General features: G+C 39.6%; 1 protein-coding gene across 1 annotated transcript; it reads right to left on the reverse strand.

The window, feature by feature from the left end:
- Positions 1-6,369: 6,369 nt before the first annotated feature.
- Positions 6,370-224,950, reverse strand: HS6ST1 (heparan sulfate 6-O-sulfotransferase 1). The gene is made up of 2 exons (XM_063306947.1): positions 223,887-224,950; positions 6,370-8,106 (listed from the first exon to the last, which is right to left on the reverse strand). Exons 1-2 carry the CDS (start codon positions 224,402-224,404, stop codon positions 7,398-7,400), a joined length of 1,227 nt encoding a protein of 408 aa, XP_063163017.1. The 5' UTR covers positions 224,405-224,950; the 3' UTR covers positions 6,370-7,397.
- Positions 224,951-288,358: the final 63,408 nt, after the last annotated feature.

The raw sequence follows: 288,358 nt of genomic DNA on the forward strand, positions 1-288,358 counted from the left end.
CGCAGTAATTTTTTTTAAAAAGTGAACGGTTGGAGCATTTCACAGGGAAGCTGGAAAATTCAAGTCAGGTTATGCCAAGCAGTCTCCAAGACTTGGTTAGGCTAAGATTTTCTAAAAACTGCTTTTAAATTGCTGTGATAATTTAACATACAAATAAAACAATAGAATAAAGGCTTGTAAATATTCAAGTTCAAACTTGAGTTCCTTTATGGGAAGTAGAGTTTAAAATTATTAATAATAATTCATAATCTGCAAATTAGACATTGCTTACTTCTGGTTTTTTATCCCTTGCAGGGAAGATTCTGCGTTTTTAGTAAGTTTATATCCCTTCCCCCCATCAAACCCAGGGCAATTTTCTTCCCATGAAACAGAGCAAAGGGAATTAGAACTGGACATAGCAATGGAGAATGCACATATCCCAAAATATAACAGCAGACCAAAAATCTTTCTGTAGGCTTTATTTAATCTGCTAAGGTTCAGTCTTGGTCTAGACAAAAACAATTAGGTGACTATTCTTTTACTTTGCTTTGTCTGTTTTCATAGTAGTTACTGAGATGAAGAAAAGGAACACAATCCTTTTCCTTCATTAACATTTTTTTAAAAAAAGAAGCTATAAATAAATATATAAAGCTTTAAAAGTTATTTGATTCATTTTAAACATTGCTTTTAGTTTCTGCAGCAAACATGCAGATCTTACATGGTCAGTCCATTGGAAAACAATGGTTTGAAGGAAGATGCTCTCAGTGTTGATAAGAAGAGCCTGTCTGGAGATCTCAAATGAAGGAGAAAAACTGAGCTTCTTTAGAAAGATCAGAAGTACAAGTTTATTGGATAAAGTCACCCAAAGAAAGGAGAGGAAATAGATCCCTGTGAATAGTTTGTCCATCGGCTTCATAATGCAACTTAGACATCTTTGTGGAATTAAAAACAGTTTGCATAAAGCAAGTAACACTAACATGATGTCTCACCCAATTGCAATGGTACTGACAGTAAGCACTAGCAACTCCCCAAAATTTGATGGGGCATAGACACGGATATTGAAACCTAACAGTGAGAGATTTTGTAAAAAAGCATTTGAAAATCAATTCAAACAAGCAACACAAATAAATTAAAACATATTGCAACATGTACAAAACATATCATCATTTGAAAATAAGTTCAACAATTATTTTTCATAGCTCAGCACTCAAGTTCAGCATGTAGAAGGGAGCACCTGAGAAAAAGGCAGAGGAGAAAAAGCAGGAACTGCAGGACAGAATGGGGTGGGGAATCACATGGTGGAGCATTTCCCCATAATGCCCTTCAGGATTTATTGGAAATCAAAATATTAACACAAAACCTTGATGGGAGGAAAACCTGACCTCTCAGTTGATCAGCGTATGAATGCATGCAGTCCACTCTTAGAGACAATCATTTGGTTGGCCAACTCCTCTTTGCTTTAATTTCAAAATGTATAAGCCTTAAACCTGTTCCTGTTATTAGTGGAATGTGAGCAACAACAACAAGAAACAATAGTTTTAATGGTATCCTATGCCAAACCCTGGGAAGTATTGCAGCTTCTGTTACCTTCCAGGTAAGCTATAGAGAACTGCATGGCTCAAATGGATTTGAAGACAGTAGAGGATCGCAGTCTTCAAGATAGCAGCCTAAGCCTGTCAAAACTATCCTTAATTTGTGAACCATCTATAAATGTAAGATTATTCACTTCCAACTTAGTTGCTTTAGAACTAAAATGGAAGTTCAAACTTACCTTTCCACACAAAGCTAGACTATGACATGAGACATAGTACACAGTACAGTATACTGCTAGTCATATCTATTGTTCTCCAGTTGAAGGATCAGAGTGGACTGGAGAAATCTGTGTGAATGTGAGCTGCATGTGTCAAACAAGGACTGGAAGTGAGACTAATCTCATCAGTCCTTTGCAGTGGCCTTCTGATGCCCCTGCCCCCCTTCTCTCTCATCTTAAAAAACTAGATGAGCTTGTATTTCCAATTTTTTTAAAAAAGCCATGTAAAGTCAGCCTTGTGTAATAGCGTGGATGTTTTGCAATCCTTTGCATTTAGTGTAATATTTCTGAGGCCAAACAACTTTCCTTGCACTTACAGAATTGGCAGCCTAATAAGGTTTCATCGTAAGAAATTGCTACCTCATTAAAGAAAACTTTAATGCTGCATTCAGAAAATGCATTTAGCTCAAAGCAGAGAATGTGGTGTGTGTGTGTGTGTTGTGTGTACCTTAATGGGGTGGTCTGCTGCTATGCACTATAGCTTCTATAGACCTTGCTTACAGATGTGTGCTGGTAAGAATGTTAGAAGAAGGGAAGGAAAAAGTAGGAATTTAGTCAGGCTGGCAGTTTTTTTCAGGTCTTGAGCAAAAGCTTTTAAAAGCACTGTCTTTTTCTTTTTTCTTTTTAAAGTAGAAACACTAGGGATTAAACTTGGCAGTGTCATATGCCCTACCATTGAACCATGGTTTCTTCCTTGCCTAGCCATATTGATCCTAGTTAATGTTGGTCTTTCCCCCCATATACTCTGCTAGTTAGGGCACAGGTATGCAACATACATTTGCTCTGCCAAGCCTTTCCAATTCCACATTCCAGTTCAAATAATGTAACAAAAGAAAATCTATTTAAAAATGCAGCAGCTTTATGCATAATCTTTTAAAGCCATTATGTACGTACTCTGTTCTTGGCAGCCATTGCTCCACCCCATTCTCTAGATGTAATGAAACCATTAACAACTACCAGAATTTCCAGCCAAAACACATTCAAGGTATACCAGGTGGGGGTGTGGTAGGGGAAGGCTGGCTTAAGCCATTCTTTTCCCCACTGTTGCTACAGTTTCTAAGAAAATGTAAGCCAGTTCTATGTAGATTCAAAAAATTGGTTACAAGATCAGACATATCCAAACTCTTAGAATGTAGCATTTCAATATATTTAATGAGATGGTGAGAGAAATGTTGTACAAGAACAATGAGCTAGTTTTCCTTACCACTAGTGGAGGAGAACCACTAGGTTTTCCTTTTGATAAAATTTCCTAATAGCTGTTCTGCAAAATCCCATTGGACCATGTCAATCCACATACATACTGCAGCAGAATAAAAACCTTCCTACTTGATCAGGCCAGTGATCCATCTGGTCAAGCACCCTGTTTCTCCTAATAGTCAGCTAGCTCAGTGTTTCTCAACCTCAGCAACTTTAAGATGTATGGACTTCAAGTCCCAGAATTCAACACTGAGCTAGATAGTTCTAGAAAACACATACGGCTTGAAGTCAGTAGTTTTCAACCCCTGTTGTTCCCCAGCAAATGGTATTCATAAAGGTACATGCTTCTGAAATTGGTTCTTTTCATTGTCACGACTAGGAGCTAATTTCCTATAAGAACACAAGACTAAGTGCAGATACCACAATACAGTCCCAAACAACAGAGGGAACACTAATCGTTCAAACTCATTAATTCATCTTTTGTAATTACTCTTAACTCTCTGTTGAGAAAAATCACTAGGGAAAGCTGCCATCAGTCTAATCCCAGTGTACAGTACTCCAAGCTTGGAAGCTTTGTTAATTATACTTGTTTCTGGAAAGGATCTTCTAGTCATAACAAACTGACAAGAAATCTAATAAGTTATGTTACATGAAAAATACTTAGGTGGCTTATGGCCTCAGAACTATTCCACAAATCCCCATTAAGCCCTCATTTCAGAAGGCTTCTATAGAAAACAATTTCTTAACTAACTTCAGCATAGATTGCAATTAACATGTTGGCTGGTACTGCAAAATTCTCCTGTACTAAAAGTCCAAAGCCACTGTCCTAGCACACTAGGGAGTGCTGGGGGAAGGATGTGTGCTGCTGGAAATGTTTATGACATTTCTGCTGTAGCCGTTCATCTAAGTAAGCATGCTGATTTTAAAATGGCTACAGGAGACGTTTTCGAGACTCCCCCAGCACCAGCACTGCTGACATTATAAACTGCTCCTGTCAGAGTTAAGGAAAGTTTAGGACATGACATGGAGGTTGAAAAGACAGAACAGGAGCTACCAAAAATGTGTCCCGCTATAGATACAGGATTTTAAACTAGGCATATGTTTTTCTTTTACAGTACCATCCACCTGCTCTTGAAACATCTGGTGACACACCAAGTAATATGCAATATAAATTACAATAAAATTTATTCCCATGATATTAATGAATTCTTCTAAATAGTCACATTGTGTGTCAGAGCTAAGTTCCATCTACCTGTTTCTTTTCAGTCCTTATAATAATTTTAAAATCCTAGACTGTTTTCCTTTAGTTTTTATACTTAGTCATAGCTTTTCTGCCTTTTGTAGTTTCAGTTCTTTCTGTCCAACTTAAATGCTTCAGTCCAAACGATTTTGAACCATTTATCTGTAAACGTCTTTGTAACAGTTTAACATCTTAGCATTCAGGGAAGAGACCTGAATTGTTGTGGCATTGTGGCAGGCCCTGAAACTGACATTTCCCCTTCCCGCAAGAAACTATTTGTATTGTGATCTAAGCACAAAATGGCCACACACCCACTCACTTTGGTGCTGAAGCTGACAATAATATTCAGTAGTTTTTACTTCCTTAGCTCGTACTTATAAAAGCATCAAAGAAAATGTTGGAGAAAGCCTACTAACCCAGGCAGATCCAGTAAGGTTTCTTATCCAGGTTGTTGTGGAAATTAAATTTAGACACAACAAAACTAGTTTGCTTTTATCTTTACCCACCCACTATGAGGAAGCATATTTTGGCCCTGGAAACTTGCTAATTGTTGTACAAAGCATAATAGAACAGGCTCTCTACTGTTCACACCAGTGTTTCTCAACCTTGGCAGCTTGAAGATGTGTGGACTTCAACTCCCAGAATTCTCCAGCCAGCATGGGGTCTACACATCTTCAAGTTGCCAAGGTTGAGAAACACTGGTTCACACGATGCATATTGATTACTTGCTGCAGCCCATTTTTATATTATAGAACCATAGTGATGAACACAGTAGAAACACTTTGGGTAAAGCTCCATATTCTGCATGTCAAAAGCTGCAGATATTTTGCATGCAAAGATAATTTTAAAAGTTTTTTTCTTTTGTTACAAAAATTCAGTGTTTTCCAGAGAATTAGCAGATTGTTGTTAATCCCTAAATTTATATTAGGGATATAAATATCCACAATTATATTAACACTCCTATAAGAGTTTTCCAACTTTAAATTTCATATGCTTATAGTTTTGATGAGCTGTGGATAAGAAAGGCTTTTTCAAATACAGCAGAAAATCTTTGCACTGACTGTGCTGCCACATGTTTGTATTTAAGAACTAGCATATCTGTCAGGATGTAGATCATTAAAAGTCTCTTGGTATTTGTGGTAACACTGAAATAGATGGGTAAGGCTATGTTTCAATCAGGTTTTCCTTCTGTTATCATTCTAAATAATTCTCACTGTCCTGTGAAGGATACTTAGAAATAGCAAGGTAGGCATATTTAATGGGTCACTTAATTAGGCTACTCCTCAGCATGAATACCAAATCTTAGGACATGAGGTATAGACCGAGAGCTGTGGGACAGAGTATTCCGATACAGAACCACAAGGAACTTCCATACTTTCTTGTGCTGAAAACCATGTGAAACAGATATACTAGCATCTATGATGCAGAGTGAGGCCAATCTTTGAGAATCAGCTGACTGCCTGCATATTCAAATATTGTCTACAATTCAGCTGTTCATAGCCTGGAGAACAGGAACAGTAAGTGAGGATGACAAACACAATTTGGTTTTGCTTCATTCCTCTCATTTAGACCAACTCAAAAGTGTTTAAAAAATAAAGAAAACACAGGTTTTTGGAGAAAGTAAATGATAATTGGATGCTCTCCAAAGGGAAAAAAATGGTATGGTATTGAGAAAAATAATGTTTATATCTTTAATAAGTATAAGGCTGATAAAATCAGGGCTTGAAGTGAGAACAGTCAAGCATTTCCAGCCTTACAAATGCTCCTGTTTGCTCAGAAATAAGAAAGCAAGTCAGACAGGTAAAGTCTCCTTCAGTCTGCTAATGACTTCATGGAAACATTCATGCAGGATTTTTGGCAATGGTATGGAAGTGCCTTCCGGGATTTTTTTTTTCAACTTTCTCATCTAGTCTAAAGCCCTAGTATTCCCTATTATTATCCCACCCATAAGTCCTGACCCTGCTTAGGTTCTAAGCTCTGTCATGTGCCAATGCAATGCTGCCTCTTAACTTCAACATCAGCACTCCCATAATTAGTAGATGTGATCCAGTGAAAATTAGTTGCATATAAATCTCCCTGACATCGATCAGTGGAGCTGAAGTACTTCATTAAATGTTTAAGTTAGCCTCATCTGACCCAGGACTTAAAATGATCTAATTTTTATTGTATAGCACTCACGATATAGTAATGGACAATATGTAATGCCAAATAATGAATAATCACTTTGAATAATAACTGTGTCTTATTAAATCAACATCCAACCAGAAGGAAAGAATGTTTTCCAGCATGAGCAGAAGAATAACCAAATGATAATTTAGAGTTTGTATGGGATATGTTGGCCTCAGTTGATCATATTCTTTTAAATTTGTTGGAGTGGTACACGGCCAGTCTTTGTTTGGGAAAAGATTTCTTATCACTTTGTGATGAAATCACTTACAATTGATTTTACATGGGATTTAACTGTTTCTTTAACAAAGGCTAAGAAAATGTATGGACAGATTCACCATTTGTTTTGATAATGTAGAATGTATGAGTGTGAGTGTATACATGCAAAACACCAGTGCCATGTAATGCAAACTTCAGTCCCCAATTTGCAGTCCAGGCTGTAATCTGTTTGCTTGAATGTTTCTTATTCTCTGCTTTTTAATTTCCTTTTAGTTTGACTACTGTGGTTTTATTCTGCCTTTGTTTTAGCCATGATTTCAATCTGAAGTCAAGCAGCTGAATCTGAGATCAAGTCATTGTCTGGCAGGTTCACTGCCATTATTATGACATTCACCACTGACCATCTCACATAGACAGGGGAGGAAAACATTGGTTCTTTTGAAGCTCATTTGCCATTGCTGAAGGAGGAGGGTGGTGACAAAGCTGCTATCTATGACGTCTAGATCCGCATCTAGGAGATGAAACATGATGTGATATTTGGCCTCAGATCTAGGGGACTACACTTGTGCATTTTAAACTCTGAGCTCACTAGGACTTTTTTATTATTTTATTTCGTTTTATTAAGAACCCCATTGGTCTTATAAGAAACAGTAAAAAGACCCTTTGTTTAAAGAAGCATTCTACTTTCTGTTTTACAGACGGTTTTAAATAAGTTTTTTTTAAATTCCATGTTCTTTTATAATGGAAACACTAATATCTTGTTCTCCGTATAAAATTCTTTCAATGCTACCACTTCTCTATAATATGGCTCATGTAGTCCTCTGTAGGCAACCGTCCTTGTTCTTCGGTCTCTTCCCTGGGAAATGCTTCATTTGATCGGTGAAGAAGCCTTTCTTCCCGATTCTTTATTCTCTGCTCCATCCTCTCCAGCTGCCTCTTGTACTGATATCGCTGTTGGAAGAGGTCTTTTGCATAGTCGTACAGCTGCATGTCCAAGTCATTAAGTTCTTCAATCCTCCGTATGGTCTTGCTGTCCACCTCCACTCCACCTGCTCTTGTGCTATTATACTGCATGAATGGCCTGATGAATTTCAGATTGAAAGTTCTCTCAAACAAATACTGTGTTTTTCTCTGGAATTCCGTCAAACCAAAAAAGGCCATGTCTCTGAGATTTTTCTTGGCACTTTCCAGCAGTATCTGTGCTCGCTTGTTTTCTGGTATGAAGGACATATTATAGCAGCCTACCAAGCTCAGATCAGCCAACATCCTCACTTGGCGATTGTTAGCTAAGTTATATGGGCAATCCATGAACTCCTGAAGAGTACAGCCTGACCAGTCAGTGCCTTCATAGCATGCTGGCAGCTCTTCAGGGGTTGGTGTCCGGCCATCACACATATGCAAGGACGTTTTCCAGGTAGCTCCTCGTTGGACATGCCTCCATTCACTGAGGTAACGGGACACAGGATCCCTCAGCAGAGTGATGTAATAAAATTTTCTGTAAGACAGAAGAAATGTATATAAGAATTACAGATTCTGTTCATAATAATCTAGTGACATTTAATATTATTTGTTTCTTATTAATTTTTAAGGATTGCATTATCTAAATCATATATATTCCTTTTCCACCAGGCTCCACACTATTGCTTTCCAGCAGTGTTAGTATAATTCAGTAGAATGCAAATGATCTGTGATCCTTCAACAGTTCTTTTGGCTTTAAGAATCAACTGACATCTCATATTATCATACACATTAAATATATATAGTAATAAGTAAGAGGGACAGGAAGCAGCTGAAAGATACAGAGGGAGAAACATACAATACTCTATTCTGGTGGTACGTCTCATTCAAAAATCACTTGTCATGAAAAGAAACACAGGACATAATGGGCTTTTGGCCAATACATGACAGAATAATTATGATCAAAATTGCAGCCAAACTCTTCAATATAATAAAACTATAGATTTATGCACCATAGGAGATCACTCAGACTGAGAACTAGAAGAATTTTATGAGACAATACAAGAAGCCATTTCTTCAGTAACATTTATGGATATCCTAATTGTTATGGGACACTTCAATGCAAATACAACAAAACCCAAGCTAATCATAATCTTGAGAAGGAAGAATCTCCCCAAATAAAAATTGTCAGTGTTGTCCCGCTTCAGCAAGACCAAAACTTTGTCTATCTTGGACACTTAATCATGGCAAATGGGAAAACTGGTGAAATATCAAGAGGTGAACAGAAATTGCCAGGAAAACTTTTTAAGAACTGAATAGTCTGACCTCAAGGAGAATGGATTTAAAATAAGAATGACCAAATGCTGTTTTTGGTCAATTCTCTTTTATGACGTGAAACATGGATAGTATCCCAGATGGGTGAGAACAGACTGAAAGCCTTTGAAATGTGGCTTTTATGGAGAATATTGAGAATTCCCTGGAGTGATAAAGATCAAATCTTGAAGTCCTAGAGATGGCACAGAGAAAAGAAACCTCATAAAGACCATTGAACAAAGGAAAATGTGATATTTGGATCATATATTTAGATACATTTCTATACAAAGGACCCTGCAAGAAGAAACAATGGAAGGAAAACAAGCAGAGGACAACAAAGAGACACTTGGAGTAGCGATACACATAACCGAACTCTATATTATGAAGAATGTGCATGAGTGGCACAGAGGTAGACACAGTAGAGACTCAGGGTTGACAGCCTCCTGGAAGGAGAAGACACTTAAAATGAACTGAACACATTAAATTATGCAGTACTGCCCAATAAATATAGCTTAGATAACTTGTGCTTCACACACACAGGGCCCAAGTAGGTTGCAACACTGTAGATGGCTGAACTCTAAACTATCTTTTAATCAATGAAAATTCTTGGAACTTCCTGTTCTCATTGTAATCTTAATAGATTAGTTTATAGCATGCACAATATCAGAAATGCATGATATTGCAGATAAGCAAAATGAATTATCCACTTAGCTGACTTAGATAAAGAAATAATACATTTTCTAAAATGCACAGAATGTTCTGGATTATTAATTAATTAATTAACTATATTTGCAGACTATTCCAATAATGAGATACAGAATGGAGTACAAGAAGTTAGGAAATAAAAATCACAACAGATTAAAACAAAACAGTATATACATACCAGGAATGAGATCCACTGTGGTGCGGTCGTTAAGGTGCTGGACTAGGAGTAGGGAGACCTGGATTCTGGTTCTCCCTTAGGCACAGAAGTCAAATGAACAGGCCAGTCACATTCTCTCAGCCCTAGACTGGGAAGCTGAAAAAACATCCCGGGGAAAGGAAATGGCAATTCTGCAGTATTGCCAAGGAAGGAATTCTGCAGCATTGGCAAGAAAGCTACATAAATAATATAAATATGATAAATAAAATAAAATAAATAAAATAAAAATAAATCTATCCATAGATTGCCTTCGAGACAGTGTTGACTCCTAGCGATTGCCTAGACAAGTCCCTGCAGTTTTCTTGGCAAGGTTTTGGAAGTGGTTTGCCACTGTCTGCTTCCTAGAGCTGAGAAAAAGTGACTGGCCCAAGGTCACCCAGCTGGCTTTGTGCCTAAAGCAGGACTAGAACTAACAGTTTCCTGGTTTATAGCCTGGTGCCTTAACCACTACACCAAACTGGCTCTCCATGAATTTATCAGGATTCACAGTTGACTCTGCCCCCACTGCCAAACATACCAAGATGAGCATGCTTTGGGCCCATAATTTGTCAGTTAGGGCCCAAAGCATGCTGGAATAAAAAAAAATATTTTAACTGATTTGCAAAATGCAAAGAAGGTGGGTACTATGCATATTTCTGGAGGAAGTACACTCTAGAGAATGTGGATCACTGCATAGGAGGCCTGGCATCTAACTGAAGTCCCATGGAATTCCAGTGGCAGGGGAACTCTGAGCAGGTTTCCTGAAGATATTTGGACTGGATCGGCAGAATCAATTTTGGCAGGGTGGGGCCTGATAATCAGGTGCTATGCCACTTATGGCTTGTTAATCACACCCTCTTTGAATTGGGCTCAGAAGCCTATTGGTAACTACAGTAGTGACCTCAAAATCTGTGTTATCCTGCAGCGCCAGGATTGCTGTGCCAGTCATCTGGCTGCTGCATTTTGAGCCATCTGCAGCTTCCAAGTCAGTCCCAAAGGCTGCCTCACACAGAGTGCAGTAATCCAGCTATGTGGTAAACAAAAGTATGAATACTTCTATCTGGTCTAGTAAGGTATGCCAGCCCCCCTGGTAACACCAGCTCATCTCCCATCCTAGCCATAGCCTCCTCTTACTGTTTAAGCAAGAGCTGTGAGTTCAGGAGGACTTCCAAGTCACAAACCAACCTCTCTAGGGGGACCACAATCCTGTCTAGAGTAATTGCCAGGACTGACAAAAACAAAATCTGACAAAAACAAATCTGGTCTTGGCTGGATTTAATATAAATGACACACTGATGACCTTGAACCAACAGATGATTTCAGAGTCAGTCCTGCTTCTTTTGAGGTGGGGACTCTGTCCTGAGGGTACCATTATCATTTGAAGGTATGGGCATCATACTCTTCTAAGGATCTTCCCACCTAGTGGTCCAACCCACATAGCCCAGGAAAAGACCAGCACCTACAGAAAAAGTCATTGGTTCTTTAGAACCAGCAAAAAACTTGAGGTGGATGGAGCTTCTAACAGGCTGTCCTGGTCTGGCTATAAATCCCTGACAATTGCTTGTAATTTGTCTGCATTCCACCTGCAGAATCACTTTCTAACATTCTGAATCCAATGCTTTTTTCTGGTACTTGTAGCATAGACTAAAATGTTTCCAACTTTCTTTGCTCTGGCCCTGCTCTAATAGGTTTCCTTTTGTGTGGCATGCAATAATGATGATGTAATTTTAAATGATTATGTTCAGGAGCTCATAATGAGAGCTCTTACAGCTGCTTACCCAAGGGTATTCCATATTCATGCTCCAGTGGATCTACTATAAATACACACATGTACTTGCTTTCCTATTATTTATACTTAAACAGAATAACAACCAGGACTTTGTTTTTTCAAAAAAACAAACTTCATAAAACTCCATCCAAGAAAACCAAACAAACCATTAATGCCTATATAAGGCGCAATGACTATTCTATGCATAATTACTTCGAAGGAAACGAAATGAAATGGGGGAATCACTTCTCCCTCACCTCCCTCCACTCCATGGCTTTTCTGCTCACAGAAACCTTTACTGGTTGGAAAACCATTCTGTAAAGAGATGGTTATAAGTGGACAGAAACTATAGGTACTAATATTATTTGTGTACACAGATATTGACAAATACCAATGTTTTTATGTGAATTATAACATGCCAGTGCTAGGTCCATACAGGTTTGGAAAGTAAACATTTTGTTCTGTGACCTGTATGTCAAACTTTTGGATTCCTGAAAAGTTTTAACTTGTATCCTTTCCTTGCATTTTTACAGATAAATGGCATTGACAGGGGAAAACTGAAGAGAGAATCTGCCAAATCTAAAGGTCAGAAGAGAAGAAAGAGTGACATTTTGTTGTTTCTCCCTCCTTTTCTAGGTTGGTTTTTTTTCCCTTCAATTTCTTTCCCATTCCTTGCAATGAGCAGGAATTTATGTTAACAGGATGCTACACATCTGCTGATCGTATTTTTCTTCCCCCGGTTTTTTATTGCTGTGATGCTTAAACTTGAATTTCATACCATTTTATTAATACATACATTGTGTACTTTCCTTTTGTTAGTGTATGATAATGACATTATTAAAAAAGACTTCAGCAAAGATTAATAATAAACAAAACTGTCAGGTTGTGTCATGATATCACGAACTTTTCACTACAGAGATTTCATAGTCCACTTTGTCATATGAGATCAAATTATGTTTACATCCCTGGATAACCAGGTTTAAAAACAAAACTCATAAGATTTAATTAATTAAACCAATTATTCAATCCTGATTATTAAACAAAACATCCATTTTGTTTCAAAGGGCATCAACTTCCACTGGCCAGTAGATTGAATTGGAAATGGTTCTCACATTCTCACTTTGCATTATTTCACCCAACAGCTGGAATGCAGTTCCCACTGAAGTCCCTGAGAGAATTTTCATTTCATTCATGGGCCTGGGATGAGGTCCAATGCACACACTCAGTGATGTCCACATGGTACACTAAAGAAAGTCAAAATGGCAGGCGTTATGGTACAGTCAAAGCTCTGCCTGTTTTTATGTATGTCAGATGTGATGACATAAAAACAGAGCTGTAACACACCATCTCAGCCGCTACTTTGAATTTTGACCTTCCCTTGTGGACACTCCTGTGCATGCCTGCTACCTTCTGGCTTTGTAAGCTACACAAAGAGGAATGTATCCTATCAGACTCTCATCAATCCAAAGATGTCACTCTATCTAAAAGGACACATTTACAGAAAAAGGTGGAGGCAGATCAAGCTTCGGTGTCTTTCTCTTTCTTTTCATCCATTTTAACAGCCCCTTATTATTTTGTTTTATTGTACACCACCCAGAGTCACTTTGGGTGAGATGGGCAGCCATATAAATTTGACAAATAAATAAAATAAAATAAAAAATAACAATGATTCATCTTTCCCAAGTAGGATGCTGCTATAATTGAAATTATCAGTGCTATGAAACACCAAACAGGCAGGGATGAAAACAGCAGTAGAAGACACTAATAGCAATGATTGATACAAGATGTTTCATCAAGAGAGAGACAGACATAGATTTTGATCACTACAACATTAAAATTTCTGGCAAGTGGTGTTCTTTTTCAAACTAGAGAAATTCTTAATCTCATTTAAGACTTTTTTTTCAATCTCTTCTCTCTCTGAGAAGGCAACATTAAAAAACATTACTGCTGTGTGCTAGACTAGAGCTAGAGTTTTAATCTTCAAGTGTGCCAAGCAGGGAATACACAATAATAATTGTCCATGAATCCAAATACACTGCCATTAAAACTGACATTTATGCTACAAATACTGAAATTCTATATAGTAGTGAAATATGCAAATTAGTTTCTTTTGCAGTAACTACAGTGAACCAGTTTTTTTTTAAAGTCCTGCTACTGATCAGTATGCTGCATCTGAATTTTCTGCAAAAGGTTTTAAGGCAAGAGTGGTCAACTGGTGGCTCAACCCTCTTCATTGTGCTGAGAACTCTCTAACCACAATTACTGAAAAGTGGCAAGACTGTTTCCTGCTTTTTTGAAGCAAAGCACCATATGAAAACTGTGTTAACTTATTTTTAAAAACAAAATCTGTCCCCTGCAGAAAATAGGAAAAAACAAAGATTTTTCTCTGACTGTATGACACAGCCCTACCTGCTACATTTCTCCCAACTGTGGTCTCAGATTCCCGCAAGGTTCAGTGCTCCCCTGATCACCAAAAAGTTAACTTCTTTGTTTCTAAGAAAAAGACATAGCTATTTAAGGAGAGGAACTCCTTAGAGATGCTCTCCTTAAATAGTTATGTCTTACTGAGAAGTAAGTAGGATTTTGTATACCTTTGTTATGAAAGTGGCCCCTTTTGGGGGAGATGGGCAGTGATAGAAATTTGAAAAATAAATAAATAAGCTCTCCTGTTCCATCCTTAGGGTGCTAAAATATTTTTTCCACAACCTTTTCCACAACAAGCATGGGATCCAGTTTTAAAAACCAATGTCCTCAGGAATCAGTATAATGCAGGAGTTGTTGACAATGGATGCAATGGCACAGGTACCTCTTATATAATGTGGCAGATATCAAATTCTGCACAGAATCATGAGAAGTAAGTAGGATTGTATGCCTTTGTTATGAAAGTGGCCTGAATGCCAACCTGCAGACTCAGGCGCACAATTCACATCCCCATGCATGAACAATGGCTCTTCGTCATGTTCATGGACTGAAAACAAAATTATCACAACCCCACCTTCTGCTTGATATAGGAAAGAGGCCAGAAGAAAAGCCTGGCTTCCATCATATCCAGAAGCCTCTGATCAATGTCTGGAATCTCCAAGAATCTGGAGAAGTACAGGAAAAGGAAGCAGAGGACTATTTGCTTCAGGAAGCCTGCCATTTCTGTAAAAATATATAAAACAAGTAACCAGGTTTTTCTCATTAGAAATTTCTGCTGATTTCTGTTTTCTATGTTGTGTTAAGTCTCATTTTTTAAATCCATCAGCAATACATTTCATTTCTAACCCCAGGGTCCAATCAGAAGTAAACAGACCATTATCTGTCACAGAGAAATTAATATTACAATATGAAGAGAATGTGAACAGCTTGGCCTCAAAGATTAATAAATGTGTAAGTTCCTCACAAACCTGGACTTTATTGAGTTTATGGAAGATAGGGGAGAATGATTTTGGGAAATGTATTGATGATGGTGTATGGAATAGGATATGGTCCATTTAACCCCTGAAATTTATTTCTGCCAGAACTAGGAAATTTAACTCATAGTAATTCATAGGTGGTATTTGACCATTGTGAGAATGAATACATCTGTAAAAGCAGTAGTAATTCATGCTGGAGGAAAAACTGTGGAAAGATTGGTACAAACTATCATATTTTGTGGCATTGTTCAACCTTTAAAAAGTTCTGGACTTCTTAGGAATGTAGAACTATTGCTTATTAAAAAATATGGAACAGAGGACTCTTGATTTGTAACTGACCAGCATCAACCTGTGGTAAATCCTGAATCCTGAATTCTCTTTTAGATTTTTTTTCTTTCTTAATTTGCAAGCTGTTCTTTTACTATAATCTGAGTAGCTCTGTACAGGCAGTTCTTGGGTTATGACAACAATTGGGATAGGGATTGCTGTTGCTAAGTGATGTCGTGAAATTTTTATTCTTAGTGATGGCCATCTGGGGAGTTCTGGTTACTGTCATAACCCCAGGACCACGTGGGTCATTAAGTAGGAAGAGGCAGTAATCCCAGGCAAGGAGTGTGGGGTGTGCATGGGTGCTGCAGGTGGGCAACAGATGAGCCAGCCAGGGCTGCGGATGGGCCAGTGGGTGAAGGTTGCTGGAGCCATTTTCAGCAAAAAATTATGACAGCTATTTTCATTTATGGAGATACCTCTTTTGAAGGCATCAGTGGGGAAGTTCCTTGAAGTGCAAGCAGCAGTTTCAGAGAGCTACTTTTTATGTGGACTGATAGGAGAAAAAACTTGAACTCCCCTCCCCATCTTCCATGATCCTGAAGGTGCTCAGGCTTACTATGACTACTCTCCACATAACAGCAAACATCCAAATACAGGTAGTCCTCGGATTATGACCACTTGTTCAGTGACCGTTCAGTTACAACGGTGCTGAACAAGGGGGACTTACAACGGGTCCTCGGAGTTCTGGCCATCACAACATCCCTATGGTCATGTGATCATGATTAGGGTGCTTGGCGCCTGGCTTGCAATTATCTTGCAGCAAGTGGTGGTCACCTGATCGCAATTTCCCTGCCGGCTTCTGACAAACAAAGTCAATGGGGAAGCTAGCAGGAAGTCAGTAGTCGCAATCATGTGAAGTCCTCACTTAATGACCTGCTCAGTCTTCATTTAACAATGGCAACTGGGACTGCTGGAATTGCTGTTGCTAATTGACATGGTCATGTGACATCATGCTTTATGACTGCATCGCTTAACGATGGAATTCCTGGTGCCAACGGCTGTAGTAACCCAAAGGCTACCTGTAAATACAATTGCCTTAAGGTACTTAATGTCAAGTCTACTTTTATTAACTAGTGAGCAGAGGCAGACAGTGCAATCACAGTAATGCCTGTGTTCTTTCAAAAGAAAGCATGTGCAGCTAGAATGCCAAGTCAATGTCAGGCAAGTCTCCTAACTGGTACATACTTGCATGGGTATACTTGCACAGGTACACACAGAGATGAAATAGACAAGGCCCCTGGCTTCTACTGGCAGAGCTCCAAGGTCTCCAACCAGTCCCCTCCCACTGTTAACTTCCATATCACCATCCCCTTCATTCCAGAAAAATGTCCTCTCTCCTGGGTTACTCCTAAAGAGTAATGTGACAAACCCACCTTTCTCAGTAGCTTAATCAAAGGGCAGCGTGTGTTGAAGTTAAAGTCCTTTCAGAAGGAGTGGGCTGATTCAATAAAGAAATTAGTATTTTGAGATGTATATCAAAGGTAGGAAACTATGGGAGTGGAAGACGAAGGGAGGAAGGAAAACAAAGAGAAGTACTAATGAAGTAATTCAAAACGTTTTCTTCCAGCTGGCTCCCTCCAGCTAGGAATGTACACAGAAGAGCAGAATGAGAATAAGATGCAGAATAACAGAATAAAACAGACATTAAATCTAAAATCCTAATCAGCATCTAGCTCCATTGTTCTCTAGATTGCTGTATTTGTCCTTGCATTCGAATTCCAGGAAATTTGGAATTGGGGTTTACCTGCCTGGTTTTATGCCAACCAGGGAAGAGTTTCTCTGCTCCCCACTATGAGAGAGAAAGTGCAGCAAGGGAAAAATGGAGTTGCCCCATCCTCTTTTTAAAGGCTACCTGAGAGAGAGAGAAAACCTTTCACCCTGATTTTGGTGATCTCTTCCCCCTACCTAGATTGACAGGTTGGGTTTGACTGACAAATGGATTAAATGGATGTTTTGTTTTAGTTCTTTCATATCTGTTCCTCTTGGGATAAGATTTCATCCACTATAATATATCTCACCACAGTCATTAAGCAGAGGACTCTCACCAGAGGCCTTTGGATTCTTTTGGATTACATCCCCCATCTTCACAATTGGGTACGCTATGTGGGGATGATGGGAGCTGTACTCTGGCATCCTCTGTGGATGTGTTATAACATTCGATATGGTAGGGCATGATATTCTCCAAATAACCTTGTTATTCTTCAAATAACTTTGTTTATCTAAAATAATGACAGTGAATTCAAGATAATCCACCAGAAGGAAAAAATGACCTATGTCTGTTGCTATTTTCTTAGTGAATCTAAAATAACCCTCCCATTTTAGAAATGAATTATGGGGGGGGGGGAATCCTAGTCTTCTTTTCAGATACAGTACTGGTCCATCTGGATTAACTGAAATAAGCTATCATTACAAGAGTTGTAAAGCGCGTTTTATTTAAGTATACATTCAGATTTTAAAAAAGAATTAAAACAGAAAGCTTGAAAATATCTTAATAGTGTAGGTTCTGTTGGTTTTCCAACAAGCACCAAAGATGTGAATGAGAAAAGAGTGCGCAAGAGGGAGAGGCTTTTACTGAGAGTTGGGTTCAGAGCGCTTGACTGGAAGTGCATTTTACCACAACTTAGCAGAAGAATGGCATGTTCAATCAGTCAGGAGTCATGGCAAGCCACTGGATTTTGTCCAGCTCTGGAAATCTTTCCAAATTTAGGGACTTGTAGAAACCAGATATTCAGTTGTTCACTTCCTTTCTCTGATAAAGAAGGCATCAATCAATGCAAGTTTGTTAGCAATGGCAGGAAAATATGATATTGACAACAAGCCAGGAAATGAACAACATTTAAGAGAAGATCAGCACCAGACAAGGCATTTCCAGGAGATTTGGAAATCACAAGGGACAGCATGAAGAGGTTGCTTGGCAATCACATACCCAAATTATCCAACCCCTCTCAATAAAGTCAAAGGTGCACTAACCTGAGCTTTTTAACCCCAGTAGGCTTGGAGGAGGTGGCAGCAGCAAAGTCACTAGAATTTACGTAGACCAGGTGGCCTCTGGTGTTCAGAGTTTCAGAGAAACGGCAGTTTGCTTCTCTGTGTTTAACGCTGTGAGCTAGTGAACTGCATTTATTTTATGACCACTAACTGGTGTCACCACCACCAACTGACATCAGTGCAGATGCATCTGAGTTTCTACGCTAAAATTTGAGAACCCAGGAACCTGCTTTCTACCTCATAAGAACTATTACGCTGGCTTGGTTCCCACATTTCAATAAGCTATGGTTTGTCTAACAGAAGCTTCCTGAATAAGCTCTAATTGGCTAGCTTTACATATAATGCTAAGCTATAAATCATAGTTTAGAAATTAGAGTAGCTAGGCTCACATATCACAGTAAGCAAAACCAAACAAATCACATGAGAACCTGATGTATATTGATTAGCAGTCTTTCTCAACTCTGGGTTGCTATATGATGCACTGAACCTTGATTCTTTCTGATGTTAGATCCTTTGTTCTTTGATCTTTTTTGGCATTGTGATGAAGCACCTGCAAGCTAAGGTTATTGTTGTATTAAAACATTGCTTGGTTTAATCGTTATTTGTTGAAATTGGCTAGGTTCATAAATCATATGTAGCCATAAGCTATGATTTGCAAACAATAATGTCTGAGTTAACAAATATACAAAGCCAAAAGCAAACAAATCGCACTATGCTCCAGGACAATATATGAAACTGGAAGAAACACCTGGTCCAATGTTCCCATTTCCTTTCTGCTCCAAATTACACATATTCTTCAATAAACAGTATAATTACTAGACTATGGTGAGGCATAGGCTAGATCGTGCCTACTGCCTTAAGGGTCTCTCAACCAACAGAGGAAAGCTGTGCCATGGCAATAGCAGAGGACAATCCCCAGCAAAATACAGCTGATTATTGTTTTTGAGCAGGGAGAGATGGTTGAGACCCACCATAAATTAAATGGCTCTGGCCTTGGTTGTTGCATGTTAAAGGGAGTTGTGTTGATTTTCAGCTGCAACTATTTGTTAACTAGCCAACAGATCTTTTACACTGTAGCAGCCCAGCTGACTGGACCTTTGGGACTATCTTTTTGAGACAGCAGAATCTCTCTCTCTCTCTCTCTCTCACTCACAGACAAACACTCTTGATGGGCTGCAATCACTAAACGCCTGTTGCGTTTCGATCTTTTTAAGTGATTCCATTTAAATCCACTGTACTATCTACTATCAGAAGAGGAGAGAAAATGTTGGATTTGCAAACAAGTCACCTCAAATTTGGCCAGAGCTGCCTCAATGGGATAATGCTTCCACTGGTCTGAACCGCTGCCACCTTCAGCCCAGATTCCTATCTAGAAGAAACTAAATGCTCCTACCTTTATAAAATTCAAGGGAGGTGCGGTAAGGGTGTGCGAGGGAGGCGTAGTGAGTGTTGAGGGGTGCACAAGGGAGGGCAGGGGTGCGAGGGAGGGTGGCAAGGGTAAGGGAGGGTGCACAAGGGTGTGGTGCACAGGGTGTGTCATGCACTGCCTACCATTGAATAATGCTCAGACACTGGTTCGGTGGATCAGGCTCTGGTTTATTCACAGCGCAGGTACAGCGTCGGGAAAAAAAGCTGAGAGTGACAGGAGCGCGCCGGTGCGGGGTTTAAATACCCCGCGCCGGTCAGCGCCCCCTCACTCGCGGTCACGTCACCCCCCTTTGTCCAATACGTTGCCCTGCCGGTGGGTGAGGGGTTGCGAGGCCCCGCTGGCGTTCCGGGATCGCCCATCATCGGGTTTTCTATTCATCCGGTGATTGCTGTCAGCTGGGCGATCTCCGTTGTATTAGCACTGATGGCTTGGGTGTGCTCCGTGATCCGTTTAGCTATTGTTTGTTGGCCGTTAGTCGTTGTGAGTTGATGGCTACTTATCTTGAGCCCCTTCTCCTGTTTCCTTGCTATTGTCATGTGTGCCGTTGCGCTGATGGCTTCAGCTCAACGGCACTCATGACATACTGCCCCCTGTCCGAATAGTGCTCCCCCCCGGTTTTCTGGTTTTTTCCTTTTTCTCGGTGGAGCTGTCAAACGGCACTTTTTTTTTTTGTTTGAAATTCCCGCCGGAGTAGTTGTCGCCCCTCCCTTTGCTCCTCCCTCTACCACGTGCCTTCCCAGGGTGTGTCCTTAGTGCGCATGCCCGGGTCACGCCCTGGCGTGCGCATGCTCCAGCCACACCCTGTTTGTTTGGCTCAGTTCGGCGAGGAGAGAGGCGTGGCTGGTCGGGTGCTTATCAGCTCCAGGTAGGGCCCTTCTTTTTTATTTAAAGTGCGTCGCCTTTGTTATTTGTGCTCCTGGGCGTTGCCCCCAGGTTGCCCTGTTGACTTGCTTGCCGCTCCCCCGTGGCCGGGGGGAGGGTGCTGGCGAACGCTTGTCACTCCCTCGTGGGCCCGGGGCGGGGGGAGTGAGTCCCGGGGGGGGAGGTCCACCCAAGTCGCGGGCTTGGGGGGGCCCTTTCCCTTGGGGCACGGTAGGCGGGGGGGGCCCGTGGGGGGGGGGTTTGCAGGGGACGGCTTGCTAACCTTGGTTGTGGCTTGTCGGGGTATGCCCGGTGAAATGCCCGGGTCAGGTCAGGCGCGTTAACGTTGTGCGCCGCCACCCATTCCGGGTGGGGGAAGTATTTCCACCTGACCAAATAGTGTAGAGTTCCTTGTTGCTTGCGGGAGTCGAGTATGTCCCTTATCTCAAAGTGATGTTGCCCGTCGATCATTACCGGTGAGGGCTGTGGCGTGCTTGGGTGCCATCGAGAGGTGGTTGCCGGTTTCAGGAGGCTGGTGTGGAACACCGGGTGGAGTCTCCGTAGGTTGTGTGGCAGGTCCAAGCGTATTGCTACCGGGTTCACTATTTGCGTGACTCGGAATGGCCCGATGTACTTAGGCCCCAGTTTTTTCGAGGGTTGGGGTGACTTTAGGAATTTGGTGGATAGGTAGACCATATCCCCCGCTTGGAACGTCGGTTGTTGGCGCCGGTGCTTGTCGGCCTGCTCTTTGTAGGCCGCCTGTGCATCCTTCAGCGCCGCCGTGATTATTGGCCATGATTCCGCGATCTTCCGTCCCCAGTCGCTAGCGTCCACCTGGGGTTCCGGGGGTTGAGGTAGCTCCGGTATGGGGACGAAGTCGCGCCCCGAGACTACCTCGAACGGAGTTTTCCCCGTGCTCGTGTGGACGGCGTTGTTGTATGCGACTTCGGCGAACGGGAGCAGTTCCGCCCAGTCGTCTTGGTGATAGTTAGTATATGAGCGTATGAATTGCTCTAAGGTGGCATTGAGGACCTCTGTGGCTCCGTCCGTCTGGGGGTGCCAGGAAGTGGATAGGGCCTGTTGGGTCCCCGTCAGCTTTAGGAAGGCCCGCCAGAATTTGGAGGTGAACTGTGTGCCCCTGTCGGTCACCACACGTGCGGGACATCCGTGTAGCCTGTACACGTGGATGAGGAAGAGTTTGGCTAGTTGTTGTGCGGATGGGACCGACGTGCAGGGGATGAAGTGGGCCTGCTTTGAGAAGTAATCCTTCACCACCCAAATGGCCGTTTTCTTCTGGCTGGGTGGGAGGTCCACTATAAAATCCATAGAGATTTCCTCCCATGGGCGGGAGGGTTCTGCCACCCGTTGTAATAGCCCCGCGGGTTTGCCTGGTGCCCGTTTGGCCCTAGCGCACGTTGGGCAGGACGCTACGTATGCTTTTATGTCTCGCCTGAGCGCGGGCCACCAGAATTGACGCCGAGTTAGGTGTAGGGTCTTGAGGAACCCAAAGTGTCCCGCTTGTTTGGCGTCGTGTGACCTATGCAAGATCGCTTGGCGTTGCGAGTCCGGGACATAGATTCTGCCTTCCCCCCATGCCAGGTCCTGTGCCATCGTTACCTTGTCGGGGTTTGCCAGGAACCAGGGGTCGGTTTTGAGGGCGGCGGCGAGGTCCGTGCGCATTCCCCCTGGTAGTTGCGGTTGGCTTCGTCTGGTCGCAGGTTGTCCTGCCGTCGGCTGCGCCGTAGAGTCGAGCTGCCTCCGAGCGCCGCTTCGGGTGGTCACGGCCATCCCCAGTTGCGAGGCGGATAGGACCGTCCCAATGGTGTCTGGGGCGGGCTCTTCGTCTTGGGGCAGTCGGGAGAGGGCGTCGGCCAGGAAGTTCTTTTTGCCCGGCATGAACTTCAGCTGGAAATTAAAGCGGCTGAAGAATTGGGCCCATCGGACCTGTTTTGGGCTAAGGCGTCTGGGCGTTCGTAGGGCCTCGAGGTTCCGGTGGTCGGTCCAGACCTCGAATGGTTGGGTGGCTCCCTCGAGTAGGTGTCGCCATGTTTCTAGCGCCGATTTTACCGCGAAGGCTTCTTTCTCCCAGACGTGCCATCGCCTTTCTGTCTCGGAGAACTTCCTTGACAGGTAGGCGCATGGTTTCAGGAGTCCCGTGGGGTCCTTTTGGAGTAGGATGGCCCCCAGGAAGAAGTCTGAGGCGTCGGCTTGGACCACGAACGGCCGTTCTGGGTCCGGGTGCGCGAGGATTGGCTCCGTGGTGAACAGCGCTTTCAGCTTGTTGAATGCGGTCTGGCACGCGGGAGTCCAATTCAACACTGTGCCCAGGTTCTTGGCGCGTCGGGTGTCCCCCACCCCTTTGGTTTTGAGGAGGTCCGTTAGGGGGAGGGCTATCTCTGCGAACCCCCGGGCGAATGACCTGTAAAAATTCGCGAATCCGAGGAAGCTCTGGAGTTGGCGTCTGTTGCGGGGGCGCTCCCAGTTTAGCACCGCCTCGACTTTTGCGGGGTCCATTTCTATGCCGTCCCCGGAGATTCGGTACCCCAGGTAGTCTAGGCGCGCTTTGTGAAACTCGCACTTTGTAGGCTTGGCATAGAGCTGCGCCCTTCTGAGCTTGTCGAGGACTTGCCTAACTAGGTTCACATGTTCCTCGTGCGTTTTTGTGTAAATAAGGACGTCGTCGATGTAGACCAGGACCCCTTTGAACAGATGTTCATGCAGTACCTCATTGATGAGCTGCATGAACACCCCAGGGGCCCCCGCGAGTCCGAAGGGCAGCACTTTGTACTGGAAGGCGCCTAGGGGGCAGTTGAACGCAGTCTTCCATTCGTCCCCCTCCCTGATTCGGATGCGATAGTACGCCTCGCGAAGGTCCAATTTGGAAAAGACTTTGCCCGTGGACAGGTGGGCGAGCATGTCCTTCACCAGGGGTAAGGGGTATTTGTTGGACAGGGAAGCCGCGTTTAGGCCCCGGTAGTTGGTGCAGAGCCGTAGGGTGCCGTCTTTCTTCTCCCGGAATAAGACGGGGGCTCCCGATTGAATTTCTTTTTTGGGTATATGGGGCCGGCCATCCCCACGTGTGATGCGGGTACCTTTTTGCAGGCATAGTTTGTGTCTTCCGTGGTTGTCATGAGGAAGGTGCGGTGCGCATGTTCGGCCTTCCCCGCGAGGTGGATCCACCCGTGTAGCGTTTCTGGGTCGTCGCGGTAGAGGGCCCATTGGAGAACGTCGCGATTGAGCCCCCTTTTGAACATTTCCAGCAGGGTGGTCTCGGACCAGTCGCTGACCTTCCCCGCGAGGGCTTTGAACTCCAGGGCGTAGTCTGGAACAGTGCGTGTGCCCTGTTTAAGTCTTTGGAGTGCGCTTTTCGCCCTCACTTTGGCTAGGGGGTCTTCGAAGTAGGTTTTCATCTCATTGATGAAGGCAGGGAAGTTGGCGAGGGCGGGGGAGCTGGACTCGTACAGTTGGACGTACCAGTCCGCCGCCCTGTCTTGTAGTTTGATCGCCACGGCGGCGATCTTGTCGGCTTCGGAGTCGTAGGAGTGTCCGTGCCTCCCCATGAACTCCCTGGCGTTCGTTATGAAGAACGACAGTTTCGTGGGGTTCCCATCGAAGAAGATGGGGAAGTCCTTTGGGGCCCGGGCGTTTTGCGCGGCCCTTCCTCTCGCTTCCCGGCCTGTGGTGTCGTCCGCCTGGGCCGTCTGCTGACCTTCCGCTGGCCCGTGGGGGTTCGGTGCTTCGCTCGGGGTGTGGGCCTGTGCGGGGACGTCGTTGGGTGGCGCGGGGGGCATAAGCGACTGGAGCATGGTCCGGAGTTCCGTCAGTTGGGCCCGCATGGCCGCGAGTTCAGCTCGTGCCTCCTCGTCCACAGTCCGCGCCGCCGCTGGGGCCGGTTCCGTCGGTGTGTCGGCGGGGGTGGGTTGCCGGCGGGGTTCATCCTCCCTCTGCCGTTGGTCCGCTTGCTCCGCCGTCTGCTGGGTGTCTCCATCGTCCTCCTCCGTGCTGACCGCTGTTGGGCTGTCGCTCCACGTCTGTTGCTGGGGTGCGATGTGGGGCGCGGGGTCCTCCACTGGTTTCGGAAGGTATGTTGCTCCCTCCCGTGGTCGGGTTGCCTCCGGCGCCATCTCCCCTTGGGGTTGGAGCTGCGGCTCGGGTCGGGTGGGGTGGGCGTCCATGGCTCCGGGAGTCCGCGGTGCCTCTGGCCTCGGTCGGTCCTCCTCTGTTTCTTGCCGTGTGGCTCGCCCTCCTTGCCCGCGTCGCTCCGGCTTCATCTTGCTGGTCTTCTCGCCGTCTATTCCTCCCGCGGCTCGTTGTCGTCCGGTGGGGCTCGGCGAGGCTGAGTTTATGACTCTCAGCTTTATGTCATGCGCTGCCTACCGTTGAATAATGCTCAGACACTGGTTCGGTGGATCAGGCTCTGGTTTATTCACAGCGCAGGTACAGCGTCGGGAAAAAAAGCTGAGAGTGACAGGAGCGCGCCGGTGCGGGGTTTAAATACCCCGCGCCGGTCAGCGCCCCCTCACTCGCGGTCACGTCACCCCCCTTTGTCCAATACGTTGCCCTGCCGGTGGGTGAGGGGTTGCGAGGCCCCGCTGGCGTTCCGGGATCGCCCATCATCGGGTTTTCTATTCATCCGGTGATTGCTGTCAGCTGGGCGATCTCCGTTGTATTAGCGCTGATGGCTTGGGTGTGCTCCGTGATCCGTTTAGCTATTGTTTGTTGGCCGTTAGTCGTTGTGAGTTGATGGCTACTTATCTTGAGCCCCTTCTCCTGTTTCCTTGCTATTGTCATGTGTGCCGTTGCGCTGATGGCTTCAGCTCAACGGCACTCATGACAGGGTGCCACTGAGGCACGGCAAGGATTGAGGAAGGTGCATAAGGCTACACAGGGGTATGTGAGGGAGGAGCAATGAGGATCTGGGAGGGTGCGTGAGGGAGGTGTGGCAAGGGTCAGGGAGGGTGTGAGGGAATGCAGGAGAAGCAGGTGAGGCTCAGGGAGGGCATGTGGGGGGGTGCGAGTGGTTGGCGCGGCGTGAGTGCAGAGGGGTTGGGGTAGGGTGCGTCATAACTTTGAATGGTTGCTGAAAGAATGATCGTAAGTCAAGGACTACCCGTATTAGTTGTATATGATAATATATGCCTTGGCAGAAGTCACTCCTGTATGTCAAGTTCAACTCTGCTTCTATCACAATCTACAAAGCAATTATTTAGGCTACAGTACTTATTTTTGGAGTTCATGGTGTCTGATTAGAGATATCAGCGGCAGCGCTTATCCTGGTGTAGACTTTTACAAAAATCATAGTATACTTAGAGCAAGCTTTCTTGGGTTGATTTTCGTCCCACAATAAGAATCATGGAAGGGAAATTCTTGCTGCTTTACTTATTATGTTCTTTGATTTTAGATAAGCAATCAAGGAAATTATTGTGCATTGACTGATCCTCTCTTCAGGTTTACCCCTACTTTAGGCATAGTATCATGTAATAAAGAATGGTACCAGGAAGTTACTAATTATTAAGAAAAGAGGAAAAAAACATAAATCAGACAGCCTACCAATTTAAATGGAGTCTCACATTTGGCATATAAATATAGCAATCTGCTGAAATATGATCCATCTTTAGAAAACTCTCTTTGACCTAATTAATCTTTCTTGTATGCTTGTGTATTCAAAAACAACAGAGCCATATGCCATCTATGAAATTCCAAGAAGTTCTCCAAAAGTTGTTACCTCATCATCATGACTGGAAATTAGTTATATTAATTATTTAATTTAAATAGGTTTTTTTGTTACCCCATCACATGACCCAAAGGTCAAATGCAGACCTCAGCCCAGAAGAAAGTTGCACACCCTCAGCTTAATGAAACAATGAGGCCTCTGACTGTCTGCTTGCTAATAGGACAAGGGAATACATGCTGGCTAGGAAGAAACAAGGAATAACCAACTCCCAGGAGATGGATGATGCTAGGAAGATAAATTGCCATGAAGAACGCAACTAAAAATGCCAGCTGATACCCTTAATTGAATTATAACTGTGTGCCAAAAAGAAGTCCGACCTGATACACATTAGATATTAATAGGTATACCACACGAAGGAGACATTTTAGGTACATTCCATAGTACGATGATGATCAGTGAAGGTTATTATGATAGAATCGCCTGCTAAGAATGTATCTGGAATATCTTGAGAGTTATAAGGGTTGGAAGTATTTACCACTGCTGTAACTTTTGACACAAATGTCACTGTTTAGTAAATGAGAAGAATCAGCAGTTCATTATGGTCTCACTTTATGATATGAATAATCTAAATAAACAAAGTAGATAATAAATACTCTGTATAAACAAAATATATTCTTGATAAAAGTAAGTTCTCTAGAAGTCTCCTAATAAATACTCTATATAAGCAAAAAATATTCTTGATAATAGGAAGTTCTCTAGAAGTCTCCTTTATCTTTTGACATTACAACATTCAATTTCCATTTTTTTCTTCCCTACCCGCTCATCAACTGCCTTTTCTGTTTCAATATTAAAAATATACACACATATAAGTAAACAGTTGGTAGTAAATAAACCTGCTTTCTCTGAGAAACTGCTCATTAAAATCTTTCCTGGTTTCTTCATTTTGCTATGCACAAAGTAACAATCAAAGCCTTTTAACTATTGCCAGTAAAAACAACACACTCATTTTCCTTATATTTATATGCCTGCTTATACAAAGTAGAGGTTGCCAAAGAAATGAACAAAAATTAGGAAAACCTGATCCTGTTTCTTTAGGTCATGATGAAAATACATTCAACCCCCCTTCCTATTTTTTTAAAACATTTTTTAACGTTCCCAGAAGTCATTGCCTTCTGCATATTGAGTGAATAGTGCTTTAGGAGCTGCATTTTTCTGACAGGTGGTAACTGGGCAACATTAAAAAATGAATTGTTTATGATACGAAGTGCTAAGCTGTTTCATGAAGGGACTTCTCTGTCACAGATCATATCCTGCTGAATGCTTTCTGAAATTGTCATATGCCATATCCTGATTCAACAGATAACACTGATCTAGTAGCTGTTTGTATAGCAGAAGGTCAAAAGGCTGAAGAGGACAATAAGCAGAACAAAAATTTAGTATTTCTTTTTTAATATAATTTTTATTGAAGAAATTTTTAACAGAATAAAAACCATAAAAGAAAACAAAGGTAATAAAGAAAAATAGTAGACAGTGAAAAAAGAAAATAGAAATAGAAAAGAAAAAGAAGGAAAAGAAAAAAAAGAAAAAGAAGGAAAAGAAAAGGAAAAGGAAGATTATAAAGAAGCGGCTTCCAAATTTCTTGACAGTGGTTATAAATATATTTATATTATTTAGTATTTCTGAGGGTGAAACATTGAAAATGTTAGCTGTGTACCCCAAAATAAATAGATCACACTAGTGCAAATAGCTTGCTTCTCAGCCTTATGGCTAAGATCAAGTGTAAACAGGTCAAACTACCATAAAGCTAGGAAAGAATATATATTATGCACTTCAGGTCCATCTGCTGTAATTCCAAAACTGCTACAACAAGTCAACTTGTGATTTTAGTTTTGTTGCTATTGTGGTTAATATATGAGAACCATTAATTCTGTGCTTGGTTCAAAGAACCTGCAACATTTACAATAATAGGTGGGTCTAATTAAAACCAAAATTTTACTTATTTTGGGACTGTAACATTTAAATGAGTTTGGGTGACAGTTATGAAACACACACACACACCCCGCCCCGCATAGTTAGAAGGCATTCCTATAGTTACTGGGGAAAAATGCCGAATTTTCACAAGAAGATTTGGAGGGGATAATGTAGCCACACCGAAGCTGCATATCAGATCACTGATGATGTCAGTATTTAAAGAAGAGTTCCTCATTTTATGAGGAAAGATACAATTGGAACATGTGAGAAAAATGAACCAAGGAAAATGATTCATTTTTTTCATGTGAGAAGTGTGAATCCAGGACTTGAAGAATAGTAAAGGAATGTTTGAGGGATAAGTGAACTTAAGTGGACTAGAATAGGTCACTTAAATCAAATTAGCACATGATTCAGGGCATGAGAACACATGAACTAATGGACTGGCAATGATACTCAAAAATAACGTAACTGTAAGTTTGACTATAATCCAATAAAGTCAAGATCTACTTGTTCTAAATACATTTAAGATTTCCGACCATAATTAAAATGTCAAATTTTATTCACAGTCATAGACCAGAATTCTGTATAAAACATGAAAAAGAAAACATATAACACTAAAATATTAAAAGGAAAATATGTAATAAATTGTCTTCCAATAAATGTACTGTTTCACTATATCTCATCGATCAGTGTATAGTGATTTGATGGCATATGTGGACCTTATATGACCACATATCTAGATTTTCTCCAGGATGATTTGTCTCTAACCTGGCCTTTCAGATCTTCCAACTGTGCATTCATCATTGCTAAAACCAAGTCCATCCATCTTGCTGCTGGTCATTCTCTGCTTCTTTGCTTCCCCCTTTCCCAGGTTTATGGACTTCTCAAGTGAGCTGGGTCTTCATGTACCCAAAATATGGTAATTTGAGCCTGGTTATTTGTGCCTCTATTGAGAACTCTGGATTGATTTGTTCTATGACTGATTTGTTTGTTTCTTTGGCTATTCATGGTATTCTTAAGAACCTTCTTCAACACCAAAGTTCAAAAGCATACATACACGGAGAAATTCAGTAGCAAACTGCAAGAGGTATTTGTTGCAAATTCAAAAAGGAGATAATATTATTAATGGTTGATTAGAATGCAAAAGTTTGGAAAACAGAACAACTTGGAATCACAGGAAGATTTGCCTTGATAAAGGCAATATGGAAGGTGCTAGAGTAATAGAGTTTTGCAAACAGAATTCTTTGTTTATTGCCAGTACTTGTTTTAAGCAAGATCACTGTAGACTTCCCACACTGAAATCACTAGATGGACAACACTGGAATCAAATAGAGACCATAACAGGAAATAGAAATATGAGAAGTTCCAGTACAGATAGCAGAACCGATCATGCATAACTGGACTTGTGACAAATATATGAGATAAATTTAAATAATTATAGATAATAGTTGTGTCACTAAAATATGACCTGGAGAACACAGAATACAGTATAAGATCAACATAAAGATCAGACTCAATATGCATAAATTATGCAATAGAGTACAAAGGAGCCATTGAAAGATATGAGAGTTCATGAAAAACAAAGCAGAAAAAATATTCCCAAAATTTCAAAGAAGAAAGATCCAAGTGGCTTTCAGAACAAGCCATCATGATAGCCAAGGAAAGATGAAGGATAAAAGCCTTGAGCAAAAATATAGATGAATATGACTGAATACTGACTTTCAGTGTCAAGCATGAAAGGACAAGGAAAGATAGCTCGATCAAGAATGTCAAGAAATAGAGGAAAATAATAAGAAAAAGAAAATGAGAGACATTTTTTAAAGAAGATTAGAGAAATTGCAGGAAACTCAAACATAATCATGGAAGAGATCTGACAGAAACAAATGAGGTTAAAGGAAACTGGAAAGACTATACTGAAACTCTGTAAAAATGGGATAATAGAATGACGGGAACATTTGTTGGAAGAATTTGGGAACTGACTCCATTAGAAAGTGAGATACGACAGGCAATAGACCAGCTGTCAAATACTCATCCACTTAAAGTTGCAAGAAAAAAGGCAGCTAGTGCTAAGTACTAGGTGTTCACAAATGCCGAGCAAAACTGTGGCTTAGAGATTGGTCCATCTATCTATCCTAAAGAAGAGAGCTGCAAGAGAACATGCACCGCTAACTGCATATTAGTGTACTAATGCTGCTCTAATTTTTCATGGAAGCAAAGTTTTGCTTAAGATCTTATGAAGAAGGAAAGAGTCGTATATGGAGAAAGAAATGCCAGATGAACAGAAAGGGCAGAAAGATGTGAGATCAGATGGCTAAGATGGTGGAGAGAACAAGAGCACGTACAGGAAGTTTACTTGTGCTTCACTGACTATAGGGAAACCTTTGACAGTGTAGATCGGGGTTTCTCAACCAGGGTTCCGTGGAACCCATGGGTTCCCAAGAGGTCACTAGGGGTTCCCTGGGAGATCACGATTTATTAAAAAAATTATTTAAAATTCAGGCAACTTCACATTAAAGAGGTTAGTTGCATTCTTTTAGTTTAAGAACACTGTTAATGCATATATACAGGCCTACACATGAAACGAATATAATACTTTTGTAGCTCTTATATCGGAGCCTGAATGTGTGGGGACTCCCCAAGGCCTGAAAAATATTTCAAGGGTTCCTCCAGAATCGAAAAGTTGAGAAAGGATGATGTAGATCATGCCAAAATGTAGAAATGTGGGTAAGAGCTATGCCAAAATGATCAGCAATACTTTGCTTTTCTGATGCAAGTAGATGATGGACTAGACAAAATGATTATGCTTGCCTGGCTAAGGGAAGTAGAAGGGGCAGAAAATGGATGGATGGGATCAAAGTAATCAATGGAATGTCCTACAGGTTATTACTGAAGACTGGTCAAGATGTTGAACTGTTTGTGTATTTGGTTATAAGGAGACAAACTTGGTCCACAAAATTCCAACTATAGAAATATGGCAAACCTGTGGCTTCCCAGCTCCTCACAACTGTTTTGGTGGAAGCAAAATTTGGAAGCATCTTCTTCCAGTTTTAAACATTCCAGTTTTCTGTTACATCCATTTAAAAAAAAAAAATAGGTAAAGCAGGAGCAGAAACCCAAGAAAGCTTGTGCCACAATAATTAGTATATAAGGTGCCAAGGAAATCTTTGCAGCTTTTGCTACAAATGACTATCTCTACTCCTATGGAATTCTAAACTGCTATCAGACTATACTGCTTCCACATTTAATAACTTGGTTCCAATGCAAACAAACACCAAGTAAGGCAATGTATACGGGGCACCGCCCTGAACTATCCAGAAATGAGAAAAGGGTTGCTTATGAAAGAGACAAGAGGTAGTAAGTATAGAGGCTATAGTAGCCTTCCAAATGTACTGAACCATAGCTCTTGCCACCCTGGCCACTGGCTGAATCTTAACAGAAACTACTACCTAAAATATAGTATCTGGCAGCAGAATTTTCAGAAAGGCTGAGACTCTGCTCAGCCAAGACCATGATATGTGACCTTGCATCAATCACTGACTGGATTCACACATCCTATTCAGCCATAATGTGGTTTGTTTGCTTTTGCTTTATTGTGTTTACCCAGATACTGTACTGTTTATAACTCATCTTTTGAGGCTTGGCATATTGTAATATCTGCAACAGCTGTGATATATTCAATTAGCTATGGAAAAAAAAAGCCATGGCTTAGCATGATTTGATATGAGAATCAAGCCCTTACCATTTAGTCTTACCTCTCAGGGTACTGAGGGATAATATGGAGAAAAAGGAAAGGTACCATGCTTGCTGCCCAAAGTTCAGAGTACCAAAGAAAAAAATTAGACAAATCAATAACAAGGAGGACAGTTTATGTGGACTGTAGAGAGACTTCCCAGATTTGGGCCATCTCCCTGCTTTGCATGACTTCTTCAGTGGTCTTAGGTCTTTCAGTTTCACTTTCCCATTTTTAAAACTGGGAGTATTAGTGAATGACTCCTCTTCTAGGGCAAGTATAAACATGTAGATATTACAGAGCAATTATTATTTACTTATTAGATTCAGCTGCAGAAAACCCTAGTTGTCACAGTATCAGTTTCTGTCAAACTGAAATATTCCTTTCTGTAATAAAACAAAGATGGGGTGGTGGTGGATAAATTTGCCAGATGGTGCTGTAAATCAGATCTTCCCTCTCAAGGCTGGGAAATGTTCCTGAGTGATTTATTATAAAGCAACAATCATTTGAAATATATAGTAATACACACCAGTTAACACAGCTGTTGCAGTGGTTTAAAAAGGGGCGACTGATCACCACAAGTGGACAATTTTTCTAAATTACACTGCCTAGGAATCTGCATGCAGACTAACTGAAATGGATAAAAGCTAAACTGTAGAGTTTAGTGGACTAAGACCTACATTGGCTTTCTTTAATGGGTTGATATAAAACAAATGAACACACTGAGGCTTGGTGAAAATCATATCTCTTGTGAAGTGGTACTTATCTTGGTAGAAGTAAGATGCAGACAGAATACAGTACATAACTATACACTTTACACTCTAGAAGTCAACGAAAGCTCTCACTGTGAATGATAACAATAGGAACACCCAACACTCATGTAGTTTTTCCAAGCAAAAAGCAATGATGGCAGCCAGCCAAAATAAAGGGACACTTCTACAGGATGTTCAAAACAGTGGCTGGAACTCAGCCTTAAAAGTGTCATGAAAAAATATGGGGCTCCTGTTCAGAAGGCAAGTGCATATAAACACACTGCAGACTGATCCTAGCAAAGGTACTCATTACTCTAATAGAATAACAAAGACCACTGCTTTCTGAAAGAGCATCATTATGAGATCATTATTTTTTCCTCCTCCTCCTCCTCCTCCACCACCACCACAAACTACTGACCTCAAAACAGAAGGGCAATGTTTAGTTTCAGCTTCATTTGCTTGAAAATACCCATGTATATTTTGTCTGGAAATTAAAGCTTATCTCCAGTTTTGAAAAAAAAAATGGAATTATAAACCCAATTTCTTTATGTCATCTAGTACTTTGGAATCAAGGTATCTAAATCAATTAATGGTCAGGCATATAAATTAGATAATATACATTCTTCAATGTAGGAATCATCATACCAAAGACTCCTGTCAAACATGGTGGCAAAAATGGCTAGCTAAACAATTTTAAGCACAGTGAAGGTTCAAATGCAGACATCATCCAGATATTTGCTCTTTTACTTTCACATAGCTTTAGAATCACTTGTATGGGATAAAATATCTGCATGATATTTAATAAGAACCAGAGCAATATAATTTATTAGGAAGCCAACTTTTTCTTCTACAGACATTTTGAACCATCACGTGCAATTCCTTAACAGTTATTGTTCAAAATAGAAAGGAAGATGATGCTTTTTGTTTAGTTGCATTAACATATTTCATAAGGTTTGTTTCCTTGCCTTACTTGCAATTCATATGCTTATATAATGACTGAACAGGTGCAGACCAGGTGGCTGATGTTGGTGCAAACTTGCTTGAAAAGGGAAGGTTGACAATGCGCAAGGAACTGTAAATATCTTATCTGAATCCAGATATTGATGTTCCTATGAATATCTAGGTTACCTCCTTGGTCTCACAAGTATTAGAACATCAAAAATTTCCAAAGATAATTGTCTTTGTCTTCTATTTTCATATCCTGACTGTTCATCATTCTGCACTGAATTTTTAAGCAAGTAGAACAAAGGGACGCGGTGGCGCTGCGGGTTAAACCGCTGAGCTGTCGATCGGAAGGTCGGCGGTTCGAAACCGTGCGGCGGGGTGAGCTCCCGTTGCTCGTCCCAGCTTCTGCACACCAAGCAGTTCGAAAACATGCAAATGTGAGTAGATTAATTGGTACCGCTTCGGCGGGAAGGTAACGGCGTTCTGTGAGTCATGCTGGCCCCATGACCCGGAAGTGTCCCTAGGGACAACGCCGGCTCCAAGGCTTTGAAACGGAGATGAGCACCGCCCCCTAGAGTTGGACACGACTGGACTTTACGTCAAGGGAAACCTTTACCTTTACCTAGAACAATATGAACATACATATTCACATTATTTTTTGCCTTTGGTTGCCTGGCTTGAGTTTTAATACAACACAAAAAAACTAGACCATGGCCGTTCAGCCCGAAAACTCATCACTGCTTCAGACAAGATTTTATTAATCACAGTCTGAAACAAAGTTACAATTTTGTGTACAAAAGTTTAATACATTGTCTGGGCAGAAATTGGATTGGTCTGACTACAACTTCATTATTAACTCTATTCAGAAATGTCTCATTGAATTCAACAGGGCTGATTCTAGAATAGGTTTTATAATATTATTGCCTAAGTGTTTCTGAAGTTTTTATTTTCAAGTTATGCAATGTCACAAAGTCACTGTATTTGAAAACAGAACCAGTGATAAAGATGTGGAAACTGAAACTCCCAGGTTTCCCAGCTAACATACCTGAGTCTTCCTATTCTTTTAAGGGAAGAGAGCAAACAGATTCCTTCAAATGGAACAGAAAACCTTACTTTTCTTTTTCATTATTTAAAACCTGATTGCCACAAATAAAAAATGAAATTGTAGAAGTTATTGTTGGTATATTGTTTTCTGCTACAGAAATTAAGGTTACTATGGTAAGAAATCATTCTGGCAGGGTGAAGAGATCGAATTTAATTGTCCTCAGTTTAGGTGTTAATAGTTGCATTGCCTGAGGGGAAGGCAGCTTGCAAGACTTTTGTTTAGTTTTCTTTTAGCCTTGCAGCCAGTAAGCAGCTCTCTGAGAGAGCTCTCTTCTCAGCTCTGAGTGTGTGTGAATGCACAAGCCTATAAATATGTTTTTGTGCTTTCTGTAAATAAATTTATTTTTATAGAAATGCCTGGTGTGTGATTTTTCTGATCTCTCTGGGCCAAATGCTTTCCAGCACTCTGCAACAGGTTATGGGCCCAGTAAACCCAGTAAAACAGCCCAGTAAAACCCCAGAGAGAGCAGAGAGATCAGCTCCACACCTCATGCACAATTTAAAGGCAGGTAGCAAAGACCTGTGAAGATTTTTCTTTGGAGCCGCCTGGAGATTTTCCAGCAACTGCCAGTCTACAGGACAAAGAAGCCAGCTGAGGTGACTTGTAAAAGAAGGAAGAAGTCATGGCTACCTCCCAGCCCTCAGCAATGCCTCTTGAGTGCCTATCAGAGACCAACTATTTGAATTGGGCCCTGAAGATGAAAATGTATCTTCGCAGAGAGAATCTTTGGCTGCCAATTGGTGAGCAACCTCCCCCAAAATCCCAGTGCTGAATGGCTGAGACAGGATGAGTGGGCTAGAGCCACCATTATCCTGGGAGTTGAGGACAATCAGCTAGTCCATGCGCAAGGTATGCAGTCTGCAAAGCAACTTTGGGATGCTTTGAGAGACTTGTATGTAAAGGCAACAGCAGGGAGTAAAGTTACTCTGATGAAAAAGCTGTACAGAGCCTACCTTGCAGAAGGAGATAGCCTTCCTGAGCACCTGCATTATATTCAGCAGCTGTTTGTTGAGTTGCAGGAGAGAGGAATGGAATTTACACCTCTCACAAAATCCTATATCCTCCTGTCCTCACTGAATGAAACGTGGGACACGCTGATTTGTACCCTGGAGGCTATGCCTGAAGCAGGACTCTCCCCATCGTATGTTACACAGTGCTTACTTGCTGAATGGGAGAAGAGAGAGGAAAGATCCCCCCCATTTCTTTTGGAAAGCTGCAATACCAGAAAACAAGGGAAAAGAAGGGAAAGGAAGCTGAGGCCACAGTACTAGCCAGCCAGCGATGCTTCACCTGTAGTTCAACTGGACATTTGCAGAAAGACTGTGCCTTGAGACCCAAGAGTAGAAAGACAGAGAAGAAGAACACAAGGGCAACACAGAAGAAGGCTCTTCAGACAACCCAAATTGCACAGGTTGCTGAGAAGGGTAATTCTGATGTATGAGTGTTAGATTCTGGGGCCAATTGTCATTTATGAAATTGTAAGAGCTCTTTTGTGTCACTGTCTAAAACAAACAGACAGAGTGTGTCTTTGGCTGATGGGTCTGTGATCAAAATTATGGGACAAGGTGACTTGTATTTATCCTGCTTGGGAGAAACTGTGAAAGATGTGTTGTATGTGCCAAATTTATAGTCAAACCTTTTATCTGTGGCACAGTTGGCTGCAACAGGGTATATCATAACATTTAAGAAAAATGGTTGTGAGATACGTAAAAATGGTAAATTGTGTGCTACTGGTATTTTAAAAGACTCCTTGTACATTGTGCAAAATGCAAGGAAGCCAAGCTGCAAGGCTGCAGTTGGCAACACTCCATATCATGACCAATGTGTACACCTGATGCACAGGAGATTTGGTCATGCTAATTTCAAGTATATAGCACAAATGCCAGAGCTGTCTGCTGACCTAAAGATAAAACCCTGTGACAAATACTTAGATTGTGTAGTTTGCAAAGAATGCAAAACACTAAAAGCTCCTGTGAGTAAGCACAGTGACAGAGTTACAAGTAGACCTTTGGAAATTGTACACTCTGACATTATTGGTCCTTTTGCTCCAAGTCTTGGACAAGCAAGGTACGCAATGACCATCACTGATGATTTCTCAAGATACACATTTATCTACATCTTAAAACATAAAGCTGAGGCATTTGCGAAATTCAAAAGTTTTGTGACATGGGCAAATGGAAAATTCCCTAGGCCTGTATCTGTACTCCAATGTGATAGAGGAAGAGTATACCTTTCTCACAAATTCAAAAGGTTCCCAGCTGAAAAGGGGATAGAACAAATTCTTTCTAACCCTTACACCCCTCAGCAAAATGGTGTTGCTGAAAGAAAGGGCAAAACCTTGCAAAATGCGATGGAATACATGCTTACAAATTCACATTTATGTTTTAAGTATTGGGGAGAGGCAATGTCCACTGTGTCATGTTCACTGTTTCAATGTGCACTGTACATCGTAACCTTTCACATGCCATGTGACGCGTGTTTATGGTGGGAGGGAGCTGCTGCGAAAGATTGTGCCAAGCTCTGTATCTGTGGTTGTTTCAATGGAATGTGTTTGAGTTATGTGCTCGGCTCAAGGACTTTTCCCGCGGACCATCAGGAGCCATTAGGAGCACCTGGGATTGTGAGCCTGGGAAGATTCTACGGGGGGAGGGATCTTGTTTGTACCAAGAGTTTTTTAGTTTGCATTTGGCGCGCTTTTTCCATTCTCAGCTTTCTTTGTGATCCTGCATACTATTCTTTAATAAATCAGATATCTTTATGAACCTGTTCAGGAGTCTGATGGTGTTTTAGGATAGGCAATCATTACAACTGCCTGTTATGTAAAAAACAGATTGTATAACTCCATGATTTAGGACACTCCATTCCATTTGTTTTATGGTGTGAAACCAAAGGTGAACCATCTTAGAGTGTTTGGTAGCACTGCTTGGGTTCATATTCCAAAACAGCAGAGAAGGAAAGGAGGCCCCACAACAAAGAAACCCATCTTTGTTGGCTATGAACAAAGCCAAAGGAGCTACAGGTTCATAGTAGGAGGGAAATTAATAATTAGCAAAAGTGCTTCTTTTGCTGAACAAAACTGGGGAAGATTAAATTCTAGCTCTCCAGTTGATTTAACAACAGAACAGCAGGGACTTGCTGATAGTGATCTTTTGCCTAGTGAGGACATAAAACCAGAAAAGCAAACTGAAGATCTGTCTGATGAGACAGATGCGCTTCTCAGGAAAGTGATAGGAGTCAAAATTTAAGCCCTGTATTACCTCAAAGACCTCAAAGGAGTAATAAAGGCGTTCCTCCATCACATTTTCAGGCTGAAACAGTAAAGGCTTTTCACATATTCACAGAACCTGAATCCTTAGAACGAGTGAATGCTTTACCACCTGAGATTGCACAAAATTGGCATTCTGCCATGCAACAGGAGTTAGCATCCTTGAAAGAAAATAAAACATGGAAACTGGTAAATCTACCTCCCAATGAACGATGTTTACGTTGTAGGTGGGTTTTCAAACTGAAAAGGGATGCTGATGGCAAAATCCAAAAATATAAAGCAAGGTTGGTTGCAAAAGGGTTCACTCAAAGGAAAGATTTAGACTTTGATAAGACTTTTGCACCAGTTACTAAAGGTGAATCAATTAGATTACTGTTAAAAATTGCTGCACTCAAAAGAATGTCAGTTAACCACTATGACATTCAAACTGCATTTCTCTATGGTGATTTAGACCACAAATTATACATGCAGCAACCCCCTGGCTATGAAAAAGGGGAGAACGTAGTCTGTGAACTGCAGAAGTCAATCTATGGGTTAAAACAGGCTGCTAGATCCTGGAACCAAAAAGTAGATGAAAAACTGCAGAATTTTGGTTTTGTAAAAGGAAAAGCAGATCCATGTGTACATGTGAAGAAAGACAAACAGGACTGTATGTATCTGTGCATTTATGTTGATGATTTGCTGCTGTTCACATCAACAGAAAAACAAAGGCTTGATTTTGAAGCCTGCATGAAAAGCCATTTCACATCAAAAAGCCTTGGAACAGTAACAAATTTCCTAGGCTTGGAAATACACAGGGAGAAGGATGGTAGCTTTCTGTTAAGCCAACGTAGTAAAATTCAAAAGCTCCTTGAGGATTTTAACATGCAAGACTGTAAACCAGTTTCTACTCCTATGATAGCAGATTTTCAGAAAGATATAGGAGAAACTCAATTAACTGAGGCAGAGAAATATAGATCTGCAATTGGAAGTTTACTGTACATTGCAAATCACTCTCACCCAGATATCTCAAATTCTGTGGCCATTTTAAGTAGACAGGTAGAGAAGCCTACATCTACTGGAAAAGCAGCATTGAAGAGGTTAATAAGGTATTTGCAAGGAACAAAGAATTATTGCCTGAAGCTAAATGCCTGTGGAACAGAGAAATTCCAGGCTTTTGCTGATTCTGACTGGGGAGCAGATGTCAGTGACAGGAAATCCACTTCTGGGATTTTAATTCAATTTGTTGGGTCAAGCTTAGGCTGGCATTCTAGAAAGCAAACACTTGTTGCTCTTTCCACTGCAGAAGCAGAGTTTTATTCTCTAGCACAAACCTGTAACGAGGTTATATGGTTCAAACAGTTGTTAAAAGACATAGGCATGGAAATGAACCAGTCTATAATTGTTTATGAGGATAATCAAGCTTGCTATGGCAAAATCTGAAGCCTGCAAGAATAGGACAAAACATATCAATATTAGATATCAATATATCAAAGACATGATAGCCAAAGGGGAAATAATGTTAAAATATTGTGAATCAAAAGACATGATTGCTGGTATTTTAACCAAACCTCTTGCTCTACCAAAACATACAGAGTTGACAAAGAAAATTGGTCTGCATCTCATTCCATAGCATAAAAGGGGGAATGTTGGTATATTGTTTTCTGCTACAGAAATTAAGGTTACTATGGTAAGAAATCATTCTGGCCAGGTGAAGAGGTTGAATTTAATTGTCCTCAGTTTAGGTGTTAATAGTTGCATTGCCTGAGGGGAAGGCAGCTTGCAGGACTTTTGTTTAGTTTTCTTTTAGCCTTGCAGCCAGTAAGCAGCTCTCTGAGAGAGCTCTCTTCTCAGCTCTGAGTGTGTGTGAATGCACAAGCCTGTAAATATGTTTTTGTGCTTTCTGTAAATAAATTTATTTTTATAGGAATGGCTGGTGTGTGATTTTTCTGATCTCTCTGGGCCAAATGCTTTCCAGCACTCTGCAACAGTTATCATAGAATCAATGGTTTCATCTTGTTAAGAATTGATTACCTTGTAATATGCTCTCATGTAATGTCTGTTGGAATTTTCCATTCAGCTCCATTAGAGATCTACAGATTTGTGGAATGAGACTGTATTATGAATTGACTATATAACAATCAAGAGAATAAGAACTATGTGAAACTGAAAACGTAAATGATTTTGCAGCAACTTAACAGGAACAGAACTGAGGTGGTCACTGAGTTTTAATATTACAATTATTTGTGTATGAAAGAACCCTCCAAGTCATCTGTGGGAAATCTACACCATCGTAGCATTAAACATGTCCATGTTGATTCTTCAGAAAAAAAAGTCAAAATTCAGACCTGGATGATGATGATGATGATGATATTTTATCCTGCCTTTTTAATCTATTATCTATCTATCTGTCTGTCTGTCTGTCTGTCTGTCTATCTGTCTATCTATCAGGACCAAACCAAATAACACAAAAGAGTATACAAGCTTTCAAGTTCTCCAGAGTACCAAGCAAGATGTTATAAACGGGATGGACAAGAAATTACAAAGTTCAAAAATTAAGCCAGATGTTGCAGTAATAAGATCTGAATCCAGGGGAAAGCCAAGGAAAATAGAGGCTCCCCAGCTCTGAAAGCAAAAGGTCATCAATCCCCAATGTGTTTCTAGCCTTGGTTCCTGGCCTGGTAAAAAAACAGAAATTTAGATAGAAGCAAACAATAATACTGTATTAGGTAAAGAGTTAATTGGCCAAAATATGTAGTATTCAATGGGCTGACCAGTAGTATTTTGTTTAAATCCATATAGAAAAAAGATATTATGGACTTGTGTTATTCTGACATAGAATCAAGTACTATTAAACCAGAAACTCATCATACTGAAGCTTCTAGAATGTTTTTAAGTCAGTGTTAGCGATAGGTTATCTCAAAAGGTAACTGAAGATACTGGTTCAGTATCTTCAAGCAAACGTCCACTAGATGGCACTTTTGTTACTCAGACGTGAAGTTGCACTAAGGAAAATGCTCCAGAGCTTTTTCAAGAGTCAAAAGATTGCAGCATTTCATAGTAGTACAATGCATTTCCTTCAATTCTCATGGGGCTTGGTATGTGTCTTACATGGTAAGGTCACAAGCAAAAGTGAATATAATTGGCTTTGGTGGGGGACAGGGGAGAAGGGATAAACTGTTCCTATTTCCTGAATACATTTCAGCTGTAGGAGAGTAAATGCCAGTGAGCGTGTGACAAGTGCTGATGAGCAGAACCAACTGGTGTCAAGGCATGTCTGGATATCAACTGTGTGCTATGCCAGCAACACTGAGCCCACCAAGCCAAACAAGTACATTCTCCCCAGGGGGATTTCTTGGCATGTTACACTATCATAAGGCATGCCACAAGTTAACATGTTATGTTAACATTTACAGTTTTGTGATATATTGCTATTGTTTGCTAACCCAGGCTACACAGAGCTACTTTGGAATGGGTGTGCAGCATTAGCATTTAAATATGCTGAAAAAAAGCATAGGATAGCAGGATTATAAGCGGCAGAGTTTCAGTTGAAATATCTGAAACGGAGAGAAGCAGCAGCAGCATCAACAACCAAGTCAGGTCTTTTGAGGCTTTTATAACTTGAGGTGGTATGAGTGTTAGCCATAAAAATACCTTCCCAATTTATGTAAGCCCCAGCTACTCTGCAGCTGCCACATTTAGGTAGTGCCCCATACCTGATGGTAGCTTTGTCTAGAATGGCAATGCAGTTGTGCAATTGGTTCAGAACAACTTATATTTTGGGGTAAACAGAATATGTTGTTCCTAGCTATGAGAGAAAACATATCCTCTGTTTCTTCCCAGGGTCCCAGTGGGTCTTTAACAGTCAGGAATGATAGAGAAAGGGCAGATTTGCAAAGACCTCAGTGACTTCTGTTTCCAGCTGAATTGTTGGATGCATGGCAAGTATAGCATGTGACATTATTATTGTTGGTTACACAGTCAGCCGGATGTTTAGACTGGATTTGGCATTTTTGTCCACCTATCAAGTTCTTCCCAAGGACCTGGGATAGGCAGATGTTGTTCTTTAATAATATTAAAGGTATCATTGCAGAATGTAAGCTGTTCCAAGTAAAGCTGCCTTTTGCAATGGACTGATGGTGGTTTTGTCAATGCTGATGGTGTTCAAGTGATGCTCCAGATGTTTTGAAATTGCACCCAAGGCACCTATTACTATTGGTACTATCTATTGTTGTTGTTGTTGTTGTTGTTGTTATTGGTAGTCTACAATTAAATTCACAGTCTAAGACTGGAAGAAACCTAATATTTCAAGTCCTAACCAAGGACCTAAGAATTATTAAGGAAACGTCTGAGAATATAGGCAGTTCTTAGCAGGGTGGTTTTTGTTTTTTGTAAAATTAGGTTTATTATGGTTGATCGCACAGTCAGCCAAATGTTTAGACTGGATTTGGCATTATTATTATTTATTAATCCTGCCTTTTTAAATATATTTTGGGCAACTCAATCTTCTCAGTATGCAGCAGGCTAGTAAATGTGCAGGCCTTTCACTGAAAAATGTCATGAACACATGAAGTGTTACACTTTCAACTTGATATAAACACCAGCGTTATGACCTGCAAAACATATATAACGATGAGAGAGACTGGCCACCACCTGGGGCCAGAGCCTACCATTGGGCAGTTGCCATGTTGGTTGGGGCTTCATTCAACTCACACACATGGCAGCTGTCTCTATATGGCTGTCTTTCCCAGCCTTGTGCCCTCCACAGTATTAGGAAGTGTTAGGACTCCCTTCATCCATGCTAGCCAATGGAATGGAGGAGAAGGTCTTGAGTCTGATGTCACTAAAGTTGAATTAAATCAATCAATTAATCAATCAAAAATGTTGACATAAGATTGTAATTGATCACGTACACCATTTTCTATCCCAAGAAACAGCCATGAAAAGAACACAAAATTTGCTGTTAGTGCCTCTTCTCAGCCCTTTCTGAGAAAAAATTCATGTGAATGACCAATTCTGATTTAACATACAACACATGTATTTCTCTGTGAGAAAAGTTAAAAGCCACTCATGTGGACACAAATGTTTCAGAGTAAAAGTAAACCATGGTTACGGGTTCAAATTATAGAAGTGTTTTCTGGTCCTGATGATATACTACAGCCATGAAATGTTGATCTTTAGAAAAGAGGTCCTCTATTTTGCCAAGTTACTAAGTTACTACATATGTGTTACTATTTTGTAACAGAATTTATTTGCTTTTAAGTTAAAATGCCTGGAAAGTAAAGAGTGGAGGTGTTCAGAGATTCTCTTTGTTTATTCCTACAATCCTTTATTCCACCTCATTCTAAATATTAATAGCATGTGCAACAGAATTTATTGAAATATAGTTGATTGGTTACAATTTTTTTTTTCAGCTGAAAGAGTTGAGACTGAAGAGAGGGTCGGTCCCTCCCTAACAAAATCCTCCTGTTTTGGCGGAAGGAGGAAGAACTGCACTGCAGCTAACCCTGGGCCTCAGATGGGCAGGAAATGTTAGAATGACTGAGTCATTCTCTTCCTTCCCTTTGTCACTGAGAGCTTAGATTTGTTGGTTCTCTATGCTTATCTAATTTTGCTATGTATTTTTCATTGACATTTCCATGGCATCTCAGCAAAATAATCAATTTGTTCCACAAAAAGCAGCCAAACCAGAGGCTTGGGAGATTGCTAGGCAAGAGAATAATGGCCTGGAAAATTGTATAGGGGTCAGAGCCTAATGTGTTTCCTCGATTTGATTAAATTAAAGAAGGATATGTGCTTTCTCCACTGATTAAATTAGTTGCTCACATGGAACGGCAGATACACACAATGCCTCCCTGACTGCCAGAATATTGCCTAGCCAGCTAACCCATGAGTGTACCTGCACATCTGCCAATTCAGAACTGGGAGTGGAAAAAAATGCTCCTGTCTAAGTGTTCCAAGCTACAAGCCAGACATTACTTGTGGTCCTTTGTGCTTTGCATACAACCTTTCCTAACCTGGTTTTGTATTATTCAATCAGTTAACCATAATTTGATCAATTAGTTCAGAATCTCCCTCTGAATTCCTTTCATTCCTCTGGAAAACAATATTTATCTTGGTTTACTTTGAATGGTTTTAATGCCATCCATCCATCTTCTAAATTGCCCCCAAACCGCAGATTTTTGAGCATTGTTTAAATCAATTAAAATATTTAAAGACAAAGCCATATAAAAAGAAGCACAGAAGCATCATAACACAATAAAAATAATCATCAGCAATAATGGTAACAAGCAGCAAGTACAATAACAATAACTGAAGTAATAAATACAATAAATAAATCACATAATCCTTTCCTAGCACTAGGTCTGCTCCACTGTGCACGTGGCTCACATTTTTCTGACTCAGGGGTCTTGAGTATTACATGGAAGGTCATACTCCATAAAGAAACATAGACTGAATAACTTTAATTTCATATAAATGAAACATTTATATGATGTATATGATTTATTATTATTTGATTATTTCTTATTAGTTAGATTAGTCTTATTGTTACATTAAGAATTAAAATTTATTGGCAATCCCTGAGGATTGCATCCACATTTTTTTTCATGCCAAATGTGGCCCTCAGGCCTCAGGTTGTACTTCCCTTCTCTAAATATTATTGGCTTTTTTTTTTTGACAGTGCCTGTCTTTGTCTTATTTCTCTAATCTATGCTTATAGTATTTTTCAAACTGTCTTGACCCATGAAGAAGTTAGTGCTCCATATTTTCTTCCTTTAGAGCAAATGGGGTTCTCACCACTGTTATCTCTTTTGAATACTTTGAAAGAAACAGCCATAACACAACTGTCATAACAATATTTTTACATTCAAAGTAAGTCTTGAGTTAATGGATCCTTTGGATAAAATCATATTTATCAGTGTTCATTTATTTTAGCAGCAAAGGTGCCATGTCAGAAATACAGTGACAGGAATTGGGGTTGAAGCTCTCTTTGCTAGTATTTTTGTTTGTTTTGCCCCTGAGAAACCAAGCTCCAGGGAGAAGCAACATTCCTCATATTATTCAGTTGTAGACAAGGGCATAGGCCAACATAAAAATATACAAGAGTCAGAATTGAAAAGCACTAAGAATCTCCCCATCAGTGCCAGGATAAGCATAAGCCAGTCAAGGCAACAAGGGCCCCAGATAAATAAATATGAAGCAGAACTGAAATGAACAGGCTAGATACACTGAATAGACATCTCATATGATAATATGAACCTCATGAGGAAAATGTTGTAATAGCACTTTTAAAAAAATAATAATCAAAAGTATAGATTTAAAACTAAAACAACTAGCAACTGCAATTATATGTATAATTAAAAGATTTACCAGAAACATTCATGAATTCATTAACTGAGTCCATATGTGGGATCTTGGGAGGCCAACTGTTCCCAAATACGGAACAGCAATATACAAATCTCTTACCTATGTTTGATCTGAAACTCTTAGAAGTTTCAGTGACTTGGTTGTTAACTTCTCTTAGGTGATAATTAGCCTCCAGGGGCACCAAACATTGCTTGGGAAAGAAAAAAAATAACTTAAATTTAATGGGTGTGTTTTGCTTTGGGAAGAGTTTGCTATACCTATTATCTTGGGAAAGTATACCAATGGTGCAACAGAAGTGATTCCAAACACAAGCCCATTTTTGCATAACTGTGTTAGTAGACAAAAGCAGCTTTACTTAAGAAAAGTCCTCCAGATACCATGGATTTCAATTTCCATTGTTCCTGGCCAACTGACTCAAGGACATCAAGTTAAAGAAGGCTGATGTAAACCATTTAAGCTACACAAAACCTACATTACTTGCTTGATCAGTTCCAGACTAAATGACTAGTTATGATTCTGCTCAGTAATCTACAATTCGCTTTAGGCTCTGACAAACAAAATGCCAGAGCTGAAATAATTCAAAGATACATTCATTAATTTCAGAGGGTAAAGGAAAGCTTTAATTGAATTTTAAGGGCTTAGACACATGTTATGTCAAATGCACTGCTGACTGCTTTAAGGTTTCATTTTTAATTATTTCTATATGAATTCCTTCCCCCACTCCCAGTTTTTATCAGGATTACAGCATGCAGGAATGTGAGATTTTAGCCTTTACTGTCATGGCCCTGATCCCTTGCCAATAATCAGCACTTCTGACCCAGACTGGTTAGGAATAGATAGAAGGATTTTATTGAGCAGTGATCCAAAGCAAACTAAAGATTTGAATGATCACAGTTTCTAATTGTCAGCATAAATACATTCATTTCCCCCTCCTCCCAAAAGTTCCTTTCATCTGGTGGCGCCTCTTGTTTCGCACCTCCCCTGTCTGACTTCACTCTCTAGTGCACTGTTGGTCCAAGGTGCTGAATCTCCATAGGTTCCTCTCCATCTGCATGGCCGCTGGTTGTTGCTGTTTATGGGTTATTTAACAATCATTCACCACTGGCGCCTTGTCAGTACAGCACCTGGCCAGCGGCTATTCATGACATCTACTCATTTACCACAGTCCTGACCAACAGGAAGTGCCTGGAGCCTCCAATGATGCTGTCCATTGCCAGGTTAGACATTCCTTTTTCCAAGACATTTGTACAATTAGTTTTGATTTAAATGCTTGCATTCCACTAGGCTAGTGTCATATATCCCTCTATCTTTATCTATCTAATTACAATTTTTTTTATCATATTATAGATATATCTCCTAGTAGTTTACACATAAAAAGTGTAACAAGCACCATAAAAACAAACCAAATATCAATAAAAACATAAGGATTCATAAAAGAGTAACAGTACCCACTGGCATCCAATCCCAATGGCAACAAATTAAATATTAAATACTCCATGGAAAATGCAGCTTTCACAGCCTTCCTAAAAGACAACAGGTTGGAAGTAACTGAACCCCTGGGGAGAGGAAAGGAAGGTGTAAGGATTGCCTATTCTAAAACACCATCAGACTCATAAACAGGATCATAAAGATATCTGATTTATTAAAGAATAGTATGCAGGATCACAAAGAAAGCTGAGAATGGAAAAAGCACGCCAAATGCGAACTAAAAAACCCTCAGTACAAATGAGATCCCTCCCCCTGTAGAATCTTCTCAGGCTCACAATCCCAGGTGCTCCTAACGGCTTCTGATGGTCCATGGGAAAAGACCTTGAGCAGAGCACATAACCCAAACACATTCCATTGTAATGAACATAGATACAGAGTTTGGCACAAGGTTTCACAGCAGCTCCCTCCCAACAGAAACGCGTGTCAGCACCATGGCATGTGAAACGTTACGATGTACAGTGCACACTGAAACAGTGAACATGACAGAAGGGGCTGCAAAGTATCACCCCCCCCCCAACCTCTCTGATATTTGAAGAAGACAATCCTGAGCCAAGATATGAAGGACTTTAGAGGTAAAAATCAGCATTTTGAATTACTCCTAGAAATCTACTGGAAGCTAATGCAACAATCACAAAACTGGTGATATATGGCTATAACAACTCTCACCTGCTGGTGGGTGGATCATCACGTTTTGCACCAATTGCAGTTTCTGAGTAGTCTTCAAAGGGAATCCCATGTAAAGTTCACTGTAGGAGTAGTCTAGCTTTAACCATCTCCAAGGCTTTCTACTCCAGGCAGAGCCGCAACTGGCACAGCAGCCAAAGCTGAATAGAATCTCCTCCGATCATGTTGCCATACGCAAATCTAGCCACAGCTCTGAGTCCAGGAGAACTCTCAAAATACAAATCTACTTCTTGAGGAGCACAATCTTGTCTAGAGTCAAACCTAGAGCTGACCAAGAGCCAAAAGGTTTTGGGATGGACAACACCTGCCATCTTGAAAGGCTTCGGTTTGGGCGTATCTTGATCCCATTCAGGTTCCCACACTGACACTGAGTCAAGACCCACTTCTGTCTTCTCTGCTCTTGATATATTTCATTGTTTCAATTATTTTATTCTTGTTTTTAATATTTTAAATAACATCTCAGTTGTTGCCCTATGCTAAGGAATGTACTGGCTCTCTCTTTTCTTATTTTCACAAGACTGCAAATGTGCTTTTCCAGTGAGCCTTTGAGTGTTTCCGTACTGGTTTTGAATTTTTTTAAAAATACTCTTCCATTCTCTCTATTTTTGCTTTCTTGTGAATTGCCTAGAATTCTTTGTGATTGGGCAGTCTATAAATATAGTGAAACAAACAAATACCACCAACTGGCTCTGGATGGGTTATATTTCCCTGTGGAGAGCAGGCTCATTATCTGGAGGGCCTCCTAGATTCATAGCTTCTCCATAATAGGTGGAGGCTGTAGCCAGAAGGGACTTTGCCCAGCTTTGGCTGGTATATCAGCTGTGGCCTTGCTTAGAGCAGGTGGCACGGGAGGTCATTTAGGTTCTTGTCATTTGGATTGTTACCATTCACTTTACAAGGGGCTGCCTTACATATTACCGATAAACTTCAACCAGTGCAAAACAGAGCAGGCCACTCATGTACCTGTTATAGGAGCTGCCTTGGCTACTGGGGTATTCCTCAGTGCAATTCAAGGTGCTGGTCATAAAGCAATGGTGGCTCCCGCTCTTAGGACCTTCTGAAAACTTGTTAAAACTTGACAGTTTTGGAAGGTCTCCACAGATTGAGTACTTACAATCACTGACGCAGAGAGTGAATGAATCCCTGTTGCTATAATAAAAATTATTATTTTACTATTGGCATATTGTAATATTGTATTATTTTATTTTTATACAGCATTAGTTTGTATACTGCTGCTCCTGTACTTCACTTGCTAGACTGGTCTATACATTTTCTAAATAAATGTTTGTTTGTTATGGTTTGGACAAAACTTATTCTGATTCAACATAATATCCATGATAAATCTGATTAGATCATGGTGAAATGCCCAATGAGTGACAATATTCTCCGTGGAATAATGAACATTTATTAACTAAATATTCCTCTAATATGTGCACTGGGGCTCTTAAACAGGCACCCCTTCCACATTATTCTCCTCTATTAATTTCCTTTAGACAAAATCTAGAGACTTCTTCTCCCTCTACCTGACTGATTTTCAGCAAATATCTCTTTATTGCTGGGTCTAATATTCCATGATTCTTTGAAATCACCTCTTCTTTGCACTGCAAAGAAGTGCTTCTAATTAGATACTTGGTACCCCAGTATGTTAGTAAAATAGTTTTGTTGGAGATTTCATAAATTCATTTATATCACGCTGGTTATTGATGATGACAATGGTGGCAGTGTGAGTGGGACATGGTCTAGTATTAGTCAGATGCAAGCAGAAGTGAATTTAAGAAGGTCTCATATAGTTTTTTGTCCCATGCATTTGCCATTGGTGACTCTGAAGAAGGATCTGAAGGATCTGAAGAAAGATGTGAGGATCTTTAAATTTCCTTTTTGCCTTTTTCATACTGATCGTTCTGAAGTGTTCTGTGATTTTTTTTTGTAAACATGAACTTTCGAATTCTATTTTTTTCCTCTCATTATGTTCCACGTATTAGGCAATTAACGTAAATCATAAATGCTCGGGCAACACCGAAATCAGATTGACTACATCCTTTGCAGCCAGAGGTGGCGGACATCTATACAGTTGGTAAAAACAAGACCTGGAGCTGACTGTAGTTCAGATCATGAACTTCTTATTGCACAATTTAGGATCAGACTAAAGACATTAGGGAAGACCCACAGATCAGCTAGATATGAGCTCACTAATATTCCTGCAGTGGAGGTGAAAAATAGATTTAAAGGACTGGACTTAATAGATAGGGTCCCGGAAGAACTCTGGACAGAAGTTCGCAACATTGTACAGGAGGCAGCAACAAAATACATCCCAAAGAAAGAGAAAACCAAGAAGGCAAAATGGCTGTCTGCTGAGACACTAGAAGTAGCCCAAGAAAGAAGGAAAGCAAAAGGCAACAGTGATAGGGGCAGATATGCCCAATTAAATGCAAAATTCCAGAGGTTAGCCAGAAGAGATAAGGAATTATTTTTAAACAAGCAATGCGTGGAAGTGGAAGAAGACAATAGAATAGGAAGGACAAGAGACCTCATCCAGAAAATTAGAAACATTGGAGGTAAATTCCAGGCAAAATTGGGTATGATCAAAAACAAAGATGGCAAGGACCTAACAAAAGATGAAGAGATCAAGATAAGGTGGCAAGAATATACCTGTATAGGAAGGATAACAATATCGGGGATAGCTTTGACGGTGTGGTCAGTGAGCTAGAGCCAGACATCCTGAAGAGTGAGGTTGAGTGGGCCTTAAGAAGCATTACTAACAACAAGGCAGCAGGAGACGACAGTATCCCAGCTGAACTGTTCAAAATCTTGCAAGATGATGCTGTCAAGGTAATGCATGCTATATGCCAGCAAATTTGGAAAACACAAGAATGGCCATCAGATTGGAAAAAATCAACTTATATCCCCATACCAAAAAAGGGGAACACTAAAGAATGTTCAAACTATCGAACAGCACTCATTTTACATGCCAGTAAGGTAATGCTCAAGATCCTGCAAGGTAGACTTCAGCAATCCATGGAGCGAGAATTGCCAGATGTACAAGCTGGGTTTAGAAAAGGCAGAGGAACTAGGGACCAAAAAGCCAGGGAGTTTCAGAAAAACATCTATTTCTGTTTTATTGACTATTCTAAAGCCTTTGACTGTGCGGACCATAACAAATTGTGGCAAGTCCTTAGCGATATGGGGATACCAAGTCATCTTGTATGCCTCCTGAGGAATCTGTATAATGACCAAGTAGCAATGGTAAGAACAGACCATGGAACAACGGACTGGTTTAAGATTGGGAAAGGAGTACAGCAGGGCTGTATACTCTCACCCTACCTATTCAACTTGTACACAGAACACATCATGCGACATGCTGGGCTTGAGGAATCCAAGGCTGGAGTTAAAATCACTGGAAGAAACATTAACAATCTCAGATATGCAGATCATACCACTTTGATGGCTGAAAATGAAGAGGAACTGAGGAGCCTTATGATGAAGGTGAAAGAAGAAAGTGCAAAAGCTGGCTTGCAGCTAAACCTCAAAAAAACCAAGATTATGGCAACCAGCTTGATTGATAACTGGCAAATAGAGGGAGGCAGTGAAAGACTTTCTATTTCTAGGTGCAAAGATTACTGTAGATGCTGACTGCAGTCAGGAAATCAGAAGACATTTAATCCTCGGGAGAAGAGCAATGACAAATCTCAGGGACATGGTGGCGCTGCGGGTTAAACCGCTGAGCTGCTGAGCTTGCCGATCAGAAGGTTGGCGGTTCGAATCTGCGTGACGGGTTGAGCGCCCGTTGCTAATCCCAGCTCCTGCCAACCTAGCAGTTCGAAAACATGCAAATGTGAGTAGATTAATAGGTACCGCTTTGATGAGCAGGTAACGGCATTCTGTTTAGTCATGCTGGCCACATGACCACGGAAGTGTCTATGGACAAACGCTGGCTCTTTGGCTTTGAAACGGAGATGAGCACCGCCCCCTAGAGTCGGACATGATATTAAAGGCAAAACTGAAATACTTTGGCCACATAATGAGAAGGCAGGACACCCTGGAGAAGATGCTGATGCTAGGGAGAATGGAAGGCAAAAGGAAGAGGGGCCGACCAAGGGCAAGGTGGATGGATGATATTCTAGAGGTGACGGACTTGTCCCTGGGAGAGCTGGGGGTGTTGATGACCGACAGGAAGCTCTGGCGTGGGCTGGTCCATGAAGTCACGAAGAGTCGGAAGCGACTGAGTGAATAAACAACACATAAATGCTCACAGAATATAGTGCTGCATATATGAGCCCCTTGAATCACAAGTGAGTTTCATTCAAATTATCTCTACTGGTCAGGAACTTTTCAGAAGTAGAATCAGGCACTGTGCAGGTGGGAAGAATGGAAAACCTGATCAGGTTATGGTATTTTCAAGTAAGAAAAATAAGAACACCGAAGCCCAGGGAGAGTCTCATTCAAAAAGATATTAAAAGGGAAGGAATGTGGAGCACCTATGTGTACAATTGGTTAATAAATTATGTGCTTGCATTGCATAGTAATGTCCTAACTTGTTTTGTATGGTTACCTGATTTATAAGAATGGCATTTGTACATTTTGACAGTACATTTTCTCTGAATGACAGAGAAAGCTGACAAATAGAGCCACCAATATACTCTGCAAAAAAGGGAAGTGTTTGTGTTTAACAGGTTCTGCTATCATTTATCATTCTGCTGTAGTGTAATATGAACACAACATTTTATCGATTGAACTTTTATCTTGCTCTTCCTCTGAGGAACCAGAATAGCCTACACAGAATCTGTCCCCCTGCCTCCAACCTGCCCCCAACCCAGAACCTTGTAAGGTAGCTTAGGCTGAGAGATGAAGGTTTTAGATTTTAATTTCCCTTGTGTGGATTTTGCTTGGATCTAAATTGCTGCTAACAGTCCAGCAACAGAAAGCAGACATGTACTGATACCAATGTTTTCCACAATATGAGAAACAGTAACTTGGAGGCAATTTAAATAGAGAAAGGTTTTGAGAGGAGAGATTAAAAATTGCTTCTTCACTGTTCCAATCAAACTTGGGAGCCCCCCAAGGCAGCTTCTAGACAAAAACAACATTTAGAAATCAATCACAGAATAACATCCCACCCCCCACCCCCCAGCCGGGTCTATTTTGGCCTTTGAAACTTCAGTTAATTCTGTGTTGTTCCATGGATTGGTACACAGTAAAACTCTGAATCTTAGGCCACCAGATTTTTCAGTAGTTACTGCTGCAGCGTTTGGAATAAATCATTATCTGTTTCTAGATATATTTATGGATCAATATTATTTATTGAAAAGATAGTTACTTTAATTGTATTGTATTTTAACTCTTCAGTCAAGGTATGTATATCCTAGAAATTTTATCTGATTCAGAAAATGTTGTGTTTTTGTTAATTTAATCTCTTCTTCTCTTAATCCTGTCTAGACTTGATGTTGGCCTGTGACTTGATTGTCAAAAAGACACCATTCTTGACATTCCTGCTGCTCATACCATCTGCTGATTGTCCTCCTTAGCTTTAGCATAGAAATAGTCATCTATGCTTCCTTGCTCAAAATGTCTCTGCCATATTCATCCAGATGAAATTATTCAGATAATAGTTTGGTGTCTATTATAATTACAACTTCTGTCTCCTCTGGATAACTCAGAGAACTGTCATTTAGAAAGAACAGGTAATTTCCCTCTCATCCATATCCTGGAACAAACAGACAGTGCTTCATTATGGAACTATTAGCTTTTTTTAGATAGGTAAAGATGACAAATTGAGCTCCTATGGTCAAAAGAAAGTTGCCCCATAATCTGCACACATTTACTCAGATGGTGGCTATTTACTCCAAGACAAGCATATAATGTCTGTTTTTATTAAAGGACTAACATGCTGTCATAAGGAGAATTTTCAATGTTTATCGTAAGAACATGATCAAAACTTCTGTTTTGGTCCAAATGAAGTCATCAGAGACTTATTCTCAACTGCAGCATAGATGGTTGCTGAAGATCGTATTTTCTTGAAGTGAATCACTGGAATGGTGTTATTTATTTTGTTTGAGAAAAAGATAGCCAAGAACTCAAAGCCATTAAAAACATTTTTTTAAATTGTGTGGTTCTACTTTAGCCCTATAGTTGACAAGGGTGAACACGTGTGACTTTCCAAGTAGAACTTTGCAAACTCTTTCTGAGAAATGCGCAACCTGGAAAGTCCATGTTTGCACAGACAACTAGGTAAATTCAGCTACCTCACCCTTTAACTAAGAAAGAGGTGGGCAACCTTCAGCCTCCTCCAGCACCCCATTTGCAGTCTGCAAGGAAATTCTCAAATTCCTATCACTACAATTTAATTTGAATCTAAATTAACCTCCAAAATGTTAAACCTCTGCAAAGTTAGGTAAGGGACAAGATGGTATAAAAAGCAGCTCATTGGATAAATGGAGAGTTGAGCCAAGATCTCCATGAATCTCAGTCTAGTATTATGTCTAGTACATTACAGTGACTTTCACAACATACAAATCAAAAAAATTCTTATGTTCTAGTCAAACTAGAATGTCAGAACAAATTATTTATAAGCCACCCAGAGTCATGTTTGAGATGGGCGATGGAAAAACGTGCTAAATAAATAAATAATAAAATAAGAGTCTTACACCCAGAAAGAGGGTTTTTTTTCACGGTTTAGCTTTAACTTAAGGGTGAAAGTTTAGTTGACCAGCTCTGACTTGAAAATAATTATTTCCCATGTAATGTTTGCCACTATAGAAGTATTTTTGGACTTAAGGTCAAGAGGCATATCTGTGGAACTGTGACGGCAAGACAGCCCTCAGGATATTAATAAAATATTCAGGAAGCAGACTTTTCTTCAGCTCCTTTCTCTTACAATATACTTTAAAGGAAGGTTTTCCAACTTTTTTTAAAAGCACACATAAATGGAGAGTTCTGCAGATCAGGGACTGATGTATTCTCCATGCATGCTATCTTTGGCAAAACTGTGTCATTTTCTCATTTTAATCTCACATAATCTCATTACAGCTAGTATTCACCCATAAAGCTGCACATGGGAACAGTGGTGCAATGGGTGTATGAGGGTGTGTGTTAAGATTTATCTCTGCAGTACCTTGCACCTGATATATATGAGCTCTTTTCTTGTTTTGGTAGTATAAACACCAGTTGTAGAAAATTCCATTCACGGAGGAAACCGATTGTTTTTTCCCTTTTTCTTTCAAAACAGCCTGGCTTGATGTTTTAAATGCAAAACTTTCCTGAGGTTGTCCATTCATTGCTGTTGTGATGTTGAATTACAGAAGGAATGATGACAAATAGCTCCCTTCTCATCATGCTTGGCATGATTTCTTCATTTATCACTCCATTTTTCTTTTAAAAGGCACTTCATGAGCACATTGTCCCAAGTTGGACTACCATGCCTCAATGCATTTCAGCAATTGTATCCTCCAGAAGGATTAGCCCAGCTGCTTCCAAGGCTTTCCCTAGCTGTGTGCATCAACAGACTACTCTTCTGCTGATAGTGAAGAGGCTATGCATGTGCACTCATGCAATATGAATCTTCCAAGGAGCTGCTTTAATGCTTGGAGGAGGGGTGCTTCACAAACTGCCCATCCAAAAGCTTTGCTCAACCTCTTTTGAGCAACATTTAGATGGCAAATACTAGTGAAAATAATTCTTACGTATTCCACCAAAGCCATGCATTTCCATTTCATTAACTTTTTCACTTTTTCTCCAGCAATGTACCTATACTAATTCAAAAAGATTTTTTTTCTTCCATCACTATGCCTTCCATAATACATTATTTTCTGTACTGGGATGTGGGAGACTTTTATGCAAAACATATAGATCTGATATATAAACTCACACTCATATTCTAAGTAATTCCTTATCCTCTGACATCTTGTATTTTAGTGATGGCTGCATTCTCCTGATATTGGCAGCACAATTGGCAAGTCTCCCTGATGGTGAATGTAGCACAGTTTTAAATACCTCTTTCCCAGCAGGCTAGATTTTATACACCACAAGGACAAACAACCTCAAGTCTACCCATCTCACCTGTTTATTTTGTGGCTTCATTTGAGTTGTAGCCTGCACCTGCACTTCCTGCCAATCCAGTTACTGGAAAAATGTAGATAGTTAGATTTCAGTACTTCAGTCAAGAAGAGCTTAATGTCCTAGATTAAGCTGTCCTAAATCAATAACTTCTAATTCAACTCTATTACCTCTCAGTTGTAATAACTATTTTCACTGTCTGGCTAATCTAGGACATTAAGCTCTTGACTGAAGTACTGAAATCTAACTATCTACATTTTTCCAGTAACTGGATTGGCAGAAATTCAGGTGCAGGCTACAACTCAAATGAAGCCACATCATAAAGAGGTGAGATGGGCAGACTTGGGGTTGTTTGTCCTTGTGGAGTATAAAATCTAGCCTGCTGGGAAAGAGGTATTTAAAACTGAGGCTGCAGGGCTCTCCAGCTGAGCAGGTACTTGCAGGTGTCCCTACAATAAGTGGTTCTGAATCATATGATGTCACTTGCTTCATTTTGTTGCTCTTCTCCTCTACCCACCCCACAACCTCCTTCAGGGAACACCATTCTGAGCATGGTACAATACTGATTGACATTCTACTCTGGAAATAGCATTAGCAATGGTACAAGAAAGGAAATGGGCTTTTCAAATTCAAAACATGAAAAAGGCACACAGTTGCCCCTGTCCTTATTTAGCGAGAGAAGCTGAATATTGGTCAGTATTCTTTGTTTGAATTCTCATCCGTCATCACAGAATTTCCTGGAATCTTGCCTGAATCCTGGGAGTGGAACTGAAATTCTCTAAAATGAGGACTGCTGTTTTTGTATCACTGAATAATTCATCACTTCTTGGTGAGGCACATATTGCTTTCTTTGTATATCTGAGTTTCCCAAGACTTGTCTGTACATCTCTTCTTATTCAGCTGGAATCCCTTAGGAGCATAAAACTAACAAGGGCATCGTGGGATGAAGAGGTGACTTTATGACTATGATAAATTATAATCGGTAATGGAGCAGAAGATTGCACAGTGTCAGTAATAAGGTACGTAGGGTTCACCTCTAGATGTTGAGTAGGTGAAGTGAAAATTATATTCTTCCTACAGCTTTTAGCACATTAAATGTAGGTAGATATTGGCTTGTGCTTTTCAACAATGGGACACTATTCAAAGTCCCTTATGGGCTGAATTAGATCTGCTGTTACTTGGATTTGACTATTTTATATATTTATTGATTACTGGTATTATTTATGATTTTATTGAATTTATATATTTATTTATTTTGAATAATTTATTATATATTGAATAATTTATTTATTATATATTGACTTTATATATTTATTGATTACTGGTATTATTTATGATTCTATTGCATTTTAAATTTTTTTAATTGTGAACTGCCCAGGGTCCCCTGTGTGGGGGAGATGGGTGGTGATAAAAAATATGATCAATAAATAAATAAATAAATAAATAAATGTTCTTGCTGTAAAATAATTGAGAAAAAAGGTCTCCTTCATTCACAACCTTGAAAATACCAAGTTGCATCTATAACTTAAAGTATGTCTCAGAAGACTGTCCTGAAAGCAGGATAATGTCTCACTTCTGGAACGCTTGTTTATATTAGAATCGGATCAGCACTGACTGAAAGTAAGTACTAGCTGTTAATTGCACTGTTCAGCAGCAAGAAGAGAAAAAAAAAGCCCAAAACCCAAAGCAAAAAACTCTATATTAACAGGACAGAACAGAAACTAACGGGTGAAGCACACTAGAGAAACTTGGAGACAATTGTCAATCCTATGTTTATTCAGAGACTGACAATCAAACCAGCGTCTCTGCAAAGCTTGTAGGAGTAAGTTTACAACTACAAGTCAGGTTTGTACAGCGAGACTTAGATTAGCAAAAGAAATGAAATGCACCCAATTTTATTTTTGTGCTACACATTTCCAGTCAGGAAATGTATTATGCAACCACAGGACTTCTGAAATCCTAGCTGAAAATGAAATAGCTTCATGAAATGGAGAGACCACAGAAATCTCACTACATAATCACAGATATGCTTTACTTTAATTAATTGGCAGGGGTATAGATAAGGACAGGGAAATCAACTGGCTCAGATAAAAGATCCCATGTCCCTTTTTGCTGCTTCCTATGATGGCCTGATGAACGGATGGTCAAGCCAGTTGCTAATATACCATACTGTAGTGAAACCTCTGAGGTTGATTAGCTGAGCCAGCCTTTATGTCTGTGAATGTTCTAACAACTTACTAAACGAAGCTGTTAGCAACAAAATGCTCACAGTCCAAATTATGTGCAGGGAGGGAAACCTGACTATTTATCTAGAATAGAAACCTCATACCGCCCTCACAGAAGAAGGAACAGCTGAGTAGGCTAAACTGATCAGAAGTCTCAGAAGACGCAGTTTCAAAAGACCAGGGTCAATTCTGGAACCTGACAGAAGAATAATTGGAAAAGAGACTTGATGAAAAGCTTTGCAAATCACTTACTAAGGAGCCAAGCAGGGATATGTTTATAGGACTAAGCTTTCAGATGGTCTTTAAAAGTACCATAGATAAGAACATTTCATGTTCTAGTTATGAAGGTTGAGTTAAAAGTACTGCTTCCACCTCCACAACTGATTTTTTTTCAACTCCTGGTGACTGCCTGGACTAGTCCCTGTAGATTTCAGAAGTGGTTTGCCATTGCCTGCTGACTAGGTCTGAGATGATGTGACTGGCTCAAGGTGAACCAGCTAGCTTTGTGCTTAAGGCAGCATTAGAACTCACAACCTCCTGGTTTCTAGTCTGGTGCCTTAACCACTACACCAGACTGGCTCTCTGTAGTTGAAATAGAGATATTTAAATAATGAAATAGGAAAATAATCCTTGAAATTAGCTCTTTTGTTACCTGCATTTACCTCTCCACATAACCAGCACCATTCACTACCCACTTCTGCTAATGAAGGACAAGCTTTTTAAAGCCACCACAAAATAACTTCACATGTTGTGCCTTCAAACAGGTCTTGAGAGTCCTTTCCACTGCTTTTAGTCAAGATGCCCACAAAGATATTCCTTCAGTTTTGGGAAATGATGGAAGATGTATGATGTCAAGTCTAGATTATATGGCAAATGGAGTAAGACAGTGAGATCCAACTCTGTAATTGCCTCTTGGGTGGCTCATGTGTGTGAGGCCTAGCACTGTCAAGTTGCAGCAAATTTTTCTTCGTGTGCTTCTGAACTCTATTTAATCATTGTTACAAATTTTGAGTGTTGTAATGTAGTGCTCTGAGCTGATACTGGTGCAATGTTCAAGATACTCCATGTGAATAATACCATATGCATCCAAAAAACTATAACCATGAGTTTTCCTGCTGAAGCCTGGGTTAAGAATTTTTTTTTTAACGGATGATGCTTTGCAATGACATTCCATGGACTGACACTTTGTTTTTGGGTCATAATGATGAGCCCATATTTCATCAGCTGTCATGATGCTATGAGGGAATTCTATACCTTCATTGTTGTAGTGTGACAACAGTTGCTGGCAAATTCTTGAAGGTTTCAACTCAGCTTCCAGCATGCAAGGAACCCATCTTGCACAAACCTTCCAATATTGAAGAACATAAAAAATGTGACCCACACATTCCTGTGAAATGTTAAGCTTGATAGCAATTTTCTTTTGAGTGATCCGCTGATTATCTTTATTCAGTTCATCAAACTTTCTTATGTGAAACTCATCCGTTGCTGTCACTGGTGATCCACTTTGTTCTTGATTGCACAAGTCAGTTCTTCCTGGTTACCTATCTTTACTTTTTTTTTTGGCCCAGTGACACACAGTACTCCTGTCAACACAGCCATCACCATAAATAACCTGCATCTGGTGATGAATTTCAGTTAAAGGAACTATTTCAGCAGTAAAAAATTCAATCACTGTGCATTGCTTAAAGCTCACTGATGAGCACCCACTGCAGGCTTCTACTTCATGAAGGATAACAACACAACTTTTTCTCACAGCAACTTCCCATCAACTGAATTAAAAGAACATATGTTAAAGAACACATCAGAGTTTCTAATGTCTCAGTACCACCATCTCTTTACAATTTATAACATTGGAAGCATTACTTTTCATTCAAACCTTACAACTGGGGAGTGAGAGTCAAAAGTAATGGAATGGGACAAAATTATTTTTCATATATTAATTTCACCTAATCAGCCAGTTTGTGTCTTCGCTCAAAAGCAGTTTATCAGAAAGTTTACTGACTCAGCAAGCATGTAGTTGATTGGTATGAATGTAATCCCTTCCATGACTCTTCTGTGCTACATATTGACCCCAGCCTTATTTCAGAAATGTAGGGAAACTTGACAAGTGTACAGGACATGACAGTTCCACTTGGAGAAAGTGATCCTGAAGAAACCTGGAAGCCAAGACAGGTCAAAATCAGCACTTTGAATTGTCCCTAGAAATCTATTGGCAGCCAATGCAGCATCTGCAACATAAATGTTATGTGACTGTACCAGCTCTCACCTACCAGCCCCCAGGTAGTTGTATTTTTTACTGACTGCAGTTTCTAAGCAGTCTTCAAAGGTAGCCCTGTGTAAAACACATCTTAGTACCACTGATTATCATCACCAAATGTTGCAGGCATTTCTAGCTAAAAAGCTCAAGGAACAAAAGATGGAAAATGCTTTTGCCTAAAATTCTGATGGTCCAGTGCCAAAACCTTTCTAGCCTAGCACCTCCACCCATATTAAAACTACTTCATTATTGCCATGATGATGACAATGATGGGAGTTTTAGCTGAAAACATTCTACAGGGCACCAGATTGGGAAAGGCTGGAATACTGGAATAAATTAACAACTTGTCTAACCTAATCTTCACACTGTAAAAGTGTTGATACATAGCCCCAGTTATAAGGGGATGACTGGTCTAATCTGTTATAAGATAACTTCCTAAGTGTGAGTAAATATGGAATCAGAATGCCTAGTAATAAAGCATGGAAGAATCTAGTTGACAGATATTCACAGAGTTGAACATGAATCCATACAGCTCTGGCCAAATTCCCTGAGGCTTGGCTAGAAATAATAGTAATAGTAATAGTAATAATAATAATGACGATGACTTGGGTCATTCAAATCTCTAGAGTTATCTCTGTAGGAAATATACATTATAAGGACAAGCTGCTCTAAGTGGTTTTCAGCCTCTCTGAACTGCTATGCTTATTCTCTAGATAACTTTTAAGAAGTTAAATCCTTCAAAATATTGTTGCAAGCCATAGCACTTGACATGGTGATCTGGGACTAAAAGGATCTTGAACTTTGATCTGCTAAATACCGATGACATAGAGTTGCCTCAGGGTCTCAAACATAAAGCAAGAATAGAGCACAGGGAAGCAGCAACTGTACAGAGAAAGAAGAGGGTGTGCATCTATCTCATTCCTGACTTATGCCACATAGAGCTGAGTGAGTGTGTGGATGGGAAGGGAGGTGATACGGTGCATGGACAGACAGTTTTATTTACAGCCTTGAGCAAAGTGACTCAAAGATCTCACTCACAGTTCTTCAGGACTTATATTTCCCCAGCAAACTACAACTGTGAAGGAAGGAAGGTAACGAGGAGCTCCAACAGAGAACTCAAAACAAATAATGAGAGTGCATTAAGCTGCAGGAAGCTCCAACTGTTTTTCCACTGTATTTTTACTGATTTGAATTAATTGTGTCTTGATATGTATAAAAAATATACACAGAGAAGATGTGGATACCAATGAAGCTGCCAGAGAAGATTTATTCATTATTATTATTATTTATTAAAAGTGTTTTATGTTGTTTGGCATCTTCAAATACAGGTGGCATACAAAATAAAATAAAAAATCCAATCTCCAATGAGAAACATCAAAGATATAGACACTGGTTCTAGCAATATATCCTTTATCAGTCTGATTCATAGACTCAAATGTGCAGTCATGATGCAAATTATTTATTTGGATGTTTATTTTTGCTTATTTCAAGACATGCTTAGCTTAGCTAAAAAAACACCCTGAATTTTGAGTTTTACTAACTGGAGTTGTTTTTTACCTCCAAGTAATGTTTTGATCCAGCATCTAGGCTGTAGATTATGATAAAGTACTCAGTGAATTTTGTGGGGTGGTTGGAAATACAGATGTTTTGGAAGTCAGATGATGTAGCTTCCTGTCTTTTCCCTAATATTAAAAACCAATTCACCGCATAGTAGAAAAGACATATTATTTATTTATTTATTTATTATTCAAATTTAATTACCGCCCATCTCCCCCAAAAGAGGGACTCTGGGCGGGGACTCTGGGCATATAAACTCAAGTTACTTCTGGGAACAGAAAATACTTAAAATGAGAGGTATCATTGGAATTCAACTCTTCCTGAAAATCAAGATTCATATTTCTAGACCTTCAATAATTGTAGTTACATGCATAAACTCTATAACTTTTCATGCATCAGAAAGGTTCTATATAATACTACTGCAGCTAAAAATTCGGTGTCATCTTTGAGGCTGAAAATACATTTCAGGGCTTAGACAAAAGTGAAATTAAGCACTGGGTATAAATTGCTTAGCATGCCTCAACAACCGCAAATGCATATGGTTTGTAGTATCTTCTAGTTTTCTGGAATCAGCACAAGATGGCCAAATATGGTTATGTTGTTAAAAAGTCCCTCAACATCTAACATGAAAGTGTTTGGAATCAGCTGAGTAGCAGGAAGAGATTAATAATCTCTTAAAGCAAAGGCAAGCATAAAAGGGGAATTCAATCCTTCCTCCACATGTGGGGATTTCTCAGGAAAGCCCCCTCTTTCCAAGGTAGCACTGGATTAAGTTATGTGTGTGTAAGAATAGAATCTGTATTTCAATGCAAATACAAGCTTCGGAGGAGGTTCTTTTAAAGACAACTGTAAGGACATAATGGCTTGTGTTAAAATCCCTCTCCATGCCTTCTCTGACCCTGTTAATTATCAACAACCACCCCACCCCATTCCATCCCCCAATCGTCAAGTCTAGCTTGACCCTAAGATCAATCCCAGCTATTTATGACCCCTCAGGCGCCTCATGCCCTTTGGAAACCTAAACATGAAAGCAAAGAGCATAGAGCAGCTTGAATTCTTTAGAGACATCAGTTGCATAAATAGCCTCCAAGTTTGGAATCAGTTGAATGGACTGAAAAACTGAATATGAAATGGGAATGTACTCATTTTTGGTTAAGACAATGGGTCCCATTTTATTATTCTTGTCACTACGAGGTCATGGCTCCTTCTTTCAATGGTCTGTTTCAGCTCACTAACCCTTCTGGCATTCCCTCCTCAGTACCTTTAGGGCTGCCTGTCCTTGATAACCTATTGAATGCTGATAGGTCACACGAATAGGGATTTGGTAACAGTATTTATCCATGTACAAGAGCAGAGAGATATGCATCAAGCATGCGGAGTAGTACATCTCTCAATTAAATCTGAAGTCTCTACTGGCCCTTCTTAAAAGTCCCTTCTCTGTTGTATTAAGTTTATTCTGATTTCCATTAAATGCTATACTGACCACTGAAATGTAAAGGGGAAAATAGTATCAACTTTTATATGATGACAGTTGTAATTTCAAAGCTCTCACTGACAATGATGCTCAGAAACAATTTGGAAGAAACTTGAAAACCTTTTATGGATGATCCAGAAGTGTCATTAACAATAAGAGGACTAAATCTCTTTCAAGCTGGAAACATTTGCTGTGAAATTTTGATTCCCATACATCTTATTTTCCTATAAGTGAAGATGAAACAGAACCAAGTGGTCCCACAATCCACAACTGTGCTTATTTCTTAGAGAGTTGAAAATTAGTATTTGCAATAATTGTAGGAGGCCTCCCATGTTAATCTACAGAAGTTGGAAGAAATTTAGTAGCACCTTTTCAGACAACAAATGTTATTAGAAGGAACAAAAAACAACAGAACAGTGATGCTAACGTGAGAACCAAACCCTGCAACAATCCCAGATGTTTACTTTACCCCTCATTTACACAAACAGAACCATCACAAGCCACAACAACTTCACACACAAGATTAGAGGCACCTTCACACGCTCTTCTTCTATCTTCTAATGTGATATATATCATCATCTGCCAGCAATGCCCCTATGGATTCTATGTAGGACAAACGGGCCAAACTTTGTGCAAAAGAATCAATGGACACAAGCTTGACTCAGAATTCAAAATAAGTAATATCAGAGCACTTCAATCTTCTAGGACATTCCATTAGAGATCTCAAAGTATCCATCTTGGAGAAAAGATACTTTGCCAGCACAATTGATTGAGAGATTGCTGAACCTACATACAGTACATCAAAAGGGTTCAGGCTATCGCTGAAGGTCTCAACAAACACAGTAGATTGTTAACATATTTCAGTTGTTAATTGATATATGGGTTAGTACTTCTAACCCATCTCACATATAACTTGCAACTGTATAACTATCCTCTCTTGTTCTCCTTTCCCCACCCCAACCTCATCTCAAGTTAAATCTTATATCGGTTTAGCCACACTACTGTATCTGATAAAGTGAGCTGTAACTTAAAAAGCTTATGCCTTTTAATATGTTTTGTTAGTATGAAAAGTGCTACCAGGCTCCTCCTGACATTTGCAAGAAGTGGGTTGACCAATGCTATTGCAGATGGTGAAGGGATTACAGATGTGCTGGCATACATCAGTACCTGAGGAAGATTGAGCAATATTTGCCATATATTTTGGATTAGGGATTGGAATGTGCTACAAGCTCATGCTCTAACATAATGGTTTGTTTCTCATTTCTAAATTGTCCTAAGCATAGTCTGCTAGGATGTCTGAATCACACAGATATAATTAGTGCTAATTTCCAAATCACAAGTTACAGATCTACCTCAAAATTGGAGGTTGGAACTCATCATAGTCTGCCTGATTTGGATATTTCTAACTATAGTTAGGGCACTCCAGAAAAAAAAAGTGTATGTTTGAGGAAAGAGAGGACACATTCCTGATCCTTTAAACCAAGTAAGTTTTGGAAGATTCTCTAAACTGACCCTCAGAGATGTTAATTATAACCTAACTCTAAATATCTTACAAAAGGGTGTGTGTGTGTGTGTGGGGGGGGGGTATTAGTTTCTTAAGAAATTCATTTCCTTATTTACAGATTTTCCACTAAGTGCCATCAATTTTTATGAAAACAGAACAAACAAAGCAAAACATTCTGCAAGTTCCCAGGGTTTCATTTGCACAATAAAAACAACTTCTAAATGTCAGTCGTACAAGTTCTTACAGTTTTATTCAGATACAATAGAGTGGCTAAACCGATAGAAGATTTAAATTTCTTTTATTTATTGTTCACTATTTTGTTTTAAAGCTTAGTTTACATGCTCAACATGTATCCCTTGTTTTTAGTCATGTCTAGTTATATTAATCCGCAAGGCTGCATCTCCCATTTCATTAGCCTTATTTTTACTGGAGAGCTGTAAAGCTAGGAGCTACTATCTATTCTGTAGCCAGATCTCAACACTCACAGCCCGACTTGCACAGCTGGCGTGCTGGCAAATACTCCAGAAGAAGTATTGATGGCTCCTAAAGAGTGGAAATAGGAAAGTGTAAGAAAAAGTAACATCACACTCAGATCCTGGAAGGGATGACTGAAGATAAGAGTGTGGAAATGATAAAACAGATGGCTTGCTGTATATAGCATATGTGCATTCTTTCCCTCTCTCCCGAACCCCCTTTATTTGAGTCACAGAAATCTTGGGCATTCTACTTGAATTGTTAGAAAGAAGCTGGCCCAGTATTTGGAATAATGCCAGGTAAAAAAACCCTCCCCAATCACAATTTCCCCCTCCCCAACTGTAGAAAGATGGGGGAAGTGGGCACTTTCCAAGTAGATGGCTTTTATAGAGGTAGAAAAACAGCCAAGTCTTAAAACTAGCAAAACTGTGCCTCTAACATGACCATCCAATATGTAATGAAGATGCGCCACTTGTCAAGTTAAGCATATAGGGCTTATTTTCAAACCAAGAACATATATGGTAAGTGAAGCAAGAAGACTTGAAAGTTACAGCAAGACACTAAGGCACTAATACCTTAAAGTGCTCTAGGCTGCTGAATCTCTGCTTAAAGTGCCCCCTCGCTGGACAGAGATGAAAGTAAACAGGCAGCCTGCGCTTCAATAGGACTGCCATTTCTACATCTCTCTCACTCTCTGTTTTCATTCTGCAGCCCCAGCTGCAGAATGAAAAAAGGAAATAAAACTCACCCTTAAGATACCCTAAAAAGCAATCTAAGAAACAACCCCCCACATTTAGAAATTAACTGCTGTATAGGGGAAGCAGTCCTACCAACCCTCATGAGGCATGACACTGCACATCTTTGTGTGTCACAGGAAGATACCAGTTTAGTTTATAATCTCACATTTTAATGTAAAGAAAGGCTGTGCAACCACATGCATTCCCCTAGGACATATTATTGGAATGGAAGAGCCAACATTTTCAGAGGGATTTTGGGGAGCTGGGAAAGGATTAGGGCAAATGAATGCACTAAGCTTGGTAGAAGCTTAAGGTGACAATTTTACATCTGAAAAACCTCTAGCCCACCCACCCCAAATTTGGTTAATTTTCCTCTTTGGAAAAATCTCACCAACACCCCCCCACCCAAAGACTGAAAGATGACTTTTAAGCACATGAATTAAAAATAGGCAAGAGCACATTATGAATTATTCCTGGAAATGGTACACATCTATACTTACAGAAAATGTGCTGAAAATAATCCCATAAGCTCCCACAGAATAAGTGAATGAATCATTTAGTTAGTCTGAAAGTGTGTATTTCAGCTGGATGATGTTAATTTAATTGCCCCACTTCCATTTTTTTCTGTAATCATAAGTTAAAGTCGAACCCTGTTATGCAAAGTGAAAAAGAATGAGCAAAGCCATTTTTAAAAAAAAAAAAAAGTCTTTTCAACAATCGTTGAAATGCATGAGTAACAGTAAATACATAGGAAAGATATTTTTGAGCTGAAATGAAGAACCAGATATTTCTGCATATATTGAGCAGAAATTAATTCTGTGATGGTCTTTGTGCTCTGGAACTCACTGTGGGGAATCTAGCATTTCTCTGGCAAATGGTGGAATCAACTAACTAACAATCATAATTTATTACAATTGACAGAGGAAGCTGGTTTGGGAGACTGTTGCAGTGACTAACTGGAAGTTTTTTGAAAATTAGAACTAGGGCAGATGTGTGTATGCTGCTGCACCTTTAGAATATTGGTCTATTTATGTACAACTGGGTATTTTTTAAGGAAGAGGTAAGTTTTCACCACCTTCACCTCCAAAGAGTATCCTCAGTTTCCTACTGATCTAGAAAAAACGAATATTCTCTCTCTCTACGACAGAACTGTAATTTCTTGGTGATAATCCTTTATAAAGTTAATCATATGCCTACTGCTAATTAATTAGTATAGTGACATTTTCACAAAACACTGAACAATTGGGTTTTTTTGTAAACAACACTGTATCACATTACCCAGTCTATTTTGACAATATTTAATAAAATTTTTAGATTAGAATCACAGCTAAATATTGGTAGTGTACAGGTATGTCTCTAAATCCAAAATGACAATGTTTTCAGAGACAGAGAACTTCAGTTGTATGAGTTATTTTTTTCCTGACTTGACCTCAAACATTTAGACTCAGGGAACTTCCAGAGGAAGGCTCTCAGAGCAAACAAGCTGTTTCTTTTCTTTCCTTATTTTAATTCATTAGACAAAAGACGAAAACAGTGGAGGACAGTTACACACTGAAGATGACATATTCCTCTATAAACACCATAAATGAGGCAAGGGGATCACATGGCAAGCCTTGCCTTCCTATAGCCTTCTCTTGCCTATAAAGCTCAACTAATTAAACAATCATATGATCACCCGGAGATACAAAGCCGGAGCTATCCACATGCAGAACTACCTGAGACTTAGACAGTAACAAGACAAAGGGGCAAAGGGTGTTAACTACAAATCATTTGGCCACCTATTTCCTATCTCTGACTTGCAGCATTCTTTTACCAAAGAACTGAAATGTTAAGGCTGTGTTCACATAGTATAATCCTGGTTACTGAATAAATCAAAGTTGGTTGGGTTTATACCACATGCTATTACATAAACCATGGTTTACAAACCACAGCAGCTGAATTTTCATAACATGTCCAGCTAAGTGTATTCAACTTCTTTTTCAAATTGGGGATGTTCTAGGCCTTTGATCGGTATGCTGAAGGCTGCACCCCAAGCAATAGCAGGTAGGTCTGAGAAATAAATACTTAATTTCCTTTATTTTTAATGCATTTAGTAATTCCTCTTTTTGGTTACATTAAAATTTACAATTTGATAACAACTTTTGAGATCTCTGGAATTGTACCCAGGATTTTCAGAAACCGTATGGGTGTCAGGTTGTGCACCTCTCTGTTAAGCCAAACACCATGGCTTAAGATGGTGTTTGGCTGTGATTTAAAGGTGGAGTCCAAGGACCTTACGAGACATGGTTTCAAATCCATGTGGGAAGCTTCTTACTGCTGCAATGGAGAGGTCCCATGCAAAAAGTTACATAAAACCTCATCCTCACAGAGGAAATGAGGACCTGGCATAATAGAAATTGGAACCTCATGTGATGAAAAGCACCAGAGACACCACCAACTGCTCAGCAGAGGGTTTAATTCTCTTCCGAAGTAGATTTGAAGCCAAGTCTGATAATATCCCCAGGTTTCTTTTCCTGCAGACCTTTCTAAAACTATATAAGGCAACTTTACCCAATGCAATGCCTTTCCAATGTATGGACTAGAATTCCCACCATTTCATTTTTGGCTGGGGACGATAGAAGACATCATACTAGAGAAGGATGTAAAAAGGCAAATTCTTGAAGGTGAGTGTATAGAAACAGCCAGAAGGGTGGAGGCAGAACATTTATTAAATAAACACTAGCCGTGATCTCATTCTTTTCTTATGTATTTATTTTTAAAAACTATGAATGAGATATGAATAAAAGGACTGTAACCTGATACACATTATACTGGGTTCATGGGGTCACTGAAATAAGCAGGCACCTACGTTATCCTTATGACTCATACCAGAAAACATGTCAGCTGCCTAACAGGATGCTGTTAGCATGCTATTATTCTATCACAGATCCAGTTTGTTAGTAGAGGTAATTCAGGTAATAACCACAGAGTGATCAAATAAGGAGGAAAACCCTTAATTGTTCTAATAAATGAAAACCCAGTAAAGTATTCAAGAGGACTGGACTGGTTTAATTAGGAAGCTCTCAATTCTGTATGAAAATAAAATCAGAGAAACTACTTTACTTCAGTTGTTCTTTTAAATAGAAGGGAACATTTTTGAGAAATATAAGAGGATCTCTGGGATACCATCTATGAAGCCTTTTATGTATACTTTCTTATTTTAAGTAAATCTATAAAAAGGTAAAGGTTTCCCCTGCACAGTTGTGTCCGACTCTAGGGGGCGGTGCTCATCTCTGTTTCTTAGCCAAGGAGCCAGCGCTGTCTGAAGACGCTTCCGCGGTCATGTGGCCGGCATGACAGGCACAGAACACTGTTACCGTGTAAATTTTAAAGTAAATCTATAAGCATATCTAAATGTGTATTTATTGATAGCTGAACTAATAAGTTTCCCTAGAAATACTGTAAACCTTATCACCTAGATGCCTTTCAAACCTTAAAAAGTCCATATACACATTTAATTAAAAAAAAAAATCTGCTTAAACCTGTCCAATTCTTGGAGACTGCCTGGACATGTCCCTGCAGTTTTCTTCACAAGGTTTTTCAGAAGTGGTTTGCCATTGCCTTCTTCCTAGGGCTGAGAGGGAGTGACTGGCTTTGCGCCCAAGGCGGGACTAGAACTCACGGTCTCCAGGTTTCTAGCCTGGTGCCTTGACCACTAATGGGCTCTCACATATTTAATAGGAAGTTATTTTGGTTGGAAATCAGTTACCCATATTAACCTCCATGGTAGAGTACTGTAACGTGTTATCCGTGGGGCTGCCTTTGAAGATAGTATAGAAATTCAGAATATAGTTGTTACTTTACCCAGAAAAAAACAGTAAGATTTTTTCACAGTGTTTTACTATCCAATTCTGAGCTCAGTTCACAGTGCTGTTAATGTATTTTAAAGTGTCCTTTGTAGCTTAGGTAATAGAAATATCTCTTTCCTTTGCATGTGTCTGGCCATATATTAAAGTATTGTCTTATCTAGAGTGAAGAACCACACTGAGATGGTAGCTTGAGTTTCTGGTGATTTATTGTCCTACTCTACTAGACAGAAAATCCTGCCAAACTGAAAGGCCATGGGAAACCTTCACAGATAAACCCAAGAATCAAGGCGGGTCTGCTCTGGGTTTCTTCGAAGGAAACTTCAAAGCCTCTAAACTACGCATGCATTTTTCCCCCTGGATAGGGGCCCTCTCCTGCTCACCATCAGTACTCATGACAAGTATGTATAAAAGGCATTTCTCTGGTTCTCCTGTCATTTGTGATACAACAGTGCACTTAGCTCCCAGAGGAAGTGTCCTGACTTATAGAAGGTTCCTCTGATACCTAGTCTGATGTAAACATCTCCATCTTCTTAGGCCTTTTTAATACTATTCCTACCAATATATGCACCTCCGGTAAGTCTTACAGTACGTGATAGAAATTAGTGTTTAGTAAACCTATTTAGTACTATGGTGAACATTTTGTAATCCAGCATGGGTAGGAGCTGTTCTAGAAGGCTTTTGAAGCACCTTCTAAATATTAGGTTCAGAAAGTAAATCGCTGGGTCTAGATGTTTTCTTGAATATGAAGGATACAAATAATCAGATCGCAAATATGGAACCAACTTCTCGAAGTATGTAATAGAATATTGATGTAATAAAAATGTTGAACTACCCTTCAAAACAGAGTTTCCTCAGGGCAGCTTATGACAGATTAAAATCACAATTTCAATTTCAATTAAAAGGAAAACAGTGATAAAAATAAAATGTAGAAACAATAAAAGCATAAACAGCACTAAATTCTCCTTCAAACTGAGCTTTTAGTAACTTCATGGACATGTCCAAGTAGTAGTTCATATATAGAGAAATATTTGCTACTGCCACTTCCAGTATGTTTTTCACTTCCTGGTCTAGCCTACAGCCCTGCTATAACTTGGAGGAATCCCATCCAAATACGGAACATGCCTGATGCTTCTTAGCTGCCTTACGGGGGAAAACATCAGTCAGTTGCTGTCACCTGCTGAGACAGCATTGTTGCAGTGCTCAAATTTAAAATATTAACATACCATATTAGTAGAATATGCATTATATTATTAATATTAATACAATATGTATAATATGCTTGTAATATTAGTAGAATATGCATTATATTATTAATATTAATACAATATGTATAATATATAATACAGGGTGCCACTTGTATGTATGAACTAGAGATTGGTGGAGTAAAAATTCATCAATCTCACAGTATATCTGCCAACTGAGGATTACATCTGATGCCTCAAATGAAGTGGTTTATAGTCCCTGAAAGCTTCTATCATAGTAACTATGTATTAATCTTTAAATCTCTGATGCTTTTTCTGCAATGGATTAACACAGTTACAGTATTCTTTTGAAATATTGCTATTATGGTAACTTTGCTCCTCTCACCAGATCTACCTGCTTATAAAATAATACAGTTCTTGATAAATAATTTTACACAGAAAAAACACATTTTTAAAGAACCAAATTGCAAGTACAAGTTTAACTGCATAAGAAAGTTGATTTGCAAATTAAGTTAAACCAAAATCTGATTTGTTTCTACTTGGCTTAGCTTGATTGGCAAACCTATTCCAAGAAAGCAATCACATGTTATAAACTATGGTGGATGAGCTGAATGATAAGAAAACATCCTAAAAGAGCAATTTTATGGTGGAGTCAATTGTCTAGAAAAGTGGTTGGTTTCTTTCAATTGGAAATGCTCTTGAAGAAGTTGGCCTGCCATTGTCTAGAAACTGGCCATTAATTTGGATTCCTGCACTGTATAGAAGGCTTGCCTTGATGGCCTAAATAGTCCAGTTAACACTATGATTATGTGTCTTAGAGCCAGCAACTGTTTCTTACTTCTTCTGCCTCAACAAATAATGTAAAATCTGAACAACATGAGCAGAAATAGAGGGAAATAAATGTCCTTGAATATTCCCAAGCCTGATCATAACCTCATCCCCTTCCTCCCACCCCAGTAATCCCTGGTAGCAGATTGGGCTGTTCTCTCCCCATCTACATTACAAAGAATATTCCTTATCCTTTGCTCCGACTATAATTCACCCTACCATGATCCTTGTAACATGTAATATAAATAGGTGCACATATGTTGCAAACAGTAATCTATGTCATATTCCTCTTTACTTCAAGACTATGGCTGCACAGGAAATAAGAGTTCTTGTATAATATAGCCTGATCAAAAATGAATGTTAGTACTAGAAAGTGTCAAAAGGTTTTTGCATGTAAACAGCTAAACTGAATGTCTGCTTTAGTTCTTGGCAATGACCAAGCCCTATGCTGACACAGCCAAAATTCTATCTTTATAGAACCCAATGTTGAGCAACATTTAAAGGTTCATATAAGAGGCAAACTTACACAAAAAGATCAGTTTCTTTTTGAGCATATGCTATTTGCTTCCATGAGCCACGTCATTATTCATAATACCCAACTGCGTTGCAGGATATCAAGATGGAAATGCTCTCTAAACTGTCAAAGGGAAATAAGATAGCTTGTCAAATTTAACCAATGTTTTTCTTCTCTCATTATGGAAGGGTATGGGAAAGAAAACAATAAAGCCAATTGTTAAAAGAATGACATGCGAAGAAAGGTCTCAAACTAGTCTGAATAATGAAGTTTAATAATAATTTTTAAATATACTATTTTCTGTGGAATCCTTGGTGGTCTCTGAGCTTGGTTGTTTGCCTGCAGACGTTTCATTGGCTGACTAGACAACATCTTCAGTGCTAGAAGGGAGCGGGGTTCGCTCTCTCCCACTCCCTTCTAGCATGGAAGATGTTACCAAGCTGAGAAAACACAAAGGGCTCCACAGTTCAACCCTGAGCTACATATATTCTCTTCTATTCATATGATTTTCTGTTTCAGCTTTCAGATGGACACTACAGGTTTGCTGTAGGAAGCCTCTTTTTTCAACAGTCGAATAATGAATAATTCAAGACAGTTGCAGTCAAGAGTTAGAACACTGCCGATGGTATCTATGCAGTGATAAATCTACAAGCTGTCCACCTTCAAAGTTCCTAAATTTTATTAATCATCACACTTCTTCATGTTTCTCATTTCACAGACAGCACTTAGTATACAGCACAGAGCAATTCCTGCTGCCCAAATTTGCTCTGCCAACCCTCAAAGGGCACTCTGACCCTGTATAGCATGGCATCATGGAAAAAGTATATATTTTGTACTCGCAGAGATAGCATATGAAGCTGTCAGTCATAGGGGCAGAGTGGAAGAAAAATGTGCCTGTGGGAAATATGCCTAGTTATAACACAGATGAACAAGAGGCAAATATATAGTATTGATTTCCTTAGGCAAAATATGTGGCATTGATTTTCTGAAAACCAAATTCCATGCTTTGTATGGAATCAAAAATATATGGCTTATGTGAAGAAAGTGCAGTTTGAGTTTAAGAAGGACTGAAAACAACCCGGTCTTCAGCTATTTTTCCATATTATCTTCTGGCTCTTTTTACATACACTAATATAAAAATTTAGGGGTATATTCCTCAATAATGTACCCAACCATCACCACCAGATAAAATAAGTCATTACTGAAAATTTCTTCTTGAAAAGAAGTGGAATTGCACATCATGCTTTACTGCTACAAAGTGTTTCAGTTATGTTCTTCTAGTGAAATCTGTATGGCTATTTATGTCTTTAAACTGCAAAACTGCATAAATCTTTATAATAAATCCTTAATTAAAAATTAAAACTTTGCATTGTAACATTAATTCTATTGAAGTTCTCACAACAAAGACATTATAACAATGTCAAAATTAAACATATTAACATGAAGACAAATTCTTGTTTTTGACATGACTGTTATAACTGCTGGTATTGTTAATTACCTTTTGGGGCTTATTTTACATGATAAAAATATTTTTATTTTTTCTTGGGTGACATTCTTATAATCCATGATTTTACTACCAACTAATACTACAGAGTCATGTGTGAAAACAGCTTGGTTTTTCTATATTCTCATATGTAGTTTGGGGAATGAAGGCATAATAAATGTTGGCTATGCTGAAGTTATCATGGCAACTTAACCCCAGCAAGTGGGAGAAAAATATTTGGCATCTCTTGCTGAGCCAATTCACTATTCTTACTGTAAGTAAAACTGCACATGAGGCAGTGCCAGGCTTTCTTCAGCCTCCAGTAACAATATGGAGCTCTGCTTTTTTTACCATCATCTACTAATGCCACTCAAACAGCCTATGTAGTATCAGTACGCTGAAGGAATGTTAGTTGTCATCCAAAAGAAACATATCCATTTATTTTTAAGAATCAGGAAGAAGCATTACATGGGACATACTCACTGGGGGCAGAAATGTTTATTGGAGCATTCACTCTCCCTTTTTTCTCCTTGTATCATAAATCAGTATAATCTTTTTCTCATTTTTTAAAATTGTCCATTGAATCAAATGATCCAGTTAATGAGAATATATCCCAAGAGTTAATTTGGTTAATACGGAATTCTTGGGCCTGTATATTGATTAGTTTTATTTTCTTAAATGCAGTATCTTGATACATCTGATACTTTCAAATACCAACCACGTTGGATACACCCTGGCCTTTTGAGGAGAATTTATCTTCTTTCAACACCATATGCTTGTATTCTTCCCCCCCCCCATTCCTGCTATTCAACAGCACTTGAGGAAATGAAAATGTATGTCTAGCAGGAAGTGCAGAATTTCTCCCCTTTTTGTGCTGAGAAGCTACAAGAAAAAAACTTATTTTCATTTTATTGGCCTAGTATTTCTGTGAGCCTCTTTTGCAGCTTCTCTCTGACTGGTATCCTCTTGATAAGCTGAGCTACAATTCACAGCACTCCTAGTAAGCTTGGCTGTACTGGCCAGGGAATAATGGAGATGGAAGTCCAAGACATCTGGAGGATAACACACTGGGGAAGACTGTTCAACAGACTAGCAGCAGAAACACAGCTCTGCGGAATCCAAGAAAAAGTTCTGATTTATACGGCTCAAGGTTCTATTGCTTTTGAGACCGAAAGGAATCTCAAGAGATTCACAACACATTTTTGGTGTTTCACAGCCCTCTTCCTTTACACATGCTATGGTGAGTTGCCAAGGATGACTGAGAGAGGCAGTGCAATACAGAAAAGAGCCTGGGAGAACAAGCAGAAGGCACTTCTTTCATCCTTTTACTGGCTGATGTCCACCTATCTTTAGGCACCTCTCTAACCAAAAACAGATTTTTCAAGAGAAAATAAATAGGAAGGTTTTCAAAATATCAGCAGTTCTAGTGCATCTGGAAACTTGCATTACAAGCAACAGGACTGGTTTCCATGTTTCCTTTTGCCTATGCACCAAAACCAAAAATCACACAAACACCACACACAAACAAAAATCCATTAAAGCATTCCAAAAACCCTTTCCTGCTCTTTTCTTTCCTGTCATAAGTGCTCCACATGTTATGTTTAAGTGGCAGCAACTCCCTTTTACCAAATATGCCTGTATGTCTCATGCACAAATGAAACATCCACATCAGTGAGGAACGGTGGGGAAGGGAAGCAGCAATCAGCCCATTTACCCCATTCACTCCACTAGTTAAAGGATGCCCTCTTGTCCTTTTGGGACTGCTCCAACTATCCTTCAAACTGCAAAGAGCCAACAAATTCTTGCATATAAAAGACCCTGCCCAAAGTGAGCACCAGTTGTCTTCGGAAGATTATTTGTTTAATTGCTTCATGGTAATCTCCCAAGAAATTGGATTCAGCTGTTCTACAATCTGCAAGGAGAAAATAATGAACTTTGCTGAGTTGGGGAAATGAAATAGAGAGCATGGAATTTTTTTGTAAAAAAACCCAAAAAACTGTTCTCAATCTCTGGAGCTTCAGAGGTAAGCCTGATGTAATTTTAAATCTCTCCTTCTTTTCCTTAATTTATAAAGAGAACTGGTTTAATACAAAGGATCTTGTTTTAGTTGTTTAATATGCGCAAAAGTAAAGAGAGAGGAAATAAGTTTACAATTAAAACTTTGTTAGGGCCTGTAAACCACAGCTTAAAATGTGCCACCACCTTTTGGGGGATTAGCTTGGTAAATGGAAGGGTGGCAACCACAATTATTAGAGAAACAAGGTTTCTTTCTGATATTTTCAAAATTGGGAAATCAAGTTTTTTTCTTTATCCCAGAAACACTTGAGATGATACCTGAAGCATGTTCAGCACTTGGCCATCCTAGATTTGAAAATCTGTTGTTTACTTCTACATCCCATTTAATACTCTAATTAAATTACAGTAACTAATGGAATTACTAGACAAAGATCCATTTCTGATTGTAGATTGTGATGAACCAACTGCTGGTCAATCAAGGTCATGACTTGGGCTTGAAATATCTCTATATGTCTCTCTTGTTCCTGTGGATGTGAAAGAACTTCCACTGCAAGACTTTGCTCTCTTGAAAGTGACAAGCATCCCACAATTCCATCCAACCTAGTGATTTGGTATTAGTTGGTCTACTGATAATTAACTCTGGTCAGTTTCAATTCTAAATCTCTACAATCCAATAAGCAGCAGTAGCACCTATTCTCATATTTGACCATGCTCCACTGATCCCAGAACTAAAAGTAGAAAACCCTGCTTTTTAAAAAATATACTATATATTTGTGGCAATTTAATCCAATATAGTTGACTGGCCTATCAGTGAAAGAAGTTCTGTCCTCCTTAGTTAAAAGTTGACATTCAACTCAAGCTCCCTATGCCTGGGACAATATACAGGCCAGAAGAGTTGCAAGGAGGAGGAACTAGGGAATACATTTGCAGAGTTAAACTGCTAGGCTCCATTTCAGATGCTTTTTATATTAGAATCCAAAGGATTGGAAGACAGAAAGGCTGTCTGGAAATGACCAAACAACAAACTATATGACTTGAATATCTGACACTTTTCTCTTTCTCTCTCCACCCAATGGAAACCAGCTGGTTGAAAGCAGCCAAAGTTTTGTGAGATCTTCAAAATAAGACAAAATTATTTTAGACAACTAAGCTTGGGAAATCTTTTAAAAGCAATTCATAGCCTACCATCAGCTGCAACCATTGTTCCCTCCCTTGACTGACGAAAGGAAAGTTTTAAATTTACCTACAGAAAATAAAGGTTAGGCACATTTGGCTCCTGATGTTTAAAAAAGCTTATTTACATTATATAATCCTTTCTGTTTCTTATCTGGTTATGACGGTCTTATTCCACTTCATTCTCCCTTGGAGAGTATGAAAAAGATTTTATCACAGAGTATTCTATGGGCCATTCTGATGTTCCATAAGTGGTCCAACCTTGAAGCAGGCCATTCCAACTATTATGGAAGGTCCACAATTGATGTGACCTTAGAACAGCCCATTTCAAGGTCAGAAGGCCCTGTAAGCCTATGGAATGTCCCATGATAGAACACTCCCTGGTTGTGCTGGACTATAACTCCCATTGGTTAGTAATATCTAGAACAGAGAAGTTGAGATTGCAGTGGATGCTGTAATGAAGATATCAATGCCTTTAGTGCCAGGACCAAAAAATGAAGAAAATTATTTGCTGTGAATTTTTACAGAAGACACACACACACACACTTTTTCTATAACTATAAGGTGTACTTGTTGCATTTCTAATTCTATGTAAATTTATAAGAATCTGTACCTGAAAGGATATAATGGATGTGGAAAAGGTGCAGGAAAGTGCAACCAAATGATCAAGTGAATACCCTGGTCCCCTTAATTCACCAGTAGAATCTCCCTTGGCACATGCCAGCTCCTTGCTCTACCTTTTTAAAGATTCTTTTATGGGAATCTTTTTTATGGGAAACAATGGGAAGCTAGTATGTACAACCTTGAGCATAATCTGTATTTAGCACAGTGCAGAGCCACCTGCCCACAAAAAAGTATTTTGTACTTCAGTAAACCTTGGATTTTTCTCCAAGCCTGTTTAAGCAACCTTTTGCAAGTATGCGAATAGTCCAATTTTGGCATTCAGAGAATGATGTAGTTATTAAATATAGGATACAGTTGGGTGACATGGACTCCTGATTTATGAGTACATTTAATACCTCTGCTATAACAACTAATCAGACATTAAATACTTGTGAAGTAACTTCAAAGGTTGCCTGGAATCTTTTCTATGGAAGATATGGGAGTTTGAGGATTACACCCACACCCACACCATGGCTCAGAGATAGGCAATAGCACAAAAAATACTTTCATCCAAAAGACATGGCCTTGGAACTATGCAGGCTAACTGAAATATAATACTAACTGAAACTTGTTTACTATCACAGAGAAGAGGAAACTTAATCTAGTTCCCAGTTAACTAGTGTCTTTGAAATCAAGAGAGTATGAGACATTAAAATTAATTGGAATAAAATTTGCTGTCTTGCATGAACCACATCCTCATGATTTCAGTGGCAAAACTTAATTTTTAGACATTTGCACCCGCATTCTTTAGCCATAACCAAAAATAAAAGATCAGCTTATCTTCCAAAGTGAGCCACCCCGTTACTTCTTTATATATCCAGCAGACTATATTATCTGCATGTTTTATAGGACTCTACAAAGCATTAAAAGGGGAGCTTCCCAAGGGTGTTGACATGAACAGAGCAACCCTCTGTGATAATTTAAAGTAGCCACTTTTTCCAGAAAGCTCAGCATTGCAATTGTGATGTCTTCCCCTGGCTGTCCCTATATACATGAGCATGCACAATCACTGGCAGTCCCAGCAAAAGTGTATGTGGGAGCATTCACATTTTGAATCAGCGATGTTGACCATTCGGGAGGATACAGTTGCTTAATTCAAGGAACTTTGCTTGAGCAAAACACTTTGCAAAGTATCACTTTTCCATATTTTAACCGGCCCTAACATTTATAACCAAGCTGAGACCACGGGCAATCAGGAAACTGTTAATGATAAAATAAACAAAGACAGCAGATTTGAAGTTAAATACTGAACAGGCTTAACATGCTAAATGTTCTCTTTTGGGGATGGTGAATAGAGAAGTGTCATTTTTTAATGAACAACATTTTTCCACATACGTATCAATCTATAAGAGATCTAGCAGTCTACATTTGGAATAACAACTGTAATAACAATAATAAGTCTCCTTCAAATCAAGCTTGTTTCCTCATTATTTCATAGACACATCTGTGCATTTTTCTTGGCTGCAATACATAACTGGTTTATCACTGCCACTACTTTTTTTTTCAAATATCCAGTCAAGCCCTGGAAAGTTGTATTTTATGATGTAAGAACTCTGCATCAGAATAACCTACAATCCTATTTATTTTCTGGGAACTGAGAAACCACAAAATATATAAAACTGTTCAGGAAACCTTGACAGTAGATATTTGGCACTACATGCTGCACCCAGTAAAGTTATGTCAGCCTACTACTAGAGTTTCTAATTGAACGATGGGATGTAACTTTTAAAAAATGAAGAAGAAAAAACAAGATTCTAGCTCTGTCTTGGAAAAGCTAGGAGACAGCAACTCGTGCTCCTGAGGCACAAGCTGCCATCGATTTATATGCAAACAAATATAACTTGCTTTGGAACGAAGCTAGTGTTCTAGCACATAGAAACAGTAAATCACTTGAGCGGAAAGAAAGGAAGAGACATTTCAAAAATGGATAGACTCACCATGTGAATTTTCAAAGTGCGTAGAGATGTAAGGGGATTTGCACAAATTAGGCAAAACTGGAAATTGTTCCATTAAAAGATCAGCTTTATTTCTTGAAGGCCTTCTTGGTTAGAGGTCATTGGGTCACTGTTTGCTCTTGGTGTCGGTGGCTCCTCTTGAAGTGATGGAATGTGAAAAGCAGCACATTTGTATAAGTCTGTTAACTTCTTCTTCAAAGCTATGTTCCAATATTTGGAATATTTGTGCATAGTTCTAGTTCCCTCACCTAAAGAATGGATTAATGCAAAGCTGGAAAAAAACGAAAAACCAAAATGGCAGAGAGCAAGGGGGCAGACAACTAAGGCTGTAATCCAGCCATGCTTGGAGGAAAGGGCAGAGAGGGAAGCCTGTTCCTATAAAGGGAAAATTTTACAAATTTCCTCCATGACTCTGCATATAACTCCACAGTGGCTGCTTTCTAAGCATGCTGGATCACTTCTTTTTTCTACAGTGGTTCATAGTTTTCCATCCATTCCCACTGGCAAGATTCACCACCTGAGCTGGCTTTTAGATGGAATGCAAGTACAACAGTTTGTATCACCTCTGTGTTGTCTTGCTGTAAGCCTTTCTCTTAGAAATATGGATGCTAGTTCCTGTACCTCTCTTTAAGGTTTTATATCCTTCTTATCACAGCTATGGTTAATGCACCAAATTTAGAAATGATCCTCAACATATATATCTACATAAGAACAATGGGATTTCTTGCACCCTCTAGTATGCTAACCTTTTAGGTGGCCAGTATCAGGCATTCTTCAACCAAATTTATCTACCTGGGATATTTGCATTTGATAGACTAGGCAGATTTTCTCTTCAGGCATTTGGCCACCTGGGGAGATCTGTCTGAAAAAACAATTGGTCCGTACCCAAATACATAAAGGAAACCTCCTGAGGGAAAAGTATGGATTGCAAAATGATCGCAACCTTTAAAGAAAAGATTGTAAGTTAAGGTTTTCAGAAACACTGCAGATTTCTTGGGCTAGGACAATCAAGAAACAATCAAACCCAATTGCTTTCAATAAAGTATAGCTCTGTGAATCTGCAGTTATTTCTGTGAGTGACAAGATAACAGGGGAAATAGTTTATGATGAGGTACTGCTTGATTCTGTGATAACATAAAGAACTAATATGAAAAAAGTAATAAAGGCCATTTGCCATTCTTCCTGGAAATGTTGAAAAGGGGTAAAGGTTTGAGGGACAGTTTATTTCAAGCGTACTGCACAGGCCTGCTTGTGCCCTGGCTTTTCTAATGGTTCAATCCTGCCTGCAGGCTGGCATTTACAAGAGAATGGTAATTTCACCTGAAGGCAAGCCGGAAGGTTCAATCACTGTGGTTTCTTCCACCAACCAGAGAGAGGGGATCAGGAATAGCAACTGGAAGAACAATCAGAGATAGACAGCAAACAGGAAAATACTGAGATGTGATTGACCGGCTGCATGTCTTTATGCCAGTAGTCTGCTTCTTGCCTCAGGCTGCAATTAGGTGGCGCCCATCAATAGATAATATGGTTGGTTTCCTGAAAAACTGGTGGTTAACTCAATAGTTCAGGAGAGAAAGCATTTCTCTAGTGCAGTGTTTCAACCTTAGCACCTTGAAGATGTCTGCACTTCAACTCCCAGAATTCCCCTGCCAGCATTTTGAAGTCCAGATATCTTAAAGTTGCCAAGGTTGAGAAACACTGCTCTAGCAGATGGCAGGGGGTGGAATGACATGCCCAGCTGCTGTTCCATTGACAGCTGTGAAAACATCTGCATCAGTGTGTTCTCTTTAAGCTTGTACAATGCAGACCCTGCACAAATATAGGTTCTGTATCCATCTCAAATTCGTCCCATTGTTTTAAGAAAAGTTTGAACTGTATTTTGCTGGCACTGTATAACACTAAGCAAAGTACTGGCTTCTGGCATGATTCAGATAGTTTGAAAAGAAAAATCTTCATCATATACCATCTTAAATTTATGAATAGATATCAGCAATGTGGAAGCCTGCCAATTATACCAAGAACTGGACAAATGAATTGGCAGTCAGAGTTATTTGAACATGAATGAATTCTGAGTGAAAATTCATTATCTGTAGTGTATCAGTTCTAATAATCTGGGTGTTCTGCAGCTTTTTCAAAGACAACTACTAAATGCTGTACGAGCCCAGAAACCAGAATATTTTATGTACTGTTTTCACCAGGTGGATGTAATTAGTGGAAGCTCAGCTCTCGTAAACTTTTTTAGAAGTGCGAAATGATGTATATACTCTGCTGTCCAAATGTGGCTCCCTCCCAATAAAATGCAAGATATTCCAAAACCAAGCAACGAAAAGACATAATGCATTTCATCTTCCCTCTCCCCATTCTTTACATCATTTCTCTTAATAAAATGTTAAATATGTATATGATTTTCTAATGAAGATAATTTGCAAGCCCCCTTCCTTCCTTCTTAGCCACCTAATCTTTTTCGGCTAGCTGCTACAAAGCCACAGAGTTCAGGAGGCTAAAATGATTTCACATTTCTTTTGTCTGAGTCACAGGTTCAAGATTACAGGTGACTGTGTAGCCTTATATGAATCCACCCTTAAAAGTTCTCTATTCACTTTAAGCAAAGGGAGGCCAATACCTCATGTTTACTGGTTGATTCTGAGTGTTCTGTGTCAAATCCACCAACCAATGAGAAGGGAAAGGTACAAGAAAATTTAGAAAACATCTCCTTAATCTGGAACTCTTTAAATGTGTTGAATTAGGACTTAAATAATCTAGAGGTCTAGGCACCTGTGGAAATCTGTGTTAAGTGAAGAAATGTGTTAAGACTTCAAGATGTCCAGACCCAAGTACAAAAGTGGAAGTTAAATCCTGGCGTCACCATGAACGTTTCATCATTTTCTTGCTACCACATTGGGAGAAGCTGCTTTGCAAATGGGAGAGGATCTTATTGCTTTGGAGAGGTATTCCTGAACAAACTTTTGACTTTTGACAGCATTTTTAATGATTGTGACTCTCCATACCCATCAGTCTAGCAGACATTTCCAACAATGCTTAGTTTTTGAAAAACTGACCGTAAGGAAGATGTGCTGGATAAATTGAGATTTTGTTTTTAATATTAGCCAGTATCCTAAATGGACTTCATCTCCTGAAATCCCATGGGTATGACAACACAATGAAAAAGTGAAGATTTATAAGTGAATTATAACCAGATAATAAGGAAAAAAGGGAATGAGATTGTTTCTAATATTGAGAGTATACTGCAAAAGATAATTTTCATTGTTCTGGAATATGCAATCTTAAAGTGGTAATTTTATTTAAAAAGGGCCATTATTTTTTATAAGAATATTCTGCAGATTAATTAATCATTTATGGTTCTTTGTGAAATGATGGTGAACATGATGCAAATGCAAAACATAATAAATCACTGTATCACTAAAGAACAGCAATACAGATAGAGATATAATGGCTACATGTTACATATTAATGCGTTATAATTAATTCCCTCTATAACAAATGCAGGCTTGGCCTTGAACCAAAGCAGCTACCTAAAGGGATTCTCTGCATGGCATCCCATTTAAATATCTTAGAAGCAGATGCTTAGCAACTTTTAGACTTTCATAATGATTGCATGGAGAAGGGAAAGGGTAGAGGTGAGGGGTGTTGAGCAGAAAAGAAGAAAAACCAAAATTTGGTTCAAAATAACAGGAAATGGAGTTTATTGAACCATACCTCTAAGAATGGCTCTAAGTTTTTTAATGAGGACTGAAAAAAATGGGTGCTTACTAAAAGAAGCCAAGCTAAAGAGACTATCAGAATTTGCAATTGTATTCAGCATTTGTTATTCTATATACTGCTTTCCATGCCAATCCCTATGCCAGAAATAGTAAGGACAAATTCTGTCTTTGTTTACTACAGACAGGAAAACATGATAGGAAGATCCAGCTTGGATTATTGTAATGTAAATTATACCAAGTCTTCTCCACGACACGACTATTATTCTCTTCTGTTATTGGACTATTTCCTATAATAAAATATGTATCTTTTGATATGGTCCACAAAATGTCCACAAAACTCTCCTAACCGATGGGAAGCAAATTTTGAGATAAGCCAAAAACCCAACAGACATTCAAACTGGGCTTCTATTAACAAAACAATAAGTAATAAAACTTTTTGCATCTGGAATTGTACCTTGGAAAAATCTATAAATTTGCCAGCAAGATCTGACTGACAAGGTATCTGAGTCAATATTTCCATGGATAACTTTAAGTGGATATTGATAACAATATCAATGTAGGCTTGGGGATGGGCAAACAGAAGACTCAGTGAGTAATATGATAGCACTCCTCAAATACTGAAGGGGTGACATATAGGAAAAGGCCAGGACCTTTTCCCTGTTATGCCAGATTGGACTTGGAATAATGGACTTCGGTTATAGGAATGAAGATTCCAGAAAAATCTTAAGAAAAACTTCCTCACAGTTAAAACAGGTGGAGAGTGGGACTGATTACCTAGAAAGAGGTGGGGTCCCCTTCATGGGATATGTTCAAGCAAAGGTTGGAGAGCATCTGTTGGTTTCCTGCATTGTGCAATTGGTTGGACTCAATGGTCTAAATAACCTCTTCTAGCTCTCTGATTCTAGGAAAAACACCTGGAGTTTTAAGGAGGCTTCCACCATGTGTTTTTATCACAAAAGAGGGAACTCACAGTTTATTTTAAACTTGTTTATGGTTTCCATTCAGGTTTACTCCAAATGCAAGTAATTACCATGTTGGGCTTGTATGATACGTTTGCTTGAAAAGAAACCACAAACGGGTGCTTAAGAGTTGCAAACTGTGTATTCACAGCCAAACTGTGGTTGGTGACAGCTATGATGAATGGATATGCTCTTTGTGGTACCAAAATTACTGCTCTGCTTTTCAAAGAGCAATATTCCTGAAATTTAGAACTTCTCTTATGCCAAACTAGGTGCAATATTAAATACATCATGTCAGGCTTCCAATCAGCACGAAATCCCCAGACATTTAACCCTTTATTCTTCACTTGGCTTGACTTTGCTGAAGATTCTTAGACACCAGTCAGATTACTACAGACAAGAATGATGCCTTAAACACAACTGATTATCCAAGAAATGCGAAGTATCTGTATCTCAGTGCTCCATAGATTAAATGTTGGGCCTTTTCCTCCTATAATTCCAAGTTGAGGACACTTGTCAGTCTGCTGATAGCCTTGGGAAGCAGCTATATTTACATAACAGTCCTCTGTGACCTGAAAATCACTGATTCTCATGTCCTCAGTTTTGGTCTCTGGAGTCTGCATTTAAATAAAGCAGTGTGTGTGTGTGTGTGTGTGTGTGTGTGTAAATATTATTGGTTGAGGTAGCTGATTAATCATTGTATTTATTTATTTGTCAAATTTATATGGCCACCCATCTCACATGAAGTGACTCTGGGCAGCATACAATAAAATCTACTGTTAAAGCATACTACAAAACTATTAAAACCAATTAAAATAATAAACATAAATAGAGACGAGACCATAGCAGGAAAATATTACACATAATGAAGCCAACGTGCAGACTCCCTTTCACCAGGGGATTCCCAGGCTTGCTGGGAAAAAAAACAGCAGGTCTTAAGGTCTTTCCTTGGGGCTAACCTCACTTTGGGAGAGATGATGGTCCAGAGGGCAGGTGCCACAGCAGAAAAGGCTCACTTCCTAGGTCCCGTCAGATGGAGCTTTTTCTCAGATGGGACCCACAGCATGCCTCTCCTGCCAGATCTGATGGGACGGGTAGGTGTCATTGGGAAGAGGCAGTCCCTCAGATAACCTGGGCCCACGCCATGTATGTATTTAATGCTTTCAGCCCTTCTGTGTTTCTATAGCAAGAGAGTGGCTATTTATCTAGCTTATTCATGAGGTGATGCTGTTTGCATTTTTTAGGTCTATGAGCTCTGGGCTGCAGAAATCCAGAAAACTGCTATTTAGAGTTTTTTGTGTACCTTTGTTGCCATCTAGTGGCTGTTCAGAGTTTTGCAGCCTAAACTTTTTAATTATTAAGGAGAAAAACATAAGAAGATAGAATTTGGGGCCAGTTCTCTTACCAAACAGGCTTTTTTGTACTGTAACCACTTGCTGTTTGTACACATAGAAAAATAAAAGCTCTGCATACTAATATACACATTACCCCAAAATAAAATAGAAACAAATTACAGAATGAAACATAAAAAAATTATAACTTGTGGCTATGTTCCAAAATGGAAAGTTAAAAGCTGAAAGGGCTATCTTTGTGCCTGAACCATTTTAAGCCAACTTTAATAATTTTTTTCATACCAGAGATACTAGGCATTTAATAAAGATATTAAGCAGAGGAGCCTTTTCTTGGCATGGAGATAAACATGATGGGAAAATCTTCAGTTACTTAAAGTCTTCATGTCTGTTGCTAAGACACAGAAATAAAGGCAGCAAAAACAGAACCCAGCCTAATGTTCTGCTTTGGTCATCCAGCATAGTGCAGCGCTTAAGGTGTTGAATTGCAACTGGGGGACCTAGGATCAAATCTCTACTTCAGTAAGAGTGCCAAATCACAGGGTGGCTGGCATGTCCATATCTGAGGGAGCTTCCTCAGTAAGTCCAGCTAAAACTGGAAAAATCTGGTCCTCCATCAAGAACAGCTAAGACCAGTTGGAAATTAAAGTAACAATGAAGATGGACCAGTGGTCTGAATTGGCATGAAGCAGGTTTCTTTATTCTTATGTTATCAAGAATATATTTTTCTGAGGAAACATGCACATACACAACAGAAACACAAATATTCCATGAAATAACCCTACAAAAGTGACACTGAAATCTTCTTCACTAGATCTGACACAGCAACATTTACCTCAAGGAAAAGCTCAGATTAAAAAAATAATCTTCTGTGCCACTAGAGCCATATCTACTTTCCCACTTCCTTGCTCTGAAGACTAGATTTGCTATAGACACTTCCCGCTTCTGCTCTGATCACAAAGGACTAATTTCCATTACAAAATTGATAAGCAGCCTCAGTCTCAATAATAATCCTGTCTGGTACTTTTAGCTTCATTCATGGTCCCACAACACAGATTAATCCACTAAGCCTCTGAGTTCTTAAAAATGAGGAAAGAACATGTTCTCTGTTGTATGGGTTCTCCAATGACATTTGCAAAATTAAAATATTCAGGGAGTTGGCTTGCTCAAATTGGAGCACTTCATTGAAACTAGTAGCAGGAGTTATGCTAAGCATTCTCTCAATGTTGACTTATAAAAAGGGGCAGTGGAAGAATGGAAAGTGGTGTAGGGTTAGGGTCAAAACAAAATATATAGGAGTGGAAAGGAGGGTGAGGGAACCTTACTTTTAATCCTGCAGAAGCTTTAAGCAAATGGCATTTCCTGGTTTTGGAGGAAGGTGCTGCTGGGTGGGTGGGAAATAGGGTGTGGAGCTTCAGTCTCCTACAGCAACTTTTCCTGTTTACAGGAGGTTATTGGGCTACTATTTGTGTAGAACCTGGCCCTGAATAGTGCTGAAATGTCTACTCTAAGCATAGTACTGCAAGTTTCCCTTGCATTGCTTTATCGCTGCTTTTCAGTCGGATAGCAAAAATAATTGCTTTACTCCCCCCACCCACCTCAAAATTGAAGAATATTTTGGTGAAATTACCATGGGTGAGGATTAAATAAATAAATTTATTTAATAGGTTCTTGGTGATCTCTGAGCTTGCTTTTTTTCTTGCTGATGTTTCATTACCAGGTTAGGTAGCATCACCAGTGTGTGGGGGAATGAAGTTATCTAGCCTGGTAATGAAATGTCTGCAGGAAGAAAAGCAAGCTCATAGAACACCAAGAAACCACAATTCAACCCTGAGCTACAGATATTCTCCACTATTACAAAGAAAGGAGTCTCAGCAGTGACTGACTGAGCGAAGGCAATGGGCTAGCCTAAAGGGAAAGACAGATTTGTTGAACTCAGAGGATTAAGACTCTGCAACAATGTGATGCCTATATAACGATATGATATTCTTGGCTCATGGGGTACACAGGGAATGGAATAAGAAGGGAGAATATTACTAATTTCTCAGTTGGAATACAACCCTTCTGACTCCATCCTGAAGGAGAAATCATTAGAACCCAGTTGCATTCAGCCAGTGTCACTCACTGCTTCATGTTCCTTAGCTGAAGTGGGACCCCATGTGCTGCAATATTGCAAAGTCCTTGGAGTGAAAAGCCTGCGTATCTGAAAACATAAACAAACAGATCCTGTTGTGGATCAGTTTGAATTGCTTTACAGCTAAATCAGGCTGGAACACATTTAGGGAATTGGCAAGCTTAGCCAAGATATTTCTTACTGAAAAATTGATACAATAAGCCATAAGCAATAAGCATGACATTTTCTCTAACTGGCTTCATTCCTCTCCCATCCATCTGAAAGGGAGGGGGTTATAATCATGCTTTCAGAATAATATATTACGTAAGTCCCCTGAAATGTATATAACACAGGCCAAAAAAAAGACCATATCTTAATAATTTTCTCCCATTAATTATTTACCTTATAAATAGTTAAGAAAAACTTGCTTCAATACTTTCCTAATATTGTTCAGAAGGCCTTTATAAGTTGTCTCCCCCTCACGCCCATTACTGGTCTGAACTTTTTTTCTTCCATTAGCTAGCTGAACAATTATCCATCTCACAAGAACTAACTTATCTATGACACAGGCTCCTTCTCAAGCTGAATGCCTTAAACAAAACTCCAAATAAATAAAAAGTAATTGCCATTTATAGCTTTCACCTCTTCTTGCCAGAGCCATTCATATACATATACATATATGAATGAAAGATTGGAGATTGCACTATCACAATGAAACAAAGCTTTCACAAGTGAGTTTGGGGCTAGAGTCACTAATTGTTTATTGTAACCTGAAGCTTAGTGTGTGGATAATATATCTGGCATAAAATAATTAGTTGTGTTGGTGCTCCTCTGTGTGTTAGCAGAAGCCTGGCTGAGGCTGGGATCTGTAGAATGCTAGGCTGAGATAAGAGTTGTTGCTAGGATGAAGGGGCTGATACATGGTGACAAAGCTGGAGGCAATAAAGCTGGAGATAGACATATCTTACTCATACGACTCATGAAAGAGAACGCATGCCATGGAAGCATCTGGAGAGAGGCCTTAAACTAAAGACCAGACAGGAGCAATTCGGTACCAACAGTCCTTGAGGGGAGTCAAGGCAATGCATTTGGAAGAATCTAAGCTGCCTTCTCTGACTCCAGGTGCATAGGGTATTCATGAACATGCCTCAATTTCATGACCATAACTGAATATGAATCCAATAAAAAATTAGTACAAGATTAAGGATTCAAACTTGTCTTTCTGAGCCTACCACATCATACTGATTCACTTTTTCAAGAAAACAGCTTGACTGCCAGAGGAGGTGAACGTATTGCAAGTGGAATATGGAGAATCAAACATTCTACTTCATGCAGGAAGCTCATCAGCACATTCTGGAATCTTATTATTTGCCCTGTTAAGGTCAACAGCACAGGAGTTGGTGTATTTTGCTTGTTTCCCTCAGCTTGAGTTAAATGATGGCCCATATGAAAACTAAAACCAAATATAATTATGGAAGTTGAACAATGTAGTTTATTCACCCCTGGAAGTTTATATAGATAATCTCAGAGACACTGTTACCAGTTTTTATTTGCTATATGATCTGGACAAACTCAGCAGAAAGGAAGATGTGTGAAAAGTAGATGGCAACTCTACGTTAGGAGAATAGTAAGACACTAATGAAGTAGCCTAAGTAAGATATATATTAATTAACAAGAACGGATGTGCTCAGGACAAAACAGATGGTATATTTTCTATCTCCCATAAAGGAGGTAAAAGGAATATAATTGTAGTAATTGGCACTTGCAGTTTATGGGGGGATTGTCTTGCATTCCCTTGTGTCCAGTGAATAATCTGCAAAATATATTTTTCAGAATGCCACAGGCACAGAAAAGTGAAAGGAGTGTGACATGGTGAAAAAAACAAGTTTAGTTACATAATTGTTAATGACTTAAATGAGTAACCTAGTAGCATTTTCCAATGAAACAAATCTAGTAAAGCTAAACTTGATTAATCCAAAGCTTACATATAAACAAATTGGTTCAAAACAATGAGAATAAAATAATACTAAAAACTGGACCTTGGATCAATTTAGCTGCCCTTTGGTTTCTACTTCTCCAAGGAAGATATGCAAGCTTGCTTTTCTTAACAGTAATTAATAAATGGAAAAAAGTATTCTTTTTGGCATGAAGCTTCTCTGACTTTCCTTTGCCTATCATTATAATTAAACAATACATTTGCTTTAATATTCATCTCACTAAATGCATGCAGAGCTCCTATTAACAAAGATTTGTAGTTGGTTAGTACATCTTACTTAAGATGCAAGCTGCTTATTATTAAGTGCAATTTATGTTGATGCTAATGTCATGACTGAACTCAGATTTGGTAGGATAAGAATGGTAAGAACAGAAGGAAAAGGCTGGAAAGATGGAACTCATGATTTCATGGCCTGTTCTCTAACTGTCATATTAAAGCTAAATAGGCTCATCTAGACAAATGAAATGTACCCCAAGGCTGGAACCACACTTAAACCAAAGCTCAGATAAAGGGCCTGCACTAATCAAACAGCTCTGGCTTCTATGTCACCCTCTATAAAATAGAAACACAAATATTAATAGGTCCTGTAGATTAAGAATGTACTTTTCTCTTTTCTTAGTATCCTGAACAGTAATTATGTACATTAACAACAGGAAAAATCAAGCTTGTTATGTACCATAGTAACTGAGGAGTGGGAGACTTTTTGTGGGGTTGAGAACCATACTTGACCCTTGAATCAGCTGAAGGCAATATTGTGAAAAGTAGGTGGAGCTTGAGTAAAACTGGTGGGGCTACCCCCAGAGTAACTCCAAGATCAGAAGATATATTTGAGTCACCCTGGAAACAGCCACTCACTGTTCACCCAGACCCAACCTGCCTTCCAGATACTATTTTGTCATATTTGAGATGGGGAGAGCAATAGCTTCATTTTAGTGCCATAACTGACTTCTCCAAAGGCCTTTGCATATGCTTTCTGAAGTCCAAGTCAGTCTTTCTCTATGTGCAGAAACTTTCAATGCATTTGTCAGATTTATAGCTCCTTGATATAAAATGACAAGGTCAACGTATATTTGGATAGTTGCTTTCCATGGTAATTTTACAATGTGATCGTATTTTCAATATACTGTGATTATAGGCTGCACCGACATTAAGCTGTTTGGCACACAAACAGCAGCACCATTTCTTTTGACATATTTGCTATAATCATAAGCAATTGCATGTTTTGGTATTTTGGATCAGGCAGCATTTTTAGAATTTTTTTTTGCTAAGGACATAGGTTGATTGATCTATTTACAATGGATGTTTCAAGACTGAAAATTGAAGGAATCAGGCTAATACTGTATGCTATTTGGAATAAGCCTTTGGACTCTTGAAGACTGACCTCTAGACTTGTAATTCTACTCATGTGAAGGCAGGCAAACATTCATTCATCTATTCCAGTTCCTTTCTAACAAATTCAGTTCTGAAAGGAGTTTAACAAGTTCGGACAGAGAGCAAGCACTAACGTTTTAGGAAACTCTGAGAAAAGCCTGAAAATGGTTTATATGAAGCAACCTGTTAATCTGTCTACTGTACACTTTCTTCTCAATGAAACTTTAAGGTACAAGACTCTTTGTTGTTCTTGCTGTAAGAACACCTTTGGGCACTAAATTTCACATAATATTTTCCAATTCTATTCTGAGCAAGTTGTTGTTTCCCATTCTGATTTTTAAAAAAATAACAGAATAGTCTTATCTGGTCTTCAGGTATGGAAATCCTGTCTTTATTATTCAGTTGTTTGTTATGGGTTTTGTACTAGCTATTTCTGTTATCTTAATTCTGTTCCAACATTTTCCTACCATCCTACCAGTGATGAAAGTGAGTGCTATTTATTCCCTTCCTTTATTCTATCTATATTCCTCTTTGTCCTCAGAAGGATCTGATGTATATCCTGAGTCACTCTTCTGCTTTATGAGATTCTGATCAAGAGACAGTTTCTCTGTATAAATCAGGTGTCACTTTCCCTAAAAGGAGCTATTAAGCTCCTGGAAGAAGTGTAACATATTGACTAATGATGAAAGCAAAATCTGAAATGGGGAATTTAGATTATAAACTCCTCTGGGGTAAAACACTGCATCCCAATATGAGACAACCCCTGCATCTGTAGCACTGAACTTGTTTTTCCTGGTGTGTGTGTGGGTGTGCCTGAGTATGGGTAGCACTCATACTATTGCTGCCAGCCACCAATAGTTCTTCCTTCTTTTCCCACCTCTTGTTTGTCAATATCTCAAACTTATTTGGAAAAGAAACAGTACTGGAGAGAGCCAGGTGTCTTGCTTTCTATCTTTACCCCCTTTCTGGCATCAAAATGCTTCAATAGCAACAACATTTTGAAGGATTTCTTTGCTGGGGTGCTGCTACAGTAATATTCTAAATGCAAGGAATAAGGAAAGAGAAACTTCAGTCCTTTTCCAATTTAAATTGGCTCCTGGATGCCCTTCATCCCCATGCTGGTCTTGTCTAGTTCTCCCCCACAACCAGTCTTCTGTCCTAATTTCACATTTCAGATTATAGGCAGTTTCCTCACTTAAACTGACAGGGTCCTGTTATAACAACAAAGTATATGTAATCTATGCTGTTTTGCAGCATCTCTTCATGGCAACTAGGCCAGGTGAGGTGCTTCGGGATGTAACTACAAGCTTGGGCACATCAAGATATACGGTTATAGTACTTCCTCTCTAATCAATCATTGCTCTTTCAGCTTTGCCATTATGAACAGACCCCATGATCATTTCTCTGTTCCCTCACATTTCAAAATCAAACTTGAGCTAAATACTTCCAAATGTGTAAATACTTTTTGTCAATTTCTGTAGCTTTGCTTTGCAGGATCTTGTCAGTTTGGCTTTCCAGCAAATGTTCAAATCTTTTGAGGAAGCATAGGTCACTCAAAATAAAATGAGGAAGAGGTGGCCAGAACTCTCTGGCTGGAATTAATATTGAGGATTTGCACAAATATTAAATAGTGCAAAGATCACTAACAATGTCAGGGTAGACACAGAAGATTCCCTCTTCTTTGTTTACAGCATCCTGATTTGTGTATGATTCCCACCAGCCAGTGATGTTGACCAAGAAGGATGAGAATACCACTGACAGGAAGGGAGCATGAAAAGGGATGCAACACAAGTGAGCATAATGTTGCTTCAGAACCAGGACAGAGTTTATTATTTTTTCTGGCAGTGAGCAGTGAGTGGTGCTTTAAGTTTCTAGTAAGGAAATGGCCACAGATTATAGAACAAGAGAACTTCCTGCTGTTCTACCAACTAATTTGAGATAGAGGGTCTTAGGAATTCAGGGGAGATTGCCAAACCTCCTTCCTTGTTGCAATTTCTACTGAATATACAGAAAAACTTGGTTATTTGGCATAATTATACGGGAACACCACAAACAATGGAAATAGAAGCAAGCCAGCTTCATCTTTTCTACATTAAAATGTAGATGGCTATTAATACCATATTTCCATATTACTAAAGATGAAGTAACTGAATGACTTTATGGGCTTTCCACAAAACTGGTCATTACTGAGAAAAAGCTCTGCATTGGAAAAAAAAGCTTTCCATTAACATTGAGTTACAGTGAAGAACCAACAATTAATTATGAATTGGTCATGTGTTTATTAATGAACACAAAGCTTTGAGCAAAGAGGAGATCTCTATCTCTGCCAAAGCAAAAAGAAAAGACCAAGATGGCCATAGATCTTTCTGGGACACACTTGCACATAATAAAATGTACAGATGTAAAATCTTAACCAAGAACCATTTCTTTGTTGGAACAAAATTAGGCTCAAAAGAGAACAATATTTTATTTGCAACTATGATAGCAGCCGCTTGTCTTTGTTTCCTTGAAAGTTGAATATTTGAAGGTTTAGTTGAGAAGACTTTATTGCACCCTTCCCCATCTGGCAATCGTCAGATGTTAGGACTGCAACTCCCCAAACTCCTGGTTTCTAAGGCAAGGAATGCTAGGAGTTGCAGTCCTAATATATCTAGAGGGCATCAGGCTGGGGAAGGCTGCTTTCTTCCAAAGGAAGATAAGCCAATACCTCCAACCCTGCAAAATGAAGTTGAGTTCCAAAAGGAGAAGACTAAACAGTAGCAATAAAGCCACTCAGGCAAACTCTCCTTCATAATTCTGGTTTCTACAAAAGACACTGGAGCGACTTAGCACTATTACCTATCCCTCCTGACTCAGTCACAGCAATTAGCTACACGAGTTTTGTGCATCCCCTCCTTCCCTTGCCTTTTTACAATAAACTCCTTGAGTAGATCTACCTAGGAAGCAAGACATTCCAGGAGAGAAGTAAAAGAGAAGTAAACATTCACTCAGAAATTGCTTTGAATTCAAACAGTACCATAAGAAACTGTAGACTGAGGTCTTAAATGCAGAAGTGGTTTGATGACATACAGAATGGAAGTAAATAAAGACAGCTGCCAACTGGTTTTCTGAGCCTAGTACTTTATTTCTATTCAGGCCATCCATCCCTGAGGACATATGCATGAACTAGATTAACTAAAGATGACAAATTGTTAGAAATCTAGCAACCACTGCTCTATGGCCCCATAGGAATTGCAGTCTTTTCATCCCCTTTTTGCTTTGGTCTGAACATGAATGAGTATTACATCTCCCACCAGGCTTTTCCTTCTCATGATACATATAGAGCAAAAACAAAGGGGAAAGAAATCCAGCTTTCCAACTTCCCCATTAGACATCTGCAGGGAAGAGAACAATCTGAGCTGTTCATCTTTCCTTTAGGTTTTTCCCATCTACAAGATCAGGGCTTTTTCTAGTATCTCAGGACCCCTATGACATAAGGCTGCTGTTTGAGTTGCCCAAGAATGCCTAAACATAGCATACTGTCCTTCTTCCAGTTTAGGGCAAACTATTGTCATTACTTCCAAAGAGGCACTGAGTGGTTTATGCTTGTCCTCTACACCAGGATTGTAGACCATAGTTTGACTATTCTTCCAATCTTAGATTAGATGCTAACAGCAAATCAGAATGGTAAACAATGGTTTATACTAATCTGGAATTCCAGCAGAGTGATACACTTGGCAACACCAGACCATAATGTTTTGATATTGCTTTCAGCACTAATGAAACCCAGAGTTTAACAGACCATTAAGAGAGAGGGGGTATCTATGAAACCTGAATATCTGTAAAATCCATAAATGATGTAAATTATGTCATATACATCCATTTATGTTATTTGGATAACAACATAATTAAGCAAATAATGTCGCTTGAAGCAAAAATTTATGTAAATTGTGCAAACTAATTCAGATACTTTGTAATTTTGGGGTGATGTCCCAGATGAAAACCTACTCCATTGTATTTGAAATCTTCTAAGCCAGGATCCATTATACTGAATCTGACATATTATAATATGTCATAGGTAGCTTTAGAAAACCCTAGAAATGAGAAAGACATAATAACTTACTTGCTCTTCTGGTTGGGAAAATATCTATTTTTTAAAATATACAGGTAAAGAAATATACATTCAGAATTTTTTTATAAGAGAAAATAATTGAAGCCTCCTGATTCTCTTTTTTGTTGTAGTATTAATAAAGAATAATCCTTGGGTCACAGAAACGTTGTTTAAAATCTACTGCAGCTTGTGTTATTTCTGTGTCTTGTGCCAAAACACAGCTACAGCCAACAATTTTATATCACCAGTCCCACCTAAAACAAACAATAAACAAGCAATAAAATTAAAAATAACTGTTTGAAACATACCCCCAGCAATTAAAAAGTAAAGTCATGCAGAAGTTACAAGATACTAGAAATCTGGGAAATATACATTTAATGTAATGAAAATTAATATAAAGAAAAGATTTAAGTCTAACAGTATACTTCTAAAAGTATGGAAGAAACTGTGATCTGGTATTTTTAAATACCCCCAAATCAAATAAAATAAAAACTGTCAGTTATAAGGGGCACAAAAAAGCAACATGACACTTCCACTTCTATCTTATCTAATATGAAAAAAAAATAATTGCACAACTTAATTTGAATAGGTGTTCTTTCTCATACAATGTCTTCAGGAGCAACTCTCCAGACAGAAGAATACAGCTTATTGCATATGCAAATATATGTGTGAATTTGCTGAAAGAGGGTGGGAAGATTTGCAGCTGAACAGGTTAATGATAAAAGCTCTAGCATTATTTTTTTGTTCAACCAAGCCATGCAGCTGAATATCCTGGAAAGCTTGAAGGACAGCAAGGGGGGTAGGGGAGAGATTAAAAAGAACAAAGGCATTTTGGCTTCTTAAAATATTTCTGACCAGCCTGATAGCAGCAGTGGCAGCAAAGGCCAGCGGCACAGTGTGGGAGTCTGGAATCTATGTCTCCTTCACCCCTCCCTGACCCCAGCTGACACCATGAAACATTCAGGGAAAGAGACACTGGGCAGACAGCAAACCATAGGAGGAAGAAGGGAGAACTGGATATCCAAACTGAAGGGTATCCTGCTGTGGTGGAGAGGTAGAAAAAGGACAACAGTTGTGCAAAGCAGGTATTTCTAAAAAAGGAGGAGGCTGAAAATCTGGCACCCCTTCATTTTCTTTCTTTTTTTCTTTCTTCTTAAGCAGCAATGAAGCACTTTGAAAAGACTCTTCATCATGAACCTTGGTGCAGATGGCTTCTGATCCCATTTGGAGGCACAGTTTTTTTTTTTTTAATACAGCTGACACTTAGACTCTCCTTGCTGATCTAAAAAAACGGGGAATGCTGATCAATTTCTGCCTAAGGAAGCACACTGCCAGTGACAGCCACCCACTGGGGATGTGGGCTGCTTCAGACACCCTGCTGGCTTTGAGCGCGGCCCAGGGCTTTAAACTGCTTTCACGCCACATTTACACCCTGCTTAGCAGAAGCCAAGGAGAAGAATCTAGGGCTGCCTGTCTGATGCCCAGAGCTACCAGAAATAGGAAGAGGGCTGTTCCTGTCTTTTACCTTGCCTCCTCTCCTTGTGAAAACAGAAAAGAACAGTAAAGTTCAATCAATGCAAACGTGGCTGGTGAGGAAAGTGAATAACCTTAAACTCTTCCTTGGTGATCTCAAGAAGATAGGAGGGAAAGCCAAAGCCCATATTTGAATGCTGAACAGACTTGCTCTCAGCTGCAGAAACTCAACTGTATGTTTCTCCTTTAGAAACTAGGTGATTACAGCATTTTGAAGCAATATCATTATATTACTTCTTTTCTTGCATTTTCGTCTCATTGTTTCATTCTGAGCCACAGCATAGCAAACAACTGACAAATCTTTAGCTTTTGTTATAATGGCTTCTTTTTCTTATCTCAATATTCTAACATTCATCAAAGGGCTGACATCACCTATATACAGGTTTCAACTGTGAATATGAGCCCCACATCATTTTGGGCATATAACTGGGCTTTATTCTGCAATATTTTATTATGGTGCACTAAGAGTGCAGGAGAAATCATCTCCCTCTCTTTCTGTAAGAGCTGGATACAACCCTTGGCAGTAAAAATGGCTCCCTGCTGAGACTGCTTGAAATATACACTTGAAGGTTTAGGCTAAACACTGGGGAAGCCAATGGTCTGCATTCAGCTTCCTTTTGTCAAAGACTGGGAACAAAGTTTGGTCCTCTGTAAAAGTCAGTATCTTCTAAGAATAAGGGGCAAAGAGAAGAATAATAATAAAAATGAAAATAAGCATTGGGAGTTTTTATTTATTTATTTTTCAAATTTCTATCACCACGAGGACTCTGGGTTATATAACTTTTATATAGTTATATAAGTTATATAACTTTTCCCCAGATTTTATTCATATTGTCTTGCTTTATAAATAACATTTAGTCAATATTTTTAAATCATAGTTTGTAGAACAAGCAATAGTGGTCTGAATGGCCGAGCTAAACCAGCATGGTTTGTTGAGCAAGTGATAGTGGCCTGGTTTATACACTGTGCTAAGCCCAAAGCAGACATACCTCAATATGGCTTAGCATGATATGAAAACTAAGCTATGATTTTGACAAACCATGGTTTAAAAAACCTCACCTAGCACTCTGTATAAAGCACTGTCCTCTCTAGATACATGTCTGAACGGATAAGTGTTTAATTCACTGGGATACGAAAGTCAAACTGAACACTGTATGAAGCCCATCTTCAAATGGTTCTGGGAAGCTTATAAAAATATAATACAGTAATAAAATCCAGCCCCCCTGGTACAGTTAGCAGCATATTCAATATACTTTAAAAGGCCCACCCCTAAATTTATTCCTAATCATATTAAAATGTCTATAAAAAATAAACTGGGACAGAACTGTAAAAAAATAGTTACATTTTTAATGAATCTTTGAATAGCAATGACAAAAACAATACAAACTAAACCCTTGGCCCTAACCAAAATCAGTGTGTTTAATTTCTTTTCAATATATCCTAGCCATTTAAACCAGCTGCTAGACATGATAACATGACCATGCATTCCCTACGAGTTCTATATGTGGTCTTTGTTAAGATCAATGGAACTTACTAAAAATACAGTAATAGTAGTATTTATGAAATGATCATACAGAAATTCTTTAGATACTGACCAAAGGAAAAGGAAAAGGAAAGGAAAGGAAATGGGGCTCCTTTGGGCTTAGGTCTCAGTAAGAAAAAGTGTCATAATTATATTAATTATCATAGCCTAGGCTAGTGTTTCTTAACCTTGGCAACTGCAAGATGGGTGGACTTACTCCCAGAATTCCCCAGTCAACAAAACTGTCTGGGGAATTCTGGGAGTTGAAGGCCACCTATCTTACAGTTGCCAAGGTTGAGAAACACTGGCCTAGGAACTGGCATGTTATAGAAAACAGTATTTTCTACATGAAGTGATATTACTTGATTCTATGTGTGTTTAAAATGTCGACATAAAATATTTTCATTGTTATCCTCCATGCCTGAATACTGCATAATTATCAGATAGGCCCACACTGGCTGGGAATTCCAGGCACTGCAATTCCCAGGCATTCGGAAGGTGCCAGATTGGGAAGCTGATTTAAACCCACACATCTCATGAAGCTAGAAGACATTAAGAACATATCTATTTCGGAAGGATGAAAGAAGTTACGCAGATAAAATATGTTTATCTAATAATTATGCACATAGTTTGAGCCAGACATAAACCTGAAAGAGAACAGAGTACTGTTTCTTTAGACATTTTAATTAACGGTGAGAGAGAAAAAGCACTGAGCATTTTGTCAGGTGTTTTGAAAGGAACTGAAAGTTAAAGTGTGGCAGAAGCAACACTAACTTCAGCATGAGAAAAGTGCTACAGTTTAAATGCGCATAATTACCATCCGTTCTGCTACTAGGCACGTACAATGGAAGTAAAGGAGTGAGTGACAGTTGCCTGGAATTAAGAGACAGAGAAAAGAAAAGCCAACTGGTTCCAGCTCCCTCCCCTTCTATAATCAACAGTCACTAAGTATAGGAAGAGGAATGCATTGTGCAACACTCAGACCATCTTCACAGTGAATTTACCAGCTGACAATCAAAAAATAAAAGCACTAGACTTATAGACTGTATTCCCTCCTCCCCCTGCCACAAAGAGGGAGATGGGGAATGGAAAAAAAAAGTCCTAGCTTCAGATCCTCTAACAAGTTAATTCAACTGGGAGATTTTGATATTTGTTTCTGTTAACTCAACCCTTGAGAGAAGCACTACTGTATACATGTGCTACCAGAAGTGGGTTGCAAAAGTCAGGACAATGACTAGATGACATCAGAGTTACAAAAAGCTCTAAAACTTTTCTAGCATGCTACTAGAAAATAATCTTAAGTGAGACACAGAACAGTGTCTGCATGCACTGGTACGCATGATACATCCAAGTATGTCAGGAACTGCAGAACTCTTTGGGAAGTGCACACAGGAAAACCCTCTAAAGACAGGATTACATATTTTTCCTTCCACTATGTGGATATTGGTATCACTGGTTCCTTTCTTGAACCATGAATGGCTGGATTCATACATATCTCTAAACTACAAATGATGAATGTCTGTTCAGATAACATGCTATGCCCAAACCAACCACATTATAACTTAGAGTGATGTGTGGACTCAAACCATTTGTATGTCTAATTCATCTTACTGCCTTTCTTATATTACCCATGTTATTAAAATGATTATTTATTGGTCTTGTAGATTTCTTTAAAGTTCCTTCCTACTTGGTATTAATAGGCTAAGTCCTTGTTTAACAAGTATTAGGCTTAGGATCAACTTTGGGTCAAGGCTGTTTGTCTGCCAATACTCACACAGATTGTGAGCTACCAAAAGTCTCCTTTTTCCTATTCCCGTACCTCAAAGAGGTTTTTCTTTCTCAGTTTTACTGGATGAATTGTATTTTTAATGTCCAGACCTGCTCAGAAATGAAAAACTGGCTGGATTCCCTCATATGCTAAGCTATCTTTTTTGTCAATCATGAGACTTCTTCAGGTGTTTACCTGAACATATGGATAAGGCTTCACATGCAGCCCTATCTCTGACAGGACCCAACCTCCACAGGTTCAGAGAGGAGAAATGAAAAAGGGGTGATCTTCTGTTGGCTCAGCTGAATACAGTTCTCTGTGTCATTCAGGACCCTATTATAACTAGCTCCTAGACTGCATGGAGAGCAGTACTTATGTTCAAATAAATGCATACTCATAATAATTTAACCTACTTTTTAAAATATATCATAATGTGAGAACAATAAACAACAAACAGCTGTTTATAATAAATTAAATATAATACAATAAAACATTAGTAATTCTAGATGCTCCCCCCATTAAGGTAATAAACAGCTTAAAATAAGGACATTATTAGTGCCAATACTGTTCAGAAGGCACAACAGCACTAACAAAATGAATTAAGAAATGTCTTAAGATGGCACTAAAAACTTAAAAATTTGGGAACCAACTGGCTCTGAAAAGGAGAGAATTCAGCAACTGGGAAATTCAGACTTTGCAAATGAATTTACGGACAACAGGGAGTGAAAGGGGTAGAGCCATCATGTGCATCTCATTTCAATCTTACTACACACTCTGAAGTGGACTAAACTACCTTTGGCTGGATTCACATCACATATTAAGCCATTAATCATGATATATAAACCACTGTTGGCTTTGCACATGATAAGGCAGCAAATAAACCAAATTATGGCTTACTGCAACATGTGAACCCTTAATTGAACAGAGGCTAAAACATCATATTAAATAATTTGTAAGTAACTACAAATAACAAAAGAATCAGAAGCTCTTTAATAAGCTTCATTACAGTTTATTTCATAAATAATGAATAATTATTTAACTATGCAAAAAAAAAAGTCTAAGATTTTGACTGGGTTGCCCCAGGCACAGAATGCTGGTCCATACATGTTCAAGTGTGTGCTTTCTAAACTGCATCAGTAAAAAGTTAATCTTCAAAAAAAGACTGCTGGCAATACTGCAAAATTCCATTTTTTTAAGGTTTTCATTTTTACTGGAACAGACATGTCTTTTTATTTTGAAGCTAACTATTTGTTTTAACATTTGCAATGGTATATGAAATATATTAAAGAGCCACCGAAGTAATTTTCCACTACTTCATAAATTTCCTTTGGCAGAGGAGAGATTTTAGCAACTTCCAAGCGAGATTCATATTCCTAGCTATATAGCTCTGGAAGGCTTGCCAGCTTCAAGGGAATGCAACATGTGCAGTAAGATTCAATCAAGTGAATAACGGGCTGCCACTTTTATTTAAATTTGGGATGTTTTTGTGCTTATGGTCCAAATCTATGTAAGACATACCTGGTTGGAATAATAAAGCATTCACTGTTTTGCTAGCCAGGTATTTCATTGAAGATGCCATTTATTTCTGATTCTTAATGTAACAATGCCTACCAACAGCTCTTTCTGCTATTTAGTTTAATGATAGACATGCATTTTGGGAAGCACTTTAATTCTCCAACTTGGCATCCTCAGGATGTGTTGGAACAATAATACATGTTGGCTAGGAATTCTGGAAGTTGCAGTTCCAACACATCTGGAAGCTGCAAGAATTGGAAAAACTAGGATACAGAACTGTTGCAGAAGTGCCATTGGCACTGAATGTAGCTGTCAAGTTATAATAAAGAGAGTAATGCTACAACTTTGAATCAGTCTTGTAACCGGAAGGCCCAGCAGTCCCTGTTCGTCCTGTTTATTAGTGATCTCTACTGATTACTCTTTTAACTGCCAACTGGGCACATGAGGAATTTTGAGAGTATGTTGCGAACATACTTTCGTAAGAGAAAGTTAAGTGGAAAGAAAATGTTGCTAAAAACAAAGATGCAGGAGTTGATGAACTACAGCAGAATTGTTTAATACATCACAAGGCAATGCGGTTAGAATGTTCTTTATGGTTTGTAAGCTGGTATGGAAAACACAACAGTGGCCAAGGGACTGGAAAATATCAATTTTTATTCCAGTCCTAAAAAAGGGAGTACTAAAGAATGGTCAAGCTACTGAACAATTAGCCTTACATCATATTCTAGCAAGATAGTATTCAAGGTGTTGTGATCTTCAACCATTATTTGAACAAGAGTTGCCTCACGAACAAGCTGGAATCAGAAAAGGCAGGAGCAACCAAGATTCTCAAATGATGGCTAATGGAAAAGGTAAAGGAACCCCCCCCCCCAAATAATTTTTTTACATCATTGATTATTCAAGGCTTCAGTCTATGTCAACCACAACAAATTGTGGTTAGCTCATCTGCCTAATAAAGAATTTAGAATGAAATATAAAGCAATTAAATGGTTCAAAACTGGAAAAAACAGTGCACCTATTTAACTTATATGCAGAATATATTGTGATTAGAAGAAATAGAAATAAATATAGGAACTGGAATTTAATTTGCTGTGTGAAACATCAAATGACCATAGGTATGCTACTGATACCATTTTGATTGTTGGAAACAAGGAAGGTTTAAGGAATTTCTTGTTAAAGGTGAAAGAGAGTACAAAAATGGTCTAATGGTCAATATTTTTTTAAAAATACCCTAAGATTATGGCAATAGGCAATACCAAATCAGTGCAAATAGGGAAATTAGTAACTGGCTTTATTTTCCTAGGCCTGAAATGGGGGAGGGGGATTATAATGACAAAAGCTGCTCTCCCAAAGTCAACACTTTGAGCTAGGCCAGGTCAGAGAACAGGCTCACTCCACAAGGTTTACTAGAACTCTACTCTATTGATATAGACTATAGTAACAGAATCTTGAAAGCCTGACAGCATTTTCCCTCCCTTCCCAAATAGAGTTAAGGTGGAACCAGTTTAAGTTTTTTTTCTAATGTTCTCTTCCTGTGCTGGGCTTAAATCATGTTTTACTAACTGCTTCCACATACTTTCTCCAGTCTGTGGGATTCTCTACCCAAACAAAACCTGCTGTCAAGATAATGCTAGTCTTTGTGGCCTGTTTGTCCATTTCCAGCCTCATTCACCAATTTTGCCCAGCAGCATGTCTGTAGTCAAGAACAAATTGAATTAGATACTACTTGTTGTAAGAAATGGAAAGAGGGGTGCAGGGAAGACAAGGAAAACTCTTAAGAAAAGTAGATTGCAGGGACACATTGTGGGGATTACTGTTGTAGAAGCAGCTGCAAACTAATAATTAAATCTAAGAGTCTCTACTGAGGAAGCAGAACCAGGCAAGAGAAGCATCTCCAAAACAAAGCGGGGTGGGTTGAGCATGATCTTGTTAATTGTTCTGGCAATTTCACTAAAATGAATCACATTAAACACTGCCTATTTTGTTATATCCTGGTGGGGAAATTACTGATCCTACAGGATCTTTGTTATAGAAAAGGAAAGAAGAAGGTTGCTCTAATGAACTGTAGCTCTTCAGTTGTTGCTGAATTACAATTTTTGGCAGCCCAAACCATGGTCAAGTGACATTGGGAGTTGATATTCAGCTGCATTTAGAAGACCATGGTTGCTTTAAAGGACTATTACTTTCTCAATTGCTAATTCTGTGGTATTAGGATAATTAAAAGGACATCCAATGCTAAACAAGCTGAATACTCATGGCTTCCTGTAAGTTATCAAGTTCTGTTTCTACAATTATCACTTTCAGGGCTTATTGAGAGAAACCAAAAGAACTGAAGCAAGTTGGCTAAATCAAAAGCATTCCATTTGGAGAAGCTCTTGTGATTGAGTTGTGCATGTATCCCACATTACAGAGATTGGTCATAACTAGACTTAACTATGTTAAAAACTCACTGACTTCAGAGACAGAGCTCAACCTGTGCTTTATCCATTTCACTCAACGTAACTTCAAAATACTTAAAACCTTTTCAGGTTTGTTTGTTTTTTTTTAACTGCAATTTTTTAATTAGGTAGATCGGCAGTTCTGGCACCTATGCACTGCTGTAGATAGACCCAATATTTTCAATTCTACCATCATATTGCTTTTCAATTCTTTTGAATAATTATATTTCTTTCTTCCAAATTTACTGAATTGAATTTTTTCTTTCTTTTATTTTTATCTGTGAAAAGTGTTGGGCAGAGAGGAAGGAATGTTCGTTGCCAGTGAGGCTAGCCACTTGGAAATCTAGGCAGACAGATTTCAAAGCTGTCCCTATATTGCGGAATCAAGGTCATTTTGCTTGGGGCAAAATCACTCTAACTTTATCATTCATTAGTTTTTGAAGAGGATTAACAGGAAGAGTTTTGAACCTGAATAGAAAAGAAAGGCTTTGGTGTCATTCATACAGGCAGATTTATAGAAAAAGATTCCAGAGACATAAGGAATAATTTAAGGGAAGCCAGATGTGGGTTTCCTTTTCTTGCCATTATGCTGTAGGAGTTTCTTGATTGTAGTAAGTGTTTTCTGGACCACAGATGTGTGGCCCAGGAAGAGTCATAAATCAGCAACCAGATTTTCAGTAGCTTTTATTCTGTCAGGAAGAGATAGAATCAATCAATTTTTCTTTCTTTTTTTTTCTTCTCTGCAATCTTATGATTTAAAAAAGCCATGGTTATTTGGATTTTGCCACTATGTATTATGTAGTCTAGTTTTATCGATGTAGAGCCTTGCTAATTTGCTTTATTTTGTCTTATTCTGATAATTAGTCCATCTAGTCTAGTATTTCAGGCACTTATTGGAAGCATCTCTCTAATTCTTTTTTTTTTTCAGCCCTTCCTGAAGATGTCAAAGACTGAATTCTTGTATGTATGCAAACTATGTGCTGCTCCACTGACCTACAGCATTTCTCCTTGTCAATATAACATGATTTCGATGCATGGAAGCCACTGAATCAGGATAAAGCCACACAATATTTGCACTTATTTGAGTAATGTTTTGAGTATTCTAAACTCTACCCACAAACATGTTTATTGTTTTAAACATATTTATTGACAGCCAGTTTGGTCTAGTGGTTAAGGTAACGGGCTAGAACCCAGGAGACTGTGAGTTCTAGTCCCACCATAAGCATGAAAGCTGGCTGGGTGTGAGGTTTGAGTCTGAATCAGACTCCGAAAACAAAACTTATCCTGAACAGTCAGAAGGAAATGAAACTTACCTTTCAGGAATTGGGGAAACAGATAACCAAAATGACTCAGCGGAGTGGGAGAAAAAGCAAGAGCTGATTGGGCAAAATCCAGAGGAGGATTTGAAACCTCCAATCAGTGCATGAGACAGGAGAGCTGAGAAGTGCACGAATCAGAAGGTAGCCCGATTGGCTGCAGAAAAGAAAAGGCGTGGAAAGGAATGTGTTAAAAGGCAAGCGCGCATTGAGCAAGCTGCCGGAGACAACTGATCCTTCGAGCTTGTTTCAGCGGAAGAGTCCTTACCTGAGTCAGAAGCCTTGTCTGTAGCCATTGCAGAATCAGAGCCAGCTTCTTCTAACATTGTGGGACTGCCTTTCTCACAAGTCGCTCCGATCGAATCCAGCCTTGCTGGTCCAGCAGATCGCAGCTTCGCTTCCAGCTCCCAGCCTTGCCTTGATGCTTCAGCCACATGCGATCCTGCTTTCAGCTTCAAGCCTCACTGTGCAGATCCAATCAAGTCCAGCCAGAGTTCCAGTTCCAAGTCTTGTCTTGCCACTCCAGTCCAGCCCAGCCTTGCTTCCAGTTCCCAGTGTAACCTCACCACCTCAGTCACATCCAGTCTTGCCTCTGCTCCCAAGCCCAGTCTTGTCGTTCCAGTTCAGCCTAGCTCCACGTCCAGTTCCTCGCCTCGTTCTGCCGTTCCAGTCAAGTCCTTCCTTGTTTTTTTGGATCCAAGCCTTGCCTTGCCGCTCCAGTCCAGTCTAGTACCACTCCAAGTTCCACCTCTTGCCTTGCTGCTTCGGTCGAGTCCTGTATTGCCTCCAGAACCAAGTCCTGCCTTACAGAATCAGTCAAGCCTTGCCCAGCCTCTGTGCCAAGATCGAGCCCAGCATCTCCAGTCTCCTCCTTGCCACGTGCAATTGCCTTCCCGGGTCTTGCTGCCTCATTGAGGGGTCTAGCTGAGTTCTGCCTAGCTGTGTTGCATCAGTCTCCATCGGATCCTGATCCTGCAGCCTTGCTTAGTTTTCCTCCACTGCCTGGGTGGACATGATCGATTGTGTTGCTTACTTATTGAGGACTTTATTATTGTAAACAGTTAATTATAGTAATAGAGTTTTAAGTAATCCTGCCTGGCTGTCTCATAGTCTGTACAGGACACTGGGTGACTTTGGGCCAGTCTCTCTCTCTCAGCCCAACTCGCCTCACAGGGTTGCTGTTGTGGGGAAAATAGGAGGAGGAAGGAGTAATAGGTATGTTCGCTGCCTTGAGTTATTTATAAAAAAAATAATAAAGGCAGGATAGAAAATAAAATAAATAAAATAAATTGTATTCAAAACTGTTTCACAAATCACTAAAACTGGAAGAGAACATTTGTCATGACTTGAAACACACTTCATATTGCAATTTGAACTACCTATAGTACATATTCTTTATTTTTATGTATCTCTTAAAAACATTTTTACACATAATTCAGTGCATTCTACGAAGAGGTTAAATAGCAACAGGAAATAGACACATGGTTTTCCATTGTGAGATGAAATTATATGGAAAGCATGACCACTTTTTGTCCTATTTAAGAAAAAATAAAATTTACATATTTAACATATGAAGCTACTTCAGCACAAGAACCTCTAAGATGCCCCAGCCCCATTTTGGGGAGAATTTGGAAGTTTTAAGAGAAGAATTATGTGCCTTAAGTGTCTGTAAGGTTTAAGGTACCCATTTTGCTTATAACACTCAGCCCACCTCTCCAAAATACAAAAAAGGTCCATGTTTTTGGATTCATTCTCTCTAGGGGCTACATAAAAGATACTGGTAGGTCTGGCTTGGAGTGATGTCCCTCCAAGCCTGTGCGTGTGAAAGGTCCCCTGTGCAAGCACCGAGTCATGTCTGACCCTTTGGGGGGGACGCTGCTTTCGTGACGTTTTATTAATTGCTCCAATTTGCAAAAAATTTGCAAAAAAAAATGTGGTCCTCATAACTATATCCTATAAGACTATGTTTTCTCTAATCTACTGAAAAAACCTCTCAGGAATTCATATCAGTTTTCCAGTTTCAGATAGAGTGAAATACTTTGGCACTGAAATACATAAATTCACCAGATCCAATCTTTTGTCTCAATTTCTCTCTGAAAAATATATTTCATTACCACATAATGTCAGCAACCAGTAGAAAATGTCTAAGCAAAATGTTTTTGAATTATTATTTAAGTGTGTGTGTGCATAATTTCAACATTAAGCTATAAAATGTGAGCAAAAAATTACTCAACCTAATGACACTTTCTTAGAATAAACAATAAGTAAAATTAATGGGACTTATCCCTGTAAGTCTGAAGTTTTATATTGTGTAATTTTAATGTTAACTGTAATAGTATCCCACACATTGCTCCTTTTACTTCTGAGTATTTCAGTAGTTTCCTTTGCAGACTAAGGAAGCTGAGTTTTAGCTGACTGTATTCTGCAACAGGAGGCCTAAGGTGTATGGAAAGAGGTGTTGCTGGATCTATTTAATTAGGCTGCAAACCAACATGGTGATAATAGACTGTCTATATTGGTAGCACTAACTGATTGTTTTGAAGAGAGACAAACAGAGAGACAGATTCTGACAGCATCAGAGGAGGGGGACAGTAATTATTGTCTGTGAAACTGATTGACAGGCTTGTCCCCTTGAGGGGAATCCAAAATACTCCTTTCTAGTAAGTTATGAGCAAAATAAATTGGCTTTTTGAAAATACCATTAAAGACAGAAACTGATCAACCTGGTAATAGTAGTGACACCTCACACATCTGGTCTCTGAAAGATGGCTCAGACAGATTAGCTGTAAAGGCAGAAGAATGAATTTAAGAAGAGTTATTTGAGGAACAGACAAAAATGAAACTGATAAAAACACAGTCTGGTTGCTGCTTGCCAAAGACTTAAAACCTATGAAGGTTTATGGCTTTATCTTATGAAAAACACTTATTTTATGCCGGTGGGGTGAGTAATAGGGAACCTATGGCCATTCAAATGATATTGGATTTCAACTCCCAACAACCCCAGTCAGCATGGCCAATGGAGGAATCAGGAATTGTAGTCCTTGAAGGGCCATAGCTGCCTACCTTTGCCTTATGCACCTGAAATATGGCAGCAACTCCTGACTTGGAAAAGCAGCAAAGGTTAGTTAGAGTGACGGAATAGGCCTCAAAACTCAGACTTCATTTGATGAATCTACTAAAGTACAGTTTGCTGACTAAACTATAGGGAAAGGTTCATACCTCAACTAAACCAAAACCAATCAAACAAGCCAATCAATCTGATTTAGAAACCCAGCCAAAGCAAAGGAAGCAGAAACAGTAAGTAGGTCAACAGACCACCATTATGATCACATGGATAAGTGCTCAAACCACCTTTTAACAGTATTCTTTGTATAGCAAAGTCTTAATTTTTACATATCATTTCCTAGCAGATTACATGCTTGCTTAGCCTAGATTTAGGAATACAGGGTTACAAGTTTCCTGGCTGTATATTATTATTATCATTATTATTATTATTATTTCCATGTGAATATATAACACACATTAACTAAATATTAGACTTAATAATATATTCTAAATATTCACATTACCTGTAATATTGCATGTCCTAGTCAAAAGATGCATTGTGTACAAACAAGGATGTCTGTTAGGAATTTTCTGCATTCTATAAATGATTCTTTCTTTCTGGAAATGAAATGGCAACTTTTTTCTAAGCTGCGGATTTATGCAAAAGCCAGATGATACAATCTGAAGACAATCTGGATTTTTAATTCATTTCTTCAAATGATATATATATACTGGATGTTGTAGGACAACAGACAAGCCTCAGATATTCTTAAACTCTTTGTATCAGAGCATATTAAAGGCCTTGCATATTTCCAGTGTCTCTGTGATGTGAAAAGGTGGCACGTTGAAATCAGTATGCCATAGCTCATTAGCAGCTTTGAAAACAGAAGGCAAAGCAGGTGACAAACCTGATTAACATACATCTTGATTAAGTGCTTGTTTTCAAAAATGGATAGAATTTGCTTTGAGAAGGGGCACAGTAATGATGAAGGGAGGTTACAGCATAGAATATGCTTCAAAGCCAACATAATGGCTAAGTAGAGATAATTAATAGAAGATTCAAATGAAATGCATATGCCAGAACTGGACTTGTATGATCTGATGAGGAGGGTTTTCAAAGTCATATTAATTGGAGCATTATTTCCTACTTCAAAATTACCACAAAATGCTCCCTTCCCAAAATAGAGCTGCTTGGCTCTTAATCTAGGAGATATCTAGCATTTTATGGTAAAGTTTGTCATAATTTGTTAGGTACCATCCAATCAATCCCAGCTCTGGGTGACAGTATGGACAAATGTTCACCTTCCTCACCTGTCCTTAGCAATAATTCATGATTTTTCAAAGGACATACCAATAATCTCCTTCATCCCATACATCTACCTTATCTTTCCTTTATTTTTTTTCTTCTTTTTCTTTTTCTTTTTTTAGTGTCTTTCTTTTATTCTCCTCAGTCTTGCATAGCAATTTGTTCTAGTCCATCATTTGCTCTCATCATGTGCCCAATGTACCCGAGTTTCTGCTTGCTGTTCATCACCTCAAGGGACTAAACTAGTCTTTATGTTATCTAGAACTGAGTGATAAATTCTTAACAGTCTGTGGTACTCTTAGCAACTGTTTCCAAATCCATACGTGAAGGCATCTTTCTGTTTCCTCCTGCTCTTTCTCAATGTCTGACTTTCACAACTTTTTTTGTATTATCACTACATTGCTCTATCGCTTTAACTATTTTGATTTCTGCTATTGTAGACATAGCCTTTCAAAACTTGACTAAGTTGGCATCACCTTCCTCTCCAGGATTGCTCTCATCTTTACTTCTTCAGAACACTCTCCTTCTTAATCTAGTCTTGAGCTCAAGAAAACAAAACCATCCATCCATCCATCCATCTATATTTCTGAACATGTTTGGAAAGCAGATTTTTACCTTGCAGCCCACAGAACTAACCTCTCCCACTAACCTCTATGAACTTTACTTCAAATCTGAATGGGAGTGTGTATGTATCATCATTATCATCATGTCCACCACCACTAGCTGAGACACTGTTGTCAATTAAACTGGCCCATTGCTTTCCTGTGCTTAATTAGGAGCAGTTGTTCAATCTGGCAGCAGCAGTGGTTTCTTTTTAGTGAATGGGCCTAATAAGCTGTGGGTGCCAGTTTTCCTATTTTCCTCTTCCTGCTCCTTGCAAATACCCTCTGCTATCTTTACAAAGGTTTTGGCAATAATTTTGCAGAGTGAGTGCTTTTCAAGGACTGCATGAATACCAAAAACAAAGCCCCAATGTTTGCATTTCAATGCAAAAGAACCCTGAGAAACTGCTGCCTTTATTGTGGTATAGCCTAGGTAATAAAGTCAAACTGTAAGTAAAAAAGTAAAAAAAAACGAGCACAAGCCAGAATAACTTTAGATTAGATATATCTTGATGAATAGCAAGAGAATGTGTGCACAAAAGATACACAAAACAGAAAAAAACAAGTAATTTGTTTTCTTTAAAGAAAGAGGAGAAAGGATATGCCTTTGGTTTCCAAATGTTCACTTAAGAGGCTCAGAGATGAAATTCCAAGGAATTTGGATTTTACTGGTTTTTGCACTATGTTTTTGTTCAGTGTTTCTGCAAATTAGATGAAAACATTATTTGCAAATAAGTGAAATGAAGGAACTTGTAACCATTTAAGATGGACTCTTCTGGCTTTCTCAGTCTCTAAAAGTGAGTGAAAGCTAACATTCCACTCTTCTCAATGAGTTGGCAAGAGATATAGATCATGCCAATTGGGCCATTAAATCTGACAGCCTATTAAACTGGGGCCTTAGAATCCTTGTTTTATCTTACAAGTCTGTTCTGCTGGGAGATTTGTATGTCTAGTCATGTGGCTTCCAGCACTGCCTTTCTTCTTCCCAAAGCCTTCAGACAACAGAGTACCTCATCATACTCCACCCTGTGATAAGGCTTATTTTTGTTGCACTGTTCTTTTTCGTTATCAGCTACTGTACTTCTCACAAAACAGCATTTCCCCTTGGTGTGGTTTTGTTAAAGTGATATGTATCCCACAGACTTTGTGTTCAGGCTTCTGTTCTCTGTTTGCCAAGAGTGCATAAAGACTTCCTCATAACATTAGCTAAGCAAGGGATAGTTTCTAGGCCCAGTTCTAAGGTCAAAACTTCTGAAATCCAACAGCAAGGCACTACCAGTACTTGCAAGGTGGAAATCATAACCTTGGGTTACCTACATAGCCCATGTATATTTAATGAAAAAAAAATACAGTGTCATTTACAGTTCTTTCATGGTTTTATGTTCCTAGTAGCAATCTGAGCACCAGCCATTACAAAGTGCACCCATGATGTTTAGCGCCAACTCTTCAGCAACTTCAAGCAACCCAAGCAAGATTTAACCCTGATGGTTCACCGTGGAGCATGCCAAGGAAAGATGCTGCCTACAGAAAAGGGCAATTGCTGATAAGAGAGGACAGAGGGAAAAATAATAGATGTGTATGTTAATCTAGATCAGTGTTTCTCAATCTCGGCAACTTGCTGGCTGGGGAATTCTGGGAGTTGAAGTCCACACATCTTAAAGTTGTCAAGGTTGAGAAACACTGATCTAGATGTAAGAGAAAGGCTTGAAAGATAGTGCTCATAATAATACAAATGTGTGAGATATTAAAGGAGCATATCTCCTTTTCACTGGGAATGAAAAGATGAAGGTGGGTGTTGACAGGCTGTCAGATTGCAATCTAGAGATTCATGATATACAGGCAAGGAGAGCTTTAGTTGTTGCTTCCCTTGCATAAAAGAAGTAAAAGACAGACTGAATCTCTAGGACACAGCTCAGCAGTTCTATAGACAGTTGTCATTCTAGAGTTGGAAAAATATTGGAGGTCTAATCCTTTGCTTAATGCAGGATGTATATTGCAGGATATTACTCCAGCTTGGCTGTCCAAATTTTGCTTCAATATTTCCAGCAAACAGCTCACAATTTCTCAAGACTGTCCATCCAAAGAGTTCTTATTATTAGCATGTTTCTTCAAACATTCAGCCAAAATCTGTTTCTTTTTGTAAAAGTTTGATAACAGTATTTCTTGATATCCCTGAAGCATTCCCCCAGCCCCAATCATTCAGAATGTACTACAATTGAAGGGTCAAAAGTACCTGATGTCCCAGGACTGAATAATTCAAAGCAGCTGTTGCCTGTTCTTTCATCTCCTGGCTTGTCAGCTCCGCAGCCTCCTAGATTTTACATGATTCTACTGCCAAGTGTAAGCAGAACAGGAATCTTCCCTCTCATTAGCACTGCCACTTAGGCCTTGAAACACAAAGCAAGGCAAACTGTGCCTTTTTATTTGGACCAACTAGTGTTTAAAATGCAATACATAGCTTTATAATTCAGGCATTTCAAATGCTGTGAATGAAAATTGTTTCCAGGTAGGAAGAAATATAAAAAACACATGTGCAGCTTCATGAGTAAGGGCAATGATCACAGATGTATCTGTGCTAGTTGTCACGTGAACACATGTTTCTTGTTCTATGGGGCCAACATGTCTAGCAAGATTTTATCTATCTTGGACACTATCACTTAAGGAATTCCTACATTATTATTTCTAGATTTCTAAGAGAACATGTATTCTAAGAAAAATTAGCTGGCTTTCCCTTCAACAGCTGGATCTGATCAAATCTTGAATGTGATCAGATTACACTTCTTTAGAAATATGTATGGAGAATCCAAGGGGAAGGTTATTAAATATGTCTATAACTTAAAACAGTCCAGTCTGATGCTACCTTTCTGAGGAATTGTAAAGGTGAAAATAGAATGGAATCCTATTTTCCATCTATTCCATCCTTTGCCAACTGCCTTTTTCCATTTACTTTACCAAGAAAAGTGATGATTAAAATATATATGCTGTGCACTATTAAGAATTCAAGTGAGGTACATAATATACTGTGGCCTCTCATCAATCTTTAGATGCTTTGATTGCGAAATGATGGGAAAGCATGGAAGTTAGATCCATCTTCAGTTCTGGATAAGAAGAACTAACTGGTGATTTACATTCTTATTTTGCAGAATCAAACAGAACTAGAACTAGTAATGAGCAATATACCATGAATAATTTAACCCTGTTTTACTCAATTACTCAAATTTTCTGAGTTCACACAACAGATAATCATAATTAAAGACACTGGTTGAGTTCATCCAGCATGCTAAGCTAAAGTATGGGTAGCTAGCTGATGTTTTAATGGATCATTTATTTATTTATTTATTTATTATTCAAATTTAATTACCACCCATCTCCCCCAAGAGAGGGACTCTGGGCGGTTTACAATAAAATCAAACTCCAAACATAAACATTAAAATCTCATAAAACCAGACAGATCACAATTATTATAAAATGCAATAAATAAATATAAAATCCAAGAGGGTATAAAATCCAAGCTGGTGGGAGGGACTCTAGGGTGTGAGCCACCCCCAAGAATGGTTGTTCACTTTCCGATACGGCAGAACCAAGTCTTCAGGGCCTTCCGGAAGGTCAGGAGTGAGGGGGCCTGCCTCACCTCCGGGGGCAAGATATTCCAGAGGGCGGGGGCCACTGCAGAGAAGGCCCGTTTCCTGGACCCCGCCAGATGAAATTCTCCTACAGACGGGGTCTGCAACATCCCCTCTCATGCAAGTATAGCCATTATCAATGTTCCTGTTTAAGTTGCAAAAGCAGAAAACCTAATCCATTAGGAGCAGAACACTAGAATTATATTGTAGTTCTGTCCTACAGTAGCTGTTAACAGTTATACTGTGAGATTATAATGTAGCTGTAGTCTGTCTTTTCTACTTAGTTATGGCTTAAGATAGGAGAGTTACTTCTAACATACATGCTACATTTACCATCTCTATTATATTTTAAAATTGGTTTCAGAATGTGACAGTAACCATGTTAGAGCTGTAATGTATAAATCAAGTTAGCTTTCTACCTGGAGTAACTTATAATTCATAACTTTTTAATATATGTGATTATGAAATTCTCTAAATAAAAGAAAACCCAGGAGCATCTGTGTGTGGAGGGGTGGGGAGTTGTAGCTGTCACCTTGATTTTTACAAGCGTCTCTATGGATGCCCCAAGAAAATATTAATTTCTAGAATATTTCAGCGATGACTCACCAATGGTCTCAGAAATGTTATTTATTAGAAAAAACATTATTAGAGAAATGTATATGGCTGCCCATATTTTATAAAACAATGTTTTTCAAACTTTCAGATGTGTGGACTTCAGTTCCCAGAATTCCCCAGCCAGCAAGGAATTAATATAGTTTAATTAATATAATTAAATAATAGAATAAATCTAAGTATAATTTATATTTTGATAATTTTAATTAAATATAATTTATAGAAATACATTTTATTTATTTTTATATTTTATATATTTATGTTATATAAATATAAAATAACCCTAGGTGGCTATCAAGCAGATATACAAATAATAAAATATGTGGAGTCCTTGGTGCTGTCTGAGCCTTTTTGTTTTCTTGCAGATGTTTCATTGCCAGACTAGGCAACATCTTCAGTGTGAAGAGGGAGTGGGCCTTGCTCTCTGTTTATATACCATGGCTTGCCCTGCTTGGGCTGGTAGGGGTGTTGTTCTCTCCTTGGGAGTTCTTTGATTGGGCTGTTTTTTATTGCTTGGTTGACTTGACTGAGTTAACAGTTCCTTGATTAGGGTGTATTGTGCTCTTTGATGGTTCATCTGGTGTTAATCCTAGTGTTGATATTTGCATATCTGGGTGTTGAATGCTGGCAAGGGAGTGTACTGGCCTTTTGGTTTTTCTATTGTCTCTTTTGGATGGTATGTAAATGTTGTTTACCTCTATGTGTCTGTTGATGGCTGCTTGGTCTGAGTGCCAGGCTTCCAGGAATTCTCTCGCGTTTTTGGATTTGGCTTGGTTTAGGATGCTCACAGTTTCCCAGTTGAAACTACGGTTGAGTCTGTCCATGTGTTGTGAGATTAAGGAGTTCTCATCGTGTCCTCTGACTGCTAGTTGGTGTTTGTGGATGCGCTCTGCTAGTCTTCTGCCTGTCTGTCCTACAGAGTGGCTGTTACAGTCTTTGCATTGTATGTTGTAAATAACTCCTGTTTTTTCTTCTTGGGCTACTGGGTCTTTTGGGTTACTTAATATGCTTTGAAGAGTTTTGGTTGGTTTATGTGCTACGGTGATGCCATGTGGTTGTAACAGTCTGTTGGTGGTTTCTGAGATGTTTCTGATGGATGGCAGTGTTATCCTTTTCATCGTTTCTATTGGTTGGGTTGTAGTGGGTTGGGTGGTGAGGCACTTTTTGATAAAGTTGAGTGGGTATCCATTTTGTTGGAAGATGCTGTACAGATTATCTTTTTCCTCTTTCTGGTGTTCTGGGTTGCTGCAGTGTGTAAGTGCTCCTCTGAATAATGTTCTTACACAGCTTCTCTTGTGGGAGGTTGGATTGTTACTTTGGTAATGGAACACTTGGTTGGTGTGGGTAGCTTTCCTGTAGACTTGTGTTTCTAACTTACCATCATTTCCTCTACTGATGAGGATGTCCAGGAATGGTAGTGTGTTGTTTTCTTCCTCCCTTGTGAATTTTATTCCATTAAAGATGTTATTGATGGTTTTGTGGGTTTCTTCCAGTTGTTTCTTTTGTATTATGACAAAAGTGTCATCTACATACCAGACCCATACTTCGGGTTGTATGTGTAGGAGTGCTAGCCTTTCCAGATGATGCATTACGATCTCTGCTATAAGTCCTGAAATCGGTGATCCCATGAGTGTTTCTTTGATCTATTGGTATATTTCTCCATCAAACTGAAAGTAGGTTGTAAGGCAGAGGTTGATGAGGTCCAATATCCTGGGTATTTCTATTTTGGTGTATTTGGCTAGGTCAAGGATTTTGCTTATTCCTATTTTTAAGTGAGCTGATCTGACTCACAGTTTTAGATGCATCCAGAGATTAAAGCGGAGTTATCCCTTGGTTTTTGCACTTCTTCAAAATTTGCAAGCTCCAAAAATGGCAAAATTTATACACTGGGGAAAATGTGTACATAAATATTTACTGTAAAAGAAAAAGTTTGCAAAACATATGCGTTTTGTAAAAAATTAATGTTAAAACAATTACAATTTTCAAGAGTTTTTTTTAATGTAGATGAATGAAGAAATAGTTCAGAAAAGTTTTATGAATGAACACATTTGAAACTGAAATCAACTGATTCATCCATCCTACTTCTGAGTGCCTCCATCCATGATTGTGGGGAAATCAAAAGTGTAATTGAAGAGACACTGACTTCCTAAAATGGAGTAAATGAATGTAAGATCCTGGTACTTAAAAAGACAATATGATCCTATATTATATTGTCAAGTGAGATCCCATACCCATTCCTAGAACTTAATAAAATCTACCTAGGGTATACTTTGAAATATGTCTTTTTTTTTAAACATCTTCCTTAAAAATCAGGCCAATTTTAAATTGAACTGTAAACTGCTTTGAACTTAAAACAGATGAGAAAAATGGAAACAAAATAAAATACACAGCAGAGATACACTATGATTTGATGCAGATACATTCTCATCTGCATCTAACAAAGCAATTCCTCAAAATAGATAAATATCTACAGACCTACCTACTACCTCTGCTTACATTTTTTTCTTTCTATCTCATCCTTAAAATATTTTCTATTCTCCTTAACTACAATTTAATTTAATTTAATTTAATTTTTAAAAATATCTTCATCTTCATGGTCATTCTCCGTGGATTGTTCCTGTTTTCATGATAAATATACATCTGAATTCCATTTAACAGGCAGCTTAACTCATTAAATTCTAGTGATTTTTCCCATTACAGAATAAGCTTATACTTTTACAGCAAAGACAAACTAAAAGGAGTGGTAGATTCATGTACAGTTGAAATGCAAATGAAAATCTTTTCAGTTCAAAACAGATGCTAGTTGTTGAGAATGATGAGGCATGATGAAATGGTAGAGAACAATTTCCATCATGATTTGTTAACCCCCACAAATGAATTACTACTAAAATTGCAAAATGGGTGAGAAATCTAACATTTAATTAATCTCAGGTTCTCTCTATATCTTTCAAATATCAACAAACTACACTGTTAACAGGAATTGGAACTGGTAGATGCTTGCTAGGAAAAGGCTGGCAGACCCCTCTGTAATTTCTTTTACTCTTAATAGAACAATTCAGTAGCTTGAGGCCTTCTGGATTGTCAGTAACTATCCAGAGTGAGAATAATAATTTCATTTCCATCAATCATCCAAAAGTTCCATTTATGTTTTAGAGGTATAGACACAGCAGTGGTGATCTGTATTAGCCTGTTTTTTACAACTTCCTTTCTCAAATTATGAATTCAGGGATCATATCCTACAGTGCGGTCTTCCACAATCTAATGTGCTCCAGATGAAGGATGAGGGAAGCTGATACTGCAATGACACTTGTTTAGTATTTTCATATTTCCCAAAGAAATGATTGGGAATTGATGGTTTGGTTGAGAGTCATCCAAGCTATTTGCCCTAACGTTCAGAATATTGTAAGGGGAGGAATGCTGGTGCTATTTTCTGAACCACATCCAACTGAAACAATGACTACGAAAAGCTAGAGTGACACATGAACAAAGACTCTTTCATAATTAGAATCTGACTTATCCCTTCTATAAAATATAGTTTCCATGCAGTCTGCCATTCTTGGTTAATAAAAATACACTTTTGAAATACCAGCTGAAGTACTTCGTAACAATTTGACCATACTTGTTACACTTCCTAGTGTGTAATAGTAGTGTCTAATAATACCTTCTAAAAATATTGTTAAGGTTTCTAGGTTAAAAATTTAAATATTGAAAACACACACACACACACACACAGCATGTTTAAAGAGCAAGAGTTTAAAACCCTTTGAAGAAATTATTAAAGAAAATTTAAGGTTATAAAAAAATATCCTGTCCAGGAACCATTCAATACAACAACTTAATTCAGTTTGGCTCAGAAATACTCATTAGAAACCCACCTGAAAGCATAATGCAAATAGGTGTTGAAACCATAATGCATGCCAGCATTGATTTAATGTTTGATTTGTTACTGTTTTCTAAGGTCTGTTTTTGGTACGGTCTTATGACATGAATTACTCTGACACTGGAGATCACCACCAACACTAATTTATCTCATTTCTGAAGCCAGAGGGAGAAACATAGCATTCTTTAGCATTTTTACATCTGCCAAAACAATAACTCTAAGGAACAGGAAAGCCAATTGCATGCCACTATACAGCATGAAAAAACGTATCAGGGAAGCAGTAATTCTGGGCACAAATTTGTTGTTTTTTTAAAATGTCCTTTTGACAGCCAGTTTTCATGTAAGTAATAATGCTGCTATTTGTTTGCCTGTTTTTTTTAAATATTGTGATATAGCCATCAAATGATAGCAGAAAAGTGACCTTGCCTGTAATTAGGGTCACAATACAAATTAATGCATTTTTATCTCATGTCTTGCTTATCCCAACAATTCATGATGTAGATTAAATTGGCTTTCACTAAAGCAAACTGCTGGAATTTTAAGCAGGACTTTTTTTTGGGAGGGGGGCGGAAATAATAAAAAAGAATATGTAATAGCAGTTAACATGAAAAAACATTGTGGCACAAGCTGGTGGTTTGGGAAGAGCTGGCTAAAGCCTCAAACACAATCAATTAAAAAAACTAACCCATTACTATGTTCAATCCATGAAAAATGGCTAGCAGCAAGATCTCTCTGGAAGCAGCACAGCACTTTTATTGAATCAGGAGAAGGGCTGGGCCATGGGGTGCATTTCCAAGAACCTGTTACACAGGAAAGCTCCCAAACAGCTCCTGGGAACAGCACAGCCTGCTTCTGCTGTCCTCTCCTCTGGAGAGGGCTGTGCCAGCTGTGACTCTGCTTGTACAGTGAACCTCACTGTTATAGGTGCACCTCAGTATGCCCACATAAAACACCTCTGCTATGTGAACTACACTGGTTACCTATGAGCTTTCCAGCGCAATTCAAGGTGCTTGAATTATTACCTCTAAAGCACTTCATGGTGTGGGGTCCAGCTATCTGAGGAATCACCTCCCTCTCATCATTTCTGCCTGCTTGTCAGCCCCACTATGTATACTAAACGAAGAACGTAACTTCAGAAGAAGGTTATTATACTGGCTTTATTAACAGAACCTTGCAAGTCTGACTTCCCCTCAGGTTGTCCTGGGCCTGAGTCACACTTCTTGCCCCGTCACTCTGGTAAACAGATCTGGTTTATCTCCATCAAGGCCATCTTCTTTACGCTGTACATCTCACCGTAACATGTGACAGAGTGGGTGCATTTTGTGTCCCATCCATTAGGCAATGCCATCTGATCAGACCTGGGAAGCATACCTTTGCAGACTTGCCCTTTGGAATAGTATCCTCAGTTCAGGCTCTGTCCCAACCCTGTAAGGCTTTAAATGATCTCTGAAAACCTGTTTGTTTGTTTGTTTTCCCCTTCAAACTCTGGATAGGTAGGAATGCACAGTGTCTGTTTTGGATAGGGTATGTCTCTGTTCCCTGCTGTTATGTTTACTGCTACTTTTTGTTTTGTTTTTAGATATTGCATCTGCTTCAAATCTGTATGCAGCCCAGAGTCAGTGTTTGCGGCTTTATAAATCCAATTCACCTCTATTTATCTTTTTCTATAGGTATTTGCTACTTATGTACATATACACGCCCCTACACATATACACAAAGTTAAATTGAATGTACAGTATATACAAAGTTAAAACATCAAAATGCACACATGTGCAGGTATAACAACCAGCTTTAAAATAAAAATTCCTTTCTTACTGTTCTGTTGATCTCTAATATCTTTTAAAATTCTTCTACCTCAAGTGACTAGAAAAATGATAAAATAGTACACTGCTGGACTTACTTTTTTTTTTAAAGCCCAGGGAAAATAAAAGGCTCAGGGAAAGTAAAATAATAATTTAAAACTTATTTATTTGTTTGTTTGTCTGTTTATTTATTTATCAAATTTGGTCACTGCCCATCTCACTCAAAGATGTTTCTACTGAGCCTCAAGTGAACCATCTATTTATCAAAGCAAGTGGTTTAACCATTATACTATTATACTTATATATTTACATTACTGGTAAACACTGTTCTAGAAAACATGGATAAATGGTAACAAGTTAAGGGAGTGTTCCTTGCTTTGCAAAGTAGCCAATCAACTGTTGAGGTTAGCCTATATTGAAATAGTGCACCAGAAAAAATGGGAAGGAACACTTGATGTGACATAAAGGGATAAAGAATAGCTTAAAATCACAGCAAGAAAATGAGCCCAAAGATTAGATATGCAATGAAAGGGAGGTGAGTAGAGAGCCCATTGGCCACTCCTGTCCTTCAAAAATGATTGTAGGCCTATTTGGGTGATGGGGCAACTGGGCAGTGTGGATAAGCCTTACAACTTTCTTAGATTTCTGATCCAATGTTCTATTTACAAATACATTAATAGGTAGCAAACTGGGAGAAATTAATGACATCATGCTTCATTGGGATCATCGCTTTTGAACTGATCTCTTGCCAAACTCATACACTCTCAATATTTCTGAAGATCTCTCCATTATCCCTAGCAAATTAGCAGGATACTTTGAGCAGGCAAGGGCTTAAAAAGCAATCCACATTGGGAAAATATAATTTTGGAAAGCAGTATCATAGCACTCGTTCATCGGGAATTATCCTGGATTGGATCTAGGCTAAATTTGTCTATCATAGTATCCAATGAAATAAATTATTCATTAATTTTTTTGTATTAGTATCAAAGGCATTTAAGTTTGACCAACATGGTCTAGATGTACTCCTTCTGCTTTAATGAGAAACACCTGAAATAATTAGTTTTTGAGCCTTTCTTAACACACTTATGGATACCAAGATTGATTATTTATGTTGTCAAAACAAAAATAAACTCATTATGCATTGGCTTGCCTATGCCATTCATAGGAGCTACCTGCAAGCAATGAAAAATACATCTATTGTGAAGGAAGCCAACAACTGAATAAAATTTTAAGCAATAAGGCTACAGATGATAAGGACTGATATTGTAGAAAAATACTAGTCTTGGAATCGCTGCATCATTTGTTATCTGTTATCTGGAGGAAGAATATGGCTCTGTGTGGAGCAGATACGGTATCAGTGCTCTCAGTTGTGTGTGTGGAATGCCACGCACAACAGTAAATTTGATAGTGTATGTATTTAGATGCAGAACAGAAAATACATTTTATTTCTAGTACATGATTTCCTTTGCCATCCAAGTCTGCGACAGCAACCACATATCTTTTGTGCAAAGATACAAAAGAACATTTTCATTCTATGAACAAAACAGAGTCATAGTCTAGGCAGAGGTGTACAATAGTTTTCAGTAATTCAAAGTTAGATTTCTGTCACCAGTAATGGAAACTGGAGCCAAGTCCCATGGTACTATTTTTTGTTAAGCAAAAACCAAATATACAGTAGTATTTCACAGCAAATTGGGATTCTTTGGGAAAAAGAGGGTGGGGGTACTTGCACAGAGCTCAAATCAACTATTCTGCACATAACACAAGAACTTATTCAAAGGCTGTTATCATGCAGGGGCATATATAAAATTCAAGACAGCAGCCGCAGCCACATGACTGAAGGCCCACCACTTTTTACACACATGAAAAGCCATGTGCAAGTGCCATCTTGAATTTCCTGATACCCCCTCTCCCCACATTGCTCTCATGAAATATTCATCTGAAGGGCGCTGACGGTTCGGCTGTCTTCAGTGGTGGCAGAAATTAGACGATTTATAAAAACTGCATCATTCTGCATTTTTTTGTGTTTATTTCAAACTGTAAGAAAATGACAGCCTGATTTGGATTGGGATTATCATGCACCTAGTCCTCTCCTATAGTCCTTTAAAAATGTACACATATGGAGGATTTTAAGAAAACACTGAAAATCTGGCACAAATTGAGGTGGTTTTTTTTTAAAGTTCCTAACATGATGTCCTATTTGAATTTTGCCCTATAACTGAAAACAGTGAGGCAAACTTTTGGGTAGTTATACAGTATGCAGGGTTACACTATGAATGACAGCAACATGAAGCTTCATGCCAAGCACTGAGATCACACTATGGGAACCTGCACCGATTATCTAGGTCTGATAATCCTGCACCGGGAACCTGCACCGATTATCTAGGTCTGAGTAAGCCAACAGGTAGTATAACAGGTATTATTAAAAATAAAAATCCTCTGCCTCTCCCCATACAGACACAAGAATTTATCAGAACAGGAATTTAAATACTCCTGACTGCTAAAAATCCTTCAACTCCCACAATCCTAGCTAAAGCAAGACGTGACATTGACTTTTTCCAAAACACATTTGGATAGCTGCCAGACAAATCCTTGCATAAATCCAGGGCTGCAGTCACTTCTCAAAAAGGAAGAAATGAACAGAAACTTGAATGGCCCAAAAAACAGCAGTTCGAAAACATGCCAATGTGAGTAGATTAATAGGTACTGCTTCGGCAGGCAGGTAATGGAGTTCTGTGTAGTCATGCCGGCCACATGACCAAGGAACTGTCTACGGACAAACGCCGGCTCTTCGGCTTTGAAACAGAGATGAGCACCGCCCCCTAGAATCGGACACGACTGGACTTAATGTCAAGGGAAACCTTTACCTTTACTATATACATATATACATATACATACACAGTACATATATTCTGTTATTGATCAGTTCCAGGGCCAGATTTTATTTCTACCCCACCCCAGTTTGTGGGATTTGGAACCAAAAATACTCCTTCAGTCCACCATGGCAGGAATGACCTACAGACCTGAAACTCAGCAATGCAATAGGAGAATGATACAGAAATCTCAAAGAGGTCAACAAGATTAACAAAAGTTAATCATCTTTTCACTTGCAGAAAGTGGTGAAAATTCCTTCTGAGCAGCTGGCTTGCCAGATTAATTTTAAATTCTGTCAAAGGCAAACCAGAAGTAGGGAAAAAAAATGTTTCTGTCAGTCTTCCACAGTTCCATGTTCCAGATAGCCCTCAACCCTGTTGAAATAGGTCCTCCTTCATTCAATAAAAAAACACCAGTATCTTAGTTTTACCACTTTGTTGATCAATTCTAGTCCTATTTAAATGACCAAGATAAGTTTTAAACAAAACATGCATTTAAATTATTCCTTTCTTGTCATGTCTACTGATGCTTAGGCCAGAACAGATTATTTACTTTTTTCATAGGGATAAAAACATGTTTTTGTCCATTTTCCTAGAAAAATTGCTAATGTATAATACAAACAGTATTATAGGCTGAAAGTACCCAGTAGGTTCCTAAAGCCTTTTACAAACCTGTATCTTTAAAGTATTTTCTTCTAGTCAGAATCTTTCTAGTGTCTCTGCAGAACTGCTTTTACAATTTCAGCCACCATTTTGCATAAAACTTACTAATTTGGCTTTTGTGATTGTTTTGACCACACTGCGAGGCTTTGCTTAAACTCTTTAGGAAGGTTATAGCTGATTAGCAATTTAGTGCCGTTCAGTAGAAGATGCCCAAAGAGGTAATAAATGCTTAGGGTAAAGGTAAAGGTTTCCCTTGACGTAAAGTCCAGTCGTGTCCGACTCTAGGGGGCGGTGCTCATCTCCGTTTCTAAGCCTTGGAGCCGGCGTTGTCATAGACACTTCCGGGTCATGTGGCCAGCATGACGACACGGAACGCCGTTACCTTCCCGCCGAAGCGGTACCTATTGATCTACTCACATTTGCATGTTTTTGAACTGCTAGGTGAGCAGGAGCTGGGACGAGCAACGGGAGCTCACCCCGCCGCGCGGTTTCGAACCGCCGACCTTCCGATCGGCAGCTCAGCGGTTTAACCCGCAGCGCCACTGCGTCCCATTAATAAATGCTTACCATATCCACAAAATATGGCATAAAATTTGGGCTGTGTTATGATTGCTAAACATTTATGATGCTGAACATATCAGGATTCTCCAGCAGTGCAGAATCTAGGGCAACAGTGGTTGCTTAATTTCTAACAACTCATATGTTGCCACTAGTGTGCCACTTAAAAAAGAATTAGCTAAGAGAAAAACTCTGATGGTTGGCATATTGAAAAACTGGACTAAAAATTCCATTAAGATTTTAATAGCAGCATTTTGGCGGCAAAGAAAGGAAAATCAGTCATTCTCCTTTTTTAAAATATGTAATTATGCAGTAATCTATAATCAAGTAGGTTCCCCATCTCATCGATATCTTTAATGTCTATATTGCTTGCTCATAATGCTATAAGCATCCTTGAAAATACTTATTCTTAATATATCGTTAGATACTGATCAAATCCTAAATTGAATCTTGGCAAACTTGCTTGGGCTATCAAATGTGGCAACTGGTACCAGGGAAGGAGAAGATATAATCTCTGAGGATGACAAATGTGTAACAAGAAATTATGAAGGGAAAATGCAATGGATAGTGCCTTTGTTCAATGGAGAATGATCACAAGGACAAAAAGGAGGCACCTTTATAACAAGAAGGCTGAATGATCATATGAAGAATTGTGAGTCACTTCAGTGAAAGTGAAAGATGTGGGATACTTATGAGAAACCTATCTGCTGAACTGATACAGACTAATGAGGGCAACATCAGTTATGAATAAATGAATTGGTTATTTGGAAATTGTACTATTTATCATGTTCAGGAACCAATTTAGAAGAGAGAATATAATCTATTAAAAAGTCACAGGTAGTGGGGAAAATAACTCAATCTTTCTTGGTTTACAACATCTATAATATGTCTTGGGTATCTATTACTATTAAAATCATTATGTACTGTACAAAAATTAAAGCAATCCTGCCTGCAGTTTAGAGTCTACTGTCTGATGCAACTGGCCATGGAAAGACTGTGCACAAGAAATCAGTGAGTGCTGAGGGGCCTTTTCTATCAGCTTATGCAAAGCAGTCCCCTCCCCTCTTTACAAGTCCCTTCTGAAAGCAGTGCCACACTACCATACCTATGATACAAGTTTGAGGGGAAAGAAAAAGGACAAGTACTCCTGCAGGGTAATGTGGAGGGTAATGTGCAGACAATGGAAGCAATAAGAAGGAGGTCTTTGAACAAAGGTATTAAAACATGAATTCAAGAAAAAGTGTGTTTGGGCATGGATACATACAGGGGCAGAGCAGGAAAAGAAACATGGGGGCAGCCGTGTTTATGTCTGTCACTTGAGAATAGCAGCAAAAAGCTAGCGGACTCCTTCCATTAGGCATTCATACAATGTCAAGCGTGATTCCTCTAGATTTCTGAGAAATCCACTGAATGGTATTGAGGAGTTGTATGTCACAGTACTGTCCCAATCCTGGGAAATATCAACTAAATCTTCCAGCCAGATTTTATATACCCATTTTTTTCCAGCGGCTCAAAATCATCATAGTTTTGAATGCCACCCAAAATGGTATCCTCAATATATCTGGTAATCTACACAGAAGTACCTGCATTCTTGCAACAAACTGAATTTTGCATACACTGTGGACAAAATTTGTCTGTTTCTGTTACTTACTTCAAAAAGTCCTGTTCCACTCTAACAACAACTAGTAAGATTTTCATTGCTGCCAATTAAACCTGTAAGGGTTAATGTGTTTCATGCATATTGGCAATCAATTAGATTTAAGCCATCAAAGGAATTAGAAAACAACTGGGAATTAATATATAAGTATCACCCATGTAATTATCTTCATTTTTGACAGTTTTTTTTTAAAAATTGCAGTTGTAATGAGATTATGTGAATGCTGAAACCAGGCTTTTTATAAAAGGGTGACAAATGGCACTGAAAACGAACACAAAGTACAAATTAATTTTTGTTAACACATTATTTCTGACCAAAGTTCAGAGTTAAAAATCAGGAGCTGCATCTTACAATTTTTCCAAACAGTATTTGTGACTTCTAACAATGAATGATAGTGTATCTTTAGTGTACAATATTTCTGTGGGAGAAATATTGCATTTCCCTATTTAATCTCTTAATAAACACAATTTTTGCAGCAAAATGTGACTTAAAAATCATGTTTGCCTTAAGACATTGCCAGGGAAGAGTAAAACAGCTGTCTCCCCAAATTTCTGCAGCAATTTATTTTTTGCCATCAAAATCTGAGCATTTCATTCATTGTTCAGTTGCTTCCGATTCATTGTGGCCCAGTAGACATCATTTCACTAGCATTGTCAATCAGTAACTGCTTTCCTGAGTCCCTGTAAGCTCATCCTTATGTCATCACTGGCAGTATCTAGCCACCTTGTCTTCTGTCAGCCTCTTTTTCAATTGTTCCAAGCACTAGAATCTTTTAATGACTCTTATATGTCCAAAATATTTATTCTTTAGCTTTGTTATGAGTGCGTTCAGTGACCAGTTTACTTTTACTTCATCTAGTAGTGAATAATTTTTCTCAGCAATTTACCAGCATGTGTAAATTACTGTGGCTGTTAGTATTTCAACATCTTCTTAACCTTGTGCTGGTGTTGCCTATTGAGATATAGTAATCATATATTACACTATGTATGTATTAATGTTGAGCATTAGACTTGTTTTTATTCTCTCTTCTTTCACCTTCAACAAATGATTTCCAGGTCTTCCTCATTTCCAGCCATCAAAGTAGTATCAGCAGCAGCTTATCTGAGGTTGTTGATATTTCTCCCAGCAATTTAAATTCCAATTTCTATTTCTTCTACTGCAGTACTTTTTCATAATATATTCTGCATATAAGTTAAATAAATGGCTTTACACAACCTTGGTATGCCTCTTTCAATTTTTTTAACAATTTAATTGCTCCATATTCACTCCTAATTGTTGTTTCCTGATCATTATACAAATTCCTCAATAGGCCACGGAGGTGGCTCATGTTTTTAAGGGCTATTCATAATTTGTTGTGGTCAATATAGCCAAAGACCAAATTTCAGAATACAAAATATAGCTGCCTGTGTGCTTACTGGAGAATAATGATATTGTCATATAACACCATTGCTACAGAGCTACATTTGTTACCAGTTCTTTTGGAGTGCATCTCAATGTGCAGGTTATTATTATAAAGCTATATATAGGTCAGGACCTCAGTATATTAGAGACCTCCTATCCCAAGTAAATTATTCCATCTTAACCCAGGTGAATTGGAGGCACCTCCTACCAGGTGATATGACAGGAGCTGGCACGGAGTCAGATATTCTCCCCGGTTACTCTTTTCCTTTGTAGCAACTTCTCCCTGAAAGGCAAAATTAGCTCCCACTCTTATGGTCTCTGGAAAATAATTATATCTGGCTTTGGAGATAAAGCAGCTGGCTTAAGATCTGCATCAAATATTGAGATATTCTTTATGGCTTTATTTGTATGCTATAATAGTAGTTTGCATTGCACTGTGACTTTATTACGTACTGCCTAAATCTTTGGTGCGAGGTAGTTTATAAAACTTGTAAAAATATAAATAAGTAAGCACATACTGTATAACGTATATACATTAACCACGGTGCTATTCCCTTTCAGGGTAACTAACATTTTGCCAAGAGCAGAAAAGGAGTTAGAAACTGTAAGTAAAAGAAATGAAAACAGGATTAAGAAAAGGACATTTAGTAAGACTAGTTTATACCAATACCATTTACTACATATGTCCATACTTTTCTCTCCATACAAACCCTTTATGCTTCTATCACATCCACAGATCATTTAGTATATTGCTGCTTGTTCTTTTAAGGTTTCTCTTTTGTATCAACAGTATTCAGCCATGACTTTCTTGATCTTTCCCTCCTCCACATATTTAGCAACCTGATCTGTATTCATTCTTTCTATATGACTGAAATATCTCAACATACTTTTTTCATACTGTTTGCTCACTGCTGCATTCAAACCACATTCATTTATGCTTCCACATGTATATTCATCCCTTTGCCATTTTACATATATAGACATATGCTTAAATTACATGTTCCAGACAAACAGCCTTTTCTAAGTAGACCATTATCATTCACCATTCTCATTTATTCTTGGATCTTCAAATGGTCAAATCCCTTTTTCTCTTTTCTATTCCTACCCATTCATTATGGCATGATTGCATTCCCTCAGAATGCTGCATAATTTCCCCTCAAACTCATATATTTGGTTCTTTCATTATTACCATTCATTGGAGCATAACATGCAACTATCATCAATCTATGGATTTCTACTTTCATACACACCCATAAGTACCTAGATGACACAAATGCATACTTTCTGATATACATTTTAGCTCTTTCTTCATTATTAAGCCATCAACTCCACAATACCATACCCCCTTCATTCCAATCTATGACATCCTTCCCTTTTCTGTAAATTTCACAGGCATGCAACACACCTTTGTTCTTTTTATTTGTTAATTCATATTTTACATTTACTTTTCTTACATTTCAAGTTACACTTTCATATGTCATGGTTGCCTATAGTTACTGCTGGCCTATGCCACACTTTGTGGCTTTGGTTCATCAAGGCTTTCACTTCATACTTTTTACCAAGAGAAGATTTAGACTTAAAATGTGCCATTTTAAGCATTCCTTGTTAACAGGAAAGACAGTAGTGGTCAGTTATGCCCATTCTGACAGTAGGCCATCACCACTACCAAAGGTCAGATTTTACCTCATGTGTATTCATGCATTTTATGCAGTTAGGAACTGTATTCTAGAGATGACCTTGAAAGCCACCATGGTACTGCCCACATTCCACCACTTCAAAAGTATTCACAATATACTGATACATCTCAAAATACTGGAACCCAAGATATGAAACCAAAAGCCTCAGTAATTAAATTTTGGTGAAAAACAAGAAAAAACAATAATTTTTCTATCCAAGAAAAAGTTAACAATACCTCCACTTTTCAAAATGTAAGACTTGACTTGATAGTGAGGGAAATGATCAATTTCAACCTGCCTTTTTTCTGGCAAATATTTTAATTCGCTAAGAAAAGTTAACTGCTTAAGAACTGTGCCTGCCATTCAGACCTGGAAGATAGTTTTCAGTACCAAAGCATCTGCTACATTAACTACATTGCAGAAACTCTCATATACAGAGCAGAAAACCTTAAACATTTACTATATTCAAATACAGAATTTTAATATATATAGTTTTTATGGAATATTTTAATTACAGTAATAAAAATTAAGACAAACTACTCAGAGAAAGAAAGGAAAGTAAAAAGAGGGAGTAAAAAGTACAAAAAAGAAAAAAGGAAAAGGAAAAAAAAAGTATAAGCACGTTTGGTAGCTCTCCACCCACTAAAAGGTTGCAAGCAAATATCTCTTCTTCCCATAACCCATCCCTTATCTATAAGCAAATCCATAAGGCATCAATTTTTCAATCCTGGTGTCATCCAAAAGTCTGTAAAGAGTTGCCAGAACTTTATAAAAACATGTCTTATTTTAACCTTGATCAAAAGTCCTTCAAGGCAATTATTAAAAACCCTTCCAGTTTCAACATACAGTATTGAGAAAGGCTATCATATTTAACAGAGCATTCAGTTTAGACTCTCCTTAATTTATTGTTATTTTTTTTTCTAAATTATATATTATAAAAGGGTTTTAATGTATGATTGTTCTATTCATTTGTTCTATGTTGTGACTGAACTGGAAAGGTAACCAGAAAACCTCACTAAAGTTATTGTCAGTCGAAGCCTTGAATCACCTGTATTTTATCACCTGTATCACTATTTATAACATTTTTCCAATTTCAGGTTAAAATATGGAACTAAAGAGAACTCCCGCCATTTCACAAGGAAATTAACTTTTTATAAATGGCCACAGAAGGAATAAAACTCCACATGAAGTTTGAAGACAGCTATTCAGAATAGAAAGGGAGTGAGACAAGGATGCATATTGTCCTCATATTTGCTTAATTTATACAGTGAATGTATTATAATAATAGCAAGATTAGAAAAGATGACAGCTATAATCAAAATAAGAGGCTGGAACACTAACAGTTTGAGATATGCAGCTGACACCACTTTCTTAGCTGAAAGTAACAATGAGTTAAAAGAGCTCATTACTAAAATAAAAATGGAAAGTGAAAAATGCAGATTAATGTTAAATGTTAGGAAGACAAAAGTAATGTCATTCTGCTTGGTAAGTGAACAGTTCATAGTGAAGAAGGGAAAACTTGTTTTGTTTTCTTGGGATCAATAATAAAGTCGGACAGTGTGCTCAAGAAGTAAACAGATTAATCCTAGGGAGAAAGTAATGAAAGATCAAAATATTTCTACAGAATTGTTAAAAAAAGTGTTCTTTCCAGTGAAAATATACAGTTGTGAAACTTGGACAATAAGAAACAGTGAGAGGAAGGAGACAGATGCCTCTGAAGTACAAACACCAATCAAAAGAAGATTACTAAAAATTCAGTTCAAGTACCATGAATTGCAAGAAGAACCAACCAGTCAACCTGTACAGCATCCTCGGGTCAACAGGGAGCAAGCAGAAACTTACACATTTTGGGCATGTGATATGAGTGAATGATGGACAAAAATGACTATCCTTGGTAAGATTGAGGGAACTAGAAGAAGGTGGATTGATGGAATGAAAGAGATTATAAGTGCCATGAGCACTGATGGCGAGCAGGAGGGGGCCTCTATCCAGGGGGGAAAATGCATGCGTAGTACCGAGGAATTAAGCAGCCATTCAAAGAGACACAGGTCAGACCCGCCTTGACTTTTGGGGTTTATCTGTCTGGTTTTTCCCACGCTTCTTCAGTTTGTTAGGATTTTCTGTCTTATGTAGTAGTAATAAACACTAGAGACCTATTCCTTGTCTCAGCGTGATTCCTGACTGTTAGGACAATAAGATTGCTTTTGGAAGAGCTACAAGTTATTACTAAAGTAAGATGAAGTGGTGAGCATTTGTTCACACAATCACCTAGAATTTAGCTTGACTCAATGGTGCCTAACTAAGTAACCTGTAACTAGTAAAAGAGCTGGTAAAATGTAAACATTTGTTTTCTGTTGCTGTTCCAAGAACTTTGTTTCTCAACTTAGTGAATCACTCAATAATTTTACCCAGCTGTGGAAGTACATCATTATGCTAAATGATTTTGCATCCCAAAAGGGCGACTCTGTTTATAACATAAAATTGGTTTGGGAAAAGACCTTAATGACCCAAAGATCTTACAGTATAACTCTGTCTTTTATCATTTTATCAATTTAGCAGAAAGCTAAACAGCTAAGCTGAATCCATACCAGCTCACTGCAAGTGGTCCTAGATTTGTGTAGTATGAATGGGATTAGGCTTCCTCAGAAGAAGCAGAGATATTATATTCCTTCTGGATATTAATATCTGTCTAGTACCACAGACTGTGACAACTGCTAGGCACACCTTTTAATCAGCTTTTTCTGAGATTCCCCAAAATGTTGATAAGTCTATAATGGACTGCTGAAATACTCTACGAAGAGCTGAAGTTTAGCATGTACAAAATGCAAAAAATAGGTTGACCTATAATGTAATATGAAGGGACTATAGGCGCAGAATGGTAGGCAGCAGTATCGCAACCAAAACTCTCCCCATGACCTGAGTTCGATCCCAGCGGAAGCTGGATTCTCGGGTAGCTGGCCCAGGTTGACTCAGCCTTCCATCCTTCCAAGGTCGGTAAAATGAGTACCCAGCTTGCTGGAGAAGGTGACGACTGGGGAAGGCAATGGCAAACCACCCCGCTATAGTCTGCCAAAAAAACATCGCGAAAGTGGCATCCCCCCAAAGGGTCAGACATGACTCGGTGCTTGCACAGGGGACCTTTCACATCACATAATATACCAGTATTAAAAAATATTTCATTATAGTTCACCCAGAAAACACTGACAGGTTTGTCTTCAACTGTTGCTGGTTTATCTAGTAAATATTAGGGGTTGCTTTTCTCAGTAATTGCTCCTGGGCTCTGAAATGCAGTCCTTCTGAAAATAAGAGAATTTTTAACACTGTTGGCCCATGTTTTATGGCATAAAGCAGGCAATAAAATGAAGGGCAAAGCAAGAGGGAGGTCAGGAATCAGTCCAAACCTCATGTAACCAAGTAAACAATGCAATCTGATTTACCTAGTCAATAGGAGTCGAGCATAGGTATAATCCAGAGATAGTACACAAGGTCAAGACTCAGGCAAGTTCAAAAAGACTGGTATACAACAAGTCAGGGTCTAAGGAAGAGAACCAAATCTTCAAGCTGTCTACAGCAGGAAAAGTCCCAAGGCAATACACTGAAAGGAGCAGCAACTCATTCTGTGACACAGGTAAATTTATTTGTGGTATAGAACAATCACTATTTCTGCCAACTTTCTGCCTTGTAGCATGTTCTGCCAGAACCATCAGCCGCTAGGATCTAGGGAGACTCAACAAGATTATGTTGCTCTGGTACAATCTAAACACTGGCCAGAAAGAATGATGGATGGTGGTTCCTCCTGACCTTGTTCTGCCATTCTTTCTTCTTTTCAGATGAGGAATTACCAAAGAAGGCATGGCAGCCCATAAGAATCCCTTGGAAATATATTTTTATTCACCCTTTAACAGGAAGTTTTGCAATTTTAACCGTTTTATCATCTGTTTTTTAAACTGAGGAATTTCTTAATAATAAGCAATCTATAAATATTTAAATAAATCAGACAAAGAGTATGAAAAATTATGGTTTGAGCATATACAGTATCTTGTATGATTTACCTGATCTTCTTAATCTAGTATCTACAGCACGTGCTGTTTAGAAGGCAATACAGATGCTTCTAATATCCAGATGTCTTTTAACAATGTTCTGAATAAATTAGAATTGTGGAAAAAAGAAACATTTGATTTCTAGTAATTCTGTATTAATAAGACTGGAGTTTCAAAAGCCAAATTACATATATCAATTGGCCTTTTATAGAAGACACATAAAACATACCGGAAAATTTGGAAAAATAATAGCATTCAAAATTAATGGTATAATAGGTAATTTTGAATAAGCAAGAAAATGAGATTAAGTTATAATGGTAGGAAAGGAAGATTTGTTACTGGTGCATACTAACCTATAATGTTTTTAGATTTGATTAATGCAGTCAAGAGAAAGCAAGTAATCAAACATCAGATAAAAACCTCCTTTTGCAATGGGGAAAAGATAGATGGTAGAAAGAAGAGGCACCCGTATTTTTTGCTGAAAACTAAGCAGAGACAAAATGAAGCAATACAACAATGCCACCCACTAAATGCACTGTAACGGTGTGAAGCTTATCTAGTGGCTCTGTCCAAAACAATCACAGCATGTACAAAAGGACATTCATCTGGTCTAGACCATACGGAACACATTGCCCAATATCTTACCATACTGTGGGTGCCATAAAAATAATTATAAACTAAACAAAAGGAACTTACTATAGTTTTATTCAGAAATCAATAATTATTCAAACCTGGAAATTCTTAGATGATTTATCATTGGAGAGTTGGCACACTAAGGTATAGTCAACTGCTGGTCTTGAAAAAGTCACTGATAAAATTTGAATATTCAATTCATAGAAAGATCAATTTCATTTTTATCCATTTTGGACATATTATACATGCCATAATTAATATAATAGTTCCTGATCTGATAAAAATGAAAATCTGTCGTAGTAATAATAGCTCTAATTTTGATTATTTTAATGATATGTAGAAACCATGATTGAATTTTGAGATATATTGTTTTTGGATGTTATCTTGTCTTCTGGTTTCTTTCTATTTCTATAGAATGTTAGAAGTTGAGATTTTTAAAAGGGGGGGAAAAAGATAAACAGTAACTGTTGTAAGGACTGTGACTTGGAATCCAACATAAAAGATAGATTGTCATGTTCGCCATTTCAATGTCTTTGATACATCGTAACGTTTAGCATGTCATTAGCAGGATGCGTGTTTCATCTTTCTCGGGAGGATGGGAGTACTTATGTTTTGGCTTTGCTCTGGAATGTATTTGCATTATCTACTGCGCTCAAGGTTACTTTCCCAGGCTAGCAACTCTGACGATTGCTTGCACCTGTGCCGGGCGGGGCTGTTACGAGGGAGGCGGGATACGTTTGTACCAAGGGTTTAAGTTTGTATTTGGCGCGCTTTTGCTCATTCTCAGCTTTCTCTGTATTTGCCTTTAAGTTCCTTAATAAATCAGATTTCATATAGCAGCCTCTTGTGAGTCTGAGTATTTGGGCTAGGGCAATCATTACATAAAGCTGAGAATCTAAGATCCTAACTCCGCTGGCCCCTGTCCAGGAAAAGACAAGTTGTCTAACCCTGTGAGGGAGAGTGCCAGCGATGACCGAACCCAACATCGTGATGATGGAAGAAGGGGAACCGGACTCGACCGTGAGGCGGCCCGACCGACCGTCCCAGGGGGGGGAGCTGTCAGCCATCCTAGAAGAGGCGAGCTCCGAGTCGGAGGGTGAAGCCAAGGGTCTGAAAACCGCCCCGGAGACTACCGTAAATTCTCCGGGCGAGCTGGTCACCTGGGATGAGACCCAAGGGGATGCCACGGTGGCGGGGGGCCCCTCCTGGAGGCAGAGATACCCATTATCCCCCAACGTGGTGCAGGTGCAGCCCACGGAGGGCTCTCCCACCCCGGATCGGATCCGAGTGCTGGAGTCAAAAATGGACTCGTTAGAGGCTATACTGAAACAGCTGAGCTTAGATGTGACCTCATTGCGGGAAGTCCGGGAAGAATCAAGCCAGCGGTATTCAACCCCTTCATCCCATGTGCAGTCCCCAGAGCAGCGACGGGCGGTGCGGAGGCGCGAAGGGGACCAGTCGGTCCAGATGGAGATCGCGGCATCGCCAGGGCGACCGCCCCGGGGCTCCGCGCCGCCGCGAGGCAGGGAAGTACAAACCCCTGCAGCACCGGCGGTGGGGCGCAGCCCGGCGGGAGGCGGGATGAGAGACTTCCCGGTCAAGTTTGATGGGGACCCGACCAAACTCTCATTTTTCCTGACGAATGCTAAAGCCTACATGGAGGAATGGGGGTCGCTCTTCCAGTCGGAAAAGGCAAAGATCATCACCATTGCCACCAAACTGAAGGGGAAGGCGGCAGACTGGTATGTCCAGATGTGCCAGTCGGAAGCGCCTGAACTGGAAAAATTCGATGAGTTCCTCTGGGCATTGAAACAACACTTCGAGGATCCTTTGGCGAAAGAGAGGGCAAAGCGAGCCCTGAAGGAACTTAAGCAGGGGTTCAGATCCGTGGCGGATTATGCTTTAGGGTTTAAAGCGCTGGCTGGGAAGGTGGATGACTGGTCCCAAGCCACCATTATCGAGCTATTCAAGGATGGCCTGAATACAGAGGTGCTGCGCTGGTCCTTGGGGAGGGACGACCCATATACGCTGTACGAATGGATCCTGCTGGCGGGGAGGGCTGAACATGCCCATGAGATCTTCGCCCATCGAAAGACCGCCAAATCGGGGCGGGAGGTGAAGCCCAGCCACCCAGCGAGCACCGGGGGGAAACCAGGACAACGACCCTGGGATGAGGAGCGAGAGAAGCGGTATGCAAAAGGCCTGTGTCTGAGATGTGGTAAAGAAGGGCATCGAGTGGCGGCGTGCCCAAAGGCAAAGGGAGAGGAACGGCTCGGCAAGCCGCCGACGAAGTCCCCTGCCCTGCCGAGGAAGCAGAAAGCTGCGGTGGCTGAAACCGTGGGAGACGATGCGATGTTCTACGAGGAGGAGGGTGAGCCCGAAATCCTGCAGCCGGCAGGAAACGCCAGCCACCTGCTTTAACGGGCGCCGCAGGGCAGGTGGTGGAAGAAGGGCGCGAGCCTTCATCGGTGAGTGGCAGTTACCGCATTCTCACGGTGAAGTTGAAGTTGGGCTCCCAATCCAAGACTGTAGAAGTATGGGCCATGATTGATTCGGGGTGTTCCCGGTGTCTAATGCACCCTGATGTGGTAGCGGCTCTGGAGCTACCCACTTTCCCTTTACAGCGACCCATCGCCTTTACACAGCTGGATGGGTCCATGGCAGGGGGCAAACCGGTCACCCATTTCACCGGGCGGGTATCCTTGCAGCTGGGCAGCCATCAGGAAGGTTTGTCTTTTGTCGTGGCTCCAGTAGGGGGTCCCTTGGTGGTGTTGGGGGTGCCTTGGTTGGTTCAGCAAAATCCCCAAATAAACTGGGTTTACCGGACTATCACGTTTAGGGATGGGTTCTACCAAGCGACTGAGGGGAAGGGTGTCCCAGAGGAGATGGTGGGGATTGCGGCAGCTGCGACTCCGCATGTCCCGGCCCCTCCTCTGGAAGGCTTGCCGGCAGAGTACAGGACGTTTGCTGATGTGTTTGGCGAAAAGGAAGCCGACCAATTACCCCCCCATCGAAAAACGGACTGTGCCATTGAACTGGTGCCCAACACCCAATTGCCCAAGCCAAAGATTTATTCCATGACCCAAAAGGAACTGACTCTGTTACGAGACTTTGTGGACAAAAATTTGGCGCGCGGATTCATCGAGCCGGCGAATTCACCGGTGGGGGCGCCGGTTCTCTTTCGCCCAAAAAAGGATGGGACATTGAGACTTTGTACCGATTTCCGCGGATTAAACGCCGTCTCAATTTCCAATAAATATCCCTTGCCATTGATCAAGGACATGTTGTCACATCTGGCCAAGGGAAAGATCTTCTCTAAACTTGATTTAAGAGAAGCCTACTATCGTGTACGCATCAAGGAGGGCGATGAGTGGAAAACCGCCTTCAATTGCCCGTTGGGAGCTTTCCAGTATAAGGTGTTACCTTTTGGTTTGGCTGGGGCCCCTGGGGTATTTATGCAATTGATCAATGAAGTACTGCATGAACATCTGTTTAAAGGGGTATTGGTGTATTTGGATGATGTATTGATTTATACTGAAACCATGGAAGAGCATGTGTCTCTGGTCAAAAAAGTGCTGAGTAAACTCAGATCAGCAGAATTGTATGCCAAACTGTCTAAATGTGCATTTCACCAGACGCAAATTGACTATTTGGGGTATAGAATTTCAGATAAAGGCATAGAAATGGACCCTGCCAAGGTGCAGGCTATCATGGACTGGGAAAGCCCCCGCACCCGCAGGCAACTTCAAAGTTTCCTGGGGTTCAGCAACTACTACAGATTGTTCATAAGGGGATTTGCTGAAATTGCCTTGCCATTAACAGAACTGCTCCGAACCAAGGGTGTGGGAGATACTCGGAGAGTAAAGAATCCAGGGGCGTTGTTGCGCTGGACGCCTGCTTGTCAAACGGCGTTTGAGCGGCTGAAAGCAGCTTTTATCAAAGAGCCCATTTTGCAACATCCTGATCCCTCCAAACCGTTTGTGGTGCAGGCGGATGCCTCCGATTTTTCCATTGGGGCGTTGTTGATGCAACAAGACGGGAAAGGGTGCCTCAAGCCATGTGCCTACTTGTCCCGCAAGTTCTCTGAGACTGAGCGACGTTGGCATGTATGGGAAAAGGAGGCATTCGCAGTAAAAGCCGCGTTGGAAGCTTGGCGGCATCTGTTAGAAGGGGCGAATCACCCCTTTGAGGTGTGGACTGATCATAAAAATTTGGAGGCTCTTAGCACCCCTCGAAAACTGAGCCCGAAACAAGTCCGTTGGGCTCAATTTTTTAATCGGTTCAATTTTCATTTGAAGTTTATTCCGGGGAAAAAGAATTTCCTGGCTGATGCGTTGTCAAGGCAACCTCAGGACTCGGGGGCAGCGCCAGATGTGGTTAGCACCCTGTGGACAGCGCCCCAATTGGGTATGCAGGCTGTGACGCGTAGCCAAACACGCGCGCAGCAGCCACCCGCTGCGGACGCCGCCCAGCCGAGCGCTTTGTCAATTCCTTCCCAGTTGCAACAAAAGTTTCTAAAAGAACTGAAAACAGATACTTGGTTGCTGGCAAATAAAACCAATGTTACTTTTGACCGAGGCTTCGCTTGGAAATCCGACCGCCTCTGCGTCCCTGAAAGCCTCAGAAAAGAGGTGTTACTACGTTCACACGATGACAAACTGGCAGGTCACTTCGGTTTTGTAAAAACCTTGCACCTTGTTAGGAGGCAGTTCTGGTGGCCCACATTGCATAAGGATGTCAAAGACTATATTGCCTCCTGCACTGTTTGTGCGATGTCTAAGCGCAAGGTGGGGAAGCCCCAAGGACTGCTGCAGCCGGTGGCTGCCCCTTCTTGCCCCTGGGATGAAATCTCCATGGACTTTATTGTTGAATTACCACCCAGTCAACGCAAAACTGTCATTTGGGTGGTCAAAGACTATTTCTCAAAACAAGCCCACTTCATCCCTTGCGTGTCCATTCCGTCGGCACGTCAATTGGCCCGCCTGTTTCTAGTACACGTGTACAGGCTACACGGATGTCCTTCCCGCTTAATTTCGAACAGGAGCACACAATTTACCTCACAATTTTGGTGGGCGTTCCTCAAATTGTTGGGAACGAAACAAGCCCTGTCCACGGCTTGGCACCCCCAGACGGATGGGGCCACAGAGGCTCTAAATTCTACTCTGGAGCAATACCTTCGAGCTTTTGTGAATTACCAGCAGGACAATTGGGTAGACCTCCTCCCTTTTGCCGAAGTGGCTTACAACAATGCAGTGCATCAAAACACCGGCCAAACCCCATTTCGGGTGGCCCAAGGCAAAGACTTTGTACCTATCCCTGATCTACCGCAGCCTTCGGGCGGATCGGCCACTCCGGGTGATTGGGCGTCGCAACTGGCAGACTCCTGGCCAATGATTCAAAAGGCGCTAGCTGAGGCACAATTGGATTACAAACAGTATGCTGATCGGAAGCGTGCTCCTCAGCCGCCGTTTCAAGTAGGGGACTCGGTTTACCTTTCCACCAAGTTCATAAAGTCCTCACAACCTTCCAAGAAGCTGGCTCCCAAATTTGTGGGTCCTTTCCCAATTACCGCTCAAATTAACCCGGTGACTTTTAAACTTGACTTGCCTCATAACCTCAAACGCTTACACCCTGTTTTTCATTGCAGTTTGCTCAAACCGACTATTCCTTCTGATCGCTGGCATCGCCAACCTCCACCTCCAACCCCCATCATGATTGACGGTCAGCAACACTTTGAAGTTAAAGAAATTTTGGACTCTAGACGCCTTCGCAATACTTTGCAATACCTAGTTCGTTGGAAACATTTCCCTCATCCAGAGTGGGTCGCTGCACCAGATGTGGCTTCCCCTGTCCTAGTGGCCCGTTTCCACTCTGCTTATCCTACTAAGCCGGGTCCCTAGGAGTATTTTTAGGGGGGCGGTATGTCATGTTCGCCGTTTCAATGTCTTTGATACATCGTAACGTTTAGCATGTCATTAGCAGGATGCGTGTTTCATCTTTCTCGGGAGGATGGGAGTACTTATGTTTTGGCTTTGCTCTGGAATGTATTTGCATTATCTACTGCGCTCAAGGTTACTTTCCCAGGCTAGCAACTCTGACGATTGCTTGCACCTGTGCCGGGCGGGGCTGTTACGAGGGAGGCGGGATACGTTTGTACCAAGGGTTTAAGTTTGTATTTGGCGCGCTTTTGCTCATTCTCAGCTTTCTCTGTATTTGCCTTTAAGTTCCTTAATAAATCAGATTTCATATAGCAGCCTCTTGTGAGTCTGAGTATTTGGGCTAGGGCAATCATTACATAGATGTAATTAAATAGATGAGAAACTGAGAGCCAGTTTGGTCTAGTGGTTAAGGCACCAGGATAGAAATCAGGAGACTGGGAGTTCTAGTCCCACCTTAGGCATGAAAGCCGGCTGGGTGACCTTGGGCCAGTCACTCTCTCTCAGCCCAACTCACCTCACAGGGTTCTTGTTGTGGGGAAAATAGGAGGAGGAAGGAGTATTAGATATGTTCCCTGCCTTGAGTTATTTATAAAAATAATAAAGGTGGGATAATTTTTTTTTAAAAAAGTAATGAAACCTCCCAGGCCCCTAAATATTGTCTTGTAACCAGTCACATCAATGACTGCTCCCTTCTCTTGTCCTTCTTGTCCCAGACTCCTTCTCTCATGAAAAGTGGGTTTTGACCAGGCAGTGAACCCCAAGTGTGGGAGACTGCCAGCTCCTTATAGAATAAGCTCTGCCCAGGCATGAACAACCAAAGCCTGTATCTCCATTCATTATAATACTCAACTGACATTACTGCCTTCCTCTTGCCATATCTTCAATAGCAGAAAAATAGTAGTACAAAAATGAACTGCCCTGAATGTTCTAGTTCGTGTTGAAATATTGGGCTCTTCTGTGACAATGAAACAGCAGATACCAGGTGACTTTAAAACTAGTAGGGCCTTGATGGCCTTAAAAAGGAGTTCCAATTCTGAAGGGAAAAAGCAAAAGCCATGTATTTAATTAAGACACATAATACTGAGAAACAATACAGTCCCCTGTGGCATTGCATTTTGATTTAATGTCTTTCCACTCCAGTGACAATTCATCCCCCACTGTCTTACAAATGATGACTTGTGGGTCTTAACCTTACAAGAACGATGCATGTGACCCATTAGCTACCCTACTTAAAAGCTTTTGTTAACCTGTAGTAAGAGCTGGAGCCATGGTTTAAATATAGGGAGTCCAAATCACAGAGGCAGATGGTCTTACAAAACACGCCCCCTCCAATCCTTTTTATTCCCCTTCTGCAAGTCATCAACATTCTTTCCCTATTACCTAGACTTAGGTTTATATTCTCACAGACTGGCCTAGCAACAAATGACACTATGGCTGTAAGGACACTTGCAGGATGAGCAGCTGGTTTGATTTGACTTCAATTCTCAAACAATAGACAATACTGTTTAGAGTAAACAGAAAATGAGTAGAACCAAGAGATCTGATCTTAGCAATCATATATTTCTATTTGGAACTGATTCCTGCATAATAAATACCATTCAGGATGCCCTTCAGACAGTCACAACTGGATTATTGCAATGCAGTCTACATGGGGCTGCCCCTGAAGACCACCTGGAAGTTACAGCTGGTTCAAAATGCAGCAGTGAGAGCAGTACAGGGCACCTCTCAGTGTGCCCATGTGTGCCCATGCTGCTACAAAAGCTGCATTGGCTGCCAGTTGGCTTCTGAGTACAGTTCAAGGTGCTGGTTATTCCTATAAAGCCCTGTATGGCATAGGACCTGGATACCTGAGAGATGGCTTGTCTCCCATCATCTCTGTCCACCCAGTACATTCCAGCAGGTGGGTGTGCTGCAGGTACCCTCCATTAAACATTGCCATCTTGTGGGACCTGGGAAGTGTGCTTGTGGCCCCCACTCTCTGGAGCAGCATCCCCCCAGAGGTAAGGGTAGCATTCTCTCTCTTGGGGTTCCGGAAAGCTATGAAAACCTGGCTTTGGTCCCAGGCCTGGGGTTGATGTTTATTATTTGTTCAATGGCCGCTGTTTTGTTTTGTTGTTTTTGCTGTCTATTAGATTATTTTAGTCTGGGCTGTCTGTTTGATTCAATGTTTTTAACTGTTTTCACATTTTCCCTAGTTTTGTACGCTGTCCAGAGTCCACTGGAGTTGGTGGCCAATAGATTTAAATTTAAAAAAAAACTAAACTGATGGTCTCAGCTGTATTTTAGACAAAATACACATTTGTATCTTCAAACAATCTAAGTCTGAATTTTGATGAAACAAATTGGCAAAGGCAATTCCCTGTGAAAGCCAGGTACTGTAGCTGAGAATACCCAGTATGGACTAAAGGAAACTTATTGTGGCTGTGCATGTCACAAGCAGCAACCTAGTTTTTTGGATGCAGTAACTGGCCTTGTAGCAGTTAGGAACTACAGTATGATCACACTGCTTCCTTACAGCAATCCTCTGACAAGTCTTCCATAATCTGGTCCGTCTAGAATCTATGAGCCTTGACTGTCAATGAGACATGGGCCTCTCTGAAACCTCCAAAAGCACAGAAAAGTATGATAAGGGCCTACCATTGCAATCCATGTTGTGCAAATATGATGGTTCTTTTTGACTGCCAAAGGGCCCCCTCCAATTTAAATTCACCACCAAATGTAGGTTGTTTATGGTGATTATTTGGTTGACATGTTGTGCATCACTGGGCCAAAAAATGTAAAGATGGTGGACTGGGAATAGATTATTTGTGTGTTCAAGAATGTTGTGGATAATCTGTGATGGCAAGTGATGTGTTTCATGTGAGAAAGGCTGATGAACTGATTAAGGACAGTAAGTTCACAGTGAAGATCACAGATCATTCTGTGAAACTGCTGTCTAGCTTGACATTTCACACGAAGCTCTGGATGTCACTGGATGTCACATGTCTTCAGTGTCAGAAGGTTCATGCAAGATGGGTTCCTCATACATATTGACAGCAGAGTTGAAAGCTTCAAGAGTTGAATTATGCCAGCAATTGTTGTCAAGCCATGAGAATGAAGGTGAGGAATTTCTTCACTGTTGATTATTATGACTCATCATTATTACCCAGAAATGAAGTGCCAGCCCATATGATATTATCTTAAACCTTCAGTTACACAAATAATTTCAAAACCCAGGAAAACCTGGCAGGAAAACCCATAGTTACAGTATTTTGGGATGCAGATAATGTTATTCATATGGATATCCTTGAACTTGTCATCATTATCAACTTAGAGTACAATACTGCAATGCTCAAAACTTTGAAATAACAATTAAACAGAGTTTGGAAGCCCGTGAAGGAAATTTTGCTGCAACGTGACAACGCTAGGCCTCATACCTCATGAGCCACCCAAGAGGCAATTACGAAGTTGGATTTCACCCTCTTACTCCATCCATCATACAATCCAGACTTGGTGCCATGTGACTTCCACCTTTTCCAAAATTAAATACCTTCATGGGCAACTATTTGTCTCAAATGAAAAGGCAGAACACACTGTCAGGACCTGGTTGAAAAGACAAAGGGTGGATTTCTTTTGCGATGGCTTTAACAAGCTTGTCTATCACTAACAGAATTATGTAGCAAATGGTGATGATTATGTGCAGAAGTCAGTACAAACAACAAAAAAGGTAATTTCAAGGATTATTTTCCTGTTTCACTTAATAAAACATCCCTATTTAAATTAAAGTTATGAATGTGTAGGCATCACTTTTCGTTCAACCCTCATATATACTTCTTTTTAAGTCGGTTGGTGCAGGGTTTTATATTAATTTTCTTCTATATATTCTTTTATATATTTCATCTATAATATTCAACAATATTACGAATCCAAGAGAAATATTTTATGGGGAAATAAAGCCTTAATGTATCAGAAACTTCACAAAATGGAAGAGAAAATAAATAAAGAAAATAAATGTTGCTTAGCTGCTTTATTAAGCTAACAGATCAGATGCTGAGCAACAACAAACTCTTTAAAATACTGGAAAACATTAACTGAAAGTTTAGAAGAATGAAAGCAGGATCTACTAACTTCAGCTGCTCTAGAGAGCCCAGATTTGCAGTGCAATAGGTTCAACCCTAATCAAATACAGAAATCAGCCAGAAGCAGTAATGATGGAATAGTTGAAAAACTGACAGATCTGCAGGAAAGGAACTTGTTGCTTTAAATTGGTTGAAGAGATGTACAGCTCTCAAGAAGGCAGGATGATGATCACTGATGTGAACCCAGCAGCATGAAAGTTTCACATCTTTGTGTGATTTAATGGAGGCAAAAAGCCTGCCTTGAATGCATCCATATCCTCTAGCATGCTACTGTTTCCAAGTCTTCAATTTTGCAAGAGTTATTTTAAGGACGGATTTTACCAAGATCTTTTTTCTTGTCTTCCATTTCCTTTCTTCCTTACATTTCCAAAAAAAATAAGCTCATTCACCAGAAGCTTTCTACATCTCTGGTGCTATTGAAATCCCCATAACAAAGCACAGAAACACTGTTGGAATCAATTCTAAAGTGGCTGATATGATTGATAGCAACAGATTCAAAGAAATTCTAGAAACTATTCTAAATACCCCTGGAATACCTTGAATACAGGAATAATAACTAGCATCAATGAAAATATTTGTTTTCAGATACAGTGAAAAAAGTCTGTAAATATATGGATGAATGGTATGTATTATATTTCTATAGACTTCTGCTGATCACTGTGCCCATCATAAAAATCAGCTAAAGAAGTATTTTAGGAGAAATCTTGTTATGTTCCTTTCTATGTATCTTTTGAAGCAGAGATGTGGTACTGTTGAGAACAGAGAATACATTAGAAATTTTGGCAAGAGGTTGGCGAGCGATTTCTTCACTGCAAAGGGAATACTCAAACTTTCAACTCCACCAGTAGAATGGCAGCACCTCTACCTTTTCATTAAAGTTTAAACTTCTGGCACTGGCCAAGGTGCTAAATGAAAGCTTTTATCTCTAGCCTTTTCTTCTTTTGACTGCCATCTCTGCCTGCACATGAACACACACACAAATTTACAACACTAATACAAGAAAACAGTACCAAAAAACCTTCATCAATGTTATAAGAACTACCAAGAACTATTTGGAATTCCTAGGCCATTTTTTTTGTTTTGTGCACCAGCAACAAAAGAATTTTTGAATAGTGAATTACAAGCTAATTTCTCTAGTCTGGTATACAATGAAAGAATTCCTTGCCTAAGGGACATCTCATATAGGAATGTATTCACTAGTTTTTCTAAACTTCGATGGCTGCTAAAAATTCTGGCATTCCTGACAGCTAACACTCTCAACAGCATCACCAACCATCATATAGTCTCTATTATGGTTTCAAAATAAAGCAGTATATTCTGGCAGATAAATCCTGTCTTTCCTAGAGTTGAATATTTGTAGCAGTTATCAGTGCTGAAAAATGTGTAGCAATTCTTGATAATACTAGCTGAAGCTAATACCCAAAATGTTGCAAAAAAGGCAGAAGGCTGAAGCTAGGAGACCAAGGATGAGAACAGAGGGCAGGCAATTAGAGTAAATAGTTCATCAGATCTTTGCTTCTTTGAGAATTGCAATATCAATACATCTAGAGAAAATGGACCATGGAAGACCATTTCAGTGTATGAATTAAGGAAACAAAATTAATAACCCAGAATGAATTCCTGGAACTTTCTACTCAAGTATGAAGCCTTCCAACATTCACATTTGCTCACTGCACACTAACATCACAAAAATGACTAAGAAATCTGAAGTATTAGTTTTGTACTACTACACAACTTCTTTTGATATGCAGACTAGCAAGCAACATGTGCATCAAACAATCCATTGAACAGAAGTATAAAGGCCAGAATCCTCTTAGAAAAAGAGGAGTTCTACACCCCTCCCTTCCATTATATATGCTAAATCACTGAGGCATAATAAAAGTTAGTTTTAAAAAGACATACACAGCATTTAGAAATCTGAACTGGAACATTACTATATCATATGATTTTTGCTCATGGAAAGAGGAGCAATATCAGATTAACAGGGCTTCCTATGGTTTGGGCATTGATACGGATATCCTTATACCATTATTTCCTTTCCATGGCTGTGCTTGTGGGGTCACTTTCCAGGGAGCACTTCTAGCATCTAAGTTATATAGGCACTTAAATACATACACTTATCAATGAAAGGGAGCTAATATCAAATTTGTATCTGTATCTTTTAGTTGTAGTTGTGCATCGCTGTTCGTTAATTAGACAATCAACATTCTTCTTTGGTCAGGAGTGTGTATTTACAAAACTGGCTTTTGCATTGCTAGAGGTTTGGCCCTTGCATAAAATATGCCAACTAGTGTATGTGTGTAAGAATACATCTGCAGATTTCTAAACAAATTTCATATACAGATTAACTCTGATACAGATTTTCTGCACACACCTAATAAAAGCATTCTAAAGGTGTTAACTGTTCTTTGATATAACTGTATACATTACTTGACTGTAAAACCAATGTATCCATACCACTGCATCATAATAAAGGGGAAAAATAAAAATGATTACAATGGCATGCACAGACTTACCTAAATTCATCCATCAATAGACAAGTTGGGAAAAGATGGCATCAGAAGGACATATATAAAAAGGGAGAGAGAAAAAGAGAAAATAAAAATTACTAACCCCAGTCATCCTGATGACAAACTAAAAATAGTAACAGCAATATTGACAACTGTCCTTACAGTCAGCAGGGAATGCTGTGTAGCACACAGATGGAACTAAGGCTGGTAACCTAGTCTGTATCTTATGTGAGAGCTTCAATTAACCAAAGCCATCATGGGTGTAGAGGTTCTTATCTATGGGCCCATCTCATGATGACCATAGCATATAGAAGACTGCAACATGGAATAAAAGAGGAGTAAATGATAAAAAGTATGAAATAATGAACAAAGCAAAAGAAAAATAAATGTGTGTCTGTGAGACTAACAGAAAGGGGAAAGATGTAACAGATTTTAATGAAAGTGGCCTGGGATTAATAGAAATGAACATGTAGGCTTAACTATAAATTAAATAATTTAAATATATGTCAGAAAGTATGAACTAGTGCCATCTAGGTTGCTGCGGATGTGTACAAAAGTAGAACTTACTTGTTGGAGATCCATGAGTTGTCCTCCAGTAAATGATAATGGGGGAACCAGAAATGAGTTTTGGGAAAATTGTGCAACATTCTGAATGACATGAATGGACAAGAGAGAAGTATAGAAAAAAATGTACAGAAAAAGCAACTAGGCCTTTTGAGAACCAAGAATGAATGAGAATGGTGACTGTTTAGTGGGTTAGAAAATGATCTATTTATTCCATCCCCAGATTCCCACCACATCTACCCCTGCCCATCACAGTCTTGATGTCCCTGCCTGTCCTCTCTCCATTCCCCCGTTCCCTTCCAATTTACTCTGCCATTTAGGACCAGGCCCCAAGATGCTTATCTTGTTCTCCAACTTTTTAAAACAGAACTTGTGGTAAGTGCTTCCAAAGACTACTTGTCAATTTAATTGTTCAAACCTTTTGGTCCCACATAAAGTACACAAATTCTTAAAAATAAAAGGAGGCAGTAGAAAGGAAACAGAGAACCATTGTCAGGAAACAAGGCCAAGAACCACGCTGAGCCAGTATTCCAACTCTAGTTCTTTATTGCTCTCACCTTATAGACAGAATCTTGCCAGACTAAGGTTAATCACTAACCTAAGGGAAAATAACCCAGAAGGGCTCTAGGGTGAAGCTACCTTGAACCTCTTAATCTTCCCATCAACAGAATCTGGGCTGAGAAGTCTCTTTATCAGTCTGGAATGTGTTCTCTCCCTGGGAACCAGTGGCAGCGCCAGAATCCACCACAACCATGAATCTCTGCACAAAATTTTGGCAAGTTGAGAAAGTACTTGAACAATACAAAAGTGAACTGGTTCAAAACAGGAATGGCATCAGAATAGACATACCAGCCTCAACTCTTCCTTGTTACAGCATCCTCATTTGTGTGCCTGTTTTCTACTAGCAGGTACAGAGGGGAAAAGCAACAATACTAGAGGGGAGAGAAGAGTTTCGCACACCCACTGAGGACTACACAGTTTGATGATGATGATGATGATGATGATGATGATTAAACTTGCATGGTGTCTGATGCCTAATGACTCTGAGTAGCTCACAACAATCAATAAAAAAAATTACAATAAATCAATAAAAGACAAAAGATGCAAGCATGACAGACCAGACGGAATTAAGCAAGGAGTCTCACTCTCCCTTGCCAAAGCCTGGGTGAAGAGCCAGGTCTTCATAGTTCTTCTAAACAACAGCAGAGTGGGGGCCATTCAGATCTCAGAGGGAACCTCATTTTAGTGGGCATGAGTAATGAGCTGCTACAGATGTTAGGGCAAAATGATAGGCAATTCAGTCCTGGAGAAGGGGAACGCGTGAGAAAAGAAACTCAAAATAACCCTGCCTTGAGTTGTAAGAGGGGGCAGAGGAAAACTTTGGTAGGCTTTCAAGAGTCTGTAATTATACCTTAGAGCAGTAAAGAAGCATTCCTGTAATCCTTGCTCTGTCTGTTTCATGATCTGGCCTACTACGAAGAGCTGATAATCATACATGGGTATGACTAAGTGCTAAAACTGCCAATCACAGAAAGGCAACTTCCAGGATATATTCCAGCTGCAAGAAGTGTCTTCCATGGCCATCCTTTGGTCAGCAATTCTATCACCCAACCATTATATGCACACATGGTCATTTGCCACCCTTCCCCCTTGCACCCACTTTGTGAATTCCATGCTCTCAGGTCACTAATAACAATCGTTTCACTTCCTTGTAAATGGGAAGAATGAACCAATGCTTTCAGGGGGGAGATGTCAGTGTTGCTGTGTGGTATGGTGAAAGATGATCATGTGCGAGCCCAACTAAAATTCACATCACATTTTCTGAGAAACATTTTAATTAGGTTAGTTCTGATTTTTATTTTATGCAATGCTTCCCAGTTTTCCCCAGGAACACATCTATATGGGGAAATATGTAATCTGGATTATGAAAGAGAGATCTTCAATTCCTGTAACTGCAAGAACTGAAAAATAAGTAGTATGTTGATATGCTACCAGGAAACCATGACTTGTATTAGTCCAACTGTATATATTTTCCATATAATTGTCCTTGGGGACATTTCAAGTTCGTAACATGGAAAAGATTTCAAGTAATTCTTAGTTGCTTTAGTGAAGAATAACATGGCCATGCTTAAAGGAATAGTCTACAATTTATAGTTTTAACCTATCAAGCATGGTAATGCTAGACCTTCGCTTTGCAATCTCTTAAGGAATGAATTTGCTTTAGAGAATATAATAGGTGTCTTTGTGTCAAAATTTAAGGGAGGTTTCATCTAGCAAATCGCTTAATCTTTATCTAAGGTAACAACAGCAACAGCAGCAACAATAACAACAATGACATGGAATATCTAGGAAAACTAACATCTGAACAACTAAAGCAAAACATTAAGATATAGTGAGCTCTTTATAAGCCAAAGATTTGCATATGCAACCATTTTCCACTACCACCCCAGTCCTGAGGAAAGGGAACAGTTGTGATTTTTTAAAAGTATCTTCATTAGTTAGTAGGCATGCATTCACTAAATATAATTTTTGTTTGCTTGCTTGCTTGCTTTTGCTCAGCTAGCAAAGCTAGATGAATATGCTTCTCACAGTGTGCTATCAAGCAGAATATTCCCCTATGGAGCCATGTGATAACCAGCACAGAATTTAATTAATACCACACAGGATTAATGGGTTACTCATTGCCCTAACCCATATTTGTTTTAACTATGGTTTCTTAAATAATCCACTTGTCTGATTCAGTAAGTACTTACAGACTAAAGTGTTTGAGCTTGCATATCATGCCCAGGCAAAACCAAACCACAATATGATTTACTTAGAGGTATGATTCCTATCAAAATAAATCAGGAATACAGCTTGACCTTGATGATTTAAAAGGTAGAGGTGGGAACCTGTAGCCCTGCAGATGTTGCAAAACTCCAGCCAGAATGACCAGCAGTGAAGGATACTGGGAGTTGCAGGTCAACAATCTGTGAACAGAAAACCCATGATCTAAAGAAACATCCATTTGTTTGGTAACATCAACATAAGGAAGGGCCTTCCTCTGTTCAGGAGAAGAAGAAAAGAAAACTAAACATCAATGAGGGTGAAAAAGATAACATGAGTGAAGGAAATACTAAACTACAGAAACCTACTCCATATAGATTTGGAGGAGTACATATTTTTATGGAAAAGTGTATAGCTAGGCTTCAGCAAAGGATTGTTACCTTGTCGTGGTGCTGGAGCTTGAGCACCTCAATGATGCCATGAGCTAAACCGTGAAGGACCACCCAAGACGGGAAGGTCATGACAGAGAGGTCAGACTAAATGCGATCCCTGGGGAAGGTAATGGCAACCCACCCCAGTATTCTTGCCATGAAAACTAAATGGATCAGTACAACCAGAGATATGTCAGTATACCATCGGAAAATGAGACCCCCAGGTCGGAAGATGGTCAAAATGCTACTGGGGAGGAACAGAGGATGAGTTCAACTAGCCCCAGATGTGATGACGCAGCTAGCTCAAAGCCGAAAGGACAGCTAGCAGCCGACGGTGCTGGTGGTGAACGGCGAATCCGATGTTCTAAGGATCAACACACCATTGGAACCTGGAATGTAAGATCTATGAGCCAGGGCAAATTGGATGTGGTTATTGGTGAGATGTCAAGATTAAAGATAGACATTTTGGGCATCAGTGAACTGAAATGGACTGGAATGGGCCACTTCACATCAAATGACCACCAGATCTACTACTGTGGACAAGAGGACCACAGAAGAAATGGAGTAGCCTTCATAATTAATAGTAAAGTGGCTAAAGCAGTGCTTGGATACAATCCAAAAAACGATAGAATGATCTCAATTCGAATTCAGGGCAAGCCATCTAGCACCACAGTGATCCAAATATACGCCCCAACTACAGATGCTGAAGAAGCTGAAGTAGAGCAGTTCTATGAGGATCTGCAGCACCTACTGGACAACACGCCTAAAAGGGATGTTATTTTCATCACAGGAGACTGGAATGCTAAGGTGGGCAGTCAAATGACACCTGGAATTACAGGTAAGTATGGCCTGGGAGAACAAAATGAAGCAGGACATAGGCTGATAGAATTTTGCCAAGACAACTCACTCTGCATAACAAACACTCTCTTCCAACAACCTAAGAGACGGCTTTATACATGGACTTCACCAGATGGACAACACCAAAATCAGATTGACTACATCCTTTGCAGCCAAAGGTGGTGGACATCTATACAGTCGGTAAAAACAAGACCTGGAGCTGACTGTAGTTCAGATCACGAACTTCTTATTGCACAATTTAGGATCAGACTAAAGAGATTAGGGAAGACCCACAGATCAGCTAGATATGAGCTCACTAATATTCCTAAGGAATATGCAGTGGAGGTGAAGAATCGATTTAAGGGACTGGACTTAGTAGATAGGGTCCCGGAAGAACTCTGGACAGAAGTTCGCAACATTGTTCAGGAGGCGGCAACAAAATACATCCCAAAGAAAGAGAAAACCAAGAAGGCAAAATGGCTGTCTGCTGAGACACTAGAAATAGCCCAAGAAAGAAGGAAAGCAAAAGGCAACAGTGATAGGGGCAGATATGCCCAATTAAATGCAAAATTCCAGAGGTTAGCCAGAAGAGATAAGGAATTATTTTTAAACAAGCAATGTGTGGAAGTGGAAGAAGACAATAGAATAGGAAGGACAAGAGACCTCTTCCAGAAAATTAGAAACTTCGGAGGTAAATTCCAGGCAAAAATGGGCATGATCAAAAACAAAGATGGCAAGGACCTAACAGAAGAAGAAGAGATCAAGAAAAGGTGGCAAGAATATACAGAAGACCTGTATAGGAAGGATAACAATATCGGGGATAGCTTTGACGGTGTGGTCAGTGAGCTAGAGCCAGACATCCTGAAGAGTGAGGTTGAATGGGCCTTAAAAAGCATTGCTAATAACAAGGCAGCAGGAGACGATGGCATCCCAACTGAACTGTTCAAAATCTTGCAAGATGATGCTGTCAAGGTAATGCATGCTATATGCCGGCAAATTTGGAAAACACAAGAATGGCCATCAGATTGGAAAAAATCAATTTATATCTCCATACCAAAAAAGGGAAACACTAAAGAATGTTCAAACTATCGAACAGTGGCACTCATCCCACATGCCAGTAAGGTAATGCTCAAGATCCTGCAAGGTAGACTTCAGCAATTCATGGAGCAAGAATTGCCAGATGTACAAGCTGGGTTTAGAAAAGGCAGAGGAACTAGGGACCAAATTGCCAATATCCGCTGGATAATGGAAAAAGCCAGGGAGTTTCAGAAAAACATCTATTTCTGTTTTATTGACTATTCTAAAGCCTTTGACTGTGTGGACCATAACAAACTGTGGCAAGTTCTTAGTGGTATGGGGATACCAAGTCATCTTGTCTGCCTCCTGAAGAATCTGTATAACGACCAAGTAGCAACAGTAAGAACAGACCACGGAACAACGGACTGGTTTAAGATTGGGAAAGGAGTACGGCAGGGCTGTATACTCTCACCCTACCTATTCCACTTGTATGCAGAACACATCATGCGACATGCTGGGCTTGAGGAATCCAAGGCTGGAGTTAAAATCGCTGGAGGAAACATTAACAATCTCAGATATGCAGGTGATACCACTTTGATGGCTGAAAGCGAAGAGGAACTGAGGAGTCTTATGATGAAGGTGAAAGAAGGAAGTGCAAAAGCTGGCTTGCAGCTAAACCTCAAAAAAACCAGCTTGATTGATAACTGGCAAATAGAGGGAGAAAATGTAGAAGCAGTGAAAGACTTTGTATTTCTAGGTGCGAAGATTACTGTAGATGCTGACTGCAGTCAGGAAATCAGAAGATGCTTAATCCTTGGGAGAAGAGCAATGACAAATCTCGATAAAATAGTTAAGAGCAGAGACATCACACTGACAACAAAGGCCCGCATAGTTAAAGCAATGGTGTTCCCTGTAGTAACATATGGCTGCGAGAGCTGGACCATAAGGAAGGCTGAGCGAAGGAAGATCGATGCTTTTGAACTGTGGTGTTGGAGGAAAATTCTGAGAGTGCCTTGGACTGCAAGAAGATCCAACCAGTCCATCCTCCAGGAAATAAAGCCAGACTGCTCACTTGAGGGAATGATATTAAAGGCAAAACTGAAATACTTTGGCCACATAATGAGAAGACAGGACACCCTGGAGAAGATGCTGATGCTAGGGAGAGTGGAAGGCAAAAGGAAGAGGGGCCGACCAAGGGCAAGGTGGATGGATGATATTCGAGAGGTGATGGATTCGTCCCTGGGATTGCTGGGGGTGTTGACAACCGACAGGAAGCTCTGGCGTGGGCTGGTCCATGAAGTCACAAAGAGTTGGAAGCGACTAAATGAATGAACAACAACAATATAGCTAGGGCTGGCTTCCTGGGTGAGGAGATATGGCATTTCCACCAGTGTGTGTACTATGAAGGAGGCTAATCAGGAGATTATTTTGCTATTAAAGCTATGCATGAAATCTCAGCATGAAAATTCATTTGTACAGAAGCAGGAGTCTATGTGCTCTCTATATACCTAAAAGACAAAGAAAAACTAACAAGAATAGAAAGGCATGTTATGCATTAGCCATAAGACAGGTGTCAGTGTATAGAGCACAGTGATTTAGAAGTAGAAAGTACACTGGCGCTTAGCAGCCCTTCTCAGAGGCCAGGAGTCAATTAGCCTCAGTCAGCCTTGGCAATGCAGACAACTGTCTTAAAAGATCAATTAGGCAGTTCAAGGTCAGAGCAGACATTTGACCTTCCACTGCCAGTCTCAACAAGACTTTGGTCCTTCCTTTCACGCACCACAAAACAATTCTTCTCTCCCTTTCATTCCCCTCCTTTGGCAAAGGAATTTCTCAAGAGTTTCCATATTATTCAGAACAAGCACCAATGTGTGACCTAATCAACACACGGAGCCCTGACAAAGGAGCGGCCTGCTCAAGTAACCTGTTTCTGAATGGGGTGGAACCCTACCCTCCATCCCAACACTCCCAAAGGATGCCTGGGCTTTGTTTTACTCTGCAGTAGAAACACAATACTTTCCCGTAGCTCAGTGGAATTAATGTTATACACACTTGGGGTGCAAGGTCCTGGCCACTGACATAGAAGGAAATGCTAGGAGTCACTCTGTAGGATTCTAATGAGGAATTTAGGATAGGGAGGGAAGGAAGGGGGCAGATCTGTCTAATGAAGAAGAAGAAGAAGCAAAGAGAAGGAAGACACTGATTCAGAACAGGAACCAATTTTCTGCCTTCTGTTTAAAAAGAACAGCTTGAAAATGACAAAATAATTATGCAGTCTTAAATGCAGATTTTTTTCATACCAACATCCCAAGAGAGGTGGCAAAGACCTTTAAAAGCTTGCAGAATATGGAAGCTTTCCCACCCATTAAAAAGAGAGAGAGGGAAAGTTTTGCATTTCTGTTCTTTATTTATTTTGCTGTAAAATACAGAACACAAAAGCCCTGTGGGTATCTGGGCAGCCAAAGATTGATGCTAAGGACAAGCAAAGCAAAAAGGAAGACTGGTCTACAAAGGCAACACTTTCCCATAACAAGGACAAGGCTGCTATGTTTTAGAAGTATTAGTTCTGGCTTCAGTCACAGGCATAAAGGAATTTGGCAAGCCTCATCCAGCTCCCTCATAGCTTCAAAACCACAGACCATTCCAGCACAATTGGCTGGCACAGCTTAGACAAATGCTGGGAGGTGTTTCATCAGAGCATTTTTCAGCTGCCTGACCTACTGTCTTGGAATTCAGCAACAGCTAACAAAATCAAAGATGTTTGAACATTATTTGAAGTTAATTAGTTGCCTGAAATCAGTCTGTCCTTTATTCTGCACCATCGGCCATATGGGCTCCGCAAAGGCAACGCTGCAAGAGAAAGAATTTTAGTTTTTGAAACTTTATTTTCAGCAGTTCAGTTTCCCAAACGTGCCCCTCCTCTGCCAATATTTGGGCTCCTTTTCAAATTAGGGCAGCAGAGAAAGTCTGTGGTAAGTCTGCAATCTCTCTCAGGCTGCAAACCACATTCTCTCCAATCTAAGGGACCTGATGTCAACCTTCCCAAACCTGCTGCCATCCAGATGTGCTGAATGCCAGCAAATGTAATTGTCTAGAGGGCATCAGTATGTGGGTTCTCAGGCTTAGCTTTGGGGAAAGGTCATGTTTCACAAAGTCTGGGTATTATACAGACTTTTGGGATCCATAGGTAAATTGGTCCTGCTATGACATAAAATACAACTAAATTCCTTTGCTCTTTCTATTAGGCTTTACCAACTAGGAGCTCTCCTGATATGCTGGGGCCATTCCTATTATCTCTCCACCAGGCTGGAGAAGATTCAAAGGGAAATACATCTATGTGGGCACGGATCTTGATTTTCAGTTTCTCTAATCATGTCCCACTTAGCTGTTTAGTCAGGCAGACAGTAACTTTTTCTTTTCCTAAACCTGGTATTTTTCCACATTTTTTTTCTCTTAGGATAAGAAAACAGACACAATGTTTTCAAAATGTGTATTTGAAAGGGGTTGAAAAGGTCTGGACAGTGAACACCTTTCATACAACTAGGTACTCCATGATACAAGTACATTGGGTGGAGGCTGCTATCTAAAATATTTTACTTTAAAAAATAAACCAGCCTTGACCTAGCTTGCCACTGGGAATAATGATGAGATATACTTGCTGTTATGACTCTACTGGACCCACTTAAAAAAAAAAAAGAAGCTGGCAAACCTTACAAAATTTGAAAACCTTACAAAATACTGAAAAAAGCAAACTATATTTGCTGCATAATCTGCATGTCTTAAGGAAAAGAATGTAATGAGGCTGAAGACTGAGTCTTGAACTAGCCATTCTTATTCAGCTACTTCATTTTTCCCATTTTTTTTTTAATTAATTTCTCCAAACACAGATTTCTTGGGATATCTGCTGTTCAATATTGTAGGTTTTTGAACAACTACTGGCTTAAAATAAGTAGGAAGATGCAAGTACTTAGTTGCAGGGACATACACACTAAAAAATTATGTTGATGCCTAGGAATTTGGAATTTGAAATATTTGTTCAGTTTGATTATTATGTGCTGACAGACTCAAGGCAGCTAGAAATACCAAGGCACACATTTATGTTAGTTGCAAAGATTAGTTGGGTAAAAGGTCAAAAGTGATAGATGAATGAAACAAGGCTCACATAGTAACCTATTGGATGGACTCTCAAAGGAACACACTGGCTCTCTTGTTCAAATTATGTTAGCTGGCCAGTTTTTATGAGATAGTTAGGGTTATTCCTCCAGCTTCAATTAACTTCTCCTTTTGACAGCTATTAAAGCATCTACTGTTGATTATCTAAAACAGCTTTTCCTAACATGGTGTCTTCCAGATGTTTTTGGATTTGTAATTCCCAGAGTGTCTAGGCTGGGAAGACTAACCTCAGAGAAGAGATATGGGAGCTCAACTCTGCCTGGAAATGGAAATTTCCCACTAATGCTGTGGGTAAGAGGTCTGAATGCTGCTGTACAAAGATGAGGAAACGCTTTGTCTATGTTTGAGTGTTTTCTTGTTGCTTCCTCCCATTTCCACATACAGTGAAAGCACATTCTAAGGATACAACTTGGATCAAAATAGAGAAAAACAATTGTGATAACAATTTATGACCAAGACTCACAGAAGCAACTTTTCAATGCAGAACATAGTAACATCTAAAAACTGGCTCTCAAAAAAAAAACGAGGCACAAAATGAGAAGATACAATGGTATTACTAAAATCCCTAATCGCTCAATATTCAGCTTTGTGGTTTTACTCCTCCCCACCCCTTCACTAAACATATTTTGTAAGTAATTGTGTATTTAAAGAGGAGGGAAGAGAAGGGTCTAGCAGATTTCCAGGCTCCTTAGTTCCATTTGAAAGAGGAAGTTTGGATTATACAACATGCAACAGATTCAACAAGTAAGTAGGAAAAAGTAAATAAGGGAGTACGTGGTCAGGCAAACATGATATGGTGATAATATGAGCTTTCGGAAAACTCAGTTCTCAACCCAGAAGGCAATTATATCTCCTTTAACCAGCAGGTGCTGCTCTGGCAATAGGAACAGACATGAACAGCAAAGACTGTAATAAAACAACTGAGCTGCTTGAACATAATAAACTGAAAAATGTGTCTAGGCAATATAAGGGCCAAATGAAACTGCCAGCCCTATGCTTTGGAATACAAATACAATACAATACAAATCACCAAGAAACTTTCTTCCCCAACCATCTCAATGGTCCTCCTGTCAAAAAAATCACAAGGTCACTCACTGAACACACACGTCCTACCCTGTTCAACTTGGACAGGTTACAATAGCAGTCCAACACAAAAACCAACCAAAACATCGCAAATCAGGAGGGCTGTCCCCCACGATTGCAGCTGTCATCTATTTCAGATCAACACAGCTCCTTTGTTACAATATGTGGCAGACAGACTTGAAAATGTTTTCTGTCAATGTGTAAAGGATCAGCATGAAGGCTCCTCCTTTTACAGAATATTTAGAGAAATGGAAGAGCCCCAAGATCCTGGGGAGAAAAAGCTGGAATAAATACAGGGAAATACTGTGAGGCTAAAACAAGAAAATTCAACTACAGTCCTGGGCTGAGGTATTAATGTGTCCATAGTTTCCTATGAAAGATAGAGGGCAAGCCCTAGTGAAATAAGAGTTTTCTATTGCCCAGTTATAAAATCAAGCAAATATTATTATGTTCCTATTAGTCAGGAGGTGTTAATGTCTCCCCACTGCTTCATTACTTTTGTGCAGAATCTACTAGACTGGAATGGCACTCTGTTTTAAGTAATGTAGGTAAATACCTTTGAACATGCAACATCCTTTTCAATCAAAGAGTCCTTAGCTCATATTGCATTATATTTAATGAGTGGAATAATTTAACACTAGATTAAGATGAAATTTAGTCTGAACTATTCAGTTTATTTAGACAAAATCCCAATAATTTAATATGAACTCGACAAGAAAATGGCCTAATAGACTCACTAACTGAGCTAGTTAAAGAAACAATGGGAGAATCATTAACATCACCAGCTAAAGTTTATATAGGAATGTTTTTAATGTCTAGGTAGCATGCGGATCGTGGAGATGAATTTAAGAGTCAGCATAAATTTCCCTCAGAAATGGGAGGTACACAAAAAAGGAGCAGGAAAAGAACAAAGGAGGGAACTATTTTCTGAGACTACTTTAAGTTAGAGGCAGAAGGCATCAATGGAAGTCTCAAGGTTTAATTCAATGAACCTTTTTTTTTTTCGCTTAACATTTTTAAATTTAAAGATGCTGGTGAGATGAGCGATTTCTATTTATGATAGAATACACTCTTCTAGAAAAAAGTAAATATAAAATAAGCACAGAGAATGACAGTGCTGTTATACTATTAATTTTTAAGAAACATTTATCTCATCTTTCCTTCAGAAGTTCCATGCTGTGTACATGTTATTTATTTATTTATTTATTTATTTATTTATTGTATAGATTTATATGGCTGCCCAATTGTCATATAACTCAGGGCAGCTGATAATCAATAAAATAAACAACATAATTTAAAACAATGGGTTCTTCCTGCCTATTATATTTTCACAACAACCCTGCTTTCAGGCTGAAAGATAAGGACTACTGTAAAATTACCAGATAAATGTCATGACTGAGCAAGAATTTGAATCTGGATTTTGTCAATTCTAATCTAAAGTTTCTAACCACGATGTCACATTCGTCTGGTTTTACCCGATGCCTGATGCAGATATCAGAGTATAAATATAACCCAGAATATACATCAGAATATAATGTAATTAATACAGAAAACTTTTGATCAAACTAAATTTAAATACAAATGGAAAGCAATACATCAGATTAGTTGTGATTAACTATAGTTATACTGGGTTTAGAAAATAATAGTCAGGATCAATTCCTAAACTGGAAAAACAGCCAATTCAAGGTCTCTATTTTCAAAAGTAAATTTGACAAAACTAAAATGTTTTACTGGCTACAGAAGTACTGCCCTGTTGACTGTTTCAGAGTTACGGTAAGGTCTAACACTATTTCTAACGCAAAAATGATACTGGCATATATATATAGTCTGTGGATTCCTCTGTAAAGAGGAGTAGGCTGGGCAAGGATTCCTGTCTGCAGAAAAGAGGTAAAGGGCAGGACAGAAGGATCAATCTTAACCAGGAAATTCAAGACAAACACAAATAGGCTACGCTTATGTCATAATGAAATATTTTGTACCATGTCGGCAGCTTTTGAGAGATAATTTAGTGCAAATAGAAATATATTTTGCTTGATGGCAGCTTCAGTGAAACAACATAGGGGAAAATGGCCTTGTTAATTTAATACATGTGATGTATCAAATTGTGTCCTCTGCTAACAGAAGGCTCTTCAGTCCAGTCAGTGCTTTTATGAGTAGCACTGATTTCTAAAAATTATCCCTTTCTTCTACAGTTCTCTAAACCATCCTTTTAAGGAACTCCTAACCTTCTGGAAATTTTGGATCTCCCAAAGGATAGAGAAAATCAGCAAAAATTGTTCTTTCCTATTAGACTCACTGAAGCCTTTGTGGCAATCCTGAAGGCATTCAAGATTCAGATGCATTATGAGCCATTTCAAACTGCTAGATTGTCTTCAAAAGATAACTCCAGTTTCAGCATATTATAATCTTGCATTTTGCAGATAGATGGCCACAGGCAGATGAGAAGCAACATCTAGTAATATAAAACATATGGCAGTATGTCACAATGCCATGGATTTCTGTGCCACGCTCTGTTTTATTGGTTGCTTCCTGTAGAGGGGGGGAAACCAGCAATGCAATGGTATCATAAAAATGCAGACGCATCCTTCCATTGAGAAGTGTCTCCATAACAAAGAGCAAATGATGCACAAGTGGTCAAAGCCCCACCATTCTCTCATTTTCTTTCTGTTCCTTTACATAAGACTGTTTCATTGTTTCCTCACACAGGATTTGAAAAAAACAACAGAAAAAGGGGGGGGGAAGTAAATTAATTAAAAGACCCACAATGACTTTTATTTTAAAATGGTTTTATGCAGCCCAAGGATGTATAATTTGAGATTAACACATTTTGATTGATTTAGTCCTGTCTACTCAGATTTCTATGTGGTGAGGATTATGCCCATCCCCATACCTCTTAAAAATGATTGGCTTACAAACAGGTGCTGAGTTCATCATCACTTTACTGGAGGTCATGGAAGTACAAAAGCTAATGAGAAAAACTATCCCTGCAGGGGGCATTTATTTATTTAGTTTCCAGTCATCAAAGGAGGAAGTGACAGACAGTGAAGACACTATGGCCATCATGTCAGCTCACTCTGGGAAACAAGATAAGACTCTGCTCCTCAACATCCTTTCAAAGGATAGTTCGGTGAACTTTTTTAATGAGGATTAAGAGTGAGGGAAAGAGCAAATGTTCTCCTAGCCAAAGGAAACAAATGCATACCATTTCCATCTTTCCTGTCCCCTGGGCTGGTAATCTCATGCATATTTTACATTTTTCTACACAGTAATTCCAGGAACAGTATAACCTATTCTAATTTAGCTGACTTTAAGTACCTGAGATTCCTTATAGAAAGCTCTGATTTAATCTACTACTACCCTACATGGACTGTTAAGAATTCCCTTTTCCTCTCTGATTCCATCTAATGGTCATTCAGATGTCTGCACGTGAGAAGGGCCTAGATCAGCTAAGCCATGGTTTGCCACATATTCCCTTTCAGAGTAAGCAACGTTATACTAAGAAATACTAAGTCAAAGGAATTAAAGAAATGCAATAAGAAAAAGAAAAGAAAGCTAAATCTAATTGACACAAACATCCTTCACTACACTGTTCCATACCTTTCTTTTGCATTCCATTTTTTCCATACATCAATTCATACATTGCTTTTGTTCTTTAAGTTCCCAATTTCTCTCTTTCTGAGTAGCTCATCAGCTCCACTCAACTGCAACTTTCTCTTCCCCTTCCTCTCCACATATTCACTATTCCTTCCTATATTTGTTTTGCAGTTTGATCCTAATTCATTCTCTTTATATGACTAAATCATCTCAACATACTTTTTTCATACTAGTCACTCATTTTTGTATTCAATCCACATTCATTTAGTATGTTACTGTTTTTCCACATGTACTTCTTCAATAAACCATTCTTACTGAATGCAATATATTTGTCCCTTTCTCCTGACATGCCCAACTCCCATTTCTATACAACAAAATGGGTAGAAGCAAGCTCTTATTTACAAGAGCATGTAACAACTGGTTACTTCAGACAAACATTCATCTCTTGAAGCAGACCACTTACCACCCAGTACCTTTCTAGTCACATTTGCATATCCTATAATTTCTCCATCAATTTTCCAACTTTAATAAATATTCCATCAGGTTCCACAAATTCATCCTTTTGCTGTAGTTTTTCACCATTTATTTATAAAGGGCTACTGTTCACTCCACTTTTGCTGTCAAACACCACTACCGCTAACGTTTTTGAATCATAAATTTTCAGATCCATACTTCTCATTGCTTCATATAATATATTATTATTTATTTTCTGGCAAAATCATTCTGCTTCTCAGCCAGCAACATGGCATCATCTGGACACAACAGTACTCATACATTCACACCCCCAACCAACACACCTCTGTTACTGCCAGAAGCATTCTTTATCCATTTATCTATAGATACATTAATCAAGCAAGGAAAAATCATATATCCTTGTCCTGTTGAACTATTTGCTAAGCATTCCATTTATTCTCACAGATCCTTTTCTTCCATCATCTGTAGCTCTTAGCACATTCAGCAACCAACCTTCAACTACATACTGAAAAACATTTCATAATTCAAACCTCTTCACAATTCAAGCCTATTCAAATAGTATTTTTAAAAAAATAATTGTAGAACTTATTTTCAGTTAAAAAATTCAACTGGAGATGGACAATCCACATGGCAAGGTATCAGAGAATGTGGCACGTCACTTTTTTTCAAAGACCTGTTAGATTCCTCTCCTTTATCTACATATTTTTATTTATTACCTTTCAAATTGTTGGCATCATTATGTTGGGTAAGATAGATTTTATGCAAGAAGGCTAAAATAGTATATATGGAACCTATATATATTGCAGTAGATCAGGGTTGCCTATCACCAGATACAGTGAGATGATTTCTTTGGGAGATAGATTCTGGAATTAGAAGCAATTGTTGGGAGTGGAGCGATGGCCCATGTGGGCTGTTCTGTGCACCTGAGGTGAGCCCACTGCCTTCAGAGAAGTGAAAGGAGGAGGCTGACCACCAGTGCTGAAACCAATCTACCCGGCATTTATACATGGAATAAGGGGGTATCACCTTATTGTCAGTGTAAAACACCAACATGCCTTAGCCATTTCACAGAAAATTATAAAAAACCCTGTTTCTTTTTCTATTAGGCAAACATCAGTGTTGGCTACATACAAATCCAAATAAGGCAAATCTGTAGTACAGGATTAGGCAAACATACTATAGTTTTAAATTCTCATATAGATGAAATGTGCAGATTAACAGTAAAATTTACTCTTATTGTATTTATTGTATTTATAATTGGCTGAATTTTAATTTCATTTTTATTGTAAACTGCCCAGAGTCCCTCCTTTGCAGTGATACAAAATTAATAGATAGAAACAATGTCTTTTTATAAGAACATTTATTATTCATACTAAACTTTAAACCATGGTTTATAAACCCTAATACTAATATTATAACCTGTTATATAAAACCATAAAGAAATCACAATACAGCTTAGTGCAACGTGTGAACCTAACTAATGCAAGACAAATGGCATAATGTACAACATTACTTGTATATTAATGCACAGGCAAAGTTGACTTTCCTGTCCCAATGGGTCTGTCCATCAGTATAACAAGCATAATGGAAGGAAGATGGCATTCTACCATACACCAAAGAAGCACACCCAATTCTGAATATCAACCATCACTAGTCATTTAAAAATAGAGTTGTTCCTAAATCCCTTAGCTGTAAACAGAGTTTATATCTGTAATTAGAAAGAGATGATACAGCAGTCTGGCAGGATAAAAGACACATGTAAAATCCTGGCTGAATTAATTCCACAGACAGATAAGGAAGATCAACAGCATTTTAAAGCAAATTCTGGCAGCAGCTGGGAAGTTCTAAAGTCTTGGCTGAGCATCCTTGTTTAAAGATAAAAGAAAAGAAAAAAGCCTTCTCCTCAGCAGGTTGTATTTCATCAGCAGAAATCATTCCCATTAGCAATGACTGACCTAATGATATCCAGGTGACTGTGTGGAAGAACCAACCCACAGATGCCTCTGTCTCTGGAGACCTTTGGGTCCATGCCTCTTTGAACATCCCGGCAACTGTAACGTGGTAGAATGCTTTGTCCTGACGTATATACCTTTTCAATTTATGGCAAGGGAGATCCAGGGGGCGGGGTGTTGTGTTCTTTCAGACAAACAGTATTCCACACATATATGAAAGTGGCACAGCTCTGTGGGAGAACAAAAGCACATTCCTTCCAGAGCATTCATGTGAGCTCTTACTGCCCACTTGCAGCTTCTGTAATTTCATCATATCTAAACTGAATGACAGCTTTTACAAATAAAATAACACAAGTACATGTGCTCCAAGAGCAAGAACCCTATCCAACTTCAATTCCCAGCATTCAAACAAACAAAAATCAGAAGTGACCTGATCTTTGTATCAAATGAAGCCCTGCCCTGACATGGCTTGTCTGTCTGTAGCTTAACACGTTGTGGGAACCCAGCCAATAAATCACAGAGAATGCTTTTTGGGGGAAGGTTTATCATAGTATGATTATCTTGGAGCAGCTTAATTCGGATAAAGCAATTTTTAAAATGTTTCGCAAGCTTAACACTGGCTTTGATTAATTTCAGAGCATTTCTTGGCAGTTTACACAACTTAAGCATTTACTGATTGGGTTTGGGGGGATGCTGTTGTAGCCTCTGGAAGAATTAATTGTGGTTCCAAAACTGTAACCTATCTTGATAAAGAGTTGAAGAATGAATATTAAATTGGTATCAATTCATATTATATTTGGAATGATGAGCCTGAATGTCTGGCTCTTGTCAACCAGCGGGAGGTTGCTTTAAAAAATGTGAAACTAATTTTTGATCCTGAGGCACCCAGCAAAACAAGGGCCTTGAGCTAGATCTCTCCCTATGAACACCAACTAGAACTCCCTCTCCACCAGGAGGCGAGAGGAACCACTGTAATACCGTGCCTTCCATGTCCAAATCCTGAGCTGATCCAGCAGGATACCATGGTTGATGGTACTGAAGGATGCCAAGAGATCAAGGAGGGAGGCAGTACCTCCATCCCAGCCTCACCACAGGTCATCAAGCATGACCAGTGCTGTCTCCATACTGTGCTCAGGTCTGAAATCTGACTGAAAGGATTCAGGATAATTAGCTTCATCCAGGACCCTTTGAAGCTGCAGTGTGTGACCACATTCTCAACAAATGAAATTAATCAAATCAAATATATTCTCTAGGAAAGGGAGATTGGAGACAGGCTGGAAATTATCCAGCATGGTTGGAGCCAGCAATGGCTTCTTGAGGAGGGGTTGGACCACCTCCTTAAGTGCAGGCAGGACCATCCCCTCTCTCAGAGAAGAGTTCACTGCTTGGAGTCAGCCACATGGTACGTCCCAGGAGGCCTTATCATACAAGGAGGGGCATGAATCTAAAAAGGAAGGTGTACATACTCACAGCTCCAAGGATCCTATCCAGTTCCTTAGGACTAACCATGTCAAACTGTGCTTCACCCAGCTTCACAGGACCAGAACAACTAGAGTCCAACTCTGAGCAGAACCCAGTAACAGTATCTGACAGATCTGTGAAAAAACCTCAGAATGGCCCTGCAGGTGATTTTCTGACCCAGTCCTCCTCAGCAAGGACCAAGTCACCTTAAAAAGGGCCCCGGCAGCAGTCTGCAGAAGCAGTAAGAGAAGCAAAATAATTCCATTTGCCACTTTTATTGCCACAGTGTAGTCCCAAACAAAGGCTCTTACCAACATCAAATTGGATTTGCTTTTAGTTTTTCTCCAGCATTGTTCTTCTGCTATTTCATCTCCTGGGGGTGGCGGGGGGGAGGGGGAGAGATGGGAGGCTTCTGGAATCTGCAAACTGAGAAAGGCTGTGCAGGTGCAATCCAGTCACCACTGTCCTGAGACAAAAAACAGATCTAACAGGTGCCCCCCACTGTGTGTCAGGCTCTTGGTAATGTGGGTTAGGACCATGGTTGGCACTCCAGACTCAGGGACCAAGGATGGCAGCCTGAAGTCTCCTAGGAACACAAGCCTGGGAAACTGCCAGCCTAGCAACTGAATCCAGTTGCTCAGGCAGGGATGCCACTACACAGCAGGAAGGCTGGTCCAAAAGCATCAGTCCCATCTGTTCTTGAGAGCCCAACCTCACAAATAGGGTCTCCCATCTGGTTGTCTGGTGGGCAGCCTGGTTGGAGTTTTTCTGTGTCCCATTCTCTGGAATGACAAAGAACAGCTCTTGACCTTCTTCCGTGTAGTATCATTTCAGACTGCTATCCTATTCCTCCTCAATTGTCTTTCTCACGATTAAACATGCCCATCATCTCCTCTGTATCGATTGTGTCTGTTTAGGTGTAAACATGCTACCTTCTTCTCTTCCGGCAAGGAAATAAAAGCGCTTTCTGTATAAGTGAGAAATCCAGAGTGGTATAGAGTGGTCAGGTATTGGACAGGAGTAGAGAGACTTGGGTTCTACTTTACCATCATGGAAGCTCATCGGGTAATTTTGGGCAAGTCACTTTCTCTCAATCTAACTAAATCACAGGGTTGTTGGGGAAGAAATGGGAAGAGGGAGCACTGAATGAAAGGTAGAATATAAATCTAATAAATTAGTACACATACATGTTGCTTATTATATATAAATGTCCTTTAAAGCATTTTTAAAGGCTGGGTTCACCCACTGCCGTAAGCCAAATCCAATCAAACTATGTTTGGCTTTGCCAAAGATATGGCCCTTTCCCTGCAGGCAGACAATCCGTATAGCTCACTACTATCTGCATGACTCACAGGTGGTACTTTACAGAATCTCAGACAAATTTAGTCTTCAATCCCATTTGGGGATGCCAGGAAAAACATTTCTGCATGTTGTCCATTCAAACACTTGCAGTGTGCATGTCAGGATAGACACAGGAATTAAGACAACTTTTCTAGAAGTGTGGCACATACACACCTACACCCACAGAGGTTATGGACTATGGTTATGCAGTAAAGCGATTTCTATAATAGAAGAAAATAATAGAAACCATTAAAATACACAGTTGCAAATTACATCAGCACAGTAGAGAAATATGGCCTTGGGAAGTATATAGGTAGTCCTCACTTACTGATGGTAATTGGGACTGGGAACTCCATCACTAAGTGATGCAGTCGTAAGGTGTGACATCATGTCACCACACCAACTTATGAAAGCAATTTCAGCCATCTCAGTTGCCACTGTTAGGCAAATCCCACGTGGTTGCAGTGTCCTATGGTCACGTGATCGCCATTTGTGTACCCCTACTGGCTTCCCCATTGTCTTTGCTTGTCAGGATGCATCCAGCAGGAAAAAAGCTTGACCCTAGGGAGGCCTAGCTTTAAGGCAGAGATACAGAGATTTGGAGACTTGGTTTCCAGAAAGAGGGCAACACAAAAGACCTCACTTCCTTTTTGAAAAAGTTGGAAGACTGCAGTAGATACAATCTACCATTCTCTCTCAAACCTTTGCAAAAACAGAATTCAAAAGGAGACTTAAACGGAATTCTCCATGCTCATTATTATGGACAAAATAATCCTGAGAGGGGCAAAGGTGACTTGGGTACAGAAAGCTGGGGGGTGGGGAAGCAAACTGAAAGTTGCCTAAATGGTTTTAAATGTGGCAAAATGGCTGTTCTCACTGGAGACATTTGTTGACAGGTGTAATGATTGCCTTATCCCAACGAAGTCAGTCTCACCAGAGTTTAGTGAATAAAACTGATTTATTGAAAGGATAGTATGCAAATACGAAGAAAGCTGAGAATAAGCAAAAGCGCGCCAAATACAAACTAAAAACCCTCGCCTCCAAGCCGATCCCGCCCCCACCCCAACATCGCAACCACCCCCTCCCAGCATTGGCAAGCGTCACACATCTGCCTGGGAAAATAACCTTGAATACATGTCATAACCCAAACACACATTCCTTCAGGGTAACACAAAGATAACAGCCTGGCAGGGCTGGAATTCCCCACCCCGCAGGTGATAGACACGGGTCAGAAACATGACATGTGAAACGTTATGATGTAGACAAAGCATTGGAACGATGAACATGACATATCGCCCCCCTTAAAGAAAGGAAATGACCTCACGGAGCAGGCTTAGTGGGATAAGCCGCATGGAAATGGGTAACTAGAATAGGGGAGTGAACATCGTGGGCGGCCACCCACTCAGGATGAGGGAAATGTTTCCAGCGAACCAAGTATTGTAAGACAGAACGACATCGTCGGGAATCCAGGATTTCTCGGACTTCAAAGTGTTGTTGACCATCAATCATGATAGGTGCAGGGGGTGGAGGCTGTGGATGCCAGCGGGCTGATTCGTGGAAAGACTTAAGCAGGCTGCAATGACAGGGTGTAAGCGTTTAAGATTTGCAGGCAAATCTAATTTAAAAGTAACAGGATTAATTTGAGCAATAATAGGAAAAGGACCAATAAACTTAGGTGCCAACTTTTTTGAAGGTTGTGTAGACTTGATGAACTTGGTGGAAAGATACACCTTATCACCCACTCGGAAAGGTGGCGAGGTGAAACGTTTGGAATCTGCATGTCGTTTGTAAGTGGCTTGAGCATTAGCAAGTGCTTGTTGTATTGTTGGCCAGGCAGCTGCCAGACGTGTAGCCCAATCAGCAGGTGAAGACGGGGGGGAGGCGGGCTGAGGCAGTTCTGGGATCCGGACAAAGTCACAGCCAAAAACGGTATGGAATGGCACCTGGCCAGTGCTTTGATGAACAGCATTGTTGTAGGCAACTTCAGCAAATGGTAGGAGGTCGACCCAATCATCTTGCTGATAATTGACAAAAGCACGCAGATATTGTTCAAGGGTAGAATTGACCGCCTCCGTATTTCCGTCAGTCTGCGGATGCGACGCAGTTGACAATGCTTGGTTAGTACCCAGTAATTTCATAAATTCCCGCCAAAACTTGGATGTGAATTGTGTGCCTCTGTCCATCACCAAACGGGTGGGGCATCCATGAATTTTGTACATGTGTACAATGAAGAGGCGGGCCAGTTGTGCAGATGGGATGGTGGTACATGGGATGAAATGGGCTTGTTTAGAGAAAAAATCTTTCACCACCCAAATGACAGTTTTCCTCTGGCTAGGAGGTAAATCAACAATGAAGTCCATAGAGATCTCCTCCCAAGGGCGGGAAGGATTTGCCACTGGTTGTAACAAGCCCTGGGGCTTTCCCACTTTTCGTTTAGAAGCAGCACATACTGGGCAGGAATTGACGTATTCTTTGATGTCACGCCGGAGTGTTGGCCACCAGAATTGGCGTCTAACCAGATGAAGGGTCTTACCAAACCCAAAATGCCCAGCCATTCTGTCATCATGGGATCGTGACAGAATGGTTTTGCGCAACGTCTCAGGTACATAGAGACGATCATGCTTCCATGCAAAATCTTGTTTAAAAGTAACCTCGTTGAGGTTTGCTTGTAACCAAGTGTCAGTTTTCAGCTCGGAAAGAAACCTTTGTTGCAAGTCTGAGGGTACAGGCAAGCGAGATGAAACTGAAGCATCTGTACGCTACGCTCGGGTTTGGCTGCGAGTTACAGCTGCCAGACTCATTTGGGGCTCTGTCCAGAGAGTTCCCACTACATCTGGTACCGTACTGGTATTCTGAGGCTGGCGCGAAAGTGCGTCAGCCAGGAAGTTGGTTTTCCCAGGGATAAATTTCAGTTTAAAGTCAAAACAACTAAAGAATTGAGCCCACCTAATTTGTTTTGGGCTCAGTTTGCGAGACGCAGTCAGTGCTTCCAGGTTTTTATGATCAGTCCAAACCTCGAAAGGGTGGGTAGCCCCCTCCAATAAGTGACGCCAGCTTTCCAAAGCAGCTTTAACCGCAAAAGCCTCTTTCTCCCAAATGTGCCATCTCCTTTCTGTCTCTGAAAATTTACGGGAGAGGTAGGCACACGGCTTTAACTGTCCCAGGTTGTCCTTTTGCATTAACAGAGCTCCAATTGAGAAATCAGAAGCATCCACCTGTACTACAAATGGTTTGTCAGGATCAGGATGCTGCAGAATGGGTTCGGACGTAAACAGCTGTTTAAGGGTCTGAAAAGCCTTCTGGCATGCGGGTGTCCATTTTAGCAGCGCTCCTGGATTTTTCACCCTCCGTGTGTCCCCCAAACCTTTAGTTTTGAGCAACTCAGTGAGGGGTAGCGCAATTTCCGCGAACCCCTGGATGAAGAGCCGATAAAAATTCGCGAATCCAAGGAGACTTTGGAGCTGCTTACGCGTGCGTGGCGGCTCCCATGCCAAAATGGCTTCAATTTTAGCGGGATCCATTTCAATTCCCTTATCAGAAATCCTATAGCCCAGATAATCAATTTGCGACTTATGAAATGCACATTTTGACAGTTTAGCATACAATTCTGCCTTTCTCAGTTTGCTCAGAACTTGTCTGACTAGATATATATGTTCCTCCATTGTTTCAGTATATATTAAAACATCATCTAAATACACCAATACCCCTTTAAATAGGTGGTCATGCAAGACCTCATTGATAAGCTGCATAAAAACCCCTGGTGCCCCCGCCAATCCAAATGGTAGCACTTTATATTGAAAAGCACCCAAAGGACAATTAAACGCAGTTTTCCATTCATCCCCCTCCCGTATGCGAATACGGAAATATGCCTCCCTCAAGTCCAGCTTAGAGAATATTTTCCCCTTTGCCAGATGTGTTAGCATGTCCTTTATCAGGGGCAAAGGATATTTATTTAATATCGATACTGCATTGAGCCCACGGAAATCTGTACACAGTCTCAAAGTGCCATCCTTCTTTGGTCGAAACAGTACAGGTGCGCCTACTGGAGAGCTGGCCGGTTCAATGAAACCCCTAGCTAGATTTTTGTCAATGAACTCTCGTAGTGTTGCCAGCTCCTTCTGGGTCATAGAATAAATTTTTGGACTAGGCAGTTTCACATTAAGAACAAATTCTATGGCACAGTCAGTTTTGCGATGAGGCGGCAGCCAATCCGCCTCCTTTTCACCAAACACATCTGTAAAGTCCTGGTATTGCTCCGGCAGCCCTTCCAGCGGCTCAAGGACTTGCAGAGAAGTGGTTGCTGCCCGTCCCACCTCGTTGTCGTCTAGTTGGTCTTTCGCAGGGGCTTTATAAAATCCATCTGCGAACGTTACCGTTCGATGCACCCAGTTTATGAAGGGATTTTGCCATACAAACCAGGGCATCCCCAAGATGACCAAAGGTTCCCCTACCGGTGCCACAATAAACGGTAATTTTTCCCAATGGCTGCCCATTTGTAAGGCAACCATCCCGGTAGAGTGGGTAACTGGTTTCCCCCCTGCCATGGTCCCGTCCAACTGGGTAAAGATCATCGGCCTCTTTAAAGGGAACATGGGTAACCCCAACGCAGTAACCACGTCGGGGTGCATCAAGGACCGTGAACACCCCGAATCAACCATGGCCCACAGTTCTATGGTTCGGGTGCTAGACCCCAACTTAACTCTAATGGTCAGGGTAGGGAAATCCCCACTCACCAAGACATGGTCGCGCCCATCTTCTTCTTCTTCCACCGCGCCCTTCAAAGCAGGTGGCTGGCGTTTCCCGCCGGCTCCTCGGTCTCCTGTCCCCTCTCTTCTCCAAATAAGGGGATGCCTTCGGGTTCTGCCTTGGCCAGGGCGGCTTTCATCTTCCTTGGTAGGGATGGCGATTTCTCAGCCGGTTAAGCTGGGCGATCTTCGGCTCGTCTTTTTGGGCATGCCGCCGCCCGGTGCCCTTCCTTCCCGCAGAGCAGACATTGTCCCTTAGCAAAGCGACGCTCCCTCTCCTCTTCCCACGCCCGCTGGCTGGGTCGACCTGAAGAGATCGGAGCACGGGCGCTTTTGATGATTTTGCCTTGCTTCACCGCCTTACAATGGGTGAAGGTTTCCAGGGCGTTTTCAGTGCTGCCAGCTAGTTGAATCCACCCATACAAAGTCTTTGGGTCATCACGCCCCACAGCCCACCGAAGGACCTCAGTTTCCAGCCCATCTTTAAACAGCTCTACTAGGGTGGACTGGGACCAATCCTCAACTTTTCCGGCCAGTGCTTTGAATTCTAACGCGTAGTCTGACACTGAAAACGACCCTTGGGCCAGATTCTTCAGAGCCCGTTTCGCCCTCTCTTGTGCCAGAGGGTCCTCAAAGTGTTGTTTTAGTGCCCACAGGAACTCCTCGAAGTCTTCTAGCTCTGGGGCCTCTGCCTGACACAGCTGGACATACCAATCCGCCGCCCTCCCCTTCAGCCTATTTGCAATGGCATTGATTTTCCCCCTCTCGGAGCGGAAGCTCTGCTCCCAATCCTCCATGTAGCTATTAGCATTAGTAATTGAAGAAAGACAGCTTCGTAGGATCGCTGTCAAACTTCACAGGAAAGGGGGGGGGGTCTCGCCGCCTCCAGCCGTTTGGCTTTCCCAGTCACGTCTAGGGTCCTCCTCCCTGTCGCTGACTGTCGGAACCGAGTCCGACCTCTTCTCCGCGGGGATGGGGGTGGTGACTCCAGGTTAGCGCTCTGCTCCCTAGTGCCCTTTCGTCTTCCCTCAGCCGACCCCGACTTCCCACAGCTTTACTTTAGCATCACCGCCAAAGACTCCAACTTCTCCTCTAAAGCCTTCATTCGCGCGGGGGTGACCGATTCTTCGGCCGCACTGGTTACCACTACCACTGTAGGTGACAAAGGAGGTCCTGGTTTCCGGACCTCTTGGGCGTCCCCTACAGCGGAGTCCTCGTCCTCGTCCCCCGTTCTATATTCGGCCCCTGACGTGCCCGTCGTTTCCGACGTTACCAACTGCTCGCCGGGTTGTAGCCCCAGCTGTTCTCAGTGAGCCGCCCTCTCCGCGTGGGCGCTCTGGGCCACCCGCACCATCGTGGTGTCCGGCTCCTCCTCAATCCACTCGGCTTCTCGTAGTACAGACATCGCTAGTGCTCCCCGTCACAGGTAACCTGGCTAGGGGCTAGCGGGGTAAAGTTCTTTGATGATTCTCAGCTTTATGTAATGATTGCCTTATCCCAACGAAGTCAGTCTCACCAGAGTTTAGTGAATAAAACTGATTTATTGAAAGGATAGTATGCAAATACGAAGAAAGCTGAGAATAAGCAAAAGCGCGCCAAATACAAACTAAAAACCTTCGCCTCCAAGCCGATCCCACCCCCCACCCCAACATCGCAACCACCCCCTCCCAGCGTCACACATCTGCCTGGGAAAATAATCTTGAATACATGTCATAACCCAAACACACATTCCTTCAGGGTAACACAAAGATAACAGCCTGGCAGGGCTGGAATTCCCCACCCCGCAGGTGATAGACACGGGTTAGAAACATGACATGCGAAACGTTACGATGTAGGCAAAGCATTGGAACGATGAACATGACAACAGGTTACCCCAAACACTCTAGAACAGAGTTTCTCAACCTCAGCAACTTTAAGAAGTGTGGACTTCAACTCCCAGAATTTCCCCCAGCATGCTGGCTGGGAAATTCTGAGAGTTGTAGTCCACACATCTTAAAGTTGTTGGGGTTGAGCAACACTGCTCTAGAATCTTGGCTTGGCCACCACCATATGTCTATATACACATACACATATATACATATGTGCATAGATGGAAACAGGTGGCTCCCAGATTATGCAACGCTACATATGGAACCAGGAGCTTTACCAGTGAGCAATGCTAGGTAAGCAAGTGAGGCAACAAGGTAGTTTAAGAAAACAAATGGAGGAGCCTGGACTGTGAAATAGGCTAAGCCAATGTGGGGAGAGGAAGCCTTAGAAAAGGACCATGAAGGCTGGTCCTAGAGATCAACAGACTCTCAGGTTAATCCCAGAGCTGAGTTAGAATCCACAAGTACACTGGATGCCCAGACAAAAAGAAACTAATATCCAAATAAAGGATAACTGTAAGTGTTAGGACAAGGAATAAAAAGCCTTAATGGCTCTGCAGATAGACTTTAATGGGATGGGAAAAAGAATCCTCAATGTGACCCTATGGACCAAAGGAAGCCCTAGGGAGGTTCCCAGCTCTGTAGGGCTACTTGACCAAATAGCACAATTTGAAAGGTAAATAACTGCTAGCATACAAGACAGAAAATCTCTTTTGGGGTATAAGACGGAAATATTTCAGGAATAGACTATTTCTTCCTATATGTATAGATACTTTTGTAGGTAAACTAACAAGGCAGTGATGCAGCAGCCAAATGGGCATTTGCACACACCGTTAGTTCAGTTACCTTTATTTTAATCAATGATGTCCCTATAAAACTAGAATGAAACACAACACACACACACACACACCCCGGGCTGCCACCTGGAGCATTGTTTTTCTTTATGCAAAGCTCCCGTCCTCAACTCCCCTAGAACAAAAGGGATTCTTCAGCAGAAGATTCAGGGTAATGCTGATGCACATATAAAAACACAATTACACCTCAACAGAGAGCCACTGAGCCAAAACTCCTCTGTTACAAGCCACATTTAGAAGAGTTTTCAAGGCAAAGCTTCAATACATCAGCCCCATGAAGAACTAAACTGTATTGAGAAACACTCTGCTGACTCTTAGAGAGCTTCTCAGATTTGCCCCTGACTTGACAGACACTTGTGCCCCTGGTGGCATGTCAAGTTTCAGGTCAGTAGTTTTGAGGCTGAAGCTGGTTAATTATTTAATGGGGAAATGCTGTTCAACATGAAAACTGCAACCACTGTGTGGATTCCTTTCCTTTCCTTTCCTTTCTTTCCAAAAACACTTAAGTTCCTGACAACCAGCTCTTTAGGTTAGAAAAGCTCCAGTCTAATCTTTCACCATCACCAAATTACATCTGTACAGGTTCCCAGATAAGATGTTTGTAGGAAGACAGTCAAAGCAACTACTGTATTTCCAGGTATTGTAAAAACTGGAATTTTACTAAAAGGGCTGTGGGATGAAAAACAAGTTGGATGCTGTCCATAGGATTTCCTATGAAATATCGCTTATTTATAGAAACAGAGGAAGTGAAGGAAAAAATAATAAAGTAAGATAGCTGTCTAAACTCTTCAGACCGTCTTGGACATATTTTAATGTTGATATATCACCCAGTTCCCTAAGACTGGAACCTCCAAAAATGACAGTTGGGAATGACCTAATCCTTCATAAGAACTAAATGAGAAAGTTCCAAAAGATTTTGCAAACTCCTTTTTAGTGATGGTAGCAATGGTAAGAACAATGTTTGAAATAGAGTTCAGTGTGCAATATTTGTATACCTTTGTCTCTCACATGCCTCCTTCTCTCTCACTTGCACACTAATCCCAAAAGGAGAAAAAATGAGTACTAGGAAGCTGCATTAACGTTTCCCAAGGCAGAAACCCTAGCTCAGAACTGCAGGCTTCATATTGTCTCGTCCAGTGAAAAAAGATCAGTTGGAGTGAGGAGGGGAGAATAGAACAAATGGATCACCTTTTGCAAGACAACTAGTAAATACGAGGCACCCAAATCAGACTGAGGGCATAGCAGAGGACAAAAAATTAAATCCCACTATTGCCAGACAAAGCCCCAAGTGCCAAAGGTGTCTCCTGGGCTTACTTTATAAAAGAAAAAAGAGGAAAGAAAGAAGAGCTTCTAGCCATGTCTATAACACAGTATGTAATTTGGTTCTTTTGAAAGAAAAAGTTTAATGAAGCAGGAATAAGGACAGAAGATGGCTAAAGTGTATTCTGGTCTCTGAAGGAGGAATCCTGTACATACTTAATTAGATGGGAGTCCCCATCAGTATAAATAGGGCTTCTAATGAATAGACATTATTGGGATTAGACATGTCTAATTTTATGAGTCACAGCTTCACCTCTCATAAATCCTCTCCAACGGAACTTTGTTAGAGTTAATGGTGTTTCTGGCACATTTGTTACTGGCAGCAGTAAAATCCTTCTTTCTTAGCCGTGAGTGGGATTAAACTTCACATTTTTAAAGAGAAGAATGAGACAAATGCACAAGTGAACACTTCCTCAATTGATATGGAGAATGGATAACTTTTAGATGTTGTCTTTAGAGTAAAGAGAACAAAGAAAAATTAATATTAGAGGGTAGGAGTTGAATATCATTGTAGGAATCAATTTTTAACAGAATTCAAGACGGTATGATTCCCAAACTGACTCATTGCACTGACTTCACAAACGCGCGCTTAAATTCTAGAATAACGTTTTCCCTCCATCCCACAAAAGCAAATAGCAAAGGTAGCATCACTTTTCTTCCCCTGTTATTTGGATAAATGTCTCCAAAGGAAGGGGGAAGTTCTAAGAAATACGTTATTTGCTTTTTAAAAGAAAAAATATTACTCTGACAATCTTAAAGGCTTATCAGTCAATATAGTTGCAGTGATAGAGATTTACAAGACTGGTTCAATCAGATGGCTTAATGACTAGAACTAAAGTCTAAATTTGTAATAATATCAGGAAATTGTATCATTTAAGAGTTACAATAAGGACTACAATCAATGATTTGTTAGTCAACAGATCCTCTCAAACCTGGGTGTCTTCCAGATGTGTGGAAGAGAGCTCCCAGAATTCTTTGCAATGGTTGGTAGTCTAGATACATGGACAACATCTAGGCTGGGGAAGGCTATATTAGGGTTCAGGGAAGATTCCCTACTGTGGAATTAGTGCAGTTCATAGCTGCTATCTGTACCCTTGTAAACTCTAAGCTGAAAATATTTGAACTGGATATTCTTGTGAAAATATCATAGCATATAGGTAAAAAAGACAGAGATCCAGTCTATGATGTTAGATCAGTGTTTTTCAAACTTGGCCATTATAAGATGTGTGGACTTCAACTTCCAGAATTCTCCAACAAGCATGCTGGCTGAGGAATTCTGGGAGTTGAAGTCCATACATCTTAAAGTTGTCAAGTTTGAAAAACACTGTATTAGATGAACTGTACAGGTTAGCATTAATTACATGCAAAACCTCAATTCAGAGGCACATGCAAACAGCACTAAAAGATCAAAGACTATGCTGCACTCGATAACTCCCTTTAAAAGGTTCCACTCATCAAAGAGAAAACTGAGGGTTGAAAGAAGGCTGCAATTTGGAATGCAGAGGAAAGCAAGCTGTCTTCTGAAACATCTCTGGAGCAATAAAATGCTATATACTTTCATTTCAGAATACATTATACACTTTGATTTTGTACTAAAAACAGAGAACCATAGTTCTAACCTTTGCATGGAATTGAGGTACTTATCTCATTTTTTTGAAGCCTGCCCTTATCAGGCCTTTTTCTCTTGACCATAATCTGACTATATTAATCCCCAATTGTACAAACAGAAGCTCCTTTTCTCCTGCAATCCAATAAAGCACTTAAGCACATGTTAAACACACATCTTACTCTGTTGTAGGCAATTAATGGCAGTTGACTTGACTGGATCAGCCTTCTGCACTCAGCTAACCTTGTTGCCATGTGACACCAACAGACTAAATGATCAGCTCCCACTGAGGTGGGTCTATAGTAAGATTCTTATTGCTAATGACTTCTATAGTACTTTTAAAAGGGGCCAAGTGCTTTTGAAGTAAGGCATTATTATTTCCAGTTTAGTGATGGAGACTGAAGGTTAAAAGACTTGTCCTAGCATAGATCAGTGCAGAAGAAAAAAAAATCACAGTTCTGCTAAGGAAAGCTTTATAAATAAATTATGCAAATTGTGCTCAGCTCAATTATTTAGCTTAATTTATTCTACTGATGCTAGCCTTCAGAAGAGTCATGTTCCCATTTCTCTATAGGACATTGTAACGACCACCTCTTTCCATGTTCATTTATGCACAGCCGTATAATTTATTATTTGTTAAACCTCAACTTTTCCTTAGAAGTCCATGGGGAAATCTCCCTTCATTTCATCCCCACTGCAAATACCCTGGTCTGAGAGCATAACTGGCCAAAAGTTACCTGCTGAGTTTCCACTGGTGAGGGTGGACCTGAACACAGGTCTTCCCAGTCTTTAAGCCCAACACCATAAACCATTACACCGCACTGGCTCTAAGACATTTGAATCTGGCATTCTCAACATACTAAATGCTACTGTGTTCAGGTCCACCCTCACCAGTGAAAACCTGAATGGGTCCAAGAATCTCTCACTAAACATCTGCATCTCTCTAGCTGAAATTAGATTATTTTTTCTATACTTGCACCATAGTCCACAGGCTAAGAGGAGAAAACTTTACATTGGAGGCTATTAACTAAGCATCTATCATGGTAATTATATGACTATTCAAAAATGTGGGTGGGAAAAACATAGTAAAATGCAAATTAAATGAAAAGTCTATCTCTCTCCTTCTATATAAAGACAGAGCCCTGATGTGTGACAGGCAGATATTTGTCCTGAACTTTAGCTCACTCACCAGAAAGAACAGGGACAAAGCAACAACAGAAAATCCATTAGCTTGTAGTTCTAGAGCATCCAAAGTCTATTAGCAATTGACTGATTAGCCTGTCGGATGCAAGTCAGACTTTCTCAAATCTTTCTCTCAATAAACTGTTACAAGTCAATACAGCACAGAATGGAAATTCAATTTAAAGTAAGGGGGAAAAATGACTAATTATTCTTTTGGAATGTCACTGATCTTCTGAGCTCAGGGCATTTGGCAAAAAGCACTCCTGCCAGATCAGAATGCTTGAGATGAAAAGGTATTCCTTTTAGAAAGGTGTCAAAATTAAGAACAAAACATTAAAAATGGAAAGAAATCATTCATCCTCATCCTCCCCTGTGGCAGACATTCCAGACTATTTCCTGAGAACTTTGGACAGAGTTTACAGAACTAAACAACAACAACAACAAAAAAAAACCCATCAGCCAAAACAAAGTCTTGCTAGAGTACCACATATATACAAATGAGTTAATAAACTGTTTTTATTAGCCTGTTAAAGAGGAACGTATAAATGCATGGGAATTCTAAGAACCCTTTAAGCAGCACCCACATGGGAGATATTTCTTTAAGACAGCTCCTGGGCAGTTAGGAAGACATTTCTGACTAGTGACTACGTCAGCAGGGCTACCAATTACAGAACTATTATCCTACTGAGAGGGGGTTCCCAATTCCCTGGAGGGGAGGGGGGAACCAACAATAAGGCAGCTGGCTTCCACCAGAATACTGGCTTGTTTAACTAGTACCCTTAATCTACTGTGATGAAGTCTGAAACTAAGCCATATTTATCTTTCCTGGGTACCATGGCTTTACTATCTTCCTTATCTCTGGTCGTTTGTGGTTAAATTTCTAATACAGGTAGTCCATGACTTATGACCACAATTAGAACTTCCATCACTAAGCAATGTGGTTGTTAAATGAGTCGCACCAGATTTTACAACCGTTTTTGCTGTGGTTGTTAAGTGAATCTGTCTGCCCCGTTGACTTTGCTTGTGGCAAGCCACCTCAGAAACCACCTGGGAAGGTCACAATGGTGATCATGTGACCCCGAGGCACTGCCACTGCCCTAAATATATGCTGGTTGCCAATCTTGGCAAACTTCCAAGGTTACTTCCTGACCCACTCTAATCCCTCAAGTATGCTCTGCTATCCCTTTATTGTAGCATATTTCTTTTCTAGTGAGGTAGAGTGTTGTTCCAAACAAAGCACCATGTGGCAATCTGTCAGCCCCTTGAGGTAGACCAGACTAGGAAACCAAAGTTATGAATATCAATATTACTTTTATTATAAGGTTACAGTAACAGAATCTTGCAAGTTTGAATGCATCTCCCCCCTCCCTCCCTTTATCTTGAGAACTAGGGAGGGTCAAGCCTGAGATGCTTTCTCAAATTATGTTCTGCTTCGGACTCAGATTTCTTTTACCTGACCGTTGCCCTAATTGTGGTTCTTCCTCCTATTCCTCAAGGTTATTCTCACAGCCCATTACACAATTACCCACTATTTTTATTTTCTAAGAACACCTCTGGGTACTATGTGGGGTTCAGAAGCTTTTTGGTAAATAAAAGTGATGTGAAGACTTAATCCCTTGCTTTGTGACATGTCAGCTTTCCATTTTTAAAATTAAAATAATAATTTAAAAATAAAATCAGGGGGTTAGAAAACTGGGAGGGCACCAAGGGCTTCCATGGCCCCCATTGGTACTATGTAGCCTACATCTGAGTAGCTTCATTTTCAGTGCTACACAATCCATGTATCTTTCATTGAACTATTTTTGTTGTTTGGGAGATCCATTTTGATGGAATATACAGAAAAGTAAAAAGAAGAAACATTATCTATCGCTGCCTTAAAACTCTGGGTATTGAAAATTAAGTCATTATTTTAGAATCCTTCCCCAGGCAGCAGTTGGTGTTATACACATTTATTGCTGCCTTATTATCGTATTTATTACAAAAATAAGTATAATGACTTTATGCCAGGTATCTGGCATAAAACTATATATTCTGTAATATACTCCATCTAACAGGATCAGATTTTTATTTTCCTTCCATTTATCTTTCTGATGGAAAAGCATCACTGAATCACCACTCAGACTCAAGAAGGAACAAATGCATCCTTAGGAACCTTGTTCCTCCATCCAATGTCGAGAGAAGCTGGAGAAAGAGGGAGCCAAAAATCCTGACCTGACCTAAACTAAAGTTGAGGAAAATGTATATTGTAGCAACAGTACAAGATGACTAAGGGTTTTCTTTTCATCTCTTTTTTCTCTTACAACCATGTTAAATGTCTCAATGTTGCTTAAAGTGACAGTTTGGTTGCTCTGACCACATTCCTGGGAGAGAACAATATTGGAGACAGGCCTCTCTCTCTCTCTCATATTTTGGGAAGACTGCTCCTGAGAATAATGCAAAGGCATTTGCAAGGGAATTCTGTCTCAGAAATGCAGCTGGAACTGAAAAACTGGGACTGAACACTTATGCCAGACATTAGTATGGAGGGTAAGAATCTCAGGAGGATGGATGGATGGATGGTTAGACAGACAGACAGACAGACATATGATAGATAGAGAATCCATACAACCTCTGCTGAGCACTTACTCTCTAATGAGAGTAGACAACATGGTATGTGTGAACTTCATTTCCCTGTAAGTCAGGAATGAGCATCCTGAGCTTCTAGAACATCAGGTTTTGGGGGAGCATATAGCCCTCTCTGATCATCCATAGTTTTAAGGCAGAAAATTCATGATAACGTAAGTGTACACTGTAAAACAAGCTTATAATGCTTCAAAAATAGGAAACCTTGGCTTGACCCAAGCAAATTGCTCACCCCATTCACTTGTATTATTTCCCCCACTCAATGCAGTTTTTAAATCCACACCATGATTAAATGTAGTCCTCAAACACTACGATATCTATCCTTGTCTTAAGCCCTTGAGGAGATTTTCTTGCTCATGCCTCAGGCATTAAGGAATGATCCCTGGATGACTCTTTCAGCTCTGTGGCTTACTTTACGTATCTTGCTAAGCCACAATGTGGCTTATTTGGTTTTGGCTTAGGATCTTGAGTGAATTAGTGAACCCATCTCAGAATCATATCATCAGCACCACCTTAGGCCCAAAGGCAGCAGAAGCCAGCACAGCCCAACAAGAACAGGCGTTTCATGACAGAGTGATCAACTCTAATATCTGCCCACATACTCTGTAGTCCATCAGGCTGGTAGATCTAGAACAATGCCAAGTAAATCATCCTCCCCCCCCCCAGCCTCCAAGCCCCCAGAACTCATGACCTCTTTGAAAGTGGCCTTTCTATACTAATAAAAGTTGGACTTATGAAGTCAAGATTCAGCAAAAGCATCATGAGAAGCTGCACTTAAATACTTTTTGTGAAATCTGTGTCTCTCCTGCTAAATCAGAAAATACCTTGGTTTTTACTGAACGTAATTCTAAAATTTGAACGCCACTGAATTTCCGATGATGATGTCACTAAATATGCAACAGAGTCCAGATGTCTCTCATCATGAATTCTTTTATCCATTTAACTAGGAGTGGTGGTGGGAGACCTGGCTGAAACCCCTGTAAGGCACCTCTCCCCAGAATGCTGCCATGGCACTTGAGAAAGCTATGTGTTTTCAGAGCCCTTGAAGCCTCAAACAAAGGAGATTACTGTACTGACATACAATCTGAGTTGGAAAAGAATTCTTGGAAAGGAATCAGCTCACATCTACAATGTTGCCATATCTTATGCACTATGTCAATGTTGTATTTCAGGCTTTTTATACATGAAATTAAATTTATTGTGTGGGAAAGAACTGTTTAACTGGCCCCATCCAGAGTAGTGTCATTCATTCTAAAACACAGCCATCTGGGACACATCATGCTGAAGCAGCTTCTGTATGTTTGATACTAAACTATATGTCTTTCCTTGGGAAGAAACTAGCCAGAACTTTGGTGACCGGCCTACCTGTATGATATACCTGAAATGTCAGGGGACCTCATTGTTTTCAAAGCAACTCCATGACCTTCAAGGAAGGCAGCTTCATTCACTGGGCCTTCGTTCTGCCTTTCTTCTCTTTCTTCAGAGGCCTATCCAATAATGTCCAAGCTACAGTTACGAAAGCCTCAGATCTGAGTTTTTTCCTGGTGGTAGAATATTGGTCTTATCATTCATTTATCCATTCTTTCCAACTTTTACAAACCATCATGTACAAAAAGCAAGAAAGTGGTTTATAAAGCATACAAACAATAACAATTAAATGCTATTAAAATCCACATAGGAAAATATTAATTACATGACATTAGTGTTCTATTTTTTATTTTTACAAAGAGCTATGTGCTTGAAATGGTTAAGTTTTTTTCCAATTGCCTATTTGTACCAATTAATGTAATTTAAATGTGTGTTGTCTCCCCACTCCCATGCTGCACTCTCACTCCATATCTTTTCCATCATCCCAAGCTAATCAGAACATTATTTCCTTAGGATTGCTTTTACCATACTTTTCCATTTGACCCTCCCAGTTTAATTACTTTGATTAATTTAGAAGCTGACAATTTTGTTTTCATCTTTGCCTGAAAATCCTAGCCCTAACCAAATCTATTTATCTATTTATCTATTTATCTATTTATCTGTTTATCTGTTTATCTATTTATCTATTTATCTATCTATCTATCTATCTATCTATCTATCTATCTATCTATCTATCTATCTATCTAATTTATCCCTGCCCATCTCCTCCCGTCGGAGGCCTCTGGGCGGTTTACAACAAGCGATTAAAATGGTAATCATGTGACTACAAGGCTTTAGAACCAATGCAGACATACAGTATATTGTACATCTCTTAACAGTGGTTGTGTCCTCAGATGCAAGGGCAAACTCCCTCCATTGAAAAATGGTGTGTATACAGGTATGTATGTATGTGTGTATATGTAATATGAGCAGGTAAATACTGAGAAAGGCTAGATGCAACACTTCAGTTGTACCATGTGTCCATTGTGCAATGTCAGTTTCAGTTCAAATAATAAATTATTACAGCCTCACTTTCTTCTTTGTACAACCAAATTCATTTGCAAGAGAGGTAGCCACCGAAACTGTGCAAAATGCAATGGATTATTTTAAGAGAGTTTTGCAATAAAAGAATGAGTGCTTCTCCTCAACAATAAGAGAGCAAATTCTACTACACCAACATTCATAAAGATGAGCTAAATGCTTTCATTTTAATAACAGATGCTCTTTTTGGAAAAAAAAAATCATTCTGGGATATAAGCCTATTCTGCAGCACTTCCGAACTTCAAAATCAACTTTTGAAACCCTGTGACTATTACTGAGAGGCCGATACCCAGGGACAGAGCTGGCTGTTTCTCTTCTTATTTTTATTTGGTTGGTGAAAACCTATTCCATTGTGATACTTTACATTTGTATTGCTGTTCTTTCGTTTTAATATGCTCTAATTTTATGCTTCCATAATGTGCAAGGTGGCTTCCTTTTTAAATCATATTAGTCAGTTTCATATAAATCAATATATTAATGATTTAAATAACTGGGACAATGTAACCTTTTTATGTCAAAGAAGAAGCATCAAAACAAACAATGATAGCAAAAACAACTCTAATAACAAATGAGCACTAGCACTTCGAAGACTTCAAGTTTCCTGATAAATCCTTTAGTTTTGAAATCCTACATGACCCAGTAGCCAGAAAACCTTTATGAAGTGCTGGGTTGTACCACATGGGGATCATACCCTGTATCTGCTGCAGGAAGCACACTTGGTGCTTGCACGGTGGTGACAGCATGTCAGTGCAGGCACACTTCAAACATCAAAAAAGGCTGGTTCATGGAGAACCAGTTTTTGCTCTCTCTGTATTTCAGGTGTGGCTGAAACAATGTTCTGCTAGATTTGCTTGCCATGTCCCTGTCATCCCAACTTGCATTCTTCTCACGGAGGGGAGTGTGATGGGAACACTGAACAGCTGGCTGTGACACAGGCTTCCCCCAAGGGGTTTGAAAATCTTTTAAACACAGTATACCATTTAGGAGGATGGGAATTCTAAATTTGTATTTTAAATATGTAATTGTGGGTAAAAATGGATTAAAGCTTCTCACCCTTGTATAAAATCTTTGTTTTATGACTTTAATTAAAAAATCAACTATGAGAATATTTTCCTAGACAAAAATAGTGTGTGCATGCGTATGCATGTGCATAAGCATAAGCGCCTTGAAGTCAGTCTTGACTCCTGACAACCACACGAACAAGTCCATGCAGCTTTCTTGGTAACATTTTTCAGTGGCTTGCCAGGACCTTCCTCCCAGGACTGAGAGAATGACTGGCTTTGCGCCTAAGGCAGGACTAGAATTCCTGGTCTCCCAGTTTTTAGCCCAACGATTTTAATTGCTACACCAAACTAGTCTTGACAAAAATAGCAGTGTGGGGGGAAAAAGCGCCTTCCCTCTGCCTTGGGTCTGAATGTATTACATTTCATGTAGCAAAGCTTAGGAAGTTTGATTCCATTTTCTTCAGAGAGCGGGCTTAGAGAGACTTTTAGGCCTTTCTACTTCCCACCATATTTCTTTGTTCTTCCTCACGAGGACACCAATTTATCTTCAGACAGAATCAATCCATCATGTCAAGAAAATTACTGTGTTACACCTTCTGTCTCTTTTTATAATACAAAGTGCATGTTTCATACTTACTTTTAAAGGATTAAGTCAGGGTCTGTTACTGACCACACGATTACAGCTACCTAACTCTAAATATCTTATATGTCATTGCGCAAAGAAAGGCACTAGTTTCATCAGGTATCCCTGACAGAATGAAAAACTATGAAATATACAGCTGACTTCAAAGGCAATCCTATGTAAAGTGCTTTACAAGATTCTAATTTAAAGTCTACCTAGTACAGTTTACTAGATATAGGATCAAGATCAGGATGGGATCCTGTCCTTCAGCACTTCACTAGTGACTAAACGACTCTGTCAACATTCAAGGCTTGGTTCTCTTTGGCCTTCCTCTTTTGCACTGTCACACAACAGAATTCTATACATTAAAAATATTGGTTAAGGAGCAAGGATGGCTGCCATTGCTGGAATGCTTTTTAGCATATATTAACATTTCAGGAATAAGACTTATATGACATCTGACACATCATGTCTGTTAAGTCCCATTCATATACTTAATTAAAAGTAATGCAGCCATCTGTCCATATGTGCATAGTTTTAATTGCACATCTCAGCATTTCTCCATAATATGCAAACAGACCTATGTCTCTTCTCTCATCTAGCCTGATTATGGCATGCTCTGGAGGAGGAATGAATTGGATAATAATGAGATTGTTTCCTGAAACTGTTTGCTCTCTTCTTGCTTAATAGAAGCTGTTATAGGCATGCTAAAAGCCAGTTAGAAATAATTAGCCACTGAAACCCACTGCCCCTGTCAACTAATTATCAAAATCACCGTAGTGATATTAAGACCAAGTGGATCCTTGTTTCAATAGGGATTTTTTAAAAAAATGCAATAAAAATATACAATCTGGGTAAGATTTGCAAATTCTCTTGGGTACAATGCAGAGAAAGTTAAGATTATTTAAACCCCATCAAAATCAATGGTCTTGAATGCACAATTAAACACTTAAATCCCATTGATTCAATGAGACTTAACACTGTTTTGATTATGCCCCCTGGATGCAATCCAAGGAGATATTTAATGCTAGGACAAGCCATAGGGGATGGGGAGAAGGAAAGGATCTGGCTAAATAATCCTCCAATACTGCAACTGACTTTTGAATGCTACAAAACATTCAAAACATTTTTGAGAAACTTAAATATTATTTCATTCAATTTTTTGGCAGAGAAGGAGAAAAAGCAACAGCTTGACAATTCAGCTCACTTCTTATATTTGCAAATATTCTAGCATGTTCAATTGTTGGGAAGATGAAAGAGATAGGGACAAATGGTCAGTGTAGAGTTCAATTACAAATAAACTTCACTAGGTGAAAAATTCACATCTTTCACTCTCCTAGCACCAAGGTCAGCTCCAGATTGGTATGGACTCTCTCCACTTCACCTTTTCCTCTCATGCATAGTGAACTTATTACTGTTATTCTTTCTACCAACAACTGCACTTCTTTCTTTTTGCTTCCTGAACCTAGTAAAGTCCTTTCTCCTTCAACCAATGAATTTATCTTAAATGGTGATGGGTAAAATCGGCATGGTAACGAGTGCCAGGAAACTGCAAGCCATCTGCCATTGTTATGAACTAAAATGCCCCTGATACAGCTCTATAGCATTGTAGGTCACTGAAATGGCAAGTGGCTTGCAGCTTCTTGATACAGGTTCAGAGATCTTGCCCACTGATAAAGGTACAACCAGGGCCAATAGTGTGTCTTTTCAGAACACAGGGATTCCTGTAGTTGGCATCCAAGTGTTAATTGCTGAACCAGTCTTGCTGTGTACACTATATATCTCTGTGTGAGTGGGTTTGCATGTGCACACACCGAAAGAACTATACATTAAGTTTGGTCTTTTTGATAGTCATACATAGACCAAGCGTTTCAGGAGAGGCTATGGATTTGCAGAATCTAGCCCCCCTTTGTGTGTGTGTGTGTGTGTGTGTGCGCGCGCATGTGCGTGCACTTTTGACTCAGTTTTTGACTCCTGGCAACTGCCTGGACTAGTCCCTGCAATTTTCTTGGCAAGATTTTTCAGAGGGCTGAAAGAGGGCTGAAAGAAAGTGACTGGCCCAAGGTCACCCAGCTGGTTTTGTGCCTAAAGCGGGACTAGAACTCACGGTCTCCTGGTTTCTAGCCTGGTGCCTTAACCATTGCACCAAACTGGCTCTCTAAAGTCCTCTACACTTGAAGTATTCTTGGAGTTAATCAATATGATAAATGGGGAAAACCCATGCACACACTAGCTATTGTCCTCTTTACAGAATGCTGGCAATGACTTTGAATAGCAGAGATTGCTCCACCATGGAATTTCACCACAGTATCTATTGCTCTGCCCATCTGCAATCTTAAGCACATATTTTTGGATGGATCTTGTTTTGCTGTTAAATAAATCTGCATACCCTTCCAAGGACAACCTTGCCAAATTCTGTGAACACTGCTTCAAAGCAGCCAAATGTATCATTAAAAATAGAAAGAAAAAGAAAGATAGTGGGGGGAGGGGGGAGGCAGGCAAGCAGGCAAGATAGACTCATGGAAAGGGGACTAAATGTAATGCCTTTACAGCTTGTGTACCAAACAGAGTTGGATTAGATGACCTCTGAGGTACCTTCCATATCTATGATTGTGTGAAAATATCTTGTGCACATACTTATCTTTAATCAGGACCAAACATTTGGACAAATACATATAAATACAATAATTGGAATATACACAGCAGCAAATGTTGAGGTGCTGGGGGCATGTGTGGTCTATGCTACTGCCTCAAATAATTTTCTAAAATAGATAGCTACTGGGATTTTTTGAATTTAAACAGAACTACAGCTGGATATGATTATTCCTAATAATGGCACCTCTAATACTTGCTGCATTTTCACCATTAGTCTCATCTTCCAAAGAACTAACCACCAGCTGTTTTTGCAGATCAGGCCCAACTATTTACAATTTAAGTAACATACTTCAAATATGATCCTGTTTCCAATAGCAGCAAAGCTAAGCAGGTAATTCCTCTTTACTTACACTTCTGCTTGACAAGTAGTTTGACATAGACAGACAGTTGCATAGCTTATACTCTCCAAAGGAATAGCAACCAATTGCTATATAGAGATGGCCTATCAGAACCCAAGACTGTTGATTCTGGCACACAGAAAAGAAACCATCAGCTAGGAGATATCTGACAAGCTTTCTAACATACGTTTACACTTCAAAATGGAAAAATCTTTTTTTCCCATTTGATATACTGGGAAATAGTGGGGTTAAACACTGTGTCATGGTTCCTGTTCCAATGTTCCTGTGAACATCGTAACCAGTTCCCATGCCATGCTGGTGCTGACACGTGTTACTGTTTGGGAGGGCACTGCCCTTGTTCTTTTGTACCAGGCACTGATGTAGACACTTTGGAATGCCTATTTGGGTTATCTCGCCTGTTCAAGGACACTTTCCCAAAGACCGGCAGGAACTGTCAGGAACACCTGCAGGCTGCGGGGAGTGGACTCCTACTGACTCTGGGAGGAGAGATTGGAACTGCCTAAGCTTTAATTGTTTGAAAGACCCGTGCTTTTGCCATTCTCAGCTTTGCTCTTGAACTTGCATACTATCCAGTAATAAATCAGATATCCATAAGCTTCTTGTGTGAGTTTGGTTGGAAACTTGGGTAGGCATTCATCACACACTGCTTGCTATGAATTCTAAGATGGAGAATGGAAACATATTTCCATTGGTAACACAGATAAAGCTAAATTGTGACTGTGATAAAACAAAAGTAGAAGCATCTTATCTCCTTGCAGCCTTATCAGAGAAGGAAGAGGTACTCTGAGTTATCTCAAACTCAGCCACCGGCTGTCATGTAAGTCAAAGGGATTTTCTGGTTGTATGAGACAGATTCCTAACCAGAATTTGTATATGTGTGTATGTATATGTATATGTGTGCACATATCTCCTTTCATGGTTCATTCTCTCTCTCCCTCCCTTTTCTCCAGAACTTGTCTTGCCATGTTACACAGCAGCTCTTTATACCAAAGAACAATGCATCAATAATGACAAGCTGGTCATGGTGGGAAATGCAGCCAATTTAATTTAACATAAGGGATTCACATCATGGCACACTGTTGTCCATTAACAGAACAAACACCATTCTCCACATTGCCATCACCACCACACCCTGCACTTGGCAATTGAAGCAAATCTTCCATGAAAATACATTTCCTATAATGTCCTGGTCATGGTTGGAGGGAGCTGCAGCACATTTCCATAAAGCTACCATGTGGAAAATTGCCTTGCTGTTCAAATGGAATAATGTGAAAGAATTTCCTTTTTCTAGCTGAGAGACTCAGCCGTTTAAAAGAGACAGTCTAGAATATTATCAAGTCACTTGCCAGCAACAAGGCAGACACCTTAAAATTAAGATTGCAAATCAAACAGTTTTAAATAAAAAGCAAAACCAAACTGCACATCAGCACCACTGGAAATAATCATGTATAGGCAGCAAGGTACTAATCAAAGCTATTATTGGCATTACAAGGTGCCCACATCCCAAAGTTAGGCTGTGAACACTGGAAAATTCTCTCCTGAATAAGGCTCAACATTCACCTTTTCATGGTCAGATTTTTACCTACTAAGAACTTTTATAAGCTTTGTGAATATGTGATCTATATAGAAGAATTTTCCAGAAACTGGAGCCCTCCAGATATGTTGGACTGCAAATCCTATGCTGTCTAGGCATTTTGGGACCTGCAATCCCAACATCTTTGAAGGTGGCCAGGTTGGCTGAAGCCACCTTGCCATTTACAAATGGAGATGACACAAATTAGTTTTAAGAATAAGAGTGACCATCAATAGTTAAAGCCACACACAATGCCAGGTCAAAGCAATGTATTAGTAAGCTTTGCTGCTAATCATAACTCTGGCATTAAATAATTACTTCATTCACCATTTGCAGCATGGCCCCGTTACTTCCAGCCACCAAGGAGCCTTCCTCATTTGAGATCAGAATACCTTCTTCCATCAAGGAAGAAGGTATTATGCTCTAAGTAACTCAAGGAATTCCATCAAAATAAAACAATGACAACCTTAAAGAGCTTAAACTTTAGTTTTTGAATGTTTGTGGGTACAGAATAGAAAATAAGGAGGTATGTAATTTTATTTGCTTAGGTGGGACAGACACAATGGTTACCCTATGGCAATTTTTAATCATACATATTTGATAGCTACGATACATGCTTTAGTGTTCAAAGAGATTTACTGTAATTAAACAGTAATTAGATTAATAATCAATTAATACACCCAATCACATGATGGTGAATAGATGCTGGTAATTACTTGCTATGAGCTACTTAGAAATATGAGCTCAGAATTTGAGTCTACTTCTTTTAGCCATCATATTGAGTCATGTTCCCAAGAACAGAATTTATGCTGTTTTCAAGTATTCAGGGACATATGGAATCAGCAAGGCCAAATACTTGCCAAAAGAAGGTACATGGATGATGCAATCATTTATTGACTTGAATTTTCCAAGCAGTTTTGATTTTATTTGTCCTCTTCCTCTGGAAAGTGAAGCCAACATTCTAGACTGTGTGATAGATGGGCCTCTTTTTCAGAGGCCAGCATTGTTCCTTGAGAAATTGAGGCTGACACTGGCTTCTTGAGAAATGATATTTAAAAAATTAAAAAGTTGTGTGCCCAAACAGATCTTTCAGACCCAAAGCACATTTATTGCAACAATAATAAGCCTCAAACAACGTATTTGTATGTGCTTATATAGCATATATAACATCCAAACTAATTTCAAAGTCATGGGATGTAACTCGTTTTATTTAGCGTTAGACTCTGCTTGGAGTATTGTGTCCAGTTCTGGGCACCAATTTCCAAGAAGGATTCACACAAGTGGAAAATATTCACAGGAAAGTGACCAGAGAACAAGAAATTATATCGCACAGAGATTTAAGAAGCTGGGAGTGTTTCCCTTGAGAAGATTGAGGGGGAATAGCATAGTACTCTTCAAACACCTGAAAGGAGGTCACACAGAAAGAGGTCAAAACCTGGCTTCATTGTTCCAAAATGAAGGACACGAAATAAGAAATTCAAATTGTGAAAGGCAGTTTTGGACTGAATGTCGGAAAAACTATTTTAACATTAAGAGCAAATCTGACTGTGAAAATGAATGCCCAAATAAGTGTTGCCTACCCTTTCTGGGTTGAATTAAAAGGAGGTTGGGAACCCATATCTTAGGAATGGATTCCTGAACTCAGCAGGACTCAGTGGCCTAAAAAGATCCAAAAGCACTAAAACTGAACCAGGCTTATATTCTGAAGAACATTAAGCAAAACAGTAGGATTACCAAAGCAGCTGAGGCCCAGGGTTGTTCTAAAATATTTTGTTAATCTGGGCCAATTTACAGAGGGAGAGCTTCTCTGACAAAGGTTAGAATAATAACAGTATTTCATTTCAAATTTGTCTTGTTCAGTTTCCTAAAGGAAAGATACTAAGTTATTTAGTAATTTCATTTACCTTTACAGGTATATTTCAATGCCAAAGTCAGAAAGAACAAGCTGCTTTTAGATGACCAAGAAATAAGATTCATGAGCTTCTTGATTAAGACACAAAGACATAATCCCAAGACTAAACTTTTTGCCAGTGACCAAGGTTGGAAGTCCACAAAACCAGCAAATGTCCTTCTTTTTACATCTATTTTAAAGGGCTTTATTTGATTAAATTAAAAAAAGGACTTGTCTGATGACCAAATCAAATATGTGATTTTCTAAATCAATTTAAGATAATTTATTTTTCAAATAAAGCATTCAGATGCCTGAAAATAGCTCCACAAACATGCATTTGTGGGGCCAGAAAGCCAAAACATGGACACATTATTATGTATAAAAACAGTACATATTTTTACAGTTACAGTTTTGTAGAATATAAAAGAACTTTGAAGGAGGCCTAGCAATGGAAAAAAGACCCCAGCATGACTTCTGCATGTTTACATGCATTATTTTTCTCCCTACACTGGAATTATCTCTATGATTTTATATGATACACAGAAATAATCTTCCTTAGACACATCCACGTCCATATTGATTTCACAGGACTCATTCAGGACATCTCAGTTTCTACCAAACCCACAGAAATATATTTGAAAATAATGGTAGTAGACACAGAACACAGCAATATATTTAACAAATTCAGCGGATGTTGAGGTATGTAACTTCTCAGGCCTGTGCCAAATAATACAGTAATTTTGTGCCAAGCATTTCAACAAGACATGGCCAAATTATGCATAAAAATAGTACATATATTTGTCTGTTTATCTGCACTGGGCCACTTTCCCATGATGTTATGTTTTCAATGATATTGTTTCTTTCTATTTACAGCCAATCACAGCCAGTCCAAATTCGACCTGTTGGGACAGACTGGAAACACCAAGGAGTCCTCTCCTTTACAACTGGTGGACATTTACAGAACTTTTCATGGCAATATGAGGGGAGCCAAAGCAGCCTCCACAGTTCTAAAAGTAAATAGTAGTCTGTGTGTGTGTGTGTGTGTGTGTGTGTGTGTGTGTGTTAGGGCACAATGCAAAAGTGAGGATACCTCCTGAAAAACCGTCAGATGTTCCGATCAGAGAGAAAGAGAACAAAGCTCTTTCAGCCCAGATGGACTCAATATGAGCCAAATACCCTAAATCTCTAGCCACATTTACTACTTTTCAAACAAGAGTGGGGAAATAGCCCTTCTTTCAGAGAAGCCCTTTAAACTTTAAATATTTTTGTTGCTCAGTCCAATGTGGTCGTTAATGACCACATTATCTTTTGAACACAGAGACTGTATTTCCATTTTCATCTGATTCCAAAAATAACATAAAATAAAAATCTTTGAAATGTAACAATAAGATTTTACCTTTAAAAGTAAAACACCTTCTTCCTAATCAAGTTTCTGCCTTATCTACTTCCAAACATAAAAGATTCTTTGATATCATTTAAAGAAAAAAAAAACTTCCTTAGATTAGCTTCAGGCATTCTACTTTAAGTTATACTAAACTCTTAACCAGGATGGAAAACATGTGAGAAGCAGAAAGATAGATTATTTATGTGTATGATCTCAAGTGCACAATCACATAGCTTTGTACTGTATTATCTGTTTCTTGCACAATCTTTTTAGCATGTAATCTACTCAGTTTAGCTTCCCAATGGTTGCTGAGCATAAAAACTTACTTTTCTCACCCGCATATTTCCTACATATTTCCTACAACTGTTTACCTGCCTCTTGGATTTATGACCCTGTGTTGCTGGGATTAAAGCAGTACCAGCTTGTTTTTCTTTCTCCTTGCAACTGATTATTTTTCTCCTTTCTGTTCAACAGAGGAAATGAGCTATTGAACTCGTTAAACACTCTATGCTGTATTCAGCAGTTGGTTACAGGTGCCCTAGAAGCTAAAGCCGGACTTAAGAAACACTTTTAACCCAATGCCTTCACAATGGAGGAAATGAGCCATAGATCTTTCTTCGCCCCCAAATCAACCTCATACATTACCTTTGATATATAAGCCATCCCTTCTGAGATGCCAAAAGCATAATGTGAAGCCCCTTTAACCTCTCTTGACCTGCATGGTTCTACTATTAAGCCCAGAGGAAAACTACAAGATCGGTATACATTAGTTAATAGTAAAGCTTACTTTTTGGCCAACTACTGTTCAGGGCAGGTATTATTTATAACAGGATTGTGCAGCTCTTTGGATTTGAAAGCAAAAGAGCAGTGCGAAAGGCAAATTATTACATCAGGCACATTTTGTCCTGGGACTGGTTAACTTTAATTTGCTGCAGCAAGCTATGTTCATACCCCCTGTACCCCCAAAGCACCTTTTGCCTTTGAACCTGAATAGCTAAATGATTTTTTAAAAAAGAAATCCCAGCTAACAACCAAAAAAGCAGGTCATTGTTTTGATGCATACAAAATACACTGAGGTTCATATCTCCCAAGTAAATAGCATAGGCTGTAGATTTTCTCTAGGAACAGACTTCTCTCCAAACAAAGACCAGGGGCACCACAACTGAAGAAACGCAATAATCCCACTTCATAGGACTACTAGACATAATACTAGGCAACAATGAGAGGTGTTTCACAAATGACATAAAGGCTGACTTCAGTTTCGATGTTAGATGTTTACTTAACAGTCTTTGTAGACAAACAGCAAATGTTACACTGCTTTTCTGAGCTCCTGCAACCAGCATGGTTGATAGAAAGGGATGCTGGTTCCTGCAATTCTATAAATTTCAAGGGCCACAGGTTTCTTGCTTCTGTCCTATGTGATACACATATTTATCATATATTCACACTTCAGATTTCTTCAACCCTCATCAGACCTTCCTAAATAGTAGGGGGTGGGCTGGCAGGGGAAGTGCTAATGAAGGGGGAGAGGAATTGCCATAAACCAGTTCTGATCAGGGACAGAAATCTATAAATCAAGCACCTAAAAGTAAATCACACATGAGGCCAAGACCTCATCCCAGAGGGCAGGACATGGATTAATGTTTTAAAGTTATAAGAAGGCAGATTCCAGTTCGGCAGTGGAACCAATTACACAGAATGGTGGTGGGCTGGATGTGTTTAAGCAGAGGCTAGACAGCCATCTGTCATGGACGCTTTAATCTGGAATTCCTCCACAGAGCAGGAGGTTGGACTCAGTGGCCTAAATAGCCTTTTCCAATTCTGTGATTTATGAAACAACTTCAATCAGACATTTATTTTTAAAAGAAATGGCTTTCAAAATAATGTGAAAAAGGCCTTCAGAAACCTCAATTTTACTAAAACAACTTATTTTTTAAAATATTTTTAAAAATAAAAACTGGATGAAGGAACAGTGTTTTTTTGCAGTAAGACAACTGTTTTCAAAATTTGGGAGTGCAAAGTTTGCAGCAATATTTGTCAAAACAGATATGTACTTGGTATGATTATAATCACAGCAAAGATGAGTCACCCTAAGGAGAATTATCTCAGAGCCTGCTCTTGGAATTTATCTGAAGCAATTAAATAGCACAGATGCAAACAACTAGAGTCTGTATGTTTTTTTTCTCTTCTCAGTTCTAATAACCAATGATATTTTGACTGTGCTTGTATAATTTGCCCAAAATGTTGCAATTTAAAATTCTTGGAATTTCTCAATAATTGTTCAGACAACCCTGGTAACAGTTGCTAAGACAAATAACTCAAAATGTGTTAATTGCCTCCACAGTGTTCAAGGTCAGGGAACCTCTGGCACAATGGATGTAACAAGATGCCCACATTATCAAGGGGCTTCTTCCCATTCTCCTACTTTCTTTAGACTTGAATACATTTCCTTCCCCATCAGCAAAACAAAACAAAACAAAACAAAACAAAACAAAAGACACAGATTTGCAACTGTATATGTACTCCTTTTTATTTTAAGGAAGAACAACTTGAGACATTCTAAAAGTTTCCTACGCATCATTCCTAAAATAACTAGTTGAGATATTTAGCAACTGTTATTAATAAATCATTTAAGCAGAGCTAGAAAATACACCCACTCAAAGCTGGAAGTGGAAATGCTGAAGAATGCAGAAATGCACAATTGTAATCTTAACCACAGCTGAAAAGCCCAGCCACTGCATTCTGCATTCACTCTGATAGTAAAATCCAGCAACAAACATTCTCTATTCTCTTTCTAGCTTTTATCCATTTCTATCTCTTTTTTAAGACTCCTGAAACATTTTGAGGCTTCCTGTGGGGACATGGCAGACTGAACAGCTGTGCCCACGAGCTCTGCGGGCAGAACTGGCATTGTGGCAGTTTTTTGGGGTTCAGGCTGGTTTCTCCTGAAGCCCAGGAGCATTTTTCCAGATTAAGGAAAATGCTTGGAATTGACCCATTTGTTCTCTGGACAGTGAATAGCAGCCAGGAGATCGTAAACAGTGTTCATGATCGACAGGTAAAAATTCATCAAGAGGCTGGGATGTCATCATTTCCAAGCCGCGCTGTAACCTTAAAGGGACATTAAGTCCAGCCACCCCATTTCTAAAGCACATTATTTTTTTTTAAAGTATTTGTACCCTAAGAGAGGCTTTCTACAGTACATTAACGAGAAACTCTCTCTCTTGGTGCTTATAGTTATTTTTGTGATTAATTTTTTTTAAATTCTTTTTAAGTTTTGGATTTTGCTTTCCATCCAATACTAAGGAAGGTTGAGAGTATATTATCGCCTGTCATTATTTTTGTGCTAATTTTGAAGATTTTAGCATTTTCCTACACGTTGAATCTGCCATTCTGAACTTTTACTTTCCTGCCGCTACTTCCTCTGGGGAACTGTCTGCTATCTTGCCTTCAATTTGTAAACTCAGTTCGGAAATTTTCCATTACCTTTTACTTTTGCCAGTTAAGTACCTAGGGGGTGCCATAATTTACTGAGTGAGACATGGAAGATCTTAACCTGGCTTTCTCTGACTTTCATCGAGATATTAAGCAGCCTTTTTTTTTAAATTCCTGCCAAGTTATTGTGCAAGACATTCAGAGCATTGTGGAAAATATGTGGTCTAAAATGTGCCATCTGGTTGGGGATGTTGTGGATGGAACTGAAGAATTTAACAGCTATGGAAATGTCTCTTCTAAGAGTTAGATTGGGGCTTCTGTTGAAATGCCAGATGAAATTGACAATGCTGACTTGAAGAAATTTAAAGGAGAAATTGAGCTGCAAGACATGAGTGAATCTGATCTTCTGATAGAATGTTATGGAAAAGAAGGGGTTATTATGCATGGAAGGTTTTTTGAAGAGAAGTCTGTGTTTGTGAGGGGAGCAGTTGTGCTGTTTGATTTCTTTAAGAAAATAGCTCTGTGTTTATTACTGGAATATGTAAATGTTTTGGTCTATTTTGAAGTGGGTTAAGGGGCTAAAATATTTATCTGGATGGTCTTTTGGCTTTGGAGGATTTTATTCATCGTTAATGATTGGGACTAAGATTAATAAGGTTTTTTTAAAAATTAATATTAATTCATGTTCGTTGTATTATTAATTATAATGGCAGACAATTTATATGCTTTTTTATTTTTGATCTTTATTACAGTAGACGCGGTGGCGCTGCGGGTTAAACCGCTGCGCTGCTGAGCTTGCCGATCGGAAGGTTGGCGGTTCGAATCCGTGCGACGGGGTGAGCTCCCGTTGCTAGTCCCAGCTCCTGCTCACCTAGCAGTTCGAAAACATGCCAATGTGAGTAGATCAATAGGTACCGCTTCGGCGGGAAGGTAACGGCGTTCCATGTCATCATGCCGGCCACATGACCACAGACGGGTCTACGGACGCCAGTTCTAACGGCTTAGAAACGGAGATGAGCACCGCCCCCTAGAGTCGGACACGACTGGACTTTACGTCAAGGGAAACCTTTACCTTTACCTTTACAGTAGACAGGAATGTATAGAATAGTAGTAGGAAGGGAATAATTAAGTAATTGTTATTTTTTGGGGGGAGTTGATTAGGTGATTTATACTTTTCTTTTAATATAAGGGGAGGGAGCAATGATATTTAGTGATTTTTATCATGTGCTAAGGGGTTGATTTATAGAAATAATGTGATTTTGGTTTAATATAGAGTAAGGGATTGGTTGTGGAAAATTGTTGTATATCCTTGATGTTTAAAGTCAGAAGTCACTTCTTTTTGTAATCTATTTTTTAAAAAAATTCTCTTGTGTTTCCACACTTTTTAGTTTTTTCTTTTTTTGTAGTTTTTTGTTTTTCTGTATATTTTATCTTTTTCTGAAACTTAACAATTTTTTTTTAAAGAGTCCTGAAACAAAGGACTAATACATACGTTGTGGTACACATATTGTAATGGACTAGGGTTGGGCTCATGGAGGCTTTTACGTCACAATAAATGTCTTAGTTTGGATTGCTGGACTCTTGTTGCTACCAACTTTTCCCCTGTTTTCCTTCCATTAATCCTTTCAGTGGGAATAATGCAGGAATAGTTTCTGGTGCAGGCTTGGGCAGCAGGTAGATCTGGCTCTATTAAAAGATTTATGTAAATCAACAAGGATTTCTAACTCCGAATCACTGAACAATAGTTGTAATAAAATGAGTCTTTCTTCCCAACCTAAATGACACTTAACGAAGTAAAGACCGCTTGGAGTAACTGGAATCACGGGGAGTGGGCTTTACACAGAAGGATTAGGAGCTCCTTTCAGTTCTGGCATTTAAAGCCAAGTTCTTAGGTCTGTACAGAGCCATCAAGAAGTTAGACACAGATATCACCACCATGATGCAATCGCTCATATATACATTCCAACTTACTGCACTGTACCAATAACTGGAACTATGATCTTTCCTTAGTAATTTGGAATGAGTTTTAAAAAGGAGGGAGGGAAAGTAAAGTTACATAGAGATCAAGACATAGTACAATAAAATGTTATCAGACACTGCATGCAAATGTACAGAATGAAATTCAATGACACAACTGTTGGACTCTTCTATTAAGCAATTTAATTACAGAATAGCTTCAACCTTACTATACTTTTTTATGCTAATGAATGTTTTAAAATGATGCTATCTTTTTAGACAACTGCTCTTTAAGATCTAAATTGTATTGTATTTGTACTGCATTGCATTGCATTGCATTGCATTGCATTGCATTGCATTGCATTGCATTGCATGCTGCCTTGAGCCCATAGACCAGTGTCTCTCAACTTTGGCACCTTTAAGATGTCTGGACTTCAACTCCCAAAATTCCCCAGCCAGCATGCTGGCTGGGAAATTCTGGGAGTTGAAGCCCAGACACCTTAAAGTTGTCAAGGTTGAAAAACACTGGCATACTGTAGACAGTGGAGAAAAAGAGAGACAAGCACAAACAGTACACATACTGGTATTTAGGCAAGAAAAATCAGTACCAGTTTAAAATTGTTCTAAGTAACTTCTGCCAAATCAACTCGATTTGAGTGACAGCTATAGCTGTGCTACATCATTGCTGCACTCTGATGTTACAACTGCTTCCACAGCCTAAACGCCCTTTAACTGATTCCTACTCAAACATCCATTACATTCACCACCCTGACCAAACTGCAGCTCAACCAGTTTTCCTAAAACAACCAACTAAGTGAAATTACAGGAATCTGATCAATTTCACTGCAGCTAAGCACAATCTTGTAAATGAGCAACCACTTATTCTACTGCTAAGAGGCTGACTGGACAGGAACCCAAGGCACCAGAAACAGTATATTAGAAAACAGAGAAGAAAAATAAAGCAGGTATTATCTTTTCACATAAAATCAAAGGTAACCGCTGCCTGGAACATCAAGATAATACTATCTTTTACATGCACAGGTAAGGACCATGCCTCTCAATACTTTGCAAGGTCCAAGATTCAATATCCATAATCTCTAGACTTCAATCTTTAGTCCCTGAAAGTAGACAATATTAAGACCGGTAATCAGATAGTCCGACCTGGTATACTGCAGCTTTTAATGTTCACTTTCTAATGCAGGGATGGGAAACTTATGGCCTTCAATAATGTTGATGAATTATAATGCCCATCATCCTTTACCATTTTGTATGCTAGGCTGCTGAAGACCAGGAATAGCTTTATCAGAATACCGCCAACATAGGAGGATACTGTGGTCAAGCAGGACAAGGTTACAGTTATTAAAACTTTCCTCCTATATAGTATATGGAAAGTTTTGATATCATATTTTTCATGATTGTGAATTAGCAAAGAAATAAAATTGCTATGGAAGACTTGGTGAAACAGTTATTTCAAAAATCCTTTCTGTCTTGCTGTCCAATTTTAAATGTTCTCCAGAAACAGAACAAAATAGGAATAAAACAATTCCCAGCCCCGCTTCTGATTTTTTAAGCAGTTTTATGACTGTTCCTCACAGAGCTTCTTGTGGGCAATGTAATATTATAAGCTGTTATTAATATAGAAACCTAAAATCTAGGCAATTGATGTAATATTGCAACCAGTTTTTTAAAAAAAAAATCAAAGAAATCTGTTTTGTGGGCTTCTATTGATTGACTGTGATCTGATTGGAAATAGCTATGCTCAGAAGTCCTGAGTCAAATCAGGACACTGTTTCTCCATGTCATTACAATAAATTTAACAGCCCCTCAATACAAAGAAGTGCTATTTTCTTATTAAAAAAAATCAAATTAAAGATCTTTTGTTGACAATAGTGGTTCTTGATGTTGATATTCCAGCCAGTTAATCTCCATCTTTGATGGACCAAATCTGCTGAGTGGGTGAGACAGCAAGACTGCTAAACTGATAAAGTTTTTTGCTAATAACTTCTTTGAGCAATATAGTTGTCATGAGCACTGATGGTGAGCAGGAGGGGGCCCCTATCCAGGGGGGAAAACGCATGCGTAGTAGTGAGGAATTGAGCAGTCATTCAAAGAGACACAGAACAGACCTGCCTTGACTTTTGGGGTTTACTGTTGGCAGAGTGCTAGAAAGCATTTGGCCCAGGAGAGATCAGAAAAGTCACACACCAGGCATTTCTATAAAAATAATTTTATTTACAGAAAACAAACATATTTAAAGGCTGTTTGCTGAGAGGTGAGATTTCTCTCAGCTGCATTTTCTCTGCAAGCCTACACAGAAGGGAAACTGAAACTAAAACAAGTTCAGGCAAGTTCCTCCCTTAGGCAATGCAACCATTAACACGTAAAAAGGGGACAATTAAATTCAACCTCTTCACCCGGCCAAAATGATTAGTTACCATAGTAACCTTAATCTGTAGTAGAAAACATATATTAACATTTATCTGTATGGGTTTTCTCATGCTTCTTTAGTTTGTTAGGATTTTCTATCTAATGTAGCAGTAATAAAACACTAGAGACTTATTCCTTGTCTCAGCATGGTTCCTGCCTGTTAGGACAATAGTTGTATCCTATCAGTGGTAGATAAAACATCAGCTGTCACTGTGGCTTTGAGTGACTGTTTATACTTTGATAATTTAAATGAAGATTGGATATTGTTGAACTGCACAATAATCAAAGACTGCATCTTTGATATGGTGAACATCTCTGCTCACCAACAAACTAAACAGGGTGACCTTAGCCTCACCTTTACAAACATTTATAATATGGAAACAAGCATGGGCATACAATAATAGATGTAAATTACTTTGAGCACTGTCTTGAGAAAACACCACAAAACCATTCTTAGCTGTATTGAAATATTGACTGACTTAATGTCTTAAGACATGGTTTGTTTAACCACGGTTGACTGAATTAATAACAATTAGTTGGGTTCCACATAAGACATTAATTCAAAACTATCCAAATTGCTTAATAGTGAACATGATGTAAGAACCCAGTCACTAATTTGCTCCTAAAAAAACTGCTCACCATCTACTTGGATTCCTCTCTGTGGGCCCTAAAGCCCTGATCCACAGCCCAGTTGATTACTGAATCTGAAACTCTAGGTTTTGACTGTCAAAAGTATTTTTCACTGATTCATTCTAGTAGAGAGAAAGCTGCAATTGCTTATTTCAGATCCACGTTGTCTGTCATTCATGGCTTTAAACCCAATCAGAATTCACTAGTTTATGGCTGCTTTTGACAAAATGGTCAGAAATCATAGCTATTATGTAGCAGAGCACATCAGTTCCTAACAGGCTTTGGAACAACAGCGGAGCAGAGCAGCAGGGTCTGCTATGCCACCTTTTCATCTTTCAAGTAGAACATTCTGTTTGAGCTATGAAAAGTTCCAGATGGCCTAGGCCCACTACAGCTAACAGAGTCCCCCTTCTTATTATAGCTTATTGAAGTTTCCAAAGAATAATCAAGCCCCCTATCTTGGTTTCTTCCACTACCTGGCATTTGTTGGATGTACTGTACAGTACTGGTCTTCCCAGGACTGCCAGCCAGTTGTTAACTCTGTTAGCTGAAAAATTGGGAGGGCTATAACCTAATAATCTGTAACATACCAAGCTGGGAAAAACACTGCTCTGTAACATGACCAATCAAGGAAGCAATATGGGCCAACATCTTAGTAGGTGCTTCATGAGTCTGGACAAGCTCCTCTTGCCAAATTTATTCCATAAGTGCTTTAAAACATTTCTGGATAGGATTTTTCTGCTGTATGGTAAGCCAATACAGACTAATTTTTTCATGTCACCATAAATGTAGCATACTGTGACATTTTATGGATCTGTCTAACTGCCTTTCAGTGATAAAAAGTAAGACAACAGTTCTAAAAAGAAAAGTTAATTAAACATATATTGCAATAACAATATGTAAGATACCGTGTATACACTGCTAAATAGCATTTCAATTTTCCTTGAATTTTGAAGATAAGAATAATATAAATTTAAACAAAACCATCTGAAACTGTACTGCTGGGCCTATGCAAACAACATTCAGTCTCTTGACATTACTTAGCAATTTAAAGAATGATCTGCTAAGGGATCCTTAGAACATGTTCTGTTCCAAATAAGTGTTTAGAAAGGTCTAATGAAGTCCACTGAAGAAGCCACCATACTTATTACCTATCAGGTGTTTATCACCAAGATAATTAAATACATGTGTTTTTCAACCCACTGTTTACTTTAGTGATCAAATCTTCTGGACAGTGAAAGCAAACCTTTCTGATATTAGCTGCAGATGATTATGGTAATTTTGCTCAAGGGACAATGAGCAAGTAGATCTAATTTAGAGTAAAACACACCTATAAACTCCAAATGATACTTGCTTTTTCAAGCCAGAACTTTGCCACCCTGTTAATCAACCTTCCCTAAGAACGTGTTCTGGACTACAGCTCCTATCATCTTAACTTGGCACAGCTTTGCCGACTGGGAATTATGGGGGTCAGGGGCATAACATTCGGGATGACCCCGACCCTGTTGGCCTTCCATAAGGCTGTGAAGACCTGGCTATGTGCCCGGGCCTGGGGCCCTGAATGCGCTAAGGGACCCGTTTCTTGGCTATGGCAATTGTTTACTTGGTGACCCAAATTTTTTATTTGGTATTGTTTTAATGGTTTTATGTTTTTTATGATTGAATGCTGCCCAGTCATTTGTTGGGATGGCCAGCTATAGAAATCAAATCAAATCAAATCAAATCAAATCAGGAGAACTCTCTGGGCCTAGAGCAAGTATCTCAGATGGGGCTCTCCAACGGTGACAGTTCAGGTGCCGAGCCCCTCAGGCTGCTGCAGTTGAAGGCAGGCAGTCTCACCCAGGCTGCAGCAGCTGAGGGGAAATGAGTCAGAGAAAGAGGAGACAAGGCCCACCATATATTGGCTACAAACTTGTCAACCATCAGGAGATGGCAGCCAGAAAGAGTGGCTTTATACCCTTTTGCTGTCATCTCGTGGTTGTCTGGATTCTGCAGCTCAGATAGGTATGCCCGTTCTTTTGCCCCAGCACCTTCATAAGGAAGGAGAAAGAGAAACCTGAGAAGGAGAAGAAAGCGGCAGGGGGCAATCACTGAGGAAGTTGCCAGAGCCTGCAAGGGCTCTGCTTCTGGCATAGGATTCTCCAGCTGAAGCAACAGCAGATCTGGGAGCAGCAACAGAGGGAGAAAAGGAAGCCGCAGTGGACCTTCTTGCCTCGTTCTTCCCCTCCTTCCTTCATGCTGCTCTTCTGCTACAACTTCTATTGGGGCACTCCTACTATCCCTCTTCCCTACATTTTCACCCCTGATGTAATTGTAGACCCAATACTTCTGAAGGAGGCCAAGGCTGAGGAAGGCAGCTTCCCATCAAGCACTCTTTTTCTTTGAAAGCTGGTCAGGTTTATCACGAGGGGGAGGGGATATGGGCTTGACACAAAAGAGGAGCGGTAAAATGGAGAATCAGTAAAATCCATTTAGAACACACACTTTGTCGAACTGCTCTAAACGAGGACACAATGAAGTTATTTTTCTTTTTTATGACAAAGAAATAAAAAGACATTTCCTGTACATTTGCAGCATGTTTGGGCTAATAACTGAATAGCATAAAACACTAGCTAGGTGCAGCTTCCACAGACAATAAAACAAGTGGATGGCAGCTGTGCGGCTCTGTTTGGCACAAGACAGTCAAGCCCCTTATTGCCTCTCAGAAAGGGATTATTATCGGAGGCTGGATGCCATGAAATTTAAAGGACTGAAAAATGAAAACAAGAGCAGAGGGAGGGAAGGGCACATTGGAAGAAGAATGGCTCAGTTCTCTATGTACCTTCACTGGAATGGATGTCGCAGATGCACAGACAGAGCTAGGGGAAGGAGGCAAGCCCAATAGGTTAACTTTTAAAATTGCTATACAGCACAATGAATATTTACATTGGTCTTTATATCTCATATTAATTGTTATCATTTGACTGCACTTTCTGACACGTGTTGAGGTTTTATGGACTTTTATCATCTGTGGTTTAGGACAGTTCTATCCAATTTGCACAAGCAGACATTAACAGAGAGCAGGCTTATAATTAAATGTGATCCACTCTGGAGATACTAAGCATCTACGCCCAAGTGGCCACCTCAGATTTCCATAATCAGAATAAATTGCAATGAGGCAGTAACAAGCTTTTCAGCCAATATGGGGCAGTACTAAGGTTTATACTATTTAAGGATGTTGTGTTTGGAAACCATCTCATCCAGCCTAAGTTTCCTTAGATTCAGAAAAGACAGAACAAATATACATCCACACACACAAAGTTCAAGATAGTATTCAGCTTGTACAAAGCTATGGCTGCAGTTGAAGGCTTTGATACAACTGCAACGCCAAGAGCAAAGGAGCCAGAAGCACAGAGGTTCTGGTTTTAGTTTGCAAAGAATATTGGGGATATAACAAGACACAGCTAGGGAGAAGAATACTGGGGTTTATTGTTCTTGCCTTTGGCTGGTAGCCTGTGGGTTGCTGCACCATTCCATCTTCTTCTTAGCTCATCGATCTCTATATGAAACTGATACATGAAGTCCTGCAAAAATGTGGGCATCAATATCCAGTTAATATCCAGATCCCTCTATTTTCTAATCTGATCCTAAGGTTAGGTATGAGGGACTATAGAGGACACAACGAGCTACAACATAAGCCAAACAGAACAGAAATAGTCAGGTATGCAGTGTGACTGGGCTTTGGGTTCCACCTATTTGGGTGGGGTTACGTAACATGCCTCCTGAATGAACAGCTATGTAGCTTGAGGGCTGCCCCTTACCTGCCTGTGGACCCACAAGTAGTTATAGAAAAAGCTATGAGCTTTTTCCCATTTAGACTGTCATGACAGTCAGTCAGTCTAGCTACCTCCAGCTGCAGTTTGCTGCTTATGAAAAGAGCTTGGAAACTGCAACATGTACAATTCTCTTGAGAGGCATCCAAGACTTGTACTTTGTTTTATTTTGTAAATTGACCTGACTTTATTTGGAAAAAAAAAGCAGAGTATACATTTAACATAGATAAATGCTTTTACCAATCAGGAGCACTATATATTATGGGCAGGAATGTGGTCTGGAATCAAGACAAGTGTTACATTATTATTTTGGAAAGGGATTTGTATTACAATGACATGTTAGGGAAAAATACAACTGTTTTAAAGCAAAAATATAATACATTTTTACTAAAATATTTTTTCAGTTAAGCTGTAATTCAGGCTAAAATATCTGTTCACCTACTGGAACATAAAAATCCAGACTGAGCAAAGTTTACTGTTTGGGGTTCTCCATCAACAGTTCAATTACCATGACCAAGATTAACAGATCTTCATGCATGAGAAATGCAAAGATGCTAAACAAACTCAACTGCTTATCTATTTTATTATTTTATTTTATTTTATCTTTTTAGTGCTACAAAGCCTATAGTAGGAATCAGTGGCTTTTGTAGCTGGAGGCCAAGCAAACAATTCCATCCACTCTACCTGTCAGACTGAATTTATAAGACCTGCATCTATGCCTGCAATTCTCAGTTTCATAAGCATGAACAACGAGAGTAAGTACAAAGAGAAAGGCAACATTCCTGCTAAGGGACTGGTGGTGTTTTGAATGCCAAATAAAAAATTGACACTCCATCTGGTTTCATCCCAATTCTTAACAAGGAAAATAATGTCAAGCAGTCTAGTTCTCTTTCTCCCAGTAATATAAGATTAGAACTTACATTTCTTAGGAGCCAATTGCATCATTATTATCCTGTGTAAGTGAGCATTTTTTAATTTAAAAGCATAAAGGAAACTCCGCATTGAGAAAAGTATCTTCCTTCAAAGAAAGACTGAAATATAATTGAAGAATAAGTTTCAATCAACTTTACAGATCCCTCCAACTCTAACTTTTAAGACAATCTGTGCTCTTTGAGGAAGTGGCCCATTTCTGTTTGAGATATACGAATACTTATCCCATGGATGCTTTCCCAAGTCACAGAACTGGCAAAAATAAATTGCACATATGCCCTGGGCTTATCAAGAGGCAACTGCTGTTCATGAACCAAATAATCTGCTTAGCTTGCAATGATTTTGCACCACACACAACACACTCTCTCTAAAAGTATGACGCACGTCTCTCAAAGGAATAGAAAAGAAGAAGGAAAAAATACTTCTCACCTCTCCACTGGAGGTATGGGAGATCTTTATCTGTTGTTTTGTCTACTCATGTCAGATAAATGAAGACCCAACCGTTGTGGGAATTTGAGAAGCACTTCCTCACTTTCTTTCACCTACATACCATGCAGAGCAATCACGTTAAACAAAAACAACCAGTTCTATAATAGCCACAGTTCATACCCTATTAGACTTCATTTTTAAAAGTCTATTCATACAGGATGAATGTATTTTCTGCTTTTCTAAAGAAAACACCTAATTTCAATTAAGAATATACATTCTCATTCTTTCTCCTCCTCCTCATGACATTCAGAAGGGAAGCTGTGGATAGGGAGATTTAATTGATTGAAAAGAATCTTTTTGCCTGTTCTGACACATGCTCACTAGGCTGAAAATTCTAAAATAGCAAAACACCCTATCTGTTGTCTTGATCCCCTCTCCCAGTTTCCAAAAGATGAATGACATGGAATTCAAGTGCCTCAGTCTGACTCTGGCAAAAATAAGAGACAGAACAATATCAGCTTTTCTCTTTGAGCAAGTAAGGTATCAGGGTTCACACAGCTCACACAGTTGATTCATAAAGCAGAAGGGCCCAGATAGCCCTGCAGTGCCCAAGAGCCTTGGATATGGTCTGAGAGCTTCAAAAGTTGCTGCTGAATTGTGATTTTAGCATGACAGCAGAAGAAGGCAGATACATGGAGAATAATCATACAAAACATATTTACAGTAGCCAATTTAATTGTACTCTAAATTAAAATTAAATAAATGTGATTTTTGTCCTGGTCCCACCTACTATTTGTAGTTCAGTCCAGAAATAATGGTCTTTGAACTGAAGAAGGTTGCAGATTGCTGTCATTGGTCATGATTTATAAACAAAATAGTTCTGTTCATACAACACATAAAACAGAGTGTAGTTATTTATTTTATTAAATTTAGACACCACCTGACTCCAAAGCTTTGTATGATATGTTAAAGTGCTTCAAGTTCCTTATATGCAGCTTCTAAAGAGAAAGAAGGTTGCTATAGCATAGATTGGTGATAAACTTTCATCAAGATTTTCTACACAAACCTATACCAAATGCCTTGGTTTGAATCCTTGCCTCCTTAGGACAGGCTTCACAACCTGTAAGGGAATTCTAGGAGCTGAAGATCCAAAGCATCTGGAAGGAGCAAGGCTGGGTACAGCTGCTTTCAAAAGTGAGCAATGTAAGCAAGAAAACATGTGCCATTTAGGCCACTTTTTCAACTTTCATAAAAGCACAGTTGATTTTGATTCCTATTAGTTGTGCAGAAAATTAGGCAAACTTTCAGCTATCAGCAGAAACTCGCAACTGCAATAAATGTACTTATTATTAGCCTGTTTTTTTCCTCTCTCTATTTATAATCCATTTAAATGTGACCAATGGCAAACACCAAAACTATGAAGTCAGGAAATAGAACATTTTATACCTCAGTCCAGAATGCAAATTGGGACAATAGCCTGGTTGTTAAGTTCCCTTGTGGACTCCATAAAAGTCCATTCTCTTCTATGCTAAGGTTTAACTCATACCTCTGAGCCTTCATAGGAAAGTATTGGGCAAGTTCATTCCTAATTTTCCTCAGCATGGAGCTGGATAATAAGAAAATAGAGGGAGGGAAATCTAAACAAATGAATTGTATCTGAAGTGGTGGAACTGAGTGGCTTTGCGGGGTGGAGACAGAGCAGAGAGCAAACTTCAACTCAGCTTCAATGGATTAATACAGATGTTAGAAGTTTCCAGTCACTACCTACATTTTTACGGCAGCTTCTGATTGAGACAGATTGTCCAATTAAACAGTTTATTTTTTCCCCTAATTTAATCACAATTGTTTATGTATTTCCATTTGAGCTCTGTAAACGCTCACAAAGCTGTATATGGTTCTGATCTGTGACCGCAATAAAGATGTCCTCAGATGAGGCAAGTAGCTGCCTTTCTATAGAGCTGTAGTGATTAGTCATGATGGGAGACTAAACTCACACACTTTCTCCTGCATTACAAGATTTGTTGAATAGAATCTATTTTATTGTGTATTTATAAGGTATTTTAAGAGAGCAGCAAAGACAATTCTACCCAACTGATAGGAAGTCCAGCAGCTTTTTGAAACTGTCCCTATTTATGCGTTTTAATATAACAGAACACTTATCAAAATAACTTCAAAACCTACTTACTGCATAAGTTATTTAATTTAAATTACAATGGTACATGTCGATTTGGACATTATGAAAAATGAGCGTGCAATCTGCAAACAAATTTATAGCAGGATTTCTGCTTTGATGTTCAGACCAGAAATATTCCTGTTCTTCTTAATACAATACAATACAATAAATGGGAAAAAGTGGGCATCCTTGCTTGGTACCCGTATTTATTTGGAAAAAAAATGTATCAGATCTACTGAAGCAAGTTACTGCTTATGCTGATTAATATAAAGAAAATTTGTACCTTCATACCAGTTTTAATTCCTGGCAACTGCCTGGACAAGTCCTTGCAGTTTTCCTAGCAACATTTTTGGAAGTGGCTTGCCACTGCCTTCTTCCTCCTGCAACTGAGAGAGAAAGTGACTGGCCCAAGGTCACCCAGCTGGCTCCATGCCAAAACTAGAACTCAGTGTCTCCCAGTTTCTAGCCTGGTGCCTTAACCACTACTCCAAACTGACTCACTGGTGAAAACAGCCGATTAATTAAAGAAATGAATGTATAACCAAATTGAATTTACAATAAAAAATAAAGAAATCTACATTTCACTTTATCAAAGTCTTCAAAACATTTAAAGACAACCAAACAAGTGGACTTTAGGTACATTTTGCACAATGCACCATATTTAGTAGTCTTCCATTTTATTGAATGATGCTTCTTTTAGGAACAAACCAAGATCAATAAAGAGATAAATAATCACTTTAAAATGTGTTTGACCTACTAGTCAATAACGCTCTGAGTATTTTTCTTAAACATTTGGTTCTTACTTATAGAAAACATGTGGCTATGGCTTGGATCCTTATTTTCTTTCCAGGAATGGAACAGAGTTCAGGGCTCACAGTTTTCCTGCCTCTACCCTTTCCTTTGCAGATTTGGCAGATCCCCAAAAATATGCTCGTAGGGGATTAGGGATGATTTGAGAATGATGTGGAATTTGCAGAGGGCTGCAAATGGAGGGAGAGTTATCAGAAAACATTCCCCACCACTTATGAGAATTGAACAGCAATTTAAAATTAAGCTTTAGTATTTGGAATAATATGTTATGTCTATTAAGAGAAAAGTTGGCTTCTTCCCCTTGTGCCCTGAAGAAAATTTTGATCACTAGGCTTCTGTAGCATTTTTACTATCAGATTATTTTTCATGTTCTTTGGAGAGGGTGGGGAAGATGCCAGGATTTTATTGTAAGCAAGTTTGAGCTTTAATTGGGAAGAAAAAGTAGAGCACAAAACACTGAATGAAACAATCAAATGGGCAAAGTGAGATATAGTGTATGTTTGGCCAGGCTAGATACTGACTAAATGCTTCCCATCCCTAGTTTAGTTTTGTGGGCTTGATATTGATCCACCAGGAAAAGATATGACTGTGAGGCTACCCTAGAAAAATCTTTTGTTGACAGTAAACATTTTGTTCAACTTTCTGTCTTGACATGTACAAAGTTCTACCATTTTCTCACATGCAACTCTCAGCTGAGGCCACATAGGGTTTTTGAATGGCATACCAGGGCACAATTGAAAAGCTAGGCGGGTAGAGCCAGGAAAAAATTAAATTTGGGTTGATGAAAATATAATGAAAATACAGTTCAATAAATAAAATATAGCTCATCTGAGAACTTGCCACATCTTTAATAATTTTTCTCTTTTGTCATATCAAAATGTAGAGTTGAGTGGCAACGTCTGAGGGGCCTCAAGGCTGTACTTGAGGATTTCGGGAGCCAATGCAGCTTTGGGGCCTCAGTTCTGCATCTTTGGTCTAACTGATGAGGAAATCCTGTGTGCCAGATCTGCGGACTGTAGGCCTGCCAACTATTATGCATCATCCACATAATGCCATAAGAGAAAAACAGAAGTCAGGCTAGCCAGTGCAGAGCGATAGTGCTCATTCATACCCCAAGCTGGGAGATAAAATCCACCCTTACATTTTCTGTCAATCTGAGACACAATGACAGAGTAGCTAACTGATTAGTTACTTGAATTGGAATGCGAGAGCCTTCACAGGCCACCCCCAGAACGTTCTAGAAGTTAGCTTGCAGTTGCCCTGGCAAAGGGCTCTAGACATGTTTGCTTTGAGACAGTGATTTGTTTCAGCAGACAAGCACAGCATTAGACAGGATAAAACTATTCATTCTTGCTTCCTATGCAGCAACCCAATTTGTATCTGCCACTTTGCTCTGGAGAAACCCACTTAAAAGAAGCTTTAAAAGCCAGGGGAGAGGAAAGAGGAAGGGTAAGATTAATCCTGTCTTTTCTGATTTAAAGTATGTGAACAGAAGGAATAGCTGACCGATTATGATTACACTTTAATGTTTTTGCTGTAGACCATCCATTGCTTCCATTAGGAAAAGCAAAAGTGGCCAGGAACTGATGAGCCAGCAATTTCCCATAGCTTGTCTCAGCAATGCAACATTGATCTCTTTCTCCCCACCCCAAGGCTTGCAATGCTGTCACTAATCTCCTAGCAGCAATCGTTACTAAAGGGGGAAAAGGGCCACACACTTATATTGCACACACACAAACATGTACACAGATAGATTCTATATTGACAAGATTTGACAGCAGAAAGGAAATTGCCAGTGATAGATGGTGGGCAACAAAAGGAGTTGGAAGGGAAACAAAATGTGAGCAAATGACATTTTGGGCTCTGCTTTCATGGCCCCTTCCTTTTATGAGGCTATTTCATAAATGAAAGCATCAGAAACAGATTCTGAAAAGGACCCACAATAATCCATCCTATGTAATATTTCAAGGCAAGAGTGGCCAGGCTTAAAGCATTTATAAGTTGCCTATAGATTTTCAAGATGCAGTTTGAAATGATAACAGAATGTTTCATTTTTTTAACATGTGATCTAAAGTCTATTGTTTGGTTTGTCTGAATGCTTTGTGTAGGGAGGATATCCAAGTCTTTCTGGTGCCAAATACAATACTAAAATAGTTTGAACTGTTGGACTTGCTTCTATATCAGGATATTCCTTAACTTTATAAAAAATAGAATATTAATGTTTTAGTGAGTATTCTAAAATTAGTGTATTAGTATAAAAATCCTGAGAACTTCAATCATTGCAAAAAAGTCTACATTATATTATTTAAAATGTATATATTTAGACCTCTTTATTATGTTTATATGACTATGAAAACAAAGACTTTGCAAACAGGAAAAATGTTTTTACAAATATCAAAATGGAGTGAATACAATGTACTATTGGAAGTTGTAGTAAGGTGAAATCAAAGAATCACTAGTTCATAAGCTGGAGTTATGCAATAAGAAGTGATGTTAGCATGAAATTACTGATTGTAAATCACCATTTTCTTCTTAAAGATGAAAGGCATTTGCCAAGAATTGCTTCTCCAAAGGGGGTTTTCAGATGTTAAGTTGAGCTTAGCATGAACACAAAACAGGACAGAGTAAATTTAGAGACATTTCAGATATCATCTGTGTAAAATCTACAACTATTCAGACAGAAATTATATAGCCATGATTAAAGAGAACATATGGAGAAGTAACTGTTTAGAATATATGGTTAAAGATAACTGTCTCATCCACTCACCTCCAGGGAGCATGCTGAAAAACTGCTTTTCCCCTCTGTTCAATTTTTGAGGTCTTCTTGTATTATTACTCTGATCAAAATTCTTTAAGTTTATTGGTTAGCACTTGGTACGGATCAAGAGTCCCAAAGGTAATACTTACCAAGCATCAGCAGTATGGAATGCTTTAAGATGCATCGCTAGGAAGCAAATCACTTTTCAATTAAGATCAAGACAAGAGCCCCACAATCCTTCCTAGGGAAAAGAAACATTCACATAGCTTAGCTTAATCAGAAGGCGTCTAGGGAAAAGAGGTTTGAACACTGTTAAAGACTGTGATATAAGGAAGCAGGGTTTTACAAGCAATGGGATATTTTTTTAAAAGTAAACCAACATACCATTACCAAAATACCCCAAATTTATAATTGGGCTTTATTAGGACCACTCAAAAGAGTATGTGAGCTTTTTGAATCCTCCAAAACCATTTATCTGGGAAATGGCACCCATTGCTGATTAATCCATTCTTGCAACTATCTTTGAACTGCAGGCTGCATGCCTGAAACATCTGGTTTAATTTTTCCCCCTTTCCAGGTCCCTCTTGCTTGATGAAGAATTCTCAGGAACACTTGAGTTGGTCTTAACTCAGCTATGGAGTTTTTTCACAGACCATCTTAGCTATGATTACTTTTAAGGCATAATGAAGAGGCAGTTGAGGAGGTAGCAGACATACCCCTAACTATAGCTCTGTGACCATGGAATTATTATTCATACTTGTATAACATTTTCAAATATTCCTAACATTTTACACACACGTTATAATTGCCAACTGACAAGCAACTATAGCAGCAAGTTGTAATTTCCCTCATACTGCAGATATGCCAGACAAGCTACCTATAAGAAATCCTGACTCCAACAACAGGCAGGTTTTATTCTATAAGCAAAACTGTATTACCCTTTTAGCATTCCTTTCAAAATGCTGTTAACTTTCAGCAGCAATTAACCTTTCTAATCTAATTTTACTCAGAAATCAGATGTTGCTTAATGCATCTCCTAAGTAATACATACACAAGATATACTAACAGTCAAATCTACCAAGCAAAGGAAAAAAACAGGACATGCTCCTGAGGGTTGCATGATGCCATATGCAAGACATGGCTACTGCATGCCATTTGCCTCCAAGGATTTGGCTCATTCAGAACCTCAGAGAACAAGATTTTCAGTGTTGTCGTAGGTCAAATGCTGCTGGGAAGCACATTCATACCAATTTACCTTCCCACTTGTAGCAAGTAGCAGCAATACAGTCTATTGGACTCCTTCCCTTCCCAAGATTTCTTCCACTGAATTATCCAATGCAGTGCAGACAAAGAGAGGTCACATTGTCAGAGTTTGAAAACCAGGATCAGCAAATAAAAACTGTGGTGGGGTGGGAGAGTATGGTACACGCTAGGCGTAGATTGCCAGAGAATGGTTTATGGTATAAAAGGCTCTGCATCTATTTTGCCCACAAATGTGAAGAGTTGTTCCATAGGTTGATAAAGATTGGTTTCACAAGTGATGTTTAAATAAGAAATCTTATTTTTCAAAAGTTAAATTAATTAAAACAAAAATGGGAGGTACAAATGACATTCTTACTTTTTCTGTACAACAAGTCTGGATCATCCCCCCCCCCCATTTATGGAAAAAGTCCACTGGCTGTGCACATCTGATGGAGGCAGAATCAGGGCTGAAAGCTGACTGAGTTTATAGGATTGTGCATAGCTCTCCTTCCCATACACATCAGGAAAGGAACAAAGAAAAAGAGCCAGTGGGGCTCACAATATCCAGTTTGCCTAGATGATGCTGAGAGCCACATGAAATTAGAGATTAAGCAATGTTCTTACAGATACATTCTTTGCCCAGCTATATAGCATTGAAAACATTCACATCTGACATATTCCAAAATATATATTCTTGCATCATTTGTAATGTGGCCAACATGCCAGCATTCCATGAAAGGATTGTCTAAAAAATAATCTGTTCCTTACTCATGCTCCAATTTCTTCACTGAAAATTAAACAAGAAAAAAAAAGTTGTTCCCTGAGAATTAAAATAACCAGATATTGCATTGACAAATCAATTATTATAGTTCCCACAGGGACAATGAGAAAAAATAGCATTACTCAGCAGGTTAAGTACTTTAAATATCCCACTGATTCCAATAAGAGAAGCATATTCTTAAAATTATTCCCACTGAATGGTGTGGAAGAAGGCTTATGTTTTAGAACAACTATGCCAAGTTCATGAATAAATGTCTTTAGTTTAAGAACAAGATTAATTTGTAGTAATAAGCAACCTCTTTTCCAATCTTCTATACGGCCAGTGCTGCTCTTTTTTTTACAGGATTTTGGAGGTGTCCAGTGGAAATGTTCTCTCCTTGCCAGCTTGAGTATCAAGACAGTCAAAAACATTATGAGGACTGAAAACAAAGACAGCTGGTTTGCTTCCACCAAAACAATGACTCCCACCCTCAGTAGCCACCGGAAAACAGCCCTTCCAGGACAATCCATGTTCCAATCCAAGCTCTTTTCTTATTCATGACTTAGAAAGATTGCTATCACATCTGATACAATACAGCAACTGTTCCAGCTTCAAATCTGCATATCTGAGAAAAGCAGATATAGATCTAACTGCTCAACAATTATGAGAATAACATAAATATTATGTAAAAAAAAAGGGGCTTTCCAAATGCAATTTTTGCTATAAAGACTTTATTGTCTCCCATTAAACAAAGAGGTGCACCATAATTGTGCCTCATTTGACCTAAGAAATATCAAGATATTTTACAGCTTCTCAATTCTGATACTCTTCAGATGTATTGGATTTCAACTTCTGTAAATTTATGGGAGTTGAAATTCAGTGCATCAGAAGAATACCAGATAGAGAAAAATGAGTCTATCTTAAATGAATTTACATTGGATCATATGACCCATAATCAAACACTTCCCAATGCAATCAGTAAATAAACCAGTAGTAAGAAATCAAGGGAGCTTCAAAAAGACCAAGTAGTAAGTATACTGTAGTTAGATTTTAAAAAAGAAAGGAAAGGGGAGACTGAGAGTTAGTGTAGTACAACAGAAGAGCAGGTTTTGGTTGACTACAGTTCCCATAACCAGTAGTCATGATAATTTTGAGATCAAATATTAACTGGCAAATAAAAAATATCTATTCAGTGGAATTAGTGTCTGCTTAGAGATACTCTAAATTGAATCCCCACTCAGCTAAAAAGTTTTCTGTGATCTTGGATAATTACTTGCTCTCTGTTTGACTCTTAGCTTATCATACTGCCACTGCTTACATTTCCATAAACCTCCAGCAACTGTTTTAATTCTGCCCCACAGTAGTCCTCAAAGCTATCAACCTTGACAACGCTTCTTCCAACCGACCAATGCAAAACTGAAAAAACTGGCACCCAACTGCAGCAGTGTCTTCAGTCAGTGTTACTACTACATCTTCTGCCAATTTGTCTGCTGAAAGGATGGTGTAGCATCTCAGCAGATTTAACACCATTAGGAAAGAGAGCTTAGAAGCCAAAACAGTTCCCACCAATGGGAAATTGCCTATGCCATAGCTATAACATTCTCACTGCAAACTGTTTGAATTCTAGTTGTGCCACAGCAGAGCTGAAAGTTAATAAGTTTCCTTTTCCTACCAAAGGAAACAATGTTGTGTGATCACATATCAAAAAGTTGCCTCTAGACTACTTTGATCATCCTTTCTCTGGAACTTAACACTTACAGAATTCAAGGACATGAATTGAGTAGATGGGATTTTTTACAGCAAGTACAAACAACCTTAATAGCACAAAGAGCAGCTTCTCTAACAGGCTAAGAATCTGGTGATATACAGTACATATACATACATATATGTCTTTGTGTGTGTCCCAACGTTCAAATCTTGAACTACTATTTCCTGCTGCTCCAATGTTGCCCTTGCTCTATGTTTACTGAACAGTTCTGTTTGTTTCTCACTTTGCCAGTTCTATCCTTTGCATCACGCAGGTGCAGAGTCAACTCACAATGTCATGCGTGGAAGGCTTCGCTCATGGACTGCCCTGAACTCTTTACCAGAGCATAGATATAATTAATTAAAACAATATTCTTCTCATATCAGATCAAATGTTCCTAGCAAATAAATAAGATTATCAACTATTTGAAGTTAGGAATCTGCTGGTCTGTTGCAAATCAAATCCCAATCTGTCTTCTGCCTGCTTTTGTTATGTCAACAAAACTACAGATTTCAGTTTATGAAAGAATGCAAGATATACTTTGGGGAGGTTGCTCCTTCCCAATTCCAAAAAATCTAGGGCCTTCTTTTATCCATAAGACAGGAAAGACTCCTGATGACTTATGGTGCTTGATTGGGGAATGCTCTGGAGGCTCCAAATAGGGGCTGAGAATTGCATGCTGCCTGCAGATTACTTATTCTTACTTTATGAGAAAGATCCTTACTGAAGACTCTAAATACAGTATGAGAACACACTTGACAGCAGTTATTTTAGTAGTAATAGCAGTAATAGTAGTCTTTTGCATTTTTAAGACAATCAACAAGTTTCTTGCACTTTTGCAGGAAGTGAGAAATTCCAATGAAAGCTCAGCAGTTGAATTCTGTGACAGAATTGCGTAAGTATGCATACAAAGACCAAGATTAAGCAAGCCTACAGAGAAAACAGATGCTTAAAAAAAAAAACAGAATTGAGGAAGAAAGAGAGAAAAGTTTTAATCGAGGAATCCAATGCATTCAAACTCAGAAGCCCTATAAATTTCACTGGGGGTTACTCAGTGTTACTGATGTGTACAGATGGTAGTATAATATGCAAAGTTTGTTTCTGTTTCTGTCCTGTACAATCCTAGGAACTTGGGGTCATAAACATTTCATTTACAGAGTGCTTTTTCAACATAGTGCTTGAAATTAAATCCAACTGAGATAAGTTATCAAAAAAAGTAAAATGAAAGATTGGATTTTATTTATTGACAAAATGAGAATTTTTTTTTCTGAAAGCATATTCTAGCTCTGAGGCTTCTTATTTAAAAATAAGAACAATGCTTAAAATGTTCTGAGGCAAGTAAGTGAATCACAGATGCTGCAAATCAGGGAAGACTATGTTTGAATAATCAAAGGCAAAGACTCAGGCAAAAACCTCAGCTTCTTAAAGTCCACAGTAGCCACCTGAAAACACTGTGACATTACTAGAAGAAGTGTGATTAAAAATGTCAGTTCATTCCCACCCTTACACCCCCAAATGGGCCTAAACTATTACTGAAATTTGGCCATTCTGCCATGGACTTTCAGAGATGTAATCTCAGGGAGTTACAGAGGCACAAATAGAGTGCTGGGGCTACATGTTGTCTGAAGGTCACCTATCCCTACTTTATATTGAAAGTTTGTGGCCAGTTCTGGCTACAACAGGAATAATAAATGGTTGTGTTGCCCACAGTAAATGGGCAATTCACTTCAGTATGCTAATGAGGAGTTAGGTAACCTGGCTTTTTGTTGGACTCCTGAAGTCTATCAGTCAAACTATGTATACCCAGTGGCTCAAGAAGGGAAGCACAGCACTTTAGAATAAGGTTGGGATTTTCATTCTACCCCCAAGATTTGTTGGGGAGGGGAAAGGGGGTCTGGAGCTTTTGTCTGTTTGCTTTTTTAGAAAGTAGTTACAGGCGTTAGGTTTTTAAGCGACAAAAAACAAATAACATTGATTTGCAGCAAAATATGACTTTGAAGGCTGCAAGAAAAGGAGTTTGGGGCTGCAACTTGCCATTCCCTCACCCAGTATAAGTATTAGTTGCTCAGATGGCTTTCCACCCAAGCAGAGGATGAGCTTAGGCATGAATACATGAGCTGCATATGTAAGACTTCACAAAATAGCCTGGCTCTTGACATGGTCCAACTGGAGCTTCTAAATAGGCAGAAAAGAAATTCATAGCAAGAGAGGGGAAAAATGATACCAAGTTATGAAAATATACACACACAGCATGCAGACAAAATTTGCCACAATCTAGAGCTCCTTTGTTCCTTCAGACTTAATGAACAATACACACAGTTTGCCAGAAAAAACTTGGTAAGATTCGTTTACCAATATTTAAGCTTTGAGCTAAAGGAATTTATTTCTGCCTAGATCCTTGTGGGCAATTCTCTCAGTCTAAGAATCAGCCTAGTCATTTGACAGCAGATTTATTTTTACTACTGTTATTACTGTTATTATTTAATTTTTATGATTGTGAACATAGAAGGGATGTTCCTAGCGGTTTTGCCAGCAGCGAGAAATTCCAGTGAAAGGCTCAGCAGGTAGATTTCTGTGGCAGATTCTCATTAATGTGAACACAAAACCAAGATTAAGCAAAGCTGTGGAGGAAACTCATGAATTAAAAAAGTAAATTTAGGGAAGAAGAAGGAGGCTAAGAAACCAAGAAAGTGGGAGGAAGAGAAGTGAGGCAGTTCTGTTTTCAGCAGCAAAATATGGTAATCCACACCAACTGACTGCTCCAAGGAGTTTAGGAAGTTGCCTGCTCAGTCAATCCTTTCCAAGCAAAAATGGATGCTCTTCAAGCCTCCCTCCGTGCAGTGCAGAAGTAATAGCTGCCTAGGGAGGAAGGATTTGAATACCATGTTCCCCAAGAGTACTACTGCCCTAATCACCACAACAACCACACAGTGCTGAAAATCAGCAATACAAAGAGAAAACCTAATTGTGGATCTTCTGCACAGTGTCTGGTTTGGACCTCAATATAGATGGGCGATTAGTTACTCTTTTATTTGGAAAATAGGAGCAATTGAAATCCAGAACTAGGTAATTTAGTGCCTATGGGCTTCAGTGAGTCCTGCCACATCATAACCCATTGGGTTTTGCAAATGGTACCCAAAGAGCTGGACAGCCCTTATTTCCTCCTCCCCCAATCTGTCTTTACCCAAGATATCTTCTAGCTGTGGTTACTGAGGCATCAGCTACCCAAATCTCTGAGAAAAAGTGAGCTGTATTCTAGGACTAGGAGGCTGATTTGAGTTAAGGATCCCTTGGGCCTATTGGCAGGTTCATACCTCCCTGCTTTCTCCTGTGTGAAGGAAAAATGTAACCCAGGAGGAGGAGGCAAGGCTGGCAAATGTGCCTAAGCACAAATTCCAACTGTGCCTGAAGTACAGTATGGTAAAACAGAAATCTGGTTCTCCATAGCAGAATAGAATCTGAACTTATTGTCTGCTTATGACAGACCACAGCAGACAGGAAATGGCACTGAAGGAGCCCTGGAAGACATGAGATACTCTCTGGCTCTAAATTAGCAGAAACTACTCAAACATGGTATGGCAAGGTAAGAATTTTTACTGCATACAAGAATGAAGCCACTTGAAGGAGGTGATTCCCTTCTCTCAATTTAAGAATGCAGTCCTTTCTCATACCCAATACCATGTAAATCCAGGACTTTTTTCCAACCTTTTCCACAGCTTCAAGGACATATTACTTTGGGCTTCTCAAGCCTAATGCTAAACAAATGTTGCTTGTTGACATGACATTTCTGGGAAAGTCTAGTTCCCAAAGTAACTCCCATACCTATGCTCCATATCTAATAGGGATCAATGTGCCCATGGGAATGTGCCTTTATGCTAATTTTATTATTATTTTAATACAAAACAAAGGTGGGATACTAGCATTCTGTAAAGCAGAGCACCAGATTTCAGCATCTTCTTTATTTACAAGAATGTCTCTGGACCCCATATTGGGTCCACAAATATTCTTTGAAAATCAACATGATGGATAGCTCCAGCCCAGCATGCTCTATGCTCTGTGCCCAGAAAAAAAGGCCAATGACCCCTCGCACACACATACCAACCTTGATGATAGGGAACATGGGAGGGTAGTTTGCCTTTCTAGTAAATGAGCATTTTGTGACTAGTCACACTCATTACTGCAGCCACTTTGTAAGAGTACCCACAACACCAAACACACTTTAAATCTCATTCAGCAAGCCACAGCCTTATTGCTTTTTTTTTTTTAATTGCAGGGCAAAGAAAAAGTGTTGCCTTTAAACTGTAATTCTTAGGATACTGTAACAATTGCAATTGTACAACAGCAATATTCCTGCTTTTATCCAACCTTTCCAAAACAAAACAAATGTTTAAAAATAAACAATTAGGTTAGTTAGTGTGATGCCACTACACAGACATTAACAAAGAGGAGAACCAATTCAAGGGTCCCTGTGAAAAAGGTATTGCTATTAGCAAGACCAACCTGGAGCAGGAAAACAGTAACAGCAGTTGCATTCTGAATGCAGAAACTACACAGAAGCTCATGGAATGTAGCATAAGGATGCACTTAGCAGTGCGAAAATGGCACTGCTTCCAGGGTTAACAATCTTTCAGCTGATGATTTGTATGTATTTATGAGCACTACTGAATGACCTTCAAGAATGCCTGTAAGACACCGACAGGGTGCATTAAAGAAACACGAGTCCTTTTCTTTCCTGAACATACAGCTTTTCCACACTTCTATCTCTGATGCAACAAAGAGCACATTATCAAATAGAAAATTATGAAACAGAAGGGACTACTACATCAATTCCAAAGGGTAAGACCAGTAGCTCTATCTGAGGCGACTCAAGTATCGATACCCCTTTCAACGGTCATGTACAGGTTCCTGTCCTATTGAGCTACCCACATCCTACCCCTATACATATTTACTCAGAGGCGAGTGCCATTTAATGGAATTTGCTTTCCAATGTGTTTGCTTAAGGACTGCAAGCAAAGAGTTCTTCAAGTGAAATGCATCCGGGGTAATATTTCTGCTGCTCTTTGAAATAAAATTGTCAACAGCAGCAGAATTCTGTTGACCAGATGAAAGCTCCAGGAATCCCAAAATACTGCACATACTTCAATGGCAGAAGCTGTTTCAATAAAAGATTATCACCCAATGAATTTTCCTGCCTCCCAGCAGGCTCTGTAATGTGTGCCAGACATGAAAACATAGGTTGTTCCATTACCCTAGATACATTATTCAAAGCGGCAAAATGAAGTGATACAGCCACCACTGTAGTGGAAATAATGCAAGAATGAATCCCTTTCTAGCCTTACAAAGGAAATCCACTTCATCAGTGGCTTTACATAAACAGCTCTTGTTTATGAAGCCAGATTTCATTACAGGCAGGAGAAATGTTATCTTTTTGTGGACAAGCTAAAATGGACTGCAATACAATAGGCCTATGTGACACAGCGATATTACAAAGTCAGAGAGCAATTCTTGTTTATTATTATTATCCAAAACATTGTCCAGTTCAGAGTTAATGAGTGGCAAGGATGATGCTTATTCAGTGAGGATGGCTTGGAGCAATAGATTACTAAACCGTCATAATGCCATCGATGCTTCATGGGTGAACATCAATACAGTACTTTTTCCAGCCAAAGTAGGACATCACGAGAAAAGCTAAAAGGATAAGCCAAACTCAATATCTGAATGGGCACATGGGAGCCCATTATCTGAATGGGCACTCTAAATCATGAATCTGTCAGTACCTTAATTTAGGACTGCAATCTGATGCATGTGTATTATTATTAACCCCCTAAGAAAATGATTCTTAGTAAATAGCATTAGATGCCAGAGAAAAGAAAAACTGAGAGTCCTTACAAAGCCAAGATATTTAATCTGTTAGATTATAAACTCCATCACAGACACAAGACAGCTCCAAAATCCTTAGGATTGCTCAGCCAAAGCAAGCAATTTGTGGGCACTACTATCCCAGCAAACACACAGCAAAACCTATAACTTGAGTTTTCTGTTGTCCAAGCTTTTCATTGTTCCAGTAAAGGAAAACCATGTAAGAACAGCATTTAAGTATAAATTTAGGTGAGGGAAGCATACAACAATATCTGCCCATAAATCTATTTTATCTACTAATGATTTGCTAACGGAAGTTATTTGATTGGGTTTGGTTTTTTTTTTACATAAAAGTTCCAAGAACATGAAACCATCATACCATTTACAATGCTTCATCAAGTATACGGGGGGGGGGGGCGAGCCTTGTCTGTAAGCATTCACATATGTCTTTGCAGAAAGGGAACCCTTTCTTGATTTGATATTCCTGAGTCAGCTTACATAAGAGCAGATTATAGGGCAATTAGAACAATTAATCAAAATTTGACCAAGGTGCATTGATAAGATAGCTGCAACAGCAGAATCAATAAATATAATTAATAACTGCACGCAGCATCTCATGCTGAACAACATCTAACTGAAATGAGGAAAAGAGGGAGAAATAAATGAGCTGTGCAGCAGAGATAAGACGAATATGCTTTGTTCTGCCTCCCAAGACTGTCTACTTGCTGGAAGGATTACAGCGGATATGACCAATATATATGGACAGCACACATGAACACAAAATCCTATGGCACTAGAGGAGTTGTGTGTGAGACCAAGGCTCTAAAAACTAGCAGGAATCAATGACTTAGGATAGAATGCCAAGTAAACAATACATCTTTAAGTGGGACTCCAAGATAGTAAAATTGGAAAGTAAGAAAATAGAAGCACTTCTGATGACTTAAAGAATAAAAACTAGCTTGGAAGAGAACAATTGGATACCTCACAAGGCAGGCCAAAATATACTAACTAACTAAATAACACCTTTAACTTAGGTGACCGTAAATAGAAGTAATATGTGCATGAATTGTGGGTGAGTGGAATATATCGGTTGATGGGTAGAATGCTTTCAAAAGATTGACATTTAGCTGGACTTTTCATCCAGATCCCAGTACCTTAGCAATCCAGGTAAAAGGAAACCCTACAGAGGAGATGAAAAGTGTTTTAGGAATTAATGTGGGCACCATGGATTGCAAGAAAAAGGTACATATCTAGGACAGGAAGGAAAGATGCTTAAGAAGATTAATGCCATCTGAAAGGAAATTGGGGGTGGGGTGGGGTGGGGTGGGGGTGGAGACATGGGGAGAATCAAGCAGGCATGGCTGTAGGGTAAGTGCATGAATAATCAATAGGACAGCCTAAGAGAAAAGTTACTTGGCTGAAAAGCACAGGTATAATATAACTGTGTACAAGCAAGAATTCCATGCATTTCTATAAATAAGGCATGCCATTCATTAACTGATAGAGTGGATAACAGAAAAGGGATATTACAATCTGCACACATGTACACAAATATCACAAAAAAAGTAAAACAAAAGTCTATTAATGATACAAAGGAATCTGGCAAGAGACCAGACTAACCAAGAATACAGTGCCAAGCCTGCAATAGAGATCAGTGTTTCTTCTGTATTTGCTTATAATGCAGAAAAATAAGGGTAGCTCTGAGAACGACAAGGATCAACACTGCAAGAGAAAGATCTGTTGTTGACAAAGACCCAGGTCCAGGGAGTAAGATGCATATACATATGTGTGAAACCCAGAATCAAATGAAGGGAAGTTGTTAAAATGTGAAAAATGAGGCGGACAAGAGGTAGCATCTAAAGTGAAAAATCTTCAGCTTCCCATTTCCCTGAAAGCTCTTAAATGGGACTCTGAACTTCTGCCCCTTTTTCTGGGTGAATGGAGACTGACTGTAATGGGCATACATTCCACACATTCTCAGGAGCCCTCTCCTCTACAGTTAAGATCGACAAGGTCCATATTAAAGCTCTGATATAAAATGAGTTAATATCTCAGGGAGAGCCTACAAAGTCTATGAGGAAAGCCAGTTCCAGAGTGTATAAAGCAGGAAAGGAGAGTTGCAGCAGAAGCCGGTGGATAAGAAAGAGGGCTATGGGGTCAATGAGCACAATACGGAGACACACAGGCCACGTATATGGGATGGATACAATTCTTTCTGTCTTCATTCCTTTCAAAGGCTTAGCAGCTGCGTGGGACACAGAAATTCCGTAGGTGCAGCCGCTCTCTCTGTTTCCTTCCACAAGCACGTGAAGAGGAATGGATGGCCTGCCCAATCTGTGTCACAAGCACATGGCAGGAAGAGGGAAAACAGGCACCAACTGTGTTGAGAATCAAGTCTCAGGACTAAGTTGGCATGCTAAGAACCCAGGACAAAACAAGCATACACACACATACAGAAAGGAGAGCTGGGTAGGTAGCAAAACAGTTCAAAAATTGCTTCCGAGCTTGATCACAAAAGCAGCTAGCAGTGGGAATGAGTCACAGCAATGCAGTAAATGTGAATCCAATTGCAAGACTAAGGCCAGAAGAGTCAGGGGCCGGATGGGCCATGTACCAACGGTACCTGTCACTCAGCCACCAGCCTGCTGAGCAAAGTACTTGGCCTAAGTCAGCTGCCGAAACCACCAAGCTCCCAGAGATTCAGCAAGAAGCTCCTGGCATTGGGTGGCTTGTGAAGTACAGGTAGCAATCCCAGTTCAGACTAGCAATGGGTAACTCCACACACACACACTTAGAGAAGCCTGACGCTCACTGGCTGACCTTGGGCTCTGCTGCTCCCTCCAGCCTACCTAACAAGGTTGTAGTGAGGAAAAACGGAGGTCCGGCGTTGGGGAGACCTTATAAATAAATAATACATCGGAGGGGGAGAAGAGAGAGCGACGCGAACTGCGCGAAGGAGCCCCCCCCCCCCCCACCTCGCCTCACCTGGGAGGTTTGGCCGCGGCGCTCTCTCGCTTGTCCAAGACGCCGGGCACGCAGTTGGTGAGCTCGGTCCAGTCGGCGTGCAGCCCGCAGCTCCAGCCCGTGGAGAAGCGCGAGAAGAGCCAGGTCTCCCGGCGGTTGGGCCGGTAGCAGGTGCACTTCTTCTGCCCGGGCCGGCAGTCGCAGGGCACCTCGAGGCGCACGTTCTGCACCAGGTGGCGGCCGAAGGTGGTGCCGCCCGTCTTCTGGATGTGCAGGAAGACGATCACGTCGTCTCCCTTCATGTCGAAGGCCAGCTGGCGCTCCAACTCCCGCACGGGGAAGTAGTACTTCTTGACGTAGTGCGGGTCCGGAGTGGGGAAGAGGTCCAGCTCATCCTGATACGAGCGGCCGCTCGGCGAGCCCAGACTCAGCCCCGGCCCCACATACTGGTACAGGATGAGCATGAAGCACACCGAGCCCGCCACGATCAGCAGGAACTTGCTGTTCCTTTCAACCATGGTCCTTCCAGCGCGCTTCATATACCACCATCTCCCGGCAATGGGGAGGCGGCGGCTGCTCCTGGAGGTGTCGGCGCTGCCGAAATATGTTCCTGTTCCCTTGCTTTGCCTCCAACACCAGCACCAACAACCAAACCGGCGCCTCCCTTTGCAAGAAGCGGGGATTCCCTGCTCCTCTCCTTTTTTTCTTCTCCTTCAGTCAGATCAGCAGAAGGGGGAGGCGAGGACGGGGGAGGGGGGCGTAGCGCGCGGCTCCAAATGACCCCCTCCCCCGGTTCCGCCTCCCTCACAGCCCCGTCCCGCCTCTGCCTACGGGACTTTGTCTCCACCTTTACTCCAGCTCCAATCTGGCCGGGCGATCGGGCTCACACGACCCGCAGCCCTCAGTCTCGCGCTGGGTTGCCCGCCGCCGCCGCACGCTAGTTCGAGTCCTTCCTGCCTGGCTTCCTATTGCCAAGCCCCACCATGATCTGAGCCCAGCATGCACAGCGCCGCCTCCTCTCACTTCTCTCGCAGCTCCAAGCGCGCAGTGGAGAAGGGAGAGCAGTCGCGGCGGCGGCGGCGGCGGCGGCAGCAGCAGCAGCAGCAGCAGCAACACGGGCACGCCGCAAAGACAGCAGTTCTGGAGGCTCCGAAGTTGCAAGCGCCCGCCCGTAGAAATTTTGGGTGTGCGCGCGCTGCTGCTGTGGCTGCGGTGTTTTGGGGACTTCTCCACTTCCTCTTTTACACAACCAAAGCCTTCCTACCAATGGGGAAGCTCAGATACCGATCTTCACGCTCAGGAGCAATTGTATCCGTTGATTTCAGAACTGGTGGTCGGATCTCCCTTCCCCACTCCACTCTTGATCCAGAAGAAAGGAAGGGCGGGCTGTTCTTCAATCGCGAGGTCTATCTTGCTCGCTTTTCTGATTAAAGGAAGACCCCGGGACCCCGATTATGTTATCTTCACGGGTTGTCCTTCTCTAGAGCTTTTGAACAACTGCACGATTCTTCAACAGGTGCTACTTTTCCCTGACATTAAAACTCAGCGATGAAACAAAACTGACCTGAAAGTCAATTACAGCAGTCATCTTTATCTGAAAATTTACAAACCTTGAATTGGTTTACAGTCCAATGCACAATAATGCGGTACAAAACTTTTAGTTCATAAAAACAAAAACTATGCAACATTTGGATATGCATTCTTTAGAAATAAGCATGTTATCTTGAACAAGGCAACTAACTAAGGATGTTTTAATATTGCAAAGGTTTATTCTAAAAGCTTTCTCTTGAAGAATCTGGGAATGGTCCAAAGACATTTTTCGCTAATAATTATAATCAGCAATTTTGTTTCTGTGTCTATGAGTGGTATGATTAAATCCAGAGATAATTCACTTACTTACAAATGATCTTAAAACACTCATTTTGCCTTTCACAGATCTCATCACTGTAAGTGATCAAATTAGGAAAATTCAGAGCTCAATCACACTTTGGAGAGAATCCCATCACATCCACTGAGGTTTACTTTGCAATAGAGGTGCAGCTGACTGCATTATCAGACCCACATCAAATTGCTTGAAGATTCAAACATTAGTACGGCTGGTCTAAAATTATTTTGTGCCTGAGATGAAAAGGGCAACCCTTTTCAAACTGTGTGCAAAAGCTCTTAGTTGCCCTGAGAAGCGTTCAGGACTTTCTTTTCAAGCAGCAGACTTTTCCTTAGAGGGCATAAATAAGGCTACTGGGCCATCCAGCCTTCTCCTCCAATGCCTTGCTGCCCTTTTCAGCCTGTATCATCTAAGACAACTGTCTCATTCCAACTAATAGTAGGGCCAGTTCTGGCATTTATCACTATGAAGAAATCTTGTAATACTGTTTTAAGCTTAGCTAGTTAAAGAAGGAATCTTTTCATTGTTTAGGAATGTCTTTACCACTAGGAAAGTGAAAGCAGCAAAAGAATGTTATGAAAAACAATTTTCCTCTCCCTTTCAAGTCTCTGCCCCATCCCATCAATCACAGTAATCTCTTCATTGTGATGTCACAAAGAGTTGCTCTTCTGATGTCACAATGGCAGGATTATGAGGGTGGAAAATGAGTAGGGAATGCATAATAAAAATGTGGAACAAATAGAATCTTGAGGTAAAATAAAATATGAGGAAGACAATTAGCCAGGCAAATCCCATCATCCAACATCATTAACAGGAAATGATATTGGTGCAAGATTTTCTGAAAGTTTAATGTGATGAACCTGGTAGTGAAAATTATGAGTGCATTAGAGAGAGAAAGATAGGGATGAACTCAAGATATATTATCAACTTTCACAATTGCTAGCTATCGTGGAAAATGCAAGAAAGCACAACTTGAAATATGGTTAATCTGACCCAGAAGCATTATGCCCCTCTTCTAAAATGTAACTGCGGTCAAGGAAATCTCAGAATGTGATCAGTGAAACTGTCATATTTTTCACCAGCAGCTCTTGAGTGGAATATATAATACCGTCTTTTGCACATCCTTGGGTCAGTTGCAGCATTTGACTGGAGGTGGGTGGGTTTGTGGTCCAGCCTAAAAGTAGTATTTGGTGTTATTCTGAGCTCCTGGTGATTGCTGTTAACAGGCTGGAGAAGAAAAGCCTGTTTGGGGACTTCAACGATTTCCCTATTTTTACAAGCATCCCTCTTGAAGAGGGCTGCTGCTAAGTTTGGAATTAGTGTGCAGTTCTAGGAAAATGGATGAGATACCCCAATAGTTTTGCATCCTCAAGGGGGGTAGGGTCTCTCAACCAGGTTTCCCTGGAACCCCAGGGTTCTGCAAGAGGTTACAAGGGGTTCCCTGGGAGATCACGATTTATTTTAAAAATTATTTCAAATTCAGGCAACTTCACATTAAAGAAGGAAGTTTCATTCTTTATTTTTAGTTTAAGAACACTGTTAATGCATATATGCAGGCCTACACATGAATTTTGTAACTTCTGGCCTGTATTGGAGCCCAAATTTGCAGGGGTTTCCCAAGGCCTGAAAAATATTTCAAGAGTTTCTCCAGGGTCAAAAGGTTGAGAAAGGCTGCTCTAGGGCCACTGGATGCCCTCCAAACTGTGTTGCAGAATGAATGGCGGTTGTCATCCTTCCCAGTCAATACAGCTGGAGGCCACCTTGGCTAGGAATGCTGGGAATTCTCAGGCAGCAGGTTTAGAAACTTCCTAAGAGGGAAGATCCAAGTAGGCAACTCAATTTTTTATGCATATTGCCAACACTTGGAAGACCCAATTGCCTTTAATGTTATTTTTCTATCATCAGATGGCACCATCTGTAACATTCTATAATATAAGAAGACTGATTTGAACACCTTCTGGCAAGTGCACATCAGATACGGAGGGGAAAAATGCCATGCCTCACGCTGTTGAAATGTGGAGGAAATTTCCCCCCCTGATGCATGAACTCACCACACTGAATATATAGGGAGTCTCCTTGGCAAAAATAGGAATGAAAATACAATATAACAATCCAGACAGAGAGGTAGAAAATGTACGAAAGCTTACAAGTTGGTCAAAGACTGTAATAAAGGTTTACCTACCTACCTACCTACCTATTAAAGCTTAGTCTCTCTCTCTTTCTCCACTAAGAATTGGTTTCTGTTTATATGATGCCTTGAAGGAAAATACAATAACAATATCAAAAATAAATCCTTCCTATCAGTACATAGGCTAGGATAAATCAGCTTTCCTAATCACCAAATATAAAGTAGTGTTGTATGACCTACTATAAGGCTCCAGGGCTACATGTGACCCCTCCACCCCACCCCAAGCCTTGGGTACAACCCCAAGAGTCCTCTGAAAACTGTTGCCAGATTCTAGTGTTTAATATGATGGGAGGGCAGAATGCTAATAAAATCAGATATACAGGTAGTCCTCATTTAGTGACTGCCTCATTTAAGCGACTGTTCGCAGTTACGACAGTGATGAAAAAGTAACTTTACAACTAATCCTCGCATTTATGACCTTTGCAGGTCTGTAAAGCAAAGGAAAGCTGAAGTAAGATCATGAGCACAGTTGCAGTTTCACTAAGTGACTGCTTTAATAATGACCGAGTTGCCAGTCCCAATTGTGGACGCTAAACAAGAGCTACCTGTAATCATGTTAACTCTAATTAATTCAGTGAAACTGACATTGATTTGTTGTAATTCCACCTATTTCTTCAAAGGCCAAGTGAGACCCTTGGCCCAGGAAAGGTGCTTGCATAGAGGTAGGGTAAATTATACAACTCATCTCTTTTCAGATCACAAAACAAATCTTTTATAGCACCCAAATAACATTCACACAGGGAATGTCCTATTTATTCTTCCTTTTCTTTAACAAATGCAGTGGATTTTATCCCCATTTTGTGTACCATATTTGAGAGCAATTATTTCTTCATTATGGAAGAAGAAACAGTGGAGAAATAAGGTCTATTTAAGATTGGAAATGTATATCTTGATTTGGGAAGTGCTGGCTCTTATGCACTATTTTATGTAAGTGGTTGAAATATATGTGAGACTATAAAGAGCCACAAAGGAACTTGTGATATTGATGTTTGCCTTTGGTTGTAAAAGTATATAACTAGTAGAATAACCCACTGAGTGTTGATTGTAAGAAAGGGTATTTACCACAGAATAAGTTAGCAGCAAATGAGAAGTATGAAACCAACATGAAACTTTAGTTTACTTGCAATATATTGATGATTAGTCAAAAGGATGGAGCTATTCTAATACATGCCTTTAACAGTTATCTGGTTGGTTATGCAGAAAAATAAAAATAAAAATAAAAATGTATCAATACAATTTATTCTAAGCATTCCATTACTCCAGAGGAAAGGAATTTATTTGTATAGCTAATGATTTTTTGCAGTGTTAGGGAAGGATGCATTACAACAACTAACTAAATGTTTATTGATTGATAAATAGATAGATTATTTATTTATGTATTAGATTTATATGGCTGGCCATCTCAAATACACGATTCTGGGTAATGTTGTTGGTTTCCTCACAACTCGCACAACAGTTGAATTCTACTGCAGTCCACTGTAGAAGGGTCTGTGACATCTAATGTTAGATCAGTGATACAGTAAACATATCACTTTCTGGAAGGGAAGACACAAAATTGCCTGAGTAATCCAATCCCATCAAATGCAGGATAATGTTGCATTTTAAAAAGAAAAAAGCAAGAAAGGGCCCGCCCTGATGATACGGAATGCTGGGCGCACCTCAGAGAGAATTGCTCCACTTGTCATGTTTGGGACATCAACTTTCTGGATCTCATAATAGTTACCTACTGCCAAGGTCTTTAGTATCCAGTGTAAGGGTTACATACTAAGACCGTTCTACAAATGCTCCATCTAAGAGGGCCGGTCTGTCTTCTTAAAACAGAAGTTTTAGCTTGCTCTCTTCACGAGTTAAATGGCACCCTAAAGTCTCCGACAATAGTCAGGGATCATTTGACTTCAGCGGCTTCTGTTCATTTCTTTGCTTCTTCACATTCCCTGGGCCAGCTTCTTGATTTAGGCTTTCAATCTGCATTACATGTTATTCCTAAGGCATTCCATCTGCTAATGCTGGTATTAACATTTGCCTTATAATAAATATCAGAAAATCATAACCTTCTTTGAATTTGTTGCAAGAATATAGTACTTGACTATGTTCCACTGTAAAAACTAAAGTTCTAAAGTTCAAATAGAAAATAATGCTGGAAGACCTGAGCATTGTTATCAAATTCCTATAAACCTCAGGAATAGGTAAGGATTAGAAGAGTTGGATTTTTCTCCTGGTGAGACTCCAAAAGTGAAAAAAGCTTTTTCGAGAGAAAATTGGTTGTGGTGGGGAAAACAAGATTGGGGAGAAATAGATAGGAAAAGAATTTCTCTTTGGGCCCTCAGCATTCCTGACCCACATGTGTAAATATCCATTGTCAATTATAATTAGAGATGGTGGAAAAAATTAAATGATAATGATGGTTTGTTCAGCACTCATTGATGCCTGTGTCACTTCAAGGTGCATGGGAAACCTTTAAAAAGAGAACAACCATTCATGCACAGGGGTGCCAGTCCATTTAGTATTTCAGAGGATCTTGTCTTTTGGACAAAAAGCATAGCAACTGTTCATAACAGCCTGAATGAGCTCTCATCAAACCAAAAGTCACCCCCATCCATGAAGCTGAATGAGATAGCTGCTTCAAGATCCTAAGGGCTGACAGCAGCTGCCCTCTGGCTATTTTCCTGAGTTCTTCTGGCCAACTCTTCTAAGGCTTGGTCCATTTCCATCTTCATAAGACATTCTATACTACATATGCTGCTACTTGTGCTGCTTTGTCTTGTGGTTTGGTTCTCATAAGCTGGTCTGAGATGTATCTGTTGTTATTTATGTATCAGCCAGCTACCTCCCCTCAACAGGTTCTCAATATAATAAAGTATATCAAGAAGATGTTAGACTACGGTTTCTTCCATTACAGCAGACAACACATTTGGACTTAGGTAGCAGTAGTATTGGTATTATAAGGGTAAAGTGGAAGGATGTTGTGCTCCTGGAGCATGGGAGATGAACGGTTGAGGATGGTAATTGAGTTGAACTTGGACTCTAGGGCATGAGGCTTCACACAGTTCACTTTGGGAGCCATTCATCTAAGCCACCCAATAAAGCAAGGATAAATTACTAGGAAACGTAATAAGTGCTGCAAATCATTCAAGATGAAAGCTTTGTAGCTATTAGCAAGAAGCTGAGCCACATGTGAACTTAAACGTAATCTCACTGAAACCTATAGCTGGAGGATTTAAGCAGGCAGCTGGAAAAAATGAATTATATTTGAATCTCCTTCTTTGTCTCTCAGATTGCTAACCACGCATGACTGTTATTACTATATTTGTTGACAGACACTGTTTACTACATTTACCTTCTGATTCATTCTAAACATAGATTTGGTTCTTCTGAGGTTATGGAAGGTATTGGTATGTTAAATGCTTACAGCTTTGGTTTGATTTGGAATGTTGTTGACAAAATACATTGTATTCTGTAGACGATAATCAGTGAGGAAAAGTTGTGGCCGGTCTCTTGAAAAGACAATAAATCTTCTGGATATGTTATTTTATTCAGGCTTGGAACAGTTGTAAGGGTAGACTATCTGGATACGATGAAAGGGTCCCAGTGAAGCCTCAGAGGATACTTACCCTCCTAGAACAAAGCCGTACAACAGGAGAGTCCAGAAAGTTGCAAATATCGTTCCTAAAGCAGGATGACTTACATTTTTCAGAACTGTGGCACCAAACTATATATAAATGAGGTACGCCTATGACTGTCATGTTCTCCGTTGCAAGGCATATGTGCATCACAACGGGGAACATGCACATTAGGTAAGAGGAAGGGATAAGCATAATCCCTAAATCACTCAAGCACCCATATCCAGAAGGGAACCCCCAACACAATAGATAAGCCCTTCAGACCAGACTTGGCACCCATAAAGAGATAGGGGGAACACCTTCCCATTCCCCCTGGGGATGCATTCACACCTCCCTCAGGCACGCATGTCCACAGAGGAATATCCAACATAATGGGAGCGCCCATCAGACAGGACTTAGCGCCTATCGGAAGATTGGGGAAACACCTTCCCATTTTCCCCAGGGGACGCACCCGGTCCGGACGAAGACAGGGAGACAAAGGAGATCGCCGGGATCGCCCATCAGCTGACGTATCGCGGTCTCAAGCACCCATCCGGTCCTGGCCCGAGGGTAGAGAATCACAACGTCCGCCAGCAAAGTATAAACAGGGCACCCTGTCACCACATAAGGATTCCTGTCTTTCTCTTTGCACGTACTCCGTTCTAATAAAACCAGAAATCCTTAGACCTTCTAAGTGAGTCTGTGTCTTATTCAGAGCGTGGCTGCCCTGACAATGACTGTTTGTTTTTTAAAAAGGTACATTGAAAACACATGTAGTATTCTTTGTTTGCCCTTACATTTCATACACTTATAAATCTTAATAAGATGTATGAGTTTGCATACATTGGCATATTTAATCCATCTCTGAAGTACAAAATTGGTTAAATTTAGCCTATTTTTATATTTGGTGTTGGTTCTAGTGAGTGCTAACAATCTACTTTCTTAAAGATATGCTGAAGGAAAAGGTAGTAGGAGTTTTGATGCTTTTTCACTTAAAAGTCATATTCTCTGAACTTTATTGCAAAAGTCTTTTAATGATGGGTCTTTTTCCTTCCGTTGCTTCAATATGAAGTCTGAGGAGAGATCTGCCAATACTTCCTTTTTCTTCATGGATAAGATACTTTTTTGCATCCTGAAATATTTTCTTGGATCTTGGAACCAGTTAGTGGAACATTTTCAAGTTGGGGAACACTGATGTTCCAGGGAACAAAGTTTAAGCAAGACTGTTTTGGAAACCTCCAAAAATTATTTCCAAATATAATTGTAATTAAATATAAATAAAATAAAAACAGGTATAATTCTTTTTTTGGCTGCTCCTAACAAAGTTTGGTCTCCAGCATGCTACTCAAAGGCCAAAGAAGAAGTACATGGATGTTATGAACTGAATCGTACAAAGTGAAAGCAAAAAACCTTCAAAGGAAGTTCTTTTCTGGAGCATAATGGTCTCTAAATCAAACATTACAATTTAAAAAGAAAGGGAGACCAAACCTTAAAATGTTTATTGTATCTTATGTTTCTGAGTGGGAGGAAAGGGAAAACCCCAGCACTGCCCCAAGGTCATTGGTTTCTTGCAGGTAATGGTAGCAGGAACCAGTGATCCTGACCAGGATTTGGCAATAATCACAGATCTGAGTTTACACAGCTACTCCAGTTTCTAGGCTAGGACTCAGCTGAAGTCTCACAGATGCTGTTCAGCAGGGTCAGAATTTTTACTGCAGACAAGTTGAAAAAACATAAAGTAGTTGATTGCCTGCTGCCAGTGTAAAAGTGCAATACTTCATACCCATGGTGGTCCAATCTATAGCCTTTTCTTCCATTCTTCCCATAAATTAATAACCACTTTGCACAGCACTTGGTGGCCTTGAAACTGTGCAGTTGCTGAATGTTTCCCAGCAATCCTTCTCTTTCCTGCTAATAGTGCTGAAAGTGAAGGAAATGAATGAGTGAGGACAAAAGGAACACAAGGAGTACTGTAAAGGGATATGTATACTGTAATGCGTACACATACACAATGTCCAGCTCTTGAGCAGCAACCATAATAGCTCTTAGGGGAAAAGAGTTGTTCACCCTGGCATAGTCTCTCTTTCACAAAGACTATGGCAAACTTCATTAAATATGTAGAAGTTCTCAACTGTGGTTATTTTAATATAGATTGATTTATAAAAAAAGAAATTAAAAGGAACAATAGAAAACAATTATAGAGCAACTACATAACTGATGTATCAGATTAATATATGAGTTTCTTATGTGTGAAAAGAATCAATTATATATGTTTCTAAACAACCACATACAGAATTAATTATGTTACTAATAATAAACAGCTTCAAATCAGATTAATTTTGTGGCATTAATTAAGATCCACTGTGTTGCAAAGGCTGGCATTTAGTTATCAAGACCCTCAGAGATTTTAAATTTGCAGTGTGTGTGTGTGTTGAGTTGCAGTTTTACTATTTTGCCATTATAGTAGCCTGTTAGAAGGCTTTTTATATGTACTGTTTTTGTTTCAACAACTATATGACATCTAAGCAATGTAAAATATTTTAGCATTTAGTTGGCCATGTATTGCTTTAATTTTTGAGTTAAATACGAGTCTGCATAAAAGAAGTTGCAGAAGGGAAATCTGCTTAGCTGTTTTGCTTGGTAGGTTGACCTGAAGAAACTCCTCCCTCCCTTTCATTAGCCAGAGCTTGGTGTCTGAGAAACAAGAGATCAACCTGTGAGTTTTACTCTTGGAATTCCAAAGTCTGTGCAGTGCTGGCTTGCAGAGCATGAGGGCAGCGCTGTCAGCAGTAATTCTGATATGTTTACAAACCAGCTGATGTTATAAAATTATGGGATTTTCCACACTCATTCTGTAGATGTGATTCTGTCAAGCATTTATGGATACCCTTTTATAAAGCATGAAATCAGATCTTCAATATTAAGGAACATGAAACAGGAACAACAACAAAACCATCTTATTTACCAGATCCAAATAGCTCCTAACCAATGTTTAATTAAATTAAAAGAATTCTTTGGGATGTTCTAATCCATTTCGGTGAGAACAAGGGGCATGGAGAAAGAATTTGCCAGTAGGGAAAGATCTACACCATATCTGTTTTATTTGCTTTTGAGGGTATGACCTGTGATATAATCCAACACCTCTAGATGGCACCAGGTTGGTGCAAGCTATGAGACTCAATTGCAGTTAGAAAGTGGGGTATTGTTATACAAAATCAGGTGATTAATACAACTAGCCACTGGAAACCTTCTGATTTCCAATTAGATGGCTGCAATGAAATGCTTGCTGTAGTGCTGGGAAAAGTATTCTGTATATAAACAGGAAGGTCGTCCTTAAGTGAAGTTCAGCTGTTGGTGACTACGGTATTTGAACACAACCATGCTATTTTCCTGGCAACAAATCAGAAATGGTTTGCCATTGCTTTCTTCTGGAATATTTTTCAACTTCTGAGCCTAGTATACGGCCCTGGGGTTTTCTGGCAGATTCCTATCCAAGAATCAATCAGGTCTGACCCTGATTAGCTTTTTCAGGATCAGTCAAGATGGCTAGCTGTTGCTACCTATTGTGACTATTCTGTGTCCAGAGTTGTGCATTTTTGTGGTGGGGAGGGGTTTATGTACATGCCCTAATACTGTTGAACCGAGTTTTCATTCTGCACCCCTGCATTGCTTGATCATCACCGCCCTCCATAGGCTGATGTAGCTCTTTCAGCTACTATAGTCACTCTTTTGTTTTTAATCTGGAAGGAGCCAGGTCCTTTACTGATGAACCTCCTGGTTCAGGAATTCAGTTGTGGCTGCTTTCTCAAGGAATCAAAACATGGCTAATCTTTACTGCAAGCAGATTAATGGCTAAGTAAGACAACTGAACAGCACTGATTGACAGAGAAGCACTCTTAATATATACATTGATTCAAACTACTCTACCCCTTTTCTTCCACAGCTCTCTAGCCAATTCAAATATCGTTTTCCCTTTCTCACCCCCACCCCCAGGAAGCTGCAACGTCTCTGCATTCTTTCTCACAATAGTAGAAAATGCATTGTCTTCGGCTTCAGGCTTCTCCTTTCCCACGGACCTGACACCATCACTCTCTACAGGCTCTCCCCCCACCTCCCCAACTAGCCAGGTCTTTCCCTCTGGCCTCTTGTAACTCTGTAATCCTTCCCAAGCCCAATTCCTTTGCCACAGAGACTGATGTCTCTGGAGCAAGGGCAGAAAGGTATCAGTGGGTTCCATCCCTGTTTGCCTGTGTGTCCAAACTGGGCAACTCCTCCGAAACAGGGACTAGAGGGAATGGTGAGACAGAAAGGAGTAAGAGGCTGCCTAGCTGACTGCTCCAAGAGCAGTAGGGAAAGATGGAATCTGGGGTGGATTTTTAGGGAAGCAGGAAGTTACAAATCATAGGCCACAGAATTGCTCTGGGCCACAATAGGAATAACACCAATAAATTTGGCATTAAGATCCTTGGACGACCTTATAGAAGGAAGATATTTGGTGGAGAGCCAAGCTAAATTTCTTATAGTCAGCAGAGTGCTTGTAAGAGGTCCTGGTGTGATCCAATTGTTTTTTTTTAAGAGGTGCTAAGTGAATGCTTGTGAATGGGGCACAGCAGTCTCTAGGATGGATGGTGGCCAGAAAAAGGTCAGAAAAATGTGAGGATGATACCCATAAGACCTCAAAAGGTGATAGTTTAGTGGATGAAAGAATAGAGGTGCAGTAGGAAAATTTGGTCATGGGAAAAAATTTAGCCCAGTTCTCTTGCAGAAAGTTAAGATAACAATTCAGCTATTGCTTCAAGGTATCATTAATCCTCTCTGTCTCCCTGCCTGAATTATTGTGATGGGTTGAAGATAGGTGGGACTTAATATCTAACCATTGCAATAAGGCCCACTAGAGGTATGCTTTAAATTGTTGTCCTTCGTCAAAAATCCAGGAGTTGGGCAGGCTATGGGCTTTGAAGATTTGATGAATATAAAAATAAGCTATAACCTAGGCAGAGGGGAGGCCAGGACAGGGGATGAAATGAGCCAATTTTATCTATCATCCATCTATCTATCTATCTATCTATCTATCTATCTATCTATCTATCTATCTATCTATCTATCTAATTTATATAGCCACCCATCTCACAAAACAAGCAACTCTTTGAGAAAAGGTCCATAACCACCATAATTGTATCTAACTCTCACACCCACCCCCCAAAGGGAAGGTCTGTGATAAAGTCTAAGGAAGTCATGTCCATGGATCCTGAGGGGTAGAGTGGGATGATCAGCAGAGATTTGGGCAACAGACATAGAAAACAAGATAGCTCAGCAGCCGCTCTGACTAGATGCAAGATCTGGTTGACCAGTGACAAGGACTCCTGTGCTGCAGACAGGGTCTCTTGGGGTTGTCTGTGTGTGTGTAAGGGGGGGGGGGTTAAATTCTCTGGGCATAAAATAGAAGTTGGGAGGGGCTTTTATGTTCTTGTTTAGAGCACTAGGAAGGTACTGTAACAAATTCCAAAGCCAAATAGGAAAAAAAATGTGCCCATCTGACATGGTATTGTGTGAGTTTGTGACAGTCCAAATTCTTGTGATCTCTCTGAATTCAGTTGTCCCTCTAACAGCTGCTGCTGGACTTGAAAGGCAACCTTAATTCTGGGTGGTATTAAACAGATCATTGTTCCATTTAGCTAAAGGCAGCTTGTGCAGATGGAAAACTCAGGGAAGGAGGAAACTGTGGATTGCAGCAGAATTTCTCCCAAGGCCATATCAGAGTCATCTGTCTACACAATGAAAAAGCAGAAGAGGTCAGGATATGGAGGATGGGCTGGAAAGTGTGTTGATCATATACAAAGGTACACACTTCTTTCTTGGTAAGATGATTAAGGGGTCATCCTGATGTCTCTATAATCAAGGCACCAAGATGTTCCATGTAATGTTTTTAATGGCATTGCCTTCATCTATCACCTCTTTACAATGGAGGCAGCTTAGGTGGTGTTTTCCCTCTTCTTCCAGACCAATTTTTGCCTTGGGCATGATCTATAATGCTCAGCAATGTGATGGTTGTCAGACAGGGGCTGGGATTCAGCCAACTCCCATTGGCCACTTTAGGTGATGTGAACATGTCTCCTCCCGCTAGTCCCTGGCACTTTTCTCCACTGGCGTTCATTTAGATTCAAGAGAGTCAGGAAGTTCATCTGCCAGCTTCCTAGGAGCTGATTGATGGGCTTCACAGGCAAAGTCAGGAGCCAGTTTAGCCATCTATGTGGTGGTGGTGGCTGCTGCTGCTGCTGCTGTTTAGTAGGTTTAGCCGCCTGTCTAAACTGGTTTCTGACTGTGTCCAGCTGCTGTGTATATGTAAGAGAGAAAGAGAGAGTGTTGATGTGACAATTTTTTTAAAAGTTCCTGATAGCTTTTCCAAGACTATTGCGACACAAATACACACTGCATGTTTGCTCTCTAATTTTGTATTGCTTGAAAGAATTGAGCTGGTGTTTGGGTGGAATTCTTGGGCTGATGTTTTGGAAATCCAGATATCTGAAGATCTGGTAAGTTGGCTTCCCTCACCATGGCCTGTTAGCCAGCTGACCAGGTGCTGGGAGGGTAATGTGGTGAAGTAGGAGAGATCCCACTTCATTCCTTGGCCTTCCAGCACCTGTAAGGCTACTTTTAAACACAGTTTAGCACCCTTTCTGAAGAATGCTATATCCATGTTTAAACAGTGCTGTAAAACATCTGGCAACCATAGAGGAGATTGAAGTTGTAAGCTGAAGTGGGAAGAAGCTCTCTCAAAAACTCAGTTGCTACCCATTGCCAGCATAAATTATCAGGTGCTTTTGGGGTCACTGACAGGCCCTAGCAGGAGTGGCAGAAGAACATGGGAGAGACTGCTCTGTGAACATTACTTCTCACACTGAGAGGAATGATAGTTATCAGTACAGTAAAAAGATGTGGACTGCTCCTCCTTCACCAAAGAGGAAGCTTCTAGCCTCATAAAGCAGGAGGAAATGAAGCTTTTGCCACCCTAAATTGCCTGTATAGAGGTGCCTCATTTGAAGGTAGGACCTTCTCTGGAATTCTTGGGTTACAATCTTAATCTTCTTTCTAATCAAATCAAGTATACTTTATTACGGTCTTAGACTGGAATACAACCTGAGACACAGACAGTAAAAATGAATGAAAGCAATAATACGTAAAACAAGCCATATCACATAGTTCAAATCATATCTTTATTATGTTCATAGACCAGCATAAGGAAGGCTGAGTGCAGTCATCAAAAAAACACAAAGGATACATCAAGAGTAAAATTAAAAATCTAAACTAATTATGAAAAGCTAGAAGACATAAAAGATACATGAATTAAAAGCTAAATGTGTATATGAAAATGAGAATTTAAAAGAATCTAAAAGAAAGGGAAGAACATTAGATGGGTGTAGGGGAGCATAAAGGGTTAGTATGTGGAAGACTCTATCAAGTTACAAAGCATTCTAATATGGCAAACTAGGTGCTCATTAAATCTAGTTTATAGCACGGGTCGTCATCTGAGGAATTTTGATCACTGCTGCACAGAACCTGGCAACATTGTATGTTGTAGCAGAGTTGAGATCTGAAAGCAATAGGGTAGTGCAGAATTGTCCTGTGCACCCTGGGCATTTATGCAGTACATAGTTCACACCAGTGCTAATGTCATGGCCTCAGAGCCAGGCTCCAAGATGCAGGCAGATCAAGTCCCACTGGGCACTGTGCCTGCAGATTCAGCAGCCACTGAATCAAATGCTGACTTCCTCTCAGGTCCCTCCTGAGCTGTCACTGATCCCTCTTTAGCTAGCACAGGTGCCAAGAGGCAGAGAAGACACACATCGCTGGCCTGAGAATCCTGCGCCTGTCAAAGTAAGTGCTGTGCGAGTAAGCAACAAGACCCTGACCATGTGAGCAAGCCTGGTGTCTCATTATTCACACCTGCTGAGCAAGGAAAGCTTCAGCTGTGCATGCTTGGCAGGGAGAGGAAACAAACTGGAAGCAACTTTGGCATCTGGCTTTGTACTTTGTGTATTCTTGCTCCTGACTCCTACTATGTTTTTGATGTTGGCACGTTCATGATCAAGTCTCTGGCTCTTCCCTGGGCACTTTTTAAGACATGGTGTGTTTTCTGACTATGGACCGACTGACCCTGCTTAGCTTAGGTCTTCTCCTCAGCCTCCAGTAAGCTGTCATGCACATGCATGCTCTTTCTTTCTTCCCAACTCCACTTCTGTCACCTCTCCCACCCATCTGCTACCATTTCTCCAGCAAAGCTTTCCTGATGCCTTCACAAACCCTGCTGCAAATGCATCGCTCCAACCACCCATCCTCTCCTCATGCCTCCCCTTGTTTCCCCTCCTTGCTGCATTTTTTACCAAGCCCCTTCCACAGTTTTCTCCCCCCAGCATCTCTGCAAGCCTTGTACCCAAGTGCCTGCATTGTGCCTGCCTCTTGTCTGCCAATCACATGAACATTTGCCCTCTTCACTGAAGCCAGGACATGAAAACTATGAGGATACACGGTTCTGATGAGTCCTTATTGCCAAATAGTGGAATTTTCAACTATATATGTAACATTAGGGACTGTGTCTGCCAATAAATAGTTTACATAAAATTAATTGGTGATCTGAGCTGAATTAATCTCCTCTGAACATCAGAGTCAAAATCACATCACAAGAGAACATGTCCTATCAAGTCAACCTCCCCTGCTTCCTTTAGGTAGCTACAGTGTTATATATCTACCCTCTAAAATTGCTGAGGGGAGAGCATTGAAATGGCCTCTGGTAAATGTCCAGCAATATCTAGAATAAATAAATGTCATAGATAGTCTATGGGAGAATGTCTCTGGAGAACTCTTAAGGACCAATAAATCCTTGTAACATGACTGAGGTCATTCTGAATTTCTGTATCATTAAGTCCACTGCTTAATGACCTTTTTAGCTTTTTCAATATAAGAATGTAACAGAAGTTCATGGGAAAGGCCATAGAACAGCAATTTTCTTGTGATGTTTTCCTACTAAATAGATCTATACTTATCAGATGTTATTTGGGGAAGCAGCCCAGTTGGAGTTGGAATCAGGTTAGGGTTTAGCCAAGTGAACAGAATTGCTTGCCAGAGTTTAACTACTGTTCTTAATAATGCAGCCTCAAGACTCCTCGATGTCAAGAGTAATAAAAAATCCTGACTGCATTTTTTATATAAGGGGCTAAAGTTGGAAAAATGGCCCACACACCATATAGAAGCGGTATAACTGTTTTTTTCAGGAAATAGCAGCTGAAGTAAAATTTCCCCTCAGTGTATGATGAAATCTTAAAATTGCTGCTGTACTCTTTTACTCTAAGTCAGAGGCAAAGTTAACTAGAGCTATTTTCTTTTGGAGGGCAGGAAAATGATTCCTGGATATTTAAAGCACTTAACTTGTTTTATGACCCAGTTGTCTATTACCACCTGTGAAGTTCAGTGCTGTTGGTGAAGACTGTCACTTTTGGTTTTTTTGTGATTTATAACCAATTGCTTTTCCTTGCAATGATGGGCGAGGGGCTTAAGAGCTCTCCTGAGACCAACTTGAATTAGAACCAACTTGATTAAATACTTTTAATCGTAGATTGAAGACTCTTGTACCTTGGATTAACTGTTGCAAGGAAGGAAGTCTGACATCCATTCCTCATATTGGATTTGTTGCACGTGGCCTGTGTTTATCAGATAAAGGAGGAATGTCCATCTCTTATTCTGCTGTAGTCAGAGGAGTTTCATTTCTTTCTGGAGTTTCTATTTTCCCCTCATCCTGATCCTATGCAGAAAACGAGGGGTGGGGAGAACTCCATGTCCTCAGCAGCTTCCCCAGCCCAGTAGCTTCTCTTTTGGGTTTGGGTAGGGATATCGTGTTCTCTCATTTGGCAGGTGCATGCTTTCTCCTTCCTCCTCCTCCTCCTCCACCACCACCACCACCAGTCCCCCCCTCCTCTTCAGAATCAGCACTGGTAGCTTGCTGACCAGTGCTTTCAGAGGCTTGAGATTATGAGGGCATTGCAAATGTTGCTGTTGGCAGAAGCAGGAGGCATCAATGTCCACTGAAGCTTCCCACAGTCTCTCCCTGTCAGGGTAGTCCTTCCAATGAATCAGAATTTCATCTGTGGCAGGAGTCCGGAATGTGTTCCAGTTCAAAGTCTCTCCTCCACCCACCCTGGAAATATGGTGGATGCTGGGGCAAGGGGCACAAGGGGCAGTTGGGAGAAAGGAGTCTGGCACAAAAAGGCAATGAGATAAAACTGGATATATATTTACTTTAGCAAATGAAAATTGTCAGGATTAATTTGTGCAAGTACAGAAAATGGTATTCGGCCTCATAGTTGTAAGGAAGGGAAGAACGTGGTTCAAAGCCAGACAAATGTAGTGGGAGGGACTTTCCTAGCAAAGTTGATCCTAAAATTCTTGTAGAGGTCCTTGGCACAGTCCAGTTGCTTCTTGTTCTTGGAGAAACCAAGAGGCCTGAGAAATGGGGAAAGTTCAAGATGCAACACATTTGAGTGGTGGTTGAACAAAACCTGTAAGGGCAACATTTGAGTAGCAGAATGAACTGAGTTATTATAGGTGAACTCAGCCATAATTTGTGCTCAGTTTGGTCATCTTGTTGGTAACTGACATAGAATGGAGACACTGTTCCACGTATCATTCATCCTCTCTATTTTGCCATCCAGTTATGGTTGATATTTAGCGGAAAAGTGGTGTTTAAAGTTCAACAGTTGAAAGAACAAAATGGATTGTGAATTGTGAGGCAATGTCTTGCCAGGCCCTGGTGCTGGAAGACATGGTGAATAAATAGATGGGTCATCTCAAGAATGGAGGGAAGGCCACAGTAGGGGATAAAATGAACCAAATTAGAGAAAACATATTCTCCAAAGTTTAAAGACTTCTTTCACACAGATTTTTGTAACAGACTGCTTGCAGCCCATATTTCATGCTAGCCTGGTTGCACGTGGCCTATGTTTACAAAATGGTTGTGTCTGGTCCCGGGGTCCTCTTCTTGCAAGCTCCAGCTTTCTCAGTTATTGAGTTCAACAGTCTGAAATCGCATATTACAAAAACAAAAAATGTGGGTGCATCAGCAGGGAGGAAAAAAGGCAGGTGAACTTTTTCTGTAAGATGTTATCAACAGGTTCTTTGAGACTTGTTGTTGTTTATTCATTTAGTCGCTTCCGACTCTTTGTGACTTCATGGACCAGCCCACGCCAGAGCTTCCTGTCGGTCGTCAACACCCCCAGCTCCCCCAGGGATGAGTCCGTCACCTCTAGAATATCATCCATCCATCTTGCCCTTGGTCGGCCCCTCTTCCTTTTGCCCTCCACTCTCCCTAGCATCAACATCTTCTCCAGGCTGTCCTGTCTTCTCATTATGTGGCCAAAGTATTTCAGTTTTGCCTTTAATATCGTTCCCTCGAGTGAGCAGTCTGGCTTTATTTCTTGGAGGATGGACTGGTTTGATCTTCTTGCAGTCCAAGGCACTCTCAGAATTTTCCTCCAGCACCACAGTTCAAAAGCATCGATCTTCCTTCTCTCAGCCTTCCTTATGGTCCAGCTCTCGCAGCCATATGTTACTACGGGGAACACCATTGCTTTAACTATGCGGACCTTTGTTGTCAGTGTGATGTCTCTGCTCTTAACTATTTTATCGAGGTTTGTCATTGCTCTTCTCCCAAGGATTAAATGCCTTCTGATTTCCTGACTGCAGTCAGCATCTGCAGTAATCTTTGCACCTAGGAATACAAAGTCTTTCACTGCTTCTACATTTTCTCCCTCTATTTGCCAGTTATCAATCAAGCTGGTTGCCATAATCTTGGTTTTTTTGAGGTTTAGCTGCAAGCCAGCTTTTGCACTTTCTTCTTTCACCTTCATCATAAGGCTCCTCAGTTCCTCTTCGCTTTCAGCCATCAAAGTGGTATCATCTGCATATCTGAGATTGTTAAAGTTTCCTCCAGCGATTTTAACTCCAGCCGTGGATTCCTCAAGCCCAGCATGTCGCATGATGTGTTCTGCATACAACTTGAATAGGTAGGGTGAGAGTATACAGCCCTGCCGTACTCCTTTCCCAATCTTAAACCAGTCCGTTGTTCCGTGGTCTGTTCTTACTGTTGCTATTTGGTCGTTATACAGATTCTTCAGGAGGCAGACAAGATGACTTGGTATCCCCATACCACTAAGAACTTGCCAAAATTTATTATGTTCCACTCAGTCAAAGGCTTTAGAATAGTCAATAAAACAGAAATAGATGTTTTTCTGAAACTCCCTGGCTTTTTCCATTATCCAGCGGATATCGGCAATTTGGTCCCTAGTTCCTCTGCCTTTTCTAAACCCAGCTTGTGCATCTGGCAATTCTCGCTCCATGAATTGCTGAAGTCTACCTTGCAGGATCTTGAGCATTACCTTACTGGCATGTGAAATGAGTGCCACTGTTCAATAGTTTGAACATTCTTTAGTGTTTCCCTTTTTGGTATGGAGATATAAGTTGATTTTTTCCAATCTGATGGCCGTTCTTGTGTTTTCCAAATTTGCTGGCATATAGCATGCATTACCTTGACAGCATCATCTTGCAAGATTTTGAACAGTTCAGCTGGGATGCCGTCGTCTCCTGCTGCCTTGTTATTAGCAATGCTTCTTAAGGCCCATTCAACCTCACTCTTCAGGATGTCTGGCTCTAGCTCACTGACCACACCATCAAAGCTATCCCCGATATTGTTATCCTTCCTATACAGGTCTTCTGTATATTCTTGCCACCTTTTCTTGATCTCTTCTTCTTCTGTTAGGTCCTTGCCATCTTTGTTTTTGATCATGCCCGTTTTTGCCTGGAATTTACCTCCAATGTTTCTAATTTTCTGGAAGATGTCTCTTGTCCTTCCTATTCTATTGTCTTCCTCCACTTCTGCATATTGCTTGTTTAAAAATAATTCCTTATCTCTTCTGGCTAACCTCTGGAATTTTGCCTTTAATTGGGCATATCTGCCCCTATCACTGTTGCCTTTTGCTTTCCTTCTTTCTTGGGCTACTTCTAGTGTCTCAGCAGACAGCCATTTTGCCTTCTTGGTTTTCTCTTTCTTTGGGATGTATTTTGTTGCCGCCTCCTAAACAATGTTGCGAACTTCTGTCCAGAGTTCTTCCGGGACCCTATCTACTAAGTCCAGTCCCTTAAATCGATTCTTCACCTCCACTGCATATTCCTTAGGAATATTAGTGAGCTCATATCTAGCTGATCTGTGGGTCTTCCCTAATGTCTTTAGTCTGATCCTAAATTGTGCAAGAAGAAGTTCGTGATCGGAACTACAGTCAGCTCCAGGTCTTGTTTTTACCGACTGTATAGATGTCCACCACCTTTGGCTGCAAAGGATGTAGTCAATCTGATTTCGGTGTTGTCCATCTGGTGAAGTCCATGTATAAAGCCGTCTCTTAGGTTGTTGGAAGAGAGTGTTTGTTATGCAGAGTGAGTTGTCTTGGCAAAATTCTATCAGCCTATGTCCTGCTTCGTTTTGTTCTCCCAGGCCATACTTACCTGTAATTCCAGGTGTCATTTGACTGCCCACCTTAGCATTCCAGTCTCCCGTGATGAAAATAACATCTCTTTTAGGCGTGTTGTCCAGTAGGTGCTGCAGATCCTCATAGAACTGCTCTACTTCAGCTTCTTCAGCATCTGTGGTTGGGGCGTATATTTGGATCACTGTGATGTTAGATGGCTTGCCCTGAATTCGAATTGAGATCATTCTGTCATTTTTTGGATTGTATGCAAGCACTGCTTTAGCCACTTTACTATTAATTATGAAGGCTACTCCATTTCTTCTGTGGTCCTCTTGTCCACAGTAGTAGATCTGGTGGTCACTTGATGTGAAGTGGCCCATTCCAGTCCATTTCAGTTCACTGACGCCCAAAATGTCTATCTTTAATCTTGACATCTCACCAATAACCACATCCAATTTGCCCTGGCTCATAGATCTTACATTCCAGGTTCCAATGGTGTGTTGATCCTTAGAATATCGGATTCGCCGTTCACCACCAGCACCGTTGGCCACTAGCCGTCCTTTCGGCTTTGAGCTAGCTGCGTCATCACGTCTGGGGCTAGTTGAACTCATCCTCTGTTCCTCCCCAGTAGCATTTTGACCATCTTCCGACCTGGGGGTCTCATCTTCCGATGGTATACCGACATATCTCTGGTTGTACTGATCCATTCAGTTTTCATGGCAAGAATACTGGGGTGGGTTGCCATTACCTTCCCCAGGGATCGCATTTAGTCTGACCTCTCTGTCATGACCTTCCCGTCTTGGGTGGCCCTTCACGGTTTAGCTCATGGCATCATTGAGGTGCTCAAGCTCCAGCACCACAACAAGGTAACGATCCTTTGCTGAAGTCTTTGAGACTAACTTAGTCAAAATACTGGAAAATGTATGTTTAGCACCTGGAATTACTGTAGATTAGTGGTGCAGTGGCAAGAGTTTGGCCTCCCCCAAAAGGTCTGCAAGAACCAACCACTTGGGCAATAGGATGAGAGTTTCACCTTGGAGGGTTGACATGGGTCTGGTTTCTTGCAGTCTGTGCATGTGATAACAGGAATTGCAGTTACGTCTTCACAGTCCCAGTGAATGTGAGGGAGTAGAATTTAGAATTTCTCCTACCACCATGGGGTAGATCAAATGGGACTTGAGCAGCCAGGGTTCCACTTATTCATGCTTGCTGTCTTGATCATTTATGTGGGAGCAGTCAATTCAGCAGGCAGAAATTAGTACTAGGGGTTGATGTACTGATAGGCTTTTTTCCTTATACTGTTGTACAAAGATTGGGGAAGGGAGAGATAGTATACGTAGACGTCTTCCTCAAAGCCCATTTTTTAGACCCAACTGGGATAAGAAGAAAGGCCTTTCTTGCACTGTCAGCCTGGCTTTAAGATTCTTTCCTCAAGAAGATTTGAAAGGCCCTGGGCTAGGTATTTAAATGGGCCATTTTTATCCCCTTGGAATTTTATTTAAGTTAATTTTATTGGATTTATTTATTTTGTGCCATGACATACAATTGAAGGTTACCAGATTATTGTTATTTTTTTAAGATCGCTTCCCTCAGTGCCACAGCATGGTATTATTGTAGTCTTAGAGCTCCATGAGAACTCTTGGGTAGTGTGGATGAAAGGTGCATGCTTCAACTAGAATAAGCAAAGGAGTCTCTCAGAGAGATGGAGTATGCTAAAGAGCAAATAAAGTGGCCTCACCCAAAGCTGAAGGGTAAATTTAGAGAAATCTGGGAAACAAAATGTTGCAGAGAAACTGTTGTAGTCGTCTTGTGGCAGCAGATGCTCCCAGCAGATGTAAATGGTAGCAACTCAGACAGAAAAAGTGAACAATGTTTGGCAGGCCTCCACTTCAGGTTCTGCAGCAACGCAAAGCTTCAGCGGGAGAAATTTACAACTGTCCGTTCAGTGGGATGCAAAGCACAATGTGCTTCTAGGTGTGGTGTTTACTTGTTTTTTGCTTTCCTTTGTAGAAAGTGAAAGGCATTTAGATTGAAAGCAGACATGTTGTCCTTTGTGCACTTCTGACAGGAGAACATGCCTATTGAAGAAGAGGAATAAAATTGAAACTACAGGGGCAAAGGAGCCATTTCTTGTTTTTTTTGAAATGGAGACAATGGAATGGAAAATGCCCACCATCCATTTCTAGAAAGGGCCAACATAAACCTTGTTGAAACTGTGGAAGAAATTAACTTCTCTTGTAGCTCCTGCTTGTAACTTTGCTTTCCTATATTCAATTTATAATTGGTTGGTAATTCTCATTTCTGCATTCTGCCTTTTTTCATTTGATCTTCAAGTGTCTTATGTTGAAATATGACAAGAATTTCACTGTGCCTAACAGTTTGGCTCAAAAAGGTACACTTGGCATTTTGTAGTCATGTTCAAATACTTTTGGTAAAGAAAGACAAGACATTTGCCTTTCATCACAATGCTATCCAACTTGTCTTTTTGATGCTGGTTGGATTTGCACATCATGCCAAGCTATCGTTTGTTTGACTATAGTTTATTGAATAAACCATAATTGGCTGAATTTGCATAACATGCTAAACCAAAACTAAACAGACTCAATCACTGTCTTCCCAGAATGTGTTACAAGTGGGTATTAGGTGTTCTGATGTATTAAAACATATCTGACTTCTTCTTGCTTCAAAATAATACATAGATCTGGCAGGTAAGCATGATGAAGTTGTCTACAGTTGAGCACTTTCAGATGTTTATGCTTATTCAAATATTGATATTGGAATACATGCTGGTTTGTTTTCCCTCTCTGTTCTCATTGTACTGTCCAGAGTATGCACAAGGAGCACGGTTCTTTCCCCTTAGGCATACTAATTAGGTGGCAGCATTAAATGGGGACTTTTGGCAAAGTAAACAAGGTTCTGAAAAGAAAAACTCAGTAAAAACGTTAAGATGACATACGGTAATGATACATTATTTATAAGCCTGCTTATCTTGCTATCAGATAGGCCTCTACAAAAATATCAAAAGCAGTTTACATGATTAAATAGCAAAATTCTGCTTAAGACAGCTTGTGGTTTTAACAAGTAGATTAATAACTCATGTGATCCATCAGTTTGACAAGAATTCTGTAAATTAAAAAAAGTTTTAAGATATGAGTCTGCCCTTGAAGATGGCCCAGAAACTTTAGTTAATATCAAATACTGTAGCAATAGGAGTAACTAGAACAGGTTGTTAGGAACCTATTACTGTATGCCATTTTTACACTACAGGTAGTCCTCACTTAACATCCACAACTGTGACTGGAATTTCGGTTGCTAAGCAAAGCAGTAATTAAGTGAATTGGTCTGATTTTACAACCTTTTTGCAGCAGTCATTAAGTGAATCACTGCAGGTATTAAGTGAACCAAGTGGTCATTAAGAGAATCACGTGGTTCCCCATTGATTTTCTTGCCAGAAGCCAGCTGGGAAGGTCGAAATGACCACAGGACGCTGCGATGATCATAAATGTGACTCAGTTGCCAAGTGCCCAAATCATGATCACATGACCACAGGGATACTGCGATGGTTGTAAGTGTGAGGACTAGTCATAAGTCGGGTTTTTTCAGCATTGTTGTAAGTCTAAACCATCACTAAACAAATGGTTAAGTGTGGACTACCTGTATTTTCACTAGCTCTCAGTTCCCAGGCCCAATTCAAAAGTTTGGTGCCATCTGAAGGTAATCTTTGGAGGGCCTGTTCTGGGTGCTCTCTTAAGTTGAGGTGTAGCAAGTGGGTCTCTTGGAGCTGTTTTTTCTCAGTGGTATCTCTCCCCGCCCCCTCCCCCAAAAAACCTCTGGAATGCTTTCCCTGGTGAAGCACACCTAATGCCTACTTTCTGATCTTTCAGATGCCATAAAAAGATGTTTTCATTCTCTTTTAAATCAGCTAATATGCTGCTGCTTCTCTCTCTCCGTGTTGCACAAATTATTTGAAAATAATTTGCCAGCTGCTCTCAGTTCCATTTGTTTTTCCATTTTCATATTCTTTGTTAACATTTTTGTCTTTGTTTTGTTTTTTTATTTTAAAACCAGCTAACACCCCAACACTTGGTTTTAAAAGGCGGAACACAAATTTTGAAAATAAAAATTAGTAATCAAAATCACCTTGGTTCAGAATTCATTATTTATCCAAAGGCCACCTATCAAAAATGAAGGACAAAAGGAAGTTAGATACTGCACAAAGGTCAATCATCTCATGATCCCTACAATAGTCCCATGCCCTATGTAGTGCCATATAGACAGGCTATTTGCAGGACCACCTTTGAAACATTAAAGACTATTTTAAAGAGATATAGTTGGTGTATGTCAGTGGTTGTATTCTTATCACATGCCTCAGACAGTCTAGTTCTTTGCAGATTGACTCCAAGTTGCTGGGCATAAACCCCCACTGTATTTTAGTTTCATTCACCAGGAAGGGAAATCATTTTCTTTCTTTAAGCACGGATTGAGAGAATAAAAAAGGAAAAAAAAAACACCTGTGGACAGCAATACCACTAAAAGAAATTCCTGCTGCATTCACCCCCAGTGGGACTGGTGGGGTAGGGCAGGCATGGTGGAGTGAGAAGTGGTGAAACCACTCTACAATCCATAACTCTGTTTAAGAAAAAATTTAAAACAATTCTTGAGTGACATTCCACTTAAACGTGTCTTTTCCAACTTGGTCCTCTCCAGATGAATTCAACTTTAATTTCCATAATCCCCAACCAAAAGGCATCTGGAAGGTAACAAACTGCACAACAATGGCTTATGTAGACATATATTATTATATTTTGCAGGGCAAAAGGATGCTTCAATTGTCCTAGACAGGTCAGAGCAAACCAAAGAGGAGACTATTTGATTTGCAAACCTGAACAGATCAATGGATATAGGGGGAACAGGATATACTAAAATGGCATGGTCTAGCAATGCAGAGTACCAAAAACCTAAAGATACATTGTCAAACTTTATTTATTAAGGTATACTTTTAAATTTTAAAACTAAAAGTAAGTATCAGATAAGAGACTCAGTTTGGTGTAGTGGTTAAGGCATCAGGCTAGAAACCAGGGGACCATGAGTCCTAGTCCCATCTTAGACACAAAGCCAGCTGGGTGACCTCAGGCCAGTCACTTTCTCTCAGCCCTAGGAAGGAGGCAATGGCAAACCACTTCTGAAAAACCTGCCACAAAAACTGCAGGGACTTGTCCAGACAGTCTCAGAGAATCAGACACGATTGAACGGGTTAAAAAAAAAGGTGTCAGATGCCAAATGCATGTAGCCTGCATGCTTCCTCAGTCTGCTATTAAAATGTAGTAGCAGAAGGGCCATTTCAGGGCTTTTGCTTTGCCTGTAGATGATTATTTAAGGTTCTTTTTCAATCAGCCAGTGTTGGAAATGACACCACAAAGAGGTTGCCTTCGAACAGAAGACTGTCCTTTGAAAATTCTTTACATCAAGGACTGTCTTCTGTAAAATGGCACACCTGTCATCCTGGCTTTAACATTTCCTTAAGTAATATTTGCTCCACCTAGCGTCTATCCTGGGATGAACTGAACCTTTTCTTTGTTCATTCCTGGCTGTTTTCCAGTCTCAATAAACTGCTCAGAGATCAAACAACATCTATGAGCTCACAGCAATTTGTTCAGGCTAGACAAGTTTCAGTTGCTGTTGGAAAAAAAAATTGCTCATAAGGGCACCCTCCTTGTTGCAGAGATAACAGAGTTACTATAGTTATATCCAAGTCATCACCACAAATTCTAAGGCTAGAGAACTATCACGTAGACCAGGCCATCAGGATGTCAACTCTGTAGAGAAACCATGACATTTCCTTGGACGTAATCATGATTATCTCTGTAATCCCTTTGTGAAGCAATTATCTAGTGTCAGCCCAAGACATTTAACTGCCTAAAGTGAAGCTTAAATGGCACTGTGCACACACTCAACATTTCAAACATGTCTACCTGCACCAATCAGGCACTTATTCCTGCTTATAGGTAACCTCTCTTATAGTGTTACCTGGAAAAGCTTGGTCCACTTGGTCCACACCTGCAGAATCAGGTCCTGTTATTCAGCACAGTGAGAAAGTAAAAGGAGAAACCTTACATTAAAACAGGATTGCTATCATCAGATCCTTTTCTGTAGCTGAGCCCTGGGAATTACGTATATCAAGAGCTAATATATTTCCAGAGATATGGAAGGTCCCTTCCTCTATCAGTGCAACAGATATAGCAAATTCTCCATCAACACTTGGGAGTCAAGATCATGCATTTGACAAGTGTAATGTATCAGAGGAGATATTTAAAGAAACTGACCAAAAAATATTCTACAGAAAGATGTATTTATAAATACCACTTCAGAATCCACTAATATAAAGTACAAGTTCTAACTAAGAATAAATCATTTTCCCTGAATGCTGAGCAAATGTTTATCCTTCATTTTTTGCTTCATCTAAAAGCATCACAATTGGCTTGTAAAACTAAGAGAAACAATGAAATGATCAGGAGCAGGCAAGCTTTTTTATTGATGGGCATCATCACGTTATGTCATAGCATGGATCCGAGTATTAAAAATTAATTAATGAAAATGTAAAATTAAACATTTTGTAAGATCATCAACCTCATCTGACAACATGGAAATTTGCAAGACTTGGTGGTTTGTTTACTTCTTTAAAGGCCAGTATTAGCTTCTTTTAATGCTTAACTCAACTGACTACTTCCATAGCATTCTGCAAAACTGCATTAAATTTATAGAATGCTGCAACAGGAGTTTTGCCAAATGAAACTAAGGTTTAACATATCTGCAACATTAAACAGGATCTTTGCCTGTGCCACAAGCAACATGAAGAAAAAGAAAACCCATATAATTATACCCAAACAGCTAGAAGAATATAACACTCCTTTCTCCACATTACTATATGCATGTACTATCTAGTATTTCCAACATAACTGATTAGAAAACAGCCTTCTCCAACATCATGCCCTCCAGATGTTTTTAATTTCATGTCCCATAATATTTATGAGAGTTAGAGTGTAAGAATATAGCACAGCTGGAGGCCCCAAGCTGAAGCTGAGAAAAGCTTATTCGCTTACAGAGCAAGACATTTCCTGAATATTTCTATTAGAACTCCTCTGCCAAAGTCAGAGCAGTGAGATTAGACTCATAAGACCAATATAATCAATTCAATTATTGCTTTATTCTCTTCTAAACAGTTCCATCAACTATTTGCCCTTCTGGAAAATATTGATTGTTGCATTTACACATGACATCTTATAGAATTCTCTTAGTTTTTTTTGCCCAGGTCCCCAAATCAGATAGTAACAGGTAATTGTAAGTAGCCTATATGTATGTACGTATATGTATACTGTATATATATGAGTGTGTGTGTGTATATACAAACACACACATATGCACACATACTGTTGTGAATGAAAAAATATTCTTAAAAATATGGTGGATAGAGAGAATTCACATTTTTGCACAGAAACTGCAAAACTGTCATTAAGTATGTGGTTACACATGGTGTATCTTGTCTGCATTTTAAAATAATTTTCATTGAATCTGATGAAAAGAAATGGCTTTTGGTTGTTTTTTTTTAAAGAAAAAAATTTCAGTGAAATTTTCATGGGTGGACTGTGAAATTTTTGCATTTATTTAGTTACAGAATAGCTGAGGCATATGTACATACATGTCCTATTTTTTGTTGTATAGTCATCTGTGCAGAAATTTTGCAGCCAGGTTCCTCAAACTTCAATTAAATCCTGAAGGAAGAAGACAGCATGAGGGAATTTTTCCCCTTGAAGTTTTCCAGAACAGGAAATGTGAGCAGCCAAGGAAGCCTTGGAGTATTGGGGAGATCTCTGGAAAAAGTCTTCTGCTATCTCGCAACAAGGAAAAACACTCAGAAACACCCCGAGCCCCCCCAATAAATCTAAAATTAAAAATGTGGTAGAAAAACAGAAGCTTCTTTCTCATGAGCAGAAAACTTTGGGAAAATCATGGACATTGATTTTGGCACAGAATTACATAATAAAGGACTTTGGAAGTCTATGGTTGATTACAAATGATAAGCAGCTCAGGCAACATCTAATGTTGCAGATGCTGAATTCAGAACTTTTAGCTCCTTCGTTTTCCTTTGCAGGAAATCTAAATCTGCTCTGGAGGATCGAGAAACTCTTTAGAGCAAATTCTGAGCACTGCAGGAAAACAGAAAATCACTGTCTTCCCTTAATACAAGCTGAAACAACTTTCATTACCACAAGTGGATGATTAGATTCCACCCATAACCATTTTTTCCCCATACAGGAATCCTAGAATTCCAGAAGTACAAAATATCAATTCATTTCTGATTATGTGAAACAAAAATAATGTAATAATATATAATGTGCCTATAAGCAGATCTCCTACCTCTGAATTGGCAAAGAAAAATGTTTCTCAAACTCTGGATCTGAAATCTGAATTGAAGGCCAGGAGCAAAGCTAACTGATATGTGGTATTTTTAATTGCTGAAAATTTAGTATTTTTTAAAATGCAAGCTAAGAACAACTTGGGTACTTTGGAAAAGGAACTGGGGAGGATATGGATTCACCCAAAAACTCCTACAGGAGCAAAATGCTATGGATCAAACTTACCATTACTGTTATTGATTTGATGTACAGTATATCCTTTCTATTTTGGAGAACCTTTGGAGATTGCATTTCTGGTTTGTTTTTGTTTTTCCTGAATACATGGATTTTCATCATTCTGAGAGAAAATGTGAAAAGATAAACATGAAACATAGGTTGAGGATTAAAGAGTGATGATGTTATCTGGCTGCTCCATGAAATTGCTATAATAAACCATGCTCATTGCACAGTAAAAGGGTTTTCTGGAAGCATCCCAAAAGGTGTCTTTTCTTTTTTTGCAGTGATTGTTCCAGAAAATTCCTCGCCTTACTCATAACTGAAGCACCTAAGTGGTACACACACAGGTCTTAAGGTATATGTGCTCTCTAGCTTCTCTCATGGAACATCTGAATTGATTAAGCAGTGTCACTACTTCCTTCTGGTGGGAGGTGAACCTTGAGAGGGTTATCAATTTACAAGGGAATAAATGTTTTTTCTCAATGTGTTTTGGAAAGTTTCTCATTAACTCAATGTGACATGGTAGCAAAGCTATTATCTCTCTGCCAGACAATGCAGATGGATGGAGCATGTATAAAACAAGCTTATAGGGATCAATAGAGGTTGGGAGAGGTGCAATATTTCAGGGGATCCTTAAGAAGGAGAAGACAAGGTAGTGGGTGGAATGTGACGCCACATCCAAGTAACCCTTATGGGAACTTGTGTGTTAGTTAAACATTTTCAGCATATTGTATACTCATGCTAAGGGCATGCAGAAGGTTTCAGCCTATACTATTCTCTCACCAGTCTACTCAGCAGGGAAAGTAAGAAACTCTAATACAGTGTGTTGTATTGTTTCCCACAAAGAAGTAAGCATCTTTATTTTGAATTATGGATTATGATGAGGAATAAACTAGAGATGTGTGATGCAATGTCTAACAGAACCTGGAGAAGAAGAAGAGGAAAAAGACACCTCAGACAAGGGGAGGAGGGAAGCATAAGAAACAGAGCAACTCCCCCTTAATTATGCTAGGTATGAGTTGAGTGAAAGAATTGCTTTAATGGACTTTCAAAATTCTGTTATATTACCTTCCTAGCAATACCTTCGTTCCAGAAATCCAAGTGGTTCTTATTTCCTGAACAACCAGTCTTGCAGGGCTTGACATGACGTTTGGAATGGGGTTGGAGTACGGACTGGAATAACTCACCAGCAAAGTTTAGTGGTTAAGTTTACCCAACATTAAATCTCTCCCTGTGCAAAGCAACCAGTGCAAGACACATTAGCAAGACAAGATAAACAAGATAGAAGATATTCCATAATCAAAGATTAAGGACAGTAGGGCTACTATATCTAAGCAGTAAATATCTAGACAACCACTAGATGGCAGCAATGAGTTTGGGTTCCAATAGAAGAGTTTGGGTTTTCTGTATGCCTGGGGCTATCTAGTGGTTGTCCAGATTTCTGCAGCCCTAATGGAAAGGGAACATAGCTCAGACATAACATATATTTTGCAAGTAAAATTCACAAGTTCAGTTCAATTCTTGGCAAACCCGGTAAAAGAATCTCAGCTAGACTAGGAAACAACAACAACAATAAGACCATGGCTGATTTCCAAAAATGAAGTAGGGTAGAATTTGGTTAGTGCTTGGATGGAAGATAACCAGGAAACACCAGATTTGTAGGTTAGATTGGGAAGGAAGGAAGGAAGGAAGGAAGGAAGGAAGGAAGGAAGGAAGGAAGGAAGGAAGGAAGGAAGGAAGGAAAGCATCACAAGAGAAGGCAATAGCAAATCACTTTTCTTTGGTTGTCAAAAACCCACATGGACATACTATTTTAGTATGTTGTGAGCACCCAGTCTTCCTAGTTTGTTGGGAGCATGAGATACAGTATTTAATGAGCTTGTTTAATAAATACATGTAAACAAAGGAAAGCATCAAGAAATGTGGAGTTAACCTGGATGAAGGAATGCAGGAGCAGTTAAGGGAGGGGAAATGACAACTTAATCCTGGGAAAGGGAAAGCATGAGGAAGAAACTCAACTCAAACTTGTCTTGAGTCTGTTTTGTAGGGCAGCAGAGGAATATTCTGGCAAGATTCTGCTATAACCTACAACAATAAGGTAGCGTTCCTCTGATCATTGTCTGGTTCCTGACCTTGCCTACCTTCAAGGGTTGACAGAAAGAGACTTCTCCATTGTAGCAACCTCCCCATGGGGGTATGACTAGTGCAACTGTTTGAGAGGCAGAACAAAATCTTTTTCTGTGTCCAGCATTTGAAATGGTTGGTTTTAACTCTTCTGTTTTATTTGCTGCCTTATAGGTTCAATGAGAGGGGACGCGGTGGCGCTGCGGGTTAAACCGCTGAGCTGTCGATCGGAAGGTTGGCGGTTCGAAACCGCGCGGCGGGGTGAGCTCCCGTTGCTCGTCCCAGCTCCTGCTCACCTAGCAGTTCGAAAACATGCAAATGTGAGTAGATCAATAGGTACCGCTTCGGCGGGAAGGTAACGGCGTTCCGAGTCGTCATGCTGGCCACATGACCCGGAAGTGTCTATGACAACGCCGGCTCCAAGGCTTAGAAACGGAGATGAGCACCGCCCCCTAGAGTCGGATTCGACTGGACTTTACGTCAAGGGAAACCTTTACCTTTACTATAGGTTCAATGATGATTATATAGTTTAAGATTTTATTGTGTTTGGATTATTTTGTATTATTATAATCATACTTATGCATCAGCCTACTATTTGCTAGAATAACAATAAATTAAAATGCATTAATACAAGATAAATAAAATTAGTATTTCCTGTTGATCTAGAAATGAAGGATAAGAGCAGTGATTGGCCTTAATTTCTCTTAGCTTTCTATGATAGTGGATTGATTAAAAGGAAACAGCTTCAATGGATTTATACATATTGCAGCTTACAAGCTGGCTTGCCTTTGAGACCATGGGCTCAGAAATAATTACATAAAAGCCTCTGTTGAGGAATGGATGTGAGCAGTGTAACCAGTAAATTCTGGATTTTTCAGCAGCCTTCAGTAACATTTCTTGTGGTATATTTTTGGATGGCCTGGTTGGACTGGTTTTCATTGTAATAGTCTTTCCAACCCATTTTTGAAGGAACAAATCCAGAAAGCAAATAATGAGACTTAATTCCCCTTCTTTGGCTCTCTTGTCCCTCATACTTCCAAATACCTACATGAAGCTACCAAGAAAAAGCCCATAGACTTGAGCTAAAATGTCAATTATGTAGAACACAAATCTTTGAGGCAGTTTTGGGATGGATGAAGGTGAAGAAATGATGCCTAATCCATATAGAAAATGCAGGATACTTTTTGTACAACGTAAGAAACTAGCCAAGCACATTTTAGCCTAATACATTTGCTGATTAAACCATGGCTCACTTAACCACAAGCAAGCAAATGCAACTACAGTGGGTGACAAAATGTGCCGATCTGGTGAAATTATGAAACCAGAGTGAGATGGATTTGCTCTGTCTTTGAGAGACCAAATACACAACTTGGAGGATAATGTGTATAAAAGTGTAATGCTCTAATCTGATTTTAAATGCATGGATGCCCACTTGGGTTCCATAAACTGGAGTTTTTATACTATTATTATTTATACATTTTATACTGCTGTTCTGTAATAAATTTACTTAGCCTGTTTTGAAAGGAGGTATACAAATAATTTTAAATAAATACATGGCATCTGGGTCTTGAGTCCAGTGCAGGATGGTGTAGGTCTGTTCATGGTCTCCCCATGGGCACTTGGCTGGGCAGTGCAAGAAGCAGGATGTTGGATTAGATAGCAAGGATCTGGCCCAGCAGAGTTCTTATGTTCCATAAAAAAGAAGGCTAGAATATCTTTAGGGAGTTATTAGGGTTCTTGTAGTCCAAAGGCTGGCTGCATCAAAGGTGAGAGAGATATCTGCAATTTGATAGTTCTCTCTAAGACGCCTTGGAACAAAAGCTGCTTGCCCTAAGCCTTCCATCTGGCAAAGGTCTTTCTTTTTCTCAGTAGAGCAACACACACCAAACAGAATAATTTTCTTGTCTTTGCACAAAGCTTGAAAAGGGAGCCCCAAAGTGTTTCTGGAGGCAGGGGAGCAAAAGATAATTGACTGCAGCAATTATTAGCTGTGAAAAGGGTTAGCAGTTAGAAGATCTGAATGGACTCTGTTGATTAACCCAGAGACAAAGACTGGAATGCAGCCTTGTAAGTAGAAAGAAGGCCCCTATTCCATAGTTGCAAAGTATTGAAGCAGGCAGGGAGAGGTGCTGAGGGCCCTTCATGCCAAAGCCTCACATGACATTTTTGAGAAAATGGAAAAGCTACATGGAAAAGCTAGCATTTGAATGGCCCCTTTAATTAAAGTAGCAAAACTGCCTGGAATTAAATAGATTCCATATGAAGCAAGGAACGAGGGAAGACATTCTGGTGAAATTTTACTTTAATTATTCCCCTGCACCACAGAATGATGGAGCACATTTGGAGAGATTATCTAAGCAGACAAAAATGGAAAACTTGTCTCTTGATTGCATCCGTTTTGTATCTTGCACTCTATTTCCTGGGACTTTTGCCAATATTCCCTTCTCTTCCCTTACTGTTTAACCTATAAATCAACAAAAAATCCATCTAAATTTGAAAGTCCATTACTGCCACTACTTACTCTCAGTTGAGTGGAAAGCCTAAACGCATCACTGTCCTGTGGTGGATAGGATAGTGCCATCTGAGAAATTCTCTTTGCTTGCATTAAAGCCCTTTGGGTGAACTCTGGAATATAAAAGAAACCCACAGTAACACCCCAAGTGAATCATCTGTCAGAATTGCCCGAAGCCCAAAAAGAACAACAACTATGATATCCTAATAAATCGTACTGCTTTGCTCCATTAACTGATTAAATGAAGATTATTTGTCAGCTATTTTTAAAAAATCATATTCATATCTTTATTTTGTCACATGATAACTTTCTATTGCAAAGTCTGTGTTAAATAAACCCCAGGGACCTGCGTGTATCTCAATAAAACTATGAAAGTTGATTGCAATCCCTGACATGGCACAAGGCCTCGGGGTTGCCTGGGGAAAGAAAGAAAAACAGATTAGAATAACTGCTGTGCCTTTGTTACAAGATGGTACATCTCAGGCTCATGGGCTGTGGGACAGCCTGTTGCAGGGAAGATGTGCTGAGGAAGCTGCTCTGCTCTATCCTCTAGGTCAGTGTTTCTCAACCGTGGCAACTTGACGACGTATGGACTTCAACTCCCAGAATTCTCCAGGCAGCATGGATGGCTGGGGAATTCTGGGAGTTGAAGTCCACATGTCTTCAAGTTGCCACGGTTGAGAAACACTGCTCTAGGTTGATCTCTAGTTTTGTACCAGGTGGGAAAATAGAAACAGCCATGTGAATTCACCGTCTTGTTTTTGTCAGAACAAACGGTGCTGTCATAGTCAAAGAAGTCAAGATGGCTATGATGAAGTGATCAAAACTCCGCCTGCTTCTTTTGTGTGACACATGGATTGCCACTGCTTAGAGACAGTAACTACTATAAGTTTCAGGCAAAGGGAAGATTGGCCATGACCCTCAAGAAGCAGTAATTTTCAGATCTCTTGGTGGATTAAATAATCTTTCCACTTTGGTATTAACATCCAGTTCAGCTTGAAACTGAAAGTGCAACACAGACAAAATCAAGCAAGCCACCTACCCCATGGCTTTGGAAGTAGCTTACCTGTGGTAAAGGAATTTAGAGATGACCTTGGGGTGAAAGAATCGTTGAGGAGGGACTTGGAGAAGCTATTACATAGTCCAGAGGTTAAAACAAGCATGAGAAAGGAACTCAAAATAATCCCACCTTGTCTTTGTTAGTACAAGAGGGGAAAGAGGGAAACTTGCACAGGCTTTCAAGATTCTGTTACTCTACCTCACTACAATAAAGTAGCTACTGTAGCATTCCTGGAATCTGTGTGGTGTTTGCTTCTTGACCTGGCCTGTCTTGAAGGGCTGACACCTGCTGAGGATTTTTACCCTTTCATGCTTGAATGATTATTTTCTTAGCTTTTGTTCAAGATACACTGTTCCTATGTGGGTTGTAGAAATAAATTATAACAAATGAAGTTTCTCAGTCACGATGGTCAGTGAGTCACATACAAAGAAACTACGACCATAAATTCAGTGTGCATGACATGGGGGCTTCAAAGTCTGGAAATGACAATTCAGGGTTTTTAAAAGGACAAGTCAGCTTCTTAGGGACTATTTAGGGAACGTATATGTGTAATAGCGTTAACACTTTGCCATTTAAGGTAGCAATATGCATGAAGCCAATGAAACAGATGCATTGTGTTATGCTTGTCTTTGAACCTATAAATATTGTTACCTTTTTAACCCCATCATCTTTCCTGTGGGCAGGTTCTATGATATTATAGCTAATTCATTTTTATCTTGATCAGTTAGCTTCCTCTTTTCATCAGGTGTGGTAACTTTATTCCACAACAAGACTCAAATTGCCATTGAACTATCACCACAAACTTTTAAGACATAAATGGCAAATGGTCTTGTACACTTTAAAGACAGTCACGACTACCTTTCCATTGGGGAAGGGTAGAAGAAGCATGGTGGACAGCTGGAAAGAGCCATAGAGAGTAAAGCAAGAACTGCCATTGTTCCCAACACCTGGTGAATGAGACTATGGAGAAGTATGGCGAAGGCTGTGTGCTGCCAATTACATATCACCCATGATAGACTATAATGTGATCAACACTGTGTGGCCCTATACAGTGTCATCACTCCACCTGAAAAGATGAATGGAAGCTTTCTCTAAAGTACGTTGTAGCTTGAGACACCAAAGCAAATGTACAGACTATGCAGAACATTCTGTGTTCTAACACCCCTGGCTACTAGACAACAATCACTCCAAAAATCTTGTCTATTTATATCATTAGCAGACTTGTGTTCCAATTAGAGTAAGTTCCAAAAATTTAGCCTTTGGTCTCCATTACATTCTCATAGTGTGTTTCTAGTCTATTTATTTTTTGCATGGGAAATAGTTCACTGTACGGTTCATTCAGACAGCTTCAGTAAGGAAGCCAGAGATGATCAGATACTTCTTGTTATTGTTCGCCTGCAATCTCTGTCACAGAATGCAGGGTCTAAGCACGATGCCTAGCTCCCCTATAAGTATGGAGTTTTAAATAGGAACTGGCCAGTGGGTTCACTTCCCTCCAACTGAAGCTGGTGCAGGACAAAACTGCCCACACTATGTTTTTAACAGGGCTTTTAAAAACATACAACCAGATATACAGTATGCTGTTTTAAAACAGAATATGTGGTTTTAAAAGAATATTTTGCAATTCAACAATGTAAGTCATGCAAAAGTTACATTTTATTAGCAGATGTAAAAAGTAGCTGATAACAATAGATATTAAAGTGAATAGTTCCAGTTCCTCTAGAATTCAAGACCGTGATCAACCATACTCAATTTTCCTTCTCTTGCCTAAGTCTCTGCCCAATTTTTGTGCCATTGCCTGCTTCCTAGGGCTGAGATACAGTGACTGGCCCAAGTCACCCAGCCTGCTTTCATTCCTAAGGTGGAACTAGAATTCACAGCCTCCTGGTTTCTAGTCTGGTGCCTTAACCACTACACCAGACTGACTCTCTTAAGTCTCTACTAATAGATTCCGCAAAGCTGCTCATAAATATGTCAACATCAAATGACTATTTTTAATCAAAATAGTCTTCAGCAAGCTGGTGTCCTCCAGATATATTGGTATACAGCTACATGGTCAGTGTTCATACCAAATGGGCATGGTGGAAATTATAATAAGAGGCTCTTCTAGAATATGGGGCACTTTCCTGGTAAATCATATAACATTGTTAATGGCTAAGACTTTGCATCTACCAAAATAGCCAATAAAATGTTATTAACAAGGTCCTTAATAAAGTACAGTTATAAAGTTACAAAGTTATTCTGATCCCCAATGTGAAAACAATAAACTTTTCAAGATTCTGCCAAATTCAAGATATCTGTCAGGAACAAAATCAGCTTTGAGAAGTGAGAAATCCATCTGGAGTGATCCCTATAATGATATAAGCTACATATTGACCTCAGAGGGATTCCTGATAAATAGAAGTTGTCAACTTGATAAAGATCCCATATCAGTTTAGATGGACTATATTTTGGCACTCCTTCTCGCTCAGGAGCCCCATTTCCATCAAAGATCACCATCTCTTTTTATTGTGGCAACTGGACTGTTTCTTTTCTTTTCTGCTAAGATAGTGAAATTGATTTCTGACATCTTGTTAGCATTTGGTTTTAGTCTCCCATCAAAGTACACCAGACTATGTAATTTAAGTCTCTGTGTAAGGATCAAGGATTCTATATCATGTGAAGCCCAGTTCATCATCAGTCAAAATGCCTTCATCACTTCTACAGTCTAATTTCCCCCTCTTTTCTTTTGGGAACACTAACAGCCATATTGAATCCCGACACTCTAGCATTTTCATTGTTTGGTTTAATTCCACTCCACAATTCAAATTGTGTTACTTCTTTGCCATTAATGGACAACTTGTTTTGCAATTACTGTAAGTTGATGTCACAACTGCTTCTCTACTGAATATATTTAGTATTCTTCTACCAAGAAGCATGCTTCAGGTCCTTTCCAACAATGCTGTATTCTTTTTTTCTGCCACATCATTTTGTTTTGGAGTACACAGAATTGTTTTCTCTTGCTTAATGCCTTGTGCCCTTTGATCTAGTTCACTATCCCTTTTTAGTGTATTCACCACCATTATCCGAATGCATAGTCTCAGGCTTTCTCCCAAATTTATTGTGCTCTCTGGCCACATACTCTTTGATCTTTTGGAACAGTGTGTATTTCGCTTTAAGAAGGCAAATGAAAACATATTTTGAAAAATCATCTAACGGTATTTTTGACAATTTTTCCATGGTTGATAGTTTTAGGTGGCTCTGGTTGCATTTCTTTTAATATCAGGGCATTTGAATTCAAATTGCAAGACTTAACATTCAGATGTGTTAAATTGTCCTTCATCAACTTTGAAATATATTCAATATTTCTGTGGCCAATTAAGGGCTTTATAACTCATATCTTTGCCTGAAAAATGATCCAGATTGTTTTTAAAAAATGTAAAGAGGCCCTACTATCTTTACAGATCCTGTTATAAGTCAATTTTGAATTGATTCTGCAACCATGTCTGTGGCAATACATAATTTTAGTCTGCAAGGTTCATTTGTTACAAATTCCCGGCTTGTGACTTTCTTTTGTTTTGTGCCCGCGTGCCAGCTTGATGACTCATCCCAGTGGAATTTGCTTTTAAGGGTATTTCTCTGCCCAAAGTTGCTTTTCTCTTTCTCTCTCTGGGCATTCATTTTTGAGGGCAAATTGCTCCTGCTAGAGAAACAAAGCCTTCCTTTAAAAAAAAATGTCTGTGAAGCTATGAACCTGAGTTGGAAATCTTTCCCTTTTCCCTTTTCCTTTCTGAAATCAAACTCCAGCATACAGTACATTTTGGACAAAACTCAAACTCAGATTTTCTTTAACCTGGAAGAAGGTTACAATTCTTTCACATTCCTCAGGCAGTCTATGGAGCAAAAGGCCAACCTTAGCTACCCTAGGTAGTTTTACATCTTGTTGCTCTATAGCTCTTACTGTTCCTAAGAAGGAGCTCATATATGCTGATAAATCCTATGGCTCATGGTTAGTTATCCCATATTAGTGGCACGCAGTTCTGCGGGTCAGCCAAGGAGGAGGAGGAGTGATTTCCAACACTCCCTTCCAACTTCCCACAAGCAAAGTCTATGGGGAAGCCGGCAGGAAGTTGGAAGCTGCTCCCACTTCCACTGCTATTTTGCCCACCCATGGTCATTCTGTTTCTCTGTTCAGGTAAGGAAATATCTCTGAAAGGATGACCCAATGGGTCATGAGTTGTCTAGTTGGATTCTAAATAAAAGTATGAAAGAATCACATGCAACATGACGCAGTAGCTACCCTTATCAGGGGAAAAAGAGAGGAGCTGTGGAAATGATGATAGCTGTGGGAATACCTTGTCCAAACAGCTAGAAGCAGGCTAGCAGGGCCACCGTTGACCTGTAAGGCGCCTTTGCGCAAAATGTTTTTTGTTGCCTCAGGCGAAAGAAGAAGACTCAGCACAGCTCGTATTTGCTAGGCTGAGCTTCCTGGAACTGCAACAATTTGGGCATCAGAAGATGTTAGTGGCACAGATAGTTTCAGATTGTGCAATATGTACGGTTTCTCTGAACTGATATACAGCACTCGTTTTGGAAGAAGTGAAATTTGACATAAGCGGGCACATGCAGTTCACGTTTGGAATGAAGCATAGATTTTTAAAACTTAATTTGGTGGCCCCGTGTCATGGCTCCTTTGTGAAGTGCACAACTTGCACACCTGATTGTGGTACCCATACATGCTAGGGCAATGTCAGTTGCAAAGGAGCTCAAAGAGGAGAATTCCTACATAAACTCTGATGATGTCTGTTAAGAAGGTGCACTAAGGCAGTGCATGCAGGAGTAGATCATCCAACATTTCTAATAGTTCAGTGCCACTAAAAAGAGGCCCAATAGTACCTGTGCCCGGGTCTCCAAAACATTGTGCCCTTAAAAGGCAGAGGAGAAGGAGGAAGTTATTATTTTAATATACACAGAGGACTCCTACTAGTTTGAAAACTAAGAGTATGAAAGGCATAATTACAACTTGGAAAGTTTTAGGTTTAGCACGTTCAGATAAGATTAACTTTATGAGGCATAGCTGTATAAAACTATCAGGTTCTCAGCTTGCCACCATTTGAATCTTTATTGATCTGCTCCAAGCTTTTCCAGTTTTTGATACTGTAGGTTATTCCATTTGTGATTGCACACAAATAAATCCCCTGCTGCATGAACATTTTAACTCTGGTGTTGGTGAGATAAGGCAAACTCTGCTTTATTTACTCTTCCATGCCATAAGTGTTGCGCATACAGCTTCATTTTTTTCAGAGTCCTATACTGCAGTCACTTCCCAACAATGACCTTTTATCACAACCAAGGTCTGCCAGTGCCAGTTACTGTCATTATGTGGAACACACTGTCTTGCTTTCCACCAAAAGAACAGAGGATTTCATGCATAGAAGTTAATTCTGCCTCTTTCAGGCCTTTAGTGAAGGAAAGGATCATGCACAACAGAGTTAGGACTGGAAGATGCAGATTAAATGAAATACTTAATTTAAGATTTGTTATTAGTGTGATCGCTGGTGGGGAAGCATGTTATTTGTGGGTTAATAACTGTTTCATCAGTTGTTTTATTTCCATTGTCTTTTCTGGAATCTGCCAGGATTGTGGGTCTTTAACTACCTGCCATGTGGCAGTCTACAAAATGTTAAAATAAATAAATAATAAATTACCACACAGCAGCTTACGCAGTGTCTTATGGTTCTGCCCTACATATTGTTAGGACATATTAAAATTTGTACTGTTGAATTTCTGCCCTTACTCAAAGTGCTCTTTGGGCTTTTAATTCCTAAAACATTTGTGTTTAAGCTATTAGAAGGATTGCCTATGCCTAGATGGACCTGCCCATGTTAGATCCATTTTAAGGTCGGATTTTACCTTATAAAACTACCTTGAATGGGACATGTGGATGGCCCTTTCAGATACAGTATTTAGAACCATGTTGAAAATTTCCTGGCTTGTGATGAATCTTTATAAGTCATGCCTCTGTTTTTCTGCTTTGTCTCTGAATTTTTTTTACTGATATCATTAATCTGACCTTTTGAAAGTTTACATTCAGAGTTATTATATTACACTATTGCACTTGAGTGGATGCAGTTTGGAAAGTCAACTTATAAACCTTAAAAAAAAAATAGTCTGTTTTGCTACAGTGAATATACTAAATTCTCTGTAACATGCTTACGTAAGTCTTAGGAATATATGAGCAAATGGTTTGATTGTGGGTAGGTGTATTTGAGGGAAGGGATGTACATTACAGTTTTTAAATTAAAAAAACACTGGTGTTGCTCCAAGCAACACATTTAATGTTACACATACTTCAGCCATAAAAATTAAACAGTATGTGTTTAAAAAAAATAAACAAACCATAGATAATAATGAACATCTCCAACCATGGACATGATTGCAAAATGTTTATTAAAGTAAAAAGAGAGCCCCAGTAAGCCCCAATATACCTATGCTACTCTAGATCCTGACATGATGTTTCATAGAACCTGCTATTTTCTGGTCACTTGTATGTCCACTTGGCTTCAAGTCAGGATTTGGGCCTGAAGTCCAACCCCAGTTATACTATTGCTTGTAAGGTCTGAATTGCTAGGTCTAAGGATAGGAAGTATCACAAGACCTACGATAGAATAAACCCTTAGGGTTTACCTATTAATTACTGTGGCTTATGCCCGGGTGACCTCTTATGGAAGTTGAAATAGCAAAACACATGGAAACTACCCAATTTAACAATATAATAATTAGCAATCTGTTTGGCTAGTTATAAATAGGATGATCAAACAGAAACTTTTCTGAAGAATTTTTTGTGAGGTTTTTCATGTTTCTGACCTAAGCATTGAACTACCTTATTGCTGTTTTAACAATCAATAACATAATAGTAATAAGAGGATTATATACAGTCCTTTATAAAAGAAAATTGACATTGTAGAGTTAGTAGTATAAATCCCCAGGTTCAAATCCAGGCAGTATGTCATATTAGAGTTTAAATCTGGCTTCAGATTGAGCACTGGGATGACTTCTCTTAATGAACATCAGATTCTGAGGTCAAATCAATTAATTCATACACTTTTAATTAAAAGGGAGTCTATGGTTTACAGTTTGTTGCCTGAAATCAGGTTAAACAATACGTTATCCATTTTGTTTTTTTGGTTTTTTTCCTAAAACCATTCTTGAACAAAGTGTTGGAGACAGGGTCCTAGATTCCAAACCTATCTCAGAAATGGGTTCACTGTGGCAGGGGAAGGAGGTCTGGGTAAATTATTAACTTCCAGGCACCATTTCCTTTCGGTAAAATGAGGGTAGCGGCGATGGTACAAATCTATCAGACGGTCATATATAGGAGAGTTGTAAAGAATGGGCACATAGCATTGCAGCCTGAGCTTCATTCCACCAAGGTAATTCTGAAGATGAACTCTACAAAAAGTATAAGCATATTTAATGGGATTTTATAAAAGCATCCCTAAGGTTTGTTGCATGTGATGAAATATAAAATTATTTTGGGGCATTGGAAGAAAACGTTAATCTCTTTCTGCTTGGAGATAAAACTGGTTTAATACATTTCACTGGTGAAATAGGTACCAGAAGAGAATGGCACTGCCTCCCAATCATTTAAATTCTCCATCTCCTGCTCCAGCTTCGTTTTTGCTCTACAGAGCAAAACTATAGAGTTCTGGGAGCATCTCTGGTGATGGAACTGGCCCTTTCTTGCAAAATACTGCCTTGGAATCAACTTCCTGACCACATAGGTGCATAATTTTTGAATACTGTTAATGCTTCTTTCCTCCCTTTCTTTCTTGTTAGAAAACTTCAGGAAGAGTGCATTTTGGTGGCATGAACACTGGAAAAGTATGATGGCTTTCCTATCACTTCATTAATTAATAAATATGCAAATAAGTAAAGGCAATTAGATGTAATTCCCTAAGCATGAGCATGTGCCATATCAAATGCCAAAGGAAAAAATGTCTGCATGCTCCCGGGTATCTTTACTACGCCCCTTTATTAATCCTCCCGTTCCTCTGGATTTTGTCTCTAAGGTCATTTAATATGAAGATTTTGTGTAAATCCAAAATTGGCTCTGGATTCTTCTGAGCAGATGATGGTTCAGCTGTTTTTTGGCTCTATTTTAAACTGGGACAATGCTGGTTTTTTCTTCCACAACACTGGAACTTGCAAACATTCCATTTTCTCACTGGCAAGAACTTTTGCTTCTATCTCCCTCCCAGCTCCTGGACTCAAGCAAGCTATTTTATCTCAAGGCTGTTGCTTGGAAAATTTAAACAAATAAACAAACAAAAAACAGGCAACCTAACACATTGCATATCCATGGTAGTTGATCCTTAATTAAAGAGAAGGGAGAAACAGACAGAACACTTATCAATTTCTTCTCTTTCCCTAAGTTACTGTATTTGTAAGAATACACAAATTGTCAAAACTGGCTGAATTTTAAATAGAATTTCTGGAGCCTGCCTGAATTGTTTAGGGCTTATCTCCCCTTCTTTGGCCACTATCACTAGCAACCAGGCATTGGAGAAAGTTCCTCGTTAGAATATTGCTGATACTGTGCCAATACATTTTCAGATTCTTTTATAAGTAGTATAGTGATGGTGGCAATGTGGTGAGGATCCTTCCTTCCTTCCTTCCCCTCTCTCTCTCCTCCCTCCCTTCTCTCTTCCCTTCCTTTGTCAATATTTCCTTGACTAGCTTCCCATTATAGCAATATGGGTAGGCAATTTAAATTATTATAGTTGGTCACACAGTCAGCCAGATGTTTAGACTGGATTTGGCGTTTTTGTCCACCTATCGAGTCCTTCCCAAGGACTTGGATAGGCAGATGTTGTTGCCCCCCTCCCCCTCCCTCTTCCCCCCCTCCTCCTCCTTCTTCTTCCAATTATTTTTATTTGCATGCAGTACAAGAAAATACATTTTTATTTCTCTAGAATCTGAGACAGCACTGTAATCCATACATGTATTAGGGGACCTCAGTATCATTGAAAACACTCTCTGAAGTTACATGTCTATCAGGGCAGAATGAATGCTCAGGCAGGGCTATTGTGGTGCTTCAGTAATCTCTCGTGTTAATTTGTGCTGGAAAATGAAGTGCAGCTGCCATTTTAAGGAGCTTTAAAAGATTCTGTGTTCAGCTAGGCATCACTTAAAATGGGGAGCCTGAAGAGTGAGGGATTTGGAGGCCTGAGCAAACGTCATCACCTTTAATTGTTTCACTTTGTCTAATGGGTTATGAATCTTCATTCATTGTCCTTTCAGGCACAGATCGGGCTCACACCTGCTTCCTTGCTGCTCTCTCAATAAGAGCTGTCTCAGCTTCACAACTGCCAGCTTTGCTTTAACAGACTTAGCATCTTTTTAGCATATCGGCAGTTTTCTATAAAGCTAATTAAAAATAAGTATGCATATTTTCAGCCCAGCACCATTTCTTTCTGACAATACTGTAATTTGGTACTTGGGAAATTTAAAATGTTATCTATGTTATCTGGATGTGTTGTGTGTGTCTGTAGTTACATACAATATGTACATAATCCAACACATATCCACCTTTCTGAATTTCATTCTGCCAGGTTTGTTTCCATTAAGATTCTTATCAGGATGTATTGTTTATGCCTTTTTAAAGAAAAGAAAAAGGCATTACAGTGTGACAATTCAAGGCTTAAATGCTGTGTTACCGTTTTTGCTGTTTGACATCAGTTTTAAAGACTGAGCTTTAAATGTAGGGAAAGTTCAGAGAAAGCCAAAGATTTAATAACCAATTATTTTATCAGAGAATATTTAATCATGATGGAGTCCTGGAAATAGTAAAAATAGAATGTAAAATTGAATATCTTATTTTCCATTTGTGAGATTATTCTTTTCTTGATTTCTTCACATGAAATCTAGATTAAACTAGGAAGAGATCAGGAGAAATTAATGCAGACGGCATTTTAATGGAAACTTATCTATTTGTCTTTTGCCAGGAATTAGTGGTAATCATGCTTGGGCATCATATTGCAGGTGTTTCTTTGCAGACAGCTAATATCATTGCTGGCTAACTTAAGAAGGTTGGGTTAAAGCCAAGAACCCAGATCACAGCAAATTAGATAACAAAACAGTAATACGTGTAGGTACACACTTCAGATACCTGTCTTTCAAAATTTTGCTCAACTGGGGAGCAGATCTTTAAGTGTTTTTAAAGACATTTTGAAACTCAGCCAATGTTGAAGAAAACTCATGCTTCAGACACAGCTTTGGTCCACTAGGGATTACAGATTCTTCATATGAATATCCAGGTCTCAGCTGAAGTTAGCAATGATATAAACTTAAGTCAAAGCCAGCATTTACCATCTCTAAAGTCCAAAGTCCAGCATCCAAGACATTTTTCAGCCTAAGCTGAAGGACAAGAGAATGCCTTTCCAATTCCATATACAGAAACTGAATAGATATTTAGTTGAATCTTCCATACTAGTGAAGGTGTAGCACTTTATAATGAGGGCAACAGGCTAGCTTAGGAGGGATAGGACAGGCTCCCCACATGCAAAGCTCTGGTTTTCCACCAATGTATTTACTTATGTAATGCATACACTGCCTCATTCCTGCTGGACTGTAAGTGGTTTGCAATATATTTCATAAAAACAAAAATCATCATCATCATCATCATCTGCCTATCCTAGGTCCTTGGGAAGGACTCAGTAGGTGGATAAAAATGCCAAATCCAGTCTAAACTTCTGGCTGACTGTGCAACCAACCATAATATATTAAACATTAACAGTAGCATAATAAAAGATTTATTACAGTCTTAGACCAGCCTGTAAATATTAACATATATAAATATATTAAAACTAAAATTTGCATGGATGGCTCCAGAAACAATCCTGAAAGGCCCTCCAGGAAAGCCAGGTCTTGAAAGTTTTCTTAAAGGGAAGCAATTCCATTGAGGGGAATCTCTACAGAGAACACCTTGCCACCACTTCTTATACCTCAGCATCTGCCCCCTGAGGCAATGGTCTTGCTTTGCAGGGCCAGCCCTTGAGTTAAAGGAATGTACAGCTTCATGGCCACAGGAGCATAGCATGGGGGTTTCTTGAACACCTACTCCTTATTGGTGTGTGTTACGGCAAATTGCTTTAAAGGAAACTTTAAAGGAAGTTTGCAGTCTAGCGTGTAGTTTGCTGGGACAGAAGAGACCATGCTTTCCTAAGACTACTTTTTAGATGTGATCTGTGTTTTCTTGATGACTCATTGAGGTTCCAGGTAAAAGTTCATTGAGAGAAGTTTTATGTTGCTCTTAATTCAGGTTATGCAACAGTGTTTCTCCTTATCCAGAAACAGGCAACTCACAATCTCCCAGCCCCATGTTTTTAGTCCCACAAGATCATGCTACTGAACTTCAACATCAAATCACCAAACTTTGGTGGCACACTGCCCTTTTGAACAAAGGAGATGAAGCTGAAGAGGCAGGAATCAGCAGTTCTCAGACCAGACAGAACTTTGGGCAGATGTCTCCAACTCAAGGTGGGAAAAGAAGAGCCTAGAATTTAAATTCTGGAGCAGATTATCTATATCTGTCTGTCTGTCTTGATTTTTGTGTTCTGTAGTATGGTAGGCAAATCTTCTGAATATATATTCTTTCTTGTCTGCACTACAGCAACTGCCCAGAGTCCCCCATTGGGGGAGAGGGGCAGTAATATAAATCTAATAAATAAATAAATAAATAAACTTATCTAGCCATGTCATGTCTGTGAGGCTTCTGCTATATACAAGTTTTTGAATATGGATTTGAAAGACTAGAAGAACAAGCTTTATTATCTAGCAAAATATATATTAGCACATATTTTGTCTTCAAAGAGGCTATCTAAGTCCCCAAAACAAAAATTTCAGCACCCTTGGCAATAACACAATCATGTGACTGCCATGTCCCCAAAGATCTAAAAAAAGTACAGTCCCCGGAACCAGAGAAAAATTCCCATTACTGTTTCCCCCTGTCCCCCAGAGGAAGTAAATAGTCTGAAGCTGGGTGATTCATGTACAACATCTTAATTCACATATCAAGAAATGAAATGATCTGGGTTAAGGTCATTCAGGACATTTGTATGGATGTGCTAGAAAATAATCCTACTTTTCTTGAATCCAATGCTTAATCATATTATTGTATTATCATTTTTTATTCCTTCATCAGGTGAGACTGTGCTGACATAGCTCAACCTTTAAAACAGAAAACCAAAGCATGGGGGCAGATACTGGCTTGTGTGTCAAGGAGATAATCTACATTATTACAAAGATAGATGAGGCTTCTGGTATTTCAGTGACTGGAAGGTACTCTGACAATGATATATGGAGGAGATTGCTGTAGCCATTCTGTGCCAAAATTATTTGCTACTTGAATTCCTAGTGACAGTTAAATACACACTGGAAATCCTCCAGAGATAAGAGAGTCTCTTGTGAAGGACCAGATATGTGACAGGCAAATAGCTCCATCTCTTGTGAAATACAGTTTCACACCAATCATTTTAATATAGTAGGTTGCAAGCGTTGCATCTGGCAGCGAGGATCTCATCAGCAAAAAATAGCCATTTGGCTCAGAATAGCTGCCTATTCTATAAATACTGAGGAGTGACACAGATCTACATTTCCCCCTTGCTTTACCCTAATGGATTCAGAAAGCAATAGCTGCTTTTTCTACCTGGGTTGAGATTTCTCTCTCCTTTTGATCACTTGGTTCAAAAACAATGCTGCAGACTAACTGCAGAAGCTCAGTTAGGCTGTGCTGGCCATGAGGAGAAGAGGTGCCTGCAACAGACTGTGAGAAAGAAATGGCACCATTTTCTGTATTGCCAGCACTTTGTTCTTCCCCTGGAGGGGATGAATCCTACCAGTGTCCCTTGAGGGCTGTTCTCTCTTGTTCCAGAGTGTAGGACATGAAATAATGGATACAAGTTATAGGAAGGCAGATTCTGGTTGAACGTTAGAAAAGTCTCTTCAGTAAGATCAGCATGACAGTGGAGCCAATTACCCAGAGAAGTGTAGGCAGCCATCTGTAGGGGATATTTTAATTTGGATTTCTGCATTGAACAGGGGGTTGGGCTTGATGGCCTTAGCCCCTTCCAACTCTATGACTCTCTATTTATTTGATTTTAAACCTCTTAATTGTGGCAAGTTCTTAGTGGTATGGGGATACCAAGTCATCTTGTCTGCCTCCTGAAGAATCTGTATAACGACCAAGTAGCAACAGTAAGAACAGACCAGGGAACAACGGACTGGTTTAAGATTGGGAGAGGAGTACGGCAGGGCTGTATAATCTCACCCTACCTATTCAACTTGTACGCAGAACACATCATGTGACATGCTGGGCTTGAGGAATCCAAGGAGTTAAAATCTCTGGAAGAAACATTAACAATCTCAGATATGCAGATGATACTACTTTGATGGCTGAAAGCGAAGAGGAACTGAGGAGCCTTATGATGAAGGTGAAAGAAGAAAGTGCAAAAGCTGGCTTGCAGCTAAACCTCAAAAAAGCCAAGATTATGGCAACCAGCTTGATTGATAACTGGCAAATAGAGGGAGAAAATGTAGAAGCAGTGAAAGACTTTGTATTCCTAGGTGCAAAGATTACTGCAGATGCTGACTGCAGTCAGGAAATCAGAAGACGCTTAATCCTTGGGAGAAGAGCAATGACAAACCTCGATAAAATAGTTAAGAGCAGAGACATCACACTGACAACAAAGGTCCGCATAGTTAAAGCAATGGTGTTCCCTGTAGTAACATATGGCTGCGAGAGCTGGACCATAAGGAAGGCTGAGAGAAGGAAGATCGATGCTTTGGAACTGTGGTGTTGGAGGAAAATTCTGAGAGTGCCTTGGACTGCAAGAAGATCAAACCAGTCCATACTCCAGGAAATAAAGCCAGAGTTTTCACTTGAGGGAATGATATTAAAGGCAAAACTGAAATACTTTGGCCACATAATGAGAAGACAGGACACCCTGGAGAAGATGCTGATGCTAGGGAGAGTGGAGGGCAAAAGGAAGAGGGGCCAACCAAGGGCAAGGTGGATGGATGATATTCTAGAGGTGACGGACTCATCCCTGGGGGAGCTGGGGGTGTTGACGACCGACAGGAAGCTCTGGCGTGGGCTGGTCCATGAAGTCACAAAGAGTCAGAAGTGACTAAACGAATAAACAACAAAAACCTCTCAATCTCACTTTTCAGGTGAAAAGGTTCCCAATAAAAACAGTGACTGCCTGTAAGCTAACAAGATATTTCTTACCCAAAGGGAATCAAAAGACCACAATACAAAAGGGAAAAGAAAAGGTGAGACTAAATTCTGAAGTGCAAAGTTCTTTAAATGGAGATCTTTCAGGGTGGTGAGAAGTCAAATGTTGCTGGTCTTGTAGCAAAGTGGCATGGACCTGCTTCCCATCCGTCTTTGCTTTTTCTTGGAAGGGCTCAGCCAAAGAAATCACCATTATGCAGAGACCAATTTTTAAAAATACTTACCAATCTGTTTTATGTCTGTTTTTAAAAAATCCTTTGCTGAATATTGCATGTAGCACAAAACTGCGCTCTGGATATCCTGAAAGCTAATCCTTTCCTTAATTGGGCAAATTTTGTTTATTACTCTATTTTTAACAGATTGTAATTAGGAAACTAGATTACCAACACATTAATCCTAATTGTGGCCTTAAATGAGCAGTTGGGTTTTTTTTTAACTTAATCACTAAAAAATTAAAAAGTTGTCTTGTTATTTTTTCTTGAATCCCTATGACACTACTGTAATGATTTACAATGACATGATTTTGGAACTACATTTATACTAAGAATAACTGTATAGTAAATTGATTGGCTCAAATTATGAATACTTTTTTGTTGTTGTTTCTGCACAATCTTCATTGTTGACAACAGTGCAATCTGCTGTGTATGCAAGTGAACTGGAATGGGGAAGCTTACCTTTGGCCATGGAAAGAGTTATTTTGCCCTAGATGTTCAATGATGGGTGGGAGGCTAGATATCTAGCCAAGCACAAGAGAAGTTGTAGGGCATGAGAAGTTGAGCTGCATTGTTTTCATTGAGAAAGTAGCTTTAGATGGTGGGGTTATACAAATCCTGGTAAATCTCAATTTCTGTTAAAATAAACTGGCCATTTCTAAAACACTGGGTATGCTAATAGTACTCAGTCCAATACACTGGTGTACGCTTTCACAGCCAGTATCTGTTGGGCAATGTTGGGCTTCAGGGTTTAATGACCATGGCCTAGACAACAGATTTCCTGACATTTCACCAGCAACTGTGGCTGGCATCTTCAGAGGCAAGGCAAGCTGCTACACAGACCATAGACAACTGAGTAGGCACTGACTGGGATCCTGTCTTCATAGCCAGGTGTCCTGACTTCTGATTGGCCTTTAGCCAAGCTTGTTTCCGATTGGTGCAGCTTGGTTAGGACTGGTCTGCGATCGGTTCTTTGTTTTTGCCCAATCCTAACTGGTTGTTCTGCTGGCATTGGTTCCTGATTGGTCCTTTGTTCATGCTGGCTTCTGATTGGTCATTTTTGGAGTGCTGATTCCTGATTGGTTCTTGGTTTGTTGCTGGGTTCTGGTTGGTTAGTCTGAGCAGTTGAGTCCTGATTGGGTCCTTGTCCAAGCATGTTTCTGATTTGCCTGTTTCTGGGATCTGATTCTGGCTGGTCCTGCTTTTGGGCAGGACCTTGGTGTGGCACAGGCAGATAATGTCCTAACAGTCAGGAACCACGCTGAGACGAGGAATAAGTCTCTAGTGTTTTATTACTGCTACATTAGACAGAAAATCCTAACAAACTGAAGAAGCGTGAGAAAAGCCGTACAGATAAAACCCCAAAAGTCAAGGCGGGTCTGTTCTGTGTCTCTTTGAATGACTGCTCAACTTCTCACTACTACGCATGCGTTTTCCCCCCTGGATAGGGGCCCCCTCCTGCTCACCATCAGTGCTCATGACAGGTAATCAGGTTTTGTTAACCTTCAGACTTTCTTCTTTCTTGCTGAAGCTGTTGGGATGTTTGCGAATCTCAATTGCCTCTCTATGCAGGCGTATGTAATGTTTTGATGTAGAGTCCTTGGTGCTCTCTGAACCTTGTTGTTTTCTTGCAGATGTGTCATTGCCAGACTAGGCAACATCATCAGTGCAAAGAGGGACTGGGCCCTGCTCTCTGTTTATATACCGTGGTTTGTCCAGCTTGTGTTGGTGGAGGTGTTGTTCTCTTCTTGGGAGTTCCTTGATTGGGCTCTTGTTTGCTGCTTGGTTGATTGAGTCAATAGTTCCTTGATTAGGGTATATTGTGCTGTTTGATTGTTCATCTGGTGTTAATCCTAGTGTTAATCTTTGCATATCTGGGTGTTGATTGCTGGTGAGGAGGTGTTCTGGTCTTTTGGCTTTTCTATTGTCTCTTTTAAATGGTATGTAAATGTTGTTTACCTCTGTCTGTTGATGGCTGCTTTGTCTGAGTGCCAAGCTTCCAGGAATTCTCTAGCATTTTTGGATCTGGCTTGGTTTAGGATGCTCAGTTTCCCAGTTGAAAGTATGGTTAAGTCTGTCCATGTGTTGTGAGATTAAGGAGTTTTCATCATGTCTTCTGACTGCTAGTTGGTGTTTGTGGATGTGCTCTGCTAGTCTTCTGCCTGTCTGACCTACATCGTGGCTGCTACAGTCCTTACACTGTATGTTGTATATAACTCCTATTTTTGGGTTACTTAGGAAGTTGTGAAGAGTTTTAGTGGGTTTATGTGCTATGGTGATGCTGTGTGATTGTAACAGTCAGTTGGTAGTTTCTGAGATGTTTCTGATGTATGGCAGTGTTATCCTTTCCATAGCTTCTGTTGGTTGGGTTGTAGTGAGATGAGCGGTCCACAGTTCATCCCTGAGCTACAAATATTCGCTTCGATTGATATTTTGATGTCATTGACATCACTGTGTCAAGCTCAACACTGCCCAACAGTACTCAGTCCACTCAGTAGCCTAGATACAGTACATTGATATATAGAAACTATTCTCTCTGATGGACTCAATATACTGGCATTGCAAGAAGCATGGGACTGAACAACAAGTTATTAGAGTTCCTGGCTTGAGATGTGCTCACCCATCACTTACATTGTGATATACTGTCATTATCATTTTTACAGATATCATCTGCAGAAGGAATATAAACAGCTGATAAAGACTTCAAATCTCTAAACAAAACAAAGGCTCTTTTGTTACTGTGGGAAAGGATAGCTTTAGTTGGATATTGCTAAATGGGAAAACAGGGGCATGGAAAGGGATTGTTTTGCTCAAGTCAAATGATGTCACAAACACAGGCTTCTGAGAATAAATGAATTGATAATCAGAATAACAAGCAATAAATAGAACATCTCCCACCCCCATTCTATAATTTGAGGTCTGAGAAAAATGCAATGTCTTCACAAAAAAATCTTTGTAATAAATTGTGTCGTGGACTTTCTGTAACAACTGAGAAATGTCCATTACATAATAAAAGATGGTACAGAAAAATTCTTAAATAGGACAAATCACCATATGAAAGAAAACATTTATTTCTGTGTAGAACTAATGCAGTGGGTTGAATCTGTTTGCTAGCACTGCAGGACTGTAAATAGGATTCTTTTCTTTGTGGCTATTAATTGGATTTAGATAAGTAGATTTAGAGATGATCATTGGACTTTGTAAGGGAAATGCATCAGACAGCATCTTTGATCTTCTTCCAGTGAAGACAAAGACTTATTGCTTATTTTAGCTTAATAGCAGTTTCAGACTTGTCCTGATTATAGGCCTGTACAGACTATTGAATGTGGGAAATTGTTTCTTAGGTCCATCTGGCATGGACAAGATCAGCTTGGTTTATTTTTCCCTTTGGGTCCTTTTTTTAAAAAAAATCTGTGGTTGCTGATCAATAATTTAATCAACTTTCCTTCCACCTAACTATCATTTATGTACCAAGCATGCAATGGGGCAAACAATTTTCAAGATCTAGACTAGTTATTTCCAGCTGAGAATATATTTCTCTGATAAAGTTCAAAGGCTTGTATAGCTATATTCATTCAGTAGACAATAAGGACATAAATATATCTCCTCTTCAGGATATATTTCATTATTACATGCTGTCAGCATTTGTAGTTGTGTGATTACACTGAAACATGCATAAATTCAGTTTGACTCATTGGTCCTGGGTCATGTAGTATAGCAATATGGTTTGGCTATTGTTTGAGAGACCATGCTTAAGATACTGAAGTATGGAATCTGCTTGGCACTGTCCAAATGTCATCACCATTCCTTACCATATAAAAACTAGTGATGAGGCCGTAAGTATTACAATTTTATGATGAAGAAATGGGTTGAAAAATGAAGTGGTCTATATTCTGTCAATTAAGGAAAATTGAGGAGCAAACATCTCATATCCATTTTGCTTTGAAGAGGGAAAAAGGATTATTGTAGGTATGTAAAGAATTTCATCATGGGAGCTCAGGAAGTAAGGACCTATAGCATTTAAATCTTGGATCCAGAATTATTATACAGTAGTTATTTATGTCACCTTTCTTCCTTGGGATAAGTCAAGATGGGCAGATAAGGATTTACAGTATTTCATCCAAATCAAAGAGAAACCTACCTACCTTCAGTAGCAAGACTGCCCATAGAGGTCCTAGAGTTTGTCTTGGAGGAAGTATGTATGCCCCAAAGAGTCACTCACAAATGTAAGTGAATCTACTTAGCATTAGTTAGATTATGTCTTGATTTTGCTTCCTTAGACCTCTACCCATTGCTACCTGTTGCCATGTCTTCATCCTATAAGGGACAAAGACTTCACTTCTAAGAATGGAATAGCAGATAGAAAAAAAATTCAGCAGAGGCTCATTGTTGGTTGTGAATTCACTTTGGAAACAGCTGGGAGAAGTAGCTGCCTTATTACCCTCTGTCCAATCCTTACTCCAAAATTAATTGGATTGAGAAGTGGTTTGTAGAGAGAGCTGGGCCTCTTCGAACATTCAGTCATTCTCCCTACCACTCTGAGATTTCAAACATGTAATTGAGATGCTTAAAGATGGGCTATCTCATCTGGGACCAATGGGAATAGACTTCCATAGACAGGATGTTCATAAGAAGAATGTATAAGGGAATAGAATTGTTCTTAAAAAGGGAATAAACAGATAATTTCTTTAAAACAGTTGATTCTAGCATTACTGATTAGGAACTTTAGTATTCAAATGTGAGTACAGAAAATTCCCTGAAAAAAAGAATATAAGATATATGAAGATTTCACAAGACAACCAAATGTTTCTCTGCCAATTGCACTGAAAGGAGACCCCACTGTTTTGACTCTGCAAATCTGTACTTTTGGGGGGGTGGGATTAAATATTAAAACAGCATACTTGGTCCACAAAATAGGAATCATCTGGAAATCCCTTGGTAAGCTGCATTTTCAATAATGGCCATGTCAATTTTGAATTAGACATTGTTGAAATATTTAATCTCTGTAAAGGTGAAGCACCACTGACATCCCATAGTACTTGAAACTACCTATGGAATTATTTGAAGAAACAACCTGTCAGGGACAATTCAAAATCCAAATGTCAATGAGAGCAACTCTGAAATGGAAAGAAAGGTAGGAGTAATATGAAGGATTATTACTTAGGTTGCTGGATTCCATAAAACTCCTTCATAATAGCTGCAAAAAAACAGATCTGTGTAAACTTCTCAGAAGGTGGATAAATGGTTGGGTGGTCATGAGTCTCTATGTGTGTGTGTAAGTGTGGACACAAACATTTTATAGAGAATAAAGGCTTTTCTAGGTAAAGACTACTATAACACTATAGACTACTGTAATGCTCTCTACATGGGGCTATCCTTGAAGAATATCTGGAAGCTACAACTGGTCCAGAATGCAGCCACACAGGCAATCTTGGGTGCCCCAAGGTTTGCACATGTAACACCTTTGTTGCATGAGCTACACTGGGTTCCAGTCTGCTTCCGGGTCCAATTCAAGGTGTTGGTTATCACCTTTAAAGCCCTACGTGGCATGGGACCAGGATATCTGAGGGACCGTCTCATCCCTATTGCATCGACCCGCCCCACCCGGTCATACAGGGAGGGAATGTTACAGACCCCATCAGTAAAAGAATTCCATCTAGTGGGGTCTCGGAAGCCTGCCTTCTCTGCAGTAGCTCCCGCCCTTTGGAACATCCTTCCCCCAGAGGTGAGACAGGCCTCCTCACTCCTGGATTTTCGAAAAAGATTAAATTGCTGGTTTTGCCAGCAGGCTTGGAACAGGTGGGGGAATAGCTAGTACCCCAGAGTGACTTTTGATGGACTTACTGCACTCACAGACTGATTAAAAAACTCTCAGCTATTTAGATCCCATCACATTTTTATCTTTATTGTATTTATTATATTTATAACTGTTTTGATCTTAATTTTGTTTTTATTGTAAACCGCCCAGAGTCTCTCCCTGGGAGGGAGATGGTGGTGATAAAGTTTGATAGATAAATAAATAAATAAAATGAGTTCAGAAGCTTTAATCATGCATCTTAGTAAATCTAGTGATTTAGCGTCTTTTTTTTCCACAGTAAGGATAAATCTCAGCAGAACATCCTCAAGCATTTCTCATAAATCATTGCAATAGAAAGCTCAATTATTCTTCAGAAAGAAAGATATTTAGGTGGTGTAGTGGAAAAAAGACTTGCCTTTCCACAGACATTTAACAGGTTTATTTTTCTTCTTTTTGTTAAATGCCATCTTCATAAATGGTACCAGATTATACATCCAGATAGGGACTTTCTGGATAATTGTCCACTTGACAGTCTAGTACCTTAATGACAGGCCATTGTGGAAAGCTTTAGATTTATACTTTTCCTGGACTTGGGTGTATGATCCAGAGACAATGATTTGGAAGCTTGCTCAGCAGTTATGTGCAACTAGTTCTTTTATTTCAAATGCTAGTTGTTAAGAATGAGTGCTACTCCCTTTAGATCTGTATCAGAATTATTCCATTAGAGAAGTAAGATTGATCTGGCAAGAAGGTCTAGCTTATCTGTTGCCCATAGAATCTATGCATGCTGCAGTGGATTTTCAAATATGCCCCAAGAAGTGGGGACTTCCAGAAGATGGTAAGATGGTGACATCAATATACACAGGCAGAAATGATGATGGAGTCCTTGATGCTCTCTGAGCTTGGTTGTTTGCTCGCAGACATTTCATTACCCAATTAGGTAACATCATCAGTGCTAGTGAATGTGGGGGTTGCTTCCTGTTTATATACAGTAGCTTGTCCTGCCAGTGTTGGTGGGGGTTTCGTTTTCTCCTTGGTAGTTCCTTCATTAGGGCATTGTTTTATGCTTGATTGTTTGTCTGGTGTTAATCCCTGCTTATCTGGTGTTAGCTGCTGGAGAGGATGTGTTTTGGTCTTTTTGTTTCCTCCCTAGCTTTTTTATTGTTTCTTTTGAATGGTGTATAAATGTGGTTTATCTCTATGTGTCTATTGATGGCTTATTTGTCTAAATGCCAAGCTTCCGGGAATTTCCTAGTGTTTTTGGATTTAGCTTGGTCTAGGATGCTCACAGTTTCCCAGCTGAAACTATGGTTGAGTCTGTCCATATGTTGTGAGATTAAGGAGTTTTCATTGTCTTCTGACTGCTAGTTGGTGTTCATGGATGCACTCTGCTAGTCTTCTGACTGTCTGTCCTACATAGTGGCTGTTACAGAACTTACACTGTATGTTGGAGATGACTCCTGTTTTTTTCTTCTTGGGTTACTGGGTCTTTTGGTTTACTCAAGATGTTTGGGAGGGCTTTAGTTGGGTTGTGTGCTATGGTGATGCTGGTGAAGCCATGTGGTTGTAATAGTTCAACCCTGACCTACATATATTCTCTTCTATTAGAAATGATGGTGTCATCTTCACATGCAGTACAATGTGATGGGAGTGACATAGCAGAAGGATGAAGTGATAGAATGGCCTGTAACTATATTGAGTGGCAAATGAAGAAGGCCTTATAAAAATGTGATCTAGAAAACTGAAGTACCAGGGAGAAATACTTGTGCTGATTTTCTATTGGCAGAGTACTTTTGATATACATTTATGCTGGGCATCCTACCCTCCTTACATGGTTCCGAAAGCCATTTCACAAATGCCAAATCTCTGCTAGTAGTTTCCCACTATTCTGAGGCAAGAAACCTACAATAACTGTCCTGTAAGCCCTAGAATAATGAACCTCCCCAAACCTCCAAACTTAGTGGTAAAAATCAGAATAGCTTGCTTCTGCTGATGTGTGCAACCCTGCATATTTTGCATCAGCACCACAGCCAATGTGATCCTGCCCTTCTCAGGTGGTAAGAGTTCCCCAAGTCTACTTAACTTGCCCACTTGTGATATAGGAGGAAGCATTCCTTCTATATCATTCCACACTCCCACCATGAGGCAATATAAAGTGATTGCATCCATTGTGCTGCATATTTTGGCCAAGCTTCTGAAGATACATAGAAATAACTCTGAAGTGTAGCATCTGACAATAAAAATAGCCAATCTTGAGGCAAGGCAAATGGAAGAACTGCAATCACTGGAGCTCAACTTTGGCTGAATCGTTTCTATTAGTGGTAGGGATTTATTTAGCATAAATGGTACATTTTACGATCCTTATAAATATTTCTCCTATTACAGTTATTACGATAAATATTTGTACACAACACTATTTAAAAGAAAATGAGATACCTCTTTCTATTTACTTTATTTTCTCCTCTTATTCTTTCTAGTTTTTAGTCTTATTCCTCTTTTCTCGAAACAATACTCCTAATGGAAAAATAAATATCTTACCATTTAGCTTTTAATAGGAAAAAAGGTTTTATTAATTTAACAAGGGTATTGAAATGAGATGGGGAATAAAATAGAAAGACCATCCAGCCTGAGCCGTAGGGGATGGTTTTTCATTTATCATACCATGACTGCCTTTTCTGGGCACAATTCATCTTAACACCCCCAAAGAGAGCTATTATAGCAAAATAATGCATGCCCAATCATAAAAAGAAAAATCTAGACAATTATGAAATTATCAAACACTACAGTCCCCTGGTTTTATTGATCTATTCCACATCCTAATTCACTTTCCTATAACAACATGAGCCAGTGTGCCTGATATGTAAATTATTAACATGAAGCAGTTTAAGAAAAAAAATATGAATGTCTAGTTTGGCTGTGAAAATAGCATTCCCCCCTCCTTTCCCCTCTTCTTTTTTTCTGCCAGCTTCAAGATTTGCAGGTTAAACAGAGCCTGATTAATTTTCCAGAGGGTGTTGGTAAAAACTGTGGAGATAATTTAGAGACCCAATATGTAGATAACAAATCTACAAAATTCCAGCTGCAGCAACAAGATTGTGCTCTAAAGCATTTCTTTCATCCTGTTCATAACTTGATTGTATTCTCACTAGGTAGATTTAAAGGCATTAAATTAGAAGATTGAGAAATTAGAAAGTTGATAGTGTTACATCTGCATCTGCTAATAGAAAGTCTGATGGCAAGCTGGGCAACTAAGGGGCACACTTAAGTCAGAAGACAACCCTTCCAGACTTGGTAGAAGAAAGTTCATTGCTACATGAAGTTATTGTAGTTTACAGAATACTTTTTTTTCAGAATACAGTCAATCTGAAGGGCCAAGAGCAGGATGACTGATCTTTTAAAAATAAATCACAGGTAATATAATTTAGTAGAATTAATTATTATATAATATAGATTCTAAAAATGCTTCATGTAATGATATATTGCTTCAGTCTTTGGGTTGCTCATGGAAACTTTCATAGCTTGCATCTTTTGTATTAAGTATCAAGGATTGTAAGGATAGTAAAGTTATTTCTATACGTGGCTTGAAAGACATGTGTAAATTTATATTCTGGATAGTGGTTAAGGTGCTGGGCTAGAAACCAGAAAACCGAGAGTTCTAGTCCCACCTGAGGCATGAAAGCCGGCTGGGTAACTGTCTCTCAGCCCAACTCACCTCACAGGGTTGCTGTTGTGGGGAAAATAGGAGGAGGAAGGAGTATTAGGTATGTTCACCGCCTTGAGTTATTTATAAAAACAATAAAGATGGGATAAAAATAAAATAAAAACAAACAAATATATCTGGGACTATATATAGCTTTTTTACAGTTATCTTGAACATATGCAAATAAATGAGGATGATCTGATGCAAGACTTCAGTGAATTATGTAGCTTCTAAGCCACAGATGGATCTTTGATTGTGTCCCACCACTTACTAAAGATGGATGATGCTTTGTGGAGGACTATATTGGAAAATAGAAACTAAGTTTCATAAAGATCCTGAATTTTACTATATACAGCTATGATGTTCTTGACACAACTGCTCCCATAGTATTTGCAACATGTCTCAAAATAGCAAGGTCTAAGGCCGCTACTATTCGTGAATATTTAATTTGATATTTTTTTCCCAGGATATGCAAACAATGGAAATAATTATCTTGATGCATGAGAACTAAGTCTGGCCAAAATCTCTCTCTCTCTCTACTCATTCATCTACTCATCCCCCACTATATACTCACCGATCTTGGAGTGCAGAATGATATATATCTTTTTCTTTTAAGTTAAGATGGCTGAAAATTTCAAGGAAGGAAGGAAGGAAAGTTTTGTTGCTACTGCATGTGGCAGCCCAGCAATGTGGGACAGAACGCATGATTCTATCATGGCAGTCAGTCCTACACTGCAAATTATATGGGATGGCCTCTGGCAGCCAAAGGCAGCCAAGAGGAAAAAGCTTCAGCTACTTTGATTTTAGTGTTAAAGCCTTCCATACGCAGAAGATTTTTAACGCTGTCTATGTCCCCACAGATTAATCTAAACTTTAGGGTGGTGGTGGTGGTGGTTCCTTTGCTATCTCTCAGTTCTCCTGGTGTATGCCTGGGTGATTGGAACAATTGCTTAGGGTTGCATACACATTAGGGATGCACATCCAGAGTATGGTTCAGCACTTGGGAGGGCTGGATCAGTTTTTTCATTCAAGGCAATAAAACCTATTAGTTAAAATATAATAGCAAGCAGGGGCATATGTGCACTTGGGAGAGAGGGGGCTCAAAAAAGCCAGGATGGTGGTTGCAAATGCAGTGGTGACTGCCCTCTTAATTTTTTTTATCAACTCTTCCCCCCCCCCCCACCCCATAGATACCTGATAGTAAATTTTTCATATTAGTAGTGTGGGTTTCCTGCATGTTCCAATTTACTGGAGCATTGATATCAGTGGATAAAAATCCAGTTTAAAAAAATGGCACTGATTGAGAGAGAATGCAGTATGAAGAAAAAGGGTAGGGGTTCAAGTGAATCAAAATGTTAATAACAGCTGTCCTAAACAAATACATTTAGTAGCAAAATTGTAGTGTGTGTAACTAGGCATTTCCCAGGTAACCTTCTAAATGCAATGAACTGATAAAATTTAGAAGATTGTAATTATGCAGAAACTAACTCAGCAAGTGCAACAACCAAAGACCTCCAGTTTTTGAAAAAGCTGTTCGCAGATTTCATTCATTCATTCATTCATTCATTCATTCATTCATTCATTCATTCAGTAAGTAAGTAAGTAAGTAAGTAAGTAAGTAAGTAAGTAAGTAGGTAAGTAAGTGTAGCCATCCATCTCAAATCAGGGACTCTGGGTGGTGAACAATCATTTTATGTATTTATTGCTCTCATTTATATGGCCACCCATCTCACATAAGGTGACTCTGGGTAGCATACATCATAAAGACAATTAAAACAGTTAAAACACTATACCAAAAAAAAAAAAATTAAATACAAATAGCAGCCAAGAGATATATCTGTCAAGTGTCAATATAGCCAGGAAATGGGGCCCTTCACACACTCAGGACCCCAGGTGCAGGCACATAGCCAGGTCTTCAAGGCCTTCTGAAAAGCCATCAGGATCAAGACCATCCTAATTTCAGCAGGGAGGATGTTCCAGGGGGCAGGGGCTACAGCAGAACAGGCACATCTCCTAGTCCCCACCAGCCAACATTCCTTGTCTGTAAAAGCAAACATCTGATCACATTCTAGACAAAAAGTTGTGTCTGTGTGTGTATTTTTGAAGACCACATTTAGCTATGTTATTAGTAAAGTATTCATTCATTTTTGTCTTATTGTTGTTATATACTAATCAATGTTCTTCCTTCTTGGTTTTGTCCCATTTTAAAGTTTATTTCACAATCAAACATGAGTAAATAACAAGTTCAAATCAAACATATAATGCTTGTGTGCATCTGGAAGTTGGAGGGAACAAATAAGGTCCATTACTGCCAAAACTAGCAATAGCGGCAAGGCAATTCTGTTGGTTTTTTTCCCACTCTAAGAAGGCAAATTCATACCTGCCACCCTCAAGCTTTTTAAAGCTAAAAACTACAGTATATCTCAAATGTGGTACACTGCACAGGTAGGTGCCCATAATGATTTAAAGCCCATAGATATTATTCAATCTTAAGTTTTTAGAAGCACTTTTCTCCCTTTGGAGGTGGGAATCCACATTTGCCAGTGGCTTAAACTTCAGTTCTACAATGATTCACTAGCCCATTACTTCTCTTTGGTGACTTTTCATCCAAGTGGAAAGCAAAATTCCTAGCCAACCTGTATTTTTGTGAGCCTCTCTCACTTTTCACTGCTGCCCTTAGGTTTAGAGAGAGCTTAAACCAAAAGCAGTGAAAGAGTTTTTAACACTGAGCAGCAGATTGACTTGAGGGCTTCAGCCAATTACCCATGTCAAGTTCCAACCAGAAACAACTATGGTCAGAATGAAATGGAGACCCTAATTCATGTATTGTTTCACTGGCCCTTTCATGGTAATTTTTTCATTGCTTCTTTTATGTGCAGTTGTATCTTTACAAATCAAATCTATCATGAGGGAAAGGTTTCTCATTTCCTATTGTCAGATTGGAACACTACCAACACTAATAGAGTTGCTAAATTTTTATCCACAGCAACTTTGATAAAAAGACATAAGATGTCCTAATCTTAATGTGGGGATATTATGACTTTTTTCTTTTTCTCTTTAAATTCATCTAACATTGTTCTATTTTTCATGTACCATTTTATTTTCATTTTTCATTTTTTTAAAATCACAACTTTTTAGGTCTCCTGTGACTGATTACAGATTCTGTTTTATTTAGTCATTGCTTCTATATTTTAGCTTTCTGGTTATTGACCATAATTTAAATTAAATATGCTTGGCATGGCAAAAAACCTATTTGGGATAAGTTTTTTTTTTTTTTTTGTAATAAGTTGTGGTGTCTGGTTCTGCATCTTAGGGTTCACGTTCTATTGGCATCTTTATTGAACTAGACTTATATAATATTTAATGTGTCATGCTGTGTGAAATTCTCTCTGGGTAAACTTTCTCATGAAAAGTAAGCGCTCTCTACTACATGTAAACACTGCAGTGAAATAGTCACTGTAGGAACTTAAGGGATGCTGTTGGCAGGAGTCCATGAGTTAAACAGTGTGCACCATGTACTAGGTTTTAAAGTACCTTAGGGGAACATTTGGGTGTAATGTTATAATGACCAGATTTTCAAGAGTAAAAATTGGGACACATTAATTTGTGTACACTTCCATATTTATTAATCTTAATCCATAACATCAATAATTTCACAACCCCCCATACTCCTCTATGTCACAAAAACAACAACTGACATGATAAGATTTTAAACTGTAATTTTGTACAGTATTTAGTAATTCCTCAAATATACCTACAAAGATCAGAATTTTGCAGGCAATAGTTTCTCCTGTGATATTCTATAGAAGTGAAAGTTGGTTTTGAAGAAGCAGGATAGAAAGAAATTTGGCACTTTTTAACTTTAGTGTTGGAGAAGATTCCTGAGAATACCATAGATAGCCAAGAAAATGAACACAACATTTTTGAAGAATACATTTGTTTTAAAGAGTATATTGTAGAATTCAGCACAACTGTGATTACCATGACTATCAAGATAAGCAATGCTTTAAGAGTTGCTCATTTTGTTTGGGTTGTAATGGGGAAAATCCATGCTACAGGTCAATGTTTTCAAAACAATTAGTAAATGTTTCTACCCATCATTCATCTGTTTTCTTTCTTTTTTCCCCTGTTCTCCAGTTTTGCCTGTTCATTTTTTCGTTACATTTGTCAGTTCATCAAATAACTCTGTTTCATGGATTTTTCAATTTTGCAGTTACAAACTGTAGAGAATGCTACAGGAATCTTGTTTAGCAGTATGAGAATGTATGCAGTTCATTAAATATCCCTCCATTCCTCTAGGTAAAGCAATACAATGGTCATATGATGTGTGGACATATTTTGGGAACTGAGTTGTTTATGGTGTTTTTTGCTCTTTAAGGACCTGCAGCTCCTTGAAATGCATATCCCTTTTCTTGAGCAACATGTGTTTCAGGTCTCTGTTTCATGGCAATGTCTATCCCACTGGTCATTCCTCTTCCTATTGCTTTTATTATGTTGCTGAATAGAGAGAATTGATTATGCAGTAACAACAGCCAGATTTCATCCAGTACGTCATCAAAGAAAACAAGAATTGCTATGGGGACCAAAGTTTGTGGAAGAAGTAAGAGTTAAGAAAAGAAGAAAAGAGTTAAGAAAAATTTATAGATAAAATTTTATCTATAAAAATTATAGATAAATTGCAAAAATTATCAATATGAGGACATGCCATTCTGGAAAACTCTGGAATGTTCCATTTTCCTTGGATAATTTTTCTCAGATAATGCCTCCTTTGGACCACACCACTCCAGGGGCATGGTTTAGCATTTTCCAGAAGTAAATCCAACAAGCCCAAAACAGTTTGAGGGGTTTGGGACATAACATTCTTGACAAAAGGGTTGGACCATTCCTGGAACACTTCAAATCGCTTTCAGTTTGAATGAATTATTTCTGGAAACTGTCAAACCACTCTCTCTGAAAAAGTATGATTTAGAGCAGAGTTTTTCAGACTGTGTTCCATGGAATTC

The sequence above is a fragment of the Candoia aspera genome, chromosome 6 (assembly GCF_035149785.1).
Source record: "Candoia aspera isolate rCanAsp1 chromosome 6, rCanAsp1.hap2, whole genome shotgun sequence".
NCBI classification, from domain to species: domain Eukaryota; kingdom Metazoa; phylum Chordata; class Lepidosauria; order Squamata; family Boidae; genus Candoia; species Candoia aspera.

Bases quoted from the DNA above. Each gene is read 5' to 3' on its own strand.
- HS6ST1 (XM_063306947.1), bottom strand. From the start codon at position 224,404: ATGAAGCGCGCTGGAAGGACCATGGTTGAAAGGAACAGCAAGTTCCTG. The intron at 8,107-223,886 runs GTGAGGCGAGGT...TCTGTCTTACAG, and splicing joins GCCGCGGCCAAACCTCCCAG to AAAATTTTATTACATCACTC.